The sequence below is a fragment of the Gopherus flavomarginatus genome, chromosome 6 (assembly GCF_025201925.1).
Source record: "Gopherus flavomarginatus isolate rGopFla2 chromosome 6, rGopFla2.mat.asm, whole genome shotgun sequence".
Taxonomy (NCBI): Eukaryota; Metazoa; Chordata; order Testudines; family Testudinidae; genus Gopherus; species Gopherus flavomarginatus.
Genome location: NC_066622.1, coordinates 120,485,746 through 120,774,103, shown reverse-complemented (window position 1 = coordinate 120,774,103; position 288,358 = coordinate 120,485,746). Strand labels below are relative to the sequence as shown.

The following is a 288,358-nucleotide window of genomic DNA, read 5'->3' as shown; positions in this document are numbered from 1 at the left end:
TGTTGGCTCTCAGCACTCTGCCATTGTACCTTAGACAGATACATATACTTACCAGTGATGCTTCTCTATCTGCTGCCAATTCCCTCCCAGAGAAGATCTAAGGATGAAGACTTATTAGTGAATTGGAACAACTGAACTCCACCAAATACCTGTGCTAGCACAACCATGCTCTTAATTCTTCTATTTCCTTTTCTAGAAAATGTTGGTAATTATTTAACATTTTTTCTTTTGAGGTTTGTTTCAAGTTGGGTTCCCTTCTTTCTTCTGCATTTTAAATTACTCATGCCTCACAGTGTCCTTGAGAAGGACTCTCTTTATCTCAGTCTGTCTTTTCTTCATTCATGCTTTGCCTCTGGCTTATCTTTCATTTTGATAAGATTATCTGAGTTCTATAACGTTTCTAGTTCTCCTCCGTTCCTGGCCCCTGCAATGCTTGCCTCTTGCTTTCCTTTTTTCAGATTAATTATTCCACAGCATTGTTCATCCACATATGCATTTTGTTTGCATTATTGATTGAAAGGGACACATGGAAACCTTAGTTCTGAACTGAGCTGATTGGAGAAAATTTGTCAAATAGTTCATTGTACAAATTTCTTGTTTTTTAATAGTGAATTATTAGACATACTTTCCTCTCCATTATTTGTTCTGCTGTAGTCATGAGTGCTTCACGGGATGTGGGGCACTCTCTGCTGGGTGTCTGCTAATATGTTTTTCTAGTGAGATACAAGTCTACACTGATGATTATAATGATTTGTACAATCAGTAGCTGCCATGACCTAATGAACAGGAGCTGTGAACTGTTCTTACTTTACTTAGAATTATTTCACCTCAGAATAATAATTTCAAAAATGCTTAAATCTCATTTTCAAAAATAACTTAATTTCAGATTTTTTAGGTTATTGGGTACTTTCGGATGCAGATTAGTGCCTACTGGGATTTACAAAAGCACCATGGTGCCTAACTTCCATTGATTTCAATGGAATTTGCAATGCTGTTGCAGCTGTATTGGTCCCAGAATATGAGAGACACCAGGTGGGTGAGGTAATATCTTTTACTAGACCAACTTTTGTTGATGGAAGGAACAAATTTTCCCTTCCATCAACAGAGGATATTATTTCACCAATTGGCTCATTGATTTCAATGGGAATTAGGGAGTTGTTCTGAAGGTCTCAGTAGTTGCCTTGATGCATCTTTAGTTGCCTAAATATTTTTGAAAACCTGGCCTGGGGCACTTAGGGGTCTCATTAAGAATCAATGGTCCTAGGCCCCTTAAGTAATTTAGACACTTTTTAAAAAAATACTCTTGGTGCTTACAGAATAGTTAAGACTATATACATCTTGTACTTCCCAGTTCTCTACTGGACAATACAAGCTCATATAAAGACTGTCATTTTATCAATGGAAAATGATATGCAGAAGCCCTGTTATCTCAAGTGGAGGTTCCCAAACAGTTTAATCCAAACTCACTGGTCCATTAAAACAAGCTTATTAACTATTGAAAGAAAGATTTTAAGAGATTAAAAGTAATGCATAAAAGTCAAGATTGGTTACAAAGAAAATAAAAAGTAAAACATGTTTCAGAGTAACTAACATCTAACTTATAAAGCTAAAAGAATTCAAACCACATACTTTTTGCAGTCTACTGGTTAGATGCCATCTAGTCAGATCCACTCCTTCAGTTCAGTGTTCTTTCAGGGGGTTTTGTCGCCTTGAGCAGAGGGAAGAAGAGAAGAGGTATGTGTGGTAGTTGTTTTCTATTCTTATACCTTTCTCCCTTGAGAATGATTTCCAGCTGGAGTTCAAGTTATAGCAGGCTTGTCCTATTGGAAACCCCCTCTATGTCTTTGCCAATATATAAATGTCTTGCTCACATCTGCCAAAGAATTCTCCCTGTCAAAGAATGGCCACTTAACTAGATGATATCTCATCTGATTATGTTCTGACTGAGGCATCAATTTGCCTATTGTTTCTGAGGAACTGGTCTGTGCCTGCTTTTTTTAACTTAATAATGCTATACAGTAGAATCTTATAACTTTACGTACAGTGTTATCACACTTATTTTACACTAGCACCTCAGAGTTATGAACACCTCGGGAATGGAGGTTGTTCATAACTCTGAAATGTTTGTAACTCCGTACAAAATGTTGTTATTGTTCTTGCAGAAGTTTAAAACTGAACATGGACTTAATACAGCTTTGCAACTTTTACAATGCAGAAGAAAAATACTGCTTTACCTTTTTTTTAGTAGTTAAACATACTACTGTACTGTATTTGCTTGGTGGTTTTTTCTTTGTTTGTTTTTGTTTTTGTTGTCTCTGCTGCTCCTTGATTGCGTACTTCTGGTTCCAAATAAGGTGTGTGGCTGATTGATCAGTTCACAACTCTGTGTTCATAAATCTGAGGTTCTCCTGTACCAGGACAGTAACGTTTAGCAGATTGAGTTTTCAGATGATACCTCACAAGACATACTTCATACAAAATTTATTATAGCCTTGTAAAAGTATTACTGAAATGTCAGGTCCGCCTGGCTGAGAGCCAGTGACAGCTAGACAGGGATAAGGAAAGGCTGTTTTATTCTGCAGAAGAAAGGAGAGTTTTGTATCTTGGTACAAAAAACTCCACTCTATACAAAAACCAAGAATCTTTTATACACACTCAAACACAGGCTTTGGTCAAGTTAGTATTTGATTGGTGGTTAGCAAACCCTGCACTTCTGCAATCTGCTCAGCAAAAAACAGCTTAGGACCAGCTTCAACTGCCTCAAGACTGGTAAGGAAAGACAGTTCAAAAGTTCAAGCTGCTGTGTCAGTGAGAGATCCAATTTCTCCTAAAGGTTGCCAGCTATTATAAGGCTACTAGCTGTTAGGGGGTTTCTGCTGACTGTTACAGTCCCCCCTTCGGGCCTGATAATTCAAATTGTCAGGCCCGTTACGCATTTTGCGATTAAGCTAGAGGGTGAAATATTGTGTTTTTTTATGGACAGTAGTGCTTTTAGTAACAGCATTATACAAACATATTGCACATTGCAATATTATTTAAACAATATATAGAAAGAAAAGAAAGAAAATAATTTATTTGATAATTTTACAGAAAAGGCCAGTAAACTATGACCCCAGGTCTGGGAGGAGGTTTTTAAAATTAAGGGTATGATTAAGAGATATAGTGTGGAAAACAACAGCTGCATTTTTCATGGCCTGCAAATTTTTTTAAATTAAATTAGAGCGATTAATATAAAAACAGCATTTTTCTTTAATGCAAACACAGGCCCTCACTACTTTAGCATTTATGGCATTTAGCACATGCCTATTTTGCAGTGTTATTTTTGCTATATTATTAATTTTTTGTTGTAATTTTTGAAAAGCATTTAAGGAGGCATTAGTTGCTTTTTTAAGTTTTGCAGAAATGTTTACTACTGCCCTTTCCAGCTCTGCCACCCCCAGTCCAGGAAAAAGTTCACCTATAAAGGAAAGAAATTCCGTTTCTTGATTACAAGGGGGTTGTTGGCATGTTTAATTTGAGCCCCTTTCAAGGGTGTGAAGAGCTTGTGAAAATAAGTCCCCAGGTTGAGGATTTGGCGTGAGTCCAGCGTGGTGTTCACTTGAACGTTTGGTAATACTTTGGCCATACCATACTGACCATGCCAACCCTACGGGAGAGCTTTATAAGCATTATGGCTACAAATAAAATATAGACCGGGGCTCTGTAGATAAAGGGTGAGGAAGATTTTTGCTGCTTGGTGGCGCTAATTTACCGTAACATTTTGATGTTTGGAGTTGCTAAATACCCTGTCCCGGCACCACCAATGGGATGCATTTAAATGTTTTATGACTTGGGTGTTGTTTAAGATACCCTTATAGTATGTAACAGCAAACAAATGTGATGTAAAGCTTAATAGCGCTTTTTGGTATTTAGAAATTTTTACAAGCGATGAGTGAGGTGATAAAATGCCAGAGGAGACATTTATATAATATGCATGGGTTTTATCTATGGGATCCAAGGGAAGAAATGAAGGAAACCACTCCCCTTGATAACGTTTGCCTGTTCATTTTATAATATAGGCTTCTTGAAACTGGCAGGGAGGTTTCTGGGTGTCTACACCAATTTTTAAGGAGTAAAAGGTTTTATTTTTAATATTAAACTTAAGGGTTGATTGCAGGCTTTTAAGGGGATGTAACAGGGTTTTTTTTGGTCCCATTAACAGCTTTAAAACATAAGGCTAACTTATACCCAAACCCAAGGATATCAAAGAGAGGGATCTTTTGGGCCTTTTAATTATGATGCTAAATTTTAGATTTTTTTAATGTTTATTAAACTGTTTTTTGTTTATTATTATTATTTAGCTTTTTGTACTATTTGTAGGGAAAGAGTTTTAGAGAGGTTTAAAGGTATAGCTTATAGTTTTATTTTTTTTTTAGAATGAGTTTGGTGACACAACCAACAGTTAGAGAAGTGTCCCAATGTGGCCAGTCGCTGAAGAGGTTTAGCTGCTGGGTGCAGGTTAGCTTGTACAAGGGACAGGCTCAGAAATAATAGCCACCGCAACACCGTTTGAGAACCCATAGTCACAGGACTTTGTTTGTCTGAACAAAAGCTTTAGTTTTTTGAGACGTTTAGTTTTTTAGGTATTGTTTGCTTTTGGCTTTTTCGGGTCGCAGTGGGAAGAGCTGGCGGTACTCCCTCGAACTCCAATGTTGTTTGCTTTTGGCCCCGACCTAGGGGCTAGCTTGATTCGAGTGTGGTGAATATAGGTATTTTGTTCCCTTACTTGAATTGCAGTGTGGGAGGTAAGAAGGGCTTGAAAAGGGCCAGCCCACCGGGGTTGGAAAGGCTTGATTTTTTTCCTACTTTATATAGATTTAATTTTTTGGCTGGATCCGGTGACCAGGTACATCAGCAGGTAAGGACTGAAATTGGGCTGCATACCTGTGAAGAGACATGAGTATTTTGGAGGGAATCAACGTACTTGGTCAACTCCTCGTCCCCCCAAGTGGCTAAATTAGTTACAAGTCCTGGGTCAGCAAATCCGGTGTATGGCCTGCCAAATAAAAGTTTAAAAGGTGAGAGACCAAGCTGACCCCTAGGGGCAGTTTGATCTGCCAAGAGGGCCAAAGGCAGAGCCTGAAGCCATTTTAACCCAGTTTGTGCATATATTTTGGAAAGCTTAAGCTTTAAAGTTTGGTTTATTTTTTTTATTTGCCCAGAAGATGGTGGTTTTTAAGGAGTATGTAGAAGTCAAGTGATACCTAGGGCCTTTGCAATGTATTGAATAACCTGGGCAGTGAAATGAGTTCTTTGATTAGAGTTAATAGACTTAGGAGGACCAAACCTAGGAATAATATGTTTTTTTTAAATTTTTAAGGCAGTTGCTTATCTAATTGGGAATGCTTTGGTTCAGCCAGTTAGTTGGCATACAATTACAAGAAGATACTTGTAGCTTTGGCACTTGGGCATCTCTGAGTAGTCGATTTGGAGCCGTTCAAAGGGCATATATGCCCATAACCTTGCTTCAGGGGGGCTTTTTGGTTTCCCCCCCTTGGATTGAATTTTGCACAAATGTTACAGGTGGAAAGGACCTTTTTGTCTTCCTGGAATATTTTAGGGGCATACCAAAGTTTGTTTACAATAGCTGCTATGGCCTTTGTTTTGCTGTGTGTTTTTTGGTGTAGTTTAAATAGGGCAGGCCGCAGAGCAGCCCGGGTCAAGCCTTTTTTTTAATTAGGTAGCTGCCACTCTTTTCTTGGTGTTTTAGTGGCCCCTACGTTTTTTCAGCTACTAACCTTTGATGGTTTAGGGACAAATAGGACCGGTGTTGATGGGGGAGAGGGTGTGAGCACCATTTGGTTGGTAATGTAAGGTTGTAGGGAGGCCACTTTAGATGCTGCATCAGCTAATTGGTTCTCACGGACAGTTGATTATTTTATTTTTGGTGGGCATGACCATGAATAATGGCAATTTTGGATGGCAAGTGCACGGCCTTTAATAGTTTTAGAATTAAGGGCTTATGTGCTGCTTTAGTGCCACTGGAGGTAATAAAACTCTGCTTTGCCCAGAGTTGGCCCGTGGCACGGCAAACGCTAAAAGCATATTTCAAATCAGTATAGATGTTTACAGACTGACTTGCTGCTAGCTTACATGCTCGGGTAAGGGCTACCAATTTTGCCACCTGGGCTGAGTGGAGGGTTCTGGGGTGCAGACTGTAATACCTTAAACTGGGTAGATACTGCAAATTTAGGTATTTGTTAGCCCTTTACGACTCGTTCCGAGCCATCTGTATACAGTTCCAGATTAGCATTTGGAATGGGCACATCTGAAAGATTTGGTCGAGGGTTTTTTTGATAATGCACTATTTGAAGACAATTGTGTGAAGGCTTATGATTGTTGTCCAGAAAAGGTAAATGGGTCACAGGGTTTAAGGTATGGCATTGCTCAATCTTCAAATTGGTTCTGGACAATAAAGAAACTTTCAGATGGGTTAGTCTCCGAGAGGTTAAATGCTGAGTGCCTTCTTAGACTAGCAGTGGTTGGACCACATGTGGGGTCCGTAGGACCATCGGATGGCCTAAAGTAACCTTCTTTGCTTGGGGTACAAGAAGGCCAACAGCAGCCACCGCCTGAAGGCAACCAGGAAAGCCTTGTGTCACCGGATCCAATTTTTGGGAACAGTAGGCCACAGGTCATTCCTTGGGCCCAAAAGTCTGGGTCAGGACACTCAAGGCTACCCCTAGTTGCTTATGTACATAGAAAACGAAGGGCTTCCAATAATCGGGGAGCCCAAGGGCTGGGGCTGAGGCCAAGGCTGTTTTAATCTCCTGAAAGGCTTTGATAGCCCCAGAATTCCAGTGCAGGGGCTTTTCGGCACTATGGGTTATTTGCTCATAAAGGGGCTTTGCCATTTTTTTAAAACTTGGAATTTAAGAAGGGCAAAATTCTGCAAGGCCTAAAAATCTCTGCATTTTACGTTTAGTTTTTGGCCGTGGGATATTAAGGATTGACTGAATATGGGCACTAGATAGAGCTTGATGTTTCGGGGTCAGTAGGTGACTGAGGTAGGTTACCTGGTCCTTGGCAAACTGAAGCTTAGAAGGGGACACTTTATGTCCCTTATTTGTCAAGTAATTTAGCAAGTAAATAGTGTTTGTTTTGCATATTACCTGATTAGGAGAACAAACCAGGACTTTATTTACATATAAGTGATAAGTGGACCCACCAGGTAGCTTAATATTAGCTAAATTGCGTGTCAGGATAGAGGAAAAAATGGTTGGTGATTTAATATATTTTTGTGGTAGCTGAGTCCAGGTCAGCTGTTCTGCCCTTCCGGTTTCTGGATTCGTTCATGTAAATGCAAAGATATTCCAGCTGTCTTGTGTAATTTTTCAGTATTCCCCTACATCAAGTCTATTACCGAATAGCAAGCAGTACCTGCTGGAATGGCAGTTAGGATAGTGTGAGGATTAGGTACCACATTGTGTCTAGCTTGAATGACTTTATTTAATGCATGCAAGTTCTGGTCAAATTGGTATACCAGGTTTTTTTTTTTTTGATTTATGTTAGATTTTTTGACTGGCAGAATGGGGGTATTGAAAGGAGACTTGGTGCGAACCAGCACTTTTAACCGCAAGAATGTGTTGATAAGGTTCTGGAGGGTTAGCAGAGCTTCTTGGGGGATGGGGTACTGATGAATACGAGGAATTACAATGCCTGGCTTCAAGGTTTTACGCACTGGTTCTATCCAGAGAGTGCCCAAGGCTGTTTTTAAAGTGCCCCATAGGGAGGCTTTTACCTCCTGTCTGAGTTGCTTGGGTAGGATCAGGTCCACAGGCAGGATTGAATCCTCTGAAGCCTGGGTCAAAACAGCACACAGCTGGGGAAGTTGGTTTTGAGGTAACCGGAGGACGATCCTGTCATCTTAAAAAAAAGATTTGAGCATACAATTTACACAACAGGTCTCTGCCTAAGAGATTAACTGGGGAATCCGGAGCTAGCAAAAAGGCATGGGAGGCGGAGACACCAGAGAATTTAACAGAAGAAGCCTGTTTGCCGTTATTTTTTATTGTTGTTAACGTTTGTTTTTTTTACCGTTATTTGGAGTTGCAGTGGGTCTGAGCGGCAGGGCTGCCGCCCAGTGGGTCAGTATGGGCACTCCCTTTTTTACTGACCAAGCTGCTTACAGTAGTTGCACATATTTTTGGCATGTCCTGGGTCCCGCCTCGTCTGTTTTAGGTTGCTTTTTGGGGGTCCCCTCCACTATTCTTGTTTTTTATTTTTAGCTTTTACAAGAGCCGCCAGCATTTTTACTTGCTTTGTTTTTTGTATTTTTTTTTGTGTGTTATATACACGAGTGGCAACACTTACCAGTTTTTTCAGCAATTTCCCTTTAGCATCCTCAAGTCACTGTAACCGCTTTTTGATGTCCAGGGCTGACTGAGAAATAAAGATAAACCGGACCATGGACTGTGTGTCTGCGGTCTTGGGGTCTAGGTTAGTATAGGTACAAAATGCTTTACGAAGTTTTTTATAAAAATTGGAAGAGTGCTCCTCTTTCCCTTGCACAGTATTAAGAACTTTTGACCAATTGAGAGTTTTTTTCCTGCCTGTTTGATACTTATTAAAATGCAGTTCCGGAATCTCTTTAGATTCGCTAGGTGGGCCGGATCATTAGGCCGGATTAGCAAGGGATATAAGGTCATGGGAATGGTCGACGGCTTCCACGGCGGCCCGGGCACTCCGAAGGACCCGCTCCTTCTCCTCTGTGCTTAACAAACAATCTAAAAATTGGCTCACATTTTGCCAGTCAGGATTATGAGACTGGAAAATGGTACAGAATCATCTATAGACGACACTTGGGTTGTCCTTGAGGCAAGGCATAGTGGTTTGCCAATTTATAAGGTCAGCTGTGGTAAACAGAGCATGAATGTGATGGTCCACAACATTCCCTTCTGTCGCTGGAACTGGGAGGACCCAGAGGGGTGCTTGAATTAAATTGCCCATGGGTTTTTTTTCATAAACTGACCCCAATCTACTGTGGGATGGATTACCCAAGAGGCTAAAAGACTCTGACCCACTACTCATCATTCCGCCAGTAGCCTGTTTGTCTACTCGAGCTGTAGTGTCCTCAATTTTTTGGGGCAGGGCTGCTACCTCTGAACCCACGGCTGCAGAGGAAGGTATCGAGCCCATCCCACTTGGGCTTCTGCTACTGGTGGCCAAGGTCGAGGACAGTATATAGGGGGATTTTTTTCCCAAAAATTGGCCTCTTTAGGGGCAGAAGGTTTTGGGTATAGAGGAGCTTGAATCTATATTTTCTTTAAGCGACGATGAGCTTCATCGTCCCACAAGAACCAATAATTCATTTGTCCTGGTGCCTGGTTTTCCAGCACCAGGCACAGAGGAGTTAAGTGAGTTGGAATGTCAAAAGACCCAAACTCAGGCCAATCGGTACCCAGGGCTGGCCAATCCTGGGTACAAAGCTGCAATAAATGCCTCTTTGACATTCCTTTCTGAACACCGGGTAAAGGCCATTTATTTAACATGTAATCCAAAGGGTTATTCTTAGAGGTTTTTTGCTAAGACCCACCCATCCCCTTTTCTGGCACTTAAATAGAGAATTAAACAGAAAGAAGGAGGGAATAATGGTCTAATTCAAAAAATCCAAACCAGCAACTTTTGCTTATACTGACTGCTACAGGGGACGGAACAGAAGGATTTTAATATGACCTTAAAGCTTCCTCGCACTCTATGGCTTCCACCCTGAGGAATTACGAACAAGAAGCTCAGTTCCGCCCACACACCTAACACCCAAAGGTATAAGACAGAAATACAGTAACCAGGTAACCAGAATATAACTAGAACCCTATTATTTCCTTATTCTACTAGGGCTCACCTAATCGGAGCATGAACCCCAGGGGCAGCGGTGAAGTGAGGAAGAGGGGCTAAGCATCCCGGTGGTGCCACTCCTAGTTCACCACAGCCATCCGGAGTCCAATGTCTGAGCTAGGAGGGTCCCATCTGGGGCTGCCAGAAACTGTTACCAAAATGTCGGGTCCACCTAGCTGACAGCCAATGACAGTCAGACAGGGATAAGGAAAGGTTGCTTTATTCTGCAGAAGAAAGGAGAGTTCTGTACCTTGGTACAAAAAACTCCACTCTATACAAAAACCAAGAACATTTTATACACACTCACACACAGGCTTCAGTCATGTTAGCATTTGATTGGTGGTTAGCAAACCCTGCACTTCTGCAATCTGCTCAGCAAAAACCAGCTTAGGACCAGCTTTAACTGCCTCAAGACTGATAAGAAAAGACAGTTCAAAAGTTCAGGCTACTGTGTCCGTGAGATATTCAATTTCTCCTAATGGTTTCCAGCTATTATAAGTCTACTAGCTGTTAGGGAGTCGCTGCTGACTGTCACAAAAGGGTGACCATGAGAGTATAGACTTTCACAATGGAAAAACCCTGTTTTGGCTCCTTTCTCAGTCTCCAAGACGTAATATCAGAGAGTATCTATAATTGCACCTACAGTGTTGTTACAAACATTTCACAGTTATATTAATGAGAAGTGTGTTGTTAGATTTCAAACCATATAGTGCATTTCACTTTTAAATAAATATCGTCACACCAGTGTGTGAGGAGGAATGAGTATGTCAGGCCTGACAAAAGTTTCTAACACAGTGCAGTGACCCCATTGTAGTGACACAGAGGACTCCTACGAAAATGGTGGAGAGGCCCCCTGAACCAGCCCAATTGGCACATTGGCAGAGCCAGTGCTAGCCACTGGGGGCCCTAAGCAGGAATATGTTTGGCCTCCCAACACTAAAGTAGGCAAGTTCTTATAGTAAAAAGCCAATGGGATGGGCCCCTGAGCTGCTCAAGGCCCTCAGCAATTGTTTAGTCTGCTTATGCCTAGCACGAACGCTGCACATTGGGGCCAATGAGTATTTATGAAGCTGATTCGGAATGCAGTGATGAAGGAGGAAATACAGCTGTACACTAGTGTAACAGAGCAAACTGTTCCTGCTGAGGACTGATGAAGAAATGGATGGTGATAGGCAGCGCTGTGAGGGATTTCTGTCGTAATGTTCACAAAGAGTGGGATACAAGCAATGTGTGTAAATCACTTCTTCCCTCTCTTCAAATCAAATCTGGGTGCACCTTAGATCTGTGCCAGGTTCATAATGGTGACTCTTCTCATTAAAACTGTTAAAATGCATGTCAAGGTGATACAGAGGGTACATCAAGAGCCTAGAGGTTGTCTGAAATATTTGCCATTTGAGAGCTGGAAAAGGGGGAGAAAACAAACACCTTTGTTTCCTAAGCTAAACATATACTTGGCACTGTTGTAACAAATAAGCAAAATATTATGTCAGCAATTAACAGCCAGGTTTTCAAAGCCACTGATTTCCAGTTTGTTTGATTTGTAGTTTAACATTTTGTTCAATTACTGTAAGCTCCATTTCAAAGATATCAAAAAAACATAAGTTTGCAGAGCTATAAAGCACAGACATTTTCAATGCCCAATAAATGTATGATAAGTTGGTTGATCAAATGGATTTCATGCCTCATAGGAAAGATACTACCAGGGGAAAGTGGATGTATCCCCCTCCACTCTACCATGTGGGGCCAGATTGTGAACCTCTCATTTGCAGGGATGAGTTGTTCAGAAAACTAGGTCCCATTAAAATCATCTGTTTATTTACAAAGGCCAAAGCATTGTCAAGATAACCACATCAGAAAAAAAGCCTAGCAATGCAATCAAAACTTATGAGAATGTCGTAACCAACAATTATCAGTATTACCGTAGTGCCTAGGAGCCCTAGTCCTGGGCTAGGGCCTAATTAATATGCTTAAGGTGACCAAATGCATGAGGTGGGGTGGCATCACACTAAAATGTTGCCTAGCACAGCCAAATTTCTTGAGCAACCTTTGTTGGTAATGTGAGGCACTGGAGTCCAGTGAAAACAATTTTACCATGTATTCTTTTCATAAGCATTCTGTTTGCAATTTTCAGCAATCTCTGCTGTATGTTTAAACTCTAATTTTGCAACTAAACCTACAGTACTTGTGTAATTCCCCACCCCCTCCATGGGGTATTCACTCTACACTTCACCTGAAGGAATTAAGCTAGGTTGGAAGGGGCTTGTTAATCTAGTAGGATGCACCTGTGGGACAATTACAATGGATAGACAAGGCCTAGTGGAAGATGCTGCTCAACTGAACAGATGTAGACTAGGCTGGTACAAAGCTACTAAGTTGAGACTGGAAAGTCTTGTAGTGAGGAAGTCTACTCATTCACTCTCTAGGTATTGGAGAAGAAACGAAACCTTAAGTGAAGAGGCAAACCTCTGAGATTCAGGTTCTGAAGGAAGGGTTTACCTAGAAGGGTAATGGAGCAGAAATCAGAGAGGCAGAGTAGGAAGAGACTCAGGGAAATAGCAGCAAGGTTTGGAATAGAGCAGACTGTGGCTGTTGATTAGGGGGTCCCTGAGTTGGACCTTAGAGTAGAGGGTGGGCCTGAGTTCACCTACCAGTGATTGGGAAAAGTAGTGTAACTTTGACTTAGGGGACTGCTGGGAACACCTAATGACATGTCCAAACCACGAAGAGAGTTGCCAGTCCTGGACTGTGAGGCCTGGTCTACACTATGCCTTTATACCGCTTTTAGCAGCTTTAAATGGATTTAACGCTGCACCTGTCCACACGAGGCCCTTTACATCGATATTAAGGGCTCTTTAAACCGGTTTCTGTACTCCTCCCCGATGAGAGGAGTAGCGCTGAAATCGGTATTACCATATCGGATTAGGATTAGTGTGACCACAAATCGACGGTATCGGGCTCTGGGCGGTATCCCACAGTGCACCACTGTGACCGCTCTGGAAAGCAATCTGAACTCGGATGCACTGGCCAGGTAGACAGGAAAAGCCCTGCGAACTTTTGAATTGCATTTCCTGTTTGCCCAGTGTGGAGCTCTGATCAGCACGGGTGGCGATGCAGTCCCAAATCCAAAAAGAGCTCCAGCATGGGCTGTACAGGAGATACTGGATCTGACAGCTGTATGGGGAGACAAATCTGTTCTATCAGAGCTCCGTTACAGAGGACGAAATGCCAAAGCATTTGAAAAAATCTCCAGGCTATAATGCAGAGTCCACAGTGCTGTGTGACAAGCGTAATGGAAAGCCAACGAATCAAATGGACGCTCATGGAGGAAGGGAGGGGGGACAGAGGACTCCAGCTATCCCACAGTCCCCGCAGTCTCCGAAAAGCATTTGAGTTCTTGGCTGAGCTCCCAATGCCTGTAGGGTCAAACACGTTGTCCGGGGTGGTTCAGGGTATATCTCGTCAATTTACTCCCTCTCCCCTTGAAAGAAAAGGGAAAAAAATCGTTTGTTGACTTTTTTCAATGTCATTGTATGTCTACTGTATGCTGCTGGTAGACACGGTGCTGGGACAATGAACAGCAGCATCCTCTCCCCTCCCTTCCCCTGTGGCAGACGGTACAGTGCAGTAGGACTGGTAACCGTCCTCGTCATCAGGCCATGAGTGCTCCTGGCTGGCCTCAGGTGAGGTCGGCCAGGGGAGCCTGGATAAAAATAGGAATGACTCCGGTCATTCCCAGTAGATGGTACAGAACGGCTGGTAACCGTCCTCATCATAGCAACTGGGGGCTGAACTCCATCAGCCCCCCCTCCCCTTTCATGTCTGAAGAAAAGATTCTGTACTGCCTGAACTATCATAGCAGCTGGAGGCTGCCTCCCCCTCATTTTATCTCACTAAAAAGTCAGTGTTGCTTATTCCTGCATTCTTTATTACTTCATCACACAAATGGGGGGGAACACTGCAATGGTAGCCCAGAAGGCTTGGAGGAGGAGGGAAGCAACAGGTGGAGTTGTTGCACGGACACCCCATAGAGTGGCATGCAGCTCATCATTTCTGTGGGATCTGACACGGAGTGGCTGTGCTCTCTGGTACACTGTTTCTCTAGTACGCTTGCCCCAGATTCTAGGCAGGACTGACTCTATTTTTAGATACAACATAAAGGAGGAAATGACCCGGGGGTCATTCCCATTTTTGTCTTTGCGCTCCTGGCCGACCTCAGAAAAGGTCAGCCAGCAGCACGCAGCAGCCATGACAGCAGAAGACGGTACAGAACTACTGATAACTGGTATCTCATTGCCAATTTACAATGGCACAGCAGACGGTACAGAACAATTGGTAACCATCTCTGCTACCTTGCAAAAACAAATGAATGCTGCTGTGTAGCGCTGCAGTACCGCCTCTGTCAGCGGCATCCAGTACACATACGGTGACAGTGACAAAAGGCAAAACGGGCTCCATGGTTGCCATGCTATGGCATCTGCCAGGGCAATCCAGGGAAAAAGGGCACAAAATGATTGTCTGCCGTTGCTTTCACAGAGGAAGGAATGAGTGATGACATTTACCCAGAATCACCCGTGACACTGTTTTTGCACCATCATGCATAGGGATCTCAACCCAGAATTCCAATGGGTGGGGGCGACTGCAGGAACTATGGGATAGCTACCCACAGTGCAACGCTCCAGAAATTGACACTAGCCTCAGTACATGGATGCACACCACCAAATTATTGTGCTTTGTGTGGCTGCATGCATCTGACTTTATATAATCTGTTTTACAAAACCAGTTTATGTAAAATCGGAATAATCCTGTAGTGTAAAAGTACCCTGAGATGCTGCAGAGCAAGAGAGAGAACAGAAGGTAGCATCATCTGGTGGAGGGATGAAAGGAACCACAAGAGGGGCACCCCAGTGTGAGTAGGGACCCCTCTTATACCCCTACTTTGAATTTCCTGGCTCCTGGACCTTTAGACTGAAATTCAGCAGTCCCTGAAAGGACTACAGCTATAATCATAGAATATCAGGGTGGGAAGGGATGTCAGGGTCATCTAGTCCAACCCCCTGCTCAAAGCAGGACCAATCCCTAGACAGATTTTTACCCCAGTTCCCTAAATGGCCCCCTCAAGGATTGAGCTCAAAACCCTGGATTTAACAGGCCAATACTCAAACCACTGAGCTATCCCTCCCCTTCACCTAACTTCTCTGACCACATCTCCCAGCATGCTTGCAGTCAGGAGTGGGGTCAGAATGGACTAGAAATCCCTACTGAAGCCAATGTTGAGGCTTCTTCCTGGAGTGGTTTGGATGAGTCGTCTACTGGTTGGGTGAGGGGACAGCCTGACTCCGGGAGTTTGTTTGGTTTGGAATCCGGGAAGGACACAGCACAGCTCAGGGTTCTTGAGTTGCTGCAAAACTCCCACTCCTCTCAGCACCGAAGGGGATTCTTGCACTGCTGTGAGAGAGCTCTGACCCAGTGCTGGCTCTCAAGAGCCAGCTGAGACCCCCATGGGGGAATTTTGGACCTGAGAAGCAGGGAGTCAGGCACGTAACCTTCCCCCACCCAGGGTGAAGATAGATTAAGAGAACTTTTAGCTTAAGCTGGCCAACACCACGGCACTGAGACGCTATCTCTGGACACTCAACCACAGCCTACCATCTGCCTTGGGGAGGTGCAGGGAGGGAGTAGTTTGGAGAAGTTGTTAGTGCTGGGATGTGAGGAAATGGTTTATTTATCAAGGTTAACTATTAAGCCTCTTGTTCCCTTGATCCTATTTTCTTGTTCCCAATAAAGCTGCCTTTTGTTATACAGTTGGTTTTGGTGTGATGCCCCTTTGCTGGGGTTAGTTCTGTGAATTTTATGGTTCCCTGTGTATTGGGCTTTACAATCCTTGCCAGCTAATATTATTCACTTTCTTAAGGCACAGCACCTTTATGTATTTGACACACTGGAGAATCACTTTGGGTGAAGACACCTGCTGTCAGACAAGAACCCAGGACCCAGCCCGTGCAAGGGGATAGGAGAAGCCACTCTAAATACAGGTGATAGCAAGAATCAGGGAGAGAAAAGGAAAGAGACTTCAGAAGAGGGGCTACACTTACATCCAGTGTTTAGTTTTCCTTGGAATTATGGATGGATTGTGCAAAATTTCCTCATTAAAAATACATGGAAACAACATAACAGGACTATGTGTCAGATTCAGTTAAGCAAATCCACTGTTAAATACAAACTAACTTATCAGCAGAGTTCTGCAAATGGTAGCTACTTAAATCTTTAAGAAGTAGAATATTCAAGTGTATATTAAGGCTTGGGTTTGGTGAGCAGAAGTACTAAAATATGATCAGGACACTGGAGTGATGGATATTATAAATGTATATTTAATAATCAAAATAAAATTGTGGGAGTAGTTTTGAGAGAGAAAGATAAAAGCTGATATTTTAAAATTAAACAAGATTGCATATAAAGAACATTATTAAGGCTTCAGAGTAGTAGCTGTATTAGTCTGTATCAGCAACGTGGGTTTTAGCCCACAGACATGTGCTGGGAATCATCCAACCCAGCTGAGCAGTGTCAGGTGATGGTCTGATATTAGTAGCTTGGGAGATATAGATTCCAAGGCCATAAGGAACCCTTGTGGTCATCTAGTCTGGACTTTCGTGCAACAGCAACAGAGGACTGCCAGAGGCCCTGACTCCTGAGCTGCTAGGGTACAGTCCCCACTATTTGTGTTGGGAATAGGACTATTACTTCATTTTTTTGTGTGGGTGGGTGTTGGACAAACCACCAGAGCCCTGAGGCAAAGGTTATGAACTGATCTGAGAGTAGCTGAACATTTTTCTTCAGGCTGGTGACCGAGTCCTCCAAAATACACTTCTACTCCAGAATCTACCTGCCCCTAAACATTTTTTTAAAAAAGAGAGTAGCATAAAAATGATGTGGAATTTCTTAAAGCTAGCTTTTTCTGGAGTAAATGATAAGAAATCAAGGCAGCATTGAGAGCATGTATATTGTTATCATGGTTTACTGGAACAGCTTGGCAGCAAAAGCTTTTTTTAAAGGTGACACATGTAGCACTTCCTTGTAACTAATTTGATAGAGGAAAGATCAGATTTCAAGGGCTGCCTCTATATATTTTCAAGCAATGTGTATCTTGAAGCTCATTGCTTTTCTTGCACCTCTTAACCCAGTCAAAAATGTCTGACTCTGTGAGCTTCATTTGGCTGTTGCTTTTATATGCAGGTATTGTGTCTAAATGTTCTGATTTCTCCCACTTTTCCCCTCTTACCTCTAAAAAGATGAAGGCAAGTTTTCAGAGAGCTATTCAGGTAGAAAAGTTGGCAGCCTATACTGCTGAGAAAAGCTATTGCCTAAATTCCTGGAACTCTTTAGTTCAGTAAAACTATGGGCTTGATTCTAACTTCATACCGTTGTCACTACATTAACTTCAGAGCAATTATTTCTGCTCAGCATTGGTGTCTTTGTGAGGAGAATCGGGTCCTGTGTTTTTGGTCTTTGCAACTAATGCCATGGTTGTTGTTTAGTGCTTGTATAATGTTTTCTTTTCCAGTGTGCTTAATGAACAGATGTTACATTATGTGTAGTGGTAATTGTGTCAGCCCCAGGATATTAGAGAGACAAAGTGAGTGGTAAGGTAATATCTTTTAATGGACTAACTGAAAAAGAGCTCTGTGTGGCTCAAAAACTTCTCTCTCAGCAACAGAAGTTGGTCCAATAAAAGATGTTATCTCACCCACCTCGTGTCTCAGATGTTACTTAAATGTTTTGGACCCAGTTCATTTGTTGTGTAAAGAGTGTTAATGATTTTGGTGAAATGGAAGTTAATTTGCACAACGGTGGCATTCATTGCTAGTATAACTGTTGTGTAAATCCCCTTAGTCAAAGCTGAGGGTAGAACAGGCAGGGAAACGGGAGAGGTGAATGCAGAATAAAGGAGATGTTTCCACCCTTTCTGGCCATTGCAGTCGTGCAGTGGTAATGAAAGAGACCTTACTTTACTACTGTCTACATTAAACTATAACATCTCTCTCTCTCTCCCCTCCAAAATATGATACAGAATTTGACATAAATCATGCTAAAAACTAAATATGTACAACAGATGTTGCTTACTGTGTCTGATCTTTAACATCAAAGCTGCTTGTTTTTGATACTGACTACCATACAACTTGTATCAATTTCCATTTTATACTGTATTGCTTTCCTTGGTAACAGGTTGACAGTATCTAATGTGCTGCATATGGCTACATTAATACACTACACATATACTGTAGGTACTGTGAATTTCCCAACAAAATGATCTAACCAATTTTCTGAAGTGACGGCAACTTGAGGAAGAAAGGGTGTAACCCACTTACTACCCTGAAGGCTTTTACCAAATAATGGGTTGCTTAAATTTGCCCAGCTTCAGCTAAGAGACCTATTGGCTACATTGTCCATGAACATTTGAATTGCTAAATGAAAACATGCTCCAAATCTTTGAGGAAAATGAGAGAGGTTTAACACTGATATAGGTCAAGAGGCTGATTGAGTTAAGCTTTTTGCGCACATCTATTCAGAAGGGATTAGAGTTCTCAAGTCATGAAATTGTACTTTTAAGTGCTTATCTATTTATTCTGATTAGGCCAAATTATGATGTCCTTCCTTACTCATTTATATATTCAGTGGAAGTTTTGACATCAATTCCAGAGTAAGGTCTGAGTGAAAATCAAGTAAAACATTAAGATTTGGTCTCTTGTTTGATCTAATATACAGTATTAAATCTGAGATACCCTTCCAATCTAGTTAACCTGTTCATCTATCCATTATATCTATAAGGATTTACAATATTCCATTTTGCCTCTACCTTGCATAGAAAATGGTATTCAACCTTTTAATCTAATACCTTAAAAGCCAACCTACCTCCTTCCCCAAGAGAAGTTCCCATTATTTGATTTTTCTTTTACTTTTTTTTAATTAGAGGATGTTAATTTTCTCTACTAACTTTACTTCTGTTTGGTTTCCTACAGAAAGATAATGTATTTATGTTGCTGTGGCACATGGACATATGCTGTAAACTTTTAGAAAATGAGGAATGTTTTTAACACTACTTAAATTTTTATGTAAATGTACATACCTCACTAATGTTTTTAACACATGTATTAATCATTTATGTCTATGTACACATAATCTGCTTAGATTTTTATATTACCATTCTAGTACTTTCTCCCAGTAGTATCTATAATAAACTTGTAAGATATTATTTGGCTTTAATTTTGCCCTAGGGATTTATCTCCTCCCTATCGTTACTTCCCTTTGAATTTGTGTGCATAAAAAAAGGAGGCTAGAGCCCTATAAATCCAGACATTATATCATTTTCCCTATGAGTGCAAGAGTGAATCTTAAATCAATTAATTGTTTCCAACTTCCTATCATTTCTCTTGTCTCTCCAAACACTGTCTCTATAGAGGAAATAGTTGTCCACCCAGCCTTTCATTTGGCCTCAGGAGCAGTCTTGGGGAAAAAGATGAAATTTTTGGATGTGAGAGAGGTAGACAGGAAATGCTATGTTGTTGTACTTCCATGCACCTCGCATTCTGAGAGTGAGGTTCCTTTATATGTGATAGAAATCTGGTCTGGAACCACATATGTATTTGGTTTGCAATCATGGTAAGACTCTGAAGGGTTGTCTTATAAAATCATGGTTGTTCATGATTTGTTTTTGTGGGATTTTATTTCATTTTTGAAATCAAAGATGGAAATTCTCACATTTTCACTCATACTGAAGGAAAGAGCCTATATTATACCAAAATATTAGTGTGTATTAACTAAAGAGAGAGGCCAAGGAAGGGGGTGGTGGTGTGTTTTTTGTATCTGGATTCAAAATGGCTTTGGTTTGGTGATTGTGCTCATGGACTGTGCTAAGAGAGTAATATACAGTTTTATTTAACAAAGACGGTTGCTAATTTTGCTTCTTTTTGTTTTGTGGATACAGCTTTTCCAAGTACTCCACCAACCACTATAAGTTGTAAGTCGGGTCTTATAGTGGCTTTACTGTTGTTTTTTCTGAAGTCTGTGTTAAGCATCCAAACTTTTAACTGTGTCTCAGAATCTTTTGAGCAGCCACTGGTTGTATATCCCCTCTCCCCAACATAGTTAGCTCTGTTAGGGAGACTCCTAGATGAGAGCTTCCTTTTCTTTACATGATTACTCTACTTGCTTTTTGACATCTACTGTGGCATTCCACTCCCTCTGTATTAGGCTCCAGGTTGTCTATACTGTGTTAATTATAACAAGCTCTGGAGACCGATGTGCCTCAGACTGAACTGTGAGCCCAAGCCCATTAAATGCAAAATGGAATCATCTGGAGCCCAGCTGAGAAACAAAGGGACTGTAGGAGAGATGTATAAAAGTGTAAGGGAAACCAGTAGAGGAAATGACAGCAGTCTAGAGTGGATATCTGTATGTGAAGGTTTAAGGAGGGCACTAGAGGTCCATGAGAGAGGAGCCATGAACACGTTTGGTGTCAGCTTAGTAAAGAGAAGCAGAGCCTGATTAGGTAGATTCTCTTAAACCAAACTTTCCTGAACCTTCTTGTGTATACCTTTTTGGAGTATAAGCATGCTTATACTCAACCCTTAGTTGAAATGTGTTCTGAGATATTTAAATTATCGATGGGCAATCTTGCTTATACAAAGTGCATTTTCATTTATGTGGAGGTGTTATGCATAGTCAGATTTATTTTATGTATTCCTGTGATCATGCAGAAACAGATGTTGAGGAGTGCAGAATTAATGTATGGTTCAGAACCTTACCCCTCATTTGGGGAGCGTGGTGCATCTTGCGCAGGGACAAACTTCAAGCAAACTGCCCTGAAAGGGGCAGCTAGGGATTTCCCTGTCCCAGTAACACCTGGATAGCACAAAACCACCATAACACTCCACTCCACTCACTCATGGGTCTGGGGTAGACGGTGTGATGGGAGAGGCTAGAAGAGTCAAGGCCAGAGTACACTGTGCTCTGGCAATCCTCACCCACATAATGGCTCCTAGGGGTCATTACAAGCTGGTGGAGGTTTAAGCAGCCCTTAGGCTTCTGCAACTTGTGCCAAAGCATTTATGGCCACCTCTTTCTCTTTCCCCAGCAGCTGTATTGAGGCCTCTTCTGAATAAACAGATTCAATATCTTCACCAGAAATAAAATCAAAAGGAATCCTAAAATATACTGGTTTTTGTTTCTCTTAGCAATAAATGGCTCATGTGGTGGCTACCTTTCCACCGCTTCTGGATCATTCTCTAGTCCATTCTTTCCTGGAAACTATCCAGTGAATGTACAATGTGTCTGGAGAATAGAAGTCAAGAACAATTATTAAATCAGACTCATCTTTAAGCATGTTGAGTAAGTAAAATATTAGATATTTAACTGCAGTTTAGCCTTCAGAGAACTTGATATAAAGTGATGACTTCCACTTTTCATATTTGTTTGCCTTTTTAAGATTTTGATTTTACTGACCTCTTTAAACTATTTGATTTTGAGTTTAGAAAGATTTTCCATTGCTTATGTTTCTTATGAATTTTATTTTATTTCATTATTAAAGTCTCTGATCAACCAACTACAGTAGGAGGTCTGATCTGGCAATCTAGTAGCTGACCAACTTACTACCATGCAAGAGTCTCATTTGGTCCTTTTGCTCCTTCAGTAGCTGGCACTGGAAATGCTGCAGAGGCAGCCTACCTCTCTCTGGATCCTATCCAACAAAGTATTTAAGCACATAGTAGTCTGTGGGACTACTCTGGTGCTTAAAATTAAACACATGCTTAAGTACCTTGACCTTTCTGCACCTCTTTTGGCAAGCCATACGTCTCATTTCTGGAGCAGCACTGAAGGGGAACTGTTAGCCAACTTTCCTTGGCTGGAAGAATCTTTTTTTTGGCATGAACGCTTGATAGTGAAGGGAGTTGGGCTAAAGCAAGTGGGGAGATCTTTGAAGTCATCAAAGGGTTAGAATAGCTCACAAGGCAGGGGGAAGCATAGTTTTTTTTTCTTTAAAAACAGAACTAGAAAAATCTTTTTTTAATGTTAGCCAAGCACAGATTCAATGTTTTTATTATCTTTAACTCGGCTAATATGCTGTGTTCATTATAAAGTTGTACGGGTATTTTTGGAAGAATAAATAAATGTTAACTGCTGTAGCATTGATGTGACATGGTTTTGTGGTTGAATCCAAACTTGACCTGTGTGAGAGAAAGAGTTTTCATTCAGAAAATGCCAGCCCTATATAACAAGGCAATAGTTTGTGAATAAACTTGATTGTCTACTGCTTGATCTTTATAGTCTCTGTTCTGTAAGTGAGTCTTCAGACTGTGGCTGTCAGTCCAACACCTTCCTCAAACAATGCAATCACATTTAAAAACACACTAAAAGAAAAAAGAATATATATACACACCCCTTTGACTTATGTCAAACGTTCCTCTCCGGACCTCACTGTTTGTCTCCGTTGCATATCATTCTGTGTAGAAACTGTGCAGAATATGCAACAGAGCTCTAAATGGCAGATCTGGTAGGAAAGTTTTGCCATAGATTTGAATTAGTTTACCAGATCATTTTCTAGCCCCAAATATTGCTGTTAGCTTATGTTATCAACAAAGGTGGAAGTGTTCATGCTGTTATATATTAGTTTAGTACTAGGTTCCCTCCAAAGTCAATGGGAATCAATTCATTCCAACCTCATTTCACTCATTTTGAAAACTATTATTTTCTAACTCTATTACTTTAAAGTAACACAAAACAACTTTATCTCCACAGGCTAGAAGTTTCATATAATTGTGCTTATGACTTTGTTGAAGTCTATGATGGTCCTCTGAATACATCTCCTCTTCTTGGGAGGATTTGTGATCGTTCAAATTACACATTTACATCGTCTTCAAATACAATGACTGTTCTGTTTTCAAGTGACTTTAGTTATACAAGAAGTGGATTCAGTGCTTACTATGATTCATTTCCAGAAAAGAACAATGATACAGGTAAGCTTGCCTTAAATATAGCAATGTTCCTATTAGTAAGGTAACAATAAGGACCTGATTAAGCCAGTGAAGTCAATGGAAAGACTCCCATTCATTTAGATCAGCCGGATGTTAGATCAGGCTAAATTTAATATCTTGCAGTGTTGTACCTAAGTTGGTTCCAGGATATTAGAGAGACCAGGTGGGTAAGGTAATATCTTTTATTGGACCAATTTCTGCTGTTGAAAGACAAGCTTTTGAGCTTACCCAGAGGTTTTAAGTCTGGAACCAGGTGATTTTTAATTATAGTAATGTTTGGATATATATCTAAAATTAATATTAACCTTTCCTTCTGTCTCATCATACAGCACTGTCATGTTCTGGACAATATATTCCTGCAGCCATTAACAGAAGCTATCTGCAGTCATTGGGTACAATGCTTGGGATGTTTATCTGAATGACTCCTCCTGTGGGCCACAACAGATCACAGAAACCTATGTTATAGTCAACATACCTTTTAATGGATGTGGTACAATAAGACAGGTGAGAAACGTACTTTTTATTCATATGTCACTTTTGCATGTGAACACACCTTTAGTTAAACAAAGCAATTTAAATTAGTTTTGGACAAAAATGATTGGTCAAGCCATTCACTTTAAAAGGCCATAATTTAGATACGGAAATATTTGTTTAAAAGAGCTCATCATATGTTCGAGGTGACTAGTATATTTGTTGTGCATGAGTTTGTCTAACCACCTTGCTGACAATTAGGAGCCCTGACTTTAGAAAAAGAAAATCCTGAGGGGAAATTACAATAAACACAGAACCTGATCACTTCATATTTGTCAGGATGACTCAAGGTGTTGGTAGCATGGATGGCTGAAGAGCCTTTGACCTCTTGGTCACATTTGTGAATGTTGCAGGTCAGTGGTGTCTGGAAAAACTCCATCTGGTAGTGTCATGGGGTGTGCCCTCAGCTACCTTGCATTGCCCAGCCTGTTTGCATGATCTCTTATTCATGCTATACATACAGTGTGTATCTTTAGATTCACAGCACTGCAGAACATAGTATAAGTATGTGTCAGGAAGAGTCTTCCATCCAGCTTTCTCTACCTCATCTAGCTCACTCTCTGAACTCCCCACTTCTGGTTCCTGCAAATTATGTATCATGCCCCCAAGTGTCAATTTCCACCATAATAGGTAAATTGCCTCCAATTAAGCCCATGATCTTCTTTGTTAGGCAATTACCTACAAGACCATCATGCTACAGCTAGGTCTATGTCTACACTACGCACCTTTTAACGACACAGCTGTGCCGCTACAGCCATGTCACTAAAAGGTGCGCAGTGTAGCTGCTCTTTATCAGCAGGAGAGAGCTCTCCCACAGACAAAATGAATCCACCCTCAACAAGAGACAGTAGCTTTGTTGGCAGGAGAGCTCTCCCACTGACAAAGCACAGTCCACACTGGCACTTTTCATCAGTAAAACTTTTGTCATTTGGAGGCGGGGAGAATTCACAATCCTTGAATGACAAAAGTTTTACCAATGAAAGTGCAGTGTAGACAAAGCTTAGCACTCTGTCACAGTGGACAAAATCCCCTTGAATTTTAGGGGAGAGGGTAATATTTGAATCCCTAAACCCTAACTCTTTCTTTTCCAAGTCTTGGGAAGATGTACAACCAGAAGGGACTGATTCTTTGGTTCTGTTTCACATGTGGCCAAAATCTGTCAAGAATAGCCAAAGGAGGAGAAATCTTATCCCTAAAATTGGCCCTGCTGTGTCAGGGTTGAGACCTCACTGTAGAGGATTGGGGGAAATCAGCTATCATTCTGTGGATAAACAGACTAGCTTAGACCCTAGGACTGTCAGTTGGCACCTTTCACGAGCAACAAATTCATTCTAAAATCAAAAAATGTAAAGAACACTTGGATTAAATATGTACATCCTGGCCATGGACCACTAAGGTGTGCAAATGTAATTCATCATGTACATAGTTTACAAACTATTGCAGAAGGGGCATTGATTGAGCAGCAGGTGCTAATACAGAAGTTGAGCAAAACTAATAGTGCATGTTTCTTTTCTGATAAAGCAACCTCATGAATTAACCATCAGAAGTGTATACTGAGTAGCTAGAATACTACTATATAAAAACAAATAGTGGCCTGAACAAAAATCCCTGTAATTTGGGTGCTGAAGATAAATCCAAACTGTCAATAGGCCCTGTCTTTATAATGGACTGAACTACCATAGACTTTGTGCTGTCTGAAATACAGATCAAGAACTGCCTTTCACAGCATGCACTGATCTCTAATAAAATAAATAGATAGAAAAACAAAGTCCAGTGAATTTATGAAAGTGCCTTCAGAGAACAGGTCTTATGCTAGCTCTAGGAAGCCCTGCTACACCTTGTCTTAAAAGTGAATTTATGGCTTTTGCTCTTCGGATTAATGACAAATTTGATGTGTTCCAGAACACTTGTATCGCCCTGAAAGGTATTCACTTGTTAAACCCTGCTGGTGAGGGTTAGGGTCATCACCAATAGTGTTATGCCAAACCATAAAATGCATATTAACCAAAACTGTGCAAAATCCCCATTCTCCTGAAATGTAGGAGGAACTGGGCAAGAGAGAAGTGGTGCTGCTTTGACGAGAGATTTCAGTGGACTAAGGTGTGCATTTTACTAGGGACTAATATTTTCCATGGGCTGTTTATGTCAGAACCAAATTAAAGATGCAACATCAATTTGAAAATCCTGTTGGAAAATTTTATACTTAATATGTTACAAGTGACAACTGAGATTATGCAAATGGTGTAGGGAGAAATACATCTATTTTTTTAGCTTGTTTGCTTTCTGCATTGGGAAGAATTTTATGTATAATCAATGTTCCCTGGCATAGTTTGTCAGTTTCACCTTTTCTGAAAAGACCATAAACGTCAATAGAGAAGCAAAAAAAATCTTCTAATATTTTTAAGTAGTTAGAACAAAAAACCAAACCAAAAAACTCCCCATCAGAACCTACTATTTAAACAGTGTTCTTTGGGAAACTAGATTTTTTTTTCAAATTAGCTAGTTTTTAATTCGTCTCAAGTTGACAGTGTCTTTTTACATAAATCAACTACTTCAACTGCAATATTTTGATAAAATACATTCATGAACCACATTTTATTCTCATTTTCACAGGTGAAAAATAACACTATCATGTATTCCAATGTAAACAGAACATCTCCTTCTGGTTATATTATCACGAGGAAAAGCAACTTTCAGTTTCACGTTACCTGCACAATGAACCAGGACACAATGGTAGAAATAATGTATGTTGCCAAAGGTGATATAGACATAAGTGAAGCCCAGCATGGCAGATATGAAGTGAATATTTCATTTTATGAATCATCAAATTTCTCAAATCCAGTTTACAGTTCCCCATACTATGTTGACCTAAACCAGGATTTATTCCTTCAAGCCACTCTCTACAGTTCCGATTCAACTGGTGATGTTTACCGATACATGCATGGCATCTCCATATTCTGACTTCACAAACCTGACTTATGTTTTAATCAGGAATGGGAAAGGACTTTTAGTTGTTATAAAGCAGTTATACCTAAAGTTATACGTGTATCTTTCTGCTTTTATTGCTTGCACTGCAGCAGTAAAGCAGATACATTTACTCTAATTCCTCTGTGTGTGTTAGTGGAGCAATTCTGATTGTTTGTTTTGGTTTTGGGTTTTTTTTACGGATGTGTAAGAGATTCCACCTACAGCTCATACTATTCACCAATGGGACACGTTGTTCGTTTCAAATTCAATGCCTTCAAGTTTCTCAACAGACATGCTGCCATTTACTTGCAGTGCAAGATAGTTGTATGCAGGGCATATGATTATTCTTCTTGATGCTATCAGGGATGTTTAGTGAGGCTCAAGAGGGATACAAGTCCTTACCAGGAAAAACTAGATGTTGTTGTGGGGCAGTCCAGCATAAAAAAGAAACCAATGAGGACAGAAAATCTGGTAATTTATTTTTATGGCCTTTTCTCTTGCTGTAGCTGTTTAAGTATTATTTTACAATATCATTTAATATCACATTTCAGTATGTCATATTCTTTGCCTGCTCCCTTATCATGAATTCTAAACAGGAGTGTGCTAAAGGACAAGCCTTTTTCATTGTGAACACAATTTGGTGGCAACAAGGGGTTAATTATAAAAGTATCCAGAATTTTTTCAAGCATCAGTTATTCCCACAGAAAAATCTCCACCCTACTGTCAGTTTGTCATAAAATGATTACATGCTGATAATCTGCTTTTCTTTATAATGCCTTCTGTAAACAAATCTGTAATGTTACTTTTTCCTTTCTCAAATCCCTCTTCAAGACCCACTTCTGCCTTGACAGCTAGAAAAACCCAGTGTTGGCTGGCCTTGCTAATATTTTTTGATATACTTAAATTCAAATTATTCAGAAACATCAGCTTTGCTCACCTATTTAACTGCAGTTTGTATTGCTTTCACCCTGGCCTCTCACTCTCTCCTTTTCTTCTGTTTGTTACTCACTTGTTACATCTTGTTTCACATTAATTAGCTTTTAGGTTCAGAGGCCTTATCTTCCTAGTGTTTGCATAGTGCATAGTATAATGAGAACCCAGTCCTAAATGGAGCTGTAGGCATTACAGTAAAGCAACTAATAATGGTGGTTATCATTATTATAAATGTTAATGGACTTGTTTACAGACATACTCATGATTACAGAAAATAATGGTGTACGGGTCTTTTACTGTAGGATAAGAGCGAATGCTTGATCAAAATATTGGCTTACAGGGGAATCAGATGTCTCTCAGAATTGGTAATAGGGCATTTCATTTCACTTTCACAGATGCTAGTTCAAATTTAGTCTGAACCTCTAGCCCCTGAAAGTTGTTACCATTTGATTGCTGGTCAACTGGCTGTGTAAAAGCCTAGGTCTGGGTAACTACATTACAAACACCATCAACAATTGGAACTTTTGTGATAGTCATCAGAGAAATGAGACAGAGACATAGTCATCATGATGCTAATGAGCACAGACTGAGCTATCCTCTTACCCCTGGAGCTGGTTGATGGTCTTCCAGGTCACGGTTGAGACACACTGACAAAGCAGTGTGAGATATTGGCACTTCTGCTGTTTTGAGTTGCACCTAAGCATAAGATGTTAAACTCCAGAGTTGTCTATCAGTCATTTTTAACATATGCTGCATTTGCTTGTGCTATTTTACTTTAACAGACATTAAACAATTTGCTCTTGTTTTCAAAACTAAATTTATCAGCATGGCACTTTTGGTCAGACTATTATGATTCTTAATGGCAATGAAATTTTTACCTTTAAATCTCAATGGTGTCTTTTATGCTCTAGCACCTATGTATTTATGTACTGGCAAAAACTGTAAGATTAAGTCAGATAAACTCTCTCTGTCATTTACAGACTCACACAAGAGAGAGTTTCTGGAAAAAGATGACGTACGCAGCCCATTTGTTCTTGCCCCTTTGCTCCTGGCAGGAGTTGTTTTGGTTCTCACTGTGGCCCTTTTGAGAAGTAAACTGAGAAGAGGAACTGAGTACCAAGTGCTGTGAGAGGCAAGGCATCACATGAGGTGGCTCAGCCTCATTCTTCATGAATGTATTCAATGTCAAACATTTGCACAGTGATTTAATAGATAATAGTAAATTAATAAAGGAAAGTACGTGGCTTTCAAAGGTCAACAATAAATGTATAGAACATGCTCTAATATGCAGAGATGTGTTCCACTAAACCTGATTTGGGTGCACTTTAAATGAAGAGTCTCAAATAGGGCTTGAGGAAAATAAATCTTCAGTTTTGTGTGTGCAGACAAAAGTGCACATGCACCAATTTTACCTGCAATATCTTGCCTTTTGTACACACAAATGGACATTGATATGTTCAAAGTGGGTAACTGTCCAGGCAGTAGATGGATTCACAATTATTTGACTCTTGCAGCGTTTGGTGATTTCCTAATATGTTTAGTGCATTTGTATTTGGTTATAGTGATCGGTCTGAATATGTTTGGGAAGACTTTGACTAGGTCAGTTGTAGAGAAAGGACAACTGTGAAACTCCAGTCTGGACATTGGGGGTGTTGAGTTCTGTCGATTCAGGTTGGGGCCATCTCTGCATTTAACTAGCACAAGTAAGCGTATTTCTCTGGAAGTAACATGAAAATTCCTGCCCTTGTTAATTTAGCAAACAGTTGATTATTAAAGTGATACATCTTGAAAACCAACAGTTGTTTAGCATAGGGATGTATATTAAGTTTTTATTATACTTAATTAAACATATAATCAATCAGTATAAATAGTTTAAAATCATCATAAATGAAAGTTTGTATGAGCGTATTTTGTTTCTGATTTAAGATGCAAAACCAACATCAAATAAAATGCTAAATCTCTGTCAATGAACTGTGTGTTTATTTTTTACCTTAGATGGGGGAAGCATGGCATTAGATATAATTGCATCTTATTTCTTTTAGGCTAAATCTGCACTCCACACCTAAGCCAACCACACACAAAGAAGTCTGATTCAGGTCAGCAAGCAATCAAGACTTGGGTCCTATGACCCTGCTAGGGTGATGGGAGAAAGCCTGAGTCCCATTTTGACTCTGGTCATTTTGCAGAGTGGACTCATGTCAGAAGGTCTGCGTAGTCCAGCATGGATGCATTGGCACTGCTGTGAGACCTGAGTCCCTCAATTGTAAACCTAGGTTTACAATGCTGTATGGATGTTCAAGCTCTGGCTTAGTGTACAGTGTAGACATGTACATACATTTTATTAATGTGAATTTATAGCTACTTTTCTACCACTACTCCCCATCTAGGTGCAATAATCTAGTATCTAATAAATGTTAAACAAAATAGATAAAAACATTCACGTTATAGATCTGCTTTGAGTCGAGGAAAACCACTCCCACAAGAGCACTGTTCTCTCTTTCCCCTACATCCAGCTATGGTCTGATGTTTTTGTTGCTCATGGTCTAATTTAGGCCCTGATTTCTATAGGACTACTCTTGCGTGTAAAAGTTTTCAGGAGGGGCCTAAAATTGTATCCTCTGATCTGGGACCATGTCTGCTTATATTCCTGTAAAGCACAGTCCAGAATAACAAATGGCTAATTCCTGCAGCCTCTACTTGAAGGCTCTGAAAGACAAGTTTTTCATGCAGACTATGGCCCAATATTTTAAATAAAAAGTTCGTTAATGCTTATTATGAAAAATCCTACCCTCCAACTTCCCACACTATGCACTGTGCAGAACTTTCAGATGGACCAAATATAGTGAGTAGGCAGCATGATGGTAAATGGTATTCAGTGTTTACTAATACAAGGAAATGTATGTTGGAAGGAATCATTGGTGCTCATCCTACATAGCACTGAATTCTAAGTTAACTAAGTCCCCAAAGGCATTGCTAGCAGAAAAATCTCTGATCAAGAGTGCACAGGTGCACATGTGCATATCAACATGGAGCACCCCTAGGGATAAAACATCTTGAATTCCAGTTACTGTATAAGGTAGGCAACCTCTCCATTTTAACAATGAAAGAACTGTGACATAGCAAGGAAAGTACTTCAGGATATTGGCTCATTGTGGTTAAAATCCATGTTGAAGTCTGCTATAGACTTGACACAAGTAAAGCAAGTTCAGAAATCTAACTTCTCATACATGTGCCAGGCTCCTGCTGATGTTAGTTTGAGCTGTACGTGCACATTGAAGAAAGAATGCCCCCCCCCACGTGTAGGTGGATCAGGAAATTTATATGGTACAATAAACATATTCAGATAACTGAAAAATGCAGTTACTATAGAACATACTGTTTGCCAAGAAGGGTTCTCACTGTAAATAATAATAGGTCTACTGAAACAGTTCCTCTGTACTGATTTCTTGCAGGCAATGAAATATCAAATTGCATAGCACACCCAAAGTAATTATTAACCTGTAAACTCTGCAGAACATTTAATCATATTGACTATACATCCAGTCAAATTGGGTACCAAGCTGAGCTTGGTACTAATTTAGGATCTGATCCTTCAGTCCTTAACGTCATTGGAAGTTTTGCTGGTTAGGATAGCAAGAGCAAGCTCTTCAATCATTAAACTCCTTCATACAATGAAACTAGTTTGTCATACCGGAGTCACGTTTACAATCCAAGGAATAGATTATCTGAGTTTTAGATATCTTTCCTTCTGTTTGTGTTTATTCTGATGTTGTGAACCGTAGAAATATCTTGCATATGGGTTTGAGTTTAAAAAGCAACATTGACAATATTGTGTCAAGTTACAGTAACTATTAATATTAAGTTTTAGATTCTGGTGAGTTCGGGAATAATTGAAACATCTCGGAGACATCGTTCATTTTTTAGAGTTTTTATTTATATTTTTGATAGCTTAATTCCTGTCTTGTATAAGGGCTTCACTAATGTGTTCTGGAGATTGACTATATTTAGCAGAGGTGCAGGTAACTACATACAACCCAACTGGCTTCATTCAATGTGTGGCTATGGCTTAGTGCTTTCAGTTACGGGAGTGTTTACACTAGGCTACAGAACTCCTTTTAAATTTATTCTTGGTTCTAAGAATTTTTTTATCAGCCAGTTATAAACTAGGTTAACATAAAAAAGTTATCAAAGGTGCCAACCTTTGTTTTCTTTGTTTTTTTCAAAGAAACGAAACTGTCACTGATTAAAGGAATGAACAGATGTGAATGTCATGTTAGCAGGGCATAATTTGTGCTGGGGCTTGCTAGAGCTGAGCCCCAGCACCTCTAGGCTTAGCAGTTCGTAGCCCTGGCGCCTCATGGCTAGCTGGGTCAGTGATGAAGGTAAAAAATTGCTTGAGCCTCAGCACCTCTTTCATTACAAATTAAGGACTGCGTGTTAGTGTTTATTCCAAAGATACCCGGGGATCAGTTTGTCATAATTCATATGACAAAAATGATTTTGAAGTTGTGTGCAGATAGCTAGGATGTTGACAGGCCATTTCAGCACCAGGAAATGTCTGTTTTGGTCAAGACACCAGAAGTAGTCTCCTGTATAAAGTGCAGTGCAAAGGGAATGAATCCTACCTGTGGGAGTGCTCTCACAGGGGGTAGTACAGACATAACTATGGTCACCATAAAGATGCTGGTGTCATCTGTTCAGGTACCTTCTGATTTCTTATATGCATGTTGAATATTTAGTATTATAAATCAATTACTTGTTGAGTGATACGTTAACATGTTAAGGGCAAACATATTAGTTTCATGAAGCTAGTTTATGTAATCTTCTTTGAGCTCTGGAAACGGAGATGCATTTCTGAATCATCGGAATTTTTAATAGCATCCTTAATCCCTGTATTTGGACTTGTGCAGGCTACCCATGTTGGACCTCCAGTTTATCTGATGACTTTTATCCACACTTATGCTCTCTCATCATGGCTGCCTCTGTGGTCAACTCCTCAGTTTAATTCCCTCTTCCACACTGGACTTTTGTCCCACACTGTCCTTCCCACCCGTCCCAGGCCTGGCTCACTCCTCATTTACTGCCTCAGCCGCTGCTCCCAGCCTGCTGAATGCCTGGGAATAGGAAATCCTGGGACAGCAAGTTTCTACAGTTGCAAATCTGTAGTCTTATCATTCAGCTCTGCTATATTCTTCACAAAGCACATCCTTCCTCCTTCCTTCCTGAGTTCAATGTTCACAAAACCCATCACCTGTTTGCTGACTTCCTCTCCACTCTCAAACCCTTCTTCTCCATTCCCTCTGCATAGAGGATCTCAACAAAGTGACGTGTGTCAAACTCTAGTGTGACCTTCCTGGATTCCCCTCTCCCATCACCCCTCACCAACATTTTCTCTTCCCTATATCCAGTTTAGCCTCCACTTCTAGCCCCTCAGCATGTTACTTTCATCCTTTAACCTCCAGCCTACTGATTTTCCTTCCACACTACCACTTTAACTCCCTCATACCAAGCCTTTCCCACTCTTCTGGCTCATTCCCTCTCTGTACAAACATGTTCTGGTATCGTCCATCCTTACCTGACCCTGTCTCTCTCATATTCATTCCTATCCAAGCCCTTGTTCTAGGCCTGCTCAGTCGTCTGTCGTAGACAAGAAGCTACTGGTTCTAACTGCTCTCTCAACCGCTTGGGCTTAAGAGCTTATATCTCCTGAGTTGGTGAGCTGAGGAATCACTGAAATCTGTATCTTTATGGTAAGGGGTACATCTACACTACGGGATTATTTCAATTTTACATAAACCGGTTTTGTAAAACAGATTGTATAAAGTTGAGTGTACACGGCCACACTAAGCACATTAATTCAGTGGTATGCATCCATGTACCGAGGCTAGCGTCAATTTCCAGAGCGTTGCACTGTGGGTAGCTATCCCGTAACTATCCCATAGTTCCCGCAGTCTCCTCCACCCCTTGGAATTATGGGTTGAGATGCCAGTGCCCGATGGGGCAAAAAACATTGTCGCGGATCGTTCTGGGTACAGCCTCACTCCTCCCTCCGTGAAAGGAGCAGACAACCGTTTCGTGCCTTTTTTCCTGGGTGAACTGAGCAAACACCACAGCACAGCAAGCATGGACCCCGCTCAGATCAAGACGGCAATCTTGGACGTTGTAAACACCTCGCACATTCTCGTGCAGTCTATGCTGAACCAGGACCTGCAAAGTCAGGTGAGGAGGAGGTGGCTATGGCAGAGCAGCGACGAGAGTGATGAGGACATGGACACAGAATTCTCTCAAACCGTGGGCCCCTGTGCTTTGGAGATCCTACTGGCAATGGGGCAGGTTCTAGCCATTGAACTCAGATTTTGGGCCCGGGAAACAAGCACAGACTGGTGGGACCGCATAGTTTTGCAGGTTTGGGATGATTCGCAGTGGCTGCAAAACTTTCACATGCGTAAGGGCACTTTCATGGAACTTTGTGACTTGCTTTCCCCTGCCCTGAAACTCCGTAATACCAAGATGAGAGCAGCCCTCGCAGTTGAGAAGTGAGTGACAATAGCTCTCTGGAAGCTTGCAACGCCAGACTGCTACCGGTCAGTCGGGAATCAATTTGGAGTGGGAAAATCTACTGTGGGGGCTGCTGTGATGCAAGTAGCCAAAGTAATAATTAAGCTGCTGCTACGACAGGTTGTGATTTTGGGAAATGTGCAGGTCATAATGGATGGCTTTGCTGCAATGGGATTCTCTAACTGTGGGGGGGCGATAGATGGAACCCATATCCCTATCTTGGCACTGGAGCACCAGGGCACCCAGTACGTAAACTGCAAGGTGTACTTTTCAATGGTGCTGCAAGCACTGGTGGATCACAAGGGACGTTTCACCAACATCCACATGGGATGGCCAGGAAGGGTTCATGACACTCGCGTCTTCAGGAACACTACTCTGTTTAAATGGCTGCAGCAAGGGAATTACTTCCCAGACCAGAAAATAACAGTTGGGAATGTTGAATTGCCTGTAGTTATCCTGGGTGACCCAGCCTACCCCTTGGTGCCATGGCTCATGAAGCCTTACACAGGCAGCCTGGACAGTAGTCAAGAGGTGTTCAACTACAGGCTGAGCAAGTGCAGAATGGTGGTAGAATGTGCATTTGGCCATTTAAAGGCTCGCTGGCGCACATTACTGACTCGCTCAGACCTCAGCCAACCAATGTCCCCATTGTTATTGCTGCTTGCTGTGTGCTCCACAATCTCTGTGAGAGTAAGGGGGAGACCTTTATGGCGGGGTGGGAGGCTGAGGTAAATCAGCTGGCCGCTGATTACGTGCAGCCAGACACCAGGGCAATTAGAAGAGCACACCAAGAAGCGATGCGCATCAGAGAAGCTTTGAAAACTAGTTTCATCACAGACCAGGGTATGGTGTGACTGTTGTATGTGTTTCCTCTTGATGAACCCCCCCGATTGACTCCTTTCCTGTAAGCAACCCACCCTCCCCCTTCGATTACAGCTTGCTTAAGGAAATAAAGTCACTATCATTTAAAAATAATGTATTCTTTATTAAAATGTCATTATAAAAAGAGGGAGAGAACTGACAAGGTATCCCAGGTGTGGTTTGGGAGGAGGATAGGAGGGAAGGAAAAGGCCACTAAAAATATTTCAAAGTAATGACAGGCTTTTGGTTGGGCTGTCCACAGGGGTGGAGTGGGCGGGTGTACGAAGCCTTCCCCCACGCGTTCTTACACGTCTGGATGAGGAAGATATGGAACATGGTGAGTGGTGAGGGTGGTTACACAGGGGCTGCAGCTGCACTCTGTGGCCCTGCTGCTATTCCTGAAGCTCCACCAGACATCAGAGGATGTCAGTTTGATCACGCAGCAGCCCCAGCATTGCATCCCGCCACCGCATATCTTCCTGCCTACAGCTCTGATCTTCCTGCTGCCACATCTCATCTCGAGCGTCCCTCCTGTCCTCACGTTCACTGGTATCTTTCCTGTAATTTGATACCATGTCCTTCCACTCATTCAGATGAGCTCTTTCATTGCGGGTTACTTCCATGATTTCCAAGAACATTTCATCTTGCGTCTTTTTTTTTCCTCTGCCTTATCTGAGATAGCCTTCGGGATGGAGTAGGGAGGCTCAAAAAATTTGCAGCTGCATGAAGGAGGTAAAAAAGAGAGAGAAGTATTTAAAAAGATACATTTTACAGAACAATGGTTATACTCTTTCACAGTGAACAACACTATTCACCTTACATAGCACATGTGATTTCACTACAAGGTTGCATTTTGCATCTTAATATTGAGTGCCTGTGGCTCTGGTGTTAGAGATCTCACAGGCGCAGGTCCGGACAGCAGAATTCAGCTTGCATGCGGCCATGGTAAGCCATTGTCTTTCAGCTTCTGCAGCCTTCATATACACAGGGCCCTCCTTTCCCTAATACCAAGCAAAGCCCGTTCAGTGCTGCTTCTTTCCTGTTAACATGCAGCAGCAGAAACCACCCCCCATCCAATTCTCTGGGATGATCGCTTTACCCCTCCCCCCACCGCGTGGCTAGTATCATGGAAGATCACTGCTAATCACCCCCTTCCCCCCCACCACGTGGCTGGTAGCAGGGAAGATCCCTGCTAGCCAAACGCGAAAAAGCTCAGCGCCATTACCCCCCTTCCCTCCCCCCGCTTGGCTACCTGCGAGGAAGGATTTCTTTTAAGCAACAGGCAAACAGCCCAGTAGGAAAGGCCATCTCTGTCCCCTTAATTAAATTCCTGAATTTCAACCAGGTTACCATGAACGATATCGCTCTCCTGAGGATAATACAGCGAGATAAACAACGGATGTTGCTTGAATGCCAGCAATCACCGGGACCATACGCAGCTAGGCTTTGTCATGCAATGATACCAGATTACTTGCTACATGCATGGCGTGGTCAAGTGTCCTACCATGGTGGATGTAATAAGGCTGCCTTACCCTGAAACCTCCTGCAAAGGCTTTTGGAGTACCTCCAGAAGAACTTCATGGAGATGTCCCTGGAGGATTTCCGCTCCATCCCCAGACATGTTAACAAACTTTTCCAATAACTGTACTGGCCGCAAATGCATCCCAAGTCCTCAGGGCAAAGCAATCATTAAAAAATGCTTGCTTTTAAACCATGTTTTATGTTTACAAAAGTACTCACCAGAGGTCGCTTCCATGCCTTCATTGTCTGGACTACTGGCTTGGGAGGGCTGGGAGGGTAATTCCGTCTGGGTGAGAAAAAGCTCCTGGCTGTTGAGGAGAACGGAGTGCTGTGTGCTCTCTGCAAGCTCATCCTTCTTTTCTTCCTCCTCATCTTCCCCATCCACAGAATCTGCAGCCATGGCTGAGATTACCACCCCTACCTCGGAATCCACGGACAGGGGTGGGGTAGTGGTGGCGGACCCCGCTAGAATTGCATGCAGGTCAGCATAGAAGCGGCATGTTTTCGGCCCTTCCCCGGACCTTCCATTTGCATCTTTGGTTTTCTGGTAGGCTTGTCTGAGCTCCTTAACTTTCACTCTGCACTGCTCTGAGTCTCTGGTGTGGCCTTTCTCCATCATAGCCTTGGAAATTTTTTCAAATGTTTTTCATTTCGTCTTTTGGAATGGAGTGCTGTTAGCACAGAATCCTTTCCCCATATAGTGATCAGATCCACTACCTTCTGTGCGGTCCATGCTGGAGCTCTTTTTCAATTCTCAGAAGACTGCACTGTTACCTGTGTGGTCACCTGTGCTGGTGAGCTCTCCACGCTGGCCAAACAGGAAATGAAATTCAAAAGTTCGCGGGGCTTTTCCTGTCTACCTGGCCAGTGGATCTGAGTTCAGATTGCTGTCCTGAGCGGTCACAGTGGTGCACTGTGGGATACCGCCAGAAGGCCAATACCGTCGATTTGTGGCCACACTAACCCTAATCCGATATGGTAATACCGATTTCAGTGCTACTCCTCTCGTCGGGGAAGAGTGCAGAAACCGTTTAAAGAGCCCTTTATATCGATATAAAGGGCCTTATTGTGTGGACGGGTGCAGCGTTAAATTGGTTTAACTCTGCTAAAATCAGTATAAATGCGTACTGTAGACCAGGCCAAGGGATGACCTATGTGGGATCACTGTGAGTAGACCCAGCCCAGAGTACTCTAACCACAAGAGATGTAGCCTGAAGCATAATCCCCTGATCCACCACAGATATAGAGCCATATATGAAGTGATAGTGGGCAGTGCTATACTCATCAGAATGCAAGGGCCTGTCTGCAGTAACCAGGGAACAAGAGCAAGACCCAGGATCAGAGCCCCTTACCCAGTCATGGAGCAAATGGCAAGAGTGCCCAGAGCTAGCCACCCAACTGGGGGCCAGCAGCTCACCCAGCTGATGGCAGGAATCAACCTGATCATCATCCATGCCAGGCCAAGCCAAGCAGCAGCCAGCACCAAGAACAAACAGCCTGACCCCCCAGCTCTACCTCCACTCCAGGAAAATGAGCAATTGGAGTGGAGCCTCCAGGAGATATGACTGCTCCTTATAAATACATCAGAGGGATAAATACCAGGCAGGGAGAGGAGTTAAGTGCCAATGTGGATGCAAGAACAAATGGCTATATACTGGCCATCAACAAGTTTAGGCTTGAAATTAGATGAAGGTTTCTAACCATCAGAGGAGTGAAGTTCTGGAACAGCCTTCCAAGGGAGCTATGGGAGGCAAAAAACCTAATTGCCTTCAAGACTGAGATTGATAAATGTATGGAGGGAATGGTATGATAAGTCTTCCTACAATGGCATGTGACCAATCTGCGCCTGCTAATAGAAAATGTTAACATGGAAAACATGTCTCTCTGCTTACTAGCATTCATTTTCTCCAATGTGTTGAAGATACATTCCTGAGGCTGGTGAATGGGGAGAATGGGTATGCAGACAGTGTTTAAATTTATTACAGCAGACGCTGGGGACCAGTATGTGATGATGGCTGGGACAGGAGAGAAGCATAGAAGATGTGCAGACAGCTCAACTGTGGAAAGGCCATTTCGGCACCTATAAGTGCCCATTTTGGCCAAGGCTCAGGCTGAGTTTTCCTGGATGATTTGCAGTGTAGAAGAGACAAGCCCCTTGTGTGGATTGTTATCACAGAGGGTGGTTCTTGCACACCTCTGACTTATTAAATTCCAGAACAGATGATACTGGATTCCTCCTGATGGCCACAGTTTGCTTCATGGCTTGGTGTCAAAATAAGTGGCTTGACTTTCACAGGTACAGAGCATAGGGAAGCTCCCACTGATTTCCACTTAGGTGCCTAGTGCCTACTATGAATATATGTTCCTCTTTGCAGGTACCTATGTTTGAAATTTTGGGGCTATACTGGGGCTCAGTGATCTGTCCTTGTAGATCCAATTGCAAGATCATAGCCAAAAAAATGTTTTGTTTTCTTTTTAAATGAATGAAAAACTTGGATAGTGCAGTGGAAAGTTTTTTTTACTGTGCATCATTGTATATGTTAACCAAAGCACTTGATCAGTGCCCTCCATATTCAAACTTCAAACAGACTTTCTTTGTTTCACAAGTGTTTGGTGTATTTGTCTAAGAGGTCTGTTGTTATAGGAGACAAGGAAGCTGTTATACGCTAATGCTGCAAAGATCAGTTGAAATGTCACACGAACGGCTTTCCTCTGCGGAAAATCAAAAAGTATGGTAAACTGAAACTTAACCTTTCAAAACGTTTAGCTTATTATTACATTAAATTGTAGATAAAAATTTTAGTAGAGTTTTGGCAATAAACTAGCTCCTTAAAAATATTATCTGCCAGAAAATAAAGGTTGATCAATCTTCCCCTAATTTTTCCTTTACAATTAATATGGAAAGTGCTCGCTCTCCAAGAGCCTGATTTGTGAAGCCCCTAGTGTCTCCTGCAAGGTAGTCCTCAGTTTCCCCCATTGAAATTAGTGGGAATTGAAGATGCTCGAGCAGCCCACCTGGCACTACCCATTGCAGGACCCTAAATGCTACTTCCAGAAATGTACACATTGAATAAGAAATATAAAAGAGTGAGTCCTTAACATCATTGTTGGAAACATCTCTTAGAAGACAACGTTGGCAGGCATTATCCCATAGCAGTTTGACTCAAAGGGCTGGAGTCTTAGCCAGTGTAAACCAGTGTCACTTCATTTAAGTCAGTTACATTGTTACATTGACTTACACCAGCTGGAGGTCTGACCAGTGGGGTCATTTCAGAAAAATGTGGAGGGTGAGTCGAATGGGTCTTGCTTTCCTAATGACCACAATCAAAGTTGGAGGCAGAGTAGTGGAAAACATAATGAAGCATATAGACCTATTAAAAGTCCGCGAACACAAAGTCAGGGTTGGCAACAACCCCTTGGACCCATAGCAAATGATGCCCCCCAGCCTCATAATCCATTGGTATGCACTTCGATTTTTGTACTTGGCAATAGCGGGATTCTAGATTCTGGTCCATTTCTGCTCTATAGGAATAGAACTATAGGAAAATGGAGAAGTGGAAAATTTCCCAGCTTTAAAATATCCCTTTTCTCCCTGAATGTGTGCATCAAGCTCCCATTGATGTAAGTGGCTGCTAACTGGGAACGCTGAGGAGAGGATCTAACTCTGTCTGTGGAAGAAGAAATTATTTTGAGGGGGGATTTGATAGCTGCTTTCAACTACCTGAAAGGGGTTTCCAAAGATGAAGGATCTAGACTGTTCTGAATGGTACCATATGACAGAACAAGGGGTAATGGTCTCAAGTTGCTGTGCCTGAGGTTTAGGTTGGATATTAGGAAAAACTTTTTCACTAGGAGGGTGGTGAAGCACTGGAATGGGTTACCTAGGGAGGTGGTGGAATCTCCTTCCTTAGAGGTTTTTAAGGTCAGGCTTGACAAAGCCCTGGCTGGGATGATTTAGTTGGGGATTGGTCCTGCTTTGAGCAGGGGGTTGGACTAGATACCTCCTGAGGTCCCTTCCAACCCTGATATTCTATTATTCTATTTTTAAAAAATTAAGATGAACTAAAAACAGTTATTCTAAACAAACTTTTGCAAAAAAAGTTTTAAATGTATCCCATAACACATTTATTTTGTAAGAATCCATTAAGTTAGAGAACAAAGATCAAATTGCACAGCACACTCCTTCAAATTGATAAGTATATAAATTCTGAAACATGTTTCATTAGATTTACAGGAAACCCAGTCAGACTTCGATGGTTTAACTCCTTCTTAATGAACTTTTCTCAGCCCTCAGAAATGTTGCATTAATTTACTGAAAAACAAAGTGTCAGTTATGTTGTTTTTTTCTTTCCAAGAAACATTACTGAGACTGATGAATGGAAGGAGCAAATGCGAGAGTCATATTGAAATATATTGTAAAGGAAACTGGGGAACAGTCTTTGATGACTCCTGAGACTTGAATGATGCACAAGAGGTGAGCAGGCCATTTCAGCACCAGGAAATGTTTACTTTGGTCAAGGTTCAAGAAATACTCTCCTTGGTGATGTGCAGTGCCAAGATAATTAATTCTATTTGCACAAGGGCTGGCCCTCATAAAGTATTTGCACAAGGGCTGGCCCTCATAAAGCTGTCTGCATCACGCAAACATCGTTTGTTCTGTTACAGTCTGATTTCACTTATAAGGGGAATGTTCTGTTTTTTTGCAAACTGATTTTAATCTGAATTCCATTCTGAGTATCACTGGATGAAGAAATGCTAAATTGCTTGTTCAATTAGTCTTTTCATTGAGAATATTCAGGCTTTTAACATTTCAGACTAAATCCTGAGCTCTTTATTCAAGAGACTTCTATTGATTACAATGGAGACTTGCCTGGGTAAAGACTTCAGCATTTGTGATTTTTTTCCCCCAAATTCCTTATTTTACTATAGTGAGAGCAATGTTTGTTTTTCTAGGTTGAGTAATAGGGCCTCATTCCCCATTCATTGAAGAATCAGGCCCATAGAATTAATGTCTCTTTTTCAGTGGGATTGAGACTGATGACTCTTTAATTAGTTTTTCACTCATTTATGTGCTTTCTACACTGCTAAATTGCTTCTCTTTAAGGGCCTGAATTGGCCTGTAATTTTTAAAAATCAGTAATATATTACTTGCTCATATTTAGAGGTGGTCTGAACCAAAAGCCAAGGTAATAACTCCCCTCAAAATTTCAGGAAATTAAGATCTGAACCCGATACCTGTGTACTCTGGTAAAGTTTAGATCTAGGTGCAAACTGCAGCTTGAGGCCATCTTTACTCATGATCATGCTACACTCATCTGTGTGCACTGATTTTACTGTTGTCAAAATCTAAATGAAGGAAACTCAAAAAGTAATATGTGTTAAAGCTCTCTCTACTACGCACGCCTAATCTCCATTGGTTATGCTACATAACAAGAAAGCTATCTCAGTTTGGATGGTAACTCTTAAAATATGTTGAAAGCAATCAGTGGGGCTAATGAGACTTTTTGTGACCCACTAACACTACATGCTGAGATCAAAGGCATTCACTGAAAGCAGGGAAACCCTCTTTATTAAATGTACACCATTGTTCATGTAAACATGAGACCAGGAAAAGAACTAAGAGTTTAGTGAATGCCAATATAACTGTATCATTTTGGTATAAAATCTTACTTAAATCAAGTTGGTTGAGTGAGAGGATGAAATGAATGGTAACACTGTCCATTCAGCCAAAAATCATTGATGCCAATTCACATCTGCGTACCAGTCATCTGCATAGCAAAAGAAAGAGTATTATCTCTGAAGGTGTTTCCCCCAGACATGGTGGACTTCCAGTGCCTGTAGGCTATGGAGACATATGTTTGGGAATGGAAAGTTGGACACAGTTCAGGCCACAATAGAGGACATAATACCTAAGGTTTTCATCTACCTTTCCTTAAACGTTTGCTCCTGCTTAGGGGCATTTTTTATAGTGACCAGTTTTTTTGTTGTTGGTTTTATTTAACCAACCTTTGTTTTATCCCTTTCTCTATAGATTCTTCACTCTGCCAATATCTTTTTTTATCTAAGTTAATTGGGGCTGAATGTAACAACTGTTAAATCAGGGCTAATTGCTTTTATGCACCTAGAAGAGAAAAGAAATTGAACTCTGCCCTTCGAGGAGACTGACTAACAGGTGCGGTAATGGCTTGAGTAAGAGGGTAGGTGAATGCCACTTCAGGCATGGGGAGAACAAATAAGCTGAAAAGTGCTAGGCATTAATACTGCATTGCATCTGGAAATGCAGAAATATACTAGCAAGCTGTCTAATGCCCAGCCTTCTTCCCTTCCCACCCCATTCCCAGAACATCAGACTTTATAAACTTTCCCAGGGTCTTCCTTTCCCTGACCTACCAGGAAGTCCTAATCCAACTGCCAAATCATCCCTGAACTCTAGTATCCTACTCATTTCACCTTTTCCAAGCTGGATATTTCCACAACACCAAGTGACATTCCACATGCTTGCTTCCCTGTTGCCCGAACCCCATGGATCTCACAGGAGCAACCACTAAGGGTGAAGGATGTGGGTGAATATTCCCTTCACCTCCAGCTTTTCTCCTCCCAGTGATGTCACCGCCCACCCCTCCAACTTGCTTACCCTGTGCCTGGAAAGCATGAAAAGGGTTCTCTCCCTTCCCTGGAAACACTCCCTCCTGCTGCTCATGGACTGAACCAATCTCTCTCTATCCTCCTATGCTCTCTCTTATTTTGGTGCTGGCTGGCTCCTGGGTTACTGCAGTTGGCAGAGCCAATAATGGGCTGAGGAAGCATGGATCCAATAGCACTTCTGCCTGTAACAGGCACAGCCTTAAGGGGACAGCAGAGACTGGTGGAAGGATACTGGGAAAACAGAGAATAGGCAGGGGACGACACCACACTGGGGAACATGGTGCAAGGGAAAGACATCAGGGGACACAGAGCATGGAGATGATGGGGACACTGAGGGGCGCTGTGGCTGGTAACCTTTTGAAAGTAAACCAATATTAAATAAATAAATAAAGCAGAATTTTAATTACGTTGCTGGCGATACTATGGGAAATGAAAATATTCACAACAAAACATCACTGATAAAATTGTAATTGAGCGAGAAATCTGACATACTGTATTTTTAACCTTAAGTTTATTCCTGTTGAATATAAATATTTATAATGACTTAAAACATCATAGAACTATTGAGGGTCATGTTGCAGTTTCAGGATATGATAATGTATTTAAATAATCCAAATCTTCACTACAAGATTAAAAGACTGACATGTTTATTTTTACTCACGTAGAAATATTCAGAGGTAAGAACATGGAAATCTACAATGCAACCAAATTTTACTATTGGTCTGAAAATATAGGGAGCATTATAGAAGGAAGGAAATGACATACCTTTCTAAATTAGTTAAGGCTCTTTCTGTGTGGCTTTTCTTCTTTGGCCTCAGAGTTAGAGCTGGGTGAAATTTTTCAGCCAAAACATTTTTTGCCAAAAAATAGATATTCAGGCTGATCAAAACATTTTGCAAATTGCTGTTGATTTAAGAGATTTTTTTGCTGAAATAAAAATAAATTGGAAATGTAAAAATGAATAGTTTCAACATTATTAAAACATCTTAATTTTTGGGGTAGGCTCACAAAGGCATTTAGGCACCATTCACAAAATCAGGGAAGGAGGATGAATAAATGGTGGTGCCTCCCCCATTATAACTTTTTCACTTTGTGATATTCTGGGGTGGGTTTTCTCTCAATCCTGTTGAAGCTCTTCCACTTTATATAAAATACTTGAATATTTATTGAGCCAGAGAAAGACTGGGAATGACTTTATAGCCTGGTGGTTAGTGCCTGGGATGAAAAGGCACCGGGGGTCCAGTACCTGTTCCAGTGGCTATTCAGGTATTTTATAGAAAGTTGGAACACCTTCAAAAGGAGCGATTGGGAGACATCCACTCCAGAATACTTAATATCCTGGTGATTAGAGAGCTCACTTCGAATGTGAGAGGCCTGTGTTGCAGTCTCTGCTCCTGAGTGGGGTTTTAAATCTGGTTCTCCCATATCGCAGGTGAATGCCCTAACCACTGGGCTAAAGATTCTAAAGGTGTGTGCGCGCACAGGGTGGAGGAGTACCACCATGATCATATCATCCGCCTCAGTTTTTGTGAACCTAACTCTTCATTTCTTTTGCTTTTATTAAAAATATCAAAAACATTTTGTTCTGCTGCAACAAAACTTTTCTAACTTTCATTTTCCCAAAAGTTCAAAAAAATTCAATTTCAGTTTGCACCAAACTGATTTTTTTTTTTTCAGAATGGGCAGCAAACTGAAAGATCCCTTAGTTTCAACAGATACTCTGCTGTATGGAGATCATATACAAAACAGTTGTAAAGGACAATGAAATTTCAGTAGAACTCTCTGACATAGCCTATTGTGTGTTTGTAACCCTGATTCAGACCCACTTAGTTGTTTGCTCAGGCTCATTCTATAACATTTGCTTAATAATTACTTATTAATTAGAATATTAGGGCTGGAAGAGACCTCAGGAGGTCATCTAGTCCAATCCCCTGCTCAAATCAGGACCAACACCAACTAAATCATCCTAGCCAAGGCTTTGTCAAGCCAGGCATTAAAAACCTCTAAGGATGGAGATTCCACCACTTCCCTAGGTAACCCATTCCAGTGCTTCACCACCCTTCTAGTGAAATTGTGTTTCCTAATATCCAGCCTGGACGCTCACACTGCAACTTGAGACCATTGCTTCTTGTTCTGTCATGTTATACCACTGAGAACAGCCTTGCTCCATCTTCTTTGGAATCCTACTTCAGGTAGTTGAAGGCTGCTTTCAAATCCCTCCTCACTCTTCTCTTCTGCAGACTAAATAACCCCAGTTCCCTCAGTCTTTCCTTGTAAGTCATGTGCCCCAGCCTCCTAATCCCTCAGCTGGACTCTCTCAAATTTGTCCACATCCCTTCTGTGGGGGACAAAACTGGATGCAATATTCAGTGTCGGCTAGAGGGAAAGGATCACATCCCTTGATCTGCTGGCAGTGCTCCTACTAATACAGCCCAATAACCTGTTGGCCTTCTTGGCAACGAGGGCATGCTGCTGACTCATATCCAGCTTCTTGTCCACTGTAATCCCCAGGTCCTTGTCTGCAGAACTGCTGCTAAGCTAGTCGGTCCCCAGCCTGTAGCAGTGCATGGGAATCTTTCTTCCTAGGTGGAGGACTCTGCATTTGTCCTTCTTGAACCCCCTCAGATTTCTTTTGGCCCAATATTTCAATTTGTTTAGGTCACTCTGTACCCTATCCCTACCCTCCAGCGTATCTACCTGTCCCCCCAGATTAGTGTCATCTGCGAACTTGCTGAGAGTGTAATTAATCCCATCATCCAGATCATTAATAAAGATGCTGAACAAAACTGATCCCAGGACTGACCCCTAGGGCACTCTGCTTGATACCAGTCCATTCATCCAATCCATACTTTTTTAACTTGCTGGCAAGTATATTGCGGGAGACCATATCAAAAGCTTTGCTAAAGTCAAAATATATCACATCCACCTCCTTCTCCATATCCATAGAGCCAGTTATCTCATCATAGAAGGCAATTTCTATTATATTATCACCATATTATTAGCAGATTGGACCCCCAGTTTGCTAGATACTGTACAGCTTTTGTTCATGAAAAAAATGTAACAGCAGAGATTGTTATGTAGTCTGCGTGTATGTTTAATCTTGTCTGAGGCAGGGGCACCTCAGAGTTTGATCCAAATGGTAAGAAACAAGCTTCATGAAACTGTATTGTAGGACTGTGAGGTAGGCTATATGGTGTCTTGAGCTTGGTGATACATACACAATATGATGCTCATACTTCTGAGTGAACACCGAATGTGTTACTAGTTCCTTTTAATAGTTCCAGGGTTAAAAGAGAACAGAAAGCAACAGGATCGACACTGCTGTTTTTCAGCAATAAATGATGGCATATGGCTGGATGAAGATTGACTAATTAGCATAGATTGGAAGATTCCCAAGACTGCTCTGATCTACCCTGGACATGGCATAGAACCAGCTCCAGTGCCCACAGGATCAGGGAACAGCCACTTCCTCCTGTGTGGGCCATCATCATTTATGAGAAACTGTTTCATTGCTACACCAGGCCTCAGATCTAAAAGAATTAATTGAAAGGCAGGATAAAGTGTATGAATAAACAGAGATATTCTCTCCAGGCTAAACAGGAGCTGTCATAAACAGATAAGTAAGAGTTAATATAACAGAAGTACTTCATATCTCTTTTGACTGTAAAGGGTTAACAAGTTCAGTAAGCCTGGCTGTCACCTGACCAGAGGACCAATCAGAGGACAGGATACTTTCAAATCTTGAGGGAGAGAAGTTTTTTGTGTGCTGTTAGTTTTTGGTTGTTTGTTCTCTCTGGGTTCTGAAAGTGACCAGACGTGCAACCAGGTTTCTCTCCAATTTCCCTGATACAGTCTCTTATATGTCCAGAATAGTGAGTAGTAGGTAGATAAGGCGAGTTAGGCTTATGTTTGTTTTCTTTATTTGCAAATGTGTATTTGGCTGGAAGGAGTTCAAATTTGTATTTTGCTGAAAGGATTTTAATTTGTCCTTGTATACTTAGGCTGGGAGGGTATTCCCAGTGTCTATAGCTGAAAGACCCTGTAACATATTCCATCTTAAATTTACAAAGATAATTTTTACTGTTTTTTCTTTTTTTAAGTAAAAGCTTTTCTTGTTTAAGAACCTGATCATTTTTTTATTCTGGTGAGATCCCAGGGGACTGGGTCTGGATCCACCAGGAATTGGTGGGGAGAAAGGAGGGAAGGGGGAGAGAGAGGTTAATTTTCTCTCTGTGTTAGGATTACTTTCTCTCTCAGGGAGAGTCTGGGAGGGGGAGAAAGAAGGAGGGGGGAAGGTGGATTTTCCTCTCCGTTTTAAGATTCAAGGAGTTTGAATCACAGTGATCTTCCAGGGTAACCCAGGGAGGGGAAGCCCGGGAAAGGCAACGGTGGGGGAAAGGGTTTACTTTCCTTGTGTTTAGATCCAGAGGGTCTGGGTCTTGGGGGTCCCTGGGCAAGGTTTTGGGGGGACCAGAGTGTACCAGGCACTGGAATTCCTGGTTGGTGGCAGCACTACAAGTACTAAGCTGGTAATTGAGCTTAGAGGAATTCATGCTGGTACCCCATCTCTTGGATGCTAAGGTTCAGAGTGGGGATTTATACCATGACAGGAGCCAAAGCCACTTGGAGAAAATTCAGGTACCACCTGAGCGGTGGAGTATTTTGTTTCACTGGAGTGTTCTGAGGCAAGGTGGGAATTTGTTAACTGAGACCTTTCCACAATCTTTTGATGCAATTTCTGCAATAATAGACTCGCTTCCTCCAGTGTGACACTTTGGCAGACATATTACGTCTGAAAGCCACCACTTCCTGGAACAATCACATCACAGTATGGCATTATGCATGGCCACAAAGGTTTGGAATCAGTCCAATGTCTACTTTGGAGCAATAACGATCTGTGGATATCTATATCTGTGGATGTACATTGTTACATTGTGAAATGAAAATATCCTCCTGGGAAGGTATTGATTTGGAAGTGCAAGATCAAATTGCATGGCACGCCCCCTCCTGTATAGACTAGAATTCATATAAATTCTGAGACTACATCTGTTAAAATAAGCAGAAAACCCTGTGAAAAATGGGACCTCAAACGATTTTCACCTGCATGCTGTTAATAAGTGCCACTATCTTGCATGACCCAGGTATTATGTTTAAAATTTATCAGATGTTTTTCTCATTCTTGTATAAAAATATTAAAAGCTGGATTTTATTACATAGATAGACATGACTTGTTGGGAACTGATGGCAACTGAACCTAATAGAAGTAAAAATATTACTGAAAATTGCTAAATGGCTTATCACAATGAAACTTCTATTTCAGTTTATCTCTTGGTGCTATGATTGAAGTCAAAGTCTCAGAGACCATATTCTAAACTGAAAATGGAAAGCAGTAATGTTTGTGATTTTTTTTTCTGTATTACAACCATTGTGGGAGAGAGATGCATTTCAGGAACATCAGTTAGGTTGCCCAGTAGACTTGAGGGTCTAAAATGTGTATATAGAGATGACAAGGAACAGAGTATCAGAGACAAGTAGACAAAACAGCAGCATATAGGTTAAAAACACTGAGCCTTTGTGCAGAGAACAGTGGCGTGTTTAAAGATTAGCCAAAGCTCCGAGTTTCTTGAAACGTTACATCAAAAACTTCAGGTAATCTTGTTAGCTTGAATAAAAGATTTTGATCTCAAAGGACGACCAGCATGGGTATTACTGATAAGGGCTTGTCTATCAATTAGAAGAAGAAATAGATTAATGTACTTAGTTTAGGATGAAAAAGATGATTACATTTAATTATGTCTAAAACAAGAAAGAAGCCACCCTTAGCTGTGTTCATCATCAAAGAGGATTAAAATGGACTACCAGGAGGTAGTCAAATCCCAGCACAGCAGAAATCTAATAATCTTTGTTTTTATTCAATGGATTCCCATTGTGACTTGACCTGACTTCACTAGGATCTGATGTGATTTAATCAGATTAGGTCTTTAAAGCCTCTATTTGTATTTCAATTGATCTCTGAGTGGGGAAAATTGTGAAAAATTCATGTGGGACCTAATCCTGCAAACCCAAGACTTCAATATCATTGAGACTACTCACCTGAGCAAAGGCTTGCAGGACTGAGTCTCTGAAAAGCAATGTTGTTTTTAAAAACAGTACAATAGAACCTCACGATTAAAGCCCCCTCAGGAATGGAAGTTGTAGCAGTGTACAGTGTGAGTGTTGTAACTCAGTACTTTAGTAGATAAAGGTGATAGCACACGAAGGGTATGTCTTCACTGAAGTTAGCCTGGGATGATCAGCACCTGAGTCTGAGCATGTGGGTTAGCCTAGCCCAAGTGTGAGCAGCCAGGCTCCAAAGCCATACCCAAGTTACTGTGTTTTCACTGGTTCTGCATTCCACCACGTATGTCACTAGGACTTTTGGGGCCATAACCCATAGTACTTTGTGCTGCAGTAAGCTGAGCTACTCTATCACTATTTCCCAGTGAACTATAAGAGAACTTGTCTGTCCTTCTGGGCACAGGAGAAGGCATTGGAGGATTACCAGAACTCAAATGATTTGACCAGTGTCCTCACTGCCAAGGAAGCAGGTTACCAACCCAAGTGAAAGCAGAACTCAGTCTTTAACCCAGTTGTTCCCAAACTTTAACAATCTGTGAACCCCTTTCACTAAAATGTCAAGTCTCGCAAATCCCCTCCTAAAAATGTATATTTCCAGGGATTTTCTCATTTACCTGAGTATAAATTATAAAAGCAGTGATCTTGGAAATATAAAATTTGTTTTTATGACATGCTTATTACACACTATTTATTATTAAGTGTCCCTGGCCTCTGTTTGCCAGATGCTGGGAATGAGTGAAAGGGGATGGATCACTTGATGATTACCTGTTCTGTTCATTCCCTCTGGGGCACCTGGCACTGGCCACTGTCGGAAGACAGGATACTGGGCTAGATGGACCCTTAGTCTGACCCAGTAGGGCCAGTCTTATGTTCTTATTTATCATTACAATATTTTTATTACATAATGAAAATGGCAACGCTCTTCCAAGATCTCACTTTCATAGCTTGTATCACTTTGAATAAGCCTATTATAAGAGACGGCTTTTATGTTTCATCAAAGAGTAGCAGATGTGAAACAGCATGAAAGTATTTAAGAAGCCAACTCAAAGAGTTCCTCCTACACAAGCATTCAGGTCTTGAGCAGTCCAGACAAACAACGCATGTTACAGCAAAGTTTTAACTTGTTCATCATAATTTTAAAAACAATACTAGCTGCCTATTTAATTTTAAAAACAGCCAAAAATATCCACCTCCCTTTCCATTTCTTGGAAATGAGTCTTGAAGTTTAAATCTCCTCAGTGTGATAGATATGCTTGCTTTGATCCTTTTAGCTCTTGTAAGTCCAGGGGCTCCGGGCTGCTGGCCTCATGCTGCCCACGGTCCCTAGGGACAGCTCTGTCTGCCATTAGGAAAAAAATTTTCCTAGAACCCCCTGTAATATTTCTTGAACCCCCAGGGGTTCTCAAACCCCAGTCTGGGAACCACTACTCTAGCCTATACCTCCAGCCATGCTTGGTAGCCCAAGTTGAAAGCACCACTAAACTTGGATCAAAGAGGCAACATTCAGTTAAGAGCCTGGGCGAATTCTGCAATGAAGACCTCAAGAAGTGGTAGAGCCCCAGACAGTCTTCTACCTTAGTTATTTGTAGCATCTTTTCTTTCTTCATCCATTATACTGTCTCCTAAGCTTTTGTCCCATCTCTTCAGCTCCTTCATCATTTATGACTTCAGAATGCCTCAACCAAATATCATTCACTGTAGCTGATATACTATCCTATGGGTGAAAAAACCATCACATTAATTATCATTATTTTATTATAATCATTTGAAAGATAAAGACAAAGATTATATATTAAAAATCAGGATCAACTTTACAGATACTCCGTGATCACACATAAAGATATGAATATTTTAAGTTACTAGTTTCACCCACCAAATATTTATATCTGCACTCCCAATTTTCCCCTTAAACTTCAATATGTTTCTAAAAATTGCTTAGCATTTATATAAGCAGCAGTTAATGGCAGTTTAAATAATTTTTTTGAGTCCAGAGGAAATTCCTCATTTATTTATAAAGTGATGTGCACATCTATAGCAATATATAAATATGAAAGAAACCAATTATTTTCAGTTGTGATTAATAACTCAAAGTCTTAGAGTCAATGCAGATCACCAGATATATACAGATGGATGTATTTAATTGCTCACAAACCCTGTCTGGGTATTTTTGTGGTCTAGGAGAGAACCCAACAGGTATCAAGTACTTGGGGACAACTCCTATATGCCACGGTCCCCAATGAAACCTGTGCTGATAGTGTGTCTGGAGGGAAGTTGAAGGAATGTAGCCAGAGTGCATTGCACTATGGTAATCCCCAGCTAGTGGCAGGCCCAAACCAATGGCCCAGGCTGACTTACTGATGACTCTTCTCTCAACTATGCTCAGCAGAATCTATTAGTAATACAGGATCTAGCCATCAATGTGCTTTCAGTGCTGATAAAACAAACAAACAAACAAAAAACCTAAATCCAGCTAACACATCCTAGTGGCTGTTACAGAACTAGGACCTTATTTTCTCTTATGTCTCTTGTCAGCCTTTTTGGTTTACACAGCCTCAGCCCCACTGAGTAGTTCCATATCACTGAGACTGGTGAATGGACAGAACGGGTGTAGCGGTCGCGTTGAAGTCCGTTACAATGGAAACTGGGGAACAGTCTGTGACGATGCCTGGGACATAAAAGATGCAGAGGTTGTGTGCAGACAGCTTGAGTGTGGGCGGGCCATTGCGGCGCCCATGAATGCCCGGTTTGGTGAAGGCTTCGGAAGTATTCTCCTGGATGATGTGCAGTGCAGAGGGGATGAATCCTCTCTGCTGCAGTGCTCGCATCGGGGGTGGGGCACACATAACTGTGCTCACCGTGAGGATGCCAGTGTCATCTGCTCAGGTACTCAGATTTCTATTATTTTTACATGAATCATATTTTTCAGCAATAACATCTAAACCTCCAAGTAGGAAAATCGCCATAAAAAACTGGCCCTGAGGCAATTGTGAGCAAGAGTGTGTCTGTGTGAGTGTTTGTGGCTTCACCAAAGTCTTGTAGTCAGATGGAGCTCAGGTGGCCCAGTGATCCAGTGCAGTTACTGGGCTCCTGTCTCCTGTATACACACCCAAAAGGCCATGAAGTGGCAGAAAGCTGCAGAGGTCAATGTAAATTGTCCTAAAGTGATTTCACATCCTTGTCTGATTTTAGTAGATAATTAGCCTGCTGGTGGTGGTTCCCTATCACACTTTTCTACTTCACTTTCTAGTGGCCTACTACTGTGGGGAAACTGATCACTAACTAGAAAAGAGCCCCAGATTTCAACATCTGGGTGAAAATTAATTTCCCTCTGTTTTTCCAAGGTCCATTAGTGAGAGTCAGGAATGGACAGAATGGATGTTCCGGTCGTGTTGAAGTCCGTTACAAAGGAAGCTGGGGAACAGTGTGTGATGATGCCTGGGACATAAATGATGCAGAGGTTGTGTGCAGACAGCTTGGGTGTGGGCGGGCCATTGAGGCCCCCACTAATGCTCGGTTTGGTAAAGGCTTCGGAAGGATTCTCCTGGATGACGTGCAGTGCAGAGGGAATGAACACTCTCTGTGGCAGTGCTCGCACCGGGGATGGGGCATACATAACTGTGCCCACCGTAAGGATGCCAGTGTCATCTGCTCAGGTACTCCGATGTCTATTATTTTTTGTGTTTTTCAGGAATAACATCCAAATCTCCAAGTAGGAAACTCACCATAAAAAACAGGTCCTGAGGCAGCTGCGGGCAAGATAGTGTGTGGGGGAGGGCAGTGGAGGGCTTCACTCAAGTCATGTTGCCAAGTAGGCAGATGGAGGTCAGGTGGCCCAGTGATCCATACAAAGGCCTGTGAGGATGGTGTGTGCTTTGATAAGGTCCCATGAGATCAACAGTGTTTGGGATTAAGCCCTTTATTTTCTGCAAGTGAGACTGGGGAAATCCTACTCCCTCATCAAGAACTTGAACTCTGTGATGTAAAGAGAACCATGGAAAGGTTTCTTCCCACCAGGAAACTGATCCAATGGTTTTTCCCAGAACAAGGAGCAGTAAGACATATGGTACAAGCTCATTTCACATATGTCCGATTTCCTTTCCCTAATTGCCTGGCCCAGACCTGCCCAACTTTGACATTAACATAACCCTTTGGTCAGTGTCTCGTTAAGTGTCCCCCTCTCTTCTGATCCACAGAGGATGTGAGTCTGTTACAACCCCTACTAGGGAGTCTTGAGCCTTAAAAAGAAGCAGGAGCAACTCATGTTTTAGCTCTGCAGGTCTTGTTTCAATCCCTGGTGTGTTGGCCAGGAAGATGCTGTCACATAAGAGCAGTCTTGTCCTGAATTTGAATTGCTGTGGCTTCAGATGCTTGGGATGAGCTTTCTTTGACCAGAAGTATGTAACTCACTGGTGAGTGTGTGTTACAGGTCTCCCTCTGTGCCCAATCCACAGAGGATATGTATCTATCCACAACATTAGCACTAACATGTTCTCCGTTTGGGTTTGTAGTTTTGAATATATTTTGTTCTTCATTCACTCTCCTTCAATAATTATGTCCTAGTTTGTGAATGTCTCTTGTCTTTCATTATTTAAATTGTCAGTCATAAAGTATTCAATTGTCCACTTAATAAATAAGACATTTAATCATCTTCAATCATTTTTAAGACTGTCATTTATCTTTTTGCGTTGCCAGCTTCAACACCTACAACAAACGAGCCCCTTACAACGGGTGAGTCTTTTCTCAGCTGTGCTTTAAATAATGTTCTTTTTATTATGTTATCCCTGCTGAGTTAAAGAGGGGCCCATAATTTCACAGTGCAGCTACTGGGCTCCTGTCTCCAGTATACACACCCAAATGCCCATGAAATGGCAAAACCCTGCAGAGATCAATGTAAATTGTCCTAAAGTGATTTCACATCTTTGTCTGATTTTAGTAGATAATTAGCCTGCTAGGGTGGTTCCCTATCACACTTTTCTGGTTCACTTTCTAGTGTCCTAGCATCGTTAAAGGTGTTAACAGACATGTCCCTGACACTGCTTCAGATATCAAAGTTATAGTCAATCTAGAACTACTACTCAACTGATGCTTTTATTTTCTCTCCTGACTTTTCTCAGCCCCTGTACATTCCAAAGCATTGGGAGATATGGGGATTTAGTAGTACATTTTCATTATAATAATGTGGTTGTTTAGTGATTCTAGAATCAACCCCCATTGTCAGATATGATTTGAAATACTTAATCATCCAGAGTGACACTTCCATATAGGAATGCCCCAATGAGGACATTGGGACACCATAGTCACACATGTAGCCCCATTGAAAGCAATCAACTTAAGCAAGGCTTATCAGTATGATGTTACTTTCGTAAGCATGTGCTACTCAAGATGAATAAAGTTGGAGAGTCAGGCCAGGTATGATCAAATGCTGATGAATTGATACCACATAGCTGGTGATTAGCAAGTTAGTTGCATATTCCAGCCACTTGGGATATCCATCTTTTTGCTTGTAGTAATGTTGTTGCAAAAACTCTATTATTTATGTGCAAATAATATACAATTGTAGGAAAAGGAAAATATCAGCTCTGCAACTTTCACAAAACCACCAGTAGCCAACTTCATAACTAGAAAAAAGCCCCAGATTTCAACAGCTGGGTGAAAATTAATTTCCCTCTGTTTTTCCAAGGTCCATTAGTGAGAGTCAGGAATGGACAGAATGGATGCTCCGGTCGTGTTGAAGTCCGTTACAAAGGAAGCTGGGGAACAGTGTGTGATGATGCCTGGGACATAAATGATGCAGAGGTTGTGTGCAGACAGCTTGGGTGTGGGCGGGCCATTGAGGCCCCCACTAATGCTCGGTTTGGTAAAGGCTTCGGAAGGATTCTCCTGGTTGACGTGCAGTGCAGAGGGAATGAACACTCTCTGTGGCAGTGCTCGCACCGGAGGTGGAGCATACATAACTGTGCCCACCGTAAGGATGCCAGTGTCATCTGCTCAGGTACTCCGATTTCTATTATGTTTTGTGTTTTTCAGGAATTACATCCAAATCTCCAAATGGGAAACTCACCATAAAAAACTGGTCCTGAGACAGCTGCGGGCAAGATAGTGTGTGGGGGAGGGCGGTGGAGGGCTTCACTCAAGTCATGTTGCCAAGTAGGCCGATGGAGGTCAGGTGGCCCAGTGATCCATACAAAGGCCTGTGAGGATGGTGTGTGCTTTGATAAGGTCCCATGACATCAACTGTGTTTGGGATTAAGCCCTTTACTTTCTGCAAGTGGGAGTGAGGAAATCCTACTCCCTCATCAAGAACTTGAACTCTGTGATGTAAAGAGAACCATGGAAAGATTTTCTCCCGCCAGGATGGGTTTTCCCAGAACAAAGACCAATAAGACACATGGTACAAGATCATCTCACATATATCTGATTTCCTTTCTCCAATTGCTTGTCCCAGACTTACCTAACTTTGGCATTTCACTTCTTTATCTGATTTTAGTAAATAATTAGCCTGCCGCAGTGGTTCCCTATCACACTTTTTTCTAATTCACTTTATAGTGTCCTAGCATCATTAAAGGTGTTAACAGACATATCCCTGACACTGCTTCAGATATCAAAGTTATAGTCAATCTAGGACTACTACTCAGTTGACACTTTTATTTTCTCTCATGACTTTTCTCAGCCCCTGTACATTCCAAACCATCGGGAGAAATAGGGATTTAGTAGCACATTTTCATTATAAAAATGTGGTTGTTTAATGATTCTAGAATCAGCCCCCATTGTCAGATATGATTTGATACTTTCTGTAAGTGGGAGTGGGGAAATCCTTCTTCCTCATCAAGAACTTGAACTCTGTGATTAAAAGAGAACCATGGAAAGGTTTCTTCCCACCAGGAAACTGATCCAATTGCTTTTCCCAGAACAAGAAGCAGTAAGACATATGGTACAAGCTCATCTCACATATATCCGATTTCCTTTCCCTAATTGCCTGGCTCAGACCTGCCCAACTTTGGCATTAACATAACCCTTTGTTCAGTGTCTCGTTAAGTGTCCCCCTCTCTTCTGATCCACTGAGGATGTGAGTCTGTTACAACCCCTACTAGACTCATAGACTCATAGACTCTAGGGCTGGAAGGGACCTCAAGAGGTCATCGAGTCCAGTCCCCTGCCCTCATGGCAGGACCAAATACTGTCTAGACCATCCCTAATAGACATTTATCTAACCTACTCTTAAATATCTCCAGAGATGGAGATTCCACAACTTCCCTAGGCAATCTATTCCAGTGTTTAACTACCCTGACAGTTAGGAACTTTTTCCTAATGTCCAACCTAAATCTCCCTTGCTGCAGTTTAAGCCCATTGCTTCTTGTTCTATCATTGGAGGCTAAGGTGAACAAGTTTTCTCCCTCGTCCTGATGACACCCTTTTAGATACCTGAAAACTGCTATCATGTCCCCTCTCAGTCTTCTCTTTTCCAAACTAAATAAACCCAATTCTTTCAGCCTTCCTTCATAGGTCATGTTCTCAAGACCTTTAATCATTCTTGTTGCTCTTCTCTGGACCCTCTCCAATTTCTCCACATCTTTCTTGAAATGCGGTGCCCAGAACTGGACACAATACTCCAGTTGAGGCCTAACCAGCGCAGAGTAAAGCGGAAGAATGACTTCTCGTGTCTTGTTTACAACACACCTGTTAATGCATCCCAGAATCATGTTTGCTTTTTTTGCAACAGTATCACACTGTTGACTCATATTAAGCTTGTGCTCCACTATGACCCCTAGATCTCTTTCTGCCATACTCCTTCCTAGACAGTCTCTTCCCATTCTGTATGTGTGAAACTGATTGTTCCTTCCTAAGTGGAGCACTTTGCATTTATCTTTATTGAACTTCATCCTGTTTACCTCAGACCATTTCTCCAATTTGTCCAGATCATTTTGAATTTTGACCCTGTCCTCCAAAGCAGTTGCAATCCCTCCCAGTTTGGTATCGCCCGCAAACTTAATAAGCGTACTTTCTATGCCAACATCTAAATCGTTGATGAAGATATTGAACAGAACCGGTCCCAAAACAGACCCCTGCGGAACCCCACTTGTTATACCTTTCTAGAGAGTCTTCAGCCTTAAAAAGAAGCAGGAGCAACTCATGTTTTAGCTCTGCAGGTCTTGTTTCAATCCCTGGTGAGTTGGCCAGGAAGATGCTGTCACATAAGAGCAGTCTTGTCCTGAATTTGAATTGCTGTGGCTTCAGATGCTTGGGATGAGTTTTCTTTGACCAGAAGTATGTAACCCACTGGTGAGTGTGTGTTACAAGTCTCCCTCTGTGCCCACTCCACCGAGGATATGTATCTATCCACTACATTAACATGAATGCCCGGTTTGGTGAAGGCTCCGGAAGTATTTTCCTGGATGACGTGCAGTACAGAGGGAACGAACCCTCTCTATTGCAGTGCTTGCACCGGGCGTGGGGCACACAGAACGCTAAAGACAATCCCTTCCTCATACAAATACTCCTGCCTGAGAGAATCATCTTAAGTCTGCTCACCTAAGTGAGTGCTGCTCGACATGAGTAAGGGTTTCAGAGGCAGATAACTGTTACATTGGCATTACACTGCTTGTGTTTATCAAATCAGTTGCAAATCCTCATCACTTTCCATATCTGTGTGGGGGTTAGTAGTAATGTTGAAGCACTGTGTTAGTATATTTTATCTGAAAATAATTCAATGATTAAATCAAAAAAATTAGCCTTACAATCTTAATAATATCACAATATGCACTTACAATCAAGGAAGTCATGCTTTTAAAGAGGCTCAACCGTGACCAATAATGCAAACTTTAAGAAATAATATTATTTATAAGATTTACATAAAAATAAAAGATATCAAAATAGAACATTATTGCCCACACCAATTACATGCAACAGCTATACATTGAAGAGTCTATTCATCCCAACTTGCAAATCATTTCAGCCATCAATTCTCCAGGAAAAAGGAGTCACTTGCCTACATTTTCCTGGTATTTCAAATCATCAGGATACCAGGGCCTTTGTTAAAAGTGGGCAGGTAGTTTTGCACCTAACTAGGCGTCCTGTTACCAAAATTGTATGTGCATATTGTGTTGTTTTAGTTACAATTGTCCTCCTCATGGATTTCTGGCTGGATGTGATGTTTAAGTGTGGTCATTTTTCATGGTACAGAAGTGAATAAGCAAATTAGACCGCACACAAAGTAGTTCCACATTTTTATGGAGCTATGGACTTCAGATGTTTTCAGATGCAATCTCAGTGTGTCCTCTTTTAGTGAGAAGACCAGAACAAGGAAGTAAAAGAACTCTCCAAACCCACATACTCTAGAATACTATAAATCAAATCAATGAAAGAAGAAAGAGTCCTTGTGTTCAATGTATCAAAACTTATGAAATTTTGAATCCTCACAAAAAAAATATTTCTGAAAAACCTAGTGATCAACATTTATTTTCAGAATTTATTCACTGAAATATTTCATTAAATTTCATTTTGAGCACGAGACACTCCCTCTCGTTCCAGTCCTCCCACCCTCATATCCAAGATGGAGGTTAACCAGCTACATGTGCAACAGTGAGATAGCAGGTCTCACTCAGCACATCCTACTGTTTTAGGACCAACACATGTTAAGTGTGCTGGTACACAGAGCAAGAGTACCAGCCTGTTAAAAGGGGTTCTTTATTGGAGGTGGAGAACTGGTAGGTAGAAAGAATATAATTTAGTGATATGTGAAGCCTTGGGGGAAAGCAAAAACAGGGTAAACTCTACTCAGATTGGAAACATGAAATCTAAATCTTTTAACCATTACCCTAGTCTATTCATTCCTTTCCTCCACTTTCTGACAGCCACTGCAGATTACACAACACAAGAAACAGAGAACTCTTCTTCATCCACTTTCCTGCCAGGGACCACTGGGGCAATATCCAGCCCACAACCTCTGACTACAGTTAATGGAGGTAAGGGAAATTGGAGTGAACATTATCTAAGAAAAATGTTATAATAAGTTATACAGTTAAGTAAATAGGCAAGACCAGATGCCATTCAGTCAAGCTTTCTAAAATAGCTCAACTGTGATGAAAAATTCAAAAATTTAGAAATTATTCTCTCCATGCATAATTTTTACTTTTCTTTACATCACTTCTCTTTAATTGCTCTTTAATTAGTAACTGTTTATAGTACTGAGAATTCATTTTTTTTATTAACAAATACTGGCTACAGAACCCCTGGACAATCTGGTAAAACATTTACATAATTTCAATATCAAGAAATGTCTTTCTGGTAGATTTTTTTTTTGGTGGTAAATTAAACATGAGACAGTCATCCACCAAGGGGCCAATGCATTAGCAGGACAGAAATATTAAACAGAGAGAGTAGAATAAATGGGAGTTCTCCACAATATCTCTAGCAGTAAAAGACTCAGCCAGACAAAATGCAAGTAGTTATTGTTTATGCTTTTACATTTTCTAATGGAGCCACATCACTTCCTGCTGTTTAAGTTACAGGGCCCTTTTGAAAAGAGAATAAAATATTTACAGTGTTTTGGATGTTAGATGGTAACTTCTAGGTTAACTTCTAGGATTACCCCTTAAAAATTCAGTCCTGAACTAATGCTGTCAATGACACAAGTCCCCAATTGCTGATCAAATAATAATTTATAATTAACATTGAAATACAACTTTGATCCACATCTCCAAAAGCAAAAGGTTATTACACTAACTCATTTTTCCACAGAACATGAAATCTAAATCTTTACCAAGCTCCAGTTCTAGGTGCTAGTAGTAGTTGCTAGTTCTATTAATTTCTTTCCTTGTCTTTCTGACAGCTTCTGTGGATTACACAATACCAGAAAGAGAGCACTCCTTTTCATCCACCACCGCACCAGAGAGCACTGGGGCAATATCCACTCCAGAATCACTGACTACACCTAGTGCAGGTAATGGACTTCTGAACAGACTCTGAGCATAATGTAAGGAAAATGCTGGAATAAGTTATATGGTTAAATACAAAGGGAGGACCATATGCCATTCATTAATGCTTTTAAAGAGGCTCATCTGTGACCAAAAATGCAAATTTTTTGTATTTATGAGATTTGCCTTATTTTGTGTCCTACAAGGTTTGTTGATCACACAACTGGTGGATGTAATAGAGAGCTGTGAGGCAGTGTTGTGTGGCTGTTTACTTGAATGGAATGTGGGAAACAGTTTGTGATGATGCCTGGAATATGGCAGGGCTGTACAGGCCAAACGAGCCATACCAAGAGGCAAGAGGGCACTGGGCTGTAGGAGTTTCTGTATACAGAATTAGTTTCACCCACATTTGGGTGAAAGTGCTAAAAGGCTTCAGTAGGGGGATGTGAACGAATGTCCCAGGAGGAAAGGAATGTAAAGTTCAATGTGTAGTTCTAGAATAAAAGCAGCCAAGAAGATATTTATTACAGCCTATTTGGTAAGTGTGCAGGGAACCACGTAAATGCCACTTAAGTGTGTGGAGAAAAGGAAATAATGTGGGGTTATGACATTCAGAAAGGGAAGTGTTCAGCTGGATATGGAAATAGGCATCTTCTCTCTGAAACGTTCTGGAAAATAACCATTCTTGCACTTACTATCACAGATGCCAAGGCAGAGTTGGATAGTATTTGGCTAGCCGTACTCTGTATTGCCTACATGGGTGTCTCTGCTGGTGGAGATATGATTGTCCATACTTCCTTCCATGCAGAATCCTTCTTTTGCATTAATTGCTGTATTTTAACTTTTCCATTTTGCTTCTTAAGAACCCAGTCCCGAACCAACAATGTCAATGACCAAAGCTCCCTAATTTCAATGCTATAAAGTATCAGAGGGTAGCCGTGTTAGTCTGGATCTGTAAAAGCAGCAAAGAATCCTGTGGCACCTTATAGACTAACAGACGTTTTGGAGCATGAGCTTTCGTGGGTGAATACCCACTTCCTCAGATGCATGTGACATGCATCTGAGGAAGTGGGTATTCACCCACGAAAGCTCATGCTCCAAAACGTCTGTTAGTCTATAAGGTGCCACAGGATTCTTTGCTGCTTTCAATGCTATAGGACTTTATTATTAACTTTACAGTACAATTTTGAACCATATGTGCACAAGTGGAAGGCTATTGCGATAACTCATTTTCCCACAAAACTTGAAATCTTAATCTTTTAACCAACACCCCAGTTTTAAAAGCCATTACTAGTTCTTTCTCTTAATTTCTTTCCTCATCTTTGTGGATTACACAACACCAGAAAGAGAGAACTCCTTTTCATCCACCACCTCACCAGAGAAAACTGGAGAAATATTAACCCCAGAATCACTGACTACACCTAATAAAGGTAGGGGACAATAAGAGGGTGAACATAATTTAGAAAAATGCTGGAATAAGTTATACAGATAAAAACAAAGGGAGGACCAGATGCCATTCATTCATGCTTTTGAAGAGGCTCTCATCTGGGACCAAAAATGTGAAATTTTTGTTTTTATGAGATTTGCCTTATTTTGTGTCCTACAAGGTTTGTTGCTCATACAACTGATGGATGGAATAGAGAGCTGTGAGGCACTGTCATGTGGCTGTTTGCTTGAATGGAATGTTGGGTATAGTTTGTGATGATGCCTGGGATATGGCAGGGCTGTCAGGACAAACAAGCTGTACCAAGAGGCAAGAGGGTACTGGGCTATAGGAGTATCTCCTATACAGAATGAGTTACTGAGTTTAGAACAGGCAGCCAATTTAGGTGAAAGTTACCAAAGTGGATCTTTTATTTTCTTTCATGTATCTGGCCAGTTCATGCATCCAAAACAACAGGTATTTCTTAGTTGGGTTCAATATATTTATCAGAATCTTTCAATTCTCATTTGACAGTGAGGGGCTGCTTCTTCAGCCCTTAATCAAGCTGAAAAGGATTTATCCTTTAGCAGTCCCAGTAAAGACAAACTCTTCCTCATACAAATACTCCTGCCTGAGAAAATCGACTTAAGTCTGCTCACCTAAGTGAGTGCTGCTCAACACGAGTAAGGGTTTCAGAGGCGGATAACTGTTACATTGGCATTACACTGCTTGTGTTTATCAAATCAGTTGCAAATCCTCATCGCTTTCCATATCTGTGTGGGGTTAGTAGTAATGTTGAAGCACTGTGTTAGTGCATTATATTTGAAAATAATTCCATAAATAAATCAGAAAAAATCAGCCTTACAATCTTAATAATATCACAATATCCACCTACAATCAAGGAAGTCATGCTTTTAAAGAGGCTTAACCGTGACCAATAATGCAAACTTTAAGAAATAATATTATTTATAAGATTTACATAAAAATAAAAGATATCAAAATAGACCATTACTGCCCACACCAATTACATGCAACAGTTATACTTTGAAGAGTCTATTCATCCCAGCTTGCAAATCATTTCAGGCATCAATTCTCCAGGAAAAAGGAGTCACTCGCCTACATTTTCCTGGTATTTCAAATCATCAGGATATCAGGGCCTTTGTTAAAAGTGGGCAGGTAGTTTTGCATCTAATTGGGCATCCTGTTACCAAAACTTATGGAATTCTGAATCCGCACAACAAAACTATTTCTGAAAAACCTATTTATTTTCAGAATCTATTCACTGAAAGATTTCATTAAATTTCATTTTGAACACGAGACACTCCCTCTCGTTCCAGTCCTCCCACCCTCATATCCAAGATGGAGGTTAACCAGCTACATGTGCAACAGTGAGATAGTAGGTCTCACTCAGCACCTCCTACTGTTTTAGGACCAACACATGTTACGTGTGCTGGTCCACAGAGCAGGAGTACCACCCTGTTACAAGGGGTTCTTTGTTGGAGGTGGAGAATTGGTAGGTAGAAAGAATATAATTTAGTGATATGTGAAGCCTTGGGGGAAAGCAAAAACAGGGTAAACTCTACTCAGAATGGAAATATGAAATTTAAATCTTTTAACCAACACCCCAGTCTATTCATTCCTTTGCTCAATTTTCTGACAGCCCCTGCAGATTACACAACACAAGAAACAGAGATCTCTTCTTCATCCACTTTCCTGCCAGGGACCACTGGGGCAATATCCAGCCCACAACCTCTGACTACAGCTAATGGAGGTAAGAGAAATTGGAGTGAACATAATCTAAGAAAAGTGTTATAATAAGTTATACAGTTAAATAAATAGGCAGGGCCAGATGCCATTCAGTCAAGCTTTCTAAAGTAGCTCAACTGTGACCAAAAATTCAAAAATTTAGAAATTATTCTCTCCATGTATAATTTTTACTTTTCTTTACATCACTTCTCTTTAATTGCTCTTTAATTAGTAACTGTTTATAGTACTGAGAATTTATTTTTTTATTAACAAATACTGGCTACAGAACCCCTGGACAATCTGGTAAAACATTTACATAATTTCAATATCAAGAAATGTCTTTCTGGTAGATTTTTTTTTTGGTGGTAAATTAAACATGAGACAGTCATCCACCAAGGGGCCAATGCATTAGCAGGACAGAAATATTAGACAGAGAGAGTAGAATAAATGGGAGTTCTCCACAATATCTCTAGCAGTAAAAGACTCAGCCAGACAAAATGCAAGTAGTTATTGTTTATGCTTTTACATTTTCTAATGGAGCCACATCACTTCCTGCTGTTTAAGTTACAGGGCCCTTTTGAAAAGAGAATAAAATATTTACAGTGTTTTGGATGTTAGATGGTAACTTCTAGGTTAACTTCTAGGATTACCCCTTAAAAATTCAGTCCTGAACTAATGCTGTCAATGACACAAGTCCCCAATTGCTAATCAAATAATAATTTATAATTAACATTGAAATACAACTTTGTTCCACATCTCCAAAAGCAAAAGGTTATTACACTAACTCATTTTTCCACAGAACATGAAATCTAAATCTTTACCAAGCTCCAGTTCTAGGTGCTAGTAGTAGTTGCTAGTTCTATTAATTTCTTTCCTTGTCTTTCTGACAGCTTCTGTGGATTACACAATACCAGAAAGAGAGCACTCCTTTTCGTCCACCACCGCACCAGAGAGCACTGGGGCAATATCCACTCCAGAATCACTGACTACACCTAGTGCAGGTAATGGACTTCTGAACAGACTCTGAGCATAATGTAAGAAAAATGCTGGAATAAGTTATATGGTTAAATACAACGGGAGGACCACATGCCATTCATTAATGCTTTTAAAGAGGCTCATCTGTGACCAAAAATGCAAATTTTTTCTATTTATGAGATTTGCCTTATTTTGTGTCCTACAAGGTTTGTTGATCACACAACTGGTGGATGGAATAGAGAGCTGTGAGGCAGTGTTGTGTGGCTGTTTACTTGAATGGAATGTGGGGAACAGTTTGTGATGATACCTGGAATATGGCAGGGCTGTACAGGCCAAACGAGCCATACCAAGAGGCAAGAGGGCACTGGGCTGTAGGGGTTTCTGTATACAGAATTAGTTTCACCCACATTTGGGTGAAAGTGCTAAAAGGCTTCAGTAGGGGGATGTGAACGAATGTCCCAGGAGGAAAGGAATGTAAAGTTCAATGTGTAGTTCTAGAATAAAAGCAGCCAAGAAGATATTTATTACAGCCTATTTGGTAAGTGTGTAGGGAACTACGTAAATGCCACTTAAGTGTGTGGAAAAAAGGAAATAATGTGGGGTTATGACATTCAGAAAGGGAAGTGTTCAGCTGGATATGGAAATAGGCATCTTCTCTCTGAAACGTTCTGGAAAATAACCATTCTTGCACTTACTATCACAGATGCCAAGGCAGAGTTGGGTAGTATATGGCTAGCCGTACTGTGTATTGCCTACATGGGTGTCTCTGCTGGTGGAGATATGATTGTCCATACTTCCTTCCATGCAGAATTTTTCTTTTGCTTTAATTGCTTTCTTTTAACTTTTCCATTTTGCTTCTTAAGAACCCAGTCCCGAACCAACAATGTCAATGACCAAAGCTCCCTAATTTCAATGCTATAGGACTTTATTATTAACTTTACAGTACAATTTTGAACCATATGTGCACAAGTGGAAGGCTATTGCGATAACTCATTTTCCCACAAAACTTGAAATCTTAATCTTTTAACCAACACCCCAGTTTTAAAAGCCATTACTAGTTCTTTCTCTTAATTTCTTTCCTCATCTTTGTGGATTACACAACACCAGAAAGAGAGAACTCCTTTTCATCCACCACCTCACCAGAGAAAACTGGAGAAATATTAACCCCAGAATCACTGACTACACCTAATAAAGGTAGGGGACAATAAGAGGGTGAACATAATTTAGAAAAATGCTGGAATAAGTTATACAGATAAAAACAAAGGGAGGACCAGATGCCATTCATTCATGCTTTTGAAGAGGCTCTCATCTGGGACCAAAAATGTGAAATTTTTGTTTTTATGAGATTTGCCTTATTTTGTGTCCTACAAGGTTTGTTGCTCGTACAACTGATGGATGGAATAGAGAGCTGTGAGGCACTGTCATGTGGCTGTTTGCTTGAATGGAATGTGGGGAATAGTTTGTGATGATGCCTGGGATATGGCAGGGCTGTCAGGACAAACAAGCTGTACCAAGAGGCAAGAGGGTACTGGGCTATAGGAGTATCTCCTATACAGAATGAGTTACTGAGTTTAGAACAGGCAGCCAATTTAGGTGAAAGTTACTAAAGTGGATCTTTTATTTTCTTTCATGTATCTGGCCAGTTCATGCATCCAAAACAACAGGTATTTCTTAGTTGGGTTCAATATATTTATCAGAATCTTTCAATTCTCATTTGACAGTGAGGGGCTGCTTCTTCAGCCCTTAATCAAGCTGAAAAGGATTTATCCTTTAGCAGTCCCAGTAAAGACAAACTCTTCCTCATACAAATACTCCTGCCTGAGAAAATCGACTTAAGTCTGCTCACCTAAGTGAGTGCTGCTCAACATGAGTAAGGGTTTCAGAGGCGGATAACTGTTACATTGGCATTACACTGCTTGTGTTTATCAAATCAGTTGCAAATCCTCATCGCTTTCCATATCTGTGTGGGGTTAGTAGTAATGTTGAAGCACTGTGTTAGTGCATTATATTTGAAAATAATTCCATAAATAAATCAGAAAAAATCAGCCTTACAATCTTAATAATATCACAATATCCACCTACAATCAAGGAAGTCATGCTTTTAAAGAGGCTTAACCGTGACCAATAATGCAAACTTTAAGAAATAATATTATTTATAAGATTTACATAAAAATAAAAGATATCAAAATAGACCATTACTGCCCACACCAATTACATGCAACAGTTATACTTTGAAGAGTCTATTCATCCCAGCTTGCAAATCATTTCAGGCATCAATTCTCCAGGAAAAAGGAGTCACTCGCCTACATTTTCCTGGTATTTCGAATCATCAGGATATCAGGGCCTTTGTTAAAAGTGGGCAGGTAGTTTTGCATCTAATTGGGCATCCTGTTACCAAAACTTATGGAATTCTGAATCCGCACAACAAAACTATTTCTGAAAAACCTATTTATTTTCAGAATCTATTCAATGAAAGATTTCATTAAATTTCATTTTGAACACGAGACACTCCCTCTCGTTCCAGTCCTCCCACCCTCATATCCAAGATGGAGGTTAACCAGCTACATGTGCAACAGTGAGATAGTAGGTCTCACTCAGCACCTCCTACTGTTTTAGGACCAACACATGTTACGTGTGCTGGTCCACAGAGCAGGAGTACCACCCTGTTACAAGGGGTTCTTTGTTGGAGGTGGAGAATTGGTAGGTAGAAAGAATATAATTTAGTGATATGTGAAGCCTTGGGGGAAAGCAAAAACAGGGTAAACTCTACTCAGAATGGAAATATGAAATTTAAATCTTTTAACCAACACCCCAGTCTATTCATTCCTTTGCTCAATTTTCTGACAGCCCCTGCAGATTACACAACACAAGAAACAGAGATCTCTTCTTCATCCACTTTCCTGCCAGGGACCACTGGGGCAATATCCAGCCCACAACCTCTGACTACAGCTAATGGAGGTAAGAGAAATTGGAGTGAACATAATCTAAGAAAAGTGTTATAATAAGTTATACAGTTAAATAAATAGGCAGGGCCAGATGCCATTCAGTCAAGCTTTCTAAAGTAGCTCAACTGTGACCAAAAATTCAAAAATTTAGAAATTATTCTCTCCATGTATAATTTTTACTTTTCTTTACATCACTTCTCTTTAATTGCTCTTTAATTAGTAACTGTTTATAGTACTGAGAATTTATTTTTTTTATTAACAAATACTGGCTACAGAACCCCTGGACAATCTGGTAAAACATTTACATAATTTCAATATCAAGAAATGTCTTTCTGGTAGATTTTTTTTTTGGTGGTAAATTAAACATGAGACAGTCATCCACCAAGGGGCCAATGCATTAGCAGGACAGAAATATTAAACAGAGAGAGTAGAATAAATGGGAGTTCTCCACAATATCTCTAGCAGTAAAAGACTCAGCCAGACAAAATGCAAGTAGTTATTGTTTATGCTTTTACATTTTCTAATGGAGCCACATCACTTCCTGCTGTTTAAGTTACAGGGCCCTTTTGAAAAGAGAATAAAATATTTACAGTGTTTTGGATGTTAGATGGTAACTTCTAGGTTAACTTCTAGGATTACCCCTTAAAAATTCAGTCCTGAACTAATGCTGTCAATGACACAAGTCCCCAATTGCTAATCAAATAATAATTTATAATTAACATTGAAATACAACTTTGATCCACATCTCCAAAAGCAAAAGGTTATTACACTAACTCATTTTTCCACAGAACATGAAATCTAAATCTTTACCAAGCTCCAGTTCTAGGTGCTAGTAGTAGTTGCTAGTTCTATTAATTTCTTTCCTTGTCTTTCTGACAGCTTCTGTGGATTACACAATACCAGAAAGAGAGCACTCCTTTTCGTCCACCACCGCACCAGAGAGCACTGGGGCAATATCCACTCCAGAATCACTGACTACACCTAGTGCAGGTAATGGACTTCTGAACAGACTCTGAGCATAATGTAAGAAAAATGCTGGAATAAGTTATATGGTTAAATACAACGGGAGGACCACATGCCATTCATTAATGCTTTTAAAGAGGCTCATCTGTGACCAAAAATGCAAATTTTTTCTATTTATGAGATTTGCCTTATTTTGTGTCCTACAAGGTTTGTTGATCACACAACTGGTGGATGGAATAGAGAGCTGTGAGGCAGTGTTGTGTGGCTGTTTACTTGAATGGAATGTGGGGAACAGTTTGTGATGATACCTGGAATATGGCAGGGCTGTACAGGCCAAACGAGCCATACCAAGAGGCAAGAGGGCACTGGGCTGTAGGGGTTTCTGTATACAGAATTAGTTTCACCCACATTTGGGTGAAAGTGCTAAAAGGCTTCAGTAGGGGGATGTGAACGAATGTCCCAGGAGGAAAGGAATGTAAAGTTCAATGTGTAGTTCTAGAATAAAAGCAGCCAAGAAGATATTTATTACAGCCTATTTGGTAAGTGTGTAGGGAACTACGTAAATGCCACTTAAGTGTGTGGAAAAAAGGAAATAATGTGGGGTTATGACATTCAGAAAGGGAAGTGTTCAGCTGGATATGGAAATAGGCATCTTCTCTCTGAAACGTTCTGGAAAATAACCATTCTTGCACTTACTATCACAGATGCCAAGGCAGAGTTGGGTAGTATATGGCTAGCCGTACTGTGTATTGCCTACATGGGTGTCTCTGCTGGTGGAGATATGATTGTCCATACTTCCTTCCATGCAGAATTTTTCTTTTGCTTTAATTGCTTTCTTTTAACTTTTCCATTTTGCTTCTTAAGAACCCAGTCCCGAACCAACAATGTCAATGACCAAAGCTCCCTAATTTCAATGCTATAGGACTTTATTATTAACTTTACAGTACAATTTTGAACCATATGTGCACAAGTGGAAGGCTATTGCGATAACTCATTTTCCCACAAAACTTGAAATCTTAATCTTTTAACCAACACCCCAGTTTTAAAAGCCATTACTAGTTCTTTCTCTTAATTTCTTTCCTCATCTTTGTGGATTACACAACACCAGAAAGAGAGAACTCCTTTTCATCCACCACCTCACCAGAGAAAACTGGAGAAATATTAACCCCAGAATCACTGACTACACCTAATAAAGGTAGGGGACAATAAGAGGGTGAACATAATTTAGAAAAATGCTGGAATAAGTTATACAGATAAAAACAAAGGGAGGACCAGATGCCATTCATTCATGCTTTTGAAGAGGCTCTCATCTGGGACCAAAAATGTGAAATTTTTGTTTTTATGAGATTTGCCTTATTTTGTGTCCTACAAGGTTTGTTGCTCGTACAACTGATGGATGGAATAGAGAGCTGTGAGGCACTGTCATGTGGCTGTTTGCTTGAATGGAATGTGGGGAATAGTTTGTGATGATGCCTGGGATATGGCAGGGCTGTCAGGACAAACAAGCTGTACCAAGAGGCAAGAGGGTACTGGGCTATAGGAGTATCTCCTATACAGAATGAGTTACTGAGTTTAGAACAGGCAGCCAATTTAGGTGAAAGTTACTAAAGTGGATCTTTTATTTTCTTTCATGTATCTGGCCAGTTCATGCATCCAAAACAACAGGTATTTCTTAGTTGGGTTCAATATATTTATCAGAATCTTTCAATTCTCATTTGACAGTGAGGGGCTGCTTCTTCAGCCCTTAATCAAGCTGAAAAGGATTTATCCTTTAGCAGTCCCAGTAAAGACAAACTCTTCCTCATACAAATACTCCTGCCTGAGAAAATCGACTTAAGTCTGCTCACCTAAGTGAGTGCTGCTCAACATGAGTAAGGGTTTCAGAGGCGGATAACTGTTACATTGGCATTACACTGCTTGTGTTTATCAAATCAGTTGCAAATCCTCATCGCTTTCCATATCTGTGTGGGGTTAGTAGTAATGTTGAAGCACTGTGTTAGTGCATTATATTTGAAAATAATTCCATAAATAAATCAGAAAAAATCAGCCTTACAATCTTAATAATATCACAATATCCACCTACAATCAAGGAAGTCATGCTTTTAAAGAGGCTTAACCGTGACCAATAATGCAAACTTTAAGAAATAATATTATTTATAAGATTTACATAAAAATAAAAGATATCAAAATAGACCATTACTGCCCACACCAATTACATGCAACAGTTATACTTTGAAGAGTCTATTCATCCCAGCTTGCAAATCATTTCAGGCATCAATTCTCCAGGAAAAAGGAGTCACTCGCCTACATTTTCCTGGTATTTCGAATCATCAGGATATCAGGGCCTTTGTTAAAAGTGGGCAGGTAGTTTTGCATCTAATTGGGCATCCTGTTACCAAAACTTATGGAATTCTGAATCCGCACAACAAAACTATTTCTGAAAAACCTATTTATTTTCAGAATCTATTCACTGAAAGATTTCATTAAATTTCATTTTGAACACGAGACACTCCCTCTCGTTCCAGTCCTCCCACCCTCATATCCAAGATGGAGGTTAACCAGCTACATGTGCAACAGTGAGATAGTAGGTCTCACTCAGCACCTCCTACTGTTTTAGGACCAACACATGTTACGTGTGCTGGTCCACAGAGCAGGAGTACCACCCTGTTACAAGGGGTTCTTTGTTGGAGGTGGAGAATTGGTAGGTAGAAAGAATATAATTTAGTGATATGTGAAGCCTTGGGGGAAAGCAAAAACAGGGTAAACTCTACTCAGAATGGAAATATGAAATTTAAATCTTTTAACCAACACCCCAGTCTATTCATTCCTTTGCTCAATTTTCTGACAGCCCCTGCAGATTACACAACACAAGAAACAGAGATCTCTTCTTCATCCACTTTCCTGCCAGGGACCACTGGGGCAATATCCAGCCCACAACCTCTGACTACAGCTAATGGAGGTAAGAGAAATTGGAGTGAACATAATCTAAGAAAAGTGTTATAATAAGTTATACAGTTAAATAAATAGGCAGGGCCAGATGCCATTCAGTCAAGCTTTCTAAAGTAGCTCAACTGTGACCAAAAATTCAAAAATTTAGAAATTATTCTCTCCATGTATAATTTTTACTTTTCTTTACATCACTTCTCTTTAATTGCTCTTTAATTAGTAACTGTTTATAGTACTGAGAATTTATTTTTTTTATTAACAAATACTGGCTACAGAACCCCTGGACAATCTGGTAAAACATTTACATAATTTCAATATCAAGAAATGTCTTTCTGGTAGATTTTTTTTTTGGTGGTAAATTAAACATGAGACAGTCATCCACCAAGGGGCCAATGCATTAGCAGGACAGAAATATTAAACAGAGAGAGTAGAATAAATGGGAGTTCTCCACAATATCTCTAGCAGTAAAAGACTCAGCCAGACAAAATGCAAGTAGTTATTGTTTATGCTTTTACATTTTCTAATGGAGCCACATCACTTCCTGCTGTTTAAGTTACAGGGCCCTTTTGAAAAGAGAATAAAATATTTACAGTGTTTTGGATGTTAGATGGTAACTTCTAGGTTAACTTCTAGGATTACCCCTTAAAAATTCAGTCCTGAACTAATGCTGTCAATGACACAAGTCCCCAATTGCTAATCAAATAATAATTTATAATTAACATTGAAATACAACTTTGATCCACATCTCCAAAAGCGAAAGGTTATTACACTAACTCATTTTTCCACAGAACATGAAATCTAAATCTTTACCAAGCTCCAGTTCTAGGTGCTAGTAGTAGTTGCTAGTTCTATTAATTTCTTTCCTTGTCTTTCTGACAGCTTCTGTGGATTACACAATACCAGAAAGAGAGCACTCCTTTTCGTCCACCACCGCACCAGAGAGCACTGGGGCAATATCCACTCCAGAATCACTGACTACACCTAGTGCAGGTAATGGACTTCTGAACAGACTCTGAGCATAATGTAAGAAAAATGCTGGAATAAGTTATATGGTTAAATACAACGGGAGGACCACATGCCATTCATTAATGCTTTTAAAGAGGCTCATCTGTGACCAAAAATGCAAATTTTTTCTATTTATGAGATTTGCCTTATTTTGTGTCCTACAAGGTTTGTTGATCACACAACTGGTGGATGGAATAGAGAGCTGTGAGGCAGTGTTGTGTGGCTGTTTACTTGAATGGAATGTGGGGAACAGTTTGTGATGATACCTGGAATATGGCAGGGCTGTACAGGCCAAACGAGCCATACCAAGAGGCAAGAGGGCACTGGGCTGTAGGGGTTTCTGTATACAGAATTAGTTTCACCCACATTTGGGTGAAAGTGCTAAAAGGCTTCAGTAGGGGGATGTGAACGAATGTCCCAGGAGGAAAGGAATGTAAAGTTCAATGTGTAGTTCTAGAATAAAAGCAGCCAAGAAGATATTTATTACAGCCTATTTGGTAAGTGTGTAGGGAACTACGTAAATGCCACTTAAGTGTGTGGAAAAAAGGAAATAATGTGGGGTTATGACATTCAGAAAGGGAAGTGTTCAGCTGGATATGGAAATAGGCATCTTCTCTCTGAAACGTTCTGGAAAATAACCATTCTTGCACTTACTATCACAGATGCCAAGGCAGAGTTGGGTAGTATATGGCTAGCCGTACTGTGTATTGCCTACATGGGTGTCTCTGCTGGTGGAGATATGATTGTCCATACTTCCTTCCATGCAGAATTTTTCTTTTGCTTTAATTGCTTTCTTTTAACTTTTCCATTTTGCTTCTTAAGAACCCAGTCCCGAACCAACAATGTCAATGACCAAAGCTCCCTAATTTCAATGCTATAGGACTTTATTATTAACTTTACAGTACAATTTTGAACCATATGTGCACAAGTGGAAGGCTATTGCGATAACTCATTTTCCCACAAAACTTGAAATCTTAATCTTTTAACCAACACCCCAGTTTTAAAAGCCATTACTAGTTCTTTCTCTTAATTTCTTTCCTCATCTTTGTGGATTACACAACACCAGAAAGAGAGAACTCCTTTTCATCCACCACCTCACCAGAGAAAACTGGAGAAATATTAACCCCAGAATCACTGACTACACCTAATAAAGGTAGGGGACAATAAGAGGGTGAACATAATTTAGAAAAATGCTGGAATAAGTTATACAGATAAAAACAAAGGGAGGACCAGATGCCATTCATTCATGCTTTTGAAGAGGCTCTCATCTGGGACCAAAAATGTGAAATTTTTGTTTTTATGAGATTTGCCTTATTTTGTGTCCTACAAGGTTTGTTGCTCGTACAACTGATGGATGGAATAGAGAGCTGTGAGGCACTGTCATGTGGCTGTTTGCTTGAATGGAATGTGGGGAATAGTTTGTGATGATGCCTGGGATATGGCAGAGCTGTCAGGACAAACAAGCTGTACCAAGAGGCAAGAGGGTACTGGGCTATAGGAGTATCTCCTATACAGAATGAGTTACTGAGTTTAGAACAGGCAGCCAATTTAGGTGAAAGTTACTAAAGTGGATCTTTTATTTTCTTTCATGTATCTGGCCAGTTCATGCATCCAAAACAACAGGTATTTCTTAGTTGGGTTCAATATATTTATCAGAATCTTTCAATTCTCATTTGACAGTGAGGGGCTGCTTCTTCAGCCCTTAATCAAGCTGAAAAGGATTTATCCTTTAGCAGTCCCAGTAAAGACAAACTCTTCCTCATACAAATACTCCTGCCTGAGAAAATCGACTTAAGTCTGCTCACCTAAGTGAGTGCTGCTCAACATGAGTAAGGGTTTCAGAGGCGGATAACTGTTACATTGGCGTTACACTGCTTGTGTTTATCAAATCAGTTGCAAATCCTCATCGCTTTCCATATCTGTGTGGGGTTAGTAGTAATGTTGAAGCACTGTGTTAGTGCATTATATTTGAAAATAATTCCATAAATAAATCAGAAAAAATCAGCCTTACAATCTTAATAATATCACAATATCCACCTACAATCAAGGAAGTCATGCTTTTAAAGAGGCTTAACCGTGACCAATAATGCAAACTTTAAGAAATAATATTATTTATAAGATTTACATAAAAATAAAAGATATCAAAATAGACCATTACTGCCCACACCAATTACATGCAACAGTTATACTTTGAAGAGTCTATTCATCCCAGCTTGCAAATCATTTCAGGCATCAATTCTCCAGGAAAAAGGAGTCACTCGCCTACATTTTCCTGGTATTTCGAATCATCAGGATATCAGGGCCTTTGTTAAAAGTGGGCAGGTAGTTTTGCATCTAATTGGGCATCCTGTTACCAAAACTTATGGAATTCTGAATCCGCACAACAAAACTATTTCTGAAAAACCTATTTATTTTCAGAATCTATTCACTGAAAGATTTCATTAAATTTCATTTTGAACACGAGACACTCCCTCTCGTTCCAGTCCTCCCACCCTCATATCCAAGATGGAGGTTAACCAGCTACATGTGCAACAGTGAGATAGTAGGTCTCACTCAGCACCTCCTACTGTTTTAGGACCAACACATGTTACGTGTGCTGGTCCACAGAGCAGGAGTACCACCCTGTTACAAGGGGTTCTTTGTTGGAGGTGGAGAATTGGTAGGTAGAAAGAATATAATTTAGTGATATGTGAAGCCTTGGGGGAAAGCAAAAACAGGGTAAACTCTACTCAGAATGGAAATATGAAATTTAAATCTTTTAACCAACACCCCAGTCTATTCATTCCTTTGCTCAATTTTCTGACAGCCCCTGCAGATTACACAACACAAGAAACAGAGATCTCTTCTTCATCCACTTTCCTGCCAGGGACCACTGGGGCAATATCCAGCCCACAACCTCTGACTACAGCTAATGGAGGTAAGAGAAATTGGAGTGAACATAATCTAAGAAAAGTGTTATAATAAGTTATACAGTTAAATAAATAGGCAGGGCCAGATGCCATTCAGTCAAGCTTTCTAAAGTAGCTCAACTGTGACGAAAAATTCAAAAATTTAGAAATTATTCTCTCCATGTATAATTTTTACTTTTCTTTACATCACTTCTCTTTAATTGCTCTTTAATTAGTAACTGTTTATAGTACTGAGAATTTATTTTTTTTATTAACAAATACTGGCTACAGAACCCCTGGACAATCTGGTAAAACATTTACATAATTTCAATATCAAGAAATGTCTTTCTGGTAGATTTTTTTTTTGGTGGTAAATTAAACATGAGACAGTCATCCACCAAGGGGCCAATGCATTAGCAGGACAGAAATATTAAACAGAGAGAGTAGAATAAATGGGAGTTCTCCACAATATCTCTAGCAGTAAAAGACTCAGCCAGACAAAATGCAAGTAGTTATTGTTTATGCTTTTACATTTTCTAATGGAGCCACATCACTTCCTGCTGTTTAAGTTACAGGGCCCTTTTGAAAAGAGAATAAAATATTTACAGTGTTTTGGATGTTAGATGGTAACTTCTAGGTTAACTTCTAGGATTACCCCTTAAAAATTCAGTCCTGAACTAATGCTGTCAATGACACAAGTCCCCAATTGCTAATCAAATAATAATTTATAATTAACATTGAAATACAACTTTGATCCACATCTCCAAAAGCAAAAGGTTATTACACTAACTCATTTTTTCCACAGAACATGAAATCTAAATCTTTACCAAGCTCCAGTTCTAGGTGCTAGTAGTAGTTGCTAGTTCTATTAATTTCTTTCCTTGTCTTTCTGACAGCTTCTGTGGATTACACAATACCAGAAAGAGAGCACTCCTTTTCGTCCACCACCGCACCAGAGAGCACTGGGGCAATATCCACTCCAGAATCACTGACTACACCTAGTGCAGGTAATGGACTTCTGAACAGACTCTGAGCATAATGTAAGAAAAATGCTGGAATAAGTTATATGGTTAAATACAACGGGAGGACCACATGCCATTCATTAATGCTTTTAAAGAGGCTCATCTGTGACCAAAAATGCAAATTTTTTCTATTTATGAGATTTGCCTTATTTTGTGTCCTACAAGGTTTGTTGATCACACAACTGGTGGATGGAATAGAGAGCTGTGAGGCAGTGTTGTGTGGCTGTTTACTTGAATGGAATGTGGGGAACAGTTTGTGATGATACCTGGAATATGGCAGGGCTGTACAGGCCAAACGAGCCATACCAAGAGGCAAGAGGGCACTGGGCTGTAGGGGTTTCTGTATACAGAATTAGTTTCACCCACATTTGGGTGAAAGTGCTAAAAGGCTTCAGTAGGGGGATGTGAACGAATGTCCCAGGAGGAAAGGAATGTAAAGTTCAATGTGTAGTTCTAGAATAAAAGCAGCCAAGAAGATATTTATTACAGCCTATTTGGTAAGTGTGTAGGGAACTACGTAAATGCCACTTAAGTGTGTGGAAAAAAGGAAATAATGTGGGGTTATGACATTCAGAAAGGGAAGTGTTCAGCTGGATATGGAAATAGGCATCTTCTCTCTGAAACGTTCTGGAAAATAACCATTCTTGCACTTACTATCACAGATGCCAAGGCAGAGTTGGGTAGTATATGGCTAGCCGTACTGTGTATTGCCTACATGGGTGTCTCTGCTGGTGGAGATATGATTGTCCATACTTCCTTCCATGCAGAATTTTTCTTTTGCTTTAATTGCTTTCTTTTAACTTTTCCATTTTGCTTCTTAAGAACCCAGTCCCGAACCAACAATGTCAATGACCAAAGCTCCCTAATTTCAATGCTATAGGACTTTATTATTAACTTTACAGTACAATTTTGAACCATATGTGCACAAGTGGAAGGCTATTGCGATAACTCATTTTCCCACAAAACTTGAAATCTTAATCTTTTAACCAACACCCCAGTTTTAAAAGCCATTACTAGTTCTTTCTCTTAATTTCTTTCCTCATCTTTGTGGATTACACAACACCAGAAAGAGAGAACTCCTTTTCATCCACCACCTCACCAGAGAAAACTGGAGAAATATTAACCCCAGAATCACTGACTACACCTAATAAAGGTAGGGGACAATAAGAGGGTGAACATAATTTAGAAAAATGCTGGAATAAGTTATACAGATAAAAACAAAGGGAGGACCAGATGCCATTCATTCATGCTTTTGAAGAGGCTCTCATCTGGGACCAAAAATGTGAAATTTTTGTTTTTATGAGATTTGCCTTATTTTGTGTCCTACAAGGTTTGTTGCTCGTACAACTGATGGATGGAATAGAGAGCTGTGAGGCACTGTCATGTGGCTGTTTGCTTGAATGGAATGTGGGGAATAGTTTGTGATGATGCCTGGGATATGGCAGGGCTGTCAGGACAAACAAGCTGTACCAAGAGGCAAGAGGGTACTGGGCTATAGGAGTATCTCCTATACAGAATGAGTTACTGAGTTTAGAACAGGCAGCCAATTTAGGTGAAAGTTACTAAAGTGGATCTTTTATTTTCTTTCATGTATCTGGCCAGTTCATGCATCCAAAACAACAGGTATTTCTTAGTTGGGTTCAATATATTTATCAGAATCTTTCAATTCTCATTTGACAGTGAGGGGCTGCTTCTTCAGCCCTTAATCAAGCTGAAAAGGATTTATCCTTTAGCAGTCCCAGTAAAGACAAACTCTTCCTCATACAAATACTCCTGCCTGAGAAAATCGACTTAAGTCTGCTCACCTAAGTGAGTGCTGCTCAACATGAGTAAGGGTTTCAGAGGCGGATAACTGTTACATTGGCGTTACACTGCTTGTGTTTATCAAATCAGTTGCAAATCCTCATCGCTTTCCATATCTGTGTGGGGTTAGTAGTAATGTTGAAGCACTGTGTTAGTGCATTATATTTGAAAATAATTCCATAAATAAATCAGAAAAAATCAGCCTTACAATCTTAATAATATCACAATATCCACCTACAATCAAGGAAGTCATGCTTTTAAAGAGGCTTAACCGTGACCAATAATGCAAACTTTAAGAAATAATATTATTTATAAGATTTACATAAAAATAAAAGATATCAAAATAGACCATTACTGCCCACACCAATTACATGCAACAGTTATACTTTGAAGAGTCTATTCATCCCAGCTTGCAAATCATTTCAGGCATCAATTCTCCAGGAAAAAGGAGTCACTCGCCTACATTTTCCTGGTATTTCGAATCATCAGGATATCAGGGCCTTTGTTAAAAGTGGGCAGGTAGTTTTGCATCTAATTGGGCATCCTGTTACCAAAACTTATGGAATTCTGAATCCGCACAACAAAACTATTTCTGAAAAACCTATTTATTTTCAGAATCTATTCACTGAAAGATTTCATTAAATTTCATTTTGAACACGAGACACTCCCTCTCGTTCCAGTCCTCCCACCCTCATATCCAAGATGGAGGTTAACCAGCTACATGTGCAACAGTGAGATAGTAGGTCTCACTCAGCACCTCCTACTGTTTTAGGACCAACACATGTTACGTGTGCTGGTCCACAGAGCAGGAGTACCACCCTGTTACAAGGGGTTCTTTGTTGGAGGTGGAGAATTGGTAGGTAGAAAGAATATAATTTAGTGATATGTGAAGCCTTGGGGGAAAGCAAAAACAGGGTAAACTCTACTCAGAATGGAAATATGAAATTTAAATCTTTTAACCAACACCCCAGTCTATTCATTCCTTTGCTCAATTTTCTGACAGCCCCTGCAGATTACACAACACAAGAAACAGAGATCTCTTCTTCATCCACTTTCCTGCCAGGGACCACTGGGGCAATATCCAGCCCACAACCTCTGACTACAGCTAATGGAGGTAAGAGAAATTGGAGTGAACATAATCTAAGAAAAGTGTTATAATAAGTTATACAGTTAAATAAATAGGCAGGGCCAGATGCCATTCAGTCAAGCTTTCTAAAGTAGCTCAACTGTGACCAAAAATTCAAAAATTTAGAAATTATTCTCTCCATGTATAATTTTTACTTTTCTTTACATCACTTCTCTTTAATTGCTCTTTAATTAGTAACTGTTTATAGTACTGAGAATTTATTTTTTTTATTAACAAATACTGGCTACAGAACCCCTGGACAATCTGGTAAAACATTTACATAATTTCAATATCAAGAAATGTCTTTCTGGTAGATTTTTTTTTTGGTGGTAAATTAAACATGAGACAGTCATCCACCAAGGGGCCAATGCATTAGCAGGACAGAAATATTAAACAGAGAGAGTAGAATAAATGGGAGTTCTCCACAATATCTCTAGCAGTAAAAGACTCAGCCAGACAAAATGCAAGTAGTTATTGTTTATGCTTTTACATTTTCTAATGGAGCCACATCACTTCCTGCTGTTTAAGTTACAGGGCCCTTTTGAAAAGAGAATAAAATATTTACAGTGTTTTGGATGTTAGATGGTAACTTCTAGGTTAACTTCTAGGATTACCCCTTAAAAATTCAGTCCTGAACTAATGCTGTCAATGACACAAGTCCCCAATTGCTAATCAAATAATAATTTATAATTAACATTGAAATACAACTTTGATCCACATCTCCAAAAGCAAAAGGTTATTACACTAACTCATTTTTCCACAGAACATGAAATCTAAATCTTTACCAAGCTCCAGTTCTAGGTGCTAGTAGTAGTTGCTAGTTCTATTAATTTCTTTCCTTGTCTTTCTGACAGCTTCTGTGGATTACACAATACCAGAAAGAGAGCACTCCTTTTCGTCCACCACCGCACCAGAGAGCACTGGGGCAATATCCACTCCAGAATCACTGACTACACCTAGTGCAGGTAATGGACTTCTGAACAGACTCTGAGCATAATGTAAGAAAAATGCTGGAATAAGTTATATGGTTAAATACAACGGGAGGACCACATGCCATTCATTAATGCTTTTAAAGAGGCTCATCTGTGACCAAAAATGCAAATTTTTTCTATTTATGAGATTTGCCTTATTTTGTGTCCTACAAGGTTTGTTGATCACACAACTGGTGGATGGAATAGAGAGCTGTGAGGCAGTGTTGTGTGGCTGTTTACTTGAATGGAATGTGGGGAACAGTTTGTGATGATACCTGGAATATGGCAGGGCTGTACAGGCCAAACGAGCCATACCAAGAGGCAAGAGGGCACTGGGCTGTAGGGGTTTCTGTATACAGAATTAGTTTCACCCACATTTGGGTGAAAGTGCTAAAAGGCTTCAGTAGGGGGATGTGAACGAATGTCCCAGGAGGAAAGGAATGTAAAGTTCAATGTGTAGTTCTAGAATAAAAGCAGCCAAGAAGATATTTATTACAGCCTATTTGGTAAGTGTGTAGGGAACTACGTAAATGCCACTTAAGTGTGTGGAAAAAAGGAAATAATGTGGGGTTATGACATTCAGAAAGGGAAGTGTTCAGCTGGATATGGAAATAGGCATCTTCTCTCTGAAACGTTCTGGAAAATAACCATTCTTGCACTTACTATCACAGATGCCAAGGCAGAGTTGGGTAGTATATGGCTAGCCGTACTGTGTATTGCCTACATGGGTGTCTCTGCTGGTGGAGATATGATTGTCCATACTTCCTTCCATGCAGAATTTTTCTTTTGCTTTAATTGCTTTCTTTTAACTTTTCCATTTTGCTTCTTAAGAACCCAGTCCCGAACCAACAATGTCAATGACCAAAGCTCCCTAATTTCAATGCTATAGGACTTTATTATTAACTTTACAGTACAATTTTGAACCATATGTGCACAAGTGGAAGGCTATTGCGATAACTCATTTTCCACAAAACTTGAAATCTTAATCTTTTAACCAACACCCCAGTTTTAAAAGCCATTACTAGTTCTTTCTCTTAATTTCTTTCCTCATCTTTGTGGATTACACAACACCAGAAAGAGAGAACTCCTTTTCATCCACCACCTCACCAGAGAAAACTGGAGAAATATTAACCCCAGAATCACTGACTACACCTAATAAAGGTAGGGGACAATAAGAGGGTGAACATAATTTAGAAAAATGCTGGAATAAGTTATACAGATAAAAACAAAGGGAGGACCAGATGCCATTCATTCATGCTTTTGAAGAGGCTCTCATCTGGGACCAAAAATGTGAAATTTTTGTTTTTATGAGATTTGCCTTATTTTGTGTCCTACAAGGTTTGTTGCTCGTACAACTGATGGATGGAATAGAGAGCTGTGAGGCACTGTCATGTGGCTGTTTGCTTGAATGGAATGTGGGGAATAGTTTGTGATGATGCCTGGGATATGGCAGGGCTGTCAGGACAAACAAGCTGTACCAAGAGGCAAGAGGGTACTGGGCTATAGGAGTATCTCCTATACAGAATGAGTTACTGAGTTTAGAACAGGCAGCCAATTTAGGTGAAAGTTACTAAAGTGGATCTTTTATTTTCTTTCATGTATCTGGCCAGTTCATGCATCCAAAACAACAGGTATTTCTTAGTTGGGTTCAATATATTTATCAGAATCTTTCAATTCTCATTTGACAGTGAGGGGCTGCTTCTTCAGCCCTTAATCAAGCTGAAAAGGATTTATCCTTTAGCAGTCCCAGTAAAGACAAACTCTTCCTCATACAAATACTCCTGCCTGAGAAAATCGACTTAAGTCTGCTCACCTAAGTGAGTGCTGCTCAACATGAGTAAGGGTTTCAGAGGCGGATAACTGTTACATTGGCATTACACTGCTTGTGTTTATCAAATCAGTTGCAAATCCTCATCGCTTTCCATATCTGTGTGGGGTTAGTAGTAATGTTGAAGCACTGTGTTAGTGCATTATATTTGAAAATAATTCCATAAATAAATCAGAAAAAATCAGCCTTACAATCTTAATAATATCACAATATCCACCTACAATCAAGGAAGTCATGCTTTTAAAGAGGCTTAACCGTGACCAATAATGCAAACTTTAAGAAATAATATTATTTATAAGATTTACATAAAAATAAAAGATATCAAAATAGACCATTACTGCCCACACCAATTACATGCAACAGTTATACTTTGAAGAGTCTATTCATCCCAGCTTGCAAATCATTTCAGGCATCAATTCTCCAGGAAAAAGGAGTCACTCGCCTACATTTTCCTGGTATTTCGAATCATCAGGATATCAGGGCCTTTGTTAAAAGTGGGCAGGTAGTTTTGCATCTAATTGGGCATCCTGTTACCAAAACTTATGGAATTCTGAATCCGCACAACAAAACTATTTCTGAAAAACCTATTTATTTTCAGAATCTATTCACTGAAAGATTTCATTAAATTTCATTTGAACACGAGACACTCCCTCTCGTTCCAGTCCTCCCACCCTCATATCCAAGATGGAGGTTAACCAGCTACATGTGCAACAGTGAGATAGTAGGTCTCACTCAGCACCTCCTACTGTTTTAGGACCAACACATGTTACGTGTGCTGGTCCACAGAGCAGGAGTACCACCCTGTTACAAGGGGTTCTTTGTTGGAGGTGGAGAATTGGTAGGTAGAAAGAATATAATTTAGTGATATGTGAAGCCTTGGGGGAAAGCAAAAACAGGGTAAACTCTACTCAGAATGGAAACATGAAATCTAAATCTTTTAACCAACACCCTAGTCTATTCATTCCTTTCCTCAACTTTCTGACTGCAGATTACACAACACAAGAAATAGAGAACTCTTCTTCATCCACTTTCCTGCCAGGGACCACTGGGGCAATATCCAGCCCACAACCTCTGACTACAGCTAATGGAGGTAAGAGAAATTGGAGTGAACATAATCTAAGAAAAGTGTTATAATAAGTTATACAGTTAAATAAATAGGCAGGGCCAGATGCCATTCAGTCAAGCTTTCTAAAGTAGCTCAACTGTGACCAAAAATTCAAAAATTTAGAAATTATTCTCTCCATGTATAATTTTTACTTTTCTTTACATCACTTCTCTTTAATTGCTCTTTAATTAGTAACTGTTTATAGTACTGAGAATTTATTTTTTTTTATTAACAAATACTGGCTACAGAACCCCTGGACAATCTGGTAAAACATTTACATAATTTCAATATCAAGAAATGTCTTTCTGGTAGATTTTTTTTTTGGTGGTAAATTAAACATGAGACAGTCATCCACCAAGGGGCCAATGCATTAGCAGGACAGAAATATTAAACAGAGAGAGTAGAATAAATGGAGTTCTCCACAATATCTCTAGCAGTAAAAGACTCAGCCAGACAAAATGCAAGTAGTTATTGTTTATGCTTTTACATTTTCTAATGGAGCCACATCACTTCCTGCTGTTTAAGTTACAGGGCCCTTTTGAAAAGAGAATAAAATATTTACAGTGTTTTGGATGTTAGATGGTAACTTCTAGGTTAACTTCTAGGATTACCCTTAAAAATTCAGTCCTGAACTAATGCTGTCAATGACACAAGTCCCCAATTGCTAATCAAATAATAATTTATAATTAACATTGAAATACAACTTTGATCCACATCTCCAAAAGCAAAGGTTATTACACTAACTCATTTTTCCACAGAACATGAAATCTAAATCTTTACCAAGCTCCAGTTCTAGGTGCTAGTAGTAGTTGCTAGTTCTATTAATTTCTTTCCTTGTCTTTCTGACAGCTTCTGTGGATTACACAATACCAGAAAGAGAGCACTCCTTTCGTCCACCACCGCACCAGAGAGCACTGGGGCAATACCCACTCCAGAATCACTGACTACACCTAGTGCAGGTAATGGACTTCTGAACAGACTCTGAGCATAATGTAAGAAAAATGCTGGAATAAGTTATATGGTTAAATACAACGGGAGGACCACATGCCATTCATTAATGCTTTTAAAGAGGCTCATCTGTGACCAAAATGCAAATTTTTTCTATTTATGAGATTTGCCTTATTTTGTGTCCTACAAGGTTTGTTGATCACACAACTGGTGGATGGAATAGAGAGCTGTGAGGCAGTGTTGTGTGGCTGTTTACTTGAATGGAATGTGGGGAACAGTTTGTGATGATACCTGGAATATGGCAGGGCTGTACAGGCCAAACGAGCCATACCAAGAGGCAAGAGGGCACTGGGCTGTAGGGGTTTCTGTATACAGAATTAGTTTCACCCACATTTGGGTGAAAGTGCTAAAAGGCTTCAGTAGGGGGATGTGAACGAATGTCCCAGGAGGAAAGGAATGTAAAGTTCAATGTGTAGTTCTAGAATAAAAGCAGCCAAGAAGATATTTATTACAGCCTATTTGGTAAGTGTGTAGGGAACTACGTAAATGCCACTTAAGTGTGTGGAAAAAAGGAAATAATGTGGGGTTATGACATTCAGAAAGGGAAGTGTTCAGCTGGATATGGAAATAGGCATCTTCTCTCTGAAACGTTCTGGAAAATAACCATTCTTGCACTTACTATCACAGATGCCAAGGCAGAGTTGGGTAGTATATGGCTAGCCGTACTGTGTATTGCCTACATGGGTGTCTCTGCTGGTGGAGATATGATTGTCCATACTTCCTTCCATGCAGAATTTTTCTTTGCTTTAATTGCTTTCTTTTAACTTTTCCATTTTGCTTCTTAAGAACCCAGTCCCGAACCAACAATGTCAATGACCAAAGCTCCCTAATTTCAATGCTATAGGACTTTATTATTAACTTTACAGTACAATTTTGAACCATATGTGCACAAGTGGAAGGCTATTGCGATAACTCATTTTCCCACAAAACTTGAAATCTTAATCTTTTAACCAACACCCCAGTTTTAAAAGCCATTACTAGTTCTTTCTCTTAATTTCTTTCCTCATCTTTGTGGATTACACAACACCAGAAAGAGAGAACTCCTTTTCATCCACCACCTCACCAGAGAAAACTGGAGAAATATTAACCCCAGAATCACTGACTACACCTAATAAAGGTAGGGGACAATAAGAGGGTGAACATAATTTAGAAAAATGCTGGAATAAGTTATACAGATAAAAACAAAGGGAGGACCAGATGCCATTCATTCATGCTTTTGAAGAGGCTCTCATCTGGGACCAAAAATGTGAAATTTTTGTTTTTATGAGATTTGCCTTATTTTGTGTCCTACAAGGTTTGTTGCTCGTACAACTGATGGATGGAATAGAGAGCTGTGAGGCACTGTCATGTGGCTGTTTGCTTGAATGGAATGTGGGGAATAGTTTGTGATGATGCCTGGGATATGGCAGGGCTGTCAGGACAAACAAGCTGTACCAAGAGGCAAGAGGGTACTGGGCTATAGGAGTATCTCCTATACAGAATGAGTTACTGAGTTTAGAACAGGCAGCCAATTTAGGTGAAAGTTACTAAAGTGGATCTTTTATTTTCTTTCATGTATCTGGCCAGTTCATGCATCCAAAACAACAGGTATTTCTTAGTTGGGTTCAATATATTTATCAGAATCTTTCAATTCTCATTGACAGTGAGGGCTGCTTCTTCAGCCCTTAATCAAGCTGAAAAGGATTTATCCTTTAGCAGTCCCAGTAAAGACAAACTCTTCCTCATACAAATACTCCTGCCTGAGAAAATCGACTTAAGTCTGCTCACCTAAGTGAGTGCTGCTCAACATGAGTAAGGGTTTCAGAGGCGGATAACTGTTACATTGGCATTACACTGCTTGTGTTTATCAAATCAGTTGCAAATCCTCATCGCTTTCCATATCTGTGTGGGGTTAGTAGTAATGTTGAAGCACTGTGTTAGTGCATTATATTTGAAAATAATTCCATAAATAAATCAGAAAAAATCAGCCTTACAATCTTAATAATATCACAATATCCACCTACAATCAAGGAAGTCATGCTTTTAAAGAGGCTTAACCGTGACCAATATGCAAACTTTAAGAAATAATATTATTTATAAGATTTACATAAAAATAAAAGATATCAAAATAGACCATTACTGCCCACACCAATTACATGCAACAGTTATACTTTGAAGAGTCTATTCATCCCAGCTTGCAAATCATTTCAGGCATCAATTCTCCAGGAAAAAGGAGTCACTCGCCTACATTTTCCTGGTATTTCGAATCATCAGGATATCAGGGCCTTTGTTAAAAGTGGGCAGGTAGTTTTTGCATCTAATTGGGCATCCTGTTACCAAAACTTATGGAATTCTGAATCCGCACAACAAACTATTTCTGAAAAACCTATTTATTTTCAGAATCTATTCAATGAAAGATTTCATTAAATTTCATTTTGAACACGAGACACTCCCTCTCGTTCCAGTCCTCCCACCCTCATATCCAAGATGGAGGTTAACCAGCTACATGTGCAACAGTGAGATAGTAGGTCTCACTCAGCACCTCCTACTGTTTTAGGACCAACACATGTTACGTGTGCTGGTCCACAGAGCAGGAGTACCACCCTGTTACAAGGGTTCTTTGTTGGAGGTGGAGAATTGGTAGGTAGAAAGAATATAATTTAGTGATATGTGAAGCCTTGGGGGAAAGCAAAAACAGGGTAAACTCTACTCAGAATGGAAACATGAAATCTAAATCTTTTAACCAACACCCTAGTCTATTCATTCCTTTCCTCAACTTTCTGACTGCAGATTACACAACACAAGAAATAGAGAACTCTTCTTCATCCACTTTCCTGCCAGGGACCACTGGGGCAATATCCAGCCCACAACCTCTGACTACAGCTAATGGAGGTAAGAGAAATTGGAGTGAACATAATCTAAGAAAAGTGTTATAATAAGTTATACAGTTAAATAAATAGGCAGGGCCAGATGCCATTCAGTCAAGCTTTCTAAAGTAGCTCAACTGTGACCAAAAATTCAAAAATTTAGAAATTATTCTCTCCATGTATAATTTTTACTTTTCTTTACATCACTTCTCTTTAATTGCTCTTTAATTAGTAACTGTTTATAGTACTGAGAATTTATTTTTTTTTATTAACAAATACTGGCTACAGAACCCCTGGACAATCTGGTAAAACATTTACATAATTTCAATATCAAGAAATGTCTTTCTGGTAGATTTTTTTTTTGGTGGTAAATTAAACATGAGACAGTCATCCACCAAGGGGCCAATGCATTAGCAGGACAGAAATATTAAACAGAGAGAGTAGAATAAATGGGAGTTCTCCACAATATCTCTAGCAGTAAAGACTCAGCCAGACAAAATGCAAGTAGTTATTGTTTATGCTTTTACATTTTCTAATGGAGCCACATCACTTCCTGCTGTTTAAGTTACAGGGCCCTTTTGAAAAGAGAATAAAATATTTACAGTGTTTTGGATGTTAGATGGTAACTTCTAGGTTAACTTCTAGGATTACCCCTTAAAAATTCAGTCCTGAACTAATGCTGTCAATGACACAAGTCCCCAATTGCTAATCAAATAATAATTTATAATTAACATTGAAATACAACTTTGATCCACATCTCCAAAAGCAAAAGGTTATTACACTAACTCATTTTTCCACAGAACATGAAATCTAAATCTTTACCAAGCTCCAGTTCTAGGTGCTAGTAGTAGTTGCTAGTTCTATTAATTTCTTTCCTTGTCTTTCTGACAGCTTCTGTGGATTACACAATACCAGAAAGAGAGCACTCCTTTCGTCCACCACCGCACCAGAGAGCACTGGGGCAATACCCACTCCAGAATCACTGACTACACCTAGTGCAGGTAATGGACTTCTGAACAGACTCTGAGCATAATGTAAGAAAAATGCTGGAATAAGTTATATGGTTAAATACAACGGGAGGACCACATGCCATTCATTAATGCTTTTAAAGAGGCTCATCTGTGACCAAAATGCAAATTTTTTCTATTTATGAGATTTGCCTTATTTTGTGTCCTACAAGGTTTGTTGATCACACAACTGGTGGATGGAATAGAGAGCTGTGAGGCAGTGTTGTGTGGCTGTTTACTTGAATGGAATGTGGGGAACAGTTTGTGATGATACCTGGAATATGGCAGGGCTGTACAGGCCAAACGAGCCATACCAAGAGGCAAGAGGGCACTGGGCTGTAGGGGTTTCTGTATACAGAATTAGTTTCACCCACATTTGGGTGAAAGTGCTAAAAGGCTTCAGTAGGGGGATGTGAACGAATGTCCCAGGAGGAAAGGAATGTAAAGTTCAATGTGTAGTTCTAGAATAAAAGCAGCCAAGAAGATATTTATTACAGCCTATTTGGTAAGTGTGTAGGGAACTACGTAAATGCCACTTAAGTGTGTGGAAAAAAGGAAATAATGTGGGGTTATGACATTCAGAAAGGGAAGTGTTCAGCTGGATATGGAAATAGCATCTTCTCTCTGAAACGTTCTGGAAAATAACCATTCTTGCACTTACTATCACAGATGCCAAGGCAGAGTTGGGTAGTATATGGCTAGCCGTACTGTGTATTGCCTACATGGGTGTCTCTGCTGGTGGAGATATGATTGTCCATACTTCCTTCCATGCAGAATTTTTCTTTTGCTTTAATTGCTTTCTTTTAACTTTTCCATTTTGCTTCTTAAGAACCCAGTCCCGAACCAACAATGTCAATGACCAAAGCTCCCTAATTTCAATGCTATAGGACTTTATTATTAACTTTACAGTACAATTTTGAACCATATGTGCACAAGTGGAAGGCTATTGCGATAACTCATTTCCCACAAAACTTGAAATCTTAATCTTTTAACCAACACCCCAGTTTTAAAAAGCCATTACTAGTTCTTTCTCTTAATTTCTTTCCTCATCTTTGTGGATTACACAACACCAGAAAGAGAGAACTCCTTTTCATCCACCACCTCACCAGAGAAAACTGGAGAAATATTAACCCCAGAATCACTGACTACACCTAATAAAGGTAGGGGACAATAAGAGGGTGAACATAATTTAGAAAAATGCTGGAATAAGTTATACAGATAAAAACAAAGGGAGGACCAGATGCCATTCATTCATGCTTTTGAAGAGGCTCTCATCTGGGACCAAAAATGTGAAATTTTTGTTTTTATGAGATTTGCCTTATTTTGTGTCCTACAAGGTTTGTTGCTCGTACAACTGATGGATGGAATAGAGAGCTGTGAGGCACTGTCATGTGGCTGTTTGCTTGAATGGAATGTGGGGAATAGTTTGTGATGATGCCTGGGATATGGCAGGGCTGTCAGGACAAACAAGCTGTACCAAGAGGCAAGAGGGTACTGGGCTATAGGAGTATCTCCTATACAGAATGAGTTACTGAGTTTAGAACAGGCAGCCAATTTAGGTGAAAGTTACTAAAGTGGATCTTTTATTTTCTTTCATGTATCTGGCCAGTTCATGCATCCAAAACAACAGGTATTTCTTAGTTGGGTTCAATATATTTATCAGAATCTTTCAATTCTCATTTGACAGTGAGGGGCTGCTTCTTCAGCCCTTAATCAAGCTGAAAAGGATTTATCCTTTAGCAGTCCCAGTAAAGACAAACTCTTCCTCATACAAATACTCCTGCCTGAGAAAATCGACTTAAGTCTGCTCACCTAAGTGAGTGCTGCTCAACATGAGTAAGGGTTTCAGAGGCGGATAACTGTTACATTGGCATTACACTGCTTGTGTTTATCAAATCAGTTGCAAATCCTCATCGCTTTCCATATCTGTGTGGGGTTAGTAGTAATGTTGAAGCACTGTGTTAGTGCATTATATTTGAAAATAATTCCATAAATAAATCAGAAAAAATCAGCCTTACAATCTTAATAATATCACAATATCCACCTACAATCAAGGAAGTCATGCTTTTAAAGAGGCTTAACCGTGACCAATAATGCAAACTTTAAGAAATAATATTATTTATAAGATTTACATAAAAATAAAAGATATCAAAATAGACCATTACTGCCCACACCAATTACATGCAACAGTTATACTTTGAAGAGTCTATTCATCCCAGCTTGCAAATCATTTCAGGCATCAATTCTCCAGGAAAAAGGAGTCACTCGCCTACATTTTCCTGGTATTTCAAATCATCAGGATATCAGGGCCTTTGTTAAAAGTGGGCAGGTAGTTTTGCATCTAATTGGGCATCCTGTTACCAAAACTTATGGAATTCTGAATCCGCACAACAAAACTATTTCTGAAAAACCTATTATTTTCAGAATCTATTCAATGAAAGATTTCATTAAATTTCATTTTGAACACGAGACACTCCCTCTCGTTCCAGTCCTCCCACCCTCATATCCAAGATGGAGGTTAACCAGCTACATGTGCAACAGTGAGATAGTAGGTCTCACTCAGCACCTCCTACTGTTTTAGGACCAACACATGTTACGTGTGCTGGTCCACAGAGCAGGAGTACCACCCTGTTACAAGGGGTTCTTTGTTGGAGGTGGAGAATTGGTAGGTAGAAAGAATATAATTTAGTGATATGTGAAGCCTTGGGGGAAAGCAAAAACAGGTTAACTCTACTCAGAATGGAAACATGAAATCTAAATCTTTTACCAACACCCTAGTCTATTCATTCCTTTCCTCAACTTTCTGACTGCAGATTACACAACACAAGAAATAGAGAACTCTTCTTCATCCACTTTCCTGCCAGGGACCACTGGGCAATATCCAGCCCACAACCTCTGACTACAGCTAATGGAGGTAAGAGAAATTGGAGTGAACATAATCTAAGAAAAGTGTTATAATAAGTTATACAGTTAAATAAATAGGCAGGGCCAGATGCCATTCAGTCAAGCTTTCTAAAGTAGCTCAACTGTGACCAAAAATTCAAAATTTAGAAAATTATTCTCTCCATGTATAATTTTTACTTTTCTTTACATCACTTCTCTTAATTGCTCTTTAATTAGTAACTGTTTATAGTACTGAGAATTTATTTTTTTTTATTAACAAATACTGGCTACAGAACCCCTGGACAATCTGGTAAAACATTTACATAATTTCAATATCAAGGAAATGTCTTTCTGGTAGATTTTTTTTTGGTGGTAAATTAAACATGAGACAGTCATCCACCAAGGGGCCAATGCATTAGCAGGACAGAAATATTAAACAGAGAGAGTAGAATAAATGGGAGTTCTCCACAATATCTCTAGCAGTAAAAGACTCAGCCAGACAAAATGCAAGTAGTTATTGTTTATGCTTTTACATTTTCTAATGGAGCCACATCACTTCCTGCTGTTTAAGTTACAGGGCCTTTTGAAAAGAGAATAAAATATTTACAGTGTTTTGGATGTTAGATGGTAACTTCTAGGTTAACTTCTAGGATTACCCCTTAAAAATTCAGTCCTGAACTAATGCTGTCAATGACACAAGTCCCCAATTGCTAATCAAATAATAATTTATAATTAACATTGAAATACAACTTTGATCCACATCTCCAAAAGCAAAAGGTTATTACACTAACTCATTTTTCCACAGAACATGAAATCTAAATCTTTACCAAGCTCCAGTTCTAGGTGCTAGTAGTAGTTGCTAGTTCTATTAATTTCTTTCCTTGTCTTTCTGACAGCTTCTGTGGATTACACAATACCAGAAAGAGAGCACTCCTTTTCGTCCACCACCGCACCAGAGAGCACTGGGGCAATACCCACTCCAGAATCACTGACTACACCTAGTGCAGGTAATGGACTTCTGAACAGACTCTGAGTATAATGTAAGAAAAATGCTGGAATAAGTTATATGGTTAAATACAACGGGAGGACCACATGCCATTCATTAATGCTTTTAAAGAGGCTCATCTGTGACTAAAAATGCAAATTTTTTCTATTTATGAGATTTGCCTTATTTTGTGTCCTACAAGGTTTGTTGATCACACAACTGGTGGATGGAATAGAGAGCTGTGAGGCAGTGTTGTGTGGCTGTTTACTTGAATGGAATGTGGGGAACAGTTTGTGATGATACCTGGAATATGGCAGGGCTGTACAGGCCAAACGAGCCATACCAAGAGGCAAGAGGGCACTGGGCTGTAGGGGTTTCTGTATACAGAATTAGTTTCACCCACATTTGGGTGAAAGTGCTAAAGGCTTCAGTAGGGGGATGTGAACGAATGTCCCAGGAGGAAAGGAATGTAAAGTTCAATGTGTAGTTCTAGAATAAAAGCAGCCAAGAAGATATTTATTACAGCTATTTGGTAAGTGTGTAGGGAACTACGTAAATGCCACTTAAGTGTGTGGAAAAAAGGAAATAATGTGGGGTATGACATTCAGAAAGGGAAGTGTTCAGCTGGATATGGAAATAGGCATCTTCTCTCTGAAACGTTCTGGAAATAACCATTCTTGCACTTACTATCACAGATGCCAAGGCAGAGTTGGGTAGTATATGGCTAGCCGTACTGTGTATTGCCTACATGGGTGTCTCTGCTGGTGGAGATATGATTGTCCATACTTCCTTCCATGCAGAATTTTTCTTTTGCTTTAATTGCTTTCTTTTAACTTTTCCATTTTGCTTCTTAAGAACCCAGTCCCGAACCAACAATGTCAATGACCAAAGCTCCCTAATTTCAATGCTATAGGACTTTATTATTAACTTTACAGTACAATTTTGAACCATATGTGCACAAGTGGAAGGCTATTGCGATAACTCATTTTCCCACAAAACTTGAAATCTTAATCTTTTAACCAACACCCCAGTTTTAAAGCCATTACTAGTTCTTTCTCTTAATTTCTTTCCTCATCTTTGTGGATTACACAACACCAGAAAGAGAGAACTCCTTTTCATCCACCACCTCACCAGAGAAAACTGGAGAAATATTAACCCCAGAATCACTGACTACACCTAATAAAGGTAGGGGACAATAAGAGGGTGAACATAATTTAGAAAAATGCTGGAATAAGTTATACAGATAAAAACAAAGGGAGGACCAGATGCCATTCATTCATGCTTTTGAGAGGCTCTCATCTGGGACCAAAAATGTGAAATTTTTGTTTTTATGAGATTTGCCTTATTTTGTGTCCTACAAGGTTTGTTGCTCGTACAACTGATGGATGGAATAGAGAGCTGTGAGGCACTGTCATGTGGCTGTTTGCTTGAATGGAATGTGGGGAATAGTTTGTGATGATGCCTGGGATATGGCAGGGCTGTCAGGACAAACAAGCTGTACCAAGAGGCAAGAGGGTACTGGGCTATAGGAGTATCTCCTATACAGAATGAGTTACTGAGTTTAGAACAGGCAGCCAATTTAGGTGAAAGTTACTAAAGTGGATCTTTTATTTTCTTTCATGTATCTGGCCAGTTCATGCATCCAAAACAACAGGTATTTCTTAGTCGGGTTCAATATATTTATCAGAATCTTTCAATTCTCATTTGACAGTGAGGGGCTGCTTCTTCAGCCCTTAATCAAGCTGAAAAGGATTTATCCTTTAGCAGTCCCAGTAAAGACAAACTCTTCCTCATACAAATACTCCTGCCTGAGAAAATCGACTTAAGTCTGCTCACCTAAGTGAGTGCTGCTCAACATGAGTAAGGGTTTCAGAGGCGGATAACTGTTACATTGGCATTACACTGCTTGTGTTTATCAAATCAGTTGCAAATCCTCATCGCTTTCCATATCTGTGTGGGGTTAGTAGTAATGTTGAAGCACTGTGTTAGTGCATTATATTTGAAAATAATTCCATAAATAAATCAGAAAAATCAGCCTTACAATCTTAATAATATCACAATATCCACCTACAATCAAGGAAGTCATGCTTTTAAAGAGGCTTAACCGTGACCAATAATGCAAACTTTAAGAAATAATATTATTTATAAGATTTACATAAAAATAAAAGATATCAAAATAGACCATTACTGCCCACACCAATTACATGCAACAGTTATACTTTGAAGAGTCTATTCATCCCAGCTTGCAAATCATTTCAGGCATCAATTCTCCAGGAAAAAGGAGTCACTCGCCTACATTTTCCTGGTATTTCAAATCATCAGGATATCAGGGCCTTTGTTAAAAGTGGGCAGGTAGTTTTGCATCTAATTGGGCATCCTGTTACCAAAACTTATGGAATTCTGAATCCGCACAACAAAACTATTTCTGAAAAACCTATTTATTTTCAGAATCTATTCAATGAAAGATTTCATTAAATTTCATTTTGAACACGAGACACTCCCTCTCGTTCCAGTCCTCCCACCCTCATATCCAAGATGGAGGTTAACCAGCTACATGTGCAACAGTGAGATAGTAGGTCTCACTCAGCACCTCCTACTGTTTTAGGACCAACACATGTTACGTGTGCTGGTCCACAGAGCAGGAGTACCACCCTGTTACAAGGGGTTCTTTGTTGGAGGTGGAGAATTGGTAGGTAGAAAGAATATAATTTAGTGATATGTGAAGCCTTGGGGGAAAGCAAAAACAGGTTAAACTCTACTCAGAATGGAAACATGAAATCTAAATCTTTTAACCAACACCCTAGTCTATTCATTCCTTTCCTCAACTTTCTGACTGCAGATTACACAACACAAGAAATAGAGAACTCTTCTTCATCCACTTTCCTGCCAGGGACCACTGGGGCAATATCCAGCCCACAACCTCTGACTACAGCTAATGGAGGTAAGAGAAATTGGAGTGAACATAATCTAAGAAAAGTGTTATAATAAGTTATACAGTTAAATAAATAGGCAGGGCCAGATGCCATTCAGTCAAGCTTTCTAAAGTAGCTCAACTGTGACCAAAAATTCAAAAATTTAGAAATTATTCTCTCCATGTATAATTTTTACTTTTCTTTACATCACTTCTCTTTAATTGCTCTTTAATTAGTAACTGTTTATAGTACTGAGAATTTATTTTTTTTTATTAACAAATACTGGCTACAGAACCCCTGGACAATCTGGTAAAACATTTACATAATTTCAATATCAAGAAATGTCTTTCTGGTAGATTTTTTTTTTGGTGGTAAATTAAACATGAGACAGTCATCCACCAAGGGGCCAATGCATTAGCAGGACAGAAATATTAAACAGAGAGAGTAGAATAAATGGGAGTTCTCCACAATATCTCTAGCAGTAAAAGACTCAGCCAGACAAAATGCAAGTAGTTATTGTTTATGCTTTTACATTTTCTAATGGAGCCACATCACTTCCTGCTGTTTAAGTTACAGGGCCCTTTTGAAAAGAGAATAAAATATTTACAGTGTTTTGGATGTTAGATGGTAACTTCTAGGTTAACTTCTAGGATTACCCTTAAAAATTCAGTCCTGAACTAATGCTGTCAATGACACAAGTCCCCAATTGCTAATCAAATAATAATTTATAATTAACATTGAAATACAACTTTGATCCACATCTCCAAAAGCAAAAGGTTATTACACTAACTCATTTTTCCACAGAACATGAAATCTAAATCTTTACCAAGCTCCAGTTCTAGGTGCTAGTAGTAGTTGCTAGTTCTATTAATTTCTTTCCTTGTCTTTCTGACAGCTTCTGTGGATTACACAATACCAGAAAGAGAGCACTCCTTTTCGTCCACCACCGCACCAGAGAGCACTGGGGCAATACCCACTCCAGAATCACTGACTACACCTAGTGCAGGTAATGGACTTCTGAACAGACTCTGAGCATAATGTAAGAAAAATGCTGGAATAAGTTATATGGTTAAATACAACGGGAGGACCACATGCCATTCATTAATGCTTTTAAAGAGGCTCATCTGTGACCAAAAATGCAAATTTTTTCTATTTATGAGATTTGCCTTATTTTGTGTCCTACAAGGTTTGTTGATCACACAACTGGTGGATGGAATAGAGAGCTGTGAGGCAGTGTTGTGTGGCTGTTTACTTGAATGGAATGTGGGGAACAGTTTGTGATGATACCTGGAATATGGCAGGGCTGTACAGGCCAAACGAGCCATACCAAGAGGCAAGAGGGCACTGGGCTGTAGGGGTTTCTGTATACAGAATTAGTTTCACCCACATTTGGGTGAAGTGCTAAAAGGCTTCAGTAGGGGGATGTGAACGAATGTCCCAGGAGGAAAGGAATGTAAAGTTCAATGTGTAGTTCTAGAATAAAAGCAGCCAAGAAGATATTTATTACAGCCTATTTGGTAAGTGTGTAGGGAACTACGTAAATGCCACTTAAGTGTGTGGAAAAAAGGAAATAATGTGGGGTTATGACATTCAGAAAGGGAAGTGTTCAGCTGGATATGGAAATAGGCATCTTCTCTCTGAAACGTTCTGGAAAATAACCATTCTTGCACTTACTATCACAGATGCCAAGGCAGAGTTGGGTAGTATATGGCTAGCCGTACTGTGTATTGCCTACATGGGTGTCTCTGCTGGTGGAGATATGATTGTCCATACTTCCTTCCATGCAGAATTTTTCTTTTGCTTTAATTGCTTTCTTTTAACTTTTCCATTTTGCTTCTTAAGAACCCAGTCCCGAACCAACAATGTCAATGACCAAAGCTCCCTAATTTCAATGCTATAGGACTTTATTATTAACTTTACAGTACAATTTTGAACCATATGTGCACAAGTGGAAGGCTATTGCGATAACTCATTTTCCCACAAAACTTGAAATCTTAATCTTTTAACCAACACCCCAGTTTTAAAAGCCATTACTAGTTCTTTCTCTTAATTTCTTTCCTCATCTTTGTGGATTACACAACACCAGAAAGAGAGAACTCCTTTTCATCCACCACCTCACCAGAGAAAACTGGAGAAATATTAACCCCAGAATCACTGACTACACCTAATAAAGGTAGGGGACAATAAGAGGGTGAACATAATTTAGAAAAATGCTGGAATAAGTTATACAGATAAAAACAAAGGGAGGACCAGATGCCATTCATTCATGCTTTTGAAGAGGCTCTCATCTGGGACCAAAATGTGAAATTTTTGTTTTTATGAGATTTGCCTTATTTTGTGTCCTACAAGGTTTGTTGCTCGTACAACTGATGGATGGAATAGAGAGCTGTGAGGCACTGTCATGTGGCTGTTTGCTTGAATGGAATGTGGGGAATAGTTTGTGATGATGCCTGGGATATGGCAGGGCTGTCAGGACAAACAAGCTGTACCAAGAGGCAAGAGGGTACTGGGCTATAGGAGTATCTCCTATACAGAATGAGTTACTGAGTTTAGAACAGGCAGCCAATTTAGGTGAAAGTTACTAAAGTGGATCTTTTATTTTCTTTCATGTATCTGGCCAGTTCATGCATCCAAAACAACAGGTATTTCTTAGTTGGGTTCAATATATTTATCAGAATCTTTCAATTCTCATTTGACAGTGAGGGGCTGCTTCTTCAGCCCTTAATCAAGCTGAAAAGGATTTATCCTTTAGCAGTCCCAGTAAAGACAAACTCTTCCTCATACAAATACTCCTGCCTGAGAAAATCGACTTAAGTCTGCTCACCTAAGTGAGTGCTGCTCAACATGAGTAAGGGTTTCAGAGGCGGATAACTGTTACATTGGCATTACACTGCTTGTGTTTATCAAATCAGTTGCAAATCCTCATCGCTTTCCATATCTGTGTGGGGTTAGTAGTAATGTTGAAGCACTGTGTTAGTGCATTATATTTGAAAATAATTCCATAAATAAATCAGAAAAAATCAGCCTTACAATCTTAATAATATCACAATATCCACCTACAATCAAGGAAGTCATGCTTTTAAAGAGGCTTAACCGTGACCAATAATGCAAACTTTAAGAAATAATATTATTTATAAGATTTACATAAAAATAAAAGATATCAAAATAGACCATTACTGCCCACACCAATTACATGCAACAGTTATACTTTGAAGAGTCTATTCATCCCAGCTTGCAAATCATTTCAGGCATCAATTCTCCAGGAAAAAGGAGTCACTCGCCTACATTTTCCTGGTATTTCAAATCATCAGGATATCAGGGCCTTTGTTAAAAGTGGGCAGGTAGTTTTGCATCTAATTGGGCATCCTGTTACCAAAACTTATGGAATTCTGAATCCGCACAACAAAACTATTTCTGAAAAACCTATTTATTTTCAGAATCTATTCAATGAAAGATTTCATTAAATTTCATTTTGAACACGAGACACTCCCTCTCGTTCCAGTCCTCCCACCCTCATATCCAAGATGGAGGTTAACCAGCTACATGTGCAACAGTGAGATAGTAGGTCTCACTCAGCACCTCCTACTGTTTTAGGACCAACACATGTTACGTGTGCTGGTCCACAGAGCAGGAGTACCACCCTGTTACAAGGGGTTCTTTGTTGGAGGTGGAGAATTGGTAGGTAGAAAGAATATAATTTAGTGATATGTGAAGCCTTGGGGGAAAGCAAAAACAGGTTAAACTCTACTCAGAATGGAAACATGAAATCTAAATCTTTTAACCAACACCCTAGTCTATTCATTCCTTTCCTCAACTTTCTGACTGCAGATTACACAACACAAGAAATAGAGAACTCTTCTTCATCCACTTTCCTGCCAGGGACCACTGGGGCAATATCCAGCCCACAACCTCTGACTACAGCTAATGGAGGTAAGAGAAATTGGAGTGAACATAATCTAAGAAAAGTGTTATAATAAGTTATACAGTTAAATAAATAGGCAGGGCCAGATGCCATTCAGTCAAGCTTTCTAAAGTAGCTCAACTGTGACCAAAAATTCAAAAATTTAGAAATTATTCTCTCCATGTATAATTTTTACTTTTCTTTACATCACTTCTCTTTAATTGCTCTTTAATTAGTAACTGTTTATTGTACTGAGAATTTATTTTTTTTTATTAACAAATACTGGCTACAGAACCCCTGGACAATCTGGTAAAACATTTACATAATTTCAATATCAAGAAATGTCTTTCTGGTAGATTTTTTTTTTGGTGGTAAATTAAACATGAGACAGTCATCCACCAAGGGGCCAATGCATTAGCAGGACAGAAATATTAAACAGAGAGAGTAGAATAAATGGGAGTTCTCCACAATATCTCTAGCAGTAAAAGACTCAGCCAGACAAAATGCAAGTAGTTATTGTTTATGCTTTTACATTTTCTAATGGAGCCACATCACTTCCTGCTGTTTAAGTTACAGGGCCCTTTTGAAAAGAGAATAAAATATTTACAGTGTTTTGGATGTTAGATGGTAACTTCTAGGTTAACTTCTAGGATTACCCCTTAAAAATTCAGTCCTGAACTAATGCTGTCAATGACACAAGTCCCCAATTGCTAATCAAATAATAATTTATAATTAACATTGAAATACAACTTTGATCCACATCTCCAAAAGCAAAAGGTTATTACACTAACTCATTTTTCCACAGAACATGAAATCTAAATCTTTACCAAGCTCCAGTTCTAGGTGCTAGTAGTAGTTGCTAGTTCTATTAATTTCTTTCCTTGTCTTTCTGACAGCTTCTGTGGATTACACAATACCAGAAAGAGAGCACTCCTTTTCGTCCACCACCGCACCAGAGAGCACTGGGGCAATACCCACTCCAGAAACACTGACTACACCTAGTGCAGGTAATGGACTTCTGAACAGACTCTGAGCATAATGTAAGAAAAATGCTGGAATAAGTTATATGGTTAAATACAACGGGAGGACCACATGCCATTCATTAATGCTTTTAAAGAGGCTCATCTGTGACCAAAAATGCAAATTTTTTCTATTTATGAGATTTGCCTTATTTTGTGTCCTACAAGGTTTGTTGATCACACAACTGGTGGATGGAATAGAGAGCTGTGAGGCAGTGTTGTGTGGCTGTTTACTTGAATGGAATGTGGGGAACAGTTTGTGATGATACCTGGAATATGGCAGGGCTGTACAGGCCAAACGAGCCATACCAAGAGGCAAGAGGGCACTGGGCTGTAGGGGTTTCTGTATACAGAATTAGTTTCACCCACATTTGGGTGAAAGTGCTAAAAGGCTTCAGTAGGGGGATGTGAACGAATGTCCCAGGAGGAAAGGAATGTAAAGTTCAATGTGTAGTTCTAGAATAAAAGCAGCCAAGAAGATATTTATTACAGCCTATTTGGTAAGTGTGTAGGGAACTACGTAAATGCCACTTAAGTGTGTGGAAAAAAGGAAATAATGTGGGGTTATGACATTCAGAAAGGGAAGTGTTTCAGCTGGATATGGAAATAGGCATCTTCTCTCTGAAACGTTCTGGAAAATAACCATTCTTGCACTTACTATCACAGATGCCAAGGCAGAGTTGGGTAGTATATGGCTAGCCGTACTGTGTATTGCCTACATGGGTGTCTCTGCTGGTGGAGATATGATTGTCCATACTTCCTTCCATGCAGAATTTTTCTTTTGCTTTAATTGCTTTCTTTTAACTTTTCCATTTTGCTTCTTAAGAACCCAGTCCCGAACCAACAATGTCAATGACCAAAGCTCCCTAATTTCAATGCTATAGGACTTTATTATTAACTTTACAGTACAATTTTGAACCATATGTGCACAAGTGGAAGGCTATTGCGATAACTCATTTTCCCACAAAACTTGAAATCTTAATCTTTTAACCAACACCCCAGTTTTAAAAGCCATTACTAGTTCTTTCTCTTAATTTCTTTCCTCATCTTTGTGGATTACACAACACCAGAAAGAGAGAACTCCTTTTCATCCACCACCTCACCAGAGAAAACTGGAGAAATATTAACCCCAGAATCACTGACTACACCTAATAAAGGTAGGGGACAATAAGAGGGTGAACATAATTTAGAAAAATGCTGGAATAAGTTATACAGATAAAAACAAAGGGAGGACCAGATGCCATTCATTCATGCTTTTGAAGAGGCTCTCATCTGGGACCAAAAATGTGAAATTTTTGTTTTTATGAGATTTGCCTTATTTTGTGTCCTACAAGGTTTGTTGCTCGTACAACTGATGGATGGAATAGAGAGCTGTGAGGCACTGTCATGTGGCTGTTTGCTTGAATGGAATGTGGGGAATAGTTTGTGATGATGCCTGGGATATGGCAGGGCTGTCAGGACAAACAAGCTGTACCAAGAGGCAAGAGGGTACTGGGCTATAGGAGTATCTCCTATACAGAATGAGTTACTGAGTTTAGAACAGGCAGCCAATTTAGGTGAAAGTTACTAAAGTGGATCTTTTATTTTCTTTCATGTATCTGGCCAGTTCATGCATCCAAAACAACAGGTATTTCTTAGTTGGGTTCAATATATTTATCAGAATCTTTCAATTCTCATTTGACAGTGAGGGGCTGCTTCTTCAGCCCTTAATCAAGCTGAAAAGGATTTATCCTTTAGCAGTCCCAGTAAAGACAAACTCTTCCTCATACAAATACTCCTGCCTGAGAAAATCGACTTAAGTCTGCTCACCTAAGTGAGTGCTGCTCAACATGAGTAAGGGTTTCAGAGGCGGATAACTGTTACATTGGCATTACACTGCTTGTGTTTATCAAATCAGTTGCAAATCCTCATCGCTTTCCATATCTGTGTGGGGTTAGTAGTAATGTTGAAGCACTGTGTTAGTGCATTATATTTGAAAATAATTCCATAAATAAATCAGAAAAAATCAGCCTTACAATCTTAATAATATCACAATATCCACCTACAATCAAGGAAGTCATGCTTTTAAAGAGGCTTAACCGTGACCAATAATGCAAACTTTAAGAAATAATATTATTTATAAGATTTACATAAAAATAAAAGATATCAAAATAGACCATTACTGCCCACACCAATTACATGCAACAGTTATACTTTGAAGAGTCTATTCATCCCAGCTTGCAAATCATTTCAGGCATCAATTCTCCAGGAAAAAGGAGTCACTCGCCTACATTTTCCTGGTATTTCGAATCATCAGGATATCAGGGCCTTTGTTAAAAGTGGGCAGGTAGTTTTGCATCTAATTGGGCATCCTGTTACCAAAACTTATGGAATTCTGAATCCGCACAACAAAACTATTTCTGAAAAACCTATTTATTTTCAGAATCTATTCAATGAAAGATTTCATTAAATTTCATTTTGAACACGAGACACTCCCTCTCGTTCCAGTCCTCCCACCCTCATATCCAAGATGGAGGTTAACCAGCTACATGTGCAACAGTGAGATAGTAGGTCTCACTCAGCACCTCCTACTGTTTTAGGACCAACACATGTTACGTGTGCTGGTCCACAGAGCAGGAGTACCACCCTGTTACAAGGGGTTCTTTGTTGGAGGTGGAGAATTGGTAGGTAGAAAGAATATAATTTAGTGATATGTGAAGCCTTGGGGGAAAGCAAAAACAGGTTAAACTCTACTCAGAATGGAAACATGAAATCTAAATCTTTTAACCAACACCCTAGTCTATTCATTCCTTTCCTCAACTTTCTGACTGCAGATTACACAACACAAGAAATAGAGAACTCTTCTTCATCCACTTTCCTGCCAGGGACCACTGGGGCAATATCCAGCCCACAACCTCTGACTACAGCTAATGGAGGTAAGAGAAATTGGAGTGAACATAATCTAAGAAAAGTGTTATAATAAGTTATACAGTTAAATAAATAGGCAGGGCCAGATGCCATTCAGTCAAGCTTTCTAAAGTAGCTCAACTGTGACCAAAAATTCAAAAATTTAGAAATTATTCTCTCCATGTATAATTTTTACTTTTCTTTACATCACTTCTCTTTAATTGCTCTTTAATTAGTAACTGTTTATAGTACTGAGAATTTATTTTTTTTTATTAACAAATACTGGCTACAGAACCCCTGGACAATCTGGTAAAACATTTACATAATTTCAATATCAAGAAATGTCTTTCTGGTAGATTTTTTTTTTGGTGGTAAATTAAACATGAGACAGTCATCCACCAAGGGGCCAATGCATTAGCAGGACAGAAATATTAAACAGAGAGAGTAGAATAAATGGGAGTTCTCCACAATATCTCTAGCAGTAAAAGACTCAGCCAGACAAAATGCAAGTAGTTATTGTTTATGCTTTTACATTTTCTAATGGAGCCACATCACTTCCTGCTGTTTAAGTTACAGGGCCCTTTTGAAAAGAGAATAAAATATTTACAGTGTTTTGGATGTTAGATGGTAACTTCTAGGTTAACTTCTAGGATTACCCCTTAAAAATTCAGTCCTGAACTAATGCTGTCAATGACACAAGTCCCCAATTGCTAATCAAATAATAATTTATAATTAACATTGAAATACAACTTTGATCCACATCTCCAAAAGCAAAAGGTTATTACACTAACTCATTTTTCCACAGAACATGAAATCTAAATCTTTACCAAGCTCCAGTTCTAGGTGCTAGTAGTAGTTGCTAGTTCTATTAATTTCTTTCCTTGTCTTTCTGACAGCTTCTGTGGATTACACAATACCAGAAAGAGAGCACTCCTTTTCGTCCACCACCGCACCAGAGAGCACTGGGGCAATACCCACTCCAGAATCACTGACTACACCTAGTGCAGGTAATGGACTTCTGAACAGACTCTGAGCATAATGTAAGAAAAATGCTGGAATAAGTTATATGGTTAAATACAACGGGAGGACCACATGCCATTCATTAATGCTTTTAAAGAGGCTCATCTGTGACCAAAAATGCAAATTTTTTCTATTTATGAGATTTGCCTTATTTTGTGTCCTACAAGGTTTGTTGATCACACAACTGGTGGATGGAATAGAGAGCTGTGAGGCAGTGTTGTGTGGCTGTTTACTTGAATGGAATGTGGGGAACAGTTTGTGATGATACCTGGAATATGGCAGGGCTGTACAGGCCAAACGAGCCATACCAAGAGGCAAGAGGGCACTGGGCTGTAGGGGTTTCTGTATACAGAATTAGTTTCACCCACATTTGGGTGAAAGTGCTAAAAGGCTTCAGTAGGGGGATGTGAACGAATGTCCCAGGAGGAAAGGAATGTAAAGTTCAATGTGTAGTTCTAGAATAAAAGCAGCCAAGAAGATATTTATTACAGCCTATTTGGTAAGTGTGTAGGGAACTACGTAAATGCCACTTAAGTGTGTGGAAAAAAGGAAATAATGTGGGGTTATGACATTCAGAAAGGGAAGTGTTCAGCTGGATATGGAAATAGGCATCTTCTCTCTGAAACGTTCTGGAAAATAACCATTCTTGCACTTACTATCACAGATGCCAAGGCAGAGTTGGGTAGTATATGGCTAGCCGTACTGTGTATTGCCTACATGGGTGTCTCTGCTGGTGGAGATATGATTGTCCATACTTCCTTCCATGCAGAATTTTTCTTTTGCTTTAATTGCTTTCTTTTAACTTTTCCATTTTGCTTCTTAAGAACCCAGTCCCGAACCAACAATGTCAATGACCAAAGCTCCCTAATTTCAATGCTATAGGACTTTATTATTAACTTTACAGTACAATTTTGAACCATATGTGCACAAGTGGAAGGCTATTGCGATAACTCATTTTCCCACAAAACTTGAAATCTTAATCTTTTAACCAACACCCCAGTTTTAAAAGCCATTACTAGTTCTTTCTCTTAATTTCTTTCCTCATCTTTGTGGATTACACAACACCAGAAAGAGAGAACTCCTTTTCATCCACCACCTCACCAGAGAAAACTGGAGAAATATTAACCCCAGAATCACTGACTACACCTAATAAAGGTAGGGGACAATAAGAGGGTGAACATAATTTAGAAAAATGCTGGAATAAGTTATACAGATAAAAACAAAGGGAGGACCAGATGCCATTCATTCATGCTTTTGAAGAGGCTCTCATCTGGGACCAAAAATGTGAAATTTTTGTTTTTATGAGATTTGCCTTATTTTGTGTCCTACAAGGTTTGTTGCTCGTACAACTGATGGATGGAATAGAGAGCTGTGAGGCACTGTCATGTGGCTGTTTGCTTGAATGGAATGTGGGGAATAGTTTGTGATGATGCCTGGGATATGGCAGGGCTGTCAGGACAAACAAGCTGTACCAAGAGGCAAGAGGGTACTGGGCTATAGGAGTATCTCCTATACAGAATGAGTTACTGAGTTTAGAACAGGCAGCCAATTTAGGTGAAAGTTACTAAAGTGGATCTTTTATTTTCTTTCATGTATCTGGCCAGTTCATGCATCCAAAACAACAGGTATTTCTTAGTTGGGTTCAATATATTTATCAGAATCTTTCAATTCTCATTTGACAGTGAGGGGCTGCTTCTTCAGCCCTTAATCAAGCTGAAAAGGATTTATCCTTTAGCAGTCCCAGTAAAGACAAACTCTTCCTCATACAAATACTCCTGCCTGAGAAAATCGACTTAAGTCTGCTCACCTAAGTGAGTGCTGCTCAACATGAGTAAGGGTTTCAGAGGCGGATAACTGTTACATTGGCATTACACTGCTTGTGTTTATCAAATCAGTTGCAAATCCTCATCGCTTTCCATATCTGTGTGGGGTTAGTAGTAATGTTGAAGCACTGTGTTAGTGCATTATATTTGAAAATAATTCCATAAATAAATCAGAAAAAATCAGCCTTACAATCTTAATAATATCACAATATCCACCTACAATCAAGGAAGTCATGCTTTTAAAGAGGCTTAACCGTGACCAATAATGCAAACTTTAAGAAATAATATTATTTATAAGATTTACATAAAAATAAAAGATATCAAAATAGACCATTACTGCCCACACCAATTACATGCAACAGTTATACTTTGAAGAGTCTATTCATCCCAGCTTGCAAATCATTTCAGGCATCAATTCTCCAGGAAAAAGGAGTCACTCGCCTACATTTTCCTGGTATTTCAAATCATCAGGATATCAGGGCCTTTGTTAAAAGTGGGCAGGTAGTTTTGCATCTAATTGGGCATCCTGTTACCAAAACTTATGGAATTCTGAATCCGCACAACAAAACTATTTCTGAAAAACCTATTTATTTTCAGAATCTATTCAATGAAAGATTTCATTAAATTTCATTTTGAACACGAGACACTCCCTCTCGTTCCAGTCCTCCCACCCTCATATCCAAGATGGAGGTTAACCAGCTACATGTGCAACAGTGAGACAGTAGGTCTCACTCAGCACCTCCTACTGTTTTAGGACCAACACATGTTACGTGTGCTGGTCCACAGAGCAGGAGTACCACCCTGTTACAAGGGGTTCTTTGTTGGAGGTGGAGAATTGGTAGGTAGAAAGAATATAATTTAGTGATATGTGAAGCCTTGGGGGAAAGCAAAAACAGGTTAAACTCTACTCAGAATGGAAACATGAAATCTAAATCTTTTAACCAACACCCTAGTCTATTCATTCCTTTCCTCAACTTTCTGACTGCAGATTACACAACACAAGAAATAGAGAACTCTTCTTCATCCACTTTCCTGCCAGGGACCACTGGGGCAATATCCAGCCCACAACCTCTGACTACAGCTAATGGAGGTAAGAGAAATTGGAGTGAACATAATCTAAGAAAAGTGTTATAATAAGTTATACAGTTAAATAAATAGGCAGGGCCAGATGCCATTCAGTCAAGCTTTCTAAAGTAGCTCAACTGTGACCAAAAATTCAAAAATTTAGAAATTATTCTCTCCATGTATAATTTTTACTTTTCTTTACATCACTTCTCTTTAATTGCTCTTTAATTAGTAACTGTTTATTGTACTGAGAATTTATTTTTTTTTATTAACAAATACTGGCTACAGAACCCCTGGACAATCTGGTAAAACATTTACATAATTTCAATATCAAGAAATGTCTTTCTGGTAGATTTTTTTTTTGGTGGTAAATTAAACATGAGACAGTCATCCACCAAGGGGCCAATGCATTAGCAGGACAGAAATATTAAACAGAGAGAGTAGAATAAATGGGAGTTCTCCACAATATCTCTAGCAGTAAAAGACTCAGCCAGACAAAATGCAAGTAGTTATTGTTTATGCTTTTACATTTTCTAATGGAGCCACATCACTTCCTGCTGTTTAAGTTACAGGGCCCTTTTGAAAAGAGAATAAAATATTTACAGTGTTTTGGATGTTAGATGGTAACTTCTAGGTTAACTTCTAGGATTACCCCTTAAAAATTCAGTCCTGAACTAATGCTGTCAATGACACAAGTCCCCAATTGCTAATCAAATAATAATTTATAATTAACATTGAAATACAACTTTGATCCACATCTCCAAAAGCAAAAGGTTATTACACTAACTCATTTTTCCACAGAACATGAAATCTAAATCTTTACCAAGCTCCAGTTCTAGGTGCTAGTAGTAGTTGCTAGTTCTATTAATTTCTTTCCTTGTCTTTCTGACAGCTTCTGTGGATTACACAATACCAGAAAGAGAGCACTCCTTTTCGTCCACCACCGCACCAGAGAGCACTGGGGCAATACCCACTCCAGAAACACTGACTACACCTAGTGCAGGTAATGGACTTCTGAACAGACTCTGAGCATAATGTAAGAAAAATGCTGGAATAAGTTATATGGTTAAATACAACGGGAGGACCACATGCCATTCATTAATGCTTTTAAAGAGGCTCATCTGTGACCAAAAATGCAAATTTTTTCTATTTATGAGATTTGCCTTATTTTGTGTCCTACAAGGTTTGTTGATCACACAACTGGTGGATGGAATAGAGAGCTGTGAGGCAGTGTTGTGTGGCTGTTTACTTGAATGGAATGTGGGGAACAGTTTGTGATGATACCTGGAATATGGCAGGGCTGTACAGGCCAAACGAGCCATACCAAGAGGCAAGAGGGCACTGGGCTGTAGGGGTTTCTGTATACAGAATTAGTTTCACCCACATTTGGGTGAAAGTGCTAAAAGGCTTCAGTAGGGGGATGTGAACGAATGTCCCAGGAGGAAAGGAATGTAAAGTTCAATGTGTAGTTCTAGAATAAAAGCAGCCAAGAAGATATTTATTACAGCCTATTTGGTAAGTGTGTAGGGAACTACGTAAATGCCACTTAAGTGTGTGGAAAAAAGGAAATAATGTGGGGTTATGACATTCAGAAAGGGAAGTGTTCAGCTGGATATGGAAATAGGCATCTTCTCTCTGAAACGTTCTGGAAAATAACCATTCTTGCACTTACTATCACAGATGCCAAGGCAGAGTTGGGTAGTATATGGCTAGCCGTACTGTGTATTGCCTACATGGGTGTCTCTGCTGGTGGAGATATGATTGTCCATACTTCCTTCCATGCAGAATTTTTCTTTTGCTTTAATTGCTTTCTTTTAACTTTTCCATTTTGCTTCTTAAGAACCCAGTCCCGAACCAACAATGTCAATGACCAAAGCTCCCTAATTTCAATGCTATAGGACTTTATTATTAACTTTACAGTACAATTTTGAACCATATGTGCACAAGTGGAAGGCTATTGCGATAACTCATTTTCCCACAAAACTTGAAATCTTAATCTTTTAACCAACACCCCAGTTTTAAAAGCCATTACTAGTTCTTTCTCTTAATTTCTTTCCTCATCTTTGTGGATTACACAACACCAGAAAGAGAGAACTCCTTTTCATCCACCACCTCACCAGAGAAAACTGGAGAAATATTAACCCCAGAATCACTGACTACACCTAATAAAGGTAGGGGACAATAAGAGGGTGAACATAATTTAGAAAAATGCTGGAATAAGTTATACAGATAAAAACAAAGGGAGGACCAGATGCCATTCATTCATGCTTTTGAAGAGGCTCTCATCTGGGACCAAAAATGTGAAATTTTTGTTTTTATGAGATTTGCCTTATTTTGTGTCCTACAAGGTTTGTTGCTCGTACAACTGATGGATGGAATAGAGAGCTGTGAGGCACTGTCATGTGGCTGTTTGCTTGAATGGAATGTGGGGAATAGTTTGTGATGATGCCTGGGATATGGCAGGGCTGTCAGGACAAACAAGCTGTACCAAGAGGCAAGAGGGTACTGGGCTATAGGAGTATCTCCTATACAGAATGAGTTACTGAGTTTAGAACAGGCAGCCAATTTAGGTGAAAGTTACTAAAGTGGATCTTTTATTTTCTTTCATGTATCTGGCCAGTTCATGCATCCAAAACAACAGGTATTTCTTAGTTGGGTTCAATATATTTATCAGAATCTTTCAATTCTCATTTGACAGTGAGGGGCTGCTTCTTCAGCCCTTAATCAAGCTGAAAAGGATTTATCCTTTAGCAGTCCCAGTAAAGACAAACTCTTCCTCATACAAATACTCCTGCCTGAGAAAATCGACTTAAGTCTGCTCACCTAAGTGAGTGCTGCTCAACATGAGTAAGGGTTTCAGAGGCGGATAACTGTTACATTGGCATTACACTGCTTGTGTTTATCAAATCAGTTGCAAATCCTCATCGCTTTCCATATCTGTGTGGGGTTAGTAGTAATGTTGAAGCACTGTGTTAGTGCATTATATTTGAAAATAATTCCATAAATAAATCAGAAAAAATCAGCCTTACAATCTTAATAATATCACAATATCCACCTACAATCAAGGAAGTCATGCTTTTAAAGAGGCTTAACCGTGACCAATAATGCAAACTTTAAGAAATAATATTATTTATAAGATTTACATAAAAATAAAAGATATCAAAATAGACCATTACTGCCCACACCAATTACATGCAACAGTTATACTTTGAAGAGTCTATTCATCCCAGCTTGCAAATCATTTCAGGCATCAATTCTCCAGGAAAAAGGAGTCACTCGCCTACATTTTCCTGGTATTTCAAATCATCAGGATATCAGGGCCTTTGTTAAAAGTGGGCAGGTAGTTTTGCATCTAATTGGGCATCCTGTTACCAAAACTTATGGAATTCTGAATCCGCACAACAAATCTATTTCTGAAAAACCTATTTATTTTCAGAATCTATTCAATGAAAGATTTCATTAAATTTCATTTTGAACACGAGACACTCCCTCTCGTTCCAGTCCTCCCACCCTCATATCCAAGATGGAGGTTAACCAGCTACATGTGCAACAGTGAGATAGTAGGTCTCACTCAGCACCTCCTACTGTTTTAGGACCAACACATGTTATGTGTGCTGGTCCACAGAGCAGGAGTACCACCCTGTTACAAGGGGTTCTTTGTTGGAGGTGGAGAATTGGTAGGTAGAAAGAATATAATTTAGTGATATGTGAAGCCTTGGGGGAAAGCAAAAACAGGTTAAACTCTACTCAGAATGGAAACATGAAATCTAAATCTTTTAACCAACACCCTAGTCTATTCATTCCTTTCCTCAACTTTCTGACTGCAGATTACACAACACAAGAAATAGAGAACTCTTCTTCATCCACTTTCCTGCCAGGGACCACTGGGGCAATATCCAGCCCACAACCTCTGACTACAGCTAATGGAGGTAAGAGAAATTGGAGTGAACATAATCTAAGAAAAGTGTTATAATAAGTTATACAGTTAAATAAATAGGCAGGGCCAGATGCCATTCAGTCAAGCTTTCTAAAGTAGCTCAACTGTGACCAAAAATTCAAAAATTTAGAAATTATTCTCTCCATGTATAATTTTTACTTTTCTTTACATCACTTCTCTTTAATTGCTCTTTAATTAGTAACTGTTTATAGTACTGAGAATTTATTTTTTTTTATTAACAAATACTGGCTACAGAACCCCTGGACAATCTGGTAAAACATTTACATAATTTCAATATCAAGAAATGTCTTTCTGGTAGATTTTTTTTTTGGTGGTAAATTAAACATGAGACAGTCATCCACCAAGGGGCCAATGCATTAGCAGGACAGAAATATTAAACAGAGAGAGTAGAATAAATGGGAGTTCTCCACAATATCTCTAGCAGTAAAAGACTCAGCCAGACAAAATGCAAGTAGTTATTGTTTATGCTTTTACATTTTCTAATGGAGCCACATCACTTCCTGCTGTTTAAGTTACAGGGCCCTTTTGAAAAGAGAATAAAATATTTACAGTGTTTTGGATGTTAGATGGTAACTTCTAGGTTAACTTCTAGGATTACCCCTTAAAAATTCAGTCCTGAACTAATGCTGTCAATGACACAAGTCCCCAATTGCTAATCAAATAATAATTTATAATTAACATTGAAATACAACTTTGATCCACATCTCCAAAAGCAAAAGGTTATTACACTAACTCATTTTTCCACAGAACATGAAATCTAAATCTTTACCAAGCTCCAGTTCTAGGTGCTAGTAGTAGTTGCTAGTTCTATTAATTTCTTTCCTTGTCTTTCTGACAGCTTCTGTGGATTACACAATACCAGAAAGAGAGCACTCCTTTTCGTCCACCACCGCACCAGAGAGCACTGGGGCAATACCCACTCCAGAAACACTGACTACACCTAGTGCAGGTAATGGACTTCTGAACAGACTCTGAGCATAATGTAAGAAAAATGCTGGAATAAGTTATATGGTTAAATACAACGGGAGGACCACATGCCATTCATTAATGCTTTTAAAGAGGCTCATCTGTGACCAAAAATGCAAATTTTTTCTATTTATGAGATTTGCCTTATTTTGTGTCCTACAAGGTTTGTTGATCACACAACTGGTGGATGGAATAGAGAGCTGTGAGGCAGTGTTGTGTGGCTGTTTACTTGAATGGAATGTGGGGAACAGTTTGTGATGATACCTGGAATATGGCAGGGCTGTACAGGCCAAACGAGCCATACCAAGAGGCAAGAGGGCACTGGGCTGTAGGGGTTTCTGTATACAGAATTAGTTTCACCCACATTTGGGTGAAAGTGCTAAAAGGCTTCAGTAGGGGGATGTGAACGAATGTCCCAGGAGGAAAGGAATGTAAAGTTCAATGTGTAGTTCTAGAATAAAAGCAGCCAAGAAGATATTTATTACAGCCTATTTGGTAAGTGTGTAGGGAACTACGTAAATGCCACTTAAGTGTGTGGAAAAAAGGAAATAATGTGGGGTTATGACATTCAGAAAGGGAAGTGTTCAGCTGGATATGGAAATAGGCATCTTCTCTCTGAAACGTTCTGGAAAATAACCATTCTTGCACTTACTATCACAGATGCCAAGGCAGAGTTGGGTAGTATATGGCTAGCCGTACTGTGTATTGCCTACATGGGTGTCTCTGCTGGTGGAGATATGATTGTCCATACTTCCTTCCATGCAGAATTTTTCTTTTGCTTTAATTGCTTTCTTTTAACTTTTCCATTTTGCTTCTTAAGAACCCAGTCCCGAACCAACAATGTCAATGACCAAAGCTCCCTAATTTCAATGCTATAGGACTTTATTATTAACTTTACAGTACAATTTTGAACCATATGTGCACAAGTGGAAGGCTATTGCGATAACTCATTTTCCCACAAAACTTGAAATCTTAATCTTTTAACCAACACCCCAGTTTTAAAAGCCATTACTAGTTCTTTCTCTTAATTTCTTTCCTCATCTTTGTGGATTACACAACACCAGAAAGAGAGAACTCCTTTTCATCCACCACCTCACCAGAGAAAACTGGAGAAATATTAACCCCAGAATCACTGACTACACCTAATAAAGGTAGGGGACAATAAGAGGGTGAACATAATTTAGAAAAATGCTGGAATAAGTTATACAGATAAAAACAAAGGGAGGACCAGATGCCATTCATTCATGCTTTTGAAGAGGCTCTCATCTGGGACCAAAAATGTGAAATTTTTGTTTTTATGAGATTTGCCTTATTTTGTGTCCTACAAGGTTTGTTGCTCGTACAACTGATGGATGGAATAGAGAGCTGTGAGGCACTGTCATGTGGCTGTTTGCTTGAATGGAATGTGGGGAATAGTTTGTGATGATGCCTGGGATATGGCAGGGCTGTCAGGACAAACAAGCTGTACCAAGAGGCAAGAGGGTACTGGGCTATAGGAGTATCTCCTATACAGAATGAGTTACTGAGTTTAGAACAGGCAGCCAATTTAGGTGAAAGTTACTAAAGTGGATCTTTTATTTTCTTTCATGTATCTGGCCAGTTCATGCATCCAAAACAACAGGTATTTCTTAGTTGGGTTCAATATATTTATCAGAATCTTTCAATTCTCATTTGACAGTGAGGGGCTGCTTCTTCAGCCCTTAATCAAGCTGAAAAGGATTTATCCTTTAGCAGTCCCAGTAAAGACAAACTCTTCCTCATACAAATACTCCTGCCTGAGAAAATCGACTTAAGTCTGCTCACCTAAGTGAGTGCTGCTCAACATGAGTAAGGGTTTCAGAGGCGGATAACTGTTACATTGGCATTACACTGCTTGTGTTTATCAAATCAGTTGCAAATCCTCATCGCTTTCCATATCTGTGTGGGGTTAGTAGTAATGTTGAAGCACTGTGTTAGTGCATTATATTTGAAAATAATTCCATAAATAAATCAGAAAAAATCAGCCTTACAATCTTAATAATATCACAATATCCACCTACAATCAAGGAAGTCATGCTTTTAAAGAGGCTTAACCGTGACCAATAATGCAAACTTTAAGAAATAATATTATTTATAAGATTTACATAAAAATAAAAGATATCAAAATAGACCATTACTGCCCACACCAATTACATGCAACAGTTATACTTTGAAGAGTCTATTCATCCCAGCTTGCAAATCATTTCAGGCATCAATTCTCCAGGAAAAAGGAGTCACTCGCCTACATTTTCCTGGTATTTCAAATCATCAGGATATCAGGGCCTTTGTTAAAAGTGGGCAGGTAGTTTTGCATCTAATTGGGCATCCTGTTACCAAAACTTATGGAATTCTGAATCCGCACAACAAATCTATTTCTGAAAAACCTATTTATTTTCAGAATCTATTCAATGAAAGATTTCATTAAATTTCATTTTGAACACGAGACACTCCCTCTCGTTCCAGTCCTCCCACCCTCATATCCAAGATGGAGGTTAACCAGCTACATGTGCAACAGTGAGATAGTAGGTCTCACTCAGCACCTCCTACTGTTTTAGGACCAACACATGTTATGTGTGCTGGTCCACAGAGCAGGAGTACCACCCTGTTACAAGGGGTTCTTTGTTGGAGGTGGAGAATTGGTAGGTAGAAAGAATATAATTTAGTGATATGTGAAGCCTTGGGGGAAAGCAAAAACAGGGTAAACTCTACTCAGAATGGAAATATGAAATTTAAATCTTTTAACCAACACCCCAGTCTATTCATTCCTTTGCTCAATTTTCTGACAGCCCCTGCAGATTACACAACACAAGAAACAGAGATCTCTTCTTCATCCACTTTCCTGCCAGGGACCACTGGGGCAATATCCAGCCCACAACCTCTGACTACAGCTAATGGAGGTAAGAGAAATTGGAGTGAACATAATCTAAGAAAAGTGTTATAATAAGTTATACAGTTAAATAAATAGGCAGGGCCAGATGCCATTCAGTCAAGCTTTCTAAAGTAGCTCAACTGTGACGAAAAATTCAAAAATTTAGGAATTATTCTCTCCATGTATAATTTTTACTTTTCTTTACATCACTTCTCTTTAATTGCTCTTTAATTAGTAACTGTTTATAGTACTGAGAATTCATTTTTTTTATTAACAAATACTGGCTACAGAACCCCTGGACAATCTGGTAATACATTTACATAATTTCAATATCAAGAAATGTCTTTCTGGTAGAATTTTTTTTTGGTGGTAAATTAAACAGCAGACAGTCATCCACCAAGGGGCCAATGCATTAGCAGGACAGAAATATTAAACAGAGAGAGTAGAATTAATGGGAGTTCTCCACAATATCTTTAGCAGTAAAAGACTCAGCCAGACAAAATGCAAGTAGTTATTGTTTATGCTTTTACATTTTCTAATGGAGCCACATCACTTCCTGCTGTTTAAGTTACAGGGCCCTTTTGAAAAGAGAGTAAAATATTTACAGTGTTTTGGATGTTAGATGGTAACTTCTAGGTTAACTTCCAGGATTACCCCTTAAAAATTCAGTCCTGAACTAATGCTGTCAATGACACAAGTCCCCCAATTGCAAATCAAACAATAATTTATAATTAACATTGAAATACAACTTTGATCCACATCTCCACAAGCAAAAGGTTATTACACTAACTCATTTTTCCACAGAACATGAAATCTAAATCTTTACCAAGCTCCAGTTCTAGGTGCTAGTAGTAGTTGCTAGTTCTATTAATTTCTTTCCTTGTCTTTCTGACAGCTTCTGTGGATTACACAATACCAGAAAGAGAGCACTCCTTTTCGTCCACCACCGCACCAGAGAGCACTGGGGCCATATCCACCCCAGAATCACTGACTACACCTAATGAAGGTAATGGACTTCTGAACAGACTCTGAGCATAATGTAAGAAAAATGCTGGAATAAGTTATATGGTTAAATACAACGGGAGGACCACAGGTTATTCATTAATGCTTTTAAAGAGGCTCATCTGTGACCAAAAATGCAACTTTTTTGTATTTATGAGATTGGCTTTATTTTGTGTCCCACAAGGTTTGTTGATCATACAACTGGTGGATGGAATATAGAGCTGTGAGGCAGTGTTGTGTGGCTGTTTACCTGAATGGAATGTGGGGAACAGTTTGTGATGATGCCTGAAATATGACAGGGCTGTACAGGCCAAATGAGCCATACCAAGAGGCATGAGGGCACTAGGCTCTGGGAGTTTCTGTATACAAAATTAGTTTCACCCACATTTGGGTGTAAGTGCTAAAAGGCTTCAGTAGGGGGATATGTAGGAATGTCCCAGGAGGAAAGGAATGTAAAGTTCAATGTGTAGTTCTAGAATAAAAGCAGCCAAGAGCATATTTAATCACAGATTATTTGGTAAGTGTGTAGGGAGCCACATAATGGCCACTTTAGTGTGTAGAAAAAAGAAAAGAATGTTGGGTTATGACATCAACAAGAAAAATGCTTGAAAAGTTATACAGTTAAATAAATAGGCAAGACCAGATGACATTCAGTCATGCTTTCTAAAGAGGCTCATCTGCAACCAAAAATTAAAAAAAATTTATTATTTGTAAGATTTACATGAAAAATAAGACATAGAATTAGGACATTACTGTCCACAGAAATTACATGCAACAATTATACTTTGAAGAATTTATTAATATATCCCTGGAAGCCAACTTATTGAATAGTTTCAGGCATTTGGTAAGTACATATGGAGCCACCTAATGATCTTTGGCATGGCTTCTTTAATGTGCAGAAGAAAGAAAATAGCATTCAACATTCAATAGCATCAACATTCGGAAAGGGAAGTGTTCAGCTGGATATGGAAATAGGTATCTTTTCTCTGTAAGTTACTGAAAAAGAACCATTTTTGTGCTTACTATCACAGCCATGGAGGCAAAGTTGGATATTGATATGGCTAGCCATGCTTTGTAATTGCCTACATGGGTATCTCTGCTAGTAGAGGTATGATTGTCCATGCTTCCCTCTATGTAGAATTTTTACTTTGTTTTAAATAATTTGCTGCAATTTTTCTATAATTAGTGTCTGTGTACAGTAATGAATTTTAATGTGTTTTTTTTCTGACATCCACATTAACAGATACTAGATACTTGCCCCCTGCTGGTAACACACTGAAGGATTATTGGCATGTATTTTACAATATCCAGAAATGTCTTTGTGGTGAAGTTTTGTCCAGCCTAGTTTCTTAAATTCCCCCAAACAATAAGGTTTCTGCCAATTCCTGTAGGACTCCAGTATCTCTAGTAGTAAGAGCCACAGCCAGATGTAATTTGGGTGCTTACTGTTTATTCATTCCCACGGATATCAATCCAAGTACTTCATGTTGCCACAGCATTCAGTTATTTCACTTACAAGCTCCTTGTGAACAGGTTGTAAAAATCATGCCAAATGGTGATGATTTGTGACGATATGTGGCGAGGCCACTTAGCTTAAAACTACAAAGCACACTTCCACTTTTGCTCCTTAAGAACCCAGTCCTGAACTAATGATGTCAATGAGAAAATCCCCCAGTTTATTGTAAAAACAATTTATTATTGCTTTAAAAACACAATTTTGACCCACCTTTCCACAAGCAAAAGGCTACTTTGCTAACTGATTTTTCCACAAAAGATGAAATCTAAATCTTTTAACCAACTCCTCAGTTTTAAGGGCTATTACTTGTTCTTGCTATTCATTTATTTTTCTCATCTTTCTGACAGCCTCTGATGATTACACAACACTGGAATCAGATTATTCCTTTTCATCCACTTTCACAGCACAGAGCACTGGGGCAATATCTACCCCAGAACCACTGACTACAGCTAATGAAGGTAGGGGACAATCAGAGTGTGAACATAATCTAAGAAAAATGCTGGAGTAAGTTACACAGTCAAATAAAAAGGGAGGACCATGTGCCATTCATTCTTGCTTTTAAAGAGGCTCTCATCTGCGACCAAAAATGTGAAATTTTTGTATTTATGAGATTTGCCTTATTTTGTGTCCTACAAGGCCCACTGCTCAGTGAGGAGGGAGACACAGTAACAGGAAACTTTGAAATGGCAGAGATACTCAATGACTTCTTTGTTTCAGTCTTCACCGAGAAGTCTGAAGTAATACCTAACATAGTGAATGCTAATGAGAAAGGGTAGGTTTAGAAGATAAAGTAAAAAAAGAACAAGTTAAAAATCACTTAGAAAAGTTAGATGCCTGCAAGTCACCAGTGCCTGATAAAATGCATCAAGGAGTTAATAGAGGAGATATCTGAGCTTCTAGCTATTATCTTTGGAAAATCATGGGAGACAGGAGAGATTCCAGAAGACTGGAAAAGGGCAAATATAGTGCCCATCTATAAAAAGGAAATAAAGACAACCCAGGAAACTACAGACCAGTTAGTTTAACGTCTGTGCCAGGGAAGATAATGGAGCAAGTAATTAAGGAAATCATCTGCAAACACTTGGAAGGTGGTAAGGTGGTAGGGAATAGCCAGCATGGGTGTGTAAAGAACAAATCATAGAATCATAGAATATCAGGGTTGGAAGAGACCTCAGGAGGTCATCTAATCCACCTCCCTACTCAGAGCAGGACCAATTGCCAACTAAATCATCCCAGCCAAGGCTTTGTCAAGCCTGACCTTAAAAACTTCTAAGGAAGGAGATTCCACCACCTCCCTAGGTAACCCATTCCAGTGCTTCACCATCCTCCTAGTGAAAAAGCTTTTCCTAATATCCAACCTAACAAAGCTAGACTATACCCAATTTTTTTTTATTATTTTTCACTACAGATCCCTAAATGGCCCCCTCAAGCATTGAACTCACGACCCTAGGTTTAGCAAGTTGATGCTCAAACCACTTAACTATCCCTCCATCTCAAACAAACAAACCTGATATCTTTCTTTGATAGGATAACAAGTCATGTGGCTAAGGAGAAGTGGTGGATGGCTAGGAGAAGTGGTGCCTAGACTTTAGTAAGGCATTTGGTACAGTCTTGCATGATATTCTTATCAATAAACTAGGCAAATACAACTTAGATCGGGCTACTATAAGGTGGGTGCATAACTGGCTGGATAACTGTACTCAGAGAGTAGTTATTAATGGTTCCCAATCCTGCTGGAAAGGTATAACAAGCGTGATTCCGCAGGCGTCTGTTTTGGGACCGGCTCTGTTCAATATCTTTATCAACGACTTAGATATTGGCATAGAAAGTACGCTTATTAAGTTTGCAGATGATACCAAACTGGGAGGGATTGCAAATGCTTTGGAGGACAGGGTCATAATTCAAAATGATCTGGACAAATTGGAGAAATGGTTTGAGGTAAACAGGATGAAGTTTAATAAAGACAAATGCAAAGTGCTCCACTTAGGAAGGAACAATCAGTTTCACACATACAGAATGGGAAGAGACTGTCTAGGAAGGACTAGGGCAGAAAGGGATCCAAGGGTTATAGTGGACCACAAGTTAAATAAGAGTCAACAGTGTGATGCTGTTGCAAAAAAAGGAAACATGATTCTGGGATGCATTAACAGGTGTGTTGTGAGCAAGACACGAGAAGTCATTCTTCTGCTCTACTCTGTGCTGGTTAGGCCTCAACTGGACTATTGTGTCCAGTTCTGGGCACCGCATTTCAAGGAAGATGTGGAGAAACTGGCGAGGATCCAGAGAAAAGCAACAAGAATGATTAAAGGTTTTGAGAACATGACCTATGAAGGAAGGCTGAAAGAATAGCATTTGTTTAGTTTGGAAAAGAGAAAACTGAGAGGGGACATGATAGCAGTTTTCAGGTATCTAAAAGGGTGCCATAAGGAGGAGGGAGAAAATTTGTTCACCTTATTCTCTAAGGATAGAACAAGCAACAATGGGTTTAAACTGCAACAAGGGAGGATTAGGTTGGACATTAGGAAAAAGTTCATAATGGTCAGGGTAGTTAAACACTGGAATAAATTGCCTAGGGAGGTTGTGGAATCTCCATCTCTGGAGATATTTAAGAGTAGGTTAGATAAATGTTTATCTGGGATGGTCTATGCATACCTGTATTCTCATGGATTTAGCAGATATCTTCAGAAGCTAATGCAGTATTTCTTAATTTGTCTTTCTTTTCTGTTTGTTCAGTAGCAAATTATTCTGGGAACAGCTATATTTCAGATTTTTCTAACTCATTGTCTAGTTCTACTGCAAATAATGGTGAGAACACACCTGTGTATGTCCCTGTGTATGGTGTCCATGGCACCTTCCCTACCAGATTTAATAATTTTATCTTGAAATGAATTTCTGTACCTATCCTTTTCATTTATCAATTAATTGCTGTGCCCATCGAGGATACTCAGCATTTCATTGTTTTTCATGCATCATATTTTATCTGGATAACTACTATGGCTTACAAATAAGCCAGCAAAAGATGGAATGCATGTGATGCTTCATTGAGGGACAAACAGAAGCCATTACAACGAAATAGAATAGAGTTGAAGTCCATGCAATGGTTTAAATGCCCTGGGTCACTGTTGAGCTATGATGGAAATATGGATGTGGATGTTAGGAGCTACATGAAGAGCAGTTGGTGTAAAAAAAGGAAGTTGACGGGAATTTTCTGAGATAAGAATATGCCAAGTAAACTGTAAAGTGTATAAGAGTATGTGACTAGGCCAGCCAGGAGATATGGGTGGGAATGCTGGCTGGTGAGGAGGAGAGAACAACAAGTGCTTAACACTGCCAAAATGATAATGTTCCGGTGGATGCTGGGTAAGATGAGAGCTGATGGACCAGGGGTCGGCAACCTATGTCCCAGCAGGCAGCAGCATTGCCATTAAAAATCCTGCCCAGCCCGGCCCACTCTTCTCCGCCTTCCACCTCTCCCACCCCATCCCACGGGGGCAGAAGCTTGGTCCTGCTGGCTCCCCTGCCTCTTGCTTCAGTGTGCTGGGTTCCTGACCCTCCTCCTCCTTTTTATGCCTCCCTCCCTGCCAGCTGGTCAGCTGATGGCCCTTGTGAGGGAGGGGGTCGGGAGGGAGCAGAGTCATCCTGCTTGCTGCTCCTGGCGGAGGCAGAGAAAAACCGGGGGCAAGACCTTGGGGAAGGGTGTGTGTGGAATAGGTGCATATCCCCTCCAGCCCCCTGGCCTGACCCCTGTCATACACACCCAGCCCTCTGCCCTGAGCCCCACACATCACCCAGGCCCCTGCCCTGAGCCCTGTGCCCCTCACACACCCCAGGCCCCTGCCTTGAATCCTTTACCCTCTCATACACACCCAGCCCTCTGCTTGACTCCTTCACCCCCCCACAACCCCAGACCTGACTCTGACAACCCCACACATACCCCGCCAACCTCCTTCCCTAACACCTGCACCCCCCTCACATGGCCCCAGCCCTCTGACCTGACTCTTGCACCTCCCTACATACCCGGCCCCTGCCACATCCCATGAATTCCCCACATCCTGACTCTTGCCCCCCCCACCGCACCTCCCCACCCTGGGCACCAAACGGGAGCTCCTGCACACACACCCCCACATTCCCACCTGCACCCCTCGCACCAAATGGGAGCTGCCCAGGTAAGTGCCCCCACACCCAAACCTCCTGCCCCAACCCTGAGCCCCCTCCCTCATTCTAGCTCCTGGCCAGACCCTTCACCCCCAGCCCTGTACTCAGTGCACTCCCACCCTCAGCTCAATACAGAGAGAGGAAAAGAATGGGCCAGAACCAGGGAGAAGGTAGGTACTCACTGTATATGGCAGGGCCAGGACCCCAGACCGGCACTGGGCTGAGCGGGTCCGGCAGCTGGAATCCCAGCTGGCATGAGCCGGCGGATGGAACCCCTGAGCAGCAGTGGGCTGAGCCACTCATCCCACTGCTAGTCTGGGGTCTTGGCTGCCGGCCCCGCTCAGCCCGCTGTGGGTCTGGGGTTCTGGCTGCTGGACCCTTGCCAGCCGGGGTCCCGGCTGCAGGCCCCGCTCAGCCCACGGCTGGCCTAGGTGAACAGAACCCCGGACCAGCAGCAGGCTGAGCAGGCCAGCGGCATAAGATCAACCTTTCAATTTATACCCATTTGAGTCGGGGGTGGGGTGGGGGGGGAGAGTGGTTGGCACAGAGAGGGGATACCTTCAGAATCAGTGCATCTCTCAGTTGAACTGTTGGTGTCCTGTCCCCCTGAGCAGGCTCCTGATGGATCAGTGTTGTAAGGCATTTGCATCATGGCACACACGATGTTTTCCACCACCAGGGAATAACTATGGCCCCAAATGTTATTGGGGAACCATAATCAAATTGTATAAAGACCACCCAAGCCATTGTAATTAATTAATTAATCTAAGACATTATTTGGACTAGCCCTGTAGCCCACCATTCTTTCTTGCTTCAGCTAAGAACCATGTATCTAGACGAGTGCTTCTCAAACTTGGGCCGCTGCTTGTTCAGGGTAAGCCCCTGGTGGGCTGGGCTGGTTTGTTTACCTGCCAGGTTTGGCCAATTGCGGCTATCACTGGCCGCGGTTCACCGCTCCAGGCCAATGGGGGTGGCGGAAAGTGGAGGCCAGTACATCCCTCAGCCCACACCACTTCCCGCTGCCCCCATTGGCCTGGAGCAGCGAACTGCAGCAAGTGGGAGCTGTAATTGGCTGAACCTGCAGACCCAGCAGGTAAACAAACTGGCCCGGCCTGCCAGGGCCTTTCCCTGAACAAGCAGCGGCCCAAATTTGAGAACCATTCATGTAGATTACAGTTTCTAATGACTATTACTAAACTGTATCTTCTTTTTCTCTCATCTTTGTCAGTCTCTGATCATTATATGGCATCAGGAGCAATGGGTATTTATTAATTCATTTTATTCTAGTTATTTGTTTGCTCCATGTATTTCCTTTCAAATACTACTAGTGTCCTCAAAGCTGGCTCCACTGACCTACTGTTTGAAAGTCCCAGCTGATAAAAATAAATAGTGTAATATGTTCAGGTACTTCAGCAGGCTTTGTCTCAGGCTCTGGGTTGGGTTTCCCTAAGATGTATATCACTGCAGTGTTTGTTTACTTTTTTAACTAATAAGTATTTCCAAGTTCAGTGCACCAGCTGGATTACACAACCCACAAAATGCTTAGATAATGTGCGGGGAGACATTGCCAAATGGGATCCATGTTTTAAAAAGGCATCTTGGTTGCAAAATAAGTATTTGAGAATGCAATTACCTGTCCATGCAGATATACACAAAGAGCTTAATCTTCTTCCCATTTAAGCTAATAGTAATTCCCCTTTTCAATTTCAAGCTGGATTTTTTTTCATTAGATTAGTCTTTGAAACTGATGGTAAATGGCAGCTCTATTCATCAGAACATTTTCTATTAATATTTTAAAAATCCTTTTTAATTTTATGGCTTACTCTGTATGTTAACTGATTACGCTATAATCAGGTAATGCATGAAGCTTTGTGAACTATTCTTAATTTTTGCCTTTTGTTATCTTCTTGCATAGCTCCTCCTGATAGTACTGTTGCACCGAAGATGCCTGGTAATATTTTCTTATCCTTCTTTTACTACTTTACTGCAAGCTTGGATAAGAGAAACTAGTTGGGAAAGCCTGAGTAGGCCATTTTATTTGGTGTCTATTGCACCTGTTAGGCATATTTGGGCCCTCATGGCTTTCTCTGATGATCACTGTCTTGGAGGCTGTTGGAGCCCATAAGCGATGAGTGTCTTTCTAGTGTGACCCAGTAATACAGTTTTAAAATTCCAAATATTCCGTGTTCCCAGTACTCACTGTGGTGCACAGCCCCAGACAACACAGACTTTAAATGTTGCAGTGTCAGAGACCAACAGTAAGGTGGCAGATGTGATGAGCTCCAACAGAAAAGAATCTTCATTGTTAGGGAACTTCAGAGAAACTTCGTCATGGAGGATGGCCAAGGACTGGGAAGGGGGTCAGAAAGCCTCCAGAAACAAATCAAGAAAGGGAGGAAAGTAGGAGAAAAGAGGAAAAAGTTTTGAGATCCATCAGAGAAAGAAATATGGTGGACATCTGAAGACAATGGTGAAACCAAAGAGGGATGCAGATTGTCCCATTAAACTGAATTACTACATGTTTTAAGCAATGACTCAAGTTCTACAAATTTTGGTAACAGCATGTTGCTCTAGTAGAAGAAGCTGTGTTTGGTAGTATGCATGGAGAGAAGGAGCCAGTCTGCACTTGTATACTTTATCATTAAGCTAAGTCTGCATTTTTAGAGTGGTCTTCATATGGATGGATAGGCCTGTTAATTGAACCCCTGTTCACTGCACCTCGCTGGAGCGAGTGTCTGGGCCAAGGATCATAAAAAGCAGATCACTGGGTTATGGCTGTAGCCTAACTCTGAGCTCACCCTGTTAGGCAGCATAAATAACTATGGAATCGAACTAACTTATGTAAGCTCAGTATTAATTCCATAAGAGAGCTAGGCAGGGGAAGTGAATTTTCAGTGGTGTCAATCTTCACAATAAAGAAATGGCAAATTCATTTTTTCTCCACCCAGCTGTTATTTCCAGGATAGTTAATATTTCATGAGGCCAATTGCTTGCTAGTAATGTGAACATAATATACAGCAGCATTTTAATAACTACTGGATTTGTATACATGCTTCAATGTTGTTTACTGATATTCAAATTTTCCATCTAGTGGCACTTACATGTCTGCCAGAATACATGCGTGCAGTCATTAGAAGAGCCTACATCAGGTTAAAAGGCTATTTTTCATGGAATTTTCACTTGAATGACCCAACTTGTAGGCCTATGTTTACAAAATCCCATGTTATATTCCATATACCTTATGATGGCTGTGGTACAAAAAGTGAGGTAAGTGTTTACATCTGAAAATACTGTATATCAAAATAACTTGTTAAAATTACTTATTAATGAAAAGTTTTCAGAGTAACTCTGTGCTTTTAAGATTCCTAAAAGATTCCCAATGGGAAGAAAACACTGTAAAATGTATATCACCATCTAGTTTTGTGAGTGCCAACACTTGGGGGAATGAGCTGAGGACCTTTAGAGCTGAAAGAATGAGCAGTTACAATTGGAGCTAAAGCGCCAAAGTTCCTTAGCCAGCCTTGTAATAGACTCATGTCCTCTATAAATTGGGCACAGAGGGGCACCTCTAAAACACCTACACAGTAATAGGTTTATTGGTAATCATAACTCAATGGAAAAGTTCAAGGGTCCAGTCCTGGTCCGGATGAAATTTGTGGCAAAATTATTGAGTTCAGGGGAAACACAATCAGACTTTCTTTCCCCACATTTTTGCTTCAGGATTTGTTGGGTTCTGGATGGTTTAAGGATTTGGGTAGGGTGTTGGCTGCTTATTTTGGACAATTAGAGAGACAAGGTGGATGAGGTAATATCTTTTATCTGACCAATTTCTGTTGGTGAGAGAGAAAAGCTTTGGAGCCAAACAGAGCTCTTCACTGAAGTTTGTCCAATAAAAGATATTACCTCACCCACCTTGTCTCTCTAAAATCCTGAGACCAAGACGTCTATAACTACACTGCATATTTTGGACAATGTATTTTCCTTTGTTCTGTGGAAGCAGTATGTGTCTTGTTCTATAATGCACTTGGGCCTTGAGACTTTAGAAATCCTGTTTTCTTGAGTTAAAAGAGAAGGAGGTGCATAGCCTTGTGCTGGCTCTCTGCACAGGGCTAAATTTCTCCCACTGCATTAATTAGCAAAGAAAATCATGAGGTTCACCAAAGACTCCAAAGGTTCAATACACAGAGTATCATCTTATGTGCAGCACCATACAACTGCTGGAAGAGTACAATAGGGTATATAAGAATTCTAGGCACAATGGCTGCCACAGTTCATCAAGAAAATTGTGATCCCATTACAACATACATATAGATACCGTGGCTGGCCTATCTTTTGTTAGGTTGTCTGTGAGCTCACACCACTGAGGACCCATATAGCTACTTCCCTATCTACCTCCATATACTGACGCCAGGTTCAAACCAGCAGACATTAATCATGCAAGATTCCCATTGAGATCATTTGGAGTCCTGTATGTGTAAGATCTGTTGCATCAGGTATCCCACCGCTATCTTTATGTCCAATTAACACAATAGTGGCTTCACACAATGTTGAAGAAAATGAAAACTAAATTATGACCAAAACACAGCAACAGATTAAAACCTCCCACCGTTCTTATACCTAGAAAGGAAACAAGACCAATAGAAGTTACAGATGAGTAATGCATATTAGATCATTCAGTCCATCTCTCTGCCTGGGCACACTTGTCTCCTACAGTACTTTTTTCCAGTGTTTTGCCCAGTCTGGTTTAAATATTCCACACAACGGGTCTTCCTTCACAAGCCTCAAGAGGCATACCCTAATACATTTTACCATCAAGACATTTTTTATTGATATTCAGACTAAATTTTCTCTCTGTTCATTTCATGCAAGACCAATGATCTAGCACAGGGGTTCTCAAACTTCACTGCACCGCGGCCCCCTTCTGACAACAAAATTTACTACGCGAGCCCTGGAGAGGGGACCAAAGCCTGAGCTCGCCTGAGCCCCACCATCTTGGGTGGGAGCCAAAACCCAAGCCCCACTGCCCCAGGCAGAGGGGTGGGGGGCAAAGTCCAAGGGCTTCAGTCCCAGGTAGCAGGGCCTGTAACCTGAGCCCTGCCACCCAGGGCTGAAGCCCTTGGGCTTTGGCTCCGGGCAGTGGGGCTCGGGCTTTGACTTCAGCTCTGGGCCCTAGCAAGTCTAACACCAACACAGGCAACCCCATTAAAATGGAGTCTTGACCCACTTTCCCACTGTTTGAGAACCGCTGATCAACATAAAAGGGCATCTCAACATATTCAGGCTGAGACCACTTTTTCACCCGTATTCATACAATTCACTGCTGGCTCATCTGACTTTCAAATAACTTGTAGTGCATTTTAGCTCTCTAGATTGTAATATTTCAACAAGACTGATGAAGCACTCTACTCTGTATTTTATCCAATATTTTAACAGGTAAATAATGGGACTATTGACTACTCCAACACAGTCAGAGCATCCACTTCTGATAATTTCATCACCAGGGCAAAGAGTCTTCAGTTACATTTCACCTGCAGAATGAACGAGAGCGTGATAGTGGACATCATGGCCATCGTCAACGAGTCCAACTCTTTAGAAACTGATGAAACTCAGTATGGACAATTCAATGTGAAACTTTCCTTTTATGAATCACCATCTTTTTCAAGCCCTGTGAATACTTTCCCATACTTTGTTGACCTAAACCAGGACGTATACATTCAAGCCACTCTCTACAGCCCTGATCCAAATCTGATGTTGTTTATAGACACATGTGTAACATCTCCTGATTCCCATGACTTTACAACTGTGAAATACGATTTAATCAAGAGAGGGTAAGGAAAATATTGACCCTCACAGTTTAAAATGATTTTTATATGTAACTCACCTCGTAGGGGACTCAGAGACCTAAAAGTCTCTAGCACTTTGAGGTAAAGGAATGTATATGTTAGCTCACTGCAGTAGCCTTTTATATGAACCAGCCATTAGAAGGAACAAAGAATCACACTTTTCATAATGTGGATTACATATAATTCCATGTATGTATTCTGCATATGGAGGGATTTGGAAAGAGAAACAAATTTAAAATCTCTAGAAATTTCCCATCTCAGTAAAATAAATTGCAAGAATCGTGAAGCAAAGGTTTGGGTTTCTCTTCTTTTGTCTCTTCTTTTTAGAAAATCCAAATGGGAAATAAAAAATAGCATTAGAAAGATAGCAAGGCTCTTTATCCATATTTTTGAAAGGTGCTTTCCAAAAGTATTCTTTTAAAATTTCATTGTGTGTTTTCAAAATGTTTTTGCATTTATTTCATTATTTATGCTCCATCTCTGTGTATTCAGGCATTTCTTATGGTGAATGTTTATTAACTTTGTTGTTTAAAATGCACGAAGGAAAGTTCCAGTCAACTTATGATGCAACAGAAGTGTTTATTTTTATACAGCACTAAGTCACATGGCATAATGCAATATCCATATTTTATTACTATGAGAACAGACTAATTTTATGTGTTTTTTCTTTTTTTCAGGTGTGTAAAAGACGATACCTTCACTGCTTACTATTCATCAAACAAAAAAATTGTTCAGTTCCAATTTAAAGCCTTTTCGTTTCTTAATGGATACTCTACAGTTTACCTCCAGTGCAAAATGGTGGTGTGCAAGGTGTACGATTTTTCTTCCCGATGCTACCAGGGCTGTGTATCTAGGAACAAGAGAGAGACAAATTCTGCCCAGGAAAATGTGATAGTTGTTGGGCCAGTTAAGCTCAAGTAAAAGAATCCCAGTAACTCAGATGGGCATATTGTCAATTTTATGTGATGTTATTTCAATCGCTTTTAACATCAAAAGGATTGGTTCATTGCATGATTTCCTTCTGATGAGCTCTAGTAGCATTTTTACCAGCATAGCAAACTCCCAATAAACATCAGAGTACTTGCTTAGTGATGGTATACATCTGAATAGATTCCTTATCTGTCTTTACCATTCCCTAATTTCAAATCTCTTGCATTTACTTTCTAGACTTCTCTTCAATAAATAATCTTGGTTATACAAGTATAGGTGAACCAGATGATTGATTTTCTGATCTAGACTTAGTGACAACAAAATCTTCTTGTGTTTATTCAAATTCCCCCTTTGTTTTACATCATACTACCGGCTGAATAGCATGAGTGTTTATTGTTTAAGAACAATTAGCATATATTTTAATTATATAATTATATGTTTATCTCAACTCACAATGATTCACTGATGAGCTTCATACTTGAAAAGATGAAAATAGAAGCATCTGTGTTTATACTTATTAAGGATAGAATAAACGCATTATGATACTTGAAAATTATGGAGATGGACACATTAAAATTGCTTAAAGAGAGGGACATTATATGGTGTGTAAATTCTAAATTCTGCCTCTAATTTAAGAGATTAGGAGCTTCATGTTTTATTTCTTGAACTAAATTGATATGGAAAGTCAAATGCAGTGGAATTAATATTTTGTATACTGGATTATTTTTAATAAAGGAAAAGATTTTCTGCATTATCCTGTATTGTAGTGTGACTTGAATGATGAGTTTCCAAGAGTGCCTCTTACATATACACAGTAGTGTAATGCGCTCTGTACTCTGAAAAGTCCACATTACTATCCCCACATTTCTCTTGAATACCAACACACCTGGCTTCCTTGGTCTAAGTGAGGATTAAGGTAAGAACTCATCTGTGGCACTAGCAGGATCATAAGCACTGAAGAGTAACAACAACTTTCTGCTTCTCAGTAGGCAATACTGAGAAGGCAAATAGCAGGTTCAATCCATTAATCCTCATACATTATGAGTATTTAAAGCATATAATACTATACTGGAATGGAAGAGATTAGTCATAAACTAATTACATCACCCCTCCTCCCCCATGAAAAATAGGCACACTTACGGGAATAGAAACTCCTAGAATTGCATCTGCTTTCTTACCTAAGGCATGGCAAGACTGGGGTTGTTTCTCCGCCCTTCTACCTTTGGGAGTAGAAGGGGATTCACCTCCAAAATTACTAGATCACCAGGAGCCTGGTGGACAGAACTACCTCTGTGGAGGCCCTGTTCTCCTCTACTGCCTCCAGAGCTCCTCTGTATCCTTGCAACACACCTCAGATAGAGATGTGCTTCCACAGGTTCCCTGGAACCTGCTGCTGCTACCAAACCACCTCTTCCTCTCCCTTGCAGGTATACGAATCTACATTTTGGAGGAAGAAACAGCCTAACCTATTGCTGGGGCATCCTGGAAGATTTGGTTGGGGTGATCAATTTCACAAAAGCATCTATGGCCCTGCCCTTTCCAGCCTCTACCCTGTCCCTCCACTGCATAGCTCAGCTCTTATGGAGCACCTGCAGGAGACACGTGAGCAGGCTCGAATGATGGAGATCATTAAGGATGATGGTACATTTAAATTAACTATCTGCCATTTTATGATGTATGTATAGAAAGCTCAGACCAGTGGTCCATCTAATCCAGTATTCTGTCTCTGACAGTAGCCAGTTTCAGATGCTTCAGAAGATAGAAATAATTAGGGAATAACTTGCCCACAGAAAAAGTGTCTTCCTAGTCCCTGACAAATTAGGATGCCCCTACACAGTGAGCAGCATCCCACAGCAGCAAGTCTCAGAGCCTGGGTGACAGACTCAGGCTCATGAAGCTCACACTAGGTCACTAAAAATAATTGTCTAGACATTGTGGCTCAGGCTTGAACTCGGGCTCTGAAGCCAAGGGAGAGGGGTGGTGTTCTGAGGCTAAGCCTTTCTATGAAACCACTATTAGCATTGTAGCATAAGCCTCATGAGCTGTGGACTCAGATTCTGAGACTTGCCGTCGTGGGGCTGTTGTGCCCTGTGTAGATGTACCCTTAGTGGTTAGCATATGTGGTGTATTCCCCACACTGGCCTGAGAGGGTAAATTAGGCCAGGCAGGCCTAATTAACCAATTAAGCAGCAAGTAGGGGAGAATTGTAGGCTACAGGGAGGCCACTAATTAGAAGCAGGTTCAGCTGGACAGGAACAGAGTGGCCTACATAAAGCCCAGGAAGGGGGAGCAGCTGCAGGGAAGGAGTTTTCAGTCATACTCTGAGAGGAGGGAAAGTGTGCTGGCAAACCCAGTGAGAGAGGGGAGATGGTTATGTAGGAAGAAGCCTAGGGAAACAGCAGCAAGGACTAGGACAGTACAGGTCTTGGCTGCATGTTATAGGGTCCCTGGGCTGTAACCCTCTGTAGAAGGTGGACCTGGGTTCCCCAACCACCCACTGGGTAATGGCACAGGATGTTAGAAATGTCAGCCAGACTGCTAGTCGGAAAGGACTGCAATTTCCTTTGCAGGGGAGGAACTTACTGATCTGGCTAGCAGGCCAAGTCATGAACCAGAAGCTGCCACTCAGAGACTGAGAAGAAGACACTGCTAAGTAGGGTTCCAACTGTCTAATCATAAACCCAAGCACCCTTGCCCTGCCCTTTCCCTGAGGCCCCACCCTGCTCACTCCATCCCCCTTCCCTCTGTAACCTGCTTCCCACCACCCTAAATCACTTGCTGGGGTTGGGGTGTAGGCTTGAGGGTGGGGCTGAGGGGTTTGGAATGTGGGAGGAGGCTCTGGGCTTCACCTGAGGCAGGGGTTGGGGTGCAGGTGAGGGCATGGATGCAAGCTCTGGGAGGGAGTGTGGGTGCTGGAGGGGGCTCAGGGCTGGGACAGGGGATTGGGGCTCCCTGCCTGCCCTAGCTACGGCCCCGGCCCCATGATGATCCCAGAAAGGCTGGCATGTCCCTTTGGCCTCTAAGGGGATGGGGAACACAGGGCTCTGTGCGCTGCCTGTGCCTGCAAGCTCCCATTGGCTGCAGTTCGTGGCCTGAACCAGCTGCACCTCCTGACCTCTCCTCATCACCCCCAGGGGCCACACAGGGACATGCCAGCCACTTCCGGGATCAGCACAGGGCCAGGGCAGGCAGGAAGCCTGCCTTAGCCCTGCTTTGCCACTGGACTTTCAACACCTAAAATCTCCTGGTTTGGCTTCAGTAGCCTCTGGGAGATGGGATGAGATGCCGGGAGGGTTGGCAACCCTACTGCTGAGGAGAGTGCAGCACCTGGCAGAGCTAATCCCCAGGATGGCCAGGACATGCCACAAGCAGTGAGGGAATCCCCTCACAGCCCTTAAAAGTCAAATAATTCTGTTGAAGCCATGGATGTTCTCCTTAACCATAGTTCTATGTCTATGCATTCATTTATTTCATTAATTTTTCTCTTCAGGGTGTATGAGCCCCATGGAACAAGTGCATATTAAGAATGGACATGAAGGAGGGAGAGGACTGAGGAATCCTGTATCAGGTCAGGCCAGCGTTTTGGACATATAGGAACACACAGAAGAAACTATAGAGGAGGATGCAAAGAGGGCTCCATTAGAAGTCTGAGCCTGACATTTGAACTTCTCCACTTTCAAAGGTTTTATTTGTACACTCTTGCTTTTCAGCAACAGTTTCAATAATGACAATAGACACCCTTAAATCAGTTTTAATGACTTGTTCATCCTCAAACACTTTACAAACATTAGCTAGTTAATAGATCATTTCAATACTCTTGATACATTAGCACCATTTCACAGTCTGGGAACCGGGGTCAAGGAGGTTAAATGACTTGCCCAAGACAACTTATGAGAATCAGTGTCAGAGCTGGAACTGGAACTCAGAAGTTCCTGCTGCCCAGTGCTGGGGGAGTCAAATTTAATACCTTCAAGTTCCTGCAGCACCAAGCTTAGTTTACCTCCAGGATAAAGTTTTAATTTGTGACAACGGTGATGTTACTTCTGACTGTACTCAAGGTTGTGTTTCTAGGCACAACAGAGAGATTTCTTCATACAAATGGAAAGCTGATGCTGTGATAGGAATGCATCCGTCAGAAATGGGATTGCAGTTCTGTTGATCAGTCAGGTAAGAGCAGTACGTAAACTAAAGACCTCATTCAGCTCCATATGATGGTGTAAATCAGAAGGAATTCCACTGAAGACAATACTATTATGCTAATGCAAAACTGGAGCGCAAATAGCATCAGGGGCTCAAGGATTCAGATAAAGAGTTATTCTCACTTGTGCAGATTATTTGAAAGATTGAATGGTCTTCTGGTTGAATGCACACACAGTAAAAAAATAGGATTCCAAGTTATTTAGGTGAGCAATGAATCAGACCCTAAAGAACTATCAGTAAATTAAATACCCAAAAAAGGATTTAACATTACTATCTTGACAGTTTCTTTAACAAAATGTGTATGTAGCTCAACATTACAGTAGCAACATACATTTCAGCTATCATCTTTGTTATAATCTTCTTTACAAAACAAGAGTTAATATTTCAGTTGTATTTTGTTTAAATCTGTTTTTTATGGGAAAGCTTTTAATATGCAGAACCACAAATAACTAAAACAAAGCTAGGTTAAGCTCTCCTAAACCTGACACACACACAAACAAAATTAACTATGGAAAGGACAGAAACTTGGGGTGGGGGGAGGGAAACCATGCAACAAACAGGAAAAAAATTACCGTTAAAGCTAGGTATTTTTATAGGTTAAAAGATGAATTAGCTCACAGACTAAATGAGTTGGATTATTCTGATGTAGTTTCTTATTAACATTTATCTATCTTATAAAACTACCAACAGTTTGACAAGATTAGTTCTGTGGTGTTCAGCAAAGATCCAGGTCCAGTACTGAGAAGCTAATGTAGATCATATTAAAGAGTGCAAGAAACTTACATAAAACTAGCTGATGCTTATATGCTAGACTTTGGCTTTATTTGAGCATGAAACTTCATTTTAGAAATTTAAGTTTAAAAAATGCTATCTGCTTTAAAAAGTCTAGATTTCATATTTAAGGCATGTTAATCATTAGCCATGTTATCCAATTAATTTAAATAATAGTTTATATTATATTATAGCTGTTATACTGTATTTTTTCCCCTAGTGGTACTTACAATGTGCTCAATCCTGCTCCTGCTTTATTTCAATGGGTGCAAGATTGGCCCCATGTGCAACTAATTGTCAACACACACAGAATGAAGCTATCCCAGTCCCAAAGAAAATAGATATTCAAAGCACTGGATAAACATTAGCTAATTATTGTTCACAATGTCCTTCTAAAGTTAGTAGTAAGGCAAATAAATTAAGCAATTTAGCCAAGACTATGCAGCAAATCAGTAGCAGAGTGGGAATTAGAACCCTGGAGTTCCTGATTCCTGAACAATGAACTCATACTTTCAAAGAATGCTGATTCTGAAAATGTCTTCTAAATGTTTAACCATTCTATAAGCCAGAATTTATTCTTTACTTTTTCACATGTAACTTGCTAAAAATTCCCCCTTTAAAAAAACAAAACAAAACAGAAATATGCCTTAGAAATAGTACAAGTATTGATTATATATTAATGTAAGGTATGAATACTGCAAATTACAGCATGTATTCTATATTATACTGTGAACAATTATTTATTGGGTAAATATGACACATTTCAAGAACAACAAACTTTAAATAGGTTGTTTTTACAAGAGCCTGGGAATAGAGAAATAAGTGATGTCAGAAGAATATTAGACTAGGACACCTGCCCCATAGCCACACACTTGTGAGACATTTTCAACTCTTCCATCAGTGGATGCTGTAAACTAGACAAATTACTTCTCAGCGCGTCAGCCTGAGAAAGTTTGTCCAATATGCTATTCTGAAAATTCACTGGATTTTATACAACACTTTTTAAAATTTTTGCTAACAGCAAAAGGGAGTTGGATCCATCAATTCATACTAGGCATTGTCTTGACCTTGAGTATGGATATAATGGGTTCTGTCTCCCATCAGAATAGCTCTTAGGAATCATTTAAATTCAGTACAGTTCAAAAATTCAAAAAAAAATGTGTTGCATTCCCTGCAATATAAATTGAGATGATGCTAGGGGAGTTATATCCCAGTTGATTCTGCCTAGAACTCTTGTCCAAGATGCAGACACATTTCCACACCAAAGATTTCATGGTTTTAGTACACTTTCAGCAGGTATTTGTGCCACAGAAACTAATCCAATGAAGGTTTGATTCAAGAATGATTCCCACTACATGAAGTGAATAATCTAACTGAATGACTTCAGATTAAGATCCATTGAGCCCTCATGGACCTTTCTGAAAATGAGTATCCAGACTGCCACAGATAGGGTCCTAGATCTATCAATCATATTTGTAAACTTTCATCAGGATTCTTGAAGTAATATCACATAGCGTAAAAATCAGAAGCTATATGCAGTAGCCTGCCCCTTTTCACTTAATTTCTAATTCACTGCATGATTATATATAATCATTTGCAAATATATACTCAGTCCCTGAGAAGCACAATATTCCATCTTTTCCTTGCTAAATGTGATGCTGGGATTTTTTGGGAGTAGTTTAATGCTGTTAAGTAATGTTGCTCAAAGGATGATAAATATAGACAATTAATGAAGCTCTCTGTCACTATGTTGGTTGTTTTTAAAAAATGTTAAAACTCATTGGTGATGTGGGTTCAGAATTTGCATTCTATTCCAAATCATCCTTGAAGGAATCAAAATATCTGATGGAAGATAAATTCCCATTAATGATTGGGTAATGATTCCACTGACAACTATTTTTTTTCTATATAGAGCCTTCGCTCAAGTGCAAGGAACCTTGAATCTGCAGCTCTACTGGTTATATATCCTTTCATTTGTGGTTCTGGCTACAAATGCAGCTATGGTTCTGAAATATTATATCAATCGCCAAGCAGTAATCAGAAACTGCAGAGCTATTAACAAAGTACCCATCATCTTTTCTACAACAGTGTAATGTAGATAGAAACACAATTAAGCTGGATATTTTCTGAATAAGAATTTTCAGATCTGTTATTTATTTTAAAGGAAGTAAATAAATCTTGCTGTCCTGGAATAATGCAATGCTGTGGGCTTGAAAGAATATTTCAAATGTAATATTTAAATAAATTTTGCATGGGGCTGTCTATTAAGAGTACTTAGAAATTTGAATTGAATACAGCTGCCCACTTAAAGAGCTTTCTCACAAAAAACAAAATAAAAAAACTGTGCTTTGCAACTGCTGCCTTATACATATAGTGAAGAATTTAGATTTGACCTACATAAATTAAAATCATTTGGGTCCTTGCTCCCTCAAAGGCCTTCTCTATCCTTGTGATACTCTAGGAACTGCAATATCCTCAGATGCTTGAGCTGGTGGTTCCCTGGTTTAAGTAGGAAGAGGGGCTGCTGGCAGGGTCTTCTCAGTGAAGCAACCTCAACTCTGAAACTGACATCCTTCTTTGATCCTTTACAGTATCTGGATCTGATGACCTTAAAGGCATACTGCAAGGCTCATCAGTTTTTCTTTGCATGAGGAAGCAGGGGAAGAGGAGGAAGAAGAGATCGTGGTATGCAGGAGAAAGAATGTAGGATATAGATCAGTCAATGGGGGCAGCTACTTAGTAACCACTGCCCACACACACTGTCTAGTATTTATTTTAGAATTTGTACATTTTGGGTTAACATTTTAGATATTTGAATAGAATACATTAAATTGAGCTTGGAAATCAGTTTTGTCCTACATATTCTCAGATAGATGGGAATGAAGATTAACAAGTTAAACTTTATATTTATTTTACTCTAAGTGGAAACTTCAGATGTAGCTATCTCTGTCCTTCTGAAATATAGCTTCTCATGGTTCATGAGTCTGGAATTCTATTTTATAAGTAAAAATGCCCATAATTAAAAAACAAATACATAGTGCTGTATTTCTTCAGAGAGAGAGGACTGTTTGCTTCTCAAAGGAAGATATTGCCTTTATTTCTGTCAAGCCGGATGCGTGTAGAACAACTGTAGTCTCTGCCAATGCAGTAGACACTGGTGAAAAAGGACTTTAAGCCACCTTTCTACCTCCCTGATCCTGGAGCAACCATAATACTGCAGGGTCATTCCACTGGTTCAGGATTACCATAATGCAGCGATCCTGTCTCATCATTCTCTCTATATAAAAGGGGACCCCCTTACCTGCCCCTTTAGGGCAGTTTTTGCTACTACTGTGGGCTGAGGTTCTGACCAATATGAGACACTAAATCCATCCAAGCAGTTGATGCTCGTTTCAAAACAAGCATCAATAGAGGTCTGTCATTTAGGTCGTTGATAATAGTCAATCTACTTTCTGTACTTTTGAGGTGAAATGAAAGGTGTAAGTTTTGTCATACAAAACCTGAAATGGGTAGACTGTTGTTATAATACTACAGTTTAAAAAGGAACTACCTATAGCTACAGATCTCAACCTAACAGCCCCTTTGGTTTAAATGAAAGGGGAGGAAGGTTTGGTGGGATAGTGTTTTTAGTGGGGAGTCCTCAACTCTGGAATTCAGTCAGTCAGCTTGGCTTTAGTGACCTTCAGAGCAAATTGCAAGGCTCATTTATGTTCCCAGGCTTATGACAGTGGTGGTGGCTAAACGAGATTTGAAATAGTAAGAAGTTTGTTCGGAGAGGTCCTTAATCAAATGAGTTTGGAATATGCGTGTAACACAGACACAAAACACAAAGTCCTGGATTATGCCTTTTTATATATTTACATAAATGAAGTGTGGTAACTTGCCTTCTGCTGAAGTCGTACCATATTCATGAGTTGCTGAGCACCTGGAGATAACTTTGACCCCATGGATTCCACCATAGTTTGAACTCTGTCTAGATCTACGCTTGATCCTAGTGAAGGAAGATCTGAGGGAGATTTTGCAGAAACTGATTTTACTTGTACTACAATTTTAGTTATGAGCACTCTTTGTCTTTCACCAATGGAGAGCAGCTATTGAAAAACAAAGAAAAATAGTAAGATTTTAGAACAAAGTACTACTTTGGAAATTAAAAGACCATTTAAGTGGAAAATTGAGACCTGTTTAATGGACTTCCTACTACTATTATTCTGAGTAGTGCTCATATTGAAACAGAATGAGTGAAGATCAGTGGTGCTTAAGTATTGGCAAGATAAGAGCCTATGTTTAAACTTTATGCATGTGAGTAGTCCCCATTGGCTACAATAAGATTACTCACATATGTAAAGTTAAAAATGTGCATGTTTGTAGGATCAATGCCTAAAATTCCCATTGCACAGAAACTGTTAAATATCTAGAATATGTCTATTTAACAAAATTATTTGTTTAAGAGCATTCCTCTCTCTCTCCCCCCCTCTCACACACACACACACACACACACACACACACACACACACACACACACACACACACACACACACTTTAATAATGACATCTTAAGACATTTGTGGTGTGGATTTGACATGAGAACCCTGGTATCAAAATCCACCTACATTTTAAAGAGAATACTCAAACCACATCTCAGGTCGATATAAAGCTAACTATCATCATCTGAGTAACAGATAGTAATGCAAAAAAATAATTAGTTAAATAAGTAATTTTTTTTAAAAATGACAATTTAAAACATAATTTTGTGGAACTTCCTACCTTAATTCTACAAGAGGTTGTTGAGTACTCCAATTTAAGATATTTTTTGTATAAAGTAACCTTGTCATTTCTGTTAGAAAAACAAAATAAATGAGAGCTGTGAAGTCTCTATATAGTAAATGCTACATAAATGCATTCTACAGGAGCGCAAAAATATCAACTATTATATTCAGATGATAATGAGAAAAGAGCAGAGTAGGTCATCTTTTAACAGAATATTTTGGTTTTAACACTGAAATTCAGTTTGGATTTAATCATACGGCATACATACACACACACACACACACACACACACAAGTACACATATAGTTTGTTTTTTTCACACACGGTATCCACAAGATTTTCTTCTAGTTTTGGCTTGACTGATTGGTTGGTTCTTAAAATTAGCAAGTTAAACAACATAGCTGGCCAAATGTTGATGTGCTGTAATTGAAGTCAACTTCCCTTCCCCTCTCCCCCAAATCCATAGGCAAAATCTTGCAGCATATCCAAGGAGAACCAATACTGACATACATTTTCATTCCTCTCTTTGGAGCCATATATAAGAGAATTTAAAGTGATCCTAAATGGCTTTTACAGATTACTACTGAGTTAAATACTTCAGCTCACTGAAAACGGTAGCTGACAGCCTTAACTATTTGTTTGACACAGACAACACGTTGGCAATGACATAGAAGGCCTACCTTGAAGGGTGAGAAGTGCAGTTGCTATGCCCATTCATTCCTTCGTCTCTCTTGAGACTGTCAAGGCAGCATAAATTGTGTTGGTGGTTTTTGTGATGTGGATATTTGACCATTAAAAACTCAGTTGAGACATAACACCCAGCAGATGGCAACACATTTTGTTCACTAAGACACCTGGGCTACATTTAAGCCAAAAGTCTAAAAGCAATATAATACATCACCAGCTCCCCCTAAAACAGCCAGTTTCCTTTTCAATTGGATTTAATAAGCAAATACTAAACTGAGCCTACATAATGAAGACACTTACCTATCATTCTGGATGGTGCAGACAGTCTGTCCCCTACTAGTTCCACAATACTCTTCTCCTACATATACTTCCATGTTTCTTGCCTCACTTAAAATTCCAACACAGACTATTTCCTCAGATCCATGAGGATCACACTGCAGGTACAGTAAGCAGGGAGTTTCCTCTTCATCATTTAAGCACCTCTCCAAAACCACAGAGTTCTCACTAGAAATATAAGAAACATTCTGTTTCAGCAACTTAACATTTTATTTAACGTATGCTTTCCAGATAACACTACAGTTTATTAAAACAAGAACTCTTCATTTAAAGTCACTCCGTTTTTAAGAGAACAGTTACATAATCTATAATTTTGTAACTGCAGTATTTACAATAAAAAACAAACACTACAATTATAGGTTGTGTGTGTGTGTGGGGGGGTATTTATATCATGTTTTACAAATTTCAAACTTGCTGTGGATTCAGTTTGAAATAAAAATTAATGGCTCTGTCATATCTGAAGGAAGTTTTGCTCTCAAATACTGTTTTACATTTCGAGGGGTGGAGTGAGAACGGGTGCTAGCAATATTTTTAGTTTCATACAGGGAGAGCCCTACCTTGAAATACACTAATCAGCCCCCCTATGCTCTAGTTCTCACAGGACATACTCCGATAAGCATATAAGCAGGTCTAGTTACTTCTCTTTCCATTAAAAGAGACAGCAGCAGTTGTAACCTCCCCAGAGGTAAAATACACCTGCCCGGACACAGTGAACCTGTGTGAACTCACTGCGAGCACAGGCATCTATTCCGGCCTCAGCACCGCGCCTGGTACTCAGGAGAACAGCTCTGTAGCCAGGGCTCCGGCCTGAGCCCGTCGCACCCCAAGGCGCGGGAATCAGGGGGTCTCGGGACTCCATGGGGCAGAAGAGGCTCAGATCCACACGCCGCCCGGGATCTGGATCAAGCCTCCACTTCCCCGCAAGCGTGTACGTGTCTGCGTTCCCGGGCGTCCCTTACCCGTACTCGGGCGGCGCCAGCGCTTCGCCCTCACTGGCTCCCTCGGGAAGGAGGCGCAGGGTGTCCGCCAGGCCCCCGCGAGACGAGGGGGACACGCACTCCCACGAGCAGCCGGCTGCGAGGCGGAGGGGGCCATTGGCGCTGCAGATGCCATTCTCGGTTGCCGCCGCCGCGCCCGCCAGGCTGCCGCTCGCCATCGCAACCGTTCCGCTCGCTGCTAACCGTCCCCTGCCGCACCGCGCCGGCCAGAAATACCCGGGCAGAACTGACTTCTACGCAGAACATGCTCCCCACCGGACACCGTTCCGAACGGAACGTCCGGCTTCCAACCGTCACGGGGCGTTCTTACCGAGCCGCTGATTGGCTCACCTGCTTCCCCGCGCGTCCTAGGCGTCCAGGCTGTAGGCGCAGGGGCACTGTCACCTCGAGTCTGTTTGGTGGCGCGCGTGCCCATAATGGCAATAGCCCTCGCTTCGGTGCGGAGCTTCCGAGCAAGCGCGCGCTAGGGCCAGGGCCAGGGCGGAGTGAGAGGCCGGTGGTTGTGTGTGGGAAGCGGCCTGAGGGGAAGTAGCTGCCGGTGTAACCGAGACAGCGCGTGGCTTGCGGCTGGGTCCTGGGCCTCTTACTAGGTCAGAAGAGCTGTTGGGTGGAAGCTGTGCAGCCCGAGCCCCATTCTGTGATAGGCCCCGTAGTACGAACAGCAATGGCCTCAGCCCCATGTTCCCTTTCAGGGGGCTACGACGGCCTCAGCCCCACGTTCCCTTTGTGGGGGCTGCGCTCCCTCCCTGGGATTGTTCATCTTGGAAAAGAGATTACCAGGGGGAGGGGGATAGAGGTCTGTAAATCATGCCTGGTGTGAAATAACTGAATAAGGAAGCATTATTTACATCTTCATATAACACAAGAACTAGGGGACGCCGGATAAAATTAATAGGCAGCAGCAGGTTTTTAAAAGCAGACCCAAGTATTTCACACAATGAGCAGTCAAGCTGTGGAACTTTTTGTCAGAGGATGTTGTGATAGACAAGACGATAACAGGGTTCAAAAAAGAACTAGATAAGTTCATGGAGGCTAGGTCATCAATGGCTATTAGCCAGGATGGGCAGGGATAGTGTCCTTAGCTTGTTTGCCAGAACCTGGGAATGGCTAATAGGACTGATGATTACCTGTTCTGTTCATTCCCATTGAAGCACCTGGCATTCACCACTGTTGGAAGACAGGATAGTGGGAAAGATGGACCTTTGACCTGACCCAGTAGGGGCAGTCTTATGTACTTTTCTCCTGGTCCCTGGAAGGTTTTCTCTGGTTTCACCACTGGTGGGTGGATTGTGGGGGCCCTGTCTGTAACATGCTGTGAGAGGTGTGGGATGGGGTGGACTAGGGCATTTGAATCAGCCTGACAAATCAGACTAGATGTAGATAAATGAGTGTGAGATATCTGTGCTTGTGGTTATCTCTGTCACATTGGTTAGGTTGCAATGAGTGTATGAGGTCAAGAGCAAATAGATGGGCATTTAAAAAAATCTGACAAAGAAATAAGGCGCTCCTCCCTTTTCCCACCCTCCCCCTAGAAAAATCAGTGATTATTTCTTCATAACATCCATGTGAGGTAGATATATAAAGATGTGGAAAAGCTATGGGCTTGATCCTGCACTGTTGAAGAGAATTTTGCTGTTGATTTAACTTTCGAACAGCATCGGAACCTAAATACATAATGTGATCTAGTACACTTTCTGCTAAAAAAAAGAGTTGATTGCTGGCTGGCTTTCATCATGCACAGAGTCTTCACATTTATTTTGGAATTTGTTACTGAACACATTATTTCAGTGGAGATTTATTATGATTGATTATGATCTGTTTCACCTAATTGAAAATTGTTGTGTCTGAAGCGAACTTTTGTTTGAGGAAAGTGTTAAAAAACCCAGAAGACTGTCAAATCTTGAGAGTAAAAACAAGGATTTCAGTCTTCAATTTAAACAGTAAGACGTGAAAGGCACTGCATTTGGGGAAATTCTAATATTGCTGTTAGAGGGTGTCAGAACCAGGGGTCACCTAATGAAATGAATAGGCAGCAGGTTTAAAAGAAAAGGAAGTACTACTTTACACAACACACAGTCAACCTGTGGATACAGGCCAAAACTATGAATAGGTTAAAAAAAGAATTAGATAAGTTCATGGAGGATAGGTCCATTAATGGTTATAAACCAAGATGGCCAGGGACATGACCCCATGCTCTGGGTGTCCTAAGCCTCTAGCTGCCAGAAGCTGGGAGTCAGTGATGGACTATATCACTCAATAATTGCTGTTCTGTTCATTCCCTCTGAAGTATCTGGCAATTATCACTGCTGGAAGAGAGAATACTGGGTTAGATACCCCATTAGTCCTACCCAGTATGGTCTTTCTTATGTTTTATTATCTTTATCTTGAGGATCCTTCCTCATATAGGGTCTGATCCAGCTTCAGCTGAAATCAATATTAAAACCTCCCTCTACTTCAGTAGTGTAGCATCAAATCTTTGCTTTCTAAGGCTCTGATCATGCAGAGACATGCACATGCTTCTCATGCTTTGAGATCAGCGGAACTGTTCTATGTAATATTAAGTACATGTGTAAGTCTTTACAGGATCAGGACCTAACTTTTTTCTTCCCATCAAACACAGCTTACAGAAATTATACACTTTTCAGAGTGGAATCAGTGCTGTCCTTGCCTTAAGTTGTCAGGAATTTTATTATACAGCAAATGAAAGAGCTCTCAATCTCCCATCCCTCTAGCTGACCTGGAAAACAAACGTCCAGATCTAGACGTCCATCGTGAGTCTTCTGCCTGATCATGGAGAAGGCTAATAATTGGTCATTGACCAACCCTATCACTATGTATATATTTTAAAAAGTATATATTATTTGAAAAAAATGCCCAATAGCAGCTTTTTTTTACTACCAAAGTTATTGTAAAAGCTGTTTCAATGAGATGAAAAAGACCACTGAATATGTGATAGCAACAAGGACCCTTTTTTGTACTTATTACACAGGCATAACTGTGCTGTTGGGTTAAGGCATAAAATCATAGAGCCCAAATCTGTAAACGCTGCATGTATGGTAGTCCAAAATGAATTTGTTGAACGCTGGTGAGACACCACAGAAATTAGAGATGGAAAAGATCTACTAAGTTATGCGTTTGTTTCCGGTGATTTATTTTGCATTAGGACACTACAAGGGTTCAGATTTCTTTCTCTCTTGTAGTGCAACTTTATCTGCTCAGAATCAGGCAACTGAAGTATGCAATTGTTCTGACACCTTACATTTTGGCTGAAGAAACATAATTAGATGACTGTAAAGAGAAAAATCTCTAAAACCTGTAATAAGCACAAATTTGTATCACAAATGCAATAGGTGTCTTCCTGTTTTGTATGAAGTCCCTGTTTACATGGGAATCCAGAGAATGTGCCTGTGCTGTATCAGCATCTGGAAAAAATTAATTTCAGAATTCCTAGTAAAATTGCAAAACAAAAGTACCACCTCTTCTCAGTAAATAATTTAATGGCAAGAAGATGGTGCTGCATAATTTTCAAAACGTTTTGTCCAATTCATCCAACTGAAAAACATTTTTTTCTACTTTGGGCTAAGATGTGGCATATAAAAATTCAGCAAGATCATTTTGCTTTTGGGAAAGTTAAAGGATGACTCAAAATAAGACTTATGATGGAAAGGTTTATTGTTAACTATGGAGGGAAAGTGACGTGAGCATCACCATAATTACATTCTGTTCCATTTCTGGATGATATGGTTAATGTGTGATTCTTCTTCGAGTGATTGCTCATATCCATTCCAGGTAGGTGTGCGCGCCACGCGTGCACGTTTGCCGGAAACTTTTTTACCCTAGCAACTCCAGTGGGCCGGCAGGTCGCCCTCTAGAGTGGTGCCACTATGGCACTTGATATGTACCCCTGCCGGCCCGCCCACTCCTCAGTTCCTTCTTACCACCGTGTCGGTTGCTGGAACTGTGGAGTGCGGCTTGCTGTCCTCCACGTCCCTAGCTCTCCCTTGTACACTGTTAGTAGTTGTAGTTGTAAATAGTTTTAAAAGACAGTTTAAGGTAGTATAGTAGTTAATTGTTTATTGTATATAGTTGTAGAACTTATTCGCGGGTGGGCCGTTGCCCTTCCCGGTGCCCGGCACCGGGCTCATGCCTGGTTCGCCGGGCTTCAAGCAGTGCTCGGCATGCAAGAAGCCGATGCCGACTAGTGATCCCCACGATGCGTGCCTCAAGTGCCTGGGGGAATCGCACATCACTGAGAAGTGTCGTATCTGCAAGGCCTTTAAGCCTCGCACAAAGAAGGAGAGGGATCAAAGACTCCGCGCTCTCCTAATGGAAGCGGCACTGACTCCGGTACCGGCAGCACAACCGGCCACCTCTACTCTGGCACCGGATGGCGCCGGCACTGGCAAGACTCCCCGGCACCGTCCATTCACGGCACCGGGAACCGATCCAAGACTCTCGACGTCTGCAACACCATCTAGGCAGGCTCGAGTGGAACGCCCGGCACCTACCTTGGCCGCGGCACCACCTGCAGGGCTGCTGTCGACTCCGGGCCCGGAAGGTCCGTTGAGTCCGGCCCCTCCTAGCTCCCCCTTGAGATCGGGGGTCGAGCTGTTAGTCCCATCTACGCCGGAGACCTTCGCCTCGGCACGGGACTTGATAGCGCTCACTGAGCCATCGCAGCCTCAAACCACGGTACCCCCGGGGCGGGTAACCTCCAGAGGCAAGCCAATGCTGAGAGCGCCGTCTCCGGAGTCCAGGCACCGATCGCCCCGGAGACGTGAACGCTCGCGCTCTTGGCGCCGCTCGCAGTCTCGGCACCGTTCTCCTCGGTGGTACCGGTCACACTCGCGGCGCCGGTCAGCATCTGCACGGTCCCGGTCTGGCTCCTCTTACCACCGGCACCGAGACTCTAGGAGCTGTTCACCTCGGCGTTCAGCTCCTCGGTCGACCTCCCGGCACCGAGCCGGTGGTAGGTCCCGGACCCGGTCGACCTCCCGGCACCGCGTCGGTGGCAGGTCCCAGTCCCCAGTGCCATCCCGGCACCGCGCTGAACGCAGATCGTGGTCCCGCTCTCGGCACCGACCTCGAGGCAGATCCGGATCCCGGCACCGACTACCACACCGTTCCCGGTCCAAATCTCGGCACCGGTACGACTCACGGTACCGATCCTCGGCACCGAGGAGATCGTCGGCGTCAGCGTATAGAGAGGTCTATCAAACTGGCTCGGCGCCTCCATGGCCTTCAAGGGAACCATCCGTGTCCTCTCAGGTGGAGAGCGCCTATACGCTGGGGCGGGACAGACACGCGGCCCTGTTTCAGGACCCTCCGCCTCAAGAACGAGGGCCTCAGCAGTGGGGGTTTTGGACCCGCTGGCCGTACCGCCAAGCCCAGGGTCCACAACATATCACCCCCCGCCCTGTGGCGGAACACAGGCCACCAGAGGCAACGGTGTCTCGACCCCCTCCCTCCCCAGAAGCCGAGGACAGGTCCAGCCACCAGGACCCAGAGCTCCCTCCAGAGACGGAGATGCAGCCCCAGACAGAACCCCCTGTGGACGCTCTGCTGCAAGGGGTCTCCTCATCGTCTTCCCCTGATGAGGCGGTGGCAGGTACCTCGTCCTCCAGCCCTCCCCCTCTAGATCTTAGGGCACATCAGGACCTCCTCAGGCGCGTGGCGCAGAACCTGGACATTCAAGCAGAGGAGGTCTCTGAAATCGAGGACCCGGTGGTGAGCATCCTCTCTGCTGATGCGCCCACCAGAGTGGCCCTGCCCTTCATCAAGACTATTCAGGCCAACGCCACCACTATCTGGCAGTCACCAGCCTCCATCCCTCCAACCGCTCGAGGAGTGGAAAGAAAGTACATGGCCCCCTCTAAGGGCTATGAATACTTACACGTTCACCCGACACCCTGCTCTCTTGTGGTCCAGTCGGTGAACGACAGGGAGCGCCATGGTCAAGAGACCCCGGCGCCCAAGTCTAAGGAGGCGAGGCGGATGGACCTCCTGGGCCGTAAGGTCTATTCAGCGGGGGTGCTACAGCTCAGGTCTCGAACCAGCAGGCCCTCCTTAGCCGCTACTCTTTTAACTCCTGGGTAGCGGCGGGCAAATTTACAGAGCTGTTACCGCAGGACGCGCGTCAGGAATTTACCACCATTCTTGACGAGGGCAAAAAGGTAGCGAGGACCTCGCTGCAAGCCTCCTTAGATGCTGCGGGCTCGGCTGCTCGGACCCTTGCCTCAGGGCTTACAATGCGCCGCATTTCCTGGCTCCAGGTCTCTGGCCTTCCGCCGGAGCTCCAGCATACTATCCAGGACCTCCCCTTTGAAGGCCAGGGCCTGTTTTCTGATAAGACAGACCCCAGACTAAAGGACCTTAAGGACAATAGGGTCATCATACGGTCTTTGGGGATGCATACGCCTGCGACACAGCGCAGGCCCTTCCGACAGCAGAACCAACAGCAGCAGCGTCGGCCGTATCCTCAGTTCCGCCCGCGGCAGGACCTTAATAGGCGCCGCGGCAGGAACAGTAGGCGCAGACAGTCGGGTGGCCAAACGGGGCAAAACCAAGGCTCCGCCAAGGCCCCGCCCGGCCCCAAGCCTTCATTTTGAAGGTGCGCCCGAGGGCGCAGTACCAGTTTCCTCTTCGGATCCTTCCCTGCAGTTTTCCAACTGTCTTTCGTTTTTCCTCCAGGCGTGGACCCAAATAACATCGGACCGCTGGGTCTTGCGCACTGTACAGGCCGGTTATTGCCTGCAGTTTTCATCCCCACCCCCACCCCCCACCCTCATCCCTCTTCAGGGACCCCTCTCACGAGCAATTCCTCTGTCAGGAGGTGCAGACGCTCCTCGACAAGGGAGCCATAGAGGAGGTTCCAGAGAGCGAGAAGGGCAAGGGGTTTTATTCCCGCTACTTTCTAATCCCTAAGTCCAAGGGGGGCCTCAGGCCTGTCCTCGACCTGCGGGAACTCAACAAGTATATGGTGAAGTTGAAGTTCCGTATGGTATCCCTTGGGACCATCATCCCATCCCTAGATCCTGGAGACTGGTACGCCGCCCTCGACATGCAGGACGCTTACTTCCATGTCGCCATATCTCCCCAGCACAGGCGTTTCCTTCGCTTTGTGGTCGACCGCCAACATTATCAATTTGCGGTCCTCCCGTTTGGCCTCTCTACGGCCCCGAGGGTGTTCACGAAATGCATGGCAGTTGTCGTCGCATATCTTTGGTGCGGCCGCATTCACATGTTCCCCTACCTCGACGACTGGCTGGTCCAGGGCACATCGGAGCTGCAGGTCTGCGACCACGTCCACAGGATCAGCAGCCTCTTTGCTGCCCTAGGCCTTGTGATCAACGTGGACAAGTCTACTCTGCTCCCCACGCAGAGGATAGAGTTCATCGGGGCCGTTCTGGACTCTACCCTGGCCAGGGCCTTGCTATCCTTGCCCAGGTTCCAGTCGCTATCGGCCATCATTCTGCACTTGCAGGCGGCCCCGCTGACCTCTGTAAGAACATGTCTGGCCCTCCTGGGACATATGGCGGCCTGTACGTTCGTGACAGCGTATGCCCAGCTCCGCATGAGGCCTCTTCAGTCTTGGCTCATCGCGCAGTACCGGCCGGCCAGACATTCGTTGGACACAGTTGTCACCGTCCCCCAAGGGGTACTGGACTCCCTTCGGTGGTGGCTGGATCAATCCGTAGTCTGTGCAGGGCTCCCGTTCCATCCGCCCCAACCCTCGGCATCCCTGATGACGGACGCCTCAGATCTGGGCTGGGAGGCGCACAGCACCGCTCGGAGAACTCAGGGCCTGTGGACCCCTCAGGAGCTGGACCTCCACATCAACATACGGGAGTTGAGAGCGGTCCGTCTTGCTTGTCAAGCTTTCGTCCATCACCTTCAAGGTCGTTGTGTCGCGGTTTTCACCGACAACACGACGACCATGTTCTACATCAACAAGCAGGGTGGCACCAGGTCCTCTCCCCTATGTCACGAGGCGATGCGACTCTGGGAATTTTGTATAGCCCATGCCATTCACCTTTCCGCCTCCTATCTCCCGGGAGTACGAAGCACTCTAGCGGATCGACTGAGCGGGTCTTTCTGCTCACACGAGTGGTCCCTCCGCCCGGACGTCGCCCTCTCACTCTTCCAGAGGTGGGGTCGTCCCCGGATGGACCTCTTCGCGTCCAAGGAGAACAGGAAATGTCAGACATTCTGCTCCTTTCAGGGTCGGGAGCCCGGGTCAATAGCGGATGCCTTCCTTATCCCATGGGCGACCCATCTGTTTTATGCGTTCCCTCCCTTTCCGCTGGTACACAGGGTCCTCCTCAAGGTGCGCAGGGACAGAGCTCGCGTGATTCTGATAGCTCCAGCGTGGGCCAGGCAACATTGGTACCCCATGTTGCTGGACGTCTCAGTAGCCAACCCAGTTGCCCTGCCCCTTCATCTGGACCTGATCACCCAGGACCACGTCAGGCTCTGTCACCCGGACCTTCGGTCTCTGCACCTTACGGCATGGCTCCTGCGTGGTTGACCGGCCCCAAGTTACACTGTTCTACCCCGGTTCGGGAGGTTCTCCTGGGCAGTAGGAAGCCTTCCACCAGGCCTACTTACTCAGCTAAGTGGAAGCGTTTCTCCTGTTGGTGTTTGGAGAAAGGTTTTCTCCCTACGGAGGTTCCCATCACCACTATTCTGGAGTACATCTGGTCCCTCAAGGCCCAGGGTCTGGCGTTATCGTCCCTTCATGTTCACCTAGCGGCTATCTCCACGTTTCATCCCAGAGGGGACGGACGTTCCGTCTTCTCCCACCCTATGGTGGCGAGATTCCTGAAGGGGCTGGAATGTCTCTATCCACAGATCCGTCCTCCTGCCCCTTCATGGGATCTCAACCTGGTCCTAACTCGGCTCATGGGCCCTGCATTTGAGCCGTTAGCGACTTGCTCCCTGCTCTACCTCTCATGGAAGATCGCCTTCCTAGTGGCCATCACCTCAGCTAGACGGGTGTTGGAACTACAGGCCCTCACAGTAGATCCCCCGTATACGGTCTTCCATAAAGACAAGGTGCAGCTGAGACCACACCCTGCCTTTCTACCCAAGATGGTCTCAGCTTTTCACATTAACCAGGAGATCTTCCTCCCCGTCTTTTTCCCAAAGCCCCATTCGTCCCGCAGGGAGCAACAACTCCACTCGCTAGATGTCCATCGGGCACTAGCGTTTTATGTGCACAGGACCAAACCGTTCCGCAAGTCCCCCCAGCTATTCGTGGCGGTAGTGGACCGGGTCAAGGGACTACCGATTTCCTCGCAGAGGATATCTTCCTGGGTTACCTCCTGTATCAGGACCTGTTATGATCTGGCCCACGTTCCTGCGGGCCATGTGACTGCACACTCCACCAGGGCACAGGCGTCATCGCTGGCTTTCCTTGCCCGCGTGCCGATCCAAGACATTTGTATGGCGGTGACTTGGTCATCGGTCCACACATTCGCTTCCAATTATGCCCTGGTCCAGCAGTCCAGAGATGATGCGGCCTTTGGCTCCGCAGTGCTCCATGCCGCGACTTCTCACTCCGACCCCACCGCCTAGGTAAGGCTTGGGATTCACCTACCTGGAATGGATATGAGCAATCACTCAAAGAAGAAAAGACGGTTACTCACCTTTGTAACTGGTGTTCTTCGAGATGTGTTGCTCATATCCATTCCACACCCGCCCTCCTTCCCCACTGTCGGAGTAGCCGGCAAGAAGGAACTGAGGAGCGGGCGGGCCGGCAGGGGTATATATCAAGTGCCATAGTGGCGCCACTCTAGGGGGCGACCTGCCGGCCCACTGGAGTTGCTAGGGTAAAAAAGTTTCCAGCAAACTTGCACGCGCGGCGCGCACACCTACCTGGAATGGATATGAGCAACACATCTCGAAGAACACCAGTTACAAAGGTGAGTAACCGTCTTTTTCTGTGTGTTTATAGGGACAATATTTTCAAACATTTTTCTGAAATAAAAACTCCTAAAGTGCAAAACAAAGAACAATTGCAACTGAACCTGAGTAATTCTGGTGCATTTTAAGCTGCATTTTTGTTGAGCAGGTTCATATGAACTCAGTAACCTAGCTTATATGATGCTTTGTTTTCCCGTCTAGCATTTGAGAGTATATGGTTGCTGGTCTTTGATCTCAAAGGGTTTTAGAATAAATCAGTTTTGTCTTGTCATCCTTACGATGGGGTCAGTCAGCTGGCTTTCTGCAGTCAGCATTTACGATCATGTTATACTGGGTTTGTTGTAAGTTGTCTAGCCAGTTTTTGAAAAAGCACAATGTGAGAAATTTTACTTCCTTCTTCCTTGGGAGTGTTTGCTAACATACCTGAAATATTTTTTCAACGCTATCTATTGTTTGCCTTGACAACAAAAGATTCTAGTTTTTCTAGTTCTTTCACTTAAGGGAAACTGCTGATAAGAGCACCATCTAAAGTACAGCAGTGTTTCTGAACATCTTAGCAGGTGAACTGTTTGCTCAAAGAAAAATAATCATGTTAAAATGCAGCTTACTTTTGTTTGGTTTTGGACTAATATTTATTGGAAAGCCAGTTCCTACAGCAGGTAAGTTTCAGTTTTAATATTCAGTGAGAAAGTTGCTGCAAGTTATGCTTGTGCACATAAGTCATGATTCAGAACTCTTTATTCGAGCAAAATTCTTATACAAGTCCCAGAGAAATGTATTGACTGCAGGATGAGGTCTGTAGATGTATCTTTTTTTCAGTGTGACAAGTGTGTAAGTATGGTGTGTTCTTTTTCTGCTTCATTGGCCAGCATATATAACAAGCAGTCTTTTCTATTTTACTACCTGAACAGACTGGAATTTTGACTGTAATGATCCTAGTCAGCTTAATAATGCAATTAATTCCAATAGCCAGGTTTACGTTACTTGATTTCACTTGTAGTATGATATTGTATTATGGTAGTGCTTAGAAGCCAGGGCCTCATCGTGCTAGGCTCTGTAGAAAGTATTTGTTGTGACAGTTGGAATAACTGTAGCCATCGTCTGTGATGAACAATGGATAAAAAATTTCAGGTCTTCTGTGATATGAGGGGATTCTCCCTGAAAACAGTTGTGTATTTTTGTTGTACTTCTCATTTTTTAATGTCTTTTTCATTTTCATTTAGGATTCAACAAAATAATAGTGTGTATGGACCATTACTTATCCAGCTGTATATTTGTGATTCAATTACAGTAATTTTTTGTACTTCCCTCCCGTTCTAGTATCAAGGTATAAATTAGTAGAACTTTGTTTTAAAAATTAATTTGGTGATGTATTATATCTCTTATTGTACAGCATTGTAAAGCTAATTGGATAAATGAGATGTGTTTCCACTCTAGTGCCATACTTTCACATAAACAGACTATAAGAAAATTCTATTTTATTGACACTTAATGGGGATGCTTATGGGTTAGGTGAGGGCAGGATTTTATTCAATACGTCGAAAATTAGCTTTGTTACTGGACATTTCAGTATTCAGTATTTTTGCAGGTATGGTATTAGCATAAAATTATGACCTTCGATCTCTGGAGTTCTAAACCGTATTCTGACCCTGACTCAATGTCCTCTGGGGGTTCCGGAAAGACACTTAGTTCATCTGTGCCTCAGGTCTCTCATCTGTTAAAAGTGGATACAAATCAGAGGTGAAAGTAAGCCAGTACCGAGGACCGGTAAGAAAAGGTGCAGTAGCTACCAGCAAGAAAATGGAGCATTCTCTTCCTCTCTGACTCCTCCTCCTGGCTCCAGCAATATTGAGGGTCTGGAGGCCTGGCTTCACAAATTTTTGGGGCCGGGTCTCACCCCGGCCCCACCTGCTGGCCTCTCCGCGCCTCCTCTGAGTGTGCCCCTGCCTCCATGCACCTTCCTGGGTCCTGGAGCACAGCATTTCTCTCCCCGTCCCCTGCAGCTCCATGCTCCCTGACTGCATTAACTGCCACCACAGGTCCTAGTGTCCCCCTCCATTACTGCTAGGGCAGGCTGCCCTTCCCCCTCGGACCCTTTCATTTTCCAGTGGGACCCTCCACCAGTACAGCTGCCCCCTGCCTGCAGTCACTGCTCTTGCCCCACAAGGGACAACCCAGTGAGGCTACGGTGAGGGGCAGCAGCAGGGGAGGAGGCGCGCATGTGATGGCAGCCCCCCCCCCAGCATGGCACCCACCACAGGGGAGGAGAGGGGGATTCCTGAACCTGAGAGGGGCCCTAAGAGCACGTGCAGTGACAGTGGGGGAGGGGTGAGTGTGCTGCTGGGGAGGGGGGAAGAAGGGGGTCCCTACCCCAGAGCTCGCTGCTGCCAGCAGGGAGAGGTCTGGGGGAGTCCTTCTCTCTGGCTCCAGTCCCAGGGAAGCCTGCCTGCACCTCAAACTCATCCCCAGCCCTGCCCCGCCCTAGAGCCCACACCCCCAGCCAGAGCCTTCATCCCCCCCACCCCAACCCTCTGTCCTAGCCCTAAGCCTTTCCAACACCCCAAACCCCTTATCTCCAGCCCCAGCCCTCATCCCCCTGCACCCTAACCCTCTGCCTCAGCCCTGAGTCCCCTCCCACACCCCAAACCCTTCATCCCAAGCCACACCCCAAATCTACTCCCAGCCTCACCCCACAGCCCTCACCCCTGCACCCCCTCCCTCCACACCCCCTCTTATCCCCAAACTCCCTCCCAGAACCTGCCCCCCCCTCCCTCCACACCCTCCCATCCCCAAACTCGCTCCCAGAGCCTGCACCCTGCACCCCTCCTGCACCCCAGTCCCCTTCTCCAGCCCAGGGTCTGCACCCCAGACCTCCTCCCCTGCCCAAACTCCCTCCCAGAGCCTGGGGCAGGTGGGGGTGGAGTTTGAGGGGGGCAGAGTTTGGGCAGGGGCAGGTTCTGGGCATCACCAAAATTTCTACAAACCTGCCACCCCTGCTGGCAAGAGCTGGTGCACCATACTGGGGTGGACTGGCTTCCTGAGGCAGCAATTTGAAGGGCTGGAGCCCAAGGCCCTTTAAATTGCTGCCAGAGCCCCGCTGCCAGAGCCCTGGGGTAGCAGCTGCGGGGCTCAGGTGGCAATTTAAAGGGTTCGGGGCTCCTGCTGCCTCTACCACCCGGGCCCCTTTAAATAGCCATCGAAACCCTGCCGCCGCTACCCCAGGATTCCAGCAGCAGGGCTCCAGGGACGATTTAAAGGGCCCTGGAGGGTAGTGGCAGCCGGAGCCCCAGGCCCTGCTTCTGGAGCCCTGGGGCTCCATCGGCAATTTAAAGGGCCCAAGGCTCTGCTGTGGTAGCAGCAGCTAGAGTCCTGGGCCCTTTAAATCGCTCCCTTTAAATCGCCCTCCAACCCCAGGGCTCCTAGCCACATCTGCAATTTACATGCAAAATAAAATTAACAAAATACCTAAAATTTTCCAGATTGAGCCCTAAATTGAAAGCTACGTGATGCTCCTTATTTTCCTTTTTTCCAATGGATGTTTAAAAGCTAGGAAGCCACTGAAATAAAGGACAACCTTATTAACTTGCACTTTGCTAATTCATACCCATAATTTGCAAACCAAATTTTCTTAGCAAAGGTTTAGTAGCAAAGAGCTGTAGTCTGATATCATACTGTTTATGAAATACAGTATACTATAGAAGAAATAAAATAATAATTTTAGCATTTATATAATGCTCTTCATCTGCATATTTCCACATGGTTCTATGAATATTGTACTAAAATATTAAAACTGAACTACACTTGTCAAATAAATAATATATATTTTGTGATATGTTAATCTTATCCTGTGTTTTGTGTACACATTATCCAAATTTGTTAATTCACAATGGTTCTCCCAGTTGGAGTTGAGTGAGTTTCTATTCTACTTCCATGTTACAATTAGACTCCAGATACTAAAATCGTGGGGGTGAAAGGGAACCATTATTTAAAAATAATTGTTTACTACTTTCCCACATTTTCTCCTATCTTTCCACCATCAAAATATTTTCACTAGTAGTATTTTACACCTATCTGGTGCCATTCTTGCCAGATTTTACCAAGCAACTTTAGAAATTGTATGTACTCCGTAACACTGTATTGCTACTCCTTCTTGGGTAGAGTGTGGCAGCCAGGCAAATACCTAGCATGATGTGTACCCTAGAGGCATAAGGAGAGTAATATAAAATGTGGATTTTATCTATGAATTTAATTTTATGTATATTATGTCCAGGCATAATTTTCTGCCTAGCTCTGAGAAATAAAATAATATCTGGTAGACACAGATTGTTTGTATGTAAGCAGAAGTTCATGATAGATATGCTAAAATGATTCTCAAGTTAAAAACCACTAGCTAGTTAGCCACTGATACCAATAGCGAAAAAAAGAAGTCACTTTAATGCTATGTATATCTTACATATTTACTTTGAAATAATAAAAGTTTTATAAAAAAGGCTTTAAGTGAGTGTACAACCAAATGTGCTTTTAGATGAAATACGAAAAATGCTTTTAGATGAAATATGAAAAATGATTAATAAAATGGTCAGTCTGTTAAGAAAAAGTATATCATCAGCATTCATATCTGATTGAGATGTTGAAACCTCAAATGAAAGTGTTAAGGCATACTTAACCAAGAAGTATTGTAAGGTTTAGCTGCCTGACCAGAGTTGCTGGCCACTTGAGTAATCACAGAGACCTGTTAATACCTAAAAAAGGAATACACAAATTCAGCTTAGAAACACAAAGCAAAAGTGATTGTAATTGCTTGACTGAAAGGAAAAAGTCAATAGAGTTGCAAAAAGAAAAGATACATCTGGCATTCATGTCCTGCGATTGGGATTCTCAAACTGGGGTAATGAGGTTATTACATGGGAGTCGTCAGCTGTCGGCCTTCACCCCCAAGCCCCGCTTTGCCTTCAGCCTTTATAATAGTGTTAAATATTTTTTAAAGGGTTTTTAATTTCTAAGCGTGGTCACACTTGGCGGTTTGTTGTGAGAAAGGGATCGCCAATACAAAAGTTTGAGAACCACTGCCTGAGCTATTTCATAAACTATCTTCTGTTTTGATACTGTACCAAATGAAAATAAAAAGGCAAAGTCATTTATTATAGGTGGCAAAGTAGTGATTTCAATAGCTGTTTGTTTCTATTGTAAGACCCTGTTTTCACTTGCATATAACTTTGCCAAACTTAAACCATTTGGACTGAAATTTTCCATGCCATTTCTGCGAAGGAGGCTAGGTTGAAATGGATTGTGTTTCCAACATTAAAAAATTCTTCCATTTCTCTGAGAAGCTCTAGTGCCTCCATGCACTGGAGGAGGGACTTGAAATTTGGCAAGAGGTTCCGTTGGTATCAGGGATGTGCCCTTGCCATTCTTGTGAAACTCTGCCCAAATTTGGCCAAATTATAAGTCTCTGAAAAATCTGTTTTCACATGCTAGAGTTGGGCAGATAACTTCTGTGAAGATTCAGTCTGCTCTGAGCATGCTCCATCCCTTCACAGCTCCTATGTGCTGAGTGGACTACCCATGCGCCATCCCCTGAAATTGCCCCTTCTTGCTACAGTGGGTGTTGTGTCACCATGCACAGGAACTGAGCAGGGACACCGTGTCTTGTGTTCTCTCAATGTTGCCTTATTGCCATGCCTGAGCCATGTGTGTGATGCAGATAAGTAAGGCACAGGGTTGGGGAAAAGATGTACATTAGTGGGAATGTGGCAGGACGTTTGGTAGGGAGGGAGAATAGAAGCAGGACCAAAGGGGATCTGAAAATCAGGAAGAAATATAGAAAGAGGGGCAGACACAAAGTGTGGGGGCAGATGGGAAGGAACTGTGGATAGAGACGGGTAGGAGTTGGACAGGAAGATGGGCAGAAGCCAAGGGGATATCAGCAAGGGAGAGGACAGGACAGGAGCTGGGGAGATGGGGATAGGAGAAAAAAAGGGGCAGGGAGGTGTGGCGAGGTGAAGAGATGGGGCAAAGGGATCTGTAACTACCCGACACACTTCCCTGTGAACTTCAAAGTGAATCCATTATTGCTGAGTCTCCGCATTTCTTTGCTGTCTAGCAAATCACTGTGAAACAGATAGGCAAAGTGTGTGTCTCCAGCCACCCTCGTGGTTGGTCCACATAGAAGATAACTGCCTTCTACTTCTACCAATTACTCTGTTAGCTTAAGTTGTAGATAACTTTGCTGGGGATCTAAAGACACCAACTCTGCAGATGACCCATGTTGGGGTGACTTCAGTTCTACATGATGAAATTTCTCTTTTTAGTTTTTAAGTTTCCTGCAAACATAGGAAGTTACAGAAGGGAAAACAAAAAAAAAAATCACACCATGCTACATTAAAAGAACATTATTAAGGTTGCAAAATCAAGCACTCAAAAGTTAGAAAATGCCAGAATTAATGTCACCTGTACAACCTTACCTTTTTTGTAGGCGTTATGATCCAGTTTTTAATAATATCATCACATTTTTTCCATAAGATTCCAGCCTTATTCAGCAAATCGGTGGTTATCTAGGTTTTTCTAATCCTGGTCATTTAATTTGTGGCATCATACGTTATTTACTGCACACCATCCAAACCCTGTACTGAGTACAGAATGATGAATTTCCTTATGGGCTCTTCTGTGGTCTTATCATAGCAGTATTTTAAATCTTTTCAAACATTAATGAATTTATTTTTGTACCACTCCTATGAACTGAGGGGGTATTTTACACGTGGGGGAACTGTGGCAGAGAGATTAAAGCCAAAATTGTCTAAAATGTCAACAAATTTTGGGAACTTAATTTGAGGACTTAATTTTTCAGAGTATTTAGCATGCTATAGCACTTTATTATATCCAGAGCAGAGCTCTTAGGGTATGTCTACACTGCAATTAAAAACCTATAGGTGGCCTTTGTCAGATGACTTGGGCTTGCAGGGGTCTAGCTAGGGGGCTTTTTAATTGCAATGTAGACGTTCGGGCTTGGGCTGGCGCCTGGCCTCTGGGACCTAAGCCTGAATGTCTACCCTACAGTTAAACAGCCCCTTAGCCCTAGCCCCACAAGCCCAAGTCTACTGACATGGCCCTGCTGGGGGCTTTTAATTTCAGTGCAGACATACCCTTATTGACTTCAGATGCAGTTTTGGGCACTCAGCACTTTTCTGCAAATCAGACCCTATGAGCCTTAAGCTGGGTACCCAAAAAATGAGGAACACATTGGCCACCTGTGAAAATTTTTACATGACTTGCCCAGCATAACATCGGAATTCTGGCTCAGACAGGGATAGAATCCATTTTACTATGGCATTCAACTAACTTAAAGATGAGACCATCCTTTCTCTTTCTGCACTTAGCTGCCTCTGATTAAACTGATTTTCAGTGGTGACCATTATGAACATACAGAGTTTGTGTATTATTTACCCATTCTATTTCTTTAGAGATTTTACATCTTATTTTTAGGTGCATCCTCTCATCAGACATCTAGATTTACAACATTTGAAATAATTACCCCTCGAAGTTTGACAGGCAGAGAGAGACGCCACACATATTTACATGAGGTTTGTTTCTGTATCTGATATTTTTTTCTGAATTATTTGTTACTATTAATATTGCACTACAGTATATATAAAAGAATACAACCTACTGTGTAGAATAGTAAGTAATCTCTTCTGATATCTTTCAGCAGGTTTCATGTTTGTGGGTGAATTATTGTGCTCTCAGAACTGGCTTCAAAACAGGCATGAGATGGTGTTCTCAGTCCACATCACACAAACCTCTAGTTCAGTTCATCCTGATTGCTACTTTTGCTGTGAATCTTAGCAGAGACAAAAATCTGAGTGAACACGGAAAACTGCCAGGTGTTTCCTCTAGGTCAAATTAGATAGTGTAGGGAAGTTTAAACTGACGTTGTCCATGCTGTGCCTGTTCTTCAGCTAAACAGAGGACTTCAGTCATCCTAGTGCCTTTCACCGTAAACAAGAGCCCGATCATGCTTGGATTGCACAAGTAGTCCCATTTAATTCCGTGGGGCTAATTGAGTGAGTAAGGGGTGATAAATTTGACGCTAAATTCCCTAGGAGAGAAAAAATATTAATGGATATTTGAGATATTTGCCTCCAAGTTAGAGTGTGGTTGCCACTGTATAATGGGTCAGATTTAGTAATCTTTCAGGGAACTGATCTGTAGAATCTGAATTTGAATATTGTTTATTGGGCAATGATGATTTGCATAAGGAGTGCCACAAGGCATTACATTATGGTTGGGCTTCAAAGACTTTGTTTTTACTCTACACAATGACTCTCCCTACACATTTTCTCCCTTCTTTTGTAATAAAAGTTTTAAATGAAACATCTAAGGTAGCAAGATACATTTCAACATCAGTACACATGGACTGTATTGACACTACAAGCAATAACCCAGTGTTAAACATTAATGAATTAAGTTTTTTTTATTTTAAGAAGGATAGTCAGTCATCTGAGAAGAATACAGATGCTGATTTTACAAAGGAAGAGATAATCATTCACATTTGCCTCCCCTTGGTGCTTTCCTACACTTTTTACGGCATAACTATTAAAATACAGCTCTTTTGGATGGGGATTTTCAAAAGTGCTGGGTGATAGCCTAAATTTGCTCCCGTTGAAGTCAGCAGGAACACTCCAGTTGTCTTCCATGACAGTAGAGAGAGGCCAGTGCTGAGCGCTTTTGAAAAGTCCACCATTAATGACTAAGCATTGGAATTTCTAATTGGTAATCACAAAAATAATCACTGTATCAGCTCATTATGATAAGCTACTCCATTCTTTTAAGCACTGCGCATTCTCCATTTATCATCCCATAAAAATCATTTTCAAAAATCTTATTGTAAGTTTTATGCCAAAAGCTTTAGTAGTATGCTTAGTGTCCCATGTTTGAAATAAGATGAAAGTTATTCTCTTTCTAGGTGTGTGGAAGGAGATGTTGTAATGAAAGATGCAACAGTGCATCCCATCACCAGCCTGGCATCATAATTTTATTACGGAGGCCCTGATTCATGAGTCCAGACAAGCTCTGCTCAGCGTAAAGTGTAGGCTTTGAGCTATCTTTGCACTCCTTGGATTATGGGATCATTCAGGAGTTAGTTTGGTTTATGATACAGGTCAGAGCAGCCAGAGGCTGCTGTAAATATGCTTGGTTGGTCAAGAATAGCTGGAGTGCAGCTCTGTAATTGCACTAATGTTGCATCCCACAGGAGGTGACAGACAACAGTTATGCTGGCTCGTCACTGCTCAGAGAACAGAATTTGGCTGGGCTTTGGCCTAGCTTTAATTTTTCCATTATTTCACCTTGATACATTAGTAAGGGGCATCTGTTCTTCAGAGCATTAAACCCTAGACGGCTAGTCTGGATTTACTACTGCTAATGGTTATTTTCTGCTCTCCTATTAGCATAAGTTTATAGTGTCACATTTCCATAAAAGTCTCTAGTAGCAGAGTATTTTAATCCTTCCACTGATTGTTCGTTTTCTGTTGTGTCTTTTCCATTAAGTTTTCCTAGCTGCATAGAATGTAAAATGTCAATAAAAAAATAGCGATAAGGTGGGTGTAATATCTTTCATTGGAGCAACTCAGAGTGTCCTTTAATATTTCCCGGACCTGAAGAGCAGCTCTTCGTAAGCTTATCTCTCTCACCAACAGAAATTGGTCCAATAAAATATATTACTTCATCCGCCTTGTCTCTGTAAAATCTTGGAACCAACACGACTACAACGCCTCTGCATATAATAAAAAGTAATGCAGGGAATGCCACCATCACTGTGGAATATACAAAGCATGAGGCTTTCAGAATCTTTCTCTTTGTAAATTTGTTGTATACCTAAAACATTGAACAAGAGTTGTAGTAGTGCCTTTTTTGGTTAGAGAAAATATTAATTTATGATCAGGTAGGTAACTGCTTAACTAAGGGATATTTTTTGTTTCATTTTCAGGACCATTCAGATGATGATCGCTCTTATTCCATTCAAACTGCAAATGGAACATACATCCTAAAGCTAAAGAAAAATAAGTAGGTTGTGCAGTATTCTAGGACACATTTCAATTTTATATTTTATTTAACAGAGACCACTATTTTTGTATTGAAGATTGTTTGGAATAAGGAGTCTAAAATGTTAGTATGTAATGAAAGTGAGGTGGTAATAAATACTGTATAAAGGAGCTGGCTTGAAAATGGATAAAATAAAATGTGAAAATGTTACTGTAGTTAATGTTTTTAAAATTCTGATGAAATTTTCACTTCGGACCACTGTATATAAGAAACAGTATGCCAAAAAGCATGCTGTTAATAGAGATTTATTACAGAAGAAAAAGCTGTCACTGAAAAATCAGTGCAAAATTAGATTTCTGCTACCTATTTTTGTTAATTATTGTGGAGGAATTTGTCTAATTTTGTTGTTATCCATCCCCAAAAGTTTATAGGCCAGCCACTTGTCCAATAACTGAAAGAATGCATCAAGTTAAAAAACAATGCATTTATGGATGTTTTTGGTAAAAAAATATTTTAAAAGTAAATTATTCTCAAAATGATGCAGCTGATTTTTTAAAAAGCATCCTATTTTACACTCTATGTCCTTCAACAGTATTTAACAGCAAATTTATCATCAAAGTGCTACACTCAGAATGTATTGCTGAATATGATACTTGATGTATGTTTTGTCATAGACTTAAAAGAGCAGCAGTTTATTTTTGTTTTCAGAAAGCTTGTAAGTGAAGATTTTGTACTATATACATACAGCAAAAATGGGAAATTGGAGGCTACCCATTCAAAAATCAAGGTACTGTGCTTATTAAGGTTCAATTTTTGTGTCAGACTGTTTCTTTAGCACAGGGGAGCCAAGCTTTGTGACACCAAAGGCTGTCCACAAGGATGCATATACATATAAATACGTTTTTAAACAAAAATACTTATACACAACCATTAATTCTGGTTGTGTTTGTATCTTCCCTGATATAGGAATAACAATTGCTTGAGTTCACAACAATAAAAGGCACTTAAAGACCAACTAGAGAATAATAGAAGGTTGCGTTGGATTGTGTTTTAGGCCTTCTTAAGCATTCCTCCTTTAATGTGTGGCATTTTTATGTCATTGTTACCGATGGGTATAAAATGTAAGGCTGCCATGCTATAAACTCTGAGTTTGTTTAACCTGTTGCTATTTATGATGACATGGTGTCTGCAATAACCCGTTTTCAGAAATATATGAATGTATAAGGAGGATGCTCTGGAAGCTTACAAAAAACGGAAATTAGGTTAGTTTATTATATAGCCATTGTGTAACATAGATTTTTGAATCAAGATGCAAAGTTACCCAGTTTTGAGGCCCTGATTCAGAAAAACGCTTAGGCATATACCAACATTTATTCCTGTTCAGGAAAGCATTTAAGTATGTAATCAACTTTATTCATGAGATTTCAGTAGAATTTAAGCATGTACTTAAATGTGCTTCCTGAACAATTCAGGCTTTAAAAGCAGCGTTTAGCTGCCAAAGAACAGGAACGACAAAATAGATCCATGTAGTTTGTCAGATGTTGGGAATGGGTTAAATTAGAATTTTTCCCTCACTTGTAAAGGAGGGGAAATTTTTTTTACCAATTATTTTACCAATTTTTTGTCAGTGAAGGGTCAAAGTCTGCTGTGCTTACAAATAATGAGTAGTGTTTTACTCCAAGAGTAATCCCGTGGAAGAAAATTGAGACAACTTGTAGAGTTCTGAGTAAAGCTGGCAAAATCTGACCCTAATAAATAAAATATTGTGCAAATGAGTAGTCTGAGTCTTTCACTTGAATGAAAAAAATACTGTTATGTAATTACCGGTAATTATGTGGTTTCATTGTGTTTCAGACACACTGTTATTATCGTGGAGTTGTTGAAGGAGTTGCTGATTCTATGCTTGCTCTTAGTACATGTGATGGCCTTAGGTATTACTTTTCACTTTTCTCTGTATCATTGACTGATATACCAAGAAAATGTATTGGTGTTCAGAATCTCAATTTTTTTTCCATAAGAATGAATGAATCCAGGAGTGGCCAAAGTGCTACCTATACAATTTTGTAATGCTGCTTTTCAGGGACAAGGGTATAGATTTTCAAAATGCTGAGCACTGATGTAATTTCCTTCCCGTTGAATTCAGTGGTAAATGGTAGTAGAGTTAGGTTAACATTGAGTGCTTTTGAAAATTCCACCTAGATGTCCCAATATGCAATACTGCATCTTGTGCTAAGCAGCCTGGTGGATCTAGATGGAGCACAGCATGTTGGAACATGTAACCCCCATAGGGTCCCATCTCTCTATTGACTGCAACCCGCTCCATCATGCAAACAAAAGAGAGACAAATTCCTAGTGCAGCCCTCACCTGGGCAAAGTTTGAGTAACTTGAAGTTAATATGTTACTAAAGGTAAAATTCTCACAAAACAAAAGCATAGTTTACTTAGGTTGTAATTTTTTGGGTGCAGGGATTGTTTTTCAATATATAGGGTAGGGACCAAGCACAGAGATGCCCTTCTTGGAGCCCTGTGCACTGCCACAGTATAAACAATAAATAAATAACTGCTGTGCATCACTATCTAATGTTTCCGTATAGCATAAGATTGTAGCACACTATAATCATCCTACAAATAATAGCAGCGATATTGATAAGTTTGCATTTAGAAGCACACTTCCAAAACCTGCAGAGTAACTCTGTTACAGTAAATTAAAATAATGTTTATGTTTGTTAGACAGGTCAGATTGGGGAATAAAAGGTGGTGAATTGACAAAATGAGACACCACTTGCCAGAGTGTGTGTGCAGATATTCAAAATATGGTCATGAGTGTTCCCTGGGTTCCACGACTTCCGTGAGCTTGGCTCCCTGTTGGTCTGGCTTGAATATACCTATAGGATCTAGTAGGGTCCTTGGGCTTGGCTTCTTTTGTGGTGGGGAATAAGTGATGGAGATCACACAATATCACCCACTTGCAGCACCAAAATAAGACATCAAAGTAAATTGTGTAGTTCTGTGACCTTCCCTCTCTCCTTTCTTAAATGAGGAATGAAATAGCTAACAATGTTGACATTTACATTATCGCTGGGTATCTGAGTTAACATGTCACTGAAATAAATGCAACAAAGAGATTGTTGCAGGCTGTCTGCATACTCACATACCCATCTCTGCATTAATTACACTCAGTTCACTTTCTTTTCAACCATAACAGACAGAGACTTATTTTAAATGAAAGTTAAGATTCTGGAGAACAATATAGTATTTTCAGAGAGGTACTGCTATAGTGTATGGGTACATACTGGCTATAGTCTCAGCCTGGGTACAAACCTTAACATGTAAAAAAATATATAGTCGCTATATTTAGCTGCCATAGGGATTAGTAGGCTAACATTAGTCGGGAGGCAATTCTGTTGTCTTCCTGAACACACATGACTAAATACAACTTCCTTCTCCTCCCAGCTATAAATAGACTTTGTACAGCAGAGCTAGAGTAGTTCAGCTCCATAGGGGTGGGCAGGGCAGAGGTTGGGCATGATGCATTGTGCATTGAGTACGTGCTGCACAAAACCCTTACTTTGTGCGTGACCCCAGTATGACAACTTGCAGGAATTAAGGCATAAGTGGGTAGAAGAGGAATGAAGGACTTGTCTAGCAGAGATCCAGAATAATTTTTTTAGAGCAACTCCATAGTCATCCTGCAGCTTTATTAATTGAGAACTCTCAGCTGTTCCTGACACTTACTTTTAGGGGCAACTTCCCCTTTGCCTGTTATGAAAGTTGTTTATATATTTTTTTTAAAAGGTAACAGTGTACATTTCTTAATAGTGAAATAGTCAGCTGTAGTTTACTCATCTAAGTTATACCTTGACAAGTGAGAGGAAATTCTACTAGATAATTTCTCATACCTTTATTGTTGTAGAGGAATCCTTCACATTGGTGGCAAACAGTATGGAATGGAGCCAGTTAACATATCAGCTACCTTTGAGCACCTATTTTATCCGTTAGAACATGTTCAGCAAGATCCTTTTCTGTGTGGTGTGCTGAATGATAACCTGCACCAGGAGAAGAGTGTGAAGAATTCTCGCAGATATACAAATGTTTTACACAGTACTTTCAGCGAGGAAAAGCTTTTTAGGGTAAATATATTTGTGTTTTTCTCTTCAGAAATGTTTAGATCCTGGGATCCAATACAACTCTTTTGAGGCTGCTTCAGTGGCCAGAAGGGGCCATAAAACCATCTTAACTTACTTCTTGGGTTTACCCTGGTGTAGGAGCATTCCAGGTGGTGTATCTAGCCAGCTCTTTGTTTACCCCATTTCAGGGCCCTGAGAATGGCTGGAACACTACTGGGCTTTGGAAATCCTCATATAGAGAAATGGCAACATGGAGACTGTTGCAGTCAAGTGCAACTTAAAGCAGCCCAGAAGCTGTTCTAAGCTGTTTGAGAGGGCAAAGCAACAGGATTGGAGGGGTAGTGGATGTAAAGATGCCATAAAACCCCCACTTCTGAGAGCCTGTCTGCCACTGAAGTACTGAGCTGTAGATCTTTAAGCTGCCATGTAAAGTTCAAAAAGGAAACAAACTTGAGGCCAAACCAACATACCATGCCTTGTAAATATATACAATAACATGGTAACAAATAGTAATATAAATCTTGACTTAACGATAATTAAAATATTAACTTCTTGCATTTTCTAACTTGCAGAAAAAACGAGCTGTGCTGCCACAGACAAGCTATGTGGAGCTATTTATGGTTGTTGATAACAACAGGGTAATGTGTTTCTCTAGTATTAAACACATTTTATTAAATTATTTAATTTTTCTCTGACATCCTTATATTGAATTTTACAGTATTTGCAGAAGAATTCTGATCCTGCAGCTGTGCAAAAGGAAACAATTGAGCTGACTAATTATGTTGATGGGGTAGGTCATTTCAGTCATATGGATATTCAGTAGTCTCCTCTTTATCTTATTTCACAGAAGAAATACAAATAGTAATGTACAACTAGTGTATTCTGTGTTTGTATTCTAATTGAAAAATATAATGAATATACAGACATATAACTGATATCTAGACAAGACTCTGATAAGCGCACCACAGAACTCACAGCCCAGGGGATGGGGGATAAGGTGGTTTTAAGCCACCTTTGCACACTCTCAATCTTAGGCTGCTCCAGGGGCATAACTTAGACAGCCCTCCCAGTCCTGCCTTGTGGGCTGCAAGGGTACCTGGAATCTCTGGCAACTATGACAGATTCCTGTACCAGGATGTATGAGAGCAGGCTTAGGGCAGTTTTTCCTCAGCTGGATATAAGGCTTTCATAGCCACATTATGGTGCTCTGGACCTTTTCCATGGCATAAAGGGGACGAAACAGGGGTGAGGATCATACCCGTAATGCTGTAGATTTTCAAAACCCACCTCTAAAATTATACTGTGCATTTTTGCATGAGTTTTTAATGTGAAGTTTTACACATCCAAGCTTCGTACACACAAAAACATGAGCCCAAGAATGTGTTTGCAAAAGTATACATGTAATTTCAGACACCAAGTTGAGGTACCTTTTGAAAATTTAGCAAAATAACATAGGGTTTCTGAATATGTGTGAATCATTGTCATTAGACTCATGCAATAACTGATGAAAAACAGGGCTAAAATCATGGATAAGAGCACAAGACTTTTACTAGTGTTTTTTTAAAAAACTTTACCTCAAAATGTTTGTACACTACTGTATTTCTGAAAGATTGAACATTCCTGTACATGTTTATAAGAAAAATATCAAATATTTCATCGGCATTAGGAAGGCTAGTCCTCCTCTCCAACATGGTATATGGAGGTACATACTGCTCCTCTGTTCTACACAGGAATAATCAATGTAGGCAAGAAGTATTGATATCTAACTAAAGGCTTGATCCAGCTCCCACTGAAGACAATGGGGATCTTTCCATTGCATATAGTCCACTCTGTACTGGCCAAAGTTTACCCTCAAAATCCCCAGTTGCTGTCAGAAGATCTAGCCTCTTTGCTGCCTGTGGAGTTTCCCATTCCACCGCCTTAAGCAATTTCCATAAGTCCCCGACAGTCCACTAGAGAGATGAAATCGTTCCTAGGCTGTCCTCAGGATAACCAGCCAAGATAATGAATGAAATGGTGCCCCTCCCCCTGAGTGTTGGTCTTCTGATGCCTTACTCATAGGGCTCTTGCACCTAAAGAATATGGCTAGGAATCCTAATAGACATAGAAGAGCTTCAGGCTTGTAATCTTTATTCAGTAACATCCCTCCCCCCCGCATAAATGATAGTGTAGGTTTTGACTGAATAAAAACGGGAGGATCTGGCCGAGTTTGTAATGTGAACTAATTATTTAAATGAAATAAACTTTCTTACACTTGCATTGTTCCAGTCAACATAATACTGAACTGGTAATGATGATGTAATTTTTTCAGAATTCAATTAAATTTGATTTACATATATGTAAAGTAATCACCAGTGTGTATTTTCAGATGTATGGTGCATTGAACATCCAGATTGTTTTGACTGGGCTAGAAATCTGGTCAGATAAAAATCACATAAATGTAATGGATGGTTCAGCTGGAGATGTACTAAATAGATTTGTTTCTTGGAGAGAAAAATATCTTCTTAAGCGATCAAGAAATGATGTTAGCCACCTCATAATGTAAGTTTTGGTCCATTAGAAAAACTTGCCTCATACTATAAATCAGATTGTAATATTGCTTATGTATGCAAATGAAATAAATAATAGAAACTGAACTACTGCTAATTTAAAGCTTTGACTATAATTGTAGCCCAAGAAGAAATTATTTGTGTAATTAAATCTTTATTCTTAATCTTATTCTTCACTCAAAAACAGTAACACAGCATATGTATACCTTTCAAGAGTTATGTCATACAGCTGGTGTAGTCACACTGATCAGAGAGCCATATCCAATCCTTTGGGAAAGTGAGAAATTTCCCACTGATATCAGTGAGGCCAAGATTTGACTCATCATAGTATTTCTTTGGGGCAGAGCCATCAATATTTTTTCACTAGAAAACAATGGACTTTCAGCCCCATTCTCAAAACAGTGCGCATGTTCTGTTGTTATGTTGCAGAGGGAGAAATGCATATGGTGGGACAGTCGGAATGGCTTTTGTAAGTACAGTCTGTTCTCAAGTCCATGGAGGGTCCATTAGCACTGTAAGTACAGTACTTCATCTCAATTATTAATGTACAAATCTAGTCAATAAAAAAACCTAGACACCTCCCTGACTTATTCAGCCAAGTCATCAAGGGCTAAGAGGTTTGGTTTGGTGTGGGTTGTTCTGTTAGGCTTCCTATGAAAAGACAAAAAGTTTTTGAGGATGACATTATAATTCTTTTTTCCACATCCCTCTCCTTCATGTACCAGTCCACCTCATTCGGATAAGTCTCAAGCTATATTTTGGCCATATTTTTAAATTTATTTAGCCCAAAGTTGGCTAGAAAAGCACATCCCCATAACTGTAAGTTAATAAACTCAAAATGGACAGCTTTTTGTATGTTCTTGATGGGAATATTAGCACGGGACCCACATGTGGGTTTGACTCTTCACACTCAGTTGCACAGTACACTGTAGCCCTGATTCTTAGATGCACAAGAATTCCACTCAGTTCACTTTGGAGAGAGTGGGGTAAAATTCGCGTTAAGCTGCCTTTGCCTTCCCTTAATCCTATGGGAGGCCTAATATCACCTTACTTAGGATGTGGAGGTTTGTCCTTATAATATTAGATACCACAGCAGCAGACACAGTATAAGGGCCAGATTCTGCTAGCCTTACTTAAAATTAATAGTACTTTACTTTGTGAGGAACCCCATTGAAATCAGTGGAACTACCGATGGAGTAAAATACTATTCAGCATGAGGAAGAATGGCAAAATCTGGTCCTAAACCGATATATAGATAAAGAATTACACTGATTTGCTATTAATGCTTTCTCCTTGTGATACTAGACACTATCATCACACATTAGAGATCTATAGTTTAAATAAATCAGTAGGTAGGATCATTGCCTTGTCTTCTTGTGATTTTCAGGTTTTATTTTCATATTAATTTCAACATTGCTTCTCTTTACTAGCTTAACGGTAATGTGCTACGTCATGCCACAGTAGTTGCACATGAGCTGGGGCATAATCTTGGTATGAAACATGATGATGGAAGGTGCCCCACATCCTACATTATGTACAGTATAAATAAGTAAGAGCCTAAATATTATTACTTTATTTTTAATATTACATATGTGTATTAGATTTATTCAGCAGTGTAAAATTCCTATTAACCTCAGAGAACCTTAGTAAATGGGCTTTGTATGGAGAACTTAAGCCTAGAGGGTTAAAAAGTTAATGGGACTTAGCTGATTGATGTTACTGTGCTGTTTCCACCCAGCCCCTATCAATAGTATTCACACACTGGATCTGGTCCAGACTTCCTTTTCCTAAGACTTACATTTACAGTTAATTTAAATAAAATGTACATCTCTACCTACATTGTATTACCAAGTTGGCAGTTCTGAGGATTAGGTTTGAGGCTAATAGGACTCGCCTGATCTGACATCAGAGTGACTCAGCAAAAATAAATGCATGTTTATTCAGGGTTCAGTCTGTGACATCATAGTATCTCTGCAGAAAACCTCTATGCAGGATCAAGGAACCCATCACTGTTATAGTTAGAAATAATTTCTATATAGTGCCACATTTAAACTTTGAATGCAGAGTTTCAGCCTGGAATAAATATTTTGGCCCAGCAATAAACCCTCAAAAAACCCCACTCGAAATAAGAAATTAGAGATGGAAATCATAGAATTTACATGGAAAAGAACTTCCTCTAAACTAAACATCATTTATATTTAGGACTGTCAAGCGCTTAAAAAAATTAATCGCAATTAATTGTGCAATTACAAAAATTAATCACAATCATGCAATTAATCACTCTGTTAATAATAGAATACTATTTATTTAGATATTTTTGAATATTTTCTACATTTTGAAATATATTGATTTCAATTACAACACAAAATACAAAGTATACAGTGCTCACTTTATATTTATTTTTTATTACAAATATTTGCACTGTAAAAAACAAAACAAATAGTACTTTTCAATTCACCTAATAAAAGTACTGTAGTGCAATCTCTTTATCATGAAAGTTGAACTTACAAATGTAGAATTATGTACAAAAAAAACCTGTATTCAAAAATAAAACAATGTAAAACTTTAGAGCCTAAAAGTCCACTCAGTCCTACTTCTTGTTCAGCCAATTGCTCAGACAAATAAGTTTGTTTACATTTGCCGATGATAATGCTGCCTGTTTTTTGTTTACAATGTCACCTGAAAGTGAGAACAGGCAATGCCTGTGGCACTATTGTAGCCCATGTTGCAATATATTTACATGCCAAATGCACTAAAGATTCATATGTCCCTTGATGCTTCAGCCACCATTTCAGAGGACAGACATTCATGCTGATGATGGGTTCTGCTCGATAACGATCTAAAGCAGTGCAGACCAACACATGTTCATTTTTATCATCTAAGTCAGCCGCCACCAGCAGAAGATTGATTTTCTTTTTTGGTGGTTTGGGTTCTGTAGTTTCCATATAAGAATTTTGCTCTTTTAAGACTTCTGAAAGCATGCTCCACACTTCATCCCTCTCAGATTTTGGAAGGCACTTCAGATTCTTAAATCTTGGGTCGAGTGCTGTAGCTATCTTCAGGAGTGGCGCCAAGGTTTTTGGCGCCCTAGGTGGGGGTCCTTCCGCGCTCCCGGTCTTCAGGGCACTTCAGTGGTGGGTCCCGGAGCGAGTGAAGGACCCACCTCAGAATTGCCGCCGAAGACCTGGAGCGCGTAAGGACCACCTGCTGCCGAATTGCCGCCAAGAGCGGCAAAATACCGCCCCCCCCCCCCCAAATCCTGGCGCCCTTGGTGACCGCCTAGGTCGCCTAAATGGAAGCGCCGGCCCTGGCTATCTTTAGAAATCTCACGTTGGTACCTTCTTTGCATTTTGTCAAATTTGCAGTGAAAGTGTTCTTAAAATGAACAACATGTGCTGGGTCATCATCCAAAACTCCTATAATATGAAATATATGGCAGAATGCAGGTAAAACAGAGCAGGAGACATAAAATTCTTCCCCCAGTTTTTCAGGCTTATTCCAATAGTAAAGTTTTATTACAGACAGTACTGGTAGTAGTAATAGTAGCTTTAATTTCTATATCTAAGTCATGCAATGGGAGGGATCCATGAAGTATGTAGGAGAGGTGAGTTGCTTGTGTTTGGACTGTACGGGTAAGAAATGTAACTTACTTCCACCCTGCCTCCCCCCTTCCGTCTGAGGCCCAGCCTTCCGGGGCGGAGTGGGGGGAGGGGCAGGGGCAGGGTGGAACCCGTACCGGTAAGAGCTGTATTTTACTTTCACCCCTGCATAGTGGGGATATACCATTGCTTCTGGGAGCTGCTTGAGGTAAGTGCTGCCCAGAGCCTGCATCCCTGAGCCCCTCCCATGCCCCAACCCTCTGCCCCAGCCCTGATTCCCCTCCAGCCCTCTGAACCACTAAATCCCAGCCTGGAGCACCCTCCTGCACCCCAAACCCCTCATCCTCAGCCTCACCCCAGAGCCTGCACCCGCAGCTGGAGCCCCCCAACCCTCCTGTACCCCAACCCCAGCCCAGAACCCCCTCCTGCACCCTGAACTCCTCATTTCTGGCCCCACCCCAGAGCCCACACCCCCAGCCAGAGCCCTCATCTCCCTCCCCTGTGCCCCAACTCCCTGCCCCAGCGCTGATCCTCCTCCCACCCTCTGAACCTCTTGGTCAAAGCCAGGAGCACCCTCCGACAACCCAAAATCCCTCATCCCCAGCCCCACGCCAGAGCCCACACCTTCAGCCAGGGACCTCATTCAACCCAGCACCCGGACTCCCTGCCTCAGACTGGAGCCCCCTCCTTCACCCTGAACTCCTCATTTCTGGTCCCACCTCAGAGCCCGCACCCCCAGCCAAAGCCCTCATCCCCTCCTGCATCCCAACCCCAATTTCGTGAGCATTCCTGGCCCGCCATACAATTTCCATACCTCGGGCCAAAAGGTTTGCCCACCTCTGCTGTAGTCAAACACTTTGGGTTAAATACAGGGGTAAATGGATGAAAGTCAATGGCCTGTGTTATACAGGAGGTCAGAATATATGATCTAATAATTCCTTCTGGTCTTAAAATCTATGAATATATGAAAGACTAAAATTCTGGCAGTATCTTTTAAATCCTAGAAATATCTTTCCTTAAATGCAATATATAGATCTAAAAAATGATCTTCTACTGTTACACAAGCAGTGTATAGATCTTTGTTATTAAATGGCTTGAAATAAATTGATCTTTACTAGGAAAAATGTGTATGCCAAACAAATGCAATATTATGCTTTCTAGTGCATCCAAGAATTTCAGCACTTGTAGTGCCAATGATTTTGAGAATCTCATTTTGAATGGTGGAGGAAACTGTCTTAAAAATGCTCCAAAACCAAGTGATATTTTCACAGAACCTGTCTGTGGCAATAACGTGATGGATAAGAATGAAGAATGCGATTGTGGCAAACCCCAGGTATAGTATTTCAATTCATTGGGGCATCCAGGCTTCAATCTCAACCTATTTTGTACAAAGAAGTTCTTTGGGGGAAGGGGTGGAGTGAGGGCAGGGCCCGAGGTGGAGCGGAGGTCGAGCACCCCCAGGGAAATAAGGCCGGTGCCTGTGATTGGTACTACTTAGAATATATGCTAGCAAATACCAGTGGTGAGAAAAACCCATGTTCAATTGAAGGTTTTTTCTGACACCAAAAAAAAAGCCTAAAAACAAATCATTTCTATATTGTATTCTTAACTTTGAAATAAAATATATTGAGTGCTCCGAACTGTTAATAGAAACCTGTGGAGTTCTGCTTGTTTAGGACCCTGTTCTATTTAGAAAAGCAGTTGTTGCTTTACCTGCTCTTATCCCTATGCAAATAGTCAATCAAAAATAAAGTTTCTCTCTAGTTTCTGATACATAGCCAAACTGCGTGCTGCCTTCCAGTAGGACAGAGAACTCTAAACTTCAGATACTGAAAGAGACTCAATACATTTGGCTTCTGGGCAATTTTAATCTGATTGTGTACTTCAGAAACCCCTGACTACAGAGAAAAGTAAAAACCCTGTGTCCCTAATTCATACCTTTGCTACAGGAGTGTACTAATCCTTGCTGTGATGCTGCAACCTGCAAACTTAAGTCTGGATCACAGTGTGCTGAAGGGCTGTGCTGTGAAAATTGCAAGGTAGGCTGGAGGAGCCCTTTTTGTTAATTTATGTTCTTAACTTAAAACAATTGGTACTAATTAGTAGTGGATATTTTTTTTTAATTTTTAGAAATGGATCTATCACAGCATCTTTAGACACCTGTACATACATTATTAAAACCATACTCAGGAGTGTAGATTAAAGTAGGGTCAGTGAGTGAACAAAGAATCTTGGTCTGAGGATTCATGGCCTTATGTGCGATCTTCAGCTTACAAATGAAGTGTTAGCTCTGACCTGACTTCTGCTTTTTAGGCAGAAGTAATTAGATGTCATGTAGTAGTGCTCTCTTTACTGCAGGATCAAGTTTCCATGCATCTCCTCTCTACTCATGACTTTTTATCTGATGTGTATAAATGCCATACTGTGAACCAGTGCTGTGCATGATCAAGTTCATCAACTGTATCAACATGCCACAAAAAACTCACAGGAGTGGCATGCATGCTCTGTCTATTGATATGAAGAACTATGTTCATCTTCCTCAAATTTACAAGCATATTTTCTTTCCGAACCTACTATATAATCATTGTATACCTTTGTGTTAGAATTTCTACTATTGCAAACTAAAACCGAGTAACTTTCTGTTCCATTTATAGTTTAAAGTGGCAGGAGTAGAATGTAGACCAAAAATGAATTTCTGTGATCTACCTGAATACTGCAATGGGACATACCCATACTGCCCAGATGATGTATATATCATGAATGGCTACCCATGCAACAACATGAAAGAATATTGCTATAGTGGGATTTGCCAGAATTTTGATTCACAGTGTGAATCCATCTACGGAAAAGGTATTTTTAAACTGTTTGACTGTCTGTGTAACAGAATTCATATTAATAGGAAAAATTCACTCATATGCTCTGTCTTGTAACTAGGATTTAAATAGACATTGTGGATTATACATTTTTATTAGATATATTAGTTGTTAAAAAATTGATATTGTTCTTTTAGGAGCAAGAAAAGCACCTGATATTTGTTTTGAAGCAGCCAACATAAAGGGAGATAGATTTGGAAACTGTGGAATGACAGGTGGAACGTACAATAAATGTCCCATTGAGTAAGTGACAAGCAGGTATAAATTGAATCTAATCTTTCCTTCTATCATTTATTCATATAAACAGTACCATAACGTAGAGTATATATTATACAGATAATGCTTACATGCTTCACTACTTTGGCCTACCTGAGTTTACCTACATTAATCTTCATTTTTTATTCGTCTGTTTTAAGTTGTTTATTAAAACAATTTCTAAAAACCAATTTAAACAATATGTGTAAAACTCAACTTTCTTTAAATGTTCTCTTTAAGAAACTGAACCAGATTCTCACCTCTGAATCAGCCGTTTTGTGCTGCTTAGGCCGTGGAAAGGAGCTATAATCGGTCAGTACTTGGCCAGCTGATAGGTCTCTTGATGGAAAGGAGCTCTCAAATGGCAGAAAACTGATCAACCTAGTTCCTGCATCAGCCACACTCCCAGCACAGCATAGAGGGAGGGAGGGGATGTATCAGGCTGTGCTTCACTAATTCTCAGATGGAATGTGGTCCCTAGATCAGCCTATGGTCCTCTAACTTAGATGGAATATGGGGCAGTTCAGGCCACAGAATCAGGTAGCCATAAACAGCCGATCTTGGCACAAGAGAGAGTCTGGCTCATCATCACAGGTATTTTTAAAGTAGATGACCTGCATCAGACCATTCCTTGTAAAAAAATAAAAAACCTCATAGGAAGGCCAAAGTTATGCACTACACTGCATTATATAGTTTATAACCTGTGGTGTGACCCTGTTCTGAAAACAAACATATTAATCTCCCCAAGAGCTTTTCTGGGTCTCTCATCACTATAGAACTGAGAATATGGGAATTGTAATTTGTTTTTCAAAGGCTTATAACTTGGCCAAATTTGGGCAGATTTTCACAGGGAAGGCAAAAGGCACATCCCTGTCAGAAAGGCCACTCCCCTGCCAAATTTCAAGTTCCTGCTACAAAGCATGGGGCTGCTAAAAGCATTCAAATAAAAGCTTGACACAGTTTTTTTAACACAGACAAAACAATATATTTCCCCCTAACCTCATTCTTGGAAATGGCTTAACCCTTTTGTAAAAATTTTTCCAAAAATTTCAACTGAGGCAACATCCAGCATGCAAAATTTCAGCCCAAATGGTTAAAGTTTGGCAAAGTTATAAGCACCTGAAAACAGGTCTTATAATGAGAAGTGTCAGGCAATCTTAATAGGCAGTGCTACCGGCCTCACCTATAGCAGGGGCATGTGTGTTTATACACCCATAGACAAACACATATATTATGGCAGCAGTTCCCAACGCAGTGCCCACGGGCACCATGCACCTGCGTCCTGGCCGGCGGTCGAGCATCTGCCAAAATGCCACTGAAATTCGGCAGCATTTTGGTGGCGACGCCTCTCGACGACGACGCTTGCCGCCGACAAGTGGCCTCATCAAGAGGCGTCGCCACTGAAATTCGGCAGCATTTTGGCGGATGCTCGACTGCCGCCACGGTCCTTCGTCTGGCGCCCACTGTATTATAGTGATATCCATCTGATAAATTGCAGAGCCATATGCTGAAATACATTTATCAGGCACCATTAATCCTCTTGATCAACAGGACTCTCTCCACTAATCCATCAACATTGGGATTACTTCTCATATCCCAGGATTTTGAGCAGCTTCTGTCAGATGCCATTTCTTTTTAAACAACCTGCAAGAGAAATGTTTCCTCTTTTCCCTCAAATGTGGAAATACCTTGAATACACACACACAAAATTACACTGTGCCAAAAGCATAGAATAGGCAGTCTTCAATATATATAAAATGATACACACACGCATACACAGAGAAAGAGAAGGGAAAGCTTTCTTAGAATATGAGATTTCCATCAAGAGAAAATTATTGGCTCATAGTGTAAACTGTGTGAATTTATTAATAAATAATAATTTTGTATTGAGTCTGTTTTCTCCCTGTTATCTTATATTTGTATTCTATTCATTTATTACAGACATAGTCTGTGTGGCAAACTTCAGTGTATACCTGTCAGTCTTGAAAATCTTCCTGCTTCTAGTGTTGTCAGCAATCAAGATGGTGTTTCATGTGTGACTTCTGACTTTGACCTAGGGTCAGATATCCCTGATCCTGCTCAAGTTCAAAAGGGAACTGCTTGTGGAAAAGGAAAGGTAAGGTAGATCACAGCAGTTATTGCAGAATGCATGACACTTAATGAAAAGTTCTCTTTTTAATACATCTTACTATAAGACCCTTAGCTTTCAAAAACATTAAGCCACATTTTAATTTTCCTCATAACGACTTGGGCTTATGACACTCAAAATACTTGTCTCATAAAGAGTGTCTGTGTGTACTATAACCTTTGATATTCAGCAGGGAGAATCCCCTCAGACTTACAGGAAGTGCCTTTTCTTTGTCTCATGAAATTCCATTCAGATTTAACTGACATGTAAATTGTTAAAAACTGCCATTTCCCTTCTCTCACTTGTGCTCCGCAAGAAAATTGATGTAAGGTAATAATTGGAGATATACCAATCTCCTAGAACTGGAAAGGACCTCGAAAGGTCATCAAGTCCAGCCCCCTGCCTTCAGTAGCAGGACCAGTTTTTGCCCCAGATCCTTAAGTGGCCCCCTCAAGGATTGAACTCACAACCCCCGATTTAGCAGGCCAATGCTCAAACCACTGAACTATCCCTCCCCTAGGGCTCAGGCCCCCACCAAAGCAGCAGGAGCACACATTGCATTGGGAAGACAGGGTTACTGTTGGAGCAGCTTTTTCCACTTTCTATTAAAGAGCCAGCTCACTTCCCCATCACCCCTAGACCCAGCAACCCATGTCCTCTCCAGGAAAACAGCCTTCTGCTGTTGCCAGCATATGCTGTTGATACAAGTTGTGGCACTTAACAATCAAGGTTCGCCATGTTGATGGGAGTTTGCTATCGTTGAACGATGTAGAATTTATTTGGTCTTGTTCTTTAAAAAAGGAAATTACATACAAAATTATATACAAAATCTGCATTAAAGGAACATTGGTAAGATTGCCAAGTTAAACACTCAAAAGTTAGGAGACTCCAGATCTATGGTTCTTCACACAACCTTAATTCAGTCCCCTTGTGCATATATGATACAAACTTTAATGACGTGATCACATACTATTTTTTTCACAGCAAACTGGTCTCAGTCAGTTCACTGGAGGGACAAAAGGAGCAGAAATAGGGCTGTGTGAGCAACTATAAACCTGGAATTTCCTAATTTTTTGAGTGCTTAACTTTGCAGCTCAAGTAATGTTCTACATAGTTTTTGGGTTTTTTGTATATATGTGTGTGCATGTGTGTGTCTATATATTGATACAATAAATAATACTTAATGTTAATTTATAGATACATGCACACAGAGAAGTAGTATTTATTAGCTCTGTACCATAAAGCCTGCTGTTTGGTTTAACAAAGCTTTAAAAGAAATAGTTATTCATATTCTGATTTCATTTGCATCAAAGTATATCCTAGTGCATGAAAAAGTGTGATAAATTAAACCAGAGTTCTGAAGAATCTAGTGTTTTTAGACAGTCCTGTTTCTCACCACTTACATTTTGCAGTATTACTGTTTTTATATATATTATTTTATGTTTATAAAAATATTAGGGTAGTTGAAGTACTCTTTTAAAATAGATATTTAATATTTTTCAGGCCTGTGTAGACTTTAAATGTGTTAATGCAAGTAAGCTTGGTTACAACTGCGATGTAATGCAGAAGTGTAATGATCGTGCTGTAAGTATATTATTTTTATTACATTAGGCTTCTAGAGATTATTGATAGGTTCAGTAGATCTAAATAAATAAAATGAATAATGAAACATATGCTTTGTTTTTTCTAATCTGTACTAAAAGTCAAATTCATTTTTTATCTATAGTTCATGTTACCAATGCACTGTAAACCATTCATCACTAATGTGGATAGTACATTTGATATGAAATAGGCAAAGTAGATCCCATTACATTACTAGATGAGCTGTCCAATTTTGAAAGCAACGTATCCTCTGCAGAGGAAAATATAATGAATTATGTAATATTCCTGTGTGAAAAATCAGACCAGGATCCAAATATAGTAAAACCCAGAAGCTCTCCTTCGAAACAATGTTCTGTGCAAGACAAATGAGAAAAGGGGCTAATTGCTGTAGAGGTTTGCTGCCACAGGAGCCAACAATATCACTCACAATGTATGGGAATGCCAGTGGAGGGGAAAAATGGTTGTGCCAAGATCCCTCTTTCAGCTATCCACCACTCGCTGTGTTCACACACAATTCTTCATGTACAACTCTAAATATGATTTGTTCATTTGGCAAATCTGATTTGTTCTAAATGGATGTACACGTTTAGGCTGCAATTCTACAAAGGGATCTATTAGCACAGTCCCTTGCAACAACGTGGAGTCTCATTGACTTCAGTTGGATTATCTGTGAGAATCATTGTACTCTCAAGGAATAACCCTGAGGAGGTTCAGCTTCTTATACTACAACCAAGCCTCACTCTGGGGTTGACCATAAATGTAATGTTCCAAACTTTTCTGGGTACATGCTAGTACTACTTACATACCACTAACTCAGAAAGGTTTGAAGGCTGTAGCCTGAGGTGGCTTCCTAATAAAACACTTCATATGTCTGATAAAAAAGGAGTCTTTAAAGAAGAGTGCAGCTACCGTAGGCACAAGATTTTATTCAATTTTATAAGTCTTTCATTTAAATAATATATGGTGTTATCAGTGACAATTGTAAAGAAATTCATTTTGAATTGGAATTTGATGTCCCTTCAAGCATGGGATTTGGGCCCTGTTCCAAAGCCAGTTGAAGTCAATGGGAGTCCTGTTATTGACTGCAGTGCACTTTGGATAAAGCCCTTGGTTAACAATTCTGAATGGAACCCTTCTTTTTTCCCATCTCTCAGATGGAATATGGAGAATTAAATAATATAAATGCAAAAACTACATTTCAGTGCTACAAACAGTTATTTAATTGTGGTATCTTGTGTGGCTACAGGTGTGTAACAACAACGGGAATTGTCACTGCAATCCTGGATGGGCTCCTCCTTTTTGTGATAAATCAGGTTATGGTGGCAGTATTGACAGTGGTCCAACTCATATAGGTAGGATGCTGAAGCTCTTTCAGTTTGACTGTAATGTCTGATAAAATAAACTACTACTTACTTTTATCTCATTTTTATTTATATTATGGTAGCACATAAGAGCCCCAGCCATGAGCCAGGACCCCAGAGGATGGACAAAATCCTCTGCTGGCTTAACTCCACTGACTTAAAGAGAGTTATATACAGTGTCGTTATAGCTGTGCCAGTGCCAGGATATTAAAGAGACATGGTGGGATTTAGTCCTGCCCACTATCTGGCCCAACACTTATATTGTGTAAGCTTGTACTACAAAACAAATCTGATATTTTTTTCTTAAAAAATACTATAATTATTTAGAAATCATTATTTTTATAAAAGCACAAAAATAAATGTATTATAACAAAAATAAATATAAATCTGTTTACATCACAAAAGTTCAGGTTGATTACAGCTGTGGGCTGAACCCTGTGCTCCTTATTCACTTAAAGAATTGGTAGGCTCATGCTTGTGAATAAAGTGTTCAGGATTTGATCCACCCATCTCTGTAAATTTAGGAAATCCTGATAAGCAGAATAGGCCAAATCCTGCTTTCTTTTTATATATATACCATAGAACATGTTACACACTATTTTATAAAAAACTAATTGATCCATAACTTTATAAAAAAACCTTTTATCTGTTATTGAATTCTTATTTTGAAAAGAAAAACAACCTACTATTAATTTGTCAGTGTGCTGAAGAAAATATGTTGAATCACAGAAATAATGAAAATTAGGGATGTGCAGGCAAATAATTTTTTTTTTTAAGTGAAATTGTGTTTGTCAGTTTCAGGGATCTTGAAAAAATAGACATTATGGAAAAAGACAGAAAAGTTATGCATCTGATGAAGTGGGCTGTAGCCCACGAAAACTTATGCTCAAATAAATTTGTTAGTCTCTAAGGTGCCACAAGTACTCCTGTTCTTTTTTTAAAAGTTAGCTTGTTACTTTCATCTCTTAAAAAAAAAACAAAAAACAAGCAACCTCTGATCTTGGTGCCAAATCCTGCTTGTCTGATTTATACTATTAGTTACATTGACTTCATTGGAGCTACTAATGTGTGTACACTGATCAGAATTTTATCTGTAATTACTTAAAGGTTTTAGCATTCGCAGCAAGGAGGTTCATATAGCAGCAAAATGTTTGCCTAATAAAGTAAAACAAGATGATTAGCTCATGCTGTTTGCATTTCTTTTCCCTAGATACATCACTTAGAGATGGCTTGCTTGTGTTTTTCCTGCTTGTGCTTCCAGTGTTGATTGCAATCGTGATAGCAGTTATCAAGAGAGATGCAATAAAGAGAAGGTTTTGCCGGAAAAGTAGAAGACGATACAGGTATCAAAAATTTATTTTCTTCACAACCAATGTCATTCTTGTCACAATAGGGTATTTCATCACTTGATATATCATGTTCTAATGCTACTCAGAGCAGGTCTTAATGTCACCAAGTATTATAAAGCAGACCCCTCTGGAGGCTTTGTCTGTACTAGGGCTCCCACCACTTTTACCACCAGTGGAATTACTCTGGTATTATCAACAGTAGGAAATAGTTGTCAGAATACTCAGTCTAACCACATCCTGTGCATGCGCAGGGCACCATTTAAATCACTGTGCAGGCAGACACATTATCAGGTGCAGTATTGGAATGTTCTTTTTTTTAAATTAATCCTTTTCTGTGGGAAACAAATTATGCAGAAAACCCTAAAACCCTAAAATTGTGATATATATATGAAAATCCACACTTGTAAATTCTGTATCTCCAAAATAAAGATTAAAAAGAAAAGAAAAACGCTGGGCCAGAAGTTGCCCTAAATTATGCTCATGTAGTTCCACACATTTTGCCTCCTGATGCATTTGTGTTTTTCTCAGGCAGCAAAGTTTGTGGCTATACAGGAACCTTTTTGTTTTAATTAAACTGTCCAGTTCCTTTCCTCTACTCACTTCTCAGTATTCTTTTCTAATATATATTGTATTCATTTATTGTCATATTTGTATTAAGTAGCACCTGGAGGCGCCTGTGGTACTAAGCTTTGTATAAATATATACCAGGAGATAATCCCTGCCCTAAAGATTTTACAGTCAAAATAGACAATTCAGATAAAGAGGGGTAGGGGAAATAGAGACACAGAGAAGTAAATGACTTGTCCAAAGTCATACAGTGATAGAACCAGACAAAGAACCCTGGTCTGCAAACCCCTGACCAGTGCCCTAGCCACTGGGCCACACTGCTGCTTAAATTTAATTAAGCTAGATTTATAGTAATTTTTCTGATTATGTGAATTTTATTCTAGGGACAACAATACACAGCAACCAAAGCAAAATAACGGACCAAACCAGAATAACGCTATAAATAATCAGGTAAGACAATGTTAGATCATACTGTCTCCTGTTGAATAAATTTCACTGATTACTAAGTTACAATACTTTAGAAATCATGATGCATTTTTAGACTTCTGTATGGTATAACTTTATGATATAATAGATTTGAGACGTGCGAATATCACAGGGCATTTGAAGGGATTTATACTATTTTAGAGAGGATTTAGGCCTATTTTATTTTTGTTTGGGTTAGGGTGAGAGATTCTATCACTCACTGGCCTCATCATCCTCCTTTCAGCAAAGGGAAGCTGGGAAACACTCAGCAGTGCTCTTAGTACTGACCAGAGGTGCTTCCTTCCCACAGGAACTGAACATCAGTCTGAAGAGTTCTTTGCTAGCCCAGATAATGTTGGACCTAAACTGTGAGCCACGTACAGCAATTGCCAAGCCAGCCCATAGGTCCATTTATAGCAAAAATAAATAAGAAATGCTAAGAGAATATGAAGAATTTGCAGAGAAAATGGAAAAAAAAAACCTCTGAAACTTTGATGGATTTTAAAATTAGGGAATAAAGCAAAATAGTAGAAGTGTGACCTTGCTAAAGAAACCTCTTTAAAAATAAACTAAATTAATAGGAAAGCATGTTTGGAACACACAGTTTTGTTTTCTCCTTCCCATCTCCCTGGCACACTATCCATTTAAAAAAAAATCAGCTGGTGTCATTTTGAAATGTTTGTGTTGTTTTATAGTTGTGATGTTGAGGACTTGCCCCTAATGCCTTTAAGTTTTGTGTCTGCTGTCTTCAGCGTTTTCCCCACATCCCTTTCTATTTTTTTCTTTATTCTTGCTTTTTCTCTTTTCTCTCATTCTAATTTCTCTTCCCTTTTTCCATGTTTAGTTCTCTCACCATTTAATAGTAAATTGTTTATAGAGCTTTGCAAATGTTAACTTATTACTTCTCATTACGCTCCAGTGCACTATTTAAGTAAATGTAATCCCATTTTACAAATAGAGAAACTGAACCATGGAGAGGGTTAAGTAATTTGCCCAGCATCACTCAAGAAATCTGGGGTAGATGTCAGAATAAAACGCAGATTTCCTGGCTCCCAGTCCTGTGGTCACGCCACAGGCCCTACTCCTCATACTTCTCACACAAAGGCTTTTCATTTCCCATACATTCTTCCACTGCCCTTTCTGAAATTATAATTTTTTCAAAGTGCCTTGGGGATGAGCAGATAACCTGGCCCCGACATATTTTCCCTGTAGATTAGCATGAAAATTGCAGACTGCTATTTTCTAATGGCAATTGCTACACACTCAGTCATAAAAGAATAGTTTGTAGAGGAGAAAAAAGTTTTGGAGCTGAAGCACAGTAGATCTGGCTCCTATTCCCAGCAGTGCCACAATCTTTGTGTGAGAGCCTGGGCCTCAGTTGTCTCATCTGTATAATAGTGATGATAATGCTTTCCTACCTCACCAGGAAATTGTGAGGTTTGATAAATTATTTGCAAACTGCTTTGATATCCTTAGATACTTCTACATAAATTCAAAGTATTATTAAATCCTAAACTCTTAAATCTGAAAAGGATTTGGCATAGTTTTTGAGGTATTTTGTCAAAAAATGGTATTGACAAGTATTCTGCTATTTTTGACAAATGTGTATAGTGTTCTCAGTTAAAGATCTACAATAGTATATTTATAATTTTATTTATTTATTAATAATTAGCCACATCTTTTTTTTCAAAGATATGTCTAGTGTTAATGGTTTTTTTTGTAACTTATTTTTATTTCATACCTGTTGCTCTCTTTTTCAGCCTGCAGCAACAAATTCTGGAATTTTTACAATATCGCATTTTCCTGCTCCAAGGTTTGTAATTTTAAAATATTTTACTGTATTTAAAAAAAAAGTGTTCATTGCATTATCATCGCAAACAAAGGGCGTAAAGTGGCTAGTAAATCCGGCACACTCTTAGTTCTTTTCTCTGGTGTTTTTTGTACAGTGTTTTGTACATTGTAAAATAGGCAATATTTACAGTGTTTATATATTTGCAGAGAAGTTTTCAAAAATCTTTTCTTGTCATCATTCTGAAGTCACACAATACTATTAAGATGGTCCTGATATTCGTGAGACATTTTTCTTCATTAAGAAGCAAATCCAGCCTGCTGCCAAGGATGCATAGATAACAGCATCAATGTTTCTGTTATACAAGGTGGGGGACTGATGACATGGGACCATATAAGGAATGTGCATCTCCTGGACTGTGCCACATGCAGCTCCCTGTGATCTTCCTATAATGGAACACTAAACCGTATTATACTGTTCCACTGCTAGGTGGCACTGTTCATAAAAGATCTTATTTAAATAAATCTCAGCCATACTTGTCAGAGCATTAAAGGATCTCGTGATGAATGTATCTGGTATGTATTAGCAAGCTCTGTAGTCAGTCCATATCTAGTACAGGAACATGACACTTCCTGCATAGCAAAATACAGACTGGAGTGTTCAGAAGATCCCCTGACTCAAGGATCCTCACAGAGGAAAGGGGACACGTAAGTGCATGCTGCAGAGGTTACTCAAGCCATTGGAGTGCCAGCTGAACATTTCTGTGCCCTGGAATGAAAGTGGGAATGAAAGTGGGAAGTGCATCTGGTATGTGCCCAGCCCAGCTACCTGGGCCATCCTACTGGTATTTCCATCAGCCTCCTTCTCTGAGTGGTCTTAAATGACTGACTCATCACATCAATGCATTCTTTAGCAGTTTGGGTAGTTACAAAACATTTCTGTTACTGATACTTATTCCTTAATACCTTACTGTGTTATAGCAGTCCTTGAGGATGTCATCAAAGAATTGTCAACCAGAGTTTTCTGTAATTGCGGGAATTGTTTGCTCGACACTAAATGCATGTGGATGTACAAATTCCCTTGCAAGTTGTAATTTGTTTAAATGCCTTACAAACCAAACTAAATGCTGCAGACTGATAATTGTAGTAGGTGTCTGATATTAGCCTTATGAAAGATGAAATCATATGCAGCTACCTCAGCATTCAGACTAGTCGTGCAAAAATAAATAGAGTTCTTGAGAAAAGAAAGGAGCAACTGCTTTTTAAAAAGTATTTGAGGTAATACTGAATGGGGTGGGAATGCTGAAGCAGTACTGTTTAAAAACCTCTCAAAACAGTTCCTCTTCCATCTTTACTGTATCAGTATATTAATACCTTCATTGGTGCTAATTGCTTTTTACTGTTTTTTGCAGTAGAGAATTATGAAATATTGTTGCACGTTCAGCCTTCTATCAGTCATAAATGCTGCCATTGACAACCTCTTCGGAATGAGACTGTACATGGCGGCATCATTGTGGAGAAAAATGTACCATCACATTTTCTGAAATTTCCAGTAGAAAGTTGGTCCTGAAAGGACACACAATTCCAGAAAAGCAAATGTTAATAACTAGAATGTGGGGCCTGCTTCCACTGAAGTTAAAAGGATTGATTCCATATCTAAGCTCAAGATACTCCAACCTTTTGGATGGATTATCACTTATAGCAGACAAAGTGGACTTAGTACTTCAGAAACCAAGATGCAATCAGAGATCTTAGATCTGAAGTATTTCTGTGTGCCTATATAGCCACTCTTATATTTTGTTGGTCTTTTCTATTTAGATGGTAAGCTTTTTGGGACATAGACTGTCTCTTATTATGTGTGTGTGCAGTGTCTAGCACAATGGGGCTGCGATCACACAAAGCCTGTAAGTGCTACTATAATATTAATAGTAAATAATTACTAACATTCAAAATATTTTAAAACGAGAGATTGAACACTTTTGTTAACAGGCACTTGAGAAATAACGTGGCTAGGTAGATTTCCTGATACTAATGATCTTTGTCAGCTCCTGAAATATGGTATCAAACATGCACTAAAAGTATTTTTCACTCTTTAGGCAGCCAGTACAAAGTCACTTTCCTGCAGCTCCTTCAAGATCTCGTCAACGACCACCTGTCCCACCTAGACCTGTTGTCTGAAAGCCATTTTTAGGAGTCTTCACAAATTCGGACAAATGCCTTGAGTAAACTGGAAAAAAATGTGGAAAAGGTAAATTAATGAAGTATTTTAGAATTGTTAATTTTTTCTTTATTATATGAAAGTGTCAATCTTGCAGTCCTAAGAGTCAGAACTACCTTTGAAACATAATAGACTGTTTCATCGGAAAAGGCATGATACTGAGGGGTGATGAACACCTACCATTCAACTTCAGTGGAAGTTACAGGTACTCAGCTCCTCCCAGGCCTTTTTTATTAGAAGACATAAGAGCCCAACTCTTGTTGGCCTACAACCTACAATATATACAAATAATCATTTCTTCCACAACCTAGACTTCTTTGAGGCACAGCACAAAACTAGCAGCCAGGGAGAGGGGAGTTTAAGATAAATTTCACTCACCTTCCTATCCTAGGTTTCTCTGAGGCTCTTGTGTAACTCAGGCAGCTTTGGAGGCCTAAGTTATGACAACCTCACTGGGCTGTCTGGTGGGAAGCAGCACTGCCTGGCATCTCTGCAGGACCACTGTGCTGGAGCCCTACCTCATCACTCTCTTATGCTAGAGTGTGTGAAGAGATCCTTGGGAGGCAGCATTACGGCTGTCTTCTGAGTGCCTCCAGAACCAAGGCTTTTAGGGCTGTTTTATGCCACTTCAGCCCTTTTACACTGCTGGAGCAGTGGTGACAACTTATTAGCAATATTACATTTAAACTCAACTATTACAAATAAAAGAATTCTGATGAAGAGAATATAATGAAGGAATCTCTTTAAAAATTAATCTGAGTATAAATAATGAATGTAGCCTCAGCAAAAAATTTTTCTTTATTATACATAGCCTTGAGTACTACCTTATTTACAATACATATCAGGGAAATGACTAGCTGCTTAACTACATATTAAATGTTTACTGGTAATTACAATATGAGATTTCTAGGAATACTTTCAGCTCTGAAATGAAAAGATTATGGTCTTGTAATTCTAAATGTGATACTATCAGCAAGGAGTATTCATTTAAAAGAAAACAACTTTAAAATTTCAGAGTTTGGCAAAACGGACAACTAATGAATGAGGGCATGGGGAATCTATTACATATATCCAGGGTGAACACACAGTTGAAAAAGAGAAAATGTTTAAAGTGATTCAAAGTGATAGGAATGATAAAATAAAATTAACCAAAGGACACTTCAGGCTGAATATCAGGAAGATTTCTCAGTTGTGGGCCATATCCCTCCCTCCTGAGTCTGTGTGAGACACCTAAGGTGAAGGAAAACTCGGTAAGAACTGTTTGTTCGGTTCTTCTCAGAGGAATTTCCAATAAGGCTGGTGGGGAAACAATGTACATTTCTCTGATCCCTTCCCCCTCCCAACATGGGTCTCATTGCTACCTGATCTGCTTTCTGTGCTCACTCACCCCTCCCTAGAGAAGTGAGCACTATAGCAAAGACACTCTTTCACATAGAATGGTGAGATCTATGATTGGTGGGCCAGCTTCATGTGTGAATCTTGGGGGCATAAACTAACATCCTAAAATCTATTACATTATGGAATAGTCCCAAAGGAACAGTGGAAACCCCTCTATTGCCATTTTACAATTGAACCAGACAATGAAACAGAAAATACAGTAGAAAAACAAAACTCAGCACTGACAAGGAGATGGATTAGATGACCTAATAAGTCTCTTCCATTTGTAATTTCTTAGTCTGTGGAAGGCAAGTATTATTTTTAGTTATATTAAATATGTGCCCTTTGTTAACCTATTGCTTATTGTTTTAATAGTAATAGTACTACATGCTGGCAACATCTTAGCACAAGTTGTTAATGTTAGCATATTTAATAGTACCTTTATTTTTTGAATGTAAGAAATATAAAACTTGACGTCAATTTTGTACTCTAGTAGCGTATACATCAGGAATCAGTAAATCATTTGCACTGGTACTTCTGAGAGGGAAAAAAATGTTTACTGAAAACTAGCATTGAAATGTATTTCAAACTAAGTCTGGATAAAAAATAATCGTTTATTATTGGTTGTAATAGCATTCACACATCTAATTTATTAAGGAAATACTATCCAGTGTTTCAAGGAGCATTTTGTTATTCTCACCTTGTTAAGGGAATTGACTCAAGCAATTCCCTCTGCATAGAGTCAGAATGTATCTCTTAGAATTTCAGTCACTCCCATATTAAACATAAATAAAAATGTATCCTATTATCCATGTACATTAATAAAATAGTGTATGAAGTAAAATAGAAGTACACTTTTAAAATCACAGAAGGAAATGTTTGTTCCTGGTTTTGTTTTAAAAGTATTAAAGTTATGTGAAAGTGTGGTTTTTCTGTCAAAGTACCTAAGGATGCACATTTTGCATGTATAAAATCACTATATATGGGCTCAAACCAAAATCCTTTACCCAAAGACTACAAATGTATTGTTCAAGATACTGTCTGTAGTACTGACAGAAGAATTTTTCTCTACAACATCTTATTTTAAGTGCTTGACTATTGTAAATCAATACTTGTGAAACATGTAACATTAAAAAGGAAAAATATTTACATATCTATCATTTTCTGAGTATATGTAGGTATGTTTTTTTAAATGGGCAAATATATTCTGATTGCAACAGCTTCTGGAAAATGAATTAATGGGAAGATAATTTATTTAAGAGAGCATTTGTTTGAAAATATGTCTCCAAGATGTATAATAATATTTCACAGAAATTATTTTTTTACTGAAGTGGTTAAGAAAAAGGTGCAGTAAGGTGACCACTACTGCCATCTACCTGCAGTAATTAACAAATGCAATAAATGACTTTGGTCTTAACCCACTCAATTTAGGAGATTCCCTATGTCCTAATAAGGAAAGGACGGAAACTACTCGAGATAGTTAAGTCCCAGGCAGACTGCAAAGAACTATAAAAGGATCTCCCAAAACTGGGTGACAGGGCTACAAAATGGCAGATGAAATTCAGTGCTGATAAATGCAAAGTAATGCACATTGGAAAACATAATCCCAACTATACATATAAAATGATGGGGTCTAAAGTAGCTGTTACCACTCAAGAAAGATCTTAGGAGTCATTGTGAATAGTTCTCTGAAAACATCCACTCAATGTGCTGCAGCAGTCAAAAAGGCAAACAGAATGTTGGGAATCGATAAGGGATAGGTAATAAGATAGAAAATATCATATTGCCTCTATATAAATCCATGGTATGCCCACTTCTTGAATACTGCGTGCCCCATCTCAAAAAAGATATATTGGAATTGAAAAAGGTTCACAAAAGGGCAACAAAAATGATTAGGGGTATGGAATGGCTCCCATATGTGGAGAGATTAATAAGACTGGGACTTTTCAGCTTGGAAAAGAGACTAAAGGGGGATATGATAAAGGTCTATAAAATTATGACTGGTGTGGAGAAAGTAAATAAGGAAGTGTTATTTACTCTTTCTCATAACACACAAACTAAGGTGAAAACTAAAATGAAATTAATAGGCAGCAGGTTTAAAACAAAAGGAAGTATTTCTTCATACAACAAAGTCAACCTGTGGAACTCCTTGCCAGAAGATGTTGTGAAGGCCATGGTTATAACAGGGTTCAAAAAAGAACTAGATAAATTCGTGGAGGATAGATCCATCAATGGCTATTGGCCAGGATGGGCAGGGATGGTATCCCTAGCTCTGTTTGCCAGAAACTGGGAATGGATCTCTTGATGATTACCTGTTCTGTTCATTCCCTCTGGGGCACCTGGCATTGGCCATTGTCAGAAGACAGGATGCTGGGCTGAATGAATCTTTGGTCCGACCCAATATGGCCATTCTTATGTTAACTTCAATCAAGTTATAATGTAAACTAGAGAACACCTGAAGACATTTAACTCATTTTTTTGGAGACTGACTAGATCTCAAGTTTTAAAAACATATGGACAATCATTTTCCGTGCTTACAAAAATACCATCAGTGAAAATATTGTGCTTGGTATTTTGTAGACATAGTAACATGATATGCATCTGTAGAGGCTGCATAGTGAGTCAATTGGACTAAGCACAGGAGGGCGAATCAGGTCTGGTCAGTTTTAATTTTGGCTCTGCAGACATTTTGGGGTCTTAACCAAGGGCCGAGATCCTGCAAGCTGATCTGACTAACACAGTCACCTACACAGGTGGCACTCCATATCTGTGCAGCTCTCCATCAACACAGCTAAGCTTGCAGGTCGGGATCCATGTCAGGTAAGGCAAAACCCGCTCTCAGTCCAGTAAGTAGCCTCAGTCACTTCAGGGAGTCTACAAAGGTTAATCTGCAGTGTGGCTCTCTCAGTACTTGGTTTCAACCCCCTTTGGCTTATCATAACAGTTTCACCAGGGTGTTCTGAGAATTAGTATTTCTAAGGGCATGGCTACACTTGCAGATGTAGAGCGCTTTGAGTTAAACCAGCATTCGTAGAGCGCAGTAGGGAAAGCGCTGCAATCTGTGCACGCTGATAGCTGCAAGCGCACTGGCACGGCCACATTAGCAGCTCTTGGAACAGCCACAGAGAGCAGTGCATTGTGGTAGCTATCCTAGCATGCAAGTGGCTGCACCGTACTTTTCAAATGACGGGAGTGGGGTGGAGCATGACAGGGAGTGTGTTGTATGTTGGGGGAGAGAGAGTGGGCTTTTTGGGGGGCTGAGAGCATGTCAGCATGCTGTCTTGTAAGTTCAGACAGCAACAGACCCCCTAGTCCCCCCACCTCTCTCTCACACAGCATTCCACTGTAATGGTTGCTTTGTCTCAGAGCATATAAGCAGCCAGCTGTCAAAAACATAGCTTTCAAAGGGCATATCAGCATGCCTGCAGTGATTCCAAAACAATGACGAGAGTGGCCACTTGATTTAAGGGGATTATGGGACATTTCTGGAGGCTGATCAGAGTAATGCAACCCCTCAATTCACACTGACACCTGGGCGTTTCAGCCAATGTGCACCAAGCATTAATCTTCTTACTGAAGTGGAGTGCCAGGAGCGGTTTAACCCCGGAATCAGCGTGCTCTGTGTGCCTTGCCAGTGTGGATGGGTAGTGACCTAGGGCACGCAGGGCTGCTTTAATGTGTGCCAACACACAAGTGTAGCCAAGCCCCAAAGCACTGTGAGCTGTGAAAGTAGGACATCATACGGATGAAAAATCCAACAGCAGCCAGTGCTGGGAGATGGGGTAACCCACAATGCGAGGCTGGCCCACCCCTCCCGCGCCGGGCAGAAGGGAACGATAGCCCCGGGGCTGCCCCTCTGGCGGGGGCGTTTCACCGCCGTTCTTCTCTCGCGGCTATGAACGGGGCTCTGGCGGAGAACCCCGCACAGTCCCAGCGCCTGCCCGCGCACAGGGCGCAGCAGCCTCCGGAGCGTCTACACGAGAATAACAATGGGTCCGGCCTCCGCACACGGGACACTAAACTGACAATACTGCGCACGTGCATCTAGGCAAGAGGGCTGCGAGCGCGCATGCGTGTTTTTCAAAGGGCGGAGCGCCAGGCGCTGACAACGGCACGCGAAAGGGGCGCCATGTCTGCTGTACGCGGGTGCCCGCAGGCGCGCTCCTCCGAGTCTTCGCCTCCCGACTCGATGGAAACTGCCGGGTTCCGGCGGCTGGGCGTGTGCGTCTTGTGCGGGCTGCCGGCGGCGGGTAAATCCACGCTGGCGCGCGCACTGCACCACATCCTACGGCGGCGCGAGGGCCCTGGCTGGGACTGTGCCCTCGTGACCTACGATGACCTCATTCCGCAGGAGGCCTTCAGCCAACCAGAGACAGAAGCGGGGCTCGTAGCACAACAGCCATTGGTCAGTACAGATTTTCCGCTTCCTATTGGTTAGCATAGATAGACACCCTCCGCTTTATTGGCCAGCTGCACTGACAGCGGGAAACTGACCGCCCCCCGCTCTTCGGGCTGGGTGTGCTCTCCCTTTGCTTTGCCCATGGCAGCTGTATCCCTGTCACTGCCCCTCCCCAGTGCTGAGGGCAGGGCTGTCCCCTTCCCCCCATGGCAGCTGTATCCCTGTCACTGCCCCTCCCCAGTGCTGAGGGCAGGGCTGTCCCCTCCCCCCATGGCAGCTGTATCCCTGTCACTGCCCCTCCCCAGTGCTGAAGGCGGGGCTGTCCCCTCCCCTCTCCCTCCCTTGGCAGCTGTATCCCTGTCACTGCCCCTCCCCAGTGCTGAGGGCAGGGCTGTCCCCTCCCCCCATGGCAGCTGTATCCCTGTCACTGCCCCTCCCCAGTGCTGAAGGCAGGGCTGTCCCCTCCCCTCCTCCCTCCCTTGGCAGCTGTATCCCTGTCACTGCCCCTCCCCAGTGCTGAGGGCAGGGCTGTCCCCTTCCCCCCATGGCAGCTGTACCCTGTCAGTGCCCCTCCCCAGTGCTGAGGGCAGGGCTGTCCCCTCCCCCCATGGCAGCTGTATCCCTGTCACTGCCCCTCCCCAGTGCTGAGGGCAGGGCTGTCCCCTTCCCCCCATGGCAGCTGTAGCCCTGTCACTGCCCCTCCCCAGTGCTGAAGGCGGGGCTGTCCCCTCTCCTCCTCCCTCCCTTGGCAGCTGTATCCCTGTCACTGCCCCTCCCCAGTGCTGAGGGCAGGGCTGTCCCCTCCCCCCATGGCAGCTGTATCCCTGTCACTGCCCCTCCCCAGTGCTGAAGGCGGGGCTGTCCCCTCTCCTCCTCCCTCCCTTGGCAGCTGTATCCCTGTCACTGCCCCTCCCCAGTGCTGAGGGCAGGGCTGTCCCCTCCCCCCATGGCAGCTGTATCCCTGTCACTGCCCCCCACCTAGGGCCGGTGCAACTATTTAGGCGACGTAGGCGATCGCCCAGGGCACTGCCATTTCGGCGGGGGAGGGGGTGCCATTTTCTTCGGCAGCAACCTCGACAGCCAGATCTTTGGCCGCCCCAGTCGCTGCCAGCATTTAGGGAGGGATTTGGGGCAGGGGAGCGTGGGGAGGGCCGCCTGCAGCAAGTAAGGGGGGGCACGCAGGGGATCTCCCCACCCCAGATCACCCCTGCTGCAAGCCTGGGAGGTGAGAGAAGGGAAGCGGCCACAGCGTGCTCGGGGAGGAGTCAGGGCAGGGGTGAGCTGGGGTGGGGGCGGGGGTGCCTCAGGGTGGGGGAGCAAGTTGCTGTGGCGGGGGGGCGCCTCAGGGCAGGTGCGCGGGGGGCGCAGGGTGGAAGTTTCGCCTAGGGCGCAGAACATCCTTGCACCGGCCCTGCCCCTACCCCATGCTGAAGGCAGGGCTGTCCCCTCCCCCCCATGGCAGCTGTATCCCGGGCACTGCCCCTCCCCAGTGCTGAGGGCAGGGCTGTCCTCTCCCTCCCTCCATGGCAGCTGTATCCCTGTCAGTGCCCCTCCCCAATGCTGAGGGCAGGGCTGTCCCCTCCCCCCATGGCAGCTGTATCCCTGTCAGTGCCCCTCCCCAGTGCTGAAGGCAGGGCTGTCCCCTCTCCTCCTTCCCCCCATGGCAGCTGTATCCCTGTCACTGCCACTCCCCGGTGCTGAGGGCAGGGCTGTCCCCTCTCCTCCTCCCTCCCTTGGCAGCTGTATCCCTGTCACTGCCACTCCCCAGTGCTGAAGGCAGGGCTGTCCCCTCTCCTCCTTCCCCCCATGGCAGCTGTATCCCTGTCACTGCCACTCCCCAGTGCTGAAGGCAGGGCTGTCCCCTCTCCTCCTTCCCCCCATGGCAGCTGTATCCCTGTCACTGCCCCTCCCCAGCGCTGAGGGCAGGGCTGTCCTCTCCCCTCTCCCTCCGTTGGCAGCTGTATCCCTGTCACTGCTCCTCCCCAGTGCTGAAGGCAAGGCTGCCTCCCTCTCACCCAATGCAGACTGTATCCCAGGCACTGCTTCTGTAGTGCTTAAGGCAGTTTTATTTTCAACCTACAAGTGTCCCTTCTTCTTCCTCAGAGGGCCACGTGCTCTTCCTGATACCTCTGGTATCTCTGATAGCTCAACATGGGTAACACACACACCAGGCCATTGTTTCTGTTCCCGTCCTGTGCTGACCACAGAGCCCTCTCACAGCTGAGGGGGAATGTGACCCAAGGGCAGAGCTTTAAAAAGTGGTGCTACTCTCCCCCAGCCAAGGCCAAATCTTGAGAGAGGCTAAGCATATGCAATTTATATTAAAATCAAAGGACATTGTGAGCACTCAGGAAAGGCAACAGCCTGTTACCGTCTCCTCCTTCAGGTCTTCCCTTCTGACCCATTTCTTGCATTTCCATTCTGTTTTGCCTCTCTTTCTGCATTTCTCTGCAGAGTACGTCCGTACCCAACTGCTATGGGAGGGAGCAATAATCAAATACTTTAGTCACAGAGGTACCACAATTGTCCCTGCCCAGCAGCTCTCATTTTAGCCAAGTGTTTTTTTCCTAAACACAAGAGCAAAGACAGAGGTAGTGTCAAAATTCTAGCCTAACTTCACTCCCGGGTCTAAATATTGCGGTATGAGCCAGTGTTAAATCTACTGCCATATCTAAATATGAGTGAATTAAAGACAGCAACAAGAGGCCTCCTTCCTTTAAGTACATGAGAATGTTGCCATACAAGTAGATATGGTCCCAAGTTATCTCGCTGAAGAGCTTGTATCCAAACTGAAATAGACATAATACCTGACACTGCATACAGTTCAAGCACAAAGACATGAAAATGTGTGAGACGATCAACCTTTGGGCACTGATTTAGCAGAACAGTTAAGCACATGCTTAAATCATTATTAAGAAAACACACGTTAGCATATGCCTGATGCTAAACACGTGTTCAAGTGCTGTGCTGAATCAGGGGCCTTTGCCACAAAGGTGGGCATGAGGGAGGAAAGTTAGGTAGGCTTATATGGAATTGGAAGGCTATGGTGTGGGTAGTAGGCAGCATGAAAGAAAGTGGAAAGCTGAAGAAAAAAAGAGTCACAAGAACAGTCATAAGGAAGAACAGGAAGGAACATGGGAAGCATAGAGGGAGGGAGTTAGTATTTGTTAAATTAAACATTAATATTAAATGTGAAATATTTTGTTTTTTTTTCATAGCTGTCTCGCTGGAAATTGTACCGACATGAACTGTTAGTGTACCTTGAACACTTCTTACAGGCTCTTATTAATGGAGATCATTTGTGTGCTCCAACAAACAGAACTGAAGCGACATGGAAAAGTTTTGTTTCCTGTTTCAAAGAACAAGGATTAATCTCTTCAGAAATACATGATGCCAAATCTTGTCATTACTTAATAAATACAACCACTTCCAGACCATTGTATTTTGTTTTGGATGACAACTTTTATTATCAAAGCATGAGATATGAAGTATACCAGCTAGCTCGCAAATGTAATATTTTTCCCTTTACATGCATCAATTTCATGTTTTATAGCAAAATAATTATTCTGCAGATTCAGTTAACTTTAGCTGCTTAGTCCGTTTTGGAAGATCTTTAATTGTTAAATACATTCTAAATGGCTAAAATATTTAAAAATAAAGCCCAGGCTCTAACTACCGTATATACTCGTTCATTAGCCCATTCGTTTATAAGCCAACCCCCCACCCCAAGATGGTTAGGTAAAAATAGCAAAAACTGTATGATCCTTTCATAAGCCAACCCTATATTTTAGGAGTTGGCAAACTTTGACTCCTCGTCCGTTAGGGTAAGCCTTTAGTGGGCTTAGATGTTTTGCTTACCTGGAACGTTCACAGGCACAGAGCTCCTCAGTTCCCAGTGTCCACGGTTTGCCGTTCCCAGCCAATGGGAGCTGCAGGAAGTGGCATGCCGTTCCTGCAGCTCCCATTTGCTGGGAATGGCGAACCCTGGCCACAGGGAGCTGAGGGATTCCATGCCTGCAGATGCTCCAGGTACAGGAAAGGAATGCTTTATATTTCTGTACTGTGCTGAAAATTCTTTCCCCCTGGTTTTATAAAACATTAATTTGTATTTTTTATTTTACTCCTTTTTTTTGTTTTAAATCAATAGGTTTAAACAGCATTAGTTTTGCTAGCCCTGACATTTGCTGTTAACAAAACAACAATGTATTAGATATTCAATTCAATGATTCCATAGAGTTTAAAATCATCAAATTTTGGTGTAGATCCATTTATAAGCTGACCTCCAGTCACTTTTTTTACCAAAAATATTCGGTTTATGAATGAGTATATATGATAGCTTCTCTGACTGCATTATAGGCAACTTGTGAGTGAGTGAGTGAGTCTAGTTTATGTAAAATTTCTCTATTTCTCACACACATAGTTTTCAGAAAGTATTAGTTTAGCAGTTTAAAATTACTATTTTCTTCAAAGCAAACATTTTGTGAAATTCTTTTAGATTCATTGGGCTTCTGCCAGTTATTTTTAGACTGTCCACTTGAGTCCTGCTTACAGAGGAATTGTCTGAGAAGTCAGCCGTTACCTGATGAGACCATATGTCTAATGGCAAGAAAAACAGAAGTACCAAATCCTGAGAAAAACACATGGGAACAAAATAGCCTAATTCTGAAAAGTGTTGAATGCACTTCAGAAGATAAGTATGTTGTTATATTAAAGTTCTCCTTTATATACTTTGCTTTCATGGAGAGGGAATATGTGCAGTATGTTGTACACACTCTGTAGAGCTATTTCTGGAAACCAGGGAATTGATTTAAATGCATATTGAACACAGAAAATATTTTAAAACTTGAGAGCCTGAGCCAATTTCTGCAGCAGACTTATAAGGATGCTTGTGCCTATTTTTAATAAGGTTCTGCACATGTATGCAAAAAATGCTTCTGCACAGTCTTCTTAAACCAAGTTTTTGTTTGTATTCTTGGGAAAACAGCTTTCTAATGAAGATGTTAACACGCCTTTATTAAGAGCACAGCTAGATGTTAATATTTTAAAAACAATTGTAGTTCTCTGCAGAGTTCTACAGTGAGGATAGTGTTACAAACAAAAGTGAAAGGAATAAGAAGATATCCTTACAAAATTATTTATGTTCATTGATTCTTATTAATTTTCCCAAATCACAATTCTTTAAGATATTTTTTCTCCACAGTGATCTGGGAAGACATTGATGACTCCATAGTTGAGGTCATGTTGAGATTTTCAGTTTAAACAGGGTTTGAGTCTCTTTATTGGGGATGAAAAGCAAGGATCATCATAACCAAAATTACATAACTTCTTATTATGGTTAGAGCCCTACCAACTTCACAGTCCATTTTGGTCAATTTCACGGTCTTAGGATTTAAAAAATCATAAATTTCATTATTTCAGCTATTTAAATCTGAAATGTCATGGTGTTGTAATTGTAGGGATCCTGACCCAAAAAGGAGTTTCGAGAGGGTCGCAATGTTATAGAAGGGGGGATTGTGGTACTGCTACCTTTACTTCTGCACTGCTGCTGCTGGAGGTGCTGCCTTCAGAGAAGGGCAGCTGGGGAGTGGCAGTTGCTGGCTGGGACCCCAACTCAGAAGGAAGAGCCACTGCCAGCACAGAAGTAAGCGTGGCATGGTAGGGTATTGCCACCCACATGGCGGCGGGTATCATAGGCAGGGGGAGGCTGTGCCTCCCAAAACAGCCTGGTGTTGCTCTGCCCATGCTCTGCCTCCAGATTCCCTCCCTGCACTCTGCCTTGGCCTTGGCTGGCTGGGGCTGGCCTGCCTACTTCCCGCAGGGACTCGGGGCAGCTGGCGCTGGGGCCACCCTACCCACCTAGGTGCCTGGAGCTGGGGGCACTGCAGCTGCGCCATCTGGGGCACGGAGGCTGGGGGCCATGCTGGGGGTGTTCTGGGCTTCTGCTCGGGAGGGGACTGGTAAGAAGGGGGAGGACAGGAGGCTCAGGCACAAGGGGAGGGGCCGAGGGCTAGCTACCCCCAATAGCTGGGTGACCGGCTGCCCATGGCCACCCTTACTTCTGTGCTGCTGCTGGCGGGGCACTGCCTTCAGAGCTGGGCACCCAGCCAACAGCTGCCGCTCTCCAGCTGCCCAGCTCAAGGCAGTGCAGAAGTAAGGGTGGCAATACCGTGGCCCTGTGACCTCCCTGCAACTCGCTATTGGGTCAGGACCTCCAATTTGAGAAATGCAGGTCTCCCCTGTGAAATCTGTATCATGTAGGATAAAAGCACACGAAAGACCAGATTTCATGGGGGGGGAGACCAGATTTCATGGTCCGTGACGCATTTTTCATGGCCGTGAATTTGGTAGGGCCCTAATTATAGTACAGATTTGTGGCTGACCTTGCCAACACTTATGCATGTGAATAAATTTATCCATGTGAGAAGTTTCACTGAAGTCAAATAAAGTTAAACACTTGAAACTTTAAATACATATAGGTTTAAATATGATCTCTTGTATAGGATCATTTACATAGATGTAAAGAACAAAGACATCTCAACTAATCAAAAATTATTTATTTCAGAAAACTTATCAAATAAAATGTCAAAAGCTGACATACAACTTTAAATATCAAAACCTGATTTATACAGTTTAATATGTGAAAACCTCTTTACCCTTGCAAATGATTTAATTCATTGTGTGTATTTTGAAAAAGTTTGAGTATTTTGGACCAGAGTTAAGACTGTTGTTAGGAATGAGTATGGTGAGCTTTCAGTTGTCAGTACTGTCATTAACTGAATTTTGGAACTGTGAGAGTAATAGCATATTTATGTAATTTATTTTAAGTGATAGTTGTGATAGTTTCCATAATGTGTATTGTGTATTTGTTGTTGTAATGTTCTTCTTGTCCTCTTATCTTGCATAAGGTTTATATTATTTACTTTGCAACCTTAACTGAGAATCAGCTGTTTAGGGGGGGAGAGGTTTGTGCCATTATTGTATGTTGATTTTACAAAATAAGAGTAACATTGTTTTTTAGTTTGCAGGTGATTAATTTGTTGGTTACTGCTTTGGAAAATCCAGTGAAACAAATTGAGGAAAATATCGAACAAAAGGTAGTACTAATTGTCTTTAAACAAATGCCCTTCTGCAGATCATATTGAAATAATTAATTGTGCCTTTCTAGTTGTGCTCTGTTCACCTTAATGTCTGAAAATGAGAAATTCCTTCCACGGTTCTTGCTTGCAAAAGCCCAGAGAAAAAAAGACTATGTACATAATGAGTTCTTTTTTTTATGAAAAATAGTGACTGTGCTACAAATTCTTAATTAAGTCATCTGGAGTGTATTCTAGCAAGCTTTGAATATGTTCACAGTAATTAAGATAATGCCTCCCAGAACTGACTGACTGCATTGGGAGGGAAATTGTCTGCTGTCACGCTAAAAAGGGGTGGTACAGATTGCTTTCCCCCATACAACTGAGACACTCCATGAGGTAATGCCATGGGGCAGCTCCATGCTACTCCCAACACAAAGCTGTGGCTAAATGCTGTAGTCTGCCCCTGAATAATGAATACTTCAAAATCATTATATTTACATTTTTGAATGCATTTCTACTCTTAAATAGAACTTTCTTTTGGTCTTGGATAGGAAACAGATAGAGCCATTTGTGCAGCTAGTATTCTCCACCAAGCTGATCAGGCTTTCAGACGAATTGTCTCTCAAACAATGAAGGATGTGAGAGGTATGCATGTCATATTCTAATAGTTATTCTCCAGGAGTATATAGTTCAACTGGTGACTAACATAAGGCTGAAACTGTGAAATACTCGTACACTGAAATCGTATAAGATTAGACCCTAGGATCCTGCAAGTAAAACTCATGTGAAACTTTACTCTCATGAGGGATCGCACTGAAGTTAAGTGTTTGCAGGATCTGGCCCTAGGTCTTTGAAATTTAGCAGACATCTCAAGATAAAAACTATAGTTTTATTTTCTTTTAGATAAAAATGTACTTCCAAATGAGATGAAGATTCTGGCAGAAGAACTTAATAAGCTTAAAGCAGAGTTCTTGGAAGATTTGCGACAAGAGAATCATAAAAAAAATCAGTTTTGTCTGCCAAGCAGTGAATTTGTTACAAATGTCATTACTTCATTCCAACAAGCAACAGACAATGTAGTGAAGAAGGTTTTTTTTTTTAAATGAGCACACTGTGTTTTGAGTGCAAGGAATGCCAAAAATGTGATAACTTATTCAGCAGGATGGCTAAAGATATCTGAGGAAGCCACAGCTGCCATATATGGAGGTTAATGTTAATTTATAATTTCATTTTGTGTCACAATGCTATGAAACAAACAAACAAAAAAAACAACTCAGGTGTTTCATTTTTAAGACCAGACCAACAATAGGAAGAAATGAGGTTTGAAGATGAGAGATTTTGGAGCTGTAGTCACCCTAATCGGTGTCTCGTAAAACATCTTTGGTGCAAATCTTTGAACTCCTTCTCTGGCTCCTCCATCCATAATGTTCTTCGTCCTTGCTTCTGTATTTCTTAGATTTCCCATGTATCCATCTCTCTGTTCCTTTCCGATCTCAGATTCCCCAGTTTTCCTTTTTTTTTTTCAATGTCATTTTTCCTTTTCCCATAGAACAAATAATAGAAGCAAAGAATTCTCAAATCTTCCTCCCAATCCTTTGTTCTTCCAAAGTGTTTATAGCTAGGCAACAATGATGTACATAGGTAGAAAAGCTCTGGTCTCAAATGTTGTTTGCTCTCAGTAATTAACCTCCTCCTACATTAATAAAGTCATCATTCCTATTGGGACAGTCAGGGAATCACATGTTGTCATCCTGCATAACAATAGAGTGAATCATAGAATCTGTAAGAAATTATAAATTGTCTTATTTATTAGTCAGTACAAACAGTATTACATTAACTGGTTAATGTCTGCGTGATGCTATTTAATATGTAAAGTGCTAGGTAATATTAATAAAGAGATTGTATTAGGGTATCTTTGTTGTATCCTTTGACTTTTCTCTTCCACAGCTGCTGTTTGTTATAGTAATGTGGAGAACTGATTGCACCTGCTGGGCCTTTCTTTCTAAGCAACACACAGTTAATGTGTATCACATTTGCATGATCTACTCTGCAATATTTGGCAACAGAGATCAAATCAAACCTGCAGCAATGCATCTTCTAGACTTGACACTTGCACTGTGTGGAGACAAAAATGGTATTCTCTTGCTCCCTGAAAAACAGACAGTGTCGGGCTACTTTAGGTAACTGATAATAAAGGCAATAAAATGTTTAATACTAAGCCCAGCAAGATTCAGGTTCTGTAACTAAAAGTTTTCCTGCTGCTTATGCTAGTATAAGTTTTCTCTAGCACTATGCTGCTTATCCACTTGAATTAGAACAGTAATAGAAAAAAAAACTTCGGCTGCAGTTAGAGCACACAACTGGCAGCTGGGAGACTTTTAGTTCTAATCTTTATGCTTTTGGAGCAGGAATTTGAACCTGATTTTTCTACATCCCAGGTAAATGCCCTAACTACCAGATAGGGTAATCAGATGTCCCAATTTTATAGGGACAGTCCCGATATTTGGGGCTTTTTTTTATATGGGCTCCTATTACCCCTCACCCCCGTCCCAATTTTTCACACTTGGTATCTGGTCACCCTACTACCAGGCTACAGAGTCTGTGTCTTTTTCTGGTTCCCCAAATAATTATCTATACAAAATGGAAGAGCTTCAACAGGAGAGATTGACCCACCCCAGTGGTTAGAGCACTCTCCTGGGAGGTGACTTCAGCAAAAGTGCCAGGAATGACCACCTGTACCAGCAAATAGGTAAAAAGCTGGCAGCTTTACAAGACAGTGATCAGTGCAGGGCAGTGTATTAAGAGGCTGAAGAGAAAGTACCGGAAGACCTGGGTTAAGAACCGCACCTTGGGCAACTCACCAGTTGCCCAACAGCAAGCTCATTTTATGATGACTTCTGGATTCTGGGCACTGCACCCAGCATGGAGCCAACTGTGCTTCATGACCACCTGGTCAGCTGGAATGGTGCCCTGTTGACATGAGGAGTGATGGGAACCAGCAGCAGGATCCCAATGAGAAGCGTAAAGTGACTTTTATTGAAACCAGTCAGAGCAGGCTGTGGATCACGATCAATAGCAAATTCTTGGTCCCTATTCAGAAGAGCTGTTTGATTTCCCCATCCCTGGAACAGCCTGCTGCCGAGTCTTCAGCAAAGCCAGTGGAGACAGAAGCTGCCCCAGAGCCCGGTAAGTGTCTGACTCAAATTTACAGTTTATTATTAAAGTCCTGGGAGGGATTTCTGCTCTGAGTAGCAATGCAAAAATTATAAGCGCCAGCTACCAGCATGTGACCTCTAATGATGGATTGTATCCCAGCGCCTTGGCGTTCCCCCTTTTCCTACCCCTCCCCCTCAACACTGAGTTCAAAATGATGACTTGGAATTTCAGACATTCATAGACAGCTGTAAAGATTATTTTAACTAAAGTCACAGTTTGCTAGGGTCATTCTTGTTTTCCTTTCAATAATAATAAATTTGCCACTCTGTGATCACTCCTCCTGGGTCTATGGAGTGTCTTGTAAACAGTGGACTGAGTGTGTATGTGTTTGGGAAACAGTATTCTATCTCCAAATCTAGTCCATTTCAATTAAATGTACTCCATGCAGTCTGAATTATGTCCCCAAAGTATGAATGAGGTGTCAGTTTTTTCCCTGAACTATGCTGGGAACATCTAACTAACATCTAAGTAAGCCATAGATGTTAGCGTGTTTGATGCAGCAAAACAAGATAAGCCATGTGTGAGCTGATGCAGCATCATGTTAATTCCCTCAGGGATTCTGACCCACTCCTGGTAACTCACAGCTGCAAACTTTTCCTGAAGCAGGAACTCCAGATAGTCACATTGTAGGGAAGAGCATATTTTCCAAGCCCCCCTGTGTAGCTGACTAGTCCATTCCACTCACAAATGCGCTGTTCGGTTACTGTACATTTGAATACTTCAGCTGTATACACTGCAGGCTTCCCTTCAGCAGCCTGGAATAAAATCTTCCTTTGCCAAGAACAGTTGTCTTCCAAAATGTGAAAGGCCTGAAATGACAGAAAAAGCCTTTTGCAGCAAGGGTGCTAAACACACCCATTCTCCACCTCCCCCCATATGGCAATTACTTATGAAGTTATTATAAAATAGAAAAAAGGTTATAATTTTAAACTTACCATTGTCTTTGCACTTCTGTAACTGCGATTAACAAGGCTGTTGTCAGAGGTCCATGCGGGGGGAATGGCTCACCTCTGGCTTCACAAAGGTTATGAAGAGTGCAGCAAGCCACAGTAATGCAGAGCGCATTGATGACACTGGCATCCAAATGAGTCTGTAGACACGTCTAACATGATTTTGTCTGCCAAAAGCACATGCAGCCACATTCTACACCTGTTGAGTGTAGTTAAACCTTCCCTTGCCAAAGCAAAAGACGGGATGCAGGGTCCCCCAGAATAACAGTGGGGACAGTAACACCATTTATGTCAATGTCATTGGATGGGAATAGTGTCCCAGCCTATTGATGCTGAATGTAGATTCTCAAGCAGCAAAAAACTCGGGCATCAAGGACTTTTCCAGTACAGCCCACGTTGACATTCATATTGTAGTCCACAAGTACCTGCATAACAATGAAGTAGTACCCTTGGTGGTTTACGCACTCGTGCTCTTGAGGAGGGCAAACTATGAATCCCATCAGTGGGCCCAGCCGAGTTAGGAAACCCCATTCTCTCGAAGCCAGCATTTATCTCCGGAATATCTGTAATGTCTGCCACCCTGAGGTTAACCACATGCCTGATTGCCACCACCAATTTACACACAGTCAACTTTCCTACCCAAAACTGGTTGGCAACAGACCTGTAGCAGTCTGGGGGAATCCAGCTTCCAGACAGTTATCGCAAGGTTGTCGTTTATGCTAGAAGGTGGGGGTAAGCTGCTCACAAAGCTCCAGAAATGTGGCTTGTTTTATGCAAAAGTTCTGGACTCACTGCTGGTCATCCCAGGTCTGCATGACAATCTGGTCCCACCAGTCTGCTTGTGGCCCTGCGCCAGATGTGGCAGTCTACGTAGGGGGCATCAGTCGCTTTGCCAATTATATTGAGCAGCATCTGCCACTGTGAGTCTGCAATAGCAGAGTACTCCTCTCCTGCCTCCTCCTCCTCCTCCTGCTGCAGCTCCATTAGGAAATCCATCAGAGACTTTACAGAAATTGCTGCCAAAATGTCCACCAGCGCCTCATGGATGCTTTGCCAGTTTCCTGACACAGGAGTGGAAGCACAAGCAAGAGTAGTTCATCAAAAGATGCTTATTTCACATTGCTGCCCCCAGGAGCTGGGAGCGCACAGACCAAAATGACTGCTTGGCAGGCTGTGTTGGTGAGCTGTTCAAACTTCCTGTCAAATGCAAGGTGGGCAGTAAAGTTTTCCCGCGGTGCACCATGCTCCTAGAGCTAGAATGGCCATATTTTGGGGCGTGGCGTGGTGCTAAGGATTTGGGGATATGGTTAGTCTGAGTAGAGTCTGCATGCTGCAGGGTGGATGACAGAACCCCAGGTTCAAGCATGGGTCAGCAAAGTCTTCATGTAGGGTTAAAAAACAATGTAGATGCTTAAGCCCAGGGTTCCCTTACATGGGTAAGCTGATTTAGGTCCCACTAACCCTGGGCTTACATTGCAATGCTGTCAAGTGTCTAATTTCAGCCTATGTTCATCTGGCTCCACTCTATTCAATTTAAATTTGTTAGTTACAAAATTTTGCTCAAAGCTTTATTACAAAACTCTGTTGATTTCACTGAGGCCCGAATTTCTCTCTCCAGATCAACTGGCAACAGACAAATTGAAACTGAACAGACTGGAGTAATCATAAACTGAAATCAGACCTTTGACTCCAGCTACGGCATTGGATTGAAGCCCTGATTTGGCCAAAAAGGCTGGGGCGAGTCTGGCCCCTCTGTGATTGGCTGGTCATTGCTGAACTCTCCAGAGGCTTCCCAGCATTCTCTTCTGGTAACTGGTCCTTTAAATCTGGGTGAGACAAACAGCTGTAACCCTAAGGGAACCATTTTGATTCTAACTACTGAAGGCATAACTGAAATTACAGGAGGTAGCTCCCTAGGGAAAACACATAATTCTGGTCTATTTGACACCGTACACAGGTGTTGCCTTTGATTTGGTTCTGACTAATCTGGTTGAACAATATGCAAGCCAAAAATGCTCCAATTCCTTGTTTGTATTTAGCACTCCTATTGATATGCAACAGCACATCAAGCCAGCAATCAAACACACAAATGCGAACTGGATATCACAAGCATTTCAGAGCAGGAGTCTGGTGAGTTTGACATAATTCCTTTTCTTTCTTGTATAATATCATGCTTCTGTAATAAAGATCTAGATAACCTGGGGGGGAACAGCTGCTTCCTCTGCTTAAAGTTTACTACCATTGCATTTTTGTTTTTAAGAAGGTACCACTAGTCCTGAAATATGATGGTAGTGTGGTCTAGAGGAATAAGCATCAGGTTGGGAGTTGAGTTCTCTTGAGTGTTGATCGACTGTGACCTCTGACTTGCTATATGGCCTCAGTTTCCCCGGTAAAATGGAAATAAAAATATTCCCACACGTATTGCACAGGGTTGTTATGAGAACTGGTTAATATCATCTGCATCTTATTATTTATTAATCTATGGCCCCTAATCATGGACCAGAACGCCATTGCACAAGAATAGAACAAAAAGACAATCCATGCCGTATACAGTTTAAAGTCCAAGTACAAGAGACAACAGATGGCTCTAGACAGAGAGGGGAGTACATGTAAACACTGAGACAATATTGGTCAACATGATAAGCAGTGGTCTGTGCGCATCCACAGCCTAATAGTGCTTTGAATATTTAAAAGAAAATCAAATCAGCCAACATGTGAGACGAATTTAATTACTACCAAGTGCCAATCAAGGATACTGTTTTTGGGTAGGGGGAAGAAGGCAGGAAGAGCTGCTGGGAGTCTGTGCTAGGTCAAGAGGCTGCTGAAAATCTGAGGGGAGCATTCTGAGGGGTGTGGAAATTGGCATCTCTCTACATCAATAGCAGTATGAGGGGATACAACATGAAAGTTTGGTTAGATTTGGGGAAACAGATCTTTCCCAGGCTGTGTGAACAAATTATATCCGGTGTAAGGAGTGTCCCTGGCATGTCATTTTTTATGGTTGCATAGAAACGTAGAGCTAGAAGGGACCTTGAGAGGTCATCTAGTCCATTCTCCCCCGCTCTGAGGTAGAACCAACTAAATGTAGACTGCCCTTGACAGGTGTTTGGCTAACCTGTTCTTAAAAACCTCCAATCACAAGGATTCCACAACCTCTCCTATTTCAGTGCTTAGTTATTTTTATAGACACAAAGCTTTTCCTAATGTCTAACCTAAATCTTCCTTGCTGCAGGTTAAGCTGATTGCTCCTGTTCTACCTTCTGGGGATTTAGGGTACCTTTATAATGGAAGCAGGGGTTAGTGGGACTAAAGTCAGCTGACCCATGTTTGGGAACCCTGGGCTTGAGCCTCTACATTGTATTTTAAATCTGTTAAGACTTTTCTAACCCATGCTCAAACCTAACACTCTGGCATCCACACTGCAGCAGTGTGCACACCGAAATTTAAAATAACCGTAGCCCAGAGTCCCTAGTGCCCCCTTTTCCCCCCAAACTGTGGTCACTCTAGCCCTAGGACCAGGGTGCACTGTGAGAAAACTTTACTGCCTTCCCTGTACGTTACCAGGAAGCAGCTCGCTTTGCAAAAGGTATGTTCTGTTTGCTTCCCACTGCAAAATCAGGAGGCTCTCTGATAGGATGCTTGCAGATCAGTGATCAAAAGAGAATGTGTTAACACTAACCTGAGCTGCTGCCATTTGCAAAGGGGTGCGGGCATGGCTTCTGTTTTCAAGAGTGGATTGCAGATGGTTGGGATAGAGGGGACTAGGGAAATTATCCAGTGGAATTGTGGGATTCTTCTGGTTGCCTCCTGGGACCAGAGTCAAAAGGGGCTGAGTTTAAATTGCAGAGCAATACGTTTCGGATCTTGTGTCCCAGCTTAATTTGAGCTTGGACTCTGGAGCCTTGCAGGGTCCTGGGACCCTGAGTCCTGGATTAGTGCAATTGCAGTATAGGTGCCGGATGGGGGCTGTAGATTTGAGCCCCGGCTCAAGCCATGAGTTTACATTGCAGTGTAGACATACCCATGGAGAACAATTGATCACCATCTTCTTTATAAAAGCCTTTATAATTAGGGTGACCAGATGTCCTGATTTTACAGGGACAGTCCCGATTTTTGGATCTTTTTCTTATATAGGCTCCTATTACCCCCCACCCCCTGTCCTGACTTTTTTACACTTGCTGTCTGGTCACTCTAGTTATCATGTTCCCTCTCAGTCTTCTTTTTTCAAAGCTAAACATACCCAGTTCTTTAAGCCTTTCCTCACTGGTCAGGATTTTTAAACCTTTTATCATTTTTGTTTTGTCTTTCCAATTTATCGATATCTTCCTTAAAGTCTGGTGCCCAGAACTGGACATGATACTCCAGCTAAGGCCTCACCAGTGTCAAGTAGAGCAGGACAATTACCTCCCATGCATTAAAACACTCCTGTTAATACACCCCAGAATGATATTGATAGTTGTTTCCACATTGTTGACTCATATTCAATTTGTAATCCATTATAATCCACAGATCTTTTTCTGCAGTCCCACCATCTAGCCAGTTATCTCCCATTTTGTAGCTGTGCATTTGATTTTTCCTTTCTGAATGCAGTACTTTGCACTTGTCTTTATTAAATTTCAACTTGTTGATTTCAGACCAATTCTCCAATTTATCAAGGTTGTTGTCCATTCTAATCCTTTCATCTAACATACTTGCAATCCCTTCCAGCTTGGTGTCATCCATAAAGTTTATAAGCATACTCTCCGTGCCACTCTCCAAGTCATTAATGGGAATGGTGAATTGCCGTCAGTGGATTACCCTGAAGGGTTGCGTGCGGGCTGCAGGTTGCCCACCACTGCCATACGCTAATGGGAGAGAGCTCTCCCATCAACATAATAAAACCACCTCATAAGCGGTAGTAGCTTAGTTAGCGGGAGAGCTTCTCCTGCCGACATAGTCCTGTGCGCACTACCACTTATGCCGATAAAACTTGTATCACCCAGGGGGATGGTTTTTTCACTCTCCTGAGCGACATACATTTTGCCAGCATAAGTGATAGTCTAGACATGGCCTTTGGCTGACTGATCTATAATTTCCCAGGTCCTCTTTGTTCCCCTTTTTAAATATAGCTACTATGTTTGCCCATCTGCAATCCTCTTAGACCTCACCTATCTTCCATGACCTCAACCATCCTCTATGAGTTCTCAATGATTATTGCTTACGGTTCCAAGATTGCTTCAGCTAGTTCTTTAAGTGCATTGCACATTAGCAGAAAAAATTGATGTTACTATGAAATATGCTTTTTCATACTGACATGAAAATGTCAGCTTGCATTTCCTCCTCACAGTTTCCTTATGGAGCCATTGACTTAATTTTGGGCTTATATCTTAAGCAGTGCTTTTTCTGAAGCCCAATAATATTTGGAGGAAAAAAGGTTTGGAGCTCGTTGCTGCAATTAGTGCCAAGACTATAAAAATCATAATAAGCAATAGACTGGAGAGGTGCCTCGACATAATGCACTGTTTACTTTGATACAGCTATCTCATACTCATACAACAGGGGCACGGGCATGTTCATGATAAGAAGGGAGTTCCAAATCTAGTGCACTATTTCAATTCTGTCTTTGCTAGGAGAGTGTGATTTCAGTAAAAGCAAGTTAGATAAATTCTAAGTCAGGCAGTCATGAGATACTCATGTGGTCTGGCTCAACCACCAGCAAATTCGATGTGTCCTTTCATGTCATCCACTTATGAGAAAGTAAGTGCTTGGGTCACTTTATGTAATTCCATCTGATCTCATAAGACTGCAATATTAGAGAAAGAGTTACTCCGTCTACAGATTCCTAATGGCATATAGGCCACAAAGGGTAAAGGAGAACAATGAATGGCACGGTATCTCGGTGATGAGTACACTACAAAATTCCTTAGACAGATCGTTTGGGGTATAGCTGTGTTGTCTGATTAAATACTTTTTAAATAGTGTAAGACTCAAAAGAATTGATACTGGTTTTAGGAGAATAAATACTAAATCTTTCAACTTTTAACGCCGTCCTTCAGTGACTTGTAATGAATGCTTGAAGGTGCATTGAGTTAGAAAGGCTTAAAAAAGGTGATTTGGGGCAGTTTCACTATAGGAAGCAATAGCTAAAAGATGGCTTCTCCGATTATTTTGGTGTTAAATTTCCCTAACCGTCTTTGTAAATGAACGAAATATCTTTTGGTGGAGGATGAGTGGTGATAAACTTTGGAAGTAGTGAGTTTTAAGGAAAGGTCTGGTTTGTCGCACAGTAGCCGGGTGGCTGGGCTATGCATAAGGGGCAGCATGGAACAAGACACAAAGAGAGAGCTAGAGGAAAGGCTAACCAGTGGGCAGCTATGACTTTCTCATCAACAGCTAGTCTACTGAAAAAGTGTGAATATAAACGAAGAAAAACAATGTTTAGGAGACGGGGGATGAAATTAAAGAAAGGAAAATGTAGGTAAGCAACAGAGAACATTCACTAATGGTGAAATGGACTGATCATGGAAATGCTGGAAATACCCAGGGCCGCCTGGGGGGGAGGCAAGAGGGGCAATTTGCCCCAGGCCCTGGGCTCCGCAGGGGTCCCCACGAGAGTTTTTCGGGGCCCCTGGAGCGGGGTCCTTCACTCGCTCGGGGGCCCCAGAAAACTCTTGCGGGGCCGGGCCCCGGAGCTTCTTCCGCTCCTGGTCTTCGCTGGCGGGGGAATCCTTCCGCTCCGGGGCAGAAGGACCCCCCGCCATCGCATTACCGCTGAAGCGGGACCTGCTGCCGAAGTGCAACCCGGTCTTCGGCGGTAATTCGGCGGTGGGGGGCCCTTCTGTTCAGGGACCCGCTGCCGAAGTGCCCCGAAGACCCGCGGCGGGGGCCCCCCGCCACCGAATTACTGCCGAAGAGCGGGCTGCACTTCACCGGCGGGGGGCCCCCACCGCAGGTCTTCGGGGCGCTTCAGCGGTGGGTCCCAGAACGGAAGGGCCCCCCCGCCGCCGAACAGGGCTGGCTCTAGACATTTAGCCGCGCGGGGGGCCCCCTGCTGCTTCCCGGTCCCACGGCTCCGGTGGACCTCCCGTAGGCGTGCCTGCGGATGCTCCACCGGAGCCGCGGGACCAGCAGACCGTCCGCAGGCATGCCTGCGGGAGGTCCACCGGAGCTGCCTGCCGCCGATGGCCCCAGGCCCCCGGAATCCTCTGGGCGGCCCTGGAAATACCATCTCTTTAGACCAGTGGTCCCCAACCTTTCTGTGGCCAGTAGCCCATTCATGTTTTCAGAAGTGTGTGGCGGGCGCCAACAACTTTTCAAGGCTTATTTTCTATTTGTACATTAAATGATACGAAAAACATTGTATTTAATATTACATAATATATGAATCCGGAGAGAAGCCACGAGGACAGAGAACGCCGGCACCCGCAGCCCCAGAGTTCTCTGTCCCCGGCAGGCATGGGGCCGTGGCTTCTCTCCCCTGCTGGGCACTAGGCGGGCGCACATAAATGCCGCGGCGGGCGCCATGGCGCCCGCAGGCACTGCGTTGAGGACCACTGCTTTAGACATTCAGAACAGAACTAGACATTAGAAAAAATTATTACTTGTAGTATATTCTACAATCTTTTAGTAGCCATGACTAGATGTCCCTAATAGTGTGTAATTCTATTTTCTTATTCAGGAAGATACTTCATTAGCTTTTCTTCTTAAAAACATTCAGTAAAGGCAACAATTGATTTGTGTTTGAGTGTGGGAAGCACTGGCTTTGACATTGGATACAAATTTCAAAAGCACCCGTTATTTAGAAGCGTAAATCCCAATGAAAGTCAATGGGACTTAGAATCCTAGGAGATGTATGTGCTTTTGAATATTTAACTCTTGTGACTCTCAACCTGCTCAAGATAGTTTGTCACTAGTTTTACACACACTCTTCCATATTAGTACTTACTTTCTGAATCACCTTCCATTGGTACATGATAAACATATCCCACTTGACACCCATGTACCCCTATTGACCTGAGTAGTTAGCCAGTATTTGGGGTCTTGTGGGTTATTTCTGTTAGGAGGAGAAATTGACAATGGGGCCACTTGTTTGATGCAATCCCATTTATTTACAAATATACATGAAATCCTGTTTCCCTGAACATAGTAGGAATCCATCAGCTGGAGACATTTTCTTTGCTCACAGTGCCAAGCCACTTTCCAGCCAGCACTCTACTCAGAAGCTCTCAGCTTTTTCTCAGGGTCACGCTACAAGTGCTTTTCTGGGCTGCCTTCTCTCTCTCACACACAGCTGCAGCAAATAATATCCGGCTCCCTGCATTTACATTCAGACCCCAAAGGACAACCCCCCAAGACCACATGACTCAATTCCTGCTCCAACCTTGCAGGTGGCCTGTGTTTTGGGCAGTGGGTCCTAGTCTGTTCCATAAAGGAACTTAATTGCTTTTTACATTTATCCTGAATGAAGAGCGGCTGTTATACCCAACAGCATAACCCTCAGCCTAATATATAGATGTTTAATACAGTTAAGTCTTAGCGTGAGGTTCACTACTAGTTCATTCCTCCTTTTATTGGTAAGAAGTAAAAGAAAGTGAACAAGCATATTAATAGAACTATTCTGGATCTTTCAATAGTGGTTAGCATATACAAGAGGCAATATTGATTCTTACTGGCATGTGCTGAGGAAAACATCTGTATCGTAAATCCTTTTCACCCCACAATAAAAGCATGGTGCTAGTATTTAAGTTTGAGTTCCATATAATTACAAGGTGGCCTAACACTGATCCTGTTTAAAATCTATACCAGTGACTTCCTTTGACCATCCTAATGGAAATTTGCCTAGCACAGGATTTACTTACCATAGAACAAATCCTAACCATGGACTTTAAAACCATATTTCTTACACTAGCAGCTAAAACCAAACCCCACCAAGACTATTGTCAGCATTTAATTTAAACAATCAAAAAGCTAGAGTGAAACTGTACATGGACTTCTGTAGTCAGCAGGTAAGACACAATCCCACCCTGAAATATCTTAGGGTGACATTAGACGAAAGCCTCACACATGAAAAATATCCACAACAAAATAAAGATGTGTGTAAACCTCATCCAGAACCTGGCAGGAATGACCTGGACAACAGATGCAAAAACTTTATGATCCCCTTCACTGGCCCTTGTTTACTCTATCACAAAATACTGCTCACCTGTCTGGACTCACCAGTCTGGACACACCTCTCCCACACATCACTCACTGATTCTCAATTTAACACTGCTATGTGGCTAGTCATGGACACAGTAAAATCAAAAATGACTGTGGCCTCTCATACTGGCGCACATCCATCCACCCTAAATTTGTTGTTGCAGCATGAAAATTCTTCAAGTCCCTTCATATTCAAAGGAAAAAGGATCTCCCAAGACATGAAGACCTAAATTGCCAGTCAACCCTATTAAACCTTTTGGACTTGCAGTACAAGAGCTTGAACACTTGGGGTTTTCAGTAGTGAACAAGGTGGTGGGAAGGCAACTTCCTGAACAAACAACTCCTCAAGGACCCAACCAAGGAACCTAGTGGCTTTTCCCTCCCATGGAAACTATGGTCCACTTTGAACCATATCTGCACATCATAGGGCAGATGCACATACCTCCTCCATAAAGGGTTCTGAGACACAATCCAATTTGTGACTGCAGAAACAGATTTGAAACTATGGAACATCTTGTAAATCAAACAGTGTTCCAAGTAATCATGTCCTGATAAGTCCTGAAGCAGTCAATTGGATTGCCATCATAGACTTGAACGTATAGCATTGCTGGTGTTAAGTGTTACGAAAGAAGTGGCTTTTTCCCCAGTAAAAGTATATTGCCAATTCTAACAAAAGAATATATAAATTGAATATTAAGGGCTTAAAAGCTTTGGAAGGATTCATTTCTGGGCAACTATTTTCCTATATAAAAATCATTCAAAAAGAACTAGGGCAGAGTAGCTTAGTTCTAGGCAGTTATTAAGATAGGCACCATTGTAAATGCCATAGTTAAGGCTGTATACTGACTTCCATTATAATGTCCTGTTTTCATCTGCCTGCAATGTTCTCATTTAGTTTGCTTTGCAGTTGAAACATTCCATGCTCTGTTTGAGTACAAAAGATCATCAGAAAGGATGAAGTAAAGTCATTCAGCAGCTTTTTAGTTACCTAAGTGAGTAATTTATATACTACTTAGGCTTTTATAAAAAATTGAGGGTTTTTCACATGCATTAGTCCAAATGCTAAATCATTAAATATGGCTAGGTTTTAGGAATAATCTAGATAATAGGAATAATCATGTAAATCTCTTATATATGAAGATCTGAGTAAAGCTACAATTTTGTCGCAGACATCAAGGTGGTCACAAAAACTGTGAATTTTAATAAAGTCAGTAAAATACTCCCAAACCCACTAGGGTTGTGCCTAATGCCACACCACCATTCAGGTTTGCTATGCCCACCCCTCTGCAGAAGGAGATTGAGAAGCGGGAGACAAATTTATACAGTGTTGCAATCCTATGTGCCATGTTGCAATGCAAATCCAAATTGGTCCTCAGCCCCCTCCATTTCCACCACAGGAGAAGCATACAGGCTAACCTGAGTGGTGCTGTGACCTCATGTGCTGGGTCATAATGCCCAGAGCAGGGAGCCAGATCCAACCTCAGGGGACAAGAGACAGTACTGCCAGGTGAGCTCGTTCTCAAACACTGCATACCCCATGATTATCAGTGTTTCACAGTCATGCTGGAAGGGCATAACGAGTGGGGTCCTGCAGAGATCAGTTCTGGGTCCGGTTCTGTTCAATATCTTCATCAAGGATGTAGATAATGGCAGAGAGAGCACACTTATCAAGTTTGCAGACAATACCAAGCTGGAAGGGGTTGCAAGTATTTTGGAGATATGATTATAATTCAAAACGATCTGGACAAACTGGAGAAATGGTAAGAAATAAATAGAAGGAAATTCAATAAGGACAAATGCAAAGTACTCCTTTTAGGGAGGAACAATCAGTTGCACACAAAATGGGAAATCACTGCTTAGGAAGGAGTACTACAGAAGGAGATCTGGGGGTCCTAGTGGACCACAAGATAAATGAGTCAACAGTGTAACACTGTTGCAAAAAAAGCTACCATCATTCTGGGATGTATTAGCAGGAATGTTATAAGCAAGACATGAGAAGTAATTCTTCTGCTCTGATCTGTGCTGATTAGACCTCAGCTGGAGTATTGTGTTCAGTTCTGGGCACCACATTTCAAAAAAGATGTGGACAAATTGGTGAAAGTCCAGAGAGCAGCAACTTAAACGATTAAAGGTGTAGAAAACATGACCTATGAGGGAAGATTGAAAAAATTGGATTTGTTTAGTCTGGAGAAGAGAAGACAAAGGACACATAAGTTTTCAAGTACATAAAAGATTGTTAAAAGGAGGAGGGAGAAAAATTGTTGTTCTTAACCTCTGAGGATAGGACAAGAAGCAATGGGCTTAAATTACAGCAAAGGAGGTTTAGGACGGACATCAGGAAAAACTTCCTAACTGTCAGAGTGGTTGAGCATTGGAATAAATTGCCTAGGGAGATTGTGGAATCTCCATCATTGAAGATTTTTAAGAGTAGGCTGGACAAACACCTGTCAGGGGTGGTCTAGATAATACTTAGTCCTGAGATGAGTGCAGGGGACTGGACTAGATGACCTCTCAAGGTCCATTCCAGTCCTATGATTCTATACCCCCCTCCTCCGCTTTCCCTGACAAAGATTTCACAGCAGGGAAAATGGCTATTAAAAATGTCCACGTCAAAATTATAGCCCTACTTATGAGCCATTAAAAAAGGGATTTGGGCAGATAATATGCACACAGAGTTACTAAGCGCTGGGAACTTACATTGCTGTAGCTGCGTCCACCAGGGGTGTGAAAAATTCACACACACACCCCACAAGACATAGCTATGTCAACCTAACCCCTGGTGAAGACAGTGCTAGGTCAATGGAAGACTTCTTCCACCAAACTAGCTACCATCTCTCGGGGAGGTGGATGACCTATGGCATGGGAAAACCCTTCCTGTCAGCATAGGTAATATCTACACTGAAGCACTACAGCCATATAGCTGCAGCAACAGTTTAGTGAAGACACCATAAATTTCCTTTTGAAATTATGCAACTCCATAGAGCCATGGTTACTGCCAAATAAATATGTAACTAGCAAGTGATTGCAAAGAAACTAGATTTGGGCAAACAATTGCCCAAATCTATCAAAAACTAAATACTATAAACTAAAAAGCAAAATGCAAAACAAATTAAACTACAACATACAATTTTAAGGAAGCCACGTAATGCAAATATTAAGGCAATGTTTAGTAACATTTTTGCTTACTAGTCAGACTGTTAAACATTAATCTGAATATGCTGTGTTGTGAAAGTTGATTGTTTGCAGTGTTGTATTGGGCCCAGGATATGAGAGACAAGGTGGGTGAGGTAATATCTTTTATTGGACCAACTTCTATTAGTAGATCAGCTCTCTTCTTCAGATTTGGAAAAGGTAACCAGAGTGTCACAACTAAATACAAAGTGGGACAGATTAAGCATAAGGGGTTAACACGTTGCAAGAAACCACTTAAAATTAACACTTCTGTATCAGAGGACAAAGAAGGGTTAGTAGGTTACAAATAGTTGGAATGAGGCATAAAAGCAGCAAGTCTGTTGAGACCTTCTCTCTCTGAGGGCAGGTCTACACTTAAAAACCTGCACCACTGCAGCGCTTTAGTAAAGCTTGTCCTGTGGGAGCCCACATAGTGCTGTCTACACTGGGGGTTAGATCAGTATAACTGCATCTCTCAGGGGTATGGATTTTTCACACCCGAGTGATGTAGTTATACCAATGTAAGTTTATAGTGTAGACCTGGCCCAAGTTAAGATTCTCAGTGGTATTAACTTTTTTGCATTTCCTGACTTGTTTATATTTGCATTAACATTGCATTTAATTTGCTTTAATAAGGCTTTATAATTAAAAATGTAAGTGAACTGGTCAAGACTCTAATATTTGGACCCTTAAATTGAATAGCATCATCTTACTGTAGGCAAGTCATCCAAACATTGGCCTATCTTATCAAACTCATTTTTCCCCACCCACTTGCCACATACTGAAGCAGGTGATCTTTTGAGTTAAAGAATAATAGAAACAAGTTCCGAGTGCGTTAACTCCTTGAAAAGTCGTTTATCATGCCTGTCACAAGGGCAATGCACTTTTACAGTGGGTGGTTCGGAAATAGAATTGTGCCCCATCTGGAAGCTTCCTCTTTTTGTTCTTTACGCCCAGACCACCTCAGCAATACTGACTTAGACTGAACACTGCTCCCTCTGAAACTTAATATTACAGGAGTCAGCACACGCTGTTCATTCTTAGCAATGAGAGGGGATTCTTCCCTCCTTTCCTGTTGCCAATCCTGGTCTAATTCACTCATCATGCTATAATCGTTTTTGTTCAAGAACTGAATGAGTAGCTCATTAACATTAGCAATGGACATGAATGAAAAGAATTACCTTAACCCTGACGATACTGGACATTTTTGTTTTACGCAGATTTTTTTTAAATGGTCTAAGCAACAAGTATTCCTCCACTTCCTTTGCTGGGGCTGCATCATGTGTGTTCACCCACTACTGTTCCTTATTATGCCTAAGAACGTCCTTGCCCTCTTCAGATACTTGTATACAGCTGTTTCTCCCTTCATTCCATTTAGTAATATGGCTACGCTAGACCTCCGTTCTTTTACATTTGTTACGTCAGTCTATCACTTCTTCCATCCCTTTAATCATTTGTGCTTTACTTCAATTTTCACTTGTTTGCCAACATTTTTCTGGTATTGAATTAGTTCTGCTGAATACTGCAGCTGGAGATTGGCTATGATAGTCCCACTCTGCCTTACACGCTCTTGCAACTCAAGTTGCAAGAATCACTCAGCTTCATTAAATCTCCTCTTTCCAATCCTAAAACAATGTTTAGCTGGGTGTATTCATGTAATTTCTTAGGGCAGACTTTGGTATTACGTTAATTAATTCAGTACTTATTTGATAGTAGCTATAGTAAACACAAAGCTTCCAGTTTGGATGGGATCTAAAGCTCATTGGAGTCTTTCTAGTAAGTTCAATGAGCTTTGTAGGGCCTAATCCCGTGCACTCTGGCAACTAGTCCTCACTTAAATTGATGGAATTGCTTGCCTGAGTAAAGACTACGCATCTGAGTAGCAGTTAAGACCTACATAGTTTTCAAAAAGGATTAATAAATTAAACATCATTAGAAAGTGTTTTATTCATATCTTACAAAACAAAGCTCCACAACATGAACTACACTAGATATATTCAAGTTATTTCAGAATTAAAACTTTGTTTTCCAAAAACAGCATCACTACACGATAAAACTTGTTTTACAACTAACTCAAGTCTCATCTTTTGCATACAAAATATGCTCTTTACATTGAAATACACATTATTAACAAAGCAGGAACTAGAAGCACATATGCTAAGATTCCTTGGTGAAAAATGCCTCAGCAGGGAATTGTTTTTTCTGCAACAGAACATCTGTTGGCTATGTATTTTCACAGAAACTTAAAACTGATGGGTAGCTTGCCAGTGACATTCCCTTTGTCAAGGAAAAAAAATCCATAACAAAAGCATGTCCAGCGTAGCTCAAATTCTGCTATGAAACAATGTCAGAACATGCCTTTTCCAGAACGGAGAGCTGTATGTTAAAATACAAATAAAATGTTATGCAAAAGTCATCTGAAGCAAAACATTGCTTTGCAAAAATCAACTTATTCCATTAGTTGCTTCACAGTTTATTTTAAATATTAACTGAGATCATTAATCTCCTGCCAACATATTCAATCCAATCTTTGACTGACTGCTGAACAGAAAATCCTCAGAATCGGACGTCTGTATTAAGAGTACGATAAATAGTGCTTGTTAAAAATTGTCCAACAGATCTATAAAATATTCTATACCAATAAAAACAAAGTAACACAAAGCTAATGGTTTCCAAATACAGAACTTAAGCTGGGGAAAAGTTTCAACTCATGTCCTGAACTGTCCTTGTTAATACAAATTAAAAGCTAAACAGCTCCTTATAAAATGTTAGAAGGATTGGTTTTTAAAATTAGTGCAGATTAGCACATTTAGAACTCACTATGAAATCATTTTACTAATCTAGGGCCTGATCCTACAAATCCTTACTGACAAGTATTTCCTATTGACTTTGTAAGAACAAGGTCTACTTGTGAGAATAAAGGTTTGCAGGATCACAACCATAAACAGCTCTGCAGTACTAATTGTGCTCTTTATTTTAAATTCTAGTAAATATTACAATATATACAATTTTAGTACAAAATTATGAAAAACTACAATTTTAATAATAAAACTGAAAATGCACCTTCCAAACATACTTAGTAGTCGGAAGGAAGGAAGTGTAATCAAATAACTATTTGGCACAACAGAAAACACAGTAATATGCTTTTTATTTTTAAGCAACCTAAGGTCCCAATCCTGAAATTGTGTCTGCCTGGAGCACCAGTGAAGTTAATGGGATCTACCCCACAGACCCAGTTGTAGGAGCAGGGCTTGAATGCCAAATCCTGCTGAGTATTTCCATTGCAGTCAGTGGGGCTACTTGCATGAGACAAGCAGTATCTGGCTATAACTGTTACACATTTTTAAGAGTTAAAGCTTGAATTCTCTTCTTTTTAATTTCCTTGGGTACATTACTGAAGAGTAAACAATTTACCATTATCCAATAGCATCAAAATATGGTATGCAGGGTCCATAAGCCTTCAAAACTTCGTACTACTTTTTATTAATCCCCCACTATTTATTGTCATATGGGCCATCTTCCAATGAAGGCCCTCTTTGCAATTGGGCTAGGCAGACTTCCTCTTATTTCTAGCTACTTCTATGGGTGTCCTGGCTCGCCCTCATTGTGGCCCATGGACCAGGTTGGGAACCATTTTGCTAGAATTCCAAGGCATGTTTTCTATATACGTGTTGATTGAAGTACTGAATGGTTACAGGGACTAATGCAAACTCTAGGCCTAAGCATCAGAACAAGAATAATGAAGGGAAGGTTAAAAAACCTCTAAAAATTCTGTAGGATTTGGATGATAGTTTTGCCACTGACTTCAAAGGGAGTGGGCTCACACACCAATTGTTTGTATATTTTCAATCAGCAGGCGGTTGGGATGTGCAACTTCTACTACCCAATATTCAGCCTAATGGATGATAAATGCTACTACAATTCCAACTGAGAATATCTGGTTAAAAACTAAACAGATTCAATGGCTTCCCCAAAGTTCCGAAAGCCTCAAGAAAAACAACTAGTTTAGGTTATTTGGTATAGCATAGTATCAAATGTTTTCCTTTGTGGCTAGTCAAACAACTACTAGCTTTTCTAAAAGTCTTTAACAGTAGCAACTGCATTTTGGTTTAAATACAATACTCGTGCTTCAATTGATGTGAGACTGAACCATAAAGTATGCAGATATCTGACCAATAAAATGACCTATTCAGAATGTATTTCTTCTACATATTGTTTGTACAAAACTCAGTTTACACAACCTGTACAAGAGCAACAATCAACTAGATTAAATGCTGAATGAACTGTAGTGCAATCCTCAAAATGAAAATATTCAAGTGTATGATTTCAGATGTCTAGGTCTCAGTTTATGCACACGTATGGTGTAAGTGTAGAATTGTTCTGCTTGCAAAGTGTAAGTTTAAAAACAGGAAGTCTAATAAGACTAGTTAATTTTTATTACATTAAAGTGTGTAGTAGCTAAACAAATACATTCTCCAAATATTCTTGAGTTTATTTATGCAGAAAGTTATTAAGGGCCTTATATAAAAGCCCACTGAAGTCAATGGATTTGGATCAAGCCCATAGCCATGAAGTTTCATCTGATATTAACTAGTGGCAGGGGGTAAATTATATGGCCTAATAGACTTTTTCTATCTCTAACTTCTGCAATCATAAATACTACACTCAGACACCACAAGTTACATACAATAGCCAATGAATTGTGTAGGTAATGATGAAAAATAGTCTTTGTAGAGCCATGCACTCAAGTTCTAAATTTCTGATTAAATAATGGAGTGAAAGAAAAACTCCCAATACTACAACTCTTCTTTCTCCAAGGGCCTGATCCAAAGGCCACTGAAGTAACCAAGAGTCTTTCAGTTTACTTCCATAGATTTTTGGATCTTGCTCCAGGACAACAGAAGTTTTTGGATAGACCCCTACATCTGACATTCAGATGAATCCCCCAAAATGTTAAGGAAGTAAATCTTGTACCTATTGCCCACAAAACATTCACTCTTATCTTGTATGTCCATGTTTGCTTATGTAGTTTAAAAAAAACACAAAACCCTCATCTTGCAACAAGTATAAAATGAAATAAAGTCAAGGTGAATTGCAAAATACAGAGAAAGTTAAATTATTCGCTTTTCTGAAAGATGACAAATTCAGGTGTTGTAATACCTAGCACTTTCATGGAACATTGCTAGGATGTTTTATTCAGGTTTTTATTAAAGTGCCCATCCATTAGCCTAGGTGCTTTTACAATGATCAAGATTTAAAATATAAAAAAATAGTTAACCCATACAGTGGCCAGCATGCACATCTTCAGACAGTATTTGCCAGTCACAGTATTAATCACAGCTCCACATTGTAGCCACCAATATTCCTCTGCCTATCTTTCCCCACAAACAGTGGAGGGAAAAAAAAGACGACCTTTCGAACAGGTCCAGAAGGTTAAAAAACCCAGGCTGTGGTAGACCAGGAACAAAGAGAATTCCACGTTAGCTGCAGTTTATATAGACTAGAATGTGTAACTTTCGAACATATAGGCAACCTAGCAAGACAATTAAAATACAATAATTTTCTTATTTTTAAAAATAATTAAAATATGGCCTCTAGTTTTCAATTTATGTATTTAATAACCTTTAAGTGGGAATGTCTTGACAGTTTTTAAAATGAACTGTCCTCATGCAAAGCTGTCTATTTTCTATTTCTCATTTAACATCTTTTACCAAAGCCTCATTCATAGTGTGTGTCTGTATATATATATTTTTAAAGGTACCTTCTAGTTTTTTTCATATCTATAAAACTGGTCTAGTTTTTTTAAAGAAAAAGATTAAAGGCCTAGCATAAAAAGACTTCAGAAATCACTAAAAATTTGATATCTTGATCAGATGAAACTGACAAATTTTAAATTCAAATTGTTTGTATGCATGAAAGTTTATTCTTTAACTCACAGCAAAGATTTTATCCAGTTTGGTAAGCAGTTAGTTTATAAGCAGAAATATGGTTTTCATATGAACCACACATTTCACTGTATTAACAACTTTTACTATATTTTAGGTACCAAGACCTCTTATCTTGTTTAATACCTAGTCTGATGAATTGCAACCTATGTTTAAGGACACAATCTGGATTGGCATTTGTAGAATGTTTTTCTGGATCTTAAGTGCAAATAACTTAAATGTAAGAAACATAAAACATGTTACTGCATGCCAATCCTCATAACTTTATTTTAAACAGTAACATAAAAACTACCACTTTCATGACTCAAACATCCCTGGCATATTATATGACAACATGGAAAGAATTTTGCCTCCATTGTCAAGTTGTTTATTGGACTTCTTGTTGGGGGATGAGCACGGTCTCCTTCAGCAAGTATGAAACATATGTTAAAAAAAACTAAATGAAAGTATGTTTTCTGTCAATGCTGGTTATGTTGACCTCTTGCAAAATGGCAAGCAAAGTCATACTTATTTTTACATTTGCACCCACATATGTTGCACTGAAATGGATTTTCAAACCCATGACATCCCATGTGAATAGTATAAAGGATATTGTCTGCAAAATACATGTCACAGTGCTGGCAGTGATGCAGAAGCTGAGGATCCTGAACTGGAAGGGTTGGAGCTGGAGTACTTGGCTGACTGTTACTTATGCTAGGAGTACTAGTATGGACGCTGCGATCACTGCTTGGACCTGCCACTGGACTGTAGTTCCTTTGACTGTGTGGGGGCCGAGGATCTGGGCTAGTAGGAGATGAACTTTGAGGAATATTTGTTGACACAGATGAAACTACTGCTGGTGCAGCAGGCTGCTGAATTATAAAAGGCTTTTCATCTTGGCATGGTACAACATCAGGAGACGCTGGGTTTTGGTTTTCAGGTGGCAAGCTAGACAACTGTCCTGCTAATGTTGATAACTGATTTAATGGATTGTCTATCTTAAGGTCTTGTGGATCTCTCGGCAGGCCACCGGTCTGTGTTGTTTTTGTCATGCTTTCATATGCTTCAGTCTGAATATTTGGGATTTCATGGGTGAAATCATTAAGGTAGTCTGGTTTCTGAACCACCATGGAAGGCGGACTCAGATTAATTAATGATCTTCTGCTGTATCCCAGATTGCTGGTCTTCTTCTGCAAAACCCCCCACATTTTCTTGCTGCTTAGGGAAGACCTAGTACCTTTTATAGGTACCATTTTATGCTTGCGTCTACGATGATGAGACAGGTTACTTCTGTCACTGCAGCGGAAGGAACACAATTCGCATTTATATGGTTTTTCACCAGTATGTGATCGCATGTGTGCTTCCAGATGACGTTCATAAGCTGATGCAAATGGACATAGATGGCATCTGTGTGGCTTTTCACCTGAAAGAGAAAATTATAGTGTAACAATTTATGTATATATGCACAAAGCAGCCTAACAGAACGTGAAAGAGTGTGAATGGTTGTGGGGGCTACTAATTGAATAGAGCATTTCACTTTTTAATCAACAGTTTAAATCCAGTCCAACTCATTGCTAATGCAAGGTGTCATAAGTGTTTTCAGTAGGCAAGCGTGACCATTAGAAAAGCCACCATTACTACAATTGGCACTGAGACCCTTGTTGGAATGGTGCCAAGATATGAATGGTATGTAGTCTGAATAATACTCACACACTTCTAGAGGTGCTTTGTCCAAAATGGGTTTGAGGTATATAGGCAAGACAGCATGGCAAAACTTGTTCAGTTACCTGCCATAGCTTTGTTTTATGAATAACTATGCTTCAGAGGTTTGCAGTGTTATCAGTCTGCCTTTTTGCAGACACACAGAGGGCTTTCAAATTTAAGAAAATAAGGACAAGTTTTTAGGACCCTCTGGTTAATTAAAAAACAAAAACAAAAAACTAAACTATGCCCCTGTAGAACTAAGTGCTGTGTCGTGGAGATGCAATTCTCAAAACACCCCTAACATCCAGCTCCCAGCATCATGGAGTGGAACTACACTGGTTACATTGTCTGAGGAGGTTCTATCTTCAGCCTCCTGAATACAGGTTTTGGCTTTTTAATGATGCCACCTGAGCTGTGGTAGAATACCAGATATCATTTAGGCTCTATCCTCACTAATGCATTTAAAGTGTTTGAACAACAATTTTCAAACATGATTACAGGAAACACATTCATAACAGTACAGTCGGTACCTATGATCTTCCTTTAAGATAGAGAGATCCTTCAGAATTGTTTAGAGGAAAACTTTCATTTGATACAGAATGTTTTAAAAGCCCAAAAGTTTTAGTGCTTTGTGTTCTGGGAATTAAAACTCCAGATTTATGCTGGTAAAGAGGCTTAATGCCCTGCTGATGGTACTGATATCATTAACTTCATAACTAGAATTATAGACTAGCTTCCAGGCAGATGCGGTTCCATTAATTCTTCTACAAAAGGGTATAACAGACTTCAGGGTGTAACAGGTGTGACCTCTCTCCTTGGCACTGGGGAGAACAGCCTTAACTTTCTCTCTAAAGAAGTTTCCACTGTCACATAGCAGGTTCCCGAACTGACTTCCAAAAGGAGTTACCTGTCTGCAGGCATCTACCATTAATCTCGCATTGATACGAGACTGTAGGATGCATGCATCTGCTGCTGGGCTGTCAAACCCTCCGAGATGAGACTTATGTTCATGTTTCTCTCAGGGGATATTTAGTTAGTTTTCTGCCAGAGCTCAAATCAGTATTTGCTCAAGCAGGACTGGTAGATCCTAATATAGAAAAACTGGGAAACTTTCCAATGACAGGCATCTTATTGCTTAGTATCATAGCTTGAGACACTCAATTGTGATTCTTTCTTCTAGCCAGACCTGCCTATACCACCAGCTCCAGAAGAGAAGCAAAAGAAAAAGTAGTGGCAGCCCTTGATGCAAGGTACTTTTGTACTATCTTTTCAGAGGTTGGCACGTGTCCACCAACTGGGACCTGGTATCTCTGTAATAAGCATATAATTTATACCAAGATTAAGCAAACAATCATATAAAAACAGGATGGGACATTGAGTACTGGAATATCACCCCTGAAAGGTAATTTAACAGTTTTAAAATAAGAGTTAGGAGAGGTTCCACTATGAAATGGAAGCACGTTGGGGCTCTATTATAACTTGTACTTTTTGGAGAATGGATTTATTCAGTTTACTAACTGATATTTAGTGTTCAAAAATGCCTTCATTATAATTTTAGCCACTGTGCTTTTCTTGTGTAATTGGCCTACAGGCAGATATTTCAACATTATCTCCTAGTAATAAAATATAATATCAGGTGCTAGTGTAAGCATAATATTTACTCAGTTTCTTGGTTTATAATTAGTTTGTGATTGAGACCCTCACAATAAAAAGAGCTATTTTCTAAGATTCAAAATCCTGCCAACATTTACGCATGTGCTAAAACTTTACCATCAGGCCTAGTTCCATTGAAATCAATGCAACAACTCATGATAGTAAAGCTAAGCCTATACATAAGTGCTTATAGGTTCGGGGCCTAAACAAGTATTATGAAAATACAGTACCTCACGTTTTTAAAACTTAAAAAAATCTTTAAAAAAACCCCACAGACTTAACTTTCCTCAATTGTAAGCAGTCATCACTATGACACTGCTTGAAGATACATGCACACATCTGCAAAACCTGAGTGAGTTAGTTCCAATACACTGAGCATAGAACACAAAGGTACTGAAACACTGCCCCACAGCAAAGTACCTGTAGAATCCTTCATACCTGTGTGAATTCTGATATGCTCTATGAGCCGTGCTGTTCCTTTGCTGGCATAGTTGCAATATCGACACTTCAGCTTTCCATCAAATGTCCTTTCAAACCCATCCACTAACATTCCTGAGTTTTCATCCAGTGAAACTTCAACAGAAGGATGATCTAGTCCATTCTGATCACCATCTGCCCCAGCTATAAACAGTAAATGCAGTAGAGATTCTGACTGAGAATCACTGGGTTGTTGCTTTGTTACAGTTACACTAGTCCAAACTTGTTAGCTCCTTAATCCCCTAGCCCCCCCACACAAATAAACTAATGAGAAATAAGTTTTGATGAAAAAGATGTTTTTTAGAAGACTTCCCCCCAAAGGTTCTACAGCTTACCGACTAGTATAGTAGCCTTCATAATAAGCACATTCAAATGCAAACATCAGCACAGTCATCCCCCCAAAACACTAGAATAATTGACAGCACTGAAGAGAGCCTACCTCCCTGAAGGGCATCTGCTTCATTGTCCCCACTAACAGATCCAGAAATCATATTTACATGGTGTGTCTGTTGAGTAAGATATTCTTGAAAATCTTTTACGAAGTCCAGAGGCTCTGGTTTCTTTTCACCCATATTCACACTTTGAGTTTACAATAATGTGTGCCTAAAAAAATCAATCAGAATCAGAGCACATTTCACTGAATTTAAAACAAAAGAATTCACATTTACAGAAACCACTGTAAATCAAGGATTACATCTCTATAGTCTTGTTAAATAAAATGCGAATGGTAAAAAGTAAAATACACATGAACAGACAATCATAAGAATATTGTTGAAATCTTTACAGCAGCTCAATGCTATTTAAAGATTTCAGATAGTCACAGTTGGGAAGATGGTTCACACCAACAGTATTATAAATACTTCTTAAATTTTAATAAAAGGATTAATAAAAGTCAAAGTTTAGTTGACTATGCGGACATGAGAATAAAATTCAATCTAACCTTCAATCAGTTCGGAAATATTTATTAAATAATCTGTAGAAAGGTTTAGATTCAACGAGAACATTTTTTGAAATTCCAGATTTATTTCTTAAATGCTGAGATTTGAAATCTTAGCATGGAAGCAAGTTTATTGTAAAGAAGAGACAATTTTATACTGTAATTGTTCTGTAACTTAGAATTTTATGTTCAGAACTAATATTGCTCACAAACTTAAAGTTAGGCACATGCACAGTTATGGTTCATCAAATACTGAACCATACCTATGCATCACAGTACATTCAAGATTGTCAAGAATGTCAATTACCATCTGGTAAGGAAAGTTATATTTTCATTTATTCAAGTTTCAAATCAGCAACTGAGGGGAACAGATTTCAGAGAATGAGAAATTCCAAGTTTTCAAGTGTCAAATTTGGTGTTCAATGCAATGCATTTTTGATGCATATTTTCTGTTAGTGTTATAAAATCGTATAAATTATAGCAGGAACTCACTCATTAAAAAGTTAATTACAAAACAACATTTAATCTTAAAATCACTGAGATTTCAAAGTGGTACTGATATGATTATAGTACCATCACTTTCTCAAAGTTTCAAATAACTTGGAAACATTTTACTTTTTTTTTTGGTAAAGAAACCCAGTTCACATCCAATTGTAAAGCTCATGCCTCTTACCAACAATATGAATTGAAGTAAGTGACTCTACCAATCTACTCATCTGTAAATTGGACATAAAAAACCTCCCTACATTAGTGGTTTTGTGAGACTAAAGAGAACTGATTATTCTACTGCGTCAGATGACTAAAAAGTTCATTTAATGTATATTTAGAAATTAAAAGTCTATATGTAAAAATACTTGAAAAGACTGGAAAAATCTTTGCTGTCATGAAGTGAGCAGCTCGGCAATGAGGCTACCATTTTATTGATTATTCCAGTAGGAAACAGAGCTGAATGATGCATATCACGACAGGAAAATCAGAGCTGCAGCCAGACACAAGAACACAGCAGGAGATTTCTCCAGCTATTTTTAGCTAAGTTCTTTAGTTTTTCCCTGTGTTTTTGTTTTTTGAAGGTCTACGTGAATTGTACCTGAATTTCAGTTTCCTGCTAAGTAGCAAACATACTCCAACCTGTACTCCCAGTAGGTCAGACAGAAAGCAAGGGAGCACAGCTGCCCCACTTTCCCTGGAACAAAAGATAAATAAAAAAATTAGTCTGTCAAACTTATGTTTTCTGATTTCTTAATCAAATCTTTTTTGGCTTCTTGCTTAACCTTCAGAAGAGAGGCTCCCCTGCAACAAATAAAATTCATAGCAGTAGTTCAATTATTTCATTACATGAACTACATTTCCAGGAGGAGATCCTTTCATGGACCCCAGCCACTCCTCATCCATCAAGCTGTATGGAGCTCTCAAATATTTCATTCTGCAGACAACTAGTAGAGATCCACAGAACTGGAGAACCACTTTTCTGTAGGACAGGCAACTGGAACACACACTCTGTAATAGTGTTGATTAGTAGTTATGGGAAGAAGGCTTGCAGGGGCAGTGCTGCATAATTCTGTGCTCCCAGCCACAGAATTTGAGTTTAATATTTTGTATAAGACATAGGGTTTTGTTAGACTGCATTATCTTTCAATAATAAAAAAAAATCACCATTTGTCACTCTTTTCCAATATCACCATTGTAAATGACCAGACTTTCCTACAACTTTGACTTGCAATGAGTTTAAGATGGAAGATAAGATTCAGTCGGAAAAGGGGACACTTTCAATCAGACATTTCAATTGCTGCAAATGATCACAGAAATCATTAACATCTACATTTTCAATTGGCAAATCCTTTCATTTTAGAGTGACCAGAGTTTCTTTAGATGATCTGCAAGTGTCCAGTACCAAACTCCAGATCACTACTAGTCACTTACATAGTGCTTTGCATTTTCAATGTGCTTCACTAACACCAGGTTAAATAACTTGTTAAAGTCACCTAAGAGGCCTAATTCAGCACATACCACTAATTACGGGAATACTGGTTTTCTGCAGACTATCTTTAGAGAGATGTCTATATGAACCTCTCTTTCACAATCATGCTTTGTATTAAATAATATAGTATTAGTGCAACATGGTACTGTACTGTTGATCCCAGTTTGATACACCAGTTAAGTCACTTGCTACTCGTCTAGTTAACAGCTGGAAACTTTTCAGTGTCAACACGCTAAGCTCCTAGAATAGGGAGTGTCTCCTATACCAATACAGTGGTATGTAAACTGTGGTCCTTGAGGGCAACTGTACTAAGAAAATTTCTATTAAAATACAAATTGAAAATCCGTTCTGGAAGTGCTTCCTAGAGAACAGACGTGTTTGAACAAAACCCATCAGTTCAGGACTCAGTAGTAGGCTCCACCCCCAACTGCTGAAATACATAGGCAGAAAACCACTCTGGTAGTATATCCCCCAGACATACAGAGATAATTTTAATAAAATATGTAAAGTCCCACAAGTCTACAGTGAGAAAGAAAATCAAGACATTTCTAGTAATCCAAACTGTATAACAATTATACTTTCATTGGCCTGCTAAACCCAGGGTTGTGAGTTCAATCCTTGAGGGGGCCACTTAGGGATCTGGGGCAAAAATTGGTCTCACTAGTGAAGGCAGGGGGCTGGACTCGATGACCTTTCAAGATCCCTTCCAGTTCTAGGAGATTGGTATATCTCCAATTATTATAACTGTCACACTAAAACCACCTGAAGGTAAAACCACAATAAAACCAAATTGATAGGCAAGGAAGATCCCCAGGTACCCCTGGTTTGCAAATAAGTCAAAGGGGTTTCCTTTCTTTTTTCATTCGTTAAACATGATTTCTCCATTTTCTTTTCTCCCTTGCTCACACAAGCCAACATTCCCAATGGGTTATTTATTTCCTTGTTCATCAACATTGATTATCATCAATTGTGTCTAAATAGTTCTTGGAATGGGGTTAACCAGTTGAGGTTTCTTAAATAGGCTTTATTTGCTATTTTTGGAATCTGATACAGCAGCTGAAATTCAGCCCTGGAGTAAGCAGGTGCTGTTGTGACAATTCGGCCTACAAATTTACCCAAATTTACCCAAAATGTGAGCTCAATGGTAACAAGTATGTATAAATTAATAAAATGTTACAGTAATCTGTAACAACAACGGTTGATGGATAAAAGTCCAAATGGAAGACAGAATAACTGAATTAGTCTAAATAAAAAGGCCAAGTTGATATGACTCAAGGACTGTTAAAATTACACTTGCTAAAAACAGGAGCTGTGGAGCCAGACATTAATAAGCCAAGATTGGTATGTCGAATATTAGGACCTATTGGTGGACAAAATAACGAGGGGATGGGCCATTCCTTTTTTGGGTCCTTAAGAGAAAGATTTTGTGGGGAAAGTATGAAAACAAAAAGGACATATGGAGAGAAGAGATAGAAGCAACTGGAGCAAGTGTCAATATCATGGTTGCCAAACCCCAGTTTCCTGGGACCCTCAGCCTTTATCATCCTGATCCTGAGAGGTGTCTTGACCAGAACAGGCCAGAGAGAGGAGCCCAGATGACATCGCCACCCCTACCATCTCCAACTGAATCCCAAACATCACCTGGGATGATACTTATTACCATCTTTGATACCATGTAAGAGACTGTCAAACAAGGGGGCTTTTCCTTCTAAGACTGGACTTTAAAAACAACAGCAGCAACACCATCTCCTGCCCATCTCAACTAACTACTTCTCTTTTTCCCAAAAGGACAGTTATTACCATCTTTTGATACTATCTAAGACACTAGATTTTAAAAACACTCTCCTCAAGGGAAAGGGAACAAAAAAATACTGTTACAATGAAAGCCTTATTTAATACTTTGCATTTCAAAGGTTTTAATTACTTTTCATTCTTTTCTGTATCTTTGAATAAAAGGTTAAAAAGATCTTTAATGATGTGTTTGCCATGGTCCTAAGCAGGCTGAAATCTACCAAGCTCCAGGCCTTGCATAACTCTGTTTAATATTAGACAATGACTGGGTTATGTCACCACCTTGAGATCATTTATTCCATCTAAATTAATACAACAGTGCCATTCTATTGGCTTCCAAGGAGTGGTGCCCTTTTATGGCAGTGCTGAATATGGTCCACTATTCTCTCTTCTAAGCACAGTAAGTTAACTCTGAGCACACCTTTACACATCAATTTTGCCTACCCTCTTTCAGATGTCATCAGCTTCCTCTAGGTTTAAGTTAACTTGTGTTCCATTTGGTGATGGCTCCTGCAGTAAGACAAAGATACCAGCTCATGCATTTAAAAAAAAAGGGGGGGGGGGAGCGGGAGGTTTTAGATTCCAGAGGCCATCTCACCAAGTTATAACTTTAAAGCATGTCAAATACAGGGATTAAATCAATGCGCACAAACTGGGGGGTGCTAGAGGTTCGGAAGGGTGAGGGGAAGAGATGGGTGTGTGTGTAAAGAAACTTCAGCCTTTCACCCTTTTAAAAAAAAAACAAATAAAAGCACAGGCTGGCTTATTTTCAACAATTTAGGTTTCATAACTACAGTAGGCCTACGATGCCTTTAAAATTAATTTTGATTCTCTAATTTTAAAACTCATTTAATGATTAATAATTGATATTAAGACATAAACCAGCAACATATAAAATAACAATTGAGCGCCTAGGACCTCTCAAGTGAGTCAGATGCTATAACATTAAACCAAATGAATGAACAGTCATCTTTGTTTTTTCCCTCCACCTTCTGGCATGAAAAATAGTTTCAGATCACAAGTATTGGAGAAGGGAGATGACAAATTCTGTGAATGGTAAGGCAGGACTGTGACTGGAAAAGCTTGCGCACCATTAGACTAAACCATTCAACAATGAATATTAGGAAATTGAGTTTTGGGATGGTTCAACAGGAATCAATAATTATATTTTCACCAAAGAGTCTGTAGTGATACTCTTTACTTCAAGGGGAAAATTGATTCATGTGGTAATTTATACAATAACATTTCAGTCTGACAAACTCTCACAGATAAATGAATACTGGGGAAAGACAGAAGACATGATTTAGTGCTCTGACCATGGTGTTTAAATTAACTCCATTCCCTGGTACCATAATGCTCAAGGTTTTAAACAGTTTCATGACCAGCGAGTTAATTCCTCATAAAAAGTTACTAACAACTTTTGAAAGAGCTCCCATCTGGCACTCGTCAAAGTCTATGACACAAATGAGTCTTCATACAAAGGCCAAGAACCAGACTCTCCACTCCCCATTCAGAGCACTGTTTCCAACACCAATTGCCTGGTAGGAGCCAAACATGGGAGGAAAACAACACTACCACTGCAGAATTCTGTTAAGCAAACTGCCCAGATTTAAAGAAAAGAGGGTTTATAGCAGATGTATATCCATTCCCAAGAGTGTGCTATGAACTCCATGCCAGAGAAAGCACTTTCCCAAGACTGTTCTCTCACACCCATCCCATATTCAATACCCCTGGTTTGTGTCTGTTTAAGTTTTGTTAAAAATCAGAACACCACGTTTGGAACTGCGCCAGGTGCATCTGTCGGCCATCCGCCCTTGCCATCTGTCTCCCGTGTGGAGCGGTGCAAGAGAAGGAAACGGCCACCCCACTTCTAGAGAAGGGAGAAACCCTCCTGGGCATCCCTCCTTAAGTCTGGGAGCGAGCGGCACCCTCATCCGCCTGGGGCCAGGCAGACATCCCCCCACTCGCCTCGGAGGCAGACAGAGGGCAAGGGAAGTCCCCCACTCACCTGGAGGGAGAAGAGAAGACCCACTGCCCCCCAGGGTCCACCTCTGCAGGGCGGGGAGGTGTCACTGCTTCCGCCCTCGGCCCCAGCCCCACTGCAGCCTGCTGCTCCCCGACGACAGGGCCTCGGCCCTGGGTGGACAAGACAAGGGGGCTAGTCACAGGCGACGGCGGCCCCTGGGGGATGAGGGCACTGGGCGGCTCTCACCCACCCCCATAGCCCCGCTCCTGAGCTACGGGGCGGGAGCATCACTCACCTCCCCGTCACCCCACCGCTCCCAACACCCACCGCAGCCGCCATGTTTGTTGTGATTGTCTCCCGTAGTAGTAGCCCCGCCCGCCGCGTTCCTCCCACCTCGCGAGACTAGCGCGCCCCCCGGGCCGTGAAGGCTCCGCGCAGGCGCAGTCCGCGCGGTTTGACAGTGGCTGCCGCGAGGCTGAGCCGCGGGGAGGCTTGCCGGGTTCGCTGCGGGCGAAGGGGAGTCGGCAGCCGCAACGGCAGCGAACATGGCGGCAGGGGCGCTGTGGCGGAGCTGCGCGAAGGTGAGTCGTGAGCCTGAAGGGGTCGGGCTGCCTCTGCCCCGCTCTCCTCGGGGGCCGGGAGCCCCCTTCACCAAGGAGGCGCTTCGGGGTGCGGGGGCCACGCTCCTCTACCCCGAGCCTGTCCGCGCCCGGAGTAGGGTTGTCACCTTTCGGGGCTGGGCTGTGGGAGGGGTGATGGCTCTGGGCTGGGGCCAGGGATGAGGGGTTTGGGGTGCGGGGGGGGGTCAGGGCTCTGCGATGGGGCTGGGATGAGGGGTTCAAGGTGTGGGAGAGGGCTCTGGGGTGCAGGAGGGGTGTGGGCTCTGGACTGGGGTTGGGGATGAGGGGTTTGGGTGCGGGGGGGGGTCAGGGTTCTGCGATGGGGCTGGGATGAGGGGTTCAAGGTGTGGGAGAGGGCTCTGGGATGCAGGAGGGGTGTGGGCTCTGGACTGGGGTTGGGGATGAGGGGTTTGGGTGCGGGGGGGGTCAGGGCTCTGCGATGGGGCTGGGATGAGGGGTTCAAGGTGTGGGAGAGGGCTCTGGGATGCAGGAGGGGTGTGGGCTCTGGACTGGGGTTGGGGATGAGGGGTTTGGGTGCGGGGGGGGTCAGGGCTCTGCGATGGGGCTGGGATGAGGGGTTCAAGGTGTGGGAGAGGGCTCTGGGGTGCAGGAGGGGTGTGGGCTCTGGACTGGGGTTGGGGATGAGGGGTTTGGGTGCGGGGGGGGTCAGGGTTCTGCGATGGGGCTGGGATGAGGGGTTCAAGGTGTGGGAGAGGGCTCTGGGGTGCAGGAGGGGTGATGGCTCTGGGCTGGGGCCAGGGATGAGGGGTTTGGGGTGCGGGGGGGGGTCAGGGCTCTGCGATGGGGCTGGGATGAGGGGTTCAAGGTGTGGGAGAGGGCTCTGGGGTGCAGGAGGGGTGTGGGCTCTGGACGGGTTGGGGATGATGGGTTTGGTGTGAAGGAGGGGGTGAGGGGCTGGAGAAGGCGGTTGGGCTTATCTCAGGTGACTCCTGATCAGCGGGGCTAAAGCAGGTTGCCTGCCTATCCTGGTAGGACTTTGGAGCTGTGCTCCGGCTCCACTCCAGCTCCTGGCAACATTCTGCAACTCCACTGCTCCGGGCTCTGCTCCAAAGCCCTGTGTAGTCCTGGGGCACTGTGTTGTGCCCCGGAAGCGGCTAGCAGGTCCAGCTCCTAGGCTGGGGCAGCAGGCTCTGTGATGTGTGCTGCTGTCGCTGGCAGGCACCACCCCCTTCCACTTCCACTTGCTGGGACCCAGCCAGTCGGTGTTTGGGGTGAGGGCAGTGCATGTAGCCCCGTGGCCCCACCATCTAAGAACCGGACTTACTGGCCGCTTCCGGGGTGCAGTGCGGTGCCCTAGGACAGGTAAGGACTAGCCTGCCTTGGCTCTGTAGCACTGCCAACCAGACTTTTAATGGCCCGTTGGCGGTGCTAACCAGAGCCTCCAGGGTCACTTTTCAACCCAGTGTTCTGGTCGAAAACTGGACACCTGGTCACCCTAGCTTCAGTAATGATTGACGAGTTTAACTTTCAATCCCGCTGATAAAGCAAGCCTGACACATGTAGCATGCTATCATTAATCTAGTGTTCCATAGGAACGTTAATAAGTGAAGAAATATTTATATGTTATAGGCATTCTCAAACATTCTTCAGAGTTTAATAACTCCAACATTTGAAACTAATATCTGTTGTTTCCAAAAGAAACATTATTAAAATGTTGCAGCTATTTTTAAAAAAAATCTTTGAATGCTAAAGAATTCATATTTCTCCAAATAGCCTTAACTAATTTATGCTGTAATTATCTCCTGTCCTCTACTTACCCACCAGCAATTTCTTTGCATCCATCTATGATGCTGTCAAAATACCATGTCTTATGCACACTTTCTACATGGACTGTAATCCTTTGACTACTATACTGTAAATGTAAACCTACAAACTACCTCCGAGCCATGATAGAAGCTGTATGCGCAACCCATTCTTTGCTTCAGCTATCTGTTAACATTTAACTGGCTGTTAATGTCAAATTTTGCCACTTACATTCCACAGACATTATTTCAAATGCACCACTCCATTGTATAAAAAAGAACTCGGTGTACCTGCCCTACCCTCCAGCAGCTCATAGACTCATAGACTCTAGGACTGGAAGGGACCTCGAGAGGTCATCGAGTCCAGTCCCCTGCCCTCATGGCAGGACCAAATACTGTCTAGACCATCCCTGATAGACATTTATCTAACCTACTCTTAAATATCTCCAGAGATGGAGATTCCACAACTTCCCTAGGCAATCTATTCCAGTGTTTAACTACCCTGACAGTTAGGAACTTTTTCCTAATGTCCAACCTAAATCTCCCTTGCTGCAGTTTAAGCCCATTGCTTCTTGTTCTATCATTGGAGGCTAAGGTGAACAAGTTTTCTCCCTCCTCCTGATGACACCCTTTTAGATACCTGAAAACTGCTATCATGTCCCCTCTCAGTCTTCTCTTTTCCAAACTAAACAAACCCAATTCCTTCAGCCTTCCTTCATAGGTCATGTTCTCAAGACCTTTAATCATTCTTGTTGCTCTTCTCTGGACCCTCTCCAATTTCTCCACATCTTTCTTGAAATGCGGTGCCCAGAACTGGACACAATACTCCAGTTGAGGCCTAACCAGCGCAGAGTAAAGCGGAAGAATGACTTCTCGTGTCTTGTTTACAACACACCTGTTAATGCATCCCAGAATCACGTTTGCTTTTTTTTGCAACAGTATCACACTGTTGACTCATATTAAGCTTGTGGTCCACTATGACCCCTAGATCTCTTTCTGCCATACTCCTTCCTAGACAGTCTCCTCCCATTCTGTATGTGTGAAACTGATTGTTCCTTCCTAAGTGGAGCACTTTGCATTTATCTTTATTGAACTTCATCCTGTTTACCTCAGACCATTTCTCCAACTTGTCCAGATCATTTTGAATTTTGACCCTGTCCTCCAAAGCAGTTGCAATCCCTCCCAGTTTGGTATCATCTGCAAACTTAATAAGCGTACTTTCTATGCCAACATCTAAATCGTTGATGAAGATATTGAACAGAACCGGTCCCAAAACAGAACCCTGCGGAACCCCACTTGTTATACCTTTCCAGCAGGATTGGGAGCCATTAACAACTACTCTCTGAGTACGGTTATCCAGCCAGTTATGCACCCACCTTATAGTAGCCCCATCTAAATTGTACTTTCCTAGCTTATCTATAAGAATATCATGCGAGACTGTATCAAATGCCTTACTGAAGTCTAGATATATCACATCCACCGCTTCTCCCTTATCCACAAGGCTCGTTATCCTATCAAAGAATGTTATCAGATTAGTTTGACATGATTTGTTCTTTACAAATCCATGCTGGCTATTCCCTATCACCTTACCACCTTCCAAGTGTTTGCAGATGATTTCTTTGATTACCTGCTCCATTATCTTCCCTGGCACAGAAGTTAAACTAACTGGTCTGTAGTTTCCTGGGTTGTTTTTATTTCCCTTTTTATAGATGGGCACTATATTTGCCCCCTTCCAGTCTTCTGGAATCTCCCCCGTCTCCCATGATTTCCCAAAGATAATAGCTAGAGGCTCAGATACCTCTTCTATTAACTCCTTCAGTATTCTAGGATGCATTTCATCAGGCCCTGGTGACTTGCAGGCATCTAACTTTTCTAAGTGATTTTTTACTTGCTCTTTGCTTATTTTCTCTTCTAAATCTACCCTCTTCCCGTAAGCATTCACTATACTAGACATTCCTTCAGACTTCTCAGTGAAGACCGAAACAAAGAAGTCATTAAGCATCTCTGCCATTTCCAAGTCTCCCGTTACTGTTACCCCCTCCTCATTGAGCAGTGGGCCTACCCTGTCCTTAGTCTTCCTCTTGCTTCGAATGTATTGATAAAAAGTCTTCTTGTTTCCCTTTATTCCCATAGCTAGTTTGAGTTCATTTTGTGCCTTTGCTTTTCTAATCTTGCCTCTGCATTCCTGTGTTATTTGCCTATATTCATCCTTCGTGATCTGCCCTAGTTTCCATTTTTTATATGACGCCTTTTTATTTTGTAGGTCACGCAAGATCTCAAGGGTAAGCCAAGGTGGTCTTTTGCCACATTTTCTATCTTTCCTAACCATTGGAATAACTTGCTTTTGGGCCCTTAATAGCGTCCCTTTGAAAAACTGCCAACTTTCCTCAGTTGTTTTTCCCCTCAGTCTTAATTCCCATGGGACCTTGCCTATCAGCTCTCTGAGCTTACCAAAATCCGCCTTCCTGAAATCCATTGTCTCTATTCTGCTGTACTCCCTTCTACCCTTACTTAGAATTGCAAATTCTATGATTTCATGATCACTTTCACCCAAGCTTCCTTCTACTTTCAAATTCTCAACAAGTTCCTCCCTATTTGTTAAAATCAAGTCTAGAACAGCTTCCCCCCTAGTAGCTTTTTCAACTTTCTGAAATAAAAAGTTGTCTGCAATGCAGTCCAGGAACTTATTGGATAGTCTGTGCCCCGCGGTGATATTGTCCCAACATATATCTGGATAGTTGAAGTCCCCCATCACCACCAAATCTTGGGCTTTGGATGATTTTGTTAGTTGTTTGAAAAAAGCCTCATCCACCTCTTCCGCCTGATTAGGTGGCCTGTAGTAGACTCCCAGCACGACATCACCTGTGTTTTTTACCCCTTTTAGCCTAACCCAGAGACTCTCCACCCTTCCGTCTCCTATGTCCATCTCCACCTCAGTCCAAGTGTGTACATTTTTAATATATAAGGCAACACCTCCTCCCTTTTTCCCCTGTCTATCCTTCCTGAGCAAACTATACCCATCCACACCAACATTCCAGTCGTGTGTATTATCCCACCAAGTTTCAGTAATGCCAATAATGTCATAGTTGTATTTGTTTATTAGCACTTCCAGTTCTTCCTGCTTATTACCCATACTTCTTGCATTTGTATAAAGGCATCTAAGATACTGGTTTGATTTTGCCTCCCAGCTTTGCCCTGACCCTCCTTCCTCTCTGCCATTATAGCCCGTGCTCCCTCCTGCTTCCAACCCATCTCCCAGGTCTTGTTCCCCACTTTCCTGTGGGCTTTGCTCATCTGTCCCCGTCAAACCTAGTTTAAAGCCCTCCTTACCAGGTTAGCCAGTCTGTGCGCGAATAAGGCCTTTCCTCTCTTCGAAAGGTGAACGCCATCTGTTCCTAGCAGTCCTTCCTCAAGTAGCATCCCGTGGTCGAGGAAGCCAAAGCCCTCCTGGCGACACCATCTTCGCAGCCAGGCATTCACCTCCACAATGCATCTGTCTCTGCCCGGACCCCTACCTTCAACAGGAAGAATCGAAGAGAATACCACCTGCGCTCCAAACTCCTTAACCCGTACTCCCAGAGCCCTGTAGTCACTCTTGATCTGCTCAGCATCACACCTCGCAGTATCATTTGTGCCCACATGGATGAGTAGCATGGGATAGTAGTCAGAAGGCCGGATAATCCTCGACAAAGCCTCTGTAACGTCTCGGATACGGGCCCCTGGCAGGCAGCATACCTCCCGGGATGAACGGTCAGGGCGACAGATGGGTGTCTCCATCCCCCTCAGCAGAGAGTCTCCAACCACCACTACCCTACGTTTCTTATCAGTGGTGGCAGCAGACCTCCCAGCCTTAGGGGTACGAGGATTCACCCCCTTAACTGTTGGGGGTGATTTCTTCTCTCCTGTATCTTTTACCACAACAGGAGGGTTCGCAGCAGTGGTGGAGCACTGCCCGCTGCTAGAAGTAACCAGCTGGCTGTGTCCACCCTGAACCTCCTCCTCCACTGGTGTGTCAGGTACACCCTGAGGCATCTCCTCTTCCACTGCAGTGTCAGTAGTCCCGTCAACTGGGACAGCACCATCAGCTGTCTCCACATGGATACTGTCCAGGAATTGCTCATGGACATAGATGTTCCTCAGCCAGGCCACCTCCTCCTGTAGCTCTCCCACCTGCTGCCTGAGAGATTCCACCAGTAGGCACCTTTCACATTGGATGCCACCCCCAGCCTGGATATCAGTAAGTGGAAATTGCAAATTACAGTCTTTGCAAGCCCACACCAGAATCTGGGTAAAAGCATCCATGCTTTGGTGCTCTGTCTGGCTACAGGCGCAGGTGGAGGAGACAGAAGCAGTGCTGGCACAGGTGTTACGGGTCCTCCTCACCATTTTAAGCCTCCCTCTGTCAAACTCTCAAATTCCCGTCTACAGCTCTCTGTCCGCTCCTCTTTGCCCACAGATGCTGTATGTGCTCCTCCTTCACCTGGAGAACTCCCTTGCAAAACTCCCTGTTAGCAGCTCCTGTTCGCTAAGCTAGATCACCACTGCCTCCTACTGATACTCACAACTTCTTGTCAACTGTTTGAAATGGGCCACCCTGATTACATTGGCCTCATTACCATTACAAAAGTGATTTTTCCTCCCTTGGTATTCTACTGTTGAGAATAGCCCACTTCCACCTTAATTGAATTGGCTTGTTAGCACTGACCCCCGCTTGGTAAGGTGACTCCCATTTTTTCATGTACTGTGTATTTATACCTGCCTACTGTATTTTCCACTCCACACATCTGGTGAAGTGTGTTTTAGCCCACAAAAGCTTATGCCCAAATACGTTTATTAGTCTCTAAGGTGCCACAAGGACTCCTTGGTGTTTTTGCTGATACAGACTAACATGGCTACCACTCTGAAAGATAAGAATATCTGCAGAACCTTAACTGTGAATTTCCCAATTTCAGGTCTTTGTGCTGTATTGCTTTTTGATGTTTAAAAATAATCAGTCAGTTAAGGCTTATTACCAGTTGGCAGTCTGCTGCTGATTGTCATTTTCATTACACCAACTCTGGGATTTAAAATAATTAAATAGAAACATGTTTTTATATCATTGCATCTTCTCTGAAATGCATACTCACTCTTAAATTTATAAAATATATACAGTTTATTTTGACAAGTTTCTCTATGATATCACAGTTGTGCCATAAGGTCTAAAATTATTTTAGCCACATGTTTAATAATATAATATGCATCGTAGCCGAATGATTTGGATGCTGGGACTGCAGAACACTTAGAAACAAGAACAAAAATAAAAATACATTCAAGCTTTAATAAAAATAGAGTTTTGTACAACAGTCCATGTAGTTGCTAGCATTACTAGTTGATTGGTCTCAAGGCGAAGACGCATGAAAATAGTGAATAGGACTATTAATGTAAAGAAACTTATTAGAATTTAATACAATTATGTTTTGAATGGAGATAAAATCTATAAAAATGTACAGCTATTAATGTGAACATTCCAGGAAGCTTCTAATATTAGCAGTACTGAAAACGGATTCTATCTGATAGCTGCAGTTCTCAAAACTATTCTCATTTTAAAAACATTAATATTTTTGAATCGTCAAAATAACAGTATATTTAGCGAGGTATAGAAAACTGACAGGGGAAGAAAGTATTTTTTAGGCTTGATAGACACAGGTTGAAAGGAAATTAAATTGGTCGAGCCCCTTTGCTCCAACTGCTCATAAACTTGAAATTAGTAGCATTGAAAATAATGAATTGTATGTAATTGTATTTCCTTTTCAGTTACTGAATAGAGAATAAAAACAGTGGGTAAAAATGTATATTCCTGTTTATAAATACTTCAACAATGTTTTCTGTGCATCAAAATTAGTTTTTATAACTTTCTTTGTTATTATTTGTCAACAGCTAAGAAGAAACATGCCAATCTACTTGGCTTCTTGGAAGACTCCTAGTGTCTTTAAATCATCCAAATCAGAAGCTATGGCAAACCCATCCAATAAGGGGGTAGTGTGTGCTCCCCTTAACACACTTACAGAAGAAGAAATAATGATGAAAGAGATGGGTAACTTGCTGTTCAAACTCTTAAAATAGAGCCATTTATGACTAGATGGCATGAAAAATTCAGTGTTAAATATTTGTAAAATATTGCTTTTTGTTCCTTATTCATAGCTAAATTTTGAGACCAGTGTGTTGATCCAAGTTTATGTGAAAACTTGATTTCAAATTCTGTTTTGGTCATAAGTGACTGGCCTTTGCCACAGTTTCTGCTCTGCTATTTTTAGCATGCTAGTTCAAGCAAAGCTAATGTGAGTCTGTCTGCCCATGTTGGAAATCACACCTCCCAGTTGTAGTGTAGACATCTGTAAGGGTAGAGTACTAGTATGTATATACGGCACACTGCAGGAATAAAGATCAATAGAGATGAGACCAAGCTACGACTCTGGAAGTTATGTGGGGTTCAGGCTCTAACACCTGACCGTGCTTTTGAATATTGTAAGGAAAGTGATGCTCTTCAGATTTGACATCTTGCATCAAGCCCTTACAAAGGATCCTGTAAGAGCAGAGGTGGGCAAACTATGGCCCGCAGTACCCTCCTGCCCAGCCCTTGAGCTCCTGCCGTGGGAGGCTACCCTTGCCCCTCCCCTACTGTTCCCCCTCCCCCACAGCCTCAGCTCGCTCCGCCGCTGCTGCAATGCTCTGTGCTGAGCGGTGGTGACAGCGTTGCTGGCTCCAGCTGGGCGGCGCAGCTGTTGTGCTGCCAGCCACGAGTGCTCCAGGCAATGTGGTAAGTGGGGCAGGGAGGAAGAGATTGGATAGAGAGCAGGGAGGTGGTCAGGGGGCGGGGGTGTGGATAGGGGGCAGAGTATGGGGGTTGAATGGGGACAGGGATCCCAGGTGGCAGTCAGAAAGGAGCGGGGGTTGGATGGGGTGGGGGGGCCAGTCAGGGGCCGGGGTTCCGGGGTAGTCAGGGGACAGGGAGAAGGGATGGTTGGATGGGGCAGGGGTCTCGGGGGGTGGAGGGGGGGAGAGTCAGGAATAAGTGTGGGGGTTGGATGGAGTTCCGGGGGCTGTCAGGGAACAGGGGTTGTTGGATGGGGCAGGCATCCCAGGGGCAGGTGGGCTGGGTCATGGCCCATCCCCTAACCGGCCCTCCCTACAATTTCTGATACCCGATGTGGCCCTCAGACCAAAAAGTTTGCCCACCCTGGGTAAGAGTCTGAGTCACCAAATTCATTCTCAAACTTCATGGCTTGTTATGATTATCAAGGAACAAGATAACTATTATATGTTGTGTTAGTGTGTTGGGGCAGCGTTAAAGTTGCATTGCAGAGATTATTTGTACCTTGACTCTATATTTCATAATTTTCGGAGGACTGAGCATAGTGAACTCAACATCCTGGAAAGTTACAAGGCACCACTGAGCAATCTGAACTTTATATTAAGTTTTTGGGCAGTGGGCCTTGGGATTTGTTTGTTTGGTTTGTTTTTTTGGAGTGGTTCTAAAATGATTTCTCATTACCCTCTTGTTCCAAATCCTAGTTTTTCCTCTCAACTGCCACTGGCTCCTTGAAAATAGTTTCCTTGGCCACAGAGGGCACTGGATGCATGTTAGTCCCTTAACTGTCCATGATCATCTCATTCCCCAATCTCTCTGTCCAGAACAACCTGATTCTCCCTTGACAGCCCCTCTTCCTATGGAATGGCAGGGCTAAGCAGTGGCCCCACAGATTTAGGACTAGGCAGAGCATACGGGAGCAGTGCAGGGATCATTATGGAGTCATTGGGGCTTGTTTTCAAAGGGGGACAGAAATAGGGGCAATGGTTGTTTGGGGCTTGTGGGCAGAGCAAAAGTTGCCCCCAAGTTGTGATATGGATAACTATCCACTAGGAATTGGTTCAAAGTAGTTGTAACTGGGCCACGGCCTGATCAGGTAGAGAGAGTAAACAGAAGAACTTGATTAAGCAAAAAAACTTCTTCCAGCTTTATCATTTACAGGATTATTGTTCAACCAAAATGATACACACCAGGAAGGTATCTGGCCACATTCACTGAAATAATTTTTAAATCTGTAAACTCTTTTTAAAAACAAACAAAACAAAACAAACCCTAATATGAATAGCAGACAAACTGAACAGGAGAGCTCTTATGTCTCCAGGGGTTTCTGACCTGACTTCTGGTCAGCAAAGTGCTCTCGCATGAGAACTCGCAGAAATTTAAAAAGGGTCTGAGCAATAAATAGTAGTGCCCACTTACGTCAGCACAGGGGCTTGCATCTAGCTAAAACTATTAAACCTCTTGCTGGGAATTAATGCCAAACGCCCATATTGCTCTCTGGAATGTTTGATCTTCCTTCCTGGGACACCACTGGGTTAGGGTGTTGCATATCTGTGGGATCTCCCTGCATTGGGTTACATATACCTTGCTATAAATACTAAATCGCTGACTCAGATATTATTTAAAAAATTGTCTAGAATACTTACGTCCTTTCTTTTTCTTCATTATAGTGAAAAAATTTGCTCAAGACCGAATTGCACCTTTGGTAAAAACAATGGATGCAAATGCGGAAATGGATGCATCTGTACTGCAAGGACTATTTGAACAAGGGGTCTGCATATTTTATTATTTTAATTCAAGAGTTACATTATTATTAAATGTTACTGCCAGTTGTGCAACTTTTTTTCTTTTAGATTAAGTAGTTTGAATGGATGTTAGTCTTCTGTTTTCAACCCTAAATTGATGTTTAGTGAGAAATTACAGTTAGAAAAGTTTAAATGTTGTGTTTCATTCTGACATTTAAATTTTAACAAAACAAGATCAGAGTGGTCATGGTGATGAATCGCATATGTGTTGATAGCTCTGTATTTTGTTTTTTTGTATGAGTCAATAACCCTATCTTGACGCCTATGCAGTGATTATCAGCTTGTTAATTTATTGTAGACATTGCAGAGACATCTGAAGAGATTTTACATTCTCTGATTTGCACAAAAGTATTTTAATTGCTTATTTCCTGAAAGTAATTTTTTTTCCAGTCGTGAAAATATTCGAAAATCTTGTCAGCCTAAATTACTGTCTGTTATAATCTCTCCAGAACAATTGTATTTACATTCTCTTCCTTTTAGCTATTGAGTATTGAGCTTGGACCAGAGTATGGAGGAACTGGATCTTCATTTTTTTCTACCATACTGGTGGTAGAGGAATTAGCCAAGGTTGACCCAGCTGTAGCTCTTCTGTGTGAACTCCAGAACACTATTACTAATAAATTGTTTATTACATATGGAACAGAAGAACAAAAGAGAACTTATTTGCCCAGACTGGCTAAAGATTTGGTGAGTTAAGTATGTCCTTTACTAAATTACGTAAAATTTTATATGATTTCATAATGTTAGTGTCCCTTTAGGGAATTTAAATTATGCATTGCATTCTAAGGCAATATCTTCAGATGCAAACATTGGAATGCTATTTGAGAACTGAAATCTGTCATTCCATGTACACAGATATATCCCCTTCATCTGGGAGGGTGAAGGGGAAAAATGAGAAGTCTATTGCACGTTTTTCAGTAATTTGGGGCTGATTCTGCAGTGCCTATAAACACTAGTCCCATGGGCTTCAATTTGGGTTACAGATATGTAAAAAAAATAGAGGATTGCATGTTTAGTAGTTTCTCCTACACCAAACTTTTCCAGGAGCTTTTCACCGCATTCATTAGGCTGCCACCTGTCTTTCAGCAATTTGTACTCTTCCTTAATGTGAACTTAACAATAAACAAGTTTAAAAAAAAAAAAAAAGGCACAGTGTTTGCCACTGGTGTATTGGCTGGTGGAAAGGAATGATTATTATGGATACATTAGCATCAGCAGAGCAAAAAAGGTTGTTTTATATGGAATCCTCATGAATACTCCTAAATATATTTTTTATTAGGACTCCTAAACAGAGTTTGATAAGAATCTTGACTTGCTGTGGAGAAGAACGTAAAAGCAATGTACTTATGAGATATGTATCCCTGTAATCACTCAGTAATACACTGTAATATGCAGAAAGCAATACTGTAGTGCTATAGAATAGTAGGAGCCCAGATAAGTGTCTTTGCGAATGTAGTGAGTTGTGGTGCATACCCATGTTGTTGCTGCAAGTCAGGAGTACCAAAATTAAATCTAAGCACAGCTCATGTAAGATTGGGTTGTGGCAACACATCGAGGTCAGTTTGACAGTATTCTAACATCAAGACGTCAGGCAGAAATTTGAGATTTTTCCACTTGTTTGTTAGAAAAAAGTATTTAGAATATTAGACTTTTTCAGGTATATGTAAGTCTTTCACAAGTATTTCATAAATGTTCTAGTGCTTAGGACCTAGATTCTATAATCTGCACTTGCATTTAGTATCTTACTCTGTTACCCATAGATTTCAGCAGGACAAATTGTAAGGAACTACTCAGCATGAGTTACAGAAATTGGTATCAGTCTGTAATCTGTCCTGTCTCCTTAACTGATGTCCCAGAACAGTTGCCCCACACTGGGGTTTTTTTCTTTTTGGCAGAACACAGCATTCCTGCAGAACCACTAAAACAGCTTGGTAGGTCATACCCTGAAATACAGTTACTTGGTATGAGGGCTGTTGATTAATCGCAGTTAACTCACCGATTAACTAAAATAAATTAACAGCGATTAAAAGAATTAATCCTGGTTAATAGCACTGTTAAACAATAGAATACCAATTGAAATTTATTACATATTTTGGATGTTTTTCTACATTTTCAAATATATTGATTTCATTTATAACACAGAATACAAAGTGTACAGTTCTCACTTTATAGTATTTTTTATTACAAATATTTGCAAAGTAAAAATGATAAAAGAAATAGTATTTTTCAATTCACTTCATACAAGAGCTGTAGTGCAATCTCTTTATTGTGAAAGTGTAACTTACAAATGTCTATTTTGTTGTTGTTATATAACTGCACTCAAAAACAAAACATTGTAAAACTTTAGAGCCTACAAGTCTACTCAGTCCTACTTCTTGTTCAGCCACTTGCTAAGACAGACAAGTTTGTTTACATTTCCGGGCGATACTGCTGACTGCTTCTTAGTTACAGTGTCACCTGAAAGTGAGCACAGGCGTTCGCATGGCACTTTTGTAGCCGGTGTTGCAAGGTATTTACGTGCCAGATATGCTGAACATTCATATGCCCCTTCATGCTTCGGCCACCATTCCAGAGGACATGCTTTTATCCAAGGATCAGTACTATACCAATATTAATCCTCACAAAACCTTATGAGGTAAGAAGGAAGTATATGAAGTATTAGGCCCAGACTGCTGGTTGGCTAACTGAGGCACAGAGTGGTTACACCATGATTAAGTTTGGGAGAGCAGGGAAGATGTTGAAGAAGTCATGACTTTGTTCTCCCTAGCTCTAACCTCTAGACAACCCTATCTTCACACTTATAAACCTAACTGATACTACCCACAATATATAGGTTAAGAATGGTTGAAATATTTAACAACTTTATACTTATTTTCCTTTCAAGTCTTATATTAATGTTGCATGCAGTGCATATATTTTAAATAAAACCTTTCATGTAGTTTTCCCTTCAATTGATAGACGGGCAGTTTCTGCCTTTCAGAGGCTGGATCTGGCAGTGATGCATTTGCTTTGAAGACTCGTGCTGATAAGAAGGAAGACTATTATGTTATCAATGGCTCAAAGATGTGGATAAGCTTTGCAGAACAGGCAGGAGTGTTTTTCGTGATGGCAAATGCAAATCCTTCTTTGGTAAGTTGCTAAGGAACAGTTATGGCTATTTCCTGTGGCTGTTGATAATATGATAATACTGATGTAGTGTGATGTAAATTCTTTGCATCTTGCTCCCACTAAAAATTGATTTTTAAAAATTAGTCATATTTTCCCTGAATCATCTGTATGACAAAAATGGAGAACCTGGTGAGTGTATTAAGAAATTTCTTCACACACCTGGGAAAACAAGTGCCCAAATGAGGGACCCAGGAAATATTGACATATCTTGTGTCATCAAAGAATAGACATTCTGAATCTTAATGGCACTTCTGTTGTATCTTTTAATGTTTTGGTATTGGCAGGATACTGTGATTAAAAGTGCAATAGAACTAGGCCTATATGCAATGGAAAGGAAAAGTTAGTACAATATTAAAACACGCCCATATGCCAAAGCACATTTGAAAAGAGACATGCCATGTTTTTTCATTTATTAGTTTAGGTATAAGTAAGGTAAAGACAAAATATCCTAAACTGCATAGTTAAAAATGTAAAAACTTTTCCACCAGTTAATTAAAAAAGATGGTGCAATTGAAAGGTGAAAACTGAGCAGCTGCAGAACTTAATAATTAGCAATGGTGTTTTGTTTGTTTATTAGAATTGTTTGTGGTGTCCCATTTAAAAAAAAAAGCCTAACTTGAAAATATTTATAAAACATTATTATTTAAGTTTAAGTTTCAACTGATCAAAAGAGTTTTTTAGTTCCATCAGTGAAGAGCTGACTTTTTAGTTGAAAATCATGTCATTTCCAGTCCAGATCGATCTATCGATCTTTCTTTCTTTTTCTTTCTTTCTTAGACAACTTAAATTAAGAAAAAGTTCCATAATATTAGATACACTGAAGTTGAACTAAGTCTATTATTAATCTCCCTCATGAACACTGAAATTTAGAGGCAAGTTATTAATTCAGGGAAACAATCTATTTCTGTGTCAACAGACAGACAATTTCAAACTATAAACTGAAGTGCAATAGTTAATGAGTGGGATGAGTCTCGCATGAACACTAAATATAATTTCAGCTAAACGTGGAATCTGTTCATCCTCCTGCCATTCCTGTAAATGGGAATTACATATGTGCTATGTGAGAATAGTCCAATAAAGAATTATACACTGAAATATCATGTAGCCTGCATTTTACACAAAGCTTATAAATATTGCAACCAGAAATTATGTTAAGAGAATATTAAGGTTGCAAAGTGAGGTAGCCAACATTTAGCAAATTCCAGGATTAAGGTTGCTCATGCAATCCATGTATATTACCACATGTCTTATTTACTGCATACTTTTAAAACTCTGATCTGAATACAAAATTAATTTTCTCTTGGACATTTCTATGATACTGTAGCAACTGAGTGCTTCACTAATGTTAACTAATTTATTCTCCAAATTCCACTGTGCTATGAGGTAGTAGTATTACTCCCATTTTATAGATGGGGGAACTGAAGCCCAGAGTGATTATGGTCAAAAGTGTCCACTAATTTTGGGTGCCCCAATTTGAGTCACATAGGACCTGATTTTTTCAGATTACTTGGTATTTTATATAGCCCTTTAAATGTTCAAAACACAATTTACAGTAATATCAGTAGCAGCTGTGAGTGCTCATCTCTGGGGGTGTTATTTTGACATTCATAAAATGAGGAACACACAACTTAATGGACATTTGTGAAAAGTTTAGGTTGTGATTTTCCTTGCATCACATAGAAACTCTGTGTTTAGGGTTAGAAATCAGTTCTCCAGAATAGTGGTCAACTGCCTTAACTGTGAGACCACACTTTCTCTTCTTGCAACCCCCTGCATTCACTACACACCTTCCAGCTTCTGCAACAAATGAAGCAGGTATCCTACAGACCACTCTCTTCCACTGCACAGTCCTGATTTATCCCATGTCAAGTCCATTCTGCTTACTGAAAAAGTTAGATGTGTGCTGTAGAAAAAATAGTATTAACAGGCAATCTTAATGTGGGTTTATCCTAACTTTTGATTGCTTGTTAAAAAAAAAACTAGGAAATTATATACACAAAATATATCAAGGTTGCTGAAAAATAGAAATGCCCTCATATGGAATTATACTGACCTCTGTGTGTGTCATCCACAGGGTTAGAACCTTTAGGTCCTCTCCATAGACCTGCTTGAGCTAACTGGTAACTGATAGCAGTCATAGCTTGTCCCCCTTTATGGGGACTAGCCATTAGAGGTGGATGAGAGAAACACTTTGCCATTGTGTTTCACAAATAGTTGCTGACAGCAGAGGAATTTTAAGTTCATTTCTAGGTTATTTTGGGTGTATGCTCTAAGTGATCAAACTCTTCTGTCCCTCTTTCTGTATCCACAAGACCTGACCCATTCTGCCTTTGTCCCCTCCAGATAGACTGTCTCTCTGATAGTCCTGTCTCTCCCCGCTTCCAACTCCATATACCAGTCTCTGCCTTTCCGCAGGCTCCTTGTCCCAGTCTGTTTCCTTGCCTAATCAATCCCAGTCTCCACGCCACTCCTCAGGTTCCTAATCCAATTCCAGTCTTTTTGCCTAGCCAATCAAGTGGATAAAGCACAGTTGGGTGAGTTTGTTTTTGCTGATGGCATTGTCCTGCTTAGTTTGACACCTCATTTAATAGAAAAAAAAAATCTAGCTTTTGGCAGACACAGCAAAACACGTTGGTTTGTTGATAAACAAGGGGAGGACAACATATATGGCTATTGGTGATGCAAAAACAACCATTAGAGTAGACTTAGAAACACTAGGAAGAAGTAATTTTACTTGTTTAAGGAGTCAAATGTGCAGTGATAGTGACACCATGCTACATGTCAAGCAACAAATATCAAAAACAGCTGCACAAACTTGAAAAGATTTGAAAAAGTAGTATGATTGGCACTCATACAAAAATATGAATTTTTAACACTGGCATCATGTCTGTCCTCCTTTATGGACCAGAGTCATGGAAATCTATAACAGAAATTGTAAGATCAGCTCATTCCAAAGTAAATGCCTGTGGAAGATCTTCAAAGTCCATTGAAAAAAGTTGCTTGCAACATCAGAAATTCTATATAGAGCAAACCAACCTAAAGCATAAACATGGTAAGAAGACAGTGATGGACATATTTAGGACACACTATTAATGATACCACCACCATGACTTCCACGTCAAACGATAACGTGGACACCACCTGGGAAGAGGGGAAAGAAGGGTGACCTGGAGAAACATGATGCAGAGCAGTAGAGAAAGAAGCTAAATCCATCAGCGTGTCTCAGAAGCCTGAACAGAGCAGCACAAGATCTAAATAAATGGTGGAAACTGGGTGGATGGTCTGTGTACCTGAGGATGTGTGTGGGATAAAGAAAGAAATGAAATCTAAATCTTTTCCCTCTGGTCTCCTTGTCTAAGTCCGAGTCTTCCCTCCACTTTCTCTCCCATCACTCTCTCCTAGGCTCCTTACCGTCTCAGTCTCCACAATACCTCTCTGCTCCAGTCTCCCCAGGCTCTTAGTGCAATCTCAGTCTGTTTCCCACTGATCCCACTCTCTTTGCTAGACAGTCCCATTATTTTTCACTCCCAGTCTTCCCCTTCACCCCCACTTCGAGCCTGATTTCTCATTCTACTGCATTCCAGCCAGGCTGATTTCTCCATCTCCACACTGCCTGGGCTGCAGCAGGACAAGCACTGAGAGCACAAAAGAGATGTTTTTCCTGCTCTCCTTCTCTGTGTCCACTATCACAGCAGCATCTGGCAGATGGGAGGAGCAAGTACAATCTGGGAATGAAGCATCCTCAGTGGGGGTGGAATCTTTAGAGAATTTAGGTTCCAAACTAACACATCTGTACTGATCATGTGTGAACTGAGATCTTTCAAAAGCTTTTAATTGGGGCAGATTTTCATGGGGACAAGAAAAGCTACTGCCATGCTAAATTTGAAATCCCTGCACCAGAGCCTGGAGGCTTCAGAGATTCTCAATGAAGGGGGGAAATATATTTTTCCTAATCTTGAAAATTGCTGAAACATGTTTTCTGAAATTCCACTGTTCTCTCCTCCCCCATGAGCTTAACAGCCAGCATGGAAAATTTTAGCCTGAACAGTTAAAGTTTGGCAAAGCTGTTATAAGCAATTGAAAAGAAGGTCTTCTAATGGGATGTGTCCGAAAACCTTAATTATTGGCACTACTATCATCTTCACGTATAATAAGTCTTGTGACTCACCTCGATGCTTTAGGTGTAATACTAAAAAAGGCATATTAACTTTTTTTGTTTTCTAGGTAACTCTGATTATGTTGGGTTCAAGTATTTAAGGTAACTTCTGTGGTAGGAAATACATGTTTAACCAGATTTAGAAATGGCATAAAATAGCAGACGTCCTAGTAAGAGCCATCAATAATAATAAATTGATAAATTATCAAATTCAATACTTCAGACTTCTTGTAGTGGATTTCATCAGTATGAAAAACATGTAAATGAAACTCAGGGATTGGAGAATGACACAAATTAAGCAGTGTTGCATAGTATGAAATAGAAAATAACTATAGAAACTGGGAAATATCTTTCAATGATGTTGCAGGAATGCCATTTACAAATGAACACTGAAAAGACTCAAGAACCTCGTTACATATTTTTTCTCTTTTACAGTCTTGATGAATATTAATTTTTGATCATTGTGATTAATATTAAATAAGCACTATGTGACAGTAGACAACAGCTATTTTTAATCATGTTTCTGTGAAAGAAACCTTTAAATTATTTACATTTTTAAATTAACATAAACAAGTAAACATTAAACCATTATGGAAGAATATATTAACTTAGACTTCAAGTTAATATTCGACTAGATCCTCCCCGCTATTTAGTCTTCGGGGAACTCTGCACCAAAAAATTAAACATTCTGTGCATGATATTTTAAAATTCTGCATATTTTATATGTCAAAATAACACAATATAATCACACCACTTTCAATTATTTTGGTAATTTATTTCAAAATAACTGTCAGCAAATATATCTGTAATAATATAGACAAAAAAAAATCAGAATTATTTTTTTTGACAGATAGATTCCTTACTAGGCAAATTAATACAGAACTTTGAGTAATTCATTTAAACTATAATACAGAAACGTATTTCCTGCATCCCTCGGAAGTAGTGGAAAGTCTTGGGGGAGTTAGGGCTAATGGAGGAGCTGAGGGAGAGGGAAGGAGCCTGAGAGTGAACCTGGAGGATTGTTGGGTGTGAGTGGCAGAAGTATGGAACAGTTTTTCGGGGGAGGAATAGGGAGTTGGGGAGCCTCCACCCTGCAGGCCCTGGCTTACCCCTAGCCTCTCCCATTCAGTCAGGCACTTTACCCCCATGCCCTTGTAGCCCTGCACCTCTTCCCATTCAGCCCCAGCTCAATACTGTCACCCCACTAGCTCCTGAGCCCCCGCCCTAGTCTCCCCCCCCCCACTAGCCCTTCTAAACCCCAGTCCATAACCCCAGAGCAGGCTCCTTCTGTGCCCCACTCTGTCTGTCCTCCGCCCATGCCTCCGAACCTGGCTCCTCAGGCAGGGTGCTGTGATGAACGCAGCAGGCTGCAGGGTGTTACTGCTGGTAAGCCGCTGCTGTATGTTCTGGCATCACAGTGGCTTCTGCTGGGCAAAAGGTGGAACTGCAGGACTTCTTGGGCAGAATGTATTTTCTGTACAGAAAAAAAAATTTCTGCGCTGGACATGAATTCTGCATATACGCAGTGGCACAGAGTTTCCCCAGGAGTAAGACTCTATTTTACAGCATCGAAGGCGAAAATTGTCTGTGGAAATGGGCAAGAGAATGGTACCTAACGCCATGTACATCCCCATCTGTCATATACATAATAACTGTCTGCAGCCTCACCACATGAATGCCATACTGTTAATGCTTGTGAAGGTGCTAAACTGCCCTGGTCCCTCTGATATCAATGGAAATTGATGGTACTTCATGGGGTGAAGCAAAGGAAACAGCCACTCTGAATAGCCTGATTTCATGGGATATTCCACAGATTTGCATAATAAGATGGTGTGATGCTTCAGAGAGCAATGCTAATTCTTCCATCTCACAGAGTAGAAGTTAACGGCTTCAGTAGGAGAGCCAGTGGGAGCACAGCGCAAAAACGGGATTTGCTGTCGGGTAAAGTGAGCTCAAAGGAGCACAGAGGAGGAACTTCAGTTGCATGAGGCCTAACTGCTTTGCATTCTATATAGGTATTACAGACCCTATCCTTCCCCCTTTATTTGAAGCTCTCCTCCTCACCATATGGTTGATATGGCTAAGAGAGCCACTCAGACTGTTCTAAATGTGGTTTTCTCTCTGTTGTTTTTTCTACAGAAAGGGATGACTTGATCTTTGTTAAATTTATTGCAATTCCAAAAGATATAGCTGGGGAAAATAAAATAGATGATGGTTCTACATTTTGTATATTAATATAGTATTTAACAGGTTTACATTATAATAGAGAAATCAAATATTCAAAGCCCATTTGGTTTTATCTTAAAAGTCAGTTCTTTGTTTTTTATGCATTGCTTAGGGATACAAGGGAATAACATGCTTCATAGTAGATCGTGGCACAGAAGGCCTACATGTAGGGAAAAAGGAAGATAAACTGGGAATCCGAGCGACTTCTACATGCCCAGTAACGTTTGAAAATGTTAAGGTACAGTAAGTGTCCTACAGGTTTCGGCAGAAATTTAGGAACCTTGTTAAGTGTAACTTGCATACATTTTGAATATGATACAGGATTAGGAAAGAAGACTTGTTAAGGACTTGATTGTCACAGATGCTGAATTTTTGGGAGTAGCTGTGGCTGCCCAGCATACCTGAAAATCAGGACTTAAGGGACCTGGATTACTCACTTGGCATCTCAATGATACAAGTTTTCATTAAAGGTCTGAATAATTTTGTCTGTTGTCCTTATAGTCCTGTGTGTGTTGGGGAGGTTTCTACAAAAGTATTATGGGAATCAGGTGCCCTTTTTATATTGCTGCCTTCAGTTATGAGACATGTTAAATAAAACATGTACACTGATTCAGCTATGAGCGGTACTAGCAGTAACAGAACAGAAAAGAAAAATAATTGAGTGGTTTTATTCTTTAGGTTCCTAAGACCAATATCCTGGGACAGCTTGGAGAAGGCTATAAGTATGCAATTGGAATACTAAATGTGGGCAGAATAGGAATTGCTGCACAGGTGAGTAACATTGTTTAATATTTAATGTGATAATTCTGTAGTTTGAATTTGGATTGAAACCTTTAAGATGTTATAAGAAAGAGTCTGGTAACAGAAAATTAAAAAAATACCTTATGAAGAGAATCTGTGCTGCCACTAGGTGTCACTCTTCTTTTATGTAAGATGAAACAATGTTTGGTATAGGCGTATACATTATACTGATTATACATAGAATTTTGCATTATTAAAAGCAATACTGTTTTCATTGTAATAGTCTATTTTGAGAACATCAAACAGTAGTTAATCTCCAATGATTAATTTATTAATTTTCAAATATATCTAAAATGTCATCTTCATCATTAGAGAGACAAAGTGGGTGAGATAATATCTTTTATAGGACCAACTTCTGTTGGTGAGAGAGACAAGCTTTCAAGCTACATAGAGGTCATCTTCAGGTCTGGGAAAGGTACTCAAAGTGTCACAGCTAAATACAAGATCAAACAGATAATTGACCATAAGTAGTTAGCACATCCAGTGTGAAAGATGCCTGCTGGTGGAATCTCTCAGGAAGCAGGTGGGAGAGCTACAGGAGGAGGTGGCTAGGCTGAGGAGCATCCATGCCCATGAGGAATTCCTTGAAAGTATTCATATGGAGACATCCAAGGCTGAGGAAGCAATCCAGCTACAGAGGACTGCTGTCACACCACCAGGGGAGAGGATATGGCTCTGTCATAGGGAGGACAGTGGCTGCTGGTTGCTTCTGGCAGCAGGCTGTGCTCCACCCCTGCTCCCAACCCACCCACCATGGTGATGGAAAACCGGTATGCTGCCCTGGCAATGAGTGATGAATTACCCCCAAAGAGGGAGGAGGAGCAGCCGTGTACCCCCAAGGCTGAGAGGATCACAGCCACCGCTCCCAGGAGGAAACATAGAGTAGTGGTGATTGGGGACCCTCTTCTGAGGCACTCATCTGTCGCCCTGACATGGTGTTCCAGGAGGTATGCTACCTGCCAGGGGCTCGTATCTGAGACGTTATGGAGGGATTGTCGAGGATCATCCGGCCCTCTGACTACTACCCCATGCTATTCATCTATGTGGGCACTAATGATACTGTGAGGTATGACCCTCCGCAGGTCACAAGTGACTACAGGGCTCTGGGAGTAAAAGTGAAGGAGTTGGGAACGCAGGTGGTGGTCTCTTCGATCCTTCTGGTCAAGGGTAGAGGCCCAGGCAAAGACAGATGCATCCTGGTGGTGAACACCTGGCTGCGAAGATGGTGTTGTCAGGAGGGCCTCAGTTTCCTTGACCACGGGATGCTGTTCCAGGAAGAAGGACTGCTCTAGATTTGATTTTGACAAATTGGGAGGAACTGGTTGAGAATTTGAAAGAGGAGGGCAGCTTGGGTGAAAGTTATCATGAAACGATGGAGTTCATGGTTCTAAGGAATGGTAGGAGGGAGAACAGCAAAATAAAAACAATAGATTTCAAGAGGCAGACTTTAGCTAACTCAGGGAGTTGGTAGGTAAGATCCCGTGGGAAGCAAGTCTAAGGGGAAAAACAATTGAAGACAATTGGCAGTTTTTCAAAGAGACATTATTAAGGGGCACAAGAGCAAACTATCCCACTGCATAGGAAAGATAGGAAGTATGGCAAGAGACCACCCTGGCTTAAAAAATCCTACAAAAAGTGGAAATTAGGCCAAATTGCAAAGGATGAATATAAACAAGTATGTAGGGACAAAATTAGAAAGGCCAAGGCACAAAAAGAGATCAAACTAGCTAGAGGCATAAAGGGTAACAAGAATATTCTACAATACATTAGAAGCAAGAGGAAGACCAAGAACAGAGTCAGCCCGTTACTCAGCGGGGGGGTGAGGGGTGAGGGGAGGAAATAATAACAGAAAATGTGGTAATGGCAGAGGTGTTTCATGACTTCTTTGTTTTGCTTTTCACCAAGAAGGTTGGTGGTGATTGGACATCTAACATAGTGAATGTCAGTGAAAATGAGGTAGGATCAGAGGCTAAAATAGGAAAAGAACAAGTTACTTAGACAAATTAGATGTCTTCAAGTCACCAGGGCCTGATGAAGTGCATCCTAGAATACGCAAGGAGCTGACTGAGGAGATATCTGAGCCATTAGCAATTTTCTTTGAAAAGTCATGGAAGACGAGAGAGATTCCAGAAGACTGGAAAATGGCACTATATTTTCCCAGCTGTAAAAAGGTAAATAAGAACAACCTGGGGAATTACAGACCATTCACCTTAACTTCTGTACCCAGAAAGATAATGGAGCAAATAATTAAGCACTCCATTTGCAAACATCTGGAAGATAATAAGGTGATAAGTAACAGCATGGATTTGTCAAGAACAAATCCTATCAAACCAACCTGATAGCTTTCTTTGACAGGATATCAAGCAGTTTTCAAGTACATAAAAGGTTGTTACAAGGAGGAGGGAAGAGAATTGTTCTTCTTAACCTCTGAGGATAGGACATTTCAGCAAGGGAGCTTTAGGTTGGACGTTAGGAAAAACTTCCTAACTGTCAGGTGGTTAAGCACTGGAATAAGTTGCCTAGGGAGGCTGTGGAATCTCCATCACTGGAGATTTTTAAGAGCAGATTAGGCAAACATCTGTGAGGAATGGTCTAGATAATGCTTGGTCCTGCCATGAGATGACCTCTCGAGGTTCCTTCCAGTCCTATGATTCTATATTCTGAGGTACCATTTCATCCTGAAAGAAATCTTTCCTGAACCCCTTCTTCCAACCTTCAAACACCACCACCCCCACGCCACCTCCCGACAATCTCTTCACGTGCATCATCAGAGACAAGCTCCCCACAGATCAGGACACACCAAATCAAAGCAGCACCAGACCCTGCCAGAACAACAGATGCAAAACCTGCAGACATATCTCCACTGCTGTAATGATTCATATACCTTTCTAGATCCATTGGTCCTGTACATGCCTATCCCAACATGCGGTGTACGTCATCCAGTGCACTCAATGACCCAATATCAACTTTGAAACCAGACATTCACTATGCTCTCGAATGAACTCACACAGGAAAATGATGAGAGGCAAAAATACCATATTATCTGTGGGCAAAAACTTTTCACAAAACAATCACTCTATATCTGGCTCTTCAGTCCTTATCCTTAAAGGAAACCTGCACAACACATTCAAAAGACAAGCCTAAGAACTTAAATTAATAACTTTGCTAGACTCTAAAAATTGCAGTCTTAATGAAGACACTGGATTTATCGCTTATTACAACAATCCGTAACCTACTAGCCCCTCCTTTTTGTCCTGTGACTACAAGGGCATTAATTGGCCACATTACCTTGAATGGCCTATTAGGATATGTGCTAACTATTTAAATGTCTGTTCCATATTGTATTTAGCTATGACATTGAGTACCATTCCCAGACCAGAAGAGTTCTGTGCAGCTCAAAAACTTGTCTCTCTGGGCATGTGTACACTACAGAATTATGTTGATCTAAGTTATATTGGCATACAGCTGCTGCAGTAATTAAATCGCTTTGGTGTGTCCACACTATGCTCCTTGAGTCAACAGTGCGCATTCTCACCAGGAAAGCTTGTGTCAGTGGGTACATCATGGAACAGCTTCTGAAAGCCAGTAGCAGTCACTGTAAGCAATGCAGCATCTACACTGACACTGTGTTGACCTAACTACATTAACATTAACTCTATGCCTCTCATGGAAGTGGAGTTATTAAGCTGGCATAGCAGGGCAGTTACGTTGGTGGGAGCAAACTTTTAGTGTGAACACTTGCATAGTTAGATTGACATCAGCTGCCTGGCGTTGACCTAACTCTCTCTCACCAACAGAAGTTGGTCCAATAAAAGATATTACCTCACCCACCTTGTCTCTCTAATATCCTGGGACCAACATGGCTACAACAACAGTGCATATCTACCATCATGTGCATTAATTTTTCAAAAAACAAATTCAGCTATTTGACAAATACTGCATATCATATTAATAATGTAAGAATAAAGAGTAATATTTAGTGCTTACAATATTGATTGCATACTTAGCAAATGACATTTGATATTAGCTTTTTATCTTAATCATGAAAAAGTACCAGAAAAAAATTGGTATGTTCTAATGGAAGTCTGCTAAGTTTGTGGCAATGTACTTAAAAAATGTACATTAGGGCACTTAGACCAAAATGTCAATAGAATTTCAGGATTATTTAAAGTATGTGTTGTTTTGTTATGAGCCTGGTTCAGTTCCTGAAATTCTAATTGATTTAATTGGGAACAGAGTCCAGCCCTATAAAAGTTGATTTGGTTTTGTGGCTGTTTTTTATCATTCAACCTATGTTTTTAAAGGGAACTCTAATTAATGCAAAAACCTATTATTTTTGTTATGCAAGTAGAGGTGATGCGTCTGTCGCTATCATTTTAGAGGCTGTCATTCTTCCTTATTCCTTTTCCAACTGCTGGCAGACAGACCAGGAGTAATAGGTCATGCCTAAATGCATGCTTTCCACATGGTAATGTAGCATGATACTAAATAGGGTTGGCTTTTCCGTCATTTTTAAAGATTATCTGTGATAAAATTTTATCAGGTATGTCCTTAAAAAAATCTAGAGCACTGTCTCCTATTGTTCTCATAGATATAAATAACATAGGCTCTTCAGGCAGTAAAGTTATACTGTCAAGGTCTTAATCTAATTGCTGCAAGTTACTGTTGTAACCTAATTAAAAGTTATGATAGGTATTTGTTATTTCTTAGCTAATACTTTGTTTTTGGCACCTTCAAATGAAGAGAAATGTGCCAGAATAAAGAAGAGCAATTCTAAAAACCCTGTAGAATTGAGTTTAGTTTTGCAGCAGTAATAGTTTAGAAGGTAATGAATGTCTTATAATCCTGATTGTTGCTATAAAAACAGTTTCAAATAATTTTAATGTGAAATAGTTATATGTGATGTTACATGTGATAATTTGTTTGTCTTCAGATATACAACAGTGCAGTGGAATCTAGTAACATGTACTAAAGCTAATTAAAAATATACTACAACTATATTTTCTTCTACCCTTTCTCTATTTTTATTTTATTTTGTACTGTGTTCCTCCAGAATTTTAAGAGTGAGTAGAGCAGGGGTCAGCAACCTATGGCACGCATGCCAAAGACAGCACACAAGCCAATTTTTAATGGCACGCTGGAGCCTGCCGGGACTCCAGCATGCCACTAAAAATCCTGCCCATCCCAGCGCGCTCTCCTCTGCCCTCCACTTCCCCCGCAGGGGCAGGGAGCAGAAGCATAGCTGTGCGCATGGGGTGGGCAAATGGCCCCACTCTCCCCGCACGGCAAGCCGCGTGGTCCGCGCTCCCAAGCCGGAATGCGGGGCCGAGCGCAGCAAGCTGCCGGTCCCTCCCTCCCTTATCCCCTCCCCTGGAGCCCTGCCGCCGCACGCAGCGCTCTGGGGGTTGGGGCTGCACGCTCCCACGGGGAGGCAGACATGCTCCCACTCAACTGGAGGGGCGGGGCTGTGTGCTCCCACGGAGCAGCATATCTAGCACTGTGTGGAGCCTCATGGTAAGGGGCCCAGGGCTGGGGGGGTTGGATAAGGGGTTCGGGCAGTTAGGGGACAGGGAGCAGGGTGGGTTGGATGGGGGAGTGGGATCCCGGGGGGGTGGTTAGGGCATGGGAGTCCCAGGGTTTGTGAGGGGGCGGGGGGTGAATAGGGGTTAGGGCAGTCAGGGGACCGGGAGCAAGGAGGGTCCTGGGGGGGGAAGTTAGGGTGAGGGGGTCTCTGAAGGGGCTGGTCAGGGGACAAGGAGCTGGGGGCGTTGGATGGGTCGGGAGTTCTGGGGGTCCTGTCAGGAGACAGGGAGTGGTTGGATAGGCATGGGAGTCCCGGGGATCTGGTTGGGGATGGGGGTGTGGATGAGGGTTGGGGCAGTCAGGGGACAGGTAGGAGGTAGAGTCCAGTCTGGGGACAAGGAACAGGGAGGCTTAGATAGGGGGTGGGGTCCTGGGGGGCAGTTGGGGGCAGGAGTCCCAGGAGGGGGTAGTCAGGGGACAAGGAGCAGCGGGGTTGAGAGTTTTTAGGGAGACAGTCACCCAGCACTCTCCCCTGAGCCCCAAACCCTCCCTTCCCCCCCCTCCACACACACACCACGCCCTCTGCCCTGAGCCCCGCACCCTCCCAGGCCCCTGCCCTGAGCCCTGTACCTCCCTCATACATATCCAGCCCTCTACTTGACTCCTTCATTCCCCCCCCACCCGCAACCCTAGCCCTGACTCTGGCACCCCCACCGATACCCAGGACTCCCTCTGCCCTGACACCTACACCCCCTCACATACCCAGCCCCCAGCCCTGACTCCAGCCCTCTGCCCCTAGCCTTCTGGGTCCTGCCGCCAGCCCCGCACAGCCCACTGCTGGTCTGGGGTTCTGGCTGACGGACCCTTGCCAGCCGGGGTCCCAGCCACAGGCCCCGCTCAGCCCGCTGCCAGCCTAGGTGAACAGAACCCCAGACCAGCAGCGGGCTGAGTGGGCCGGCAGCGTAAGATCAGCATTTTAATTTCATTTTAAATGAAGCTTCTTAAACATTTTGAAAACCTTGTTTATTTTACAATACAACGCTAGTTTAGTTATATAATATATAGACTTATCGAGAGAGACCTTCTAAAAAACGTTAAAATGTATTAGAGTGAATAAATGAAGACTCGGCACACTGCTTCTGAAAGGTTGCCGACCTCTGGAGTAGAGGATAAATGGTTGGTTGAGTTCCAGTGGCTCTGGAGGAAGCATCTGTGAAATCTGGAATAACATAACCCTTATAATCTGTCCTATATAGCTCTGGCCTATGTATATAGTCTTTCCCCGCCCCCTTGTATTCATGTTCTAAAAATACTCTCCCCCCACCCATTTTATTACTGGAAAGGCACTTGGCTTTCAATCAAGGACCTGTCTTCCTAAGCATCTGTATAATAACACACTTTTGGGCACCATATAAAAGTAAAGTAACATAATTAAACTGATCAAATAGTTGGCTACCCAATTCTGGTAGCCCACTTTTATACTCTAGTAGCCCAGATAATTCTCTGTGGAAAAAGTGGTGTTTTTGTTTGGTTGTCTTTTTTGTGTGGGGGTTGTATTTTTGTGAAATTCCAGTTTCAGGATCATCACTGTTCATTCTGCTTTCTTACCATCTGTTCATGTCTCTTGACTGTCTCCTTTTCAGTCTCTATTTTTTGTTGTATGTGCCTCTTGTTTGCAGGGCTTTGGAGCTGTGCTCCAACTCCGCTCCAGCTCCAGGCAAACACCTGCAGCTCCATTGCTCCGGAACTGCTCCGCACTCCAGCTCTGGGCTCCACTCCAAAGCCCTGTTTGTTTGTTTCATTTTCTGTCTTTTTCTTTGCTCTTATTAGGAGCAGCAGAAAGGAGACTTTTATATTTGTAGCTGGATACAGAATTAAACCAGCTAAGATTCTAATTGGTTTAATTGTGCATCTGACTCTTATTAGTAAATTAATAACTTTGCTAGACATTAAAAATCATGACCTTGATAAAGACACCGAATTTATGGCTTATTACAACAGTCTATAACTCACTAACTCCCCTTTTTGTCCTGTGACTACAGGGATGTTAATGGGCCACTTCATCTTGAATGTCCCCTTAGAATATGTGCTAACTACTTATGCTAAACTAACTGTTCGACCTTTTATTTAACTGTGATGCTCTGAGTACCTTTCCCATACCAGAAGCAGAGCTTTGTGTAGCTCAAAAGCTTGTTTCTCCCACCAACAGAAGTTGGTCCACTGAAAGATATTATTTCACCCATACTGTCTCACTGTTGTTAATGGATTCCATAATATTCCCTCTCTTGTAAGAAGAGCTATGAGGGCTTGTGGGATCTTTTATTCATGATCTTCTTTGCAATAAAATTTTCTTCATGAGTATTAATCTTCTATCCAGACCTGAAATTCTTTGCTTGATCATCCTTGCTCAGACCAGTCTGTCAGAAGCTGGGACAGGCATAAATGCTGTTTTTAAAAGTGTGTTTTTTATAGGAGATTTCAGTTTCTCCCCCAAATAGTAAATGGGGATCATGATATGTGGCAGCCGTGTGGTATGCTCAGATACAGCTGGCCTTAGATATATATATCACCTTCGCCAATTACAATATTCTGTTTTTGATGCTTGTTTAACTCCTATTAGGATTAGTAGAAGGCAGTGAAATCACAGAAATGTAGGGCTGGAAGGAACCTAAAGAGGTCCATTCCCTCCATGCTGAGGCATGACAGAAGTATACCTAGACCATCCTTGACAGGTGTTTGTCTAACCAGTTCTTAAAAATCTCCAATGACTGATTCCACAACCTCTCTTGGTAACCTATTCCAATACTTAACTGTCTTTTTTCCTAATGTCTAACATATATCCCTTGCTGCAGATTAAGCTTTCAGTGGACATGGAGAATAACTAATCACCATCATGTTTATAAAAGCCGTTGACATATTTGAAGACTTCTCAGGTTCCTCCTCAGTTGTCTTTTTTTTTTCTCAAGACTAATGGCCATTTTTTAACCTTTGCTCATAGGTCAGGTTTTCTAAATCTTTTATAATTTTTATTTCTCTCCTTTGGACTTTATCCCTATCCTTCTTGAAATGTGGTGCCCAAACTGGACACAATAATCCAGCTGAAGCCTCACCAGGGCCAAGTAGAGCAGAAAAATTACCTTCCACATCTTATGTAAAACATGCCTGTCAGTACACCCTATAATAATAGCTTCTTTTTTTTTTCTTTTTTTTGCAACTTCATCACATTCTTGGCTCATATTTAATTTGTGGTCCAAGCTGGTGTTAAAGAAAAACTTGTACCTGTATCCTATGACATTCAGTTTTGAATCATTAGGTAGGAGTTAGCATTTAAATGGGTTCATCTAACATGTTAGATATTTGAGACAGCATGTTCAGGGAATCAAAGGCTCAGGGGATTTGTACTGCAATACTTTCAATTTCTAAGTCACTAATTTTTATCCAACCTAGCTAGATTGTTGATGATTCAAAGTTTTGCTGTCTGATGGCTCTTGGGCAGCCTACATGAAGTTAATTGTTACTATTACTCCAGTTGCTAGTAAGCAGGCATCCACATCACAATTGGCTGCCCTTTTGGTAGCTTCAGTAGAGCTGCTAAAGGTTGAATAGGCATCAGGTCTCCTAAAACTGTCCTCTAAAGGTGGTCGCTCCAGAACATTGTGAGGAAGCTTGTGCTACTGCCACCTCCTCTGTACCAGTTCTGTAGATGAAGTACTCTAATTTTTTATGCTGTCAATCTGGCACCTTCCTAACAGCAAAATAATTTGATTGGAATTGAGTTTCTGTAGGTAGTATATATATTTATAGTTATTCACTGTTTGGTATACAGTGATTTTCCTGTCTAAAGCAATTAGGGCTTTTCACAGAATCATATACTGAGATTAGAAAAGATTACTTGGGCCATCCTTTGACTTCTCTGAATTTCACAGAAAAAGTTTACTACATTATTTTTGCTAATGTCTTGCCTTGATTTACAGGGCTTCATTGTACATCCAGATGGTTATGGAATAGGTTTATTCTTCATGCAAACTCTTTATCATGACTCACTTGGACAAGAATTTTAACAGTAGTAAAACCTCGATTAAGGTTATGGTTAGAATTGTTTTATTATATTTTGTATTTATGTCATCTCTGGTTTAATTATTCCTGATACTACACACAGCATATTTCTTTTTACAGAGAAAAACTAAGCTCATCTCCTTGAATGCCGAAAAATTAAAAAGGCACACCATCTGCCCAGAAAAAGAATTACTGTAATTATTACCTCCGTTGGGTACATTAAATGTACAAATTGTTTACTCAGTGTAATCTTTGTTTCTCTGTTCATTCACAGATGTTGGGATTGGCACAGGGATGTTTTGACCACACTATTCCATATGTGAAGGAGAGACACCAGTTCGGGAAAAGCATATTTGATTTTCAGGTATTCATCAGTATATATATTAAAAGCTGTCTACTTAAAAGAGTAGTAATCATAATAGAAAATGTGAAGAATGAGTCATTTGATTGAATAACTATAGTGCCCTTGTGTTATTTAATGTCTCCTCTTCTCAATGTCTGTGAATGGCAAATTGAAAAGAGATTCAGATAAGCCTTAATTTGGCATACACAATCTGCAGATCTAATGGTGTATCTGTCTGTGCATCTATTTTATATGTTAGTTAAAACCTGACAGGATACTGGACTAAATGGACCATTGGTCTGACCCAGTGTGGTCATTCTTATGTTCTTAAGTGTCTAGTGCAAGTATTCATTCAGCAGAGGCATGATTCACTGCTATTCCAGAATTGGAAGTACATTAGAAGAAGTCATCCCCTTAAGGTGGGGAATGGAATTAGAGTCACTATTACCGAATGTCAAGTATCAGAGGGGTAGCCGTGTTAGTCTGGATCTGTAAAAGCAGCATTGAGTCCTGTGGCACCTTATAGACTAACAGACGTTTTGGAGCATGAGCTTTCGTGGGTGAATATCCACTTCGTCGGATGCATGAATGGTTCAGCCATATTCACCTCTTGGACCAGATCCTTTGCTCTACTTAGGACTAAATCAAGACTAGCTTCTCCAACAAGTAGTCATTAATGGTGACTAGAAATTTTATCTTTGCATCCTGTCCTGAGGCAATATGTACCCTGTCAATAGGGCAATAGTTGAAATCTCCCATTGTTATTGGGTTTTCTATTTCTGTAGTCTCTGTAATCTCCCTGAGCATTTCACAATCGCCATCAGTAGCTGGATCAGGTGGTCTGTAGTATATTCCTACTGCTATACTCTTATTATTCATGGAATTTCCATCTATAGAGATTCTATAGTACAGTTTGCTTATATTTGACTTTATGCTTTCTTGCATATATAGTGCCACTCTCCCACCAGCACGAGCTACTCTTCTTCCTCTTCAGTTTGTATCCTGATATTACTGTGTCCCATTGATTATCATTGGTCCACCAAGTTTCTGTGATGCTTATTGTATCAATATCCTTATTTAATACTAGGCACTTGAGTTCACTTCAACTTAATATTTAGACTTCAGCTTACCAAGTTGTAACAAATTTTACAACTTAATGTGCCCATTGGGTCCCTGTGTTGCTGTGAGGAAGGTTGGCTGGGGGTGGGGGCGGGGAGAGGAGAGGCGGGAGCGAATGCTCAGATCAATCAGGCAGTGAGAGAAGTATTCATTTCCAGCCCCAAAAAGTCTGTTAGTGTGATGCCCACAGCAAGACCCCAAAATCCAGTTCTTCTCCGATTGTGAGGGAAGGGAAGTTTTGATCAGGATGCAGAATGAGGTCCGGGCAGGGAAAAAAGCTTATCAGTCCACTCTTGAGTACCCAGGAGCCAATAGCTTTATAGTGCAACCTTCTATCCGGCCAATCAGCTAAGGAGCTCTCCGTCCTCAGCCACATGAAGCTGAGCATCCAGGAGGAAGGGAAGAAAAAAGGCAGGTGCAATTTTTCAAGGGGCCCAGACTTTTCTTTCTCCTGCTGGCCCAGATAGTCTCACCACTTCTGATAGTGCCAAAAGGAGGTGGGAAGGGACGACATTTTACTAATCCATGTGTAATCATATTTTATTTCAGAATGTAGGTTTAAATCTTTGAAAAGCAATACACATTTTGCTGCATATTGAAGTTAGGCAGCTGGATAATGCTTTTAAGGATATTAGATGTGTTGTAAACTCTGTCTAACGTCAGGCCTGCTTATTATAGGGAATGCAACATCAGATAGCTCAAGTGGCCACCCAGCTGGAAGCTGCAAGGTTGCTGACCTATAATGCAGCCCGACTCGTAGAAGCAGGAAGGCCATTCAGAAAAGAGGCAAGCATGGCCAAGTATTATGCTGCAGAGGTAACCAAAATGTGCTTTATTTGGTATGCTTAGTTCACTTGCTGTTAGTTTTAAAGCCATATTTTTGCTAAATCTGCTTTTTAATAACTTGAGTGTTTTTGTAAATTGAGCATAGTTTTCTCTTGTTTCCAACATGCAGTTTTCAGATGGGATGAAAGTAGGACAACTCAGGGATAAACAGTATAACCCCCTTAAATAAAATACAAAAAAATCTCAAACAGCAGAATTAAAGAATGGAAGTGTAGTATTATTTATCCACTCAATAAAATTTCAAATACTAGCAATCACCCACAAGGAGATGCTCAGGATTTACTGCTGTGGTAAGGTAGGGGGGAATTAATCTCTGGTCAAGAATGTCTCTCCCAGTCATAATGATAGTCCAGCATGTAAGATCCAAAAATGTCTATGGGCATAGAATCACCTTCCTTTTCACTTGCCAATATAGCAATTTAGGGGTATGTCCAGACTACCCGCCAGATCGCCGGGTAGCAATCGATTTATCGGGGATCGATATATTGTGTCTCATCTAAACGCGATATATCGATCCCTGAATGCGCTCCTGTCGACTCCGGAACACCACCGGGCAAGCGGTGGCAGCGGAGTCAACAGGGGGAGCCGCAGCTGTCGATCCTGTACCATGAGAATGGGAGGTAAGTCAAAATAAGATATGTTGACTTCAGCTACAGCGCAGACTAGGCCAAAGTCTCTTTCTTGGTAAGGAAGAGATTATTGCAAATAACTGTTCTGACTTCTTCATGTCATCAGGTTGGTGAAGTGGCAATGAACCTTATATTGGTGCACAAACAACACTCAGACAAAGTTTGCACAAGATAGGTGGCTAAAATTTCCATTCTTTCCTTTTCCCTCCAATTGCTGCTTTAATTATTGCTTTGCTTTTCTGAAATTAGACGGAACAAATGACACTGACTGACTTCTTGGCAAAGGTGTGTCCTGGGATGGTAATTGTGAATCTAATTTTTCTTAGGTTGCAGCACTGACAACTAGTAAATGTATTGAGTGGATGGGTGGAGTTGGATTCACGAAAGATTATCCAATTGAAAAATACTACAGAGACTGCAAAATTGGTAAGCAGCAATTTCTTATGAATATCTAATATACTTGGGTTTGGTATTGTTTCACGTTTGTGTTTCAATTATCTGGATACCAATTTGTCAGAGAGATTTTCCTTTCAGCAAATAAATGCTGAGATATGACACTCATAAGGGTCAGAAATATCTAGGTATATGAGCCAGTCTATCATATTTAATTCTGTGTTTTTAAAAAAAAAAAAGTGTGTGTACTGCTTTAGTGTGAATATTAGTGTTCAATCCAAATTTCAGTGCAAATGAATCAAAGGTACTTAAAAATAAAATTGAAACCGCAAGTGGGAGGAGAGAGTTTGGGTTAAGAAGTGTCAAAGTGACTTAGGCATACAAGTCTCACTTTCAAAAGATACTTTGCCACTTACAGTTCTAAGTCCCATACTAAGTCACTTTGATAGTTTTGACAGTTTTAGACAGACTTCTGGTTTAATGGCTGATGTCAACTGTAAATACTTTAAAATTTGACTTGAAATGTGGGAATTGCTGTTCAGGGAAATTTCTTATCCCCCAAAATAAGTCAGCTATTGATATTATATACCAACAAGAATGTCAAATGTAAAAAATTGTAATATTATGTGAATATCAGCTCTGCTTCTAGTTGTTAATATGAATTTTTGCTATATTGTCTTAGAGCTCTAATTGGATCTTTAGAACAAGGATTTAAATTACTGTTAATATGCTTAGTTCAGTTTTATTTCCTTTGGTTTGTTTCAGGTGCAATATATGAAGGAACTTCAAATATCCAGCTGAGTACAATTGCAAAATGTATAGGTCAAGAATACTGAAAACCACAAGGACGTTGTGACTGTTCACACTGAAATTTAGAATCAGCATGCCTCATTGGTGAAATCAAGGGTTACATATTTATTCCAAATTGTATGTGTCTGTTTTTTTTTTTTTAAAAAAACCCTAATCATGGAATTTTATCCCTAAAACACTTCTAAAACAGTGCAATGATTAACGTGATTGAGTTGTTTCAGATTGTACAGATTGACAAACGTAAACAAACAGGAGAGAAATTCTCAACCTGCTCTACTGGCACAGAAGGGCACAAAGCTGTCTGAAGAGGAAGCTGATTCCCCTAGGGCAGAGGTATCATTGGCTGGTGTAAAGCCAGCTATATGCCATTTGGTGTGGTGAGAATGGGTAGACTTAGAAAGTTCAGCCGTCCTTGCTACCTTTGTCTGGTGAGCGATTCCTATGGGGCTGCTACAGTGGAGGTAACTTAGAGCCATTTTAGCCTATTCTAAATTATATCTGGCAGTTTGACCCCTGGCAGTCCCTGGATTGGGGATCTTGAAAGGTGGCTAATAGCTGTCTTCCACCCCATATATATGTCAGATTAAGAGAAACTTGGTAGTTCTGCAAAATGACAATGACATAAGCTAATTGTTAAGCATTATAGTTTTCTTATTACTCATAGTAGTTTCCCTGTTCAAAGCATTTGACAAACATTAATCCTCACGACCTCCCTGTGAGGGGGAATGGCTCTTAGATGGGGAAACTCAATGGAAATTAAAGGTATTCTGCAAAAGAGAAAAGTTTGTATCTTTTCTCTTCTTTATAAATTCAGGCTTTTTCAGCCTTTATATATATATTTTTATATATTTTTTGGTCTGCTGCTTTTTACATTAGACACAGATCTTGCTTGCACTAAAAGACTCGTTAGCGTCTAGAGAATCAGTAAAACTAAGCACAAGACCCAAGTGACTGAAAGCTTAGCAACTAAAAGGGGAGGAATGTTTAATCACTGCTTTTAATTCTTTGGGTTTTTTACCCATTTAATTCCACCAACTACAAAATATTTTGAAAAAAGGATGTTTTTGTTAAAGATTCAGAACCATTGCTTCTTCCATGAAAATACTAGAGTTCATGATATACATAGTCTGAGAGTCCTAAGAGATACATCACCAGTACTACAGAAGACTAGACTTAACATTCTTGATATTTGTGATCATGCAGAAGTCTGCTTGTTTTACATCATAAAGAAGCAAAAAGCAGAGTGCCATTTTTGCAAAAGTTATTTGTAGGTCACTTTTGTGACTTGCCCAAGGCCACCAAGGGAATCACAGTAGGGATTAGAATTTGGGGCGTCATCATCACAAGACTTGTGCTTCAACCCTGCACCATTCCTCCCTTTATGGTGGTTGCAGCTTCAGCTTTAATGTGACTGTGTTAGTGGAGTGACTTTTCCAACAAATGCTTAAATTAGGGTGACAGTTGTCCCTTTGCTGAAAGGAATAAGAAGTTTCGAGATTCATTTGATCAGTGGCTTGGTGACTTTCAAGAGAAACAAATTTCAAGTTGTTTGCAGACGTACTTCCAGCTAAACTAAAAGAAGCTGAGGGTAAAGTTCAACCAGAAGTGATTATTTTAGGGCTTATCTTAACTGCAACAGTTAGCTCAAGTTACCCCACTCCAGTTAGTCTAGCTTGAGCAAGAGTATCCACACTGTGAAACACTTGAGCTATACAGATTGATTGGCTTAGCAACTGAAGAGTTGTGCTAACATGGTGAACTGCAGCCTATAGCTGCATCCCCACTGTATTACTAGCTTCAGCATCAGCAGTGTTCCAGCTTCAACCTACACTCCCTGATGGGCCAGCGAGTTGAAGTTTAAAGCGCCACTGAATTTGAGCTAGAGATTTGTATGTTGACAGGAGTAACTGAAGCTACCAGTGTGGTAAAGGCAAGCCCCTCAGTGTCTAGATCCAAATTTTGTGAGGAAAATAATGAATTTCTATTAAGGCTTGCTTTGGGACAGATATCAAGGGCTGTGTAAGAGGGCTACTCTTGTATGGCCTCTCTGGAAGTATGTCATATTGGTAAAGATCTGCTTAAAGTGATTTGGAAAAATCAGAATATTGCAATGTGCCTAACAGCCTCAGATCTGCCTTCTGTAATCCGTGCGGTCATCTTGAAAATACAACTAGCCATCGGGTAGTTGATTTCAGAGAATTGGTGCCAGTCTTTCCATTAACACTGAGACACAAAACATGTTTGTCTAAAGTGCTGTGTGCAGTTATACAAGTACAGAGCACTTTCCAAGAGAAATACACATTTATTTAGTGTTTATCTATAAAGATCTAAACAAATTTGTGTGCAAATTAATTGTAGCTATTGAGTTTCTGGCAAGATGCCATTGCAGCCTTTGCTGCTGTAAAAAATTACGTAGCGCCATCCTAAACACTAGTCTCCCAAGAAACAGACTGTGTGGTGTTGGGCCAAATTATTTAATTTCCTTCAGTTAGATTCCACTGCTGCACCAGTGCAGACTCTGGTGTAGCAACTGAGTGGTTGTGCTTTCTTGCCTGGGTCTTCGGGGAACTGAGTTGACCCCCAGTCCAGGTTAGGGCAACTCCTCAGGACTTCCCCAAGTTGTGCCTCTGCATTAGCTCTGCTGTTAGCACTGCAAAATAACCTGGGCATAGGATTGGCCCTCACGTCTCCTGAACTGGGACTATCTTGATACGTTGCAGAGTTGTCTTTGTACCTGTCAGGGAAGTCTGCTGTCCTGAGGATGGGACTTACAGCTGCTTTTTAGCTTTGTTATGCTGTTGTAAAATGGCTTCCGTGCTCCTATGAATTCCCCCCTTGTGTCTTCAGTCAACCCAGCTCAACAACTGGACTGAAATCACATTTTCAATGACAGGAATGTTGCACCGGTGCTTTCATAGATTAAAAACAAATATGGAGGTTGTCTTTTTAAAAGTGCCTGTATTTCTTCAAATATAGCACCTATATTTTGTATCTGTTCTAGAGTCTCTAACAAACTCGTTTTTAATAAGGTATCAGAAGTATTAAACCTGTAATTTTTTTTATTGAGGCTAAGTAGAAAAAATTTGGTCAGATTTTTGTGCACTAATTACTCATTCTTGTTAAAGGTCTGAGGCAGATATCAGGTTTAGGGTATGGTATCTACATGGAAAAATATTCAAATACTTATTTTATATGATGTGTTCTGTGCTCTTGTTTTCAATCATATTTTTCTTCAAATGTCAAGATTCTGTACTGCTTCTGCAAAATGACTTTTTGAACTTCACAAAAAGGAACAAAAATAAATAATTTCAAATGGAACCACTGTCTTAAAGGAATCTGATGTGAAATACGAAGTAATTAATTTTTAAAAGAAACTTGCTCTGAATATAGATGGTGTCTTTAACGTGACCAAATAATTACTGAACAATTTACAAGTATGTGTAGAGTCTGATCACCAAATAGAAAGAACTGGCATTCAGCTACCTGATCTGGATGTGTTTAAAATACCTAGATAGTTTTTAATTCTGTCCAAGAGGTGCCGCAAGAGAGTATTGAAATGAAATTAAGAAAAGGAAAAATTGGTTTGATATGATGAAAAGTTACACCAGTAAATTCTGTCAGATTGTGGAATAATCTAGTTAAAGTAGAAGCCCCATTATTTGAATAATATTACATTTAAATGAATAAGGGGCTTGAGAATGTACTGTAGTAATCAATTGTGCATTGAGAAAGTGTGGCTTTGATATTCTCAGTTGGACGATACAGTAGAAGTGCAAAGCTTAACTTTTATTTTTCTGATGTATGTATTTTCTAGGAAAATTGCTCGTACAGAAGAGCTCATTGTTCAGTGGTAGGATATTGACTGTTATAGTTTTTCTAGTTACAGTGTAAAATACATATAAAATATTCATATTGCAGTCCTTTGGTTAAAGTTCTACTTCAACTGATATCATAGCTATTAAACCTGTCACCTCATGATGATGTTCCAGATATGGAATATCTGGTTTTACAGCAGCTAACTATGGCTTTTTGACTTTATCTGTTAAAATATTTCTTCAGTTTGTATGTATTTATTCAAATCCAGGGCATATTTGCTATATTAATCTGGTATTCTTTTCATGAAAAAAAGTTGAATTTAATAACCAGCGCAAATACCCAGAAGTTCTCAGCTTTGATCCCGTTTCTTCATTCGTCAGATATGAATAACTGAAGCAGACATACATCAAGTGTCAGTAAGAGTAAGAATTGAAGGGGACAAGTGTGTATTTTTTAAGATGCTTATGAGAAGTCTCAAGTGTTCTATAACTTAAGTATTATGTAACATTTCCCCCATCTATCAGGTTAAGTACAGTAGCTGCAGAGCATTTTACAGAGATGGAGTTGTGTAGTTCTCTCATAGGATTAATTCCTTATATTGGATTTAGTAAGGTGATGTGGCATGGCAGAGGTCCATGACTATATTGAGTTTGTCTAACATGTCATGAAATATTAATATTGTGTGCCTAGTTTACAAGTGTGTGCATGCTGGGGTGGAGGATTTACAAAAGGTAAATGACTAACCACAGACCTTGTTTCCAGTATTGTAAAGCCTATTCATGAACTCTCCAGATTATATTGAGACAAACATAGTGCTAACTCTAATAGTTCATTCAAACATTATATACAAATTTATGAATATTTACTGTTTAGTTTTTCACAAGTTTATGCCTTAATCCAGGGGTTGGCAGTCTCTGGCACACAGCTTGCCAAGGTAAGCCCCCTGACGGGCCGAGCCAGTTTTTTTACCTGCCACGTCCACAAGTTTGGCTGATCACGGCTCCCACTGGCCACAGTTTGTTGCTCCAGGCCAATGGGGGTGGGGGGGAAACCGTGGCCAGCACATCTCTCGGCCCGTGCCGCTTCCTGCAGCCCCCATTGGCCTGGAGCGGCGAACCACGGCCAGTGGGAGCCGCGATCGGCCAAAGCTGTGGACGCAGCAGGTAAACAAACTGGCCCGGCCCACCAGGGTGCTTACTTCTTAATTCTATTTAAATAACTAAGTCCTGTTTACTTTTGTTGCAGAGAGGAACTAACCAGTCAAGGTGAAGTGGCGAGTTACAGATTAGATTTATGACATATTACAATGGTGGCTTTATTACGACCATGATTTTTAGCAAAGGTATGAATTTAAGCTCTCAGGTTCATTTTTTGAACGTGTTGTGAAGATTTCCTTTGAGGATGAGGCCTCAGGGGTCATGTATAGAGTGATTGTTTTGTGAAAAGTGTTCACCCAGGGATAATATGGTGTTTTTGTCTTATTTTTCTGTATGAGTTTGAGTGTGTAGCAATTGTCTGGTTTCACCTATGTGGTGGTTATTGGGGCATTTATTCCACTAGCTGATGTACACCACATGTTGGTATAATCATGTGTAGTCCCCATGTGCCTCCAAGGGATTGAATTGCTGCGCAATTACAGAACCTGATATATTGTGGAAAACTAGAAGAATTCTGTCATTGACACCACCCACAATTATCATCTCCCTATCAACAGTCAGAAGAAAAAAGCACTATCTGAATGGGCACCACACAGTGGATGAAACCACACACTTGATCATTACATGATTGCTTTAGGAAAAAAAAGCAAAACAAACATCACATCCACCACAACCTCTCCACTGCTGAGAGGACAGCTATATGGTCCCTGGAATCCAACCACCAGATAGTGATCAAAACAGCAAACAAAGGGAGTGCCATCATAGATCTCAACCATGATGACTATGTCAACGAGGCCAACTGACAACTCTCTGACACCACCTATTATAAAGAACTCAAAGATGACCCCACACCATAATACATTCAGGAATTTAAGAATATCAAATCCTTCCCTAAACAATTCCAAGAGAAACTCTACAACCTTATCCCCCATGAACCCACCCCACTGACCTTTTGCATGCTTCCCAAGATACACAAACAAGGGAATCCAGTCAGACATATATCTGGCCATGGCATTCTTACTGAAGGAATATCTAAACACAGAAATCATCCTAAAACTATTCACCACACAAGGGGCCAGCTTCTTCCAGGGCAAAGGTGACTTCTTCCAGAAACTCTACAGCATTAACAGCCTCCCTCGGAACACCATCTTTGCCACAATGGATGTCTCCTCCCTACACACCAGCATCCCTCAGGATGGCTCCCCAATATGCCAGCCTCTTGATGGGCCAACTTGAGGAAGAATTTCTGGACAAATGCGTCACAACACCCCCACTCCCACCCCAGTATACCTGAGATACATCAATGATATTTTCATCCTTTGGACAGACTATCTAAACTCCCTCAGATTTCCACCAAAACTTCAAAAACCACCACCCATCCATTAAACTTTCTCTAGAACACTGTCACACCACCATCAACATCCTGGCATATCATGATCAGCTTCATAAATGAAAACCCTATAGACAACTATATACAAGAACACCCCTACACCCACCCCCGATCACCGCACTTCCCTGATCCAGTAACCACTCCAAAGACACCATCTGCAGCCAGGCCTTCAGATACTATAGAATATGCACTGAGGAGAGTGTCAGGGATACACAGCTTAACATACTTAAAACTTCCTTCATCAAACACGGACACTCTGCCACAGAAGTAGATCACATCATGAAAAGGGCCACCCAAATATGCTGAGAAATACCACACCCTTCTGACCACACTCACCTAGTTGTGTGGGGTGGTAGGTGACTAGAACTTAAATGGGATATAACTAAACAATTACAACCCATACATGATGGGGACCACATCCTGAAAGAAAACTCCCAAATCCTCTCTTCTGCCCTTCAAACAACACCCCAATCTCACCAAGTTTATCAGAAGCAAGTTCCCCACGGACCAGGACACCAACTCAAAGCAGCATCAGACCCTGCCACAGCAGCAGATGCAAAAGCTGTAGACATATCTTCACTGCTATGATAATCATTACCCCCCAACACACCTTTCAAGATCCAAGGGTCCTACACACCCCACCCAATGTGTCATTCCTCATCCACTGCACTAAATGCTCCAGTACCAACTATGGGAGGAAAACCAGACAATCAGTGCACACTCAGATGAATTCACATAGAAATATAAGACACAAACACCATATCACCCCTGGGTGAACCATTTTTACAAAATTATCACTCCATATCTGACCTTTCAGTCCTCATCCTGAAAGGAAGCCTGCACACTGAGTTCAAAAGACAAGCCTGGGAGCTTAAATTCATAACTTTGCTTGACACTAAAAACCATGGACTGAATAGAGACACTGGATTTATGGCTTATTACAACAATCTGTAACCCATTAACCCCTGTTTTTTGTCCTGTGACTACAGAGGTGCTAATTGGCCACTTTACCTGGAATGGCCTCTTAGAATATGTATTAACTATTTATGCTAAACAATCTGTTGCATCTTGCATGTAGTTGTGAGACTGGTCTACAGAACTTATGTCAGTTTAGCTAAGTTGCTCAGGGATGTGGAAAATCCATATGTAGTTATACTGACCTACTCTCTGGTGTAAACAGCACTGTCTCCCATTGACAATGTCCTCGAGGAGGTGGAATACCCACACCGATGGGAGAAGTCCTCCCGTCAGCGTAGGTAGTGTGTTTGTTATGTCTACACTGCAGCTGATGTTGGCATAATTTGTCACTCGGGTGTGAACAAACCACTCCCTTCCCCCCCCAAGGAACATAAGTTACACCAACGTAAGTGCTTGTGTGCACAATGCTATGTCGTGCTATGTATGTGTGGTCAGGCGAGCATCAAGAGCTACTGCTCTCCTGCCCTCCCCTTATGCAGACCAAGTGGGGAAAGTGACTTGGTTGCAGGAAGCCCTGGCATTGCTTCTCACTCCCCCTCTCACAGCCCCCTAGCGGTGTGTGGAGGAGCAGCATTCTGTGGGGGTGGGGGGGTATGAGCAGCTGCTCCATGAGTTCAGGTCAGTTTCCCCACACAGCGCAGGATGGGGATGCAGGGGTTACGGGTGAAAGGGGGGAGTGCAGGGGTTGGGGCGAAGTGGGGGTGGGGAGCCTATATGGACCAGGGGCCTTGGGCGCCAAAATACAAGTTCACCTAGGGCAGCATTTTTCCTCAGGCTGACTCTGGCTGCTCTGCTGTATGTGTAGACATGCCCTAAGCACTACAGCGTCGTAGCAGCATTAGACAAACCCTGAGTACCTTTTCCAGACCTGAAGCAGACCTCTGTGTAGCTCAAAAGCTTCTCTCTTTCTCCATTGGAAGTTGGCCTAATAAAAGACATTACCTCACCCGCCCTGTCTCACCAATATCCACGGACCAATGTGGCTAAACAACACTGCACACAATATTTTGAAGCTCAGTGCCAAGCTAACATGAAGTTTCAGGCTAGCATAGATAGGAAAAAGGAATCGGAATATCTATTTCAATAGAAATGTGCCAATTCTAAAATTATACTGTATAAAAATGCTTAATATGACTGTATGTCTGACTCGGGACTTTGCTATTTGATAACAGATGTAATATTAGGCTGCTCTAAAATCTTGCCATTATATTAGTCTTAGCAATGAGAGGCAGCATTTCTCTAAGCTAAACACTATTCTGACCACATATATTAACTCTGTAGTAACAAGCATGTCACGAATACCAGCCAAATTGCCACTAGGTCAGTGCAACCCAGTGGCAGTATTGAGAATAAAAGATTAAGGGGTAGGGGAACCTGTCATGTTACTTGATCTGCTCTGCTTAATATATAGCAGATATTATAAAAAATGTATGAATGTGCACCCAGTCCAATGACTCAACTTTTTTGTTAAAAAATAAAGAGTTTAATAGAGCATCGTATGTGCAACATTCCATTATTAAATGAAGCTTTTGTAAAAAAAATAAATATAAAATCATAAAGGTTTTGAATTTAAAGTCTTTACATGGATTAGTAGGAGACTTGTTGGGTCTCTCTGAAACTGGCCCTCATGTGAGTGCTCTACTAGCTAAACAGGTATCTAGTCTCAAAGTGACTTCAGAAAATATTGAGCTAGGTGTGCAAAATAAATCAATCATCAATAGCCAATGACTTTTTTTTTTCAAAAATGTTTTAAGTACCCCCTGTAGGATCATCTGCGCCCCCTCATGGCCAGGGTTGCCTCTGCAGTGCCCTGCTAACAATTCCTCCCCTCCTCAGGGCTCCCTTACTACATTCACACCAAGCTAACAGTCTCACAGGCTCTTCTGGACAGGCTTTTATTCCTTTTTCATTTTCCCAGCACAGCAAGCCAAAAGTGAAAACAACAGCAATTACTGTGGTGGTCCTGAGCTCTGTCCTCAGGGTAACTTTTCCACAGCCTACTGCCAGGCCTTCTGCCTCTGAAGGTTTCAGCACCACACTTCACTTCGCCTCACCCAACCCAACACAGCCCTGCCCTCTTCACTGCAGCTTCTTGTTGTTCTTAGAGTGGAACTACCTGATCCCACGAGGTGTGGCTCTTTTATAATCAATGTTGGCTAGCCCTAGACTCTTCAGCCCTTTAGGAAAAGCCACTGTACAATACAGTAACTAAATAGGGATTTGATTATCAGGTTCTTAGCACCAGCTGCTCCCAGTGAGAACCACGAAGGTTCACTCTCCTACTGAAAGAAGGGGAGTTGCTATGTGCTGAGCACTTGAACATCAGGCCAAGAACATCTAAAAGGGGCTTGATGGATCACACTGAAGAAAGAACAATTATTGGCTTTCCCTAGTGCTAGGAGACAATAAAAAGATAAAACTCATCAACAGGAAAACCTTCAATATGACAATAAAAATCCTTATCCATGTTGGCAAATAAGCAGGGCCATCTGCCCAGGAAATCGGTATTTATGGATAGAAAAGTGAATGCCATGCTTCTCTACTCTACAAAATTGAGGGTCTGTTCACATTAATTGCTTTGGAATGTCATATTGGCTACTGATGCCAAGTCAATGTGGCATCTTAGATCAGTTTTTTTGTTTTTGTTCACTCATGCAAATCAGAACCGTAGGCCCTTCCATCCCTATTTATTAATGGAGTGGAGGGAACATTCTCTGTTATAAAATCAGTCAACATAAAACCTGCCCAAACAAGTGTCAACTGCTTTTGAGAGAGATGTGAGATGGAGAGATGTGAACGTGGACAAACTTTGGCAGGAATTTCTCTTGATTGGCTCCATTCTGTTCTCTCTGAGATGACCCAGAGGTTTAGAGTGGGTGACTGTTCCTTTGCCCCGAGTGAAAGAGTATTGCAGCTCTTCTCGTACAGTGTGTATGTGAGGCTACAAAGGCTGCCATAATAAGAAATTTCTTCTGTTTTTGACAGCAACAGTGCAACTGCATTAGTGGCGAAAAATGGGTACTAATTTTTCTCAAGTAGACAAAGCTTAAAGGAGCTATTGATGCCATCTGGTTGCAGTATGCCTAATCCATGTTTCGCTTATGTATTACAGTGCTCCTCTATTACTTCACAACAGATTAGTGTGGTTGCTCAGATTTGTAACTTTCTGGCAGAGTTTGGGTCTTGCTAAAGTGCTATCCATATAAAATAGAGGTTGATGGTGGATTGGGGAAATTAATTGGAAAGGACGAAGTTGATATCTACACCTTCAACTCAGGGGAAGTTACCTGCTTTTGTTATGAAGGTTTAGTCAAGGTTCCTGTTGCACTGTGGTTGATTCTCAATGTCCATGTAGTGGTAGTATCCTGGAGTAGCTTTTCTTTTCCATCTTTGTTTGTCAAGGAGACTGATCTTTCCTTCTAGATACAGATCTTGTTCCTATTCATCTTGCTTTCATCACTCATAGATCAGATTATTATTACAGTGTACATTGTACATGGGTTGCAGACTGCTCTTTCTTTCATAGTTGAAGACCAAAGTGCTGTAATACACATACTGCAGGTTAGCTTTAGATGTTCTCTGTCCTCATCCAGAAATTAAGGCTGAGCTCTTGGATTTAAAGGGGTTCAGCCCAGTAACTGAGGTACCATCGGACTATGCAGTCACATGCATACAGATGATATTCTTCTCAGATAAACATATGGGATGGAAATACAATTCATGCATCCTGAGAAAACAATTCACAATCTTTGACTTAAAAATCATAAGCTTCTCCTAAATGAGCTAACAGAATCTCTGTTAGTTGTCAGAGTTGAGCGAATGATTTGCAGTGAACAATTTATTGGATGAGTTTATCCTTTCTTTTCATAGAATATCCATGGCAATTTCACAATTTCCTTAAATTTATTTGCAGGTGAATTTAGATGACTTTTGTGATATTTCTCTCCTTCTCCTTTGGAACCTTTAATAATTTGCTGCTCGTGTTCAATCCTCAATATTCTGAATTCAACCTATATTGCTTAGGTATGTCATTTTTTTCCCTCTCTTCAGTAGGATGAACCTAAGCACTTCAGGCATGAATACTCACATTCTACCTTTTGAAATTTACTTTCTGCAAACAGCCACACACATGTCTTCCCATAAACATTTTTGCTGGTAAAACTTGCTTGAATATTTGTGGAAAGCAAATACAAAAGAGGCATAAATGTGGCCAAAGCAAATTAATTTGAAAAGTCAAGCCATTCAGATCTCGTTAGTTAATTAGTTATAGTTCACACAGTTCTACTTTCCAGTAAGATTTGTATTCCCATTTCAAGCCAGCCACTAGAGGGAAAGCTCTTCCCAAACTGAGCACATCTGATTCGGTACAGTAGAGGGCAGAGGTACACATTCATACAAGCCTAGAACGTAAATCATGCTCACAAGAAATCACACAAATATTAATTTTAAAAATTTCAGGAAATCTTTCTTTTACCAGTATACACACAAATGAATTTCATGTCTGAGTTGGCATTTAAGTTTCACAATAATTTCTCTTTGGCTTAGATTGATCTAGATGATTAGAGTGACTTTTCAACATTGTAAGGTTCCTACAGCATGTATTTTCTGCTTTATTGTGGATTTACAGTCACAGATCTTTTCCTTTTTTTTTTTCCTTTGGGAGTAAGGTGGCGGATGGGGCAGGGGAAGAGATTTGCTGTAGACAGCTAAGTAAGTTCCCAAAAACTACATTTTTACATCTTGACAATTTTTAAAAGTTAAATTTCAATTTAAATCCTATTTCCAGCATTATTTGGCAGATTATAAGCCTACAAAATTTACCACCTAGTGGAAAACACTTAAGAGCATTATTGAAAGTGTAACACTTAAGGATCAGGCTTATAAACTCTGGATCCAGAAACTAAAGCATTATAGACATTAATGACAATCCACCTACACTTAATTGCACATTCAACAGTGTACAAAATCTAAATATTTGTAATTTTTCCATCTGTCATTCACATTCTTTCAATAATTTCTTTTTTTAAAAGCTATTTTTTATAGTTTACAAACCAACTTGTTTGAAAATGTTTGTCATTTAATCTAACTATTAACTGGGTATAATTTAATGCAGAGTTCTGGGAAAGAGATTTTTCAGAGCTCCAGAACTTACCTTTCACAGAACTAAATTTCTCATGTCTACTTAAATACTCAATTATTTATAATTAATAAAATATGTGGTCTACTTTTATAGCAGTGCCTTAAAGTAAATTACATTATAATGAAGTATAAGTAGATAACTTAAGGAGTAACTTCTTTAAAATAAGGTATTGGTTGTGTCTCTCTTCTAAACAGGTTGATTTATGGCTGTTTGCAGTTTTTGAGAATACAAAACAATTAATTAATGTGTGAAAAGAACAATGAATTAATCCTAGAGAGCCCTGAAGCCTTTAAAGCCCTGAATCATATGTTGAGCTCGTTTAAAACTTGCATAAGAAATTAATGTAGAATAAAGCCTTTTAATTTGAAAAGTGCATCTATAGTAGCTATCCCTAGGATATCTTCTGGATCATTATTCAGAAAGGTTAAGAAGGACTTTATTTTTTTATATTCAGTATGTATTTTCCAGTTACAGCTCAACATGGTGCATTTCAACTTAGAAAGAGAGATTTTTAAAAGAAATGGGGAGCTTTTTATTCACCTTCCACTTAATTTCCTTGCTGCCATGCCAGTCCCAGCTTAATGAATGTAATTGCTACCTTTGATGAAAATACTATTATCAAGATCACACATTACATTGGAAAACAGTTTTTCTTTAAACACACTACTGCAGTCTCTAATTATGCATGTAACAAGTGGCTCCTGAACAAAAGAGCATGTTGTCTACAATTGCTAGGAATTGGAGCAAGGCAAATTTGAACAAAGGACAGATTAGATTTGCTACATGCTCCACAAAACCCATTCCCCTGATTAATTTCCTGCAAAAACTAAAACAATTCTCTCTTAAAAGAAACTAACCCTCATCTCCTGAATGATCCATATGCCATTTGTGTCAATCTATATGATAATGGCTACAGATTTAAATTATTAACTATTAGATGTAGTAAAATAGGAAAGCTCTTTTATAAACTTATCTTTTCATATGTAAATAAGTAGCACGCTCTCTTAAGGAATAATGAACAAAAAAATCTGACTTTTCTGTAGAAATCAGGAGCCAGAAAGCACACTGCTATCTGAAAGTCTGAATTGTGCATGCATAATCCAATTATTTTGCCAGTTTATTCTAAAATATATATTCTCTACATAAATATCTGAGTGTGATGATCATGCTTCCTAACCTAACGTTCTTCTGACTTCTCAGGAATGACATGTTTTTATGACTGCTTCTAGTATGCTCTTATTTTTTTTTCTAAAGAAGAGAATTTCCAAAATTAATTTAATTAAATATTTCAGACAAAAACAATTCCATTAATAGGTACTAACTAGTCAAAATCAGAATTTACTCCATGAAACAGACATTGAAAGCCAGTAAAATCAATTTTTGGAACCAGCATGTATTCATTAATAAAATACTGAGTGTATTAACTGACTTATTTCATTAAACTATTAAATGTCATGCTTTAAAACATAACATTTATATAACCATACCACCTAGGAGCCCTACTCATGGACCAGGACCAGGATGAAAGTAACATAGAAGACTTACTGTAATGGGGGCCTGGCTCCAGGCACCCAGAAGAGGTGGGGCCTTGGGTCTTGGGCACAAGGGATGGGGCTGGGAGTCAGCCTCCCCCAGCCAGCCCATCCGTGCTGCCTGGCCCATACCGCCCAGGGCTCCGATTATGATTTAAAAGGGCCTGGGGCTCCGGGTCCCTACCACTAGGGCTGCTGATGGGGTGGGGGGTGGGCGGCAAAGGGACAGCAACATTGGCTGCGTACGGGCCGCTACCAGCAGCCACTTCTTACCGGTACGCCGTACCAGCCTATTTTCACCCCTGTTGAGCTAGGTACTGTACAAACACAAAACAAAAAAACAGTCCCTCCCCCCAAAAGATCTTACAATGTGAATATGACAACAGACAGACTAACTGATTTTATTTTCCAATATTTTTCAGGTCAAATCATTAAGCAAAAATTTCATAGTGCCAAGCAGCAAGTTCCATAACGAAGCCAATCCTGTGCATCCTTACTCCTGTGCATAGTCCCAGTGATGATCCCTCAGTCAATAAGACTACTCACCTGAGTAAAAACTAGTCTTCTGAGAATTGGTTTGCCAGCCCAGCCCCATATGTTGTCATCAGTGAACTGACAGGCTATATATGTTTACCACTGCCCTCTATGGTATAGAATCAGAACTATTCAGCTGTGTGCTGACGAGGCCCCCTTTTACTGCTAACAGCTGAAAGCGATTTTTCTTTGGTTCAAGTGGTAAAGGCTTGTGCTTTTGGAAGATGACAATTTGAATTATATCACCGTTGTCACTATACAGTCCTAAGTGGCCATGGCGCACAGCATAGTAACATCTGTGAAGTTCTCAAAAAGCCATAGATTTGTTACAAGGCTAAAGGATTAAAAAAAACAAGGCTGTGAGCTTCTCTTATGTGGTTCAGGAGCTGAGACTCACCCAGCAGTGGAACAAGAAGTGTCAACCCTGTGCTCTATAATAAGGTTATTAAAGATGATAGACTTCTAAAAATTATACAGAGGCCTCAGATAGCAAAATGCAACTTAATGGGATTGTTTTATACATAATGACATTTAGACTTTTTTTAATGCACTAAGACACAGCAGAGAAACCACCACAAAAATTAATTTTTATCTACTCCCACTCATTGCACATAAGCATCCTGCCCTTCTGATCGATAGTATATTTTAGTGCCCTGTTGATGTATGTCAACAATACTCTGTACTCTGTCCTGTAATACCTAGTCTAGCTCATCTGTAGCCTTGTACCTGAGAAAAATCTGATCAGTCTCTTAGACTAGAAGATCATATTATGCAATGTAAATTAGCAAAATATTATGGATAAGATGGAGCACAAGAGAAAAGATTCTAAACTTTATCACAGACAATGAACAGTAATAGATTTTCCATTCATAAATTCAGGTTTTTCACAAGAGTTACAATGACAACAGTAGGTGGCTGCAGCAAAAATTTTATTTTTCACAGTCTGCATTACAGCACTTTCTGTAGGCATCCAAATGAAGGGATATTCACAACTATTCTCCCTCTATGGGACTGATCCTGCAAGTATTAAGCTCTTCAACTCCTATTCAAGTCACTGGGAGTTAAAGGGCACTTAGTACGTTCCAAGATTAGGTTCTGAATACATGCATGAAAGGTAGGCTTCTAAAGACTTATCTGTGCTGGGGACTTCAACCACTGGTGTAGTTGCCCTAGAACGCACACCTGATGTGCACAGGCAAAACTACTACAATCTCTGGCTTGCACTACTACTAATTTACTACTGCTTTAAAACTGCATGGTGGCTACATGGAGACTGAAAATATTGGCAATGTTTGGTGGGCGGTTTGAGCAACATTTCAAATAGTCAATTTATTAAGGGGAAGCTCTGCCTCTTTAAGAGCAAAGTAATCTTTTTTTTCCTGCTGCTTCTTTAAGAGGTAGAGGAGACCTTTCCTCTGGGTTTATTGTGTTGCACATCATTCTAACCTATCCGTGCCTTAGGTGGCTCCCTATCACTAGAACACTCCTGCATACGCACCTTTTGTCAGGAATTTTCATGTGTATCCCTCATAATTACAAGTCAGTTCTTTCAAACCTCCAGCTCCTCCTATGGTATCTAGTTTGCTAGTCAGCTTCCTTTATTGGATCCTGCTACTGACTGCTGTCTCTTCAGGTACCTAGAATCCCTTGCTCCAGCTCCCCTTGCAGCCATTTTGCTGCTTCTTGGCTGTACTTTACAGTAGCTTCCCTTAGGTCTCCCATTGTTTTCTTCAGCTCCTTTATCTGTTTCCATTCTTCATCCTCTTTACTCTCTCCTCGCTCCCTGATTGCCCCACTTAATTAGGTTCCTGGCCATCTCCTAATCTATCCTTGGCCATCTCCTAATCTATCCTTGGCCATCTCATAGGTTCCTTCCAGATGTAAGCCATAAGAAAGCCATGAGGTCTTTCTTTCACTTGGCACCTTGAGGAAGCAAAATAGAGAAAAGGACTGTCTCCTGGAACCAACCCTTTTTATAAAGTCTCAGGGCATCCATCCATCTGGCCTTACATTGGCCAGGTGTCTGATCTGGCTCCCCTCTCTGAATAACTTTGTCATATCCCTCAGAGTCATCTGGGGAAAGCAGGGGAGCAATGAACGACCAGAAGCTTCACTGTGCTGTAAATTGGCAGAGTGAATTCTTAAGAGAGTAAGTATATTAGTGATGTGAAATTGCTGTACAGAAATGCACCGTATTTGATGGGACAGATAACTAAATGAGAAAAGCAAGAAAAAAAATCATGAGCATTTATCTCGTCAACAAGTTTTGTTATGTTCCTTAGCCCTTTCCATTGCTGCTTATGTAAGCGATTCATTCACGCCAATGGATTTCAAGCTAATTGTCCATCTTATTCCAAACCATTCTCTTCAATGTAAGCTTTTTATAGCTGAATATTGACCTGCTTCTTTACAACCATCTCTTTGATTAATTCAGAGTACAAGAAAGCCACTGAAGGACCTTTATTATTATGATCAACAACTACTTCAAAATCATTAGAACACCACATTCTCTTTAGCCCTTTATCTGTTGCGAAAGAATCTGATGGGCTGAAATCAGTCACCATATAGTAAACTGGATGTAGGAACAAGCTCCCTCAGAACATCTTGTTCTGAATTACACTACTCGGAATTTATTTAACATCTTAAGTTTTGAGGTACTGGAAATGAATCTTGTTATATCAGGTTTGAATTTGGCTGTATACTGGAAACCTAGGTAACATGGACTGCATAATATAAACTATATCCTGGCTTCCAAACATTTAGGAATATTTTAACTCCATTATGGTCTATTTCCTTGTTTGGAGAGAGAATGAGTAGAGGGATACTTTATCCTAGTATAATTTATGTATGCATTTGAATAGAAAGATTAATGGTAAGAGTAGAACACAGATTAAGCATTAAGCATATTTGCTTATCTAATCAGTGACGAGTCTCCCAGAGCTCCAGAAGCCATTTGTGTTCAAACCCTAAGCCAGAGTGTTGGACCCTATGTACACTAAGCTTTTTAAAAAGACTAGTTCCTCCAAGCCCATACTCATGTCAAGTAGTAGTCAATGGAGCAACTTATGTGAATGCAATCTTGAGGTTTAGGCTCCATGTTTGAAACGCAAATTTGGATTGGGTTTAAATACTGTGCCATCTGAACATCAAACAATGGTTTGACTGGCTAGCATAGAAAGGACCAACCTAATTTAATAATCTTCCAGAAAAACAAAAAATATTCTAGGTGTCCTATTTGTGAACCACTTACAGAAGAGGCTTTCTGTGCACTCTGTGATTTACAATGGTGTCGTACGCCAAAGAGCTTTCACGCTAAAGTCATGAGTTCATACAACACAAATAAAGGGCCAAATCCTACTCATCTTTCTTATTCAGGAGTCTTTCTGTATTACAGTTAATGGACAATTCATGTGGTTAAGGTGAACAGGGTTTGGCTCCAGGTTAACAATTGTAAAGGCAGTCACAAATTGCTGAGCAGCCTATGAAGCAGAACATTTAATGGAATAGGTGGATTTACAGATAGAGAATGACAAATGCTAATAGAAAACTTCTAAGCATACAAGGTGACATGAGAGGAAGTAATGGAGACACAGAGTTTTGGGTAGGCTGGAGAGGGCAAGATAGATGCAGCGAATCTTCTTTCTTTTTCTTTTTCTTAACCTCCAACATTTTTCTTGTCTGTAGATTCTAGTTGTACTGGTTTCAAGATCCATGAGTTACCCCCAATGCAAATAGTGCCCTAAGCCTGTAGGCGTGGTGAAATAATGATACCCAAAATAAGCGTCATTTTTACACCGTTCCAGAAACACTGCAACATGACTATGACTATGAGGTTTTTTTGTTTAAGTTTAAGTTAATCTCAACACCTTAATGTGGCAAACAACAATGTATTAAAAGATTTGTATTGGTTTTGCATGGACAAGCATTTGTTTTCAGAAATGATTTAAGCTGATTAGCATGTGGCAAAAATGATGAATATCCACGTTTGGCCATATACTAAAAGGAAATTTTTTTGCATTGCATATTCTTAATTGTCAAAGTATCTCACAAGTTATAATAGGTTTCTTTATTTTCAACTGAAATTTGCTGACCAGAACAGTCTCACACTGAAGGTTGTGCAGTAGTAGCAGTAGATTGTACTCCCAGAGTTTGTACTGCACAGTTGGTAGATATAAATGTGCATGAACGCCTAAGCTAATGGTTCTCCATTTGTAAGCTTTTGTACATACAATGTAGATCTAGTCTGGTAGAAGGTTTTAATTCATACTTCTCTATGCATGCAGTACTAGCCTTTGAAATTTTCTAGAAAATAGTTTTTTAATTCAGTAACTCCTATGCACAGATTCCAGGAAGATGTGCCCATTCGAAATGGAATTGTACCACTTCATGCTGGTGAAAATCTTATCAGTGAAGGAGATGATAATATAGACATCAGCGTAGAGGCCATTGATAGAGTACCTTCCATTCAGTGGCTAGAGTGGTATTTCAAGAACAGTCTGAGATAGTCCAGCATCACAAGAAATATCACTGAAGCATGGGAAAGAAAAGTCATTTACTCTCCCCAGGCAATCAGAGTCTCTTATGTAGTGTGCAGCATTTGAAAAACTTAGAACATGTCCAGAACCCACTGGCCATGAAAAAATACTTGAGAAGAAAAAATTCTTGTCACCTATAAATGAAGGATGTCCAAGATCTCTCCTGGTGTCTCTTAAGACTACTACCTCATTATGTCCTACTAATACCAAATGATATTGATATTGTTTATATTCAGGTGATTCCATTTTGGCCACAGTCTATAGTACAATGCTGAAAGTAAGGAAATGTCTGTATCTGTAGGACAGCAGCATTCATTTCAGACCATGGATCAGCAGTTGTGTGCTATTGCTTAGCAAGTGAAACAGACTCTCCCAAATGAACATGGTACCAATGTGAGTTACCTGAGTGGCTTTCAAACCCTGTGCTGTTTTCTTGCATGTATTGAGAAATTTTGGGGAGATGCAAGATTGCTAGACCTTCTTGTTGATTCTGATGTGTATTCAGCTTCTAGTGCAGATCAAATGTTTGCTTGTAAGCAATTCAGCCATGCTCTACTTAGCATGACACTAGCATTTGAGGCCCCAAGTACTCTAAAACTTTATTTGTTAAATGGTGTGAGCAGGGAGGATGTACTCATGTAGTTCCAGCATTTGCCTAGCATATGTTGGCTGATGCTTAAAAAGGTGTTTGGGTCTGAAGACATCGAGTCACTAAAGATCTTCATGATTCTGCAGCTCAGCACATTCTTCTACCATTGGACAAATTTCAGACATGGGGGTATACCCAGCCTCCTACATTACAATTCTGGGATCATTTTCTCCAGATTATGCAGACACTACTTCTAAATGTCCATGCAGCGTGAGGGTGATTGGAAACTTTGCACACTCACAGTGTGCCATGTTTCCATACTTCTTTACTGTGGACAGGCCCAACTAGGCCAGATGGATACCAATCTACATTCTTGTCATGTTAAAACTCCCAGAAGTAGCACACCATGCCTTGGAATTGGAGAAAATTGCTGTGTATCAGATTCCTGGTTCTTTCAGTGGAATTTGGAGTTACATGGGAACAGAGAAAATTTTCATCAAAGACTCAAAGGGCAGCAGTGGGATTGTAGGACTGACAAGAAAGAAGCCAGCTGTTGTCAGATGGACCCTCACAAGACACGTCCTGAATGAATATGAAAAGCTATGAGAGAAAGAAGTGGCCCAACAAGAAGTAGTGAAGACAAAGTCCACAAACAAGTCCTTGCTTCTGCACTGAAGAGGAATGAAGAGCATGTTATAGCTCATACCAGCCATGTCATCAACAATATGAGAACTCATCTGACTGTGAATCAGGAGTTAATGCATTACATCACATTGAGAAGTGCTTATCAACATATCCACTGGACTGCATGTAACATCAGGAGTATAAGAGTCTGTACTGAAAACAGCAGATGTAGCTGAAGAATACATAGAGATATTTGTGAGAGGTGCACTTGACACTGATGGGGCAGGGAGCTTCTTCAGCCCAGAAGTCTGGCATCAAAACACTTGTTGAAATGTCCCAAAAGACCAAATTTAAGTCTGGCAAGAGAGTGACAATCACAGCAGCTATCAGTCCAGAGATTGTTTTCCGCAGAGCCCTCTCCTTAACAGGATGCATAGTTGATGTTTCAGTGGCAACTGATTCTTAGGGCTGGTCTACACTGGGGGCGGGGGAGGATCGAACGACGATATGCAACTTGTAGCTGAAGTCGAAGTTTCTTAGTTCCACTTACCTGACCGTCCTCACGGTGGCAAGTTGACTACTGTGGCTCCTCCATTGACGCTGCTTACTCCTCCTGCCGAGGTGGAGTATAGGCATCGATTCATGGATTGATTTATTGCATCTAGATGAGGGCAGGGGATGGGACTCGATGACCTCTCTAGGTCCCTTCCAGTCCTAGAATCTATGAATCTAAGGTGCCACACATTTCTATTTCCCCCCCCCCCCGCAATTCTTTCCTGTTTGTAAGCAGCAGGTCAAGACGAAAATAGTTTCTACAAGAGTTTGACCAGCTGTAGCATAGATGCTCTTGTCTGAAGTGTGAAGCTGAGAATGGGCCAGCTCAGTGCACCTTCATGTATTTACATGTATTGATCATTTACTTCACACTCTTCCAAAAAGTAGATGTATGATGCAGAAACGAGGAAAAAGTAGTTCAGGTTTAAACTCTTATCACTAAAGTGAGTCTCCCTCTACATTAAAAAACTATCCAGACATCGTAACAGGAATGGGTTCAGTTCTTATACCATAAATTTGTGTGTGTAGAAAAAAGACTTATTGGTGAATTTAGCAGTATTTTTCGTTGAACTGGCAGTTGCTAACCATTACACCAGTATTTATTTGATTCTTAAAGAGCACAAAAGCATGGACTACAAATAAAGAAGATGGAGTAATAGCTTTTGACTGGACCACTAGCTTTAAACTTGAAATGAAGTGTCCAGTTTTGAGTTACTGTGTCCAAATGCCATTTGTACAGTTTGAAAAGTGAGGGCATTTTTCCAGCTTGTCACTGTTAGCTGTAGTTCATTCCAATGAGTGATATCACTGAAGAAGCAGTTGTTCTGCTGTAAGTACTTCACTCATGACTGGAATGTATTAAATGTATTAATCTGTGCCTCAGAGTGTAATTTAGGGAAGCCCTTCGTTTGACACATTCTTGTACATCCTTATTTTATTGTCCTATCCTGCAGGTAACAATGTCTCAAAAACAAAAAGCCTGAATAAATTTAAAATTACATGTCACAAAATATTATTTGCACTTTTGTTGCTTATTTCATTGTCAGGATTACAAATTTTCAACAACATTGGATTACCTCTGTTCATGATTGATTTATGTCACAAATGGTAAAATAAAATCCAAGGCAGCAATCCAAGGTTTCTAATGATCCGGGAGATTAAATGAAGTCATGAATGGAATGTTCCAATACTCACAGCTACATCTTTAATGACAAAACTCTGTTACAAAAGGCATCTAGGCCAGGCAAAGATAAAAAGTGAGAGTTTGAGTTATCTTACTAAGTATTTGTCAAAGCTAGTTTAAGTCAGCAGAATAAAAATGTATTTTTCAAGAAAGGTTAGACCTTATGTCAACTGAATGAACTCATAAAGCATTTATAGCCACCTTGTGATGATTATGTATCATAAATTTGAAACACATTTAATCAGGGCCGCCCAGAGGATTCAGGGGACCTGGGGTCTTTGGCAGCGGGGGGCCTCCGCCGCCAAATTACCACTGAAGACATGGAGCGGAATAAGTTCCGGGGGCCCGGACCCCACTCCAGGGCCCCCGAAAAACTCTTGTGGGGGCCCCTGCGGGGCCTGGGGCAAATTGCCCCACTTGCCTCCCCCCTCTGGGTGGCCCTGGATTTAATCTATAAATGTATGATTTTTAGGTTAATATAAATGACTCTTACCACATTACCTCCCCCAATATTTTTTTCAGCATAACAATCACATATATTTTTGTTGGTGATTAAACAGGAGTATCATTACCAGGAATAAAGGTAATAAATGTCACTTCCAGACTTGAATTATGAATTACCTATCTGTGGAGGGCGGGGGGTGGAAATCCATTGTACTCCAAAACTGACACAGAAGCCTAATAATTGGTTGTTGCCTACTGAGTATATGAGCAAGTCTTCTGGACATTAAAATTCTGGATTTCTGGCAGTTAAGAAAGAGCTCTTTTACTTTAAATGATCAGATTGAAAGTACAATATGAGTGATCATGTACTAAAAGCTATTTTGGTTCTCTTTCCTTTGTCATAAATGGAATGAAAATGTATGAAGTTTGTCGCGGCGTGAGTATCTTTCGTTTATGTTTAATCAGAATTTCAGAGTAACAGCTGTAAACTAAGTTAACATATTTGTCCAAAATTGTTAGTGCTGCATTACAAGCAAAAAATATTTACAATAACACATTTTATTCTTTTCTTTTATGGACCACCGTGTCTTCTCTTGTATACATTTCAAAATAAATATCCATAGCTGTCCACAGATTTTCCTACAGGGCTGAAGAACCTTTGATATGGAGCAAGGCAATTCATAAATGTAGAAAACTACAACACTCCACCTGCAGGCATCGTTAGCTGGCAATGATGGGAATGATAGAAGTGATGGGAACAGTGACTGAACTCTGACCTTATTGATCGGAGCCACCTCCACCCAGCTGAGTTGCTGCGGCCCAGTCAGCTGAAAAGGAATTTAAAGGGCAGTCATCTTTAGTGTTAAATCCTCCTGTCATTAATAACGTTTTCATCCATGACAGTGATAAACACACAGTACTTGAAGACAGTTTATTAAGGTCAGTCTATAAATAAAAATTAAAATAAAAAAAATGGGTTTACACAGATGAACAGATGGATGAATAAAGTGATTGGTAAAACAATAAATATGAAAATAGACAGATAGATGAAGTATCTGGCAATGATCCTCTAA

At 40.9% G+C, this 288,358-nt stretch overlaps 6 protein-coding genes and 1 pseudogene across 21 annotated transcripts; 5 read left to right on the top strand and 2 right to left on the bottom strand.

Annotated features, from left to right (window-relative positions):
• The first annotated feature begins 19,384 nt into the window (after nt 1-19,384).
• On the top strand, nt 19,385-28,458 carry LOC127054529 (deleted in malignant brain tumors 1 protein-like; annotated as a pseudogene).
• Nucleotides 28,459-47,990: 19,532 nt separating this feature from the next.
• Nucleotides 47,991-128,015, top strand: LOC127053738 (deleted in malignant brain tumors 1 protein-like). Of its 13 annotated transcripts, XM_050958940.1 has the most exons (20): nt 47,991-48,055; nt 51,564-51,914; nt 52,373-52,684; nt 53,724-53,759; nt 54,712-55,023; nt 58,892-58,993; nt 59,860-59,970; nt 61,288-61,374; nt 63,037-63,138; nt 64,004-64,114; nt 66,945-67,046; nt 67,913-68,023; nt 70,854-70,955; nt 71,822-71,932; nt 74,763-74,864; nt 114,752-114,862; nt 116,722-116,832; nt 123,621-123,796; nt 125,963-126,357; nt 127,050-128,015. In XM_050958940.1, exons 1-20 carry the CDS (start codon nt 47,992-47,994, stop codon nt 127,291-127,293), a joined length of 3,153 nt encoding a protein of 1,050 aa, XP_050814897.1. In that variant the 5' UTR covers nt 47,991; the 3' UTR covers nt 127,294-128,015. The 13 variants fall into 13 exon arrangements, with proteins under 13 accessions (XP_050814897.1, XP_050814898.1, XP_050814906.1 ...); XM_050958941.1 differs by lacking the exon at nt 116,722-116,832; XM_050958949.1 differs by lacking the exons at nt 53,724-53,759; nt 54,712-55,023.
• A 7,852-nt stretch (nt 128,016-135,867) lies between these two features.
• Nucleotides 135,868-139,275, bottom strand: C6H10orf88 (chromosome 6 C10orf88 homolog). The gene is made up of 4 exons (XM_050959737.1): nt 139,023-139,275; nt 138,028-138,231; nt 137,038-137,107; nt 135,868-136,364 (listed from the first exon to the last, which is right to left on the bottom strand). The coding sequence occupies exons 1-4, from the start codon at nt 139,217-139,219 to the stop codon at nt 136,131-136,133; spliced, it is 705 nt and encodes a 234-aa protein (XP_050815694.1). The 5' UTR covers nt 139,220-139,275; the 3' UTR covers nt 135,868-136,130.
• Nucleotides 139,276-149,285: 10,010 nt separating this feature from the next.
• Nucleotides 149,286-186,421, top strand: LOC127053930 (disintegrin and metalloproteinase domain-containing protein 9-like). Its single transcript, XM_050959395.1, has 22 exons — nt 149,286-149,644; nt 156,468-156,565; nt 158,971-159,047; nt 159,735-159,813; nt 160,881-160,957; nt 162,940-163,156; nt 163,726-163,791; nt 163,872-163,943; nt 165,522-165,694; nt 166,132-166,216; nt 167,133-167,251; nt 170,463-170,634; nt 171,251-171,340; nt 171,956-172,151; nt 172,312-172,417; nt 174,371-174,545; nt 176,061-176,141; nt 177,406-177,511; nt 178,731-178,863; nt 179,820-179,886; nt 181,662-181,714; nt 183,786-186,421. Exons 1-22 carry the CDS (start codon nt 149,575-149,577, stop codon nt 183,865-183,867), a joined length of 2,394 nt encoding a protein of 797 aa, XP_050815352.1. The 5' UTR covers nt 149,286-149,574; the 3' UTR covers nt 183,868-186,421.
• Nucleotides 186,422-188,761: 2,340 nt separating this feature from the next.
• PSTK (phosphoseryl-tRNA kinase) lies at nt 188,762-198,671 on the top strand. The gene is made up of 6 exons (XM_050959587.1): nt 188,762-189,689; nt 192,902-193,193; nt 194,179-194,377; nt 196,702-196,777; nt 197,311-197,404; nt 197,663-198,671. Exons 1-6 carry the CDS (start codon nt 189,354-189,356, stop codon nt 197,863-197,865), a joined length of 1,200 nt encoding a protein of 399 aa, XP_050815544.1. The 5' UTR covers nt 188,762-189,353; the 3' UTR covers nt 197,866-198,671.
• Nucleotides 198,672-215,195: 16,524 nt separating this feature from the next.
• Nucleotides 215,196-230,073, bottom strand: IKZF5 (IKAROS family zinc finger 5). 4 transcript variants are annotated; one of them, XM_050959556.1, is made up of 6 exons: nt 229,999-230,073; nt 228,182-228,247; nt 225,056-225,151; nt 223,471-223,634; nt 222,993-223,175; nt 215,196-220,620 (listed from the first exon to the last, which is right to left on the bottom strand). In XM_050959556.1, exons 4-6 carry the CDS (start codon nt 223,601-223,603, stop codon nt 219,677-219,679), a joined length of 1,260 nt encoding a protein of 419 aa, XP_050815513.1. In that variant the 5' UTR covers nt 223,604-223,634; nt 225,056-225,151; nt 228,182-228,247; nt 229,999-230,073; the 3' UTR covers nt 215,196-219,676. The 4 variants fall into 4 exon arrangements, with proteins under 4 accessions (XP_050815513.1, XP_050815512.1, XP_050815515.1 ...); XM_050959555.1 differs by lacking the exon at nt 229,999-230,073 and adding an exon at nt 229,746-229,992; XM_050959558.1 differs by lacking the exon at nt 228,182-228,247 and having other exon boundaries at nt 229,999-230,053.
• Nucleotides 230,074-230,151: 78 nt separating this feature from the next.
• ACADSB (acyl-CoA dehydrogenase short/branched chain) lies at nt 230,152-268,126 on the top strand. The gene is made up of 11 exons (XM_050959552.1): nt 230,152-230,284; nt 238,003-238,159; nt 240,604-240,704; nt 241,219-241,425; nt 243,697-243,867; nt 250,401-250,526; nt 250,967-251,059; nt 260,943-261,032; nt 262,809-262,946; nt 263,932-264,031; nt 264,764-268,126. Exons 1-11 carry the CDS (start codon nt 230,249-230,251, stop codon nt 264,832-264,834), a joined length of 1,290 nt encoding a protein of 429 aa, XP_050815509.1. The 5' UTR covers nt 230,152-230,248; the 3' UTR covers nt 264,835-268,126.
• The last annotated feature ends 20,232 nt before the right edge of the window (nt 268,127-288,358 follow it).

Coding starts and splice junctions, on each gene's coding strand:
- LOC127053738 (XM_050958940.1), top strand. CDS start 47,992: ATGGGACCTCAAACGATTTTCACCTGCATGCTGTTAATAAGTGCCACT. Junction 53,760..54,711: donor AAACGAGCCCCTTACAACGG/GTGAGTCTTTTC, acceptor TGTTTTTCCAAG/GTCCATTAGTGAGAGTCAGG. Junction 114,863..116,721: donor ACTGACTACACCTAATGAAG/GTAATGGACTTC, acceptor TCTTTCTGACAG/CCTCTGATGATTACACAACA.
- C6H10orf88 (XM_050959737.1), bottom strand. CDS start 139,219: ATGGCGAGCGGCAGCCTGGCGGGCGCGGCGGCGGCAACCGAGAATGGC. Junction 137,108..138,027: donor TGCACCATCCAGAATGATAG/GTAAGTGTCTTC, acceptor TTTTTCTAACAG/AAATGACAAGGTTACTTTAT. Junction 136,365..137,037: donor CAACCTCTTGTAGAATTAAG/GTAGGAAGTTCC, acceptor GTTTTTCAATAG/CTGCTCTCCATTGGTGAAAG.
- LOC127053930 (XM_050959395.1), top strand. CDS start 149,575: ATGTTAAAATGCAGCTTACTTTTGTTTGGTTTTGGACTAATATTTATT. Junction 156,566..158,970: donor GCCACACATATTTACATGAG/GTTTGTTTCTGT, acceptor TTTCATTTTCAG/GACCATTCAGATGATGATCG. Junction 166,217..167,132: donor ATGGAGGGTCCATTAGCACT/GTAAGTACAGTA, acceptor TCTCTTTACTAG/CTTAACGGTAATGTGCTACG.
- PSTK (XM_050959587.1), top strand. CDS start 189,354: ATGCGTGTTTTTCAAAGGGCGGAGCGCCAGGCGCTGACAACGGCACGC. Junction 193,194..194,178: donor ATACCAGCTAGCTCGCAAAT/GTAATATTTTTC, acceptor AAATTCTTTTAG/ATTCATTGGGCTTCTGCCAG. Junction 194,378..196,701: donor GAATGCACTTCAGAAGATAA/GTATGTTGTTAT, acceptor ATTGTTTTTTAG/TTTGCAGGTGATTAATTTGT.
- IKZF5 (XM_050959556.1), bottom strand. CDS start 223,603: ATGGGTGAAAAGAAACCAGAGCCTCTGGACTTCGTAAAAGATTTTCAA. Junction 223,176..223,470: donor AGCAGATGCCCTTCAGGGAG/GTAGGCTCTCTT, acceptor TACTGTTTATAG/CTGGGGCAGATGGTGATCAG. Junction 220,621..222,992: donor GCATATCAGAATTCACACAG/GTATGAAGGATT, acceptor TTTCTCTTTCAG/GTGAAAAGCCACACAGATGC.
- ACADSB (XM_050959552.1), top strand. CDS start 230,249: ATGGCGGCAGGGGCGCTGTGGCGGAGCTGCGCGAAG. Junction 238,160..240,603: donor AATAATGATGAAAGAGATGG/GTAACTTGCTGT, acceptor TCTTCATTATAG/TGAAAAAATTTGCTCAAGAC. Junction 264,032..264,763: donor CTACAGAGACTGCAAAATTG/GTAAGCAGCAAT, acceptor GGTTTGTTTCAG/GTGCAATATATGAAGGAACT.